We start from the raw sequence: 288,358 nt of genomic DNA on the forward strand, positions 1-288,358 counted from the left end.
ACTCTGTGCCAGACCGATTCAGCATATTTGGACCTTGTATTATTTAATCATCTACAGTCTTCCAAGTTTGGTATTAGGTGTTTATCTGTAAACATTACAAATCAATGTGAGAAAAAATGTTCACAAAACAAATGATTACACATTGAGGTTTGTTTTTGTTTTTAATTTCTTGACTAGGAAGGATCCTTTCAAGATACTCATGAAATTAATCAAGCCAGTCAACCTATGGAGAAACATTGCTAGGTGGGTAAAACTTCCTGTGTATTTGTATTGCCCTTATTGGAGACCAATTTGTAAAAGTTTGTGCACTATGAAGAGATCAACTATATTTCTTTGTTGATGTACATCGAAGTTAATCAAGGATTAGGCAAGAGTGGAAGGGAGATAATTTTTGAATGAGAGTCATTCGAAGACCAGTTTGCCCTATCTTACTGCCTTGGGAAAGTTGTGCATTTTGAGCTATCCTTTTGAAGTATTAACTTGCCCCTAGCCTCCCTTCTCTTCATAAATTATGTCAATTGGCAGAATTCAATAAAAAGAACTTTCATTTCCCCTGAATCCTAGAGGTTATGTTAAGAAAAAAATAAAGCTGTTTAACTCATTTTCAACTTTACAGGTAGAAAGTTTTTTCAGATATTACTATTACTGGCTTCTTTCAGTGCAACTTTTATTCAAAAGCAAGCAGTACCCAAGGGCTACTAAATCGCTTTCAGTCAGGTTTAACAAATGTTTGACATTTGAAAAGATATGCTTTGCTAAACTTAAAGACATATTTTAACAGCACACTCTAGAACTACTGAGACTATGAGGTATGTGGAATTGTAATGTAAATCGTAGTTGGCAGCCTCTTTTTTTAAGAAATAAAAATGTGTTTCTAGGTAAAATATACATGCAACAAAGCATATTATTTTAAAATGCTCCCATGTGAACTAGATATCCCGATCAGTGTTATGTTCAGTGCTTGTTGCTAGGCAGATTAGCAAAATGTACCCGGTTGATGTGAAAAAAATTTGATCTTAAATAAGTTAGCGAGTTGTTATTTTTCTCAGAGTGAGAGTAACTTGGCAAAATTGTACCAAATCATAAACTTGTCTCTTTGTCTTCTAAATGTGCAGTTGTCTAGGGAATGCGTCTATGTGTTGAATAGTTAGAAGGTTGATCCAATTAGCATCAGATAGCAACTCTATTTTATAAGCAAGCAGTGTGTCCTAGAATTCACATCCATGAGTCTTGTTAGGAGTGGAAGTTGTTAAGAATGCAGAGACCAAGTCAGATAGTGGATATGGAAATAAAGGACTTTAAGTTAAAAGATAACCATTGTGTAAAGAAAACATTGCCAAGAAATTTAAAATGGATAATGCCTTGGCTCATGGCTCAATGTTTTGAACACTTTAAAAAAAAAAAGATTTTGGGGCGCCTGGGTGGCTCAGTGGGTTAAGCCGCTGCCTTCGGCTCAGGTCATGATCCCAGGTCCTGGGTTCAAGCCCCACATCGGGCTGTCTGCTCAGTGGGGAGCCTGCTTCCTCCTCTCTCTCTGCCTGCCTCTCTGCCTACTTGTGATTTCTCTCTGTCAAATAAAAAGAAAAAATTTGTATTAAAAGAAATTTTATTTATTTATTTGAGAGAGAGAGAGAGAAAGAGAGAGAGAGAAAGAGAGAGAGTACAAGCAGAGGGAGTGGCAGGCAGAGGAAGAGGGAGAAGCAGGCTTCCTGCTGAGCCAGGAGCCTGATGTAGAGCTTGATCTCAGGACCCTGGGATCATGATCTGAGCCGAAACTAACTGAGCCACCCAGATGCCCCTTTGAAAACTTATTAGGTGTTTTGTTTTATTTTGTTTTTCACTGTGTCTGAGGCAAATAACTTTGTTTCTTGGAAATATTTTATAGGGACCTATGCAAATATAACAAAAAATTTAACTCATGAAATCAGACTCTTGGAAGGAGAGGGAAAAAGACTTTCCCAACAATGTTCAAGCTATCTGATCATTTTTTTTTACATTTGTCCCTGAGGTATACTCTTATTTACTCACATCCTTGATAATATAATATTATCTCTGTTGCCCAGAAATTACTCTAAGCTCCCCATGTTCCCTTTCTTTCTTCTCTTCTTTTGTCTTTTTTCCCTCCTTTTCCACTTCCCCTTCCCCTCTTCACTTTCTCTCCCCTCCCCTCCCCCTTCCTCACCCCTCCTGGCTTCTCCTCTTCTCCTTTACCCACAAGTCCTAACATCCATCCCTTCACTACTCCTTCTCTTTAGGACTCCTCTAAATGACCTTCCCCATGAAGTCTTTTATTTGGGGGTATGAGGAGGGATACAATAAATAAGCAGACATAAAAATTTATTTTATTAAGAAACTGTATCTAGGGGCCTTGGTAGCTCAGTTGGTTAAGTGTCCAACTCTTGATTTCAGCTCAGGTCATGATCTCAAGGTTGTGAGATGGAGTCTCGTGTCAGACTCAGCACTGGGCATGGAGCCTGCTTGGGATTCTCTCCCTCTCTCTGCCCCTCCTCCCACTCTCTTTCTAAAAAAGAAAAAGAAAGAGAAAAAAAGAAACCATATCTAAGAGACTTTCAAAATTGTATCAATTAGTATCTGGTTTGGTTGAACAAAACAGAAAGGCAAATAATAGCAATTTATTCTTTCCTCAAATAAAATAAGTTTGGATGTAGGCAGACCAAGGTCAGCATGGCAGCTCTAAGTTATCAAAACTTCAGGCTTCTGTTCTTGTTTTACTGTCTAGCATGGGTTTCTAGTTTCATGATTACCTCATGATTCAATATGGCTATTAGTAATCCAGCCATCTTGTCTGAGTCCGAGGCAACTGAAGGAAAGGGGGAAAGGTAAAGGAAAGAGATGTGCCAGAGGACTGTCTTAATTTTCAGAAGTCTCCTATAAGATTTTCTTTCCCCACTAGCTGCAAGTCACCTGGCCATACTTAGCTGCCAAGATTAGAATGCAAAGATGTAGTCTTTTAACCCAGAGTGGAGGAGGGAGATGAAAGAAGGATACATTCGGTTAGGCAATAGCCAATCTTTGCCATCGGCAGTTTAAAAAATGTTTTAGAACACAGAACATTGATAAAATAATTGAAATGAAAAAGAGCATGTTGAAGTATGTATTATTATGTTTATTTAAATGGATCAGATTTGAGACATCAGTATTAACTTATGCTTAATATAGATACAGATGGTTACATACAGAAATATTTATCAGTATGTATATATACATGGTTAATATACATACATATATCTTTCTTTTTCATCTGTGAGGGGCTAAAAGCAATGATACTCTAGTAACAATGAGCATACCTAGTGCTTTGTGATTTGTAGTTATATATTTACCTTTGACTGTGATGGTCAACAATTATCTAACCTTGTAAATATAGATTACACAAGGTTATTGAGTAATTTTAATTACCATGCAATAAAAATTTATAGTGAAGTCACTGTGGAATCAAAGCAAAGTTGGCTTCAATGGTCTTTTTTTTTTTTTTAAGATTTTATTTATTTATTTGAGAGAGAGACAGTGAGAGAGAGCATGAGCAAGGAGAAGGTCAGAGGGAGAAGCAGACTCCCCATGGAGCCAGGAGCCCAATGTGGGACTCGGTCCTGGAACCCCGGGATCATGACCTGAGCCGAAGACAGTCGTCCAACCAACTGAGCCACCCAGGCGTCCCGGCTTCAATGGTCTTAATGGAAGCATTATCAAGTTATCACAGGCCAATAAAGCCCTCTGTCAGATGTAACTAATAGGTCATCAGTTAGTCTGGGTATCCTCTCTTAGGGACAGAGTGGAAAACACTGATAAATTATAATTTGTCTGCCTCCCACCCTTCTTTTTTCCTCCAGATTTCAACTGTTCTCCTCAGAAAACATAATACTCCTTCAGAAGATAAACATCAATAATAGTAATTTTATTTTTCATTTAGATCAATCATAATCATTTTATGATTCTATCTTGGAAAACATTCAGAAGTAAGTCTCTGTCACATATCCACAGAGACACTCATTTAATTTATTTTTTATTTTGATTAGGGTATAGTTAACATACAGTGTTGACTTAGTTTCAGGTATAAAATATAGTGATTTCAGGAGTTTTATACATTACTCAGTGCTATTCAGGTAAGTGTACTCTTTTTTTTTAAAGATTTTATTTATTTATTCATGAGAGACAGAGAGAGAGAGAGAGGGAGGGAGAGGGAGAGGCAGAGAGAGAAGCAAGCTCCCCGGAGAGCAGGAAGCCCGATATGGGACTTGATTCAAGGACCCCAGGATCATGACCTGAGCCAAAGGCAGGCTCCTAGGCATGTGTACTCTTAATCCCTGTTACCTGTTTCACTCATCTCCCCCACCTACTCCCTTCTGGTAACCTTTCTCAGATTATAACTAAGAGTCTGTTTTTGGTTTGTCTCTTTTATTCCTTTGTTCATCTGTTTCATTTCTTAAATTCCACATATGGGTGAAATCCTGGTATTTGTCTTTCTCTGACTGACACAGAGACTTATTTTAATGTAATCTTTTGAAGCAAACAGAGAAAACCATGTGCAACAGAAAAGATAGGGCTAATCAGAGCTCAGATATAATAATATAACCTTTTAAAATTGTTATAAAATATTATGTCATTAGGAATTATATGCTCCCTAAAAATATAGGATATGAATTGGATGAACATTGTGCAATTGATAAAATATTTGTGTACATGCTTATATCATGTTTGTCATAATCATGTAGATAATGTACCAGAAGAAACAGTTTTAACAATTATTAACTTTAGGTAGTTGAAATTTTGTGACTTCCGTTACTTCAGTTTTCTATATTAATGTTAATATTTTCTTTTTATTTATTTATAATTATTTACTTATTTGTTGCTTTTATTAAGTTCAATTAGCCAACATATAGTAATCAGTTAGTTTTTGATGTAGTGTTCAGTGATTCATTAGTTACATATAACACCTAGTGCTTATCAGATCACGTGCCCTCCTTAATGGCCATCATGCAGTTACCCCATCCCCTACCCTCTTCCCTTCTGCAACCCTCAGTTTGTTTCCTGGAGTCCAAAGTTTCTCATGGTTTGTCTCCCTCTTTAATTTCTTCCCATTCCGTTTTCCCTCCCTTACCCTATGGTCCTCTGTGCTATTCCTTATATCCCACATATTAATGAAACCATATGATAATTGTCTTTATTTAATGAAAAATTCAAGTAATTATCAGGCTTTATTTTGTATTAGGTTTTACATTTGTCATTTTTTAAAAAGATTAAACTCTAACAACCCACATACTTGTTATGTTTCTTTACCTAAAGATAAACTTTATTCTTATATATGGATTTCCACTGTATGTTAACTAAATTAGGTGAACTTATTCTGTGAGAAATGAATCCATAAATTAAAAAAAAAGAATTAGCAATTATTTTGATGAGTATTTTGCCCTTTAGCCTGTTTAGATTCTTAGAATATTTAGAGTCATCTAAATATGTGAATTCATACAAACAATTCAACAAGTAAAATATTCTACCATTTACTTTTTTGGTAGGATTTGAATGGTATTGGAATTGATATCCAGACCTTATTTTTTTATATTTGTATTACAAATGATAAAAAGAATAATACTATGTTCTAACACTAATACAATGGATGAGGACAAAAGGGTAGCTAATAATACAGCTTCAACATTTTTTTTTCCTAAAAGCTTTATTCAGACCTCTAGGGGCATCAAAAAAGCATGATGTATACACTTTCATTGGTGAATATTCTTTGTGTCCATATAGTTGCCATTTGCAGAAAATGGCATCGTTTGGAAAATTATCTCGAGTATAAAACATTGTAAATAATAGTTTATTTTGTTGCCAAAGCTTCAAAAGCTGTTGATACAATTAGTGATCACATTCAATTACTTTAGTCCATTATTTATGAAAGCAACCGAATATGCACACACCCATGAGCGCGCGCACACACACACACACACACACACACACACACAATTTTACAGATAGTTTTAGTTATAATTACTAAACCAAACAACCCCACAGTTACATAATAAGGTAATTTGCTTATACGTGTTAAAGTAAAGAGAAAAGATTGGAAAACAGTGATGAGATCATTATTCAGAAAAATGGAGCAAAAGAAGTTTTGACAGAAAGAAGCATGGTCAATGCAATTGTGGTTTTCTATATTTTAAGGGTGTATGGATTTTTTAATTTAGGGAGAATCTATTAATAGTCAGCCCTATAATATAAGTTTAAATGTATGAAATAATGGGGATATGAGAATGTATCTTTTGCATTAGTATATATTTTCTATCAAAATTGCCATTAAGGCTAATTCTGTAATTAGGACAATTAAAATTCCTAGATGAAATGAAACTAGAACTAAAGTAAAGAAGGTACAATGCTGATTACCAATGGAGAAGATAATAAATATCATTAAAATTAAAAATGAAGTCATGGTAGCTACCTAAAGGAGAGAAACGAAGTCCACACAGATCTGGTAGGTTTCCAATAGGCTACCAATTGTGCATCCCCACTCAAGAGGTAGTCGGTTTATCCATTCCTCAAATCCAGTCTGACCATTAATTGATAGAAAGAAACAGAAGTGCCAGTGGATGAGTTCTCAGCCCAGAATGAAAGTGGCTTTACAGCTTGTACTTGCACTTCTGGAACACAGCAACCATGTGATCAAGCCCAAGAAAGCCTGTGAGATGCTAAGAAATGATGAAGGGCTGTTGCTGTCTCTCCCTGTTGAGGCCGTCGCAAACTGCCAAGCAACTCACCACCAACAGGTGAGGGAGCCCAGCTGAGTGAACAGTGAACTCTTCCCCTGTGTCCAAACTGCCATTTTACAGCATTTGGATTAAATGCTGCTGCTTTTAAGCCACTGATTTTTGAGAATTTTTTGTTGTTGTTGTGCAGTAAATGCTAAATGATGAAAAAAAGGAAAGGAAAGGATATCATAATTAGGATGCTACCATAAGAAAAACCTAAAATACATGGACTTGGCTTTGGGGCTGAGCTGTTATTGGCAGATACTAGAAAAGCAGCACAAAAACTGTTAGAAAAATAGTGAGCGCTCCATTAGTGGAGCCTAAAAAAGTGGTGAGAAAATTGCTATAGCAGGCAAAACAAAATCTCTTGACCCTGATATTTTTAATTGATGTTGGCAAATAATAAACAGTTTGTATTCACTGCATTTGAACACAAATTGTCTAGGTCTACAAAGTGGTGCCGCAGAAGCTCCAAATTCTTTCTTTTCCATAATAACACTGAAAAACAACATTGAAAAACAGGCAGAAACTGTCAGAACCAACTTTGTCAGAATCACAGAAAACAGTCACAGGTTTACAGCAATGAAGCAGACACCGAATCAATAAAAAGCAATGTGAAAATGGTGGGAAAGTCTTTTGGTATTTTTATATATCCTTTCCCCACTCTGTCTCCGGCTCACCAACGGTCTTGAAGATAGCATGCCACATTCCTAGTGTGGAACCCTGGAACCTGGTTTTAGAGCGATAAGGGCAGATGTTATTTGCAAATTTTGGGGTTCATCTCTTCTAAGCTTTCTGGGGGATTGATACGAGGTGCTCATCTCTGATGTGCCTAATTCGGAACTCATTCGTCACAAAGAAGAGGTGGGCATTGCCCAAAAATATGATAGGTGAACAAAAACTTAGAACTGTCTGAAGCAAAAAGAATACATTTGAGACATATATACAGCAGTTTGCCTAAAGCCTGAGAGACAAATCTATCTGGGGAAGTAGTTTCTTTGGGAAATTAGGGTATTCAAAAGTGCCAATGTATACTACAGAGTTTAGAATGCCATGTGCCTGCCGAGGGAAGGACACATGCTAAGAAAGACCTGAAAAGTATTTATGACCTGGGAAGACCCTATATAGAATGCTAAGTGTAGCACCCCTGAGAAACAATGGCATTGGGTGAGAAATTAAGTTTTCATTTGTATGGAAGGTTAAATTTATAGAAAAAATTCTAGTACAGTGCATTTTATAATTCTGAATTACAAAAATGTAAATGGATATCTTGCATCTAGTAATGGATATCTTTCATACAAAAAATGTGGAATATGTCCAAGATCCAAAAACAAGGAGAAAGAGAAAATCAGAAAAGTGGGAGAGAGCTTAAGGATCTCCTATTTGTCAAGACAGGTCTTGGTAGATCTTTGTAACCTGACATATGGCCTCTAAACACTTCATATAAAATAAGAATTTTTTAAGAATAAGAATTAAAGGCTGTGAATAAAGCAAATAGTGGAAGGTTAAATGAAAGACACTACCAAGGAAGACCCCTTGAAGGATGGAGGGAGTCTTAGACCAATGTCAGATGACTGCTGGAGACCTGGGAACCTCATGGAGGCTGGACTGATTGGGGACCTCCTGGCTGAACAAATTTACCACATTCAGCTATTAAAAATCAGACAGGAAACAATGAAAAATTAAAAACGGATAATTGGTGGAACACATGGATGATACTTGGATTCTGAAACCTGTATGTCAATGAAGTAAATAAAAAAAATAATGACTATCTCATACTGTCCCTACACCAGTTTCTGTAGAACATGAGTTTCAAATCAGAATTTATAAAACACAATAGTAAATCCACTTATGAGCAAAATTCATCGGAAAAAGCAAACTGAAAAGGAGTTTCACAAAGGCTGCATGTATCAAAATTATCAGCTGTAACATAAAAGAAGCATAATTAAAAGAACAAAAGAAATTATATATCAAACACTAGCAAATATATTGCTTGAAGTAATTAATATATTTTCTAGAAATTAAAACCTAAAATTTTAAGTAAAAAACAGTGTACACAGTAAATATACTAAACACAGATAGAGAGATTAACTGAACTAAAATTCAAAGTTAAGTAAAAATAAGCAGATTAAAAAGAGATTAAAAAAACATGAAAACTGCTGAAATATTCAAAATGGAGTAGGTTCTAATTGTGGAACCAGAATGGAAGAATGGAGAAGAGGATAATAGGTAGGCAAGGGGAAATATTGAAGGTGTTATACATAAAAATACTTTAAGGATTGGTGAACAACACAAATCATCTAAATTAGAAAACACAATAGAGGGAAGAGATATGACTGGGGAAGAGATACATCTAAAAGTCTTGCAGAAAATTGTAGGAAAACAAAGATAAAGAGGAGAACACCAAAACGTCAGACAAACCATATAGATGACTGAACATAGGGTAATAATTAGATTGGCAAAGGACTTCTCAAAAGAAAATGGACCCAGAAGACTGAAATAATATGTTCAAAACAGTGGGGAAAAAAATCAATATAAAACTGCTATACCCAGTGAAACTATTTTTTTTGAAGAATAACACTGGATAATGATGTTTTCAAATAAGCACATATTGAGAGTAAACACAATTACAGAAAAATATTCACTTCAGGAAGGAGAAAATGCAGGAAGGAAGGCCAGAGAGGTTGCACAAACATTAACTGCCTAAAACAAAAAAATAGTTGTTTACAATTTATGGCATAAGATAAATCACATAAAATAAGAACCTATAAGTTATAAGAGAATGACTGGCATTTGAGTTCTAGAGTTAACCTTGCACTTTGTTAAATATGTATGTTGTTATTTCCACTGTAAAATGAAATAATAGAAATGAGATTAGTCAGTCAAGAGGTCTTTCTGCTGACTGTATGGGAGCATTGTATCAGACCAACTTTCCCACTGAGAAACAAACAACAAATAATGGCTAGATAGAATCGTGCAATAGCAGCAAATGGAATTTTAGAGTTATTGTGGGCTAATAAAACCACATAGGATTTGAGTGACCAGATTCCGAAGAAAAGGCAGCACACTGAGGTGATGCCATATTCACTTTAACCTTCTCACATGGAGACTGTGGCAACTTTTGGATCACAGAACAACATGAACTTCTTACTGGCGCTGGTCCTTCACTTGCCAGACATCATTTATGGCTTTTGAACTTGATGTATCTTCTGGACCTTTCCTGAAACATAATCATCTGCTGGGTTTTTGTATCTTAATTATTATATCCATTCCAGTATACCCAATTTGTTGTGACCTTTAATCCCATAATTACCAGCTATCACAGAATTCCTGGCACTTTGACCTTCCTTAGTGTGGGGACCATTGTTTTCTCTCTGTTTCATGGAACTATCATAGCAGCAAGTTTGGATTATCCCTTTGGCTTATAGCTAGGTGCTAAATCTTCTTTCTTGAGACTGTTCCAAATCAATTACCTCATGTTCAAGGGAAGAGGGAATGCTTGTTCTTTTCAGGGAGTGATAGCCTTATTTGGCAGATTCAGAATTTAAGAATTTTGGCTTATGGACTCAGATATTGCCATCCATTTGTCAGAGTCCTGTTCTTTCGAAAGCAAAGTTCTGACTTTGGTGCAGTGTATCTGCTTTGATTAGGATTTAAACATTTTGGAGCTGAGGTTTCTTGATGAATAACTATTTGCTCTGACACTCAGTTCTCTCTGCCTTCCTCCTCAAGACAGGCTCCTTGTGTGCTGTCAATGAGACAGTTTGGCTTTCATAGCAGGCTTTCAATTGCCAGTTAATCTCACTCAGATTTGCATTATCTTTCCCTAGTGTGTGAATCTAATTTAGCAATAGCCTTCTACATCCATAGTCTTTTTAATTTTTCTGTTACTGCATGACAATATCATTCAAGGTTAGAATGTAGTTTAAAATGGCAAATACGCATTATGTTATAGTTTGTGTGAATCAGGAACTGAGGTGTGGAAGTTGAATCCTCTGTTTAAGATAGTCCGAGATTGCAGTCAAATATAGGCTGGGCTTCAGTCTCATCTGGAGGCTTGACTAGGGCAGGAGCTGTTTTCTTCTTTGCATTGTTGTTAGCAGCATTCATTTCCTTGCAGATACAGCACTGAGCTTCTCTCTAGATATTTGTAGTATCTCATGGCTGGAGGATGCCCTCAGGTCCTAGAGGTCATCAGCAGGCTCCTCCATATGAAATTCCTCAATATACAGCTTCCTCCTTCATGGCAGAAAAACAAAAACAAAAACAAAACAAAAAACAAGCAAGCACTAGCCAGATGGGAGCTATGATCTTATGTAACAATCATTTTATTATGTATATGTTGTCATGTATATAGTATCACCTTTGGCATATTCTGTTGATTAGAAGCAAGTGAAAGGCCCCACTTACACTCGGGGAGGGGATTACACAAAAACATGAACAATAGGATATGAAGATAAATGATGGCCCTCTAAGAGTCTACACACCACTCTAGGAATACACTTTAACCCATGATTTTCAAATACTTTATACATTGTACCACCTTGTACATACCTTTCCACCAGTATAGTAATGACTCTTCCTTACTTGACTAATTGCTAATTTTAACATACCCCTGGATTCTGTCCTCAGCTGCCTTCTTTCTTCTCTGTCTCTGTTCATGTATAAGCTTCTAATGCCTGTACATACTGACATCCTCCCTTCATCCACACCCCTGTATCCAACTGTTTATTGAGAATCCTGCTTGCAGTCTAGCACACATCTTAAGCCCGCATCCTCAAAACATAACATGTGGTCTCCTTACCACTGTTGTGTTTCCATAAAACTGGTTCATTGACAATATTCTCCATCTCTGTAAATGTTATCACTGTGTCTCCAGTTTCCCACACCAGAATCAATGATATTATCCTTGATCTCTCTCTTCCTTCATTCTCTGCATAAAATACATTAGGAAGTATTGTAAGCCCTATCTGTGAATTATAACCAAATTGTATCAGTTCTTACAACTACCATCATCATCTTTATTCCGGAAGTCTGGCTAAAGATTCTAATTGCTCTTTATCTACTCATATTCTTTCCTCCAAGAATCTCTTTGTTATAATTAAGCCAGTTTGATATTTTTAAATGATAAATGTTATCTCTTACTCTCAGACCATCACTTCAATTCTCCATCATCTTTGAATAAAATTCAAATTTCTTAGCATAGTTTACATGGCCTAAATTATCTGCACACTGTTTGCCTCACCAACCTCATCTCCTTTCCTTCCAGGCTAACTCTGTTTCAGCATCTCTGGCTTTTTACATATTCCATAAAAATGCGAGTTTGTATTCAACTTGGAGCCTGTGGAAAGACTGATAACAGAATCTCAGCATCCATCCTTTCCTTCTTCCTTTCTGTAATATCACCACCTGAATTGTGGTAGTAACGGGTTTGGCGGCTGCAGACTATATTCTCAGTCTCTTTATTGAATTGTGACCAAATTCAGACCAGTGTAATGTGAACAGAAGTGATAAATATATCACTTTCATGTCATCTCCATAAAGATTGCTGTCTTGTGCTTTTACTCTTTATACTTGCATGAAACGGTGAGGACTGAACAGTCTTGGGAGCCTGAGGATGACAGAGCCACACAGGAAGGCCTGGACCACAAATCTTCGAGTTTTCACTAGAGAAACAAACTTCTGTCTTATTTAAGTCACTGTAGTAGGAGTTTGCTTGCCTAGAAAGCTGTTTCCCCCAAACTTTGCATAACCCTACTTACATCTGTGAGGAAATAGCCTCTTTTTTTTTTTTTTGAAATATCCTCTTAAATGGGACTTCTGTCCCTTCACTGTTCTCAGAAGCCCTTTATTCATTCACACTAGTTGAAATGACCTGGTGGTTTTGTTTGCTTTTTATTTTGCAAATGCAAAGAGAAAAGAAAAAAAAAAATCTCATGTGCCTTATTTACTTACCCCTGTTAACTTAGCAGTCACAGACCCAGAGTGTATACTCATTAATTTTTTTTTAATGTGGTTGGACAGTAACTATCTTTTACTGGTGATTTTCCTAACAAAGCAAATAAAGTATGTAGTGATTTAAGCAGTAAACTATGTTATGGATTCTGTTTCTTTCTTAATAGCTAAGTGCTAATACTGGATTTTTGGATAATTATCTGAAATAGGATTGTGCTTTGTTTTTCACATATATTCCTAGAAATATTTAAATATGTGAGAATTAATAAAGTAGATGGAAAATAGTCAAAATGTATTTTATGGAATTTACTATTTTAAAAAATGGCCTAGTATATTTTTATAGTATGTTTCCATTATTTACTTGTATACATTTTAAAATGTACTAAATCTTCTGCATAGAAAAAAAATATTGTTGGGTATAATTTCACTCTGAGGAAGCGTCCTAACTTCAGTACAAGGTCTATTTTTTTTTTTTCCTGGGAATTTTATAAGGAAGTTCTTTATTCTGTCAGAGGAAGCAGAATAAAATGTTCCCCTATTTACCATCATACACAGAAAATAATCTGCCTACCAGAGAACATTGATAATGGCAAATGGAATATAGCCAGAAAACCAAACATGAATGCCAGTGCTCAGATAGAGAAATGAATGAAAAGCTATAGCACTCCAGGGTCATTCCTATTCTCTAATAAATTGTTCAGTAATATTTTTCCCGAGGATAATGGCAAAAAAGAAATCCTCTTTTAGAAATCAATGTTACCGGAATGATGCCTTGAGAAAGGATGTAAGCAATGACAAATTCTCCAACTGTAGCCCCGTAAAAATAATTCTGGAAAATGAGTCATTATTCGTTCACATATCCTATGTTAAAAAGAAATGATCAAAAATCAAATGGAGAATATATACAAGAACAGAACATAAACTAAATGTTATCATTGGTTTCTTAGTGAAGACATAGTTGATGTTGTCTGAGTTGCACTGTACAGTTTTTTACAAGTAGATTGGGTTTTCAAGCTGCTATATACAAAAATATTTTATTTATATTCATATGTGGTTAAGTAAAATTACATAGAATTATTACATATAATTTTACACACACACACACACACACACACACACACACAAGGATTTGATAGGTTCAGGGGCCCACCAAAGGAAAAAAGTATAACCAGCAGGTGGGTATAGTGTACTCAGTTATTGAGAGATGCTTTGACAGGTTTGTATGCAGGGAAAGCCCCTGACCACAGGAATCTGTTGAGAGGTTGCTGGGGATCCAAGAGGAGCTTAAGTGTCTAGGTGATACAGCTCAGCAGCACAGCAGGGAGTTTCTGGGTCAGAGCACTTTGAAGGAAAGCAGTGGCTTGAGGCCATTATGGCCCCAGAAGCTAGCAATAGCTAGCAGTTTGGGGTGAGGTTTCATGGTTGGTTCAAAGCAGGTAGGCTATACATGGTTAAAAATCTTGTTTGGGCTATTGTTAACATATGTGGATTTGTAAACATCTAAATTTGCCACCGGTGGCCTTTTGAGCAAACGAATCTCAGCCTGCAGTATAGAAACTAATGTGTTCAGACCATTATCATTTGTCTCAGTTATGTAGCACATACATAGTTCTTTCTGTTTTTCTTTCTATCATCTATATATCCAAGTCCTATTGCAGAATGCGGCTTCAGAGATTCTAAACAAAATTTTTGTCATATCTATTAGGATCATGATTTTTAAAACAATGCTGTAGTTATTTTTATGTTGAGATACTTGGCCTAGATAAGCACTGAGTTATTACTTCTCCACTATTATAAAAATGTAATTGCCTAAGATTTTTATGACATTTAATTTGCCAACAGTATCATTTGTGAACTCCCCAAATCCTCTAAAATTATAATTCTAGTCCTAGTAATGCTTTCCTAGAGAAATAAGGTAAGATGTTGGAAATATTTTCTAACATCAGAGCATTCAAACTTAGTACTCTTTATGATAACAGAAATTGAAAACAATCAATTTGCAACAAGGATATGTACAGTAAGGTATATTATGGAAATAATGCACTGTACAACATAATCTCATTAAAATATTGAGAAAATATTTCCTTTATATTCTAAGTTCAGGGAATCACAGACATTTTCTGTTTTGTTCTTATTATATAATAAGTCCTAGAAATTGTGTTACATAGTAGGCCTCCAGTAAATAATGAAAGATGGATACCATCTCCTGTATAAATTTCATAGAAAATAAGCCAATAAAATATTACAGAATGTCAAAGATTATGATTTATGGGATTATATATTATTTTTTATTTCATTATTATATTTTACAACAATTTTTAAAAATTTACAACTGTATGAATTAACTGAACCTTACAAAAACGATTAAAACCAATCTAGAGTTACTAAGCTGGGGGTTGATGTGGTTTTTCTGTAAAGGGTAAGATAGTACTATTTTAAGCTCTTGGAATTTATGATATCTGTAGCAACTGCTCACGTCTGGTCTGGTAACAGCATAGTAGCCATAGATAGTATGTAAATGAAAGAATATGGCTGTGATTCTGAGACCAAGAAGTTTTGTTTTGTTTTGTTTTTGCATTCTTTTCATGCTTTGTTAAGATAATTGACATATATATTATAGAATTTTAAGGTGTTCAATGTGATGATTTAATACACACATATATTTTGAAATGATAACCACATAAGTTTAGTTAACATATCACCTCACATAATTAAAATTTTTGTGTATTGAGAAAACATTCAAAATCTACTCTCTTAGCAACTTTCAAGTATATCATATAGTATTGGTAGTTATAGTCACCATGCTGAGTATTTGTTCCCCAAAACTGATCCTTTGGTTTGTTATCATTTAAGTGAGATCATGCACTATTTGTCTTTCTCTGACTTATTTCACTTAGCATAATGCCTTCAAGGGCTTTCTATGTTATCACAAATGGCGGAAGTCCTTCTTTTTTATGGTTGAAGAATATTTTATTTCATATATATGCCATATTTCTTTATCCATTCACCCACTGACAGCCAATTAGGTTGTTTCCATATCTTGGCTATTGTGATTAATACAACAATAAACACTGGAAGGATGATATCTCTTTGATACCATGTTTTCATTTCCTTTATATATACACAGAAGTAGGATTGCTGCATCATATTTTCATTTGTTCTCTTTTTATTCCCCTCAGGAATCTCCATACTGTCTTTTGTAGTGACTATACCAATTTAAATTCTCACTAACAGTGCAGAACTGTTCCCTTTTCTCTACATTCTTGCCAGTACTTATTATCTCATCATTTTGATAATAGCCATTTTTAACAGGTATAAGGCAATATCTCACTGTGATTTTGATTTGCATTTCCCTGATGATTAGTAAGTATCTTTCATGTACTTATTGGCAACTTCTGTATGTTCCTGAGAAAAATGTCTGCTTAGGTCCTCTGCCCATTTTTTTTCTTGGATTATTTGTATATTGCTATTGAGTTGGGTAAATTCCTTATATATTTGGGAAAATAATCCCTTATCAGCTAAAAAATTTACAAATATTTTCTCCCATTATTTAAGTTAACTTTTCATTTTCTTGACCATTTCTTTTGCTGTGCAGAGGCTTTGTTTGATGTAGTTGCACTTATTTTTGCTTTTGTTGCTTGCACTTCTGTCATCATAACCCCCAAAATGGTGCCAAGACCAATGTCAAGGAGACTTTTCTCCTGTATTTTTTCACTATATTTTCTTCCAGTAGGTTTGCAGCTTCAGGCCTTATCTTTAAGTCTTTAATACAGTTTGAGTTCATTTTTGTGAGTGATGTAATATAGGGGTCCAATTTCATTCTTTTACATGTGAATATCCAGTTTTCCCAGCACCGTTTATGGAAAAGATGATCTTTTCCTCATTGAATATTCCTGGCTCCCTTGTTAAATATTAGTTGACTGTGCATGAATGATTTTATTTCTGGGCTCTCAATTCCCTTCCATTGGTCTATTATCTACCTCTGTTGGTACTATACTGTTTTGATTACTTTAAGTGTGAGGTAAACATGAAATCAGGAAATGTGATGCCTCCAGTTTTGTTCTTTCTCAAGATTGTCTTAGCTATTTGGAGACATTTGTGGTTCCATATGAATTTTAGGGTTATTTTTCTATTTCTTAAAAAATGCCATGGAATTTTGATAGAGATTGCATTGAATGTATAGATGGCTTTGGGTAGTATGATCATTTTAACAATATTAATTATTATGATCCATGAGTAAGGGATATCTTTTCATTTATTTGTGTTTTCTTCAATTTATTTCATTAATGTCTTTTTAAAAAAGATTTTGTTTACTTATTTGACAGAGAGAGATCATAAGTAGGCAGAGAGGCAGGTGGTGGGAGTGGGGGGGAAGCAGGCACCCCGCTGAGCAAGAGCCCGACTTGGGGCTCGATCCCAGGATCCTGAGATCATGAACTGAGTCAAAGGCAGAGGCTTAACCCACTGAGTCACCCAGGCTCCCCTTATTCATGTTTTATGGTTTTTGGTATAATGATCTTTTACCTCCTTGGTTAAATTTACTCATAAGTATTTTGTTATTTTTGTTGCTGTTGTAAATGAGATTATTTTCTTTATTTCTTTTTCAGAGATCTCACTGTTAGTAGATAGAAATGCTACTGATTTCTATATGTTGATTTTGTGTCCTACAACATAACTGAATTCATTCATTAAGTTTTAATAAGGGTGTGTGTATGTGTGTGTGTGTGTGTGTGTGTGTGTGTGTGTGTGTGTGTATGAAGTCTTTAGGGTTTTCTGTATATAAGATCAGGTCGTCTGCAAACAGACAATTTTACTTCTTCCTTTTCTATTTGGAATCCTTTTATTTATTTATTTTTCTTTTCTAATTGCCCTAAGACTTTCAGAACTATGTTGAATAGAGTGGCTAGATAGAGCGTCCTTATCTTGTTCCTGATTTAGAGGAAACATTTTTAAGACTTTTACCATAGGAGTATGATGTTTACTGTGGATTTGTCATACATGGCCCTTATTATATTGAGGCATATTACTTCTTTACTTTATTATATTGAGGCATATACTTCAACATCCAATTTGTTGAGAGATTTTTATCATGAAATGGTGTTGAATTTTGTCAAATGCTTTTTCTGTATTATTGAGATGATCATGTGATTTTTTATTCTTCATTCTGTTAATGTGACGTATCATGTTTATTGATTTGTTTATATTGAGCCATCCTTGCATCTGGGGATAAATCCCACTGGATCATGGTATATGATCTTTTTAATGTGCTGTTGAATATGATTTCTAGTATTTTGTTGAGATTTTTACATCTCTACTCATCAGTGTTTTTTTGTTTTGTTTTGTTTTTTGTTCATTTGTTTGTCTTGTAGTATCATTATCTGGCCTTAATATAAAGGTAATGCTATTTTCAAGTGTTCCCACTTTTGGAATAGTTTGAGAAGGATCAGCATTAATTTTTCTTTAAGTGTTTTGTAGAATTCATCAGTGAAACCATCTGGTGCTGGGCTTTTCTTTATTAGGAGGTTTTTGATTACTGATTCAGTCTCCTTTGTCATTGGTTGGTTCATGTTTTCTGTTTCTTTCTGATTTAGATGCTGTAGGTTTTTATTTCAAGGAATTTATCCATTACTTATAGGTTATTAAAATTTTTGGCATATAAATGTTTAGAGTAGCCTCTTAAACAATCTTTTGTGTTTCTGTGGTGTCAGTTGTAATGTCTCCTCTTTCATTTATAATTTAATTTTTAAAATTCTTTTCTTATTTTCTTGGTTAGTCTGGCTAAAAGTTTGTTGATCTTTATCTTTAAAAAATTCAAATCTTATTTTTATTGATTTTTATCCTATCATCTTTCTAGTCTCAAATTTATTTTACCTGCTTAATTTTTGTTATTTCCTTCAATTTGCTCACTTTGGGCTTAGTTTCATCTTTTTCTAATTCCTTGTGTAAAATTAAGTTGTTTGAAATTTTTCTTTTTTCTTAAAGTGGTCGTTTATTGCCATAATCTTTCCTCTTTGAAATTGTTTTTGTTTTGTCCCATACATTTTAGCATGTTGTGTTTTCATTTTTTGTTTGTGTTATAATACTTTCTAATTCCCTTTTGATTTCCTTTTTGACCCTTGACTATTCAGGAGTATGTTGTTTCATAACCACATTTGTAAATTTTTTAGTTTTCCTCCTGTTACAGATTCCTAGTTTCATGCCATTATGAGGGGGAAAGATACCTTATAATTTCAGTTTTCTTAAATTTGTTTGGTGTGCTTTGAGGTTCAACATATGTTCCATCCTGAGGAATGTTCTGTGTTGACTTGAGAAGAATGTATAGTTTGCTGTTGTGGGATGGAGTATTCTGAATGTTATATTGTTAAGTCCACTTGAACTAACATATAGTTCAAAGTCAGTGTTACCTTATTGATTTTCTATCTGAATGATCTAACCAATATTGAAACTGGGGTATTGAAGTCCTCTACTATTACCGTATGGCTTTATACGTCCCCCTTCAGTTGGTAATATTTTCTTTAAATATATAGGGGCCCCAATGTTGAGTGCATGTATAGTTATAATTATCACATATCATCTTGATTAATTGACTGCATTGTCACTCTACAGTGAAATACTCTTTCTTGTGACTGATTTTGACTGAAAATCTGTCATACATATAAGTATGGCCATTCTTGCTCTTTCTTGGTTACCATTTACATGGGATATCTCGTTGCATCTGTAACTTTCATTTTATGGTGTCTTAAAGCCAAAGTGTATTTGTGGGCAGCATCTTGTATTGTTCACCTCAGGGCTTCTGTTTGATCCTTTTATGGTTTCTATTTCTTTTTTAAATTTCTCATGTTATTCATGTATTATTTTTATGATTTCATTGAGTTATTTGTGTTTTCTTGCATTTTATTAAGTTTCCTTAAGATGATTATTTTGGATTCTTTGTCAGGTAAGTCATCGATCTTCATTTCTTTGGGGACAGTTACTAGAGCTTTTTAGTGTTCTTTGGTGGTATCATGTTTGTCTGCTTCTTTGTGATCTTCATAGCTTTGCATTTGTGTCTGTGCATTTGAAGGAGTGAACACCTCTTTCAGTTTTTACAGATTTGTATTAAAGAAGGTAAGACCTTCTGACAGTTCCCGGAGCTGTTGCAATTACCTCTAGAATCACAGAAGACTGAATTGGAGGTATTTCAAAGCTGTTACTAGGTGTGCAGTGAGATTTGTGCTGAGTGGGCTTGTTTACCATGTTCGTGGGCAAGTATGGATCCCGTCTGGTCTCTGGGTAGATAAGCTTACCTTCAGTACATTGTTGAGTTAGTTGGTGATGGGATAAGGGTTTACTTCATGATTCATAGTTGGGTCTTTCAGATAGCAGGCTGATCATCAGCTGTGCAGTTGGTTGTGGCTCCCACAAAATTCCTGGGAGGGATCCTGCCAAATCTCTGGATGAGTACCTGGATGGGCAAGACTGGCCCTGGACCTTGACTGAGGAAGTTTAGAAATGAACCCAATGGCTATTTTAATTCCACAGCTAAGTTTGAGGTCTGCAGACTTGACTGTGGGAGTATGGAGATTTCCAAATACAGGTGTGTCATCCACCAGATCCCTGAGTGGAAAGGACTGCTCCATGACTGCTACTAAAGGGCTTAGAGTGGCGTATTGGGCCTTTCCAGGAATTTTAGGGACACAAACAGGAGTGTCTCCTGCCATGTCCCTGTGCCAGCAGGAATGTTCATGAAGTGTGTCTGCCAAGGGTGGGGAAGGGAGCTGGTTCAAGGACTGCTTCTGGGTGCAGAACCAGGACCAAGGTCTATATGCCTAATATTCAATAGTTAAGTAGGAATAATTCTTCCTGGATCCCTTGGCATAAGGTACTTGGTGCAGAACCAGGCCAGATAGGTTTGTAGCTAAGACCACAGGGATATGGAGCCATTCTCAGGTTTATAGCTGGGACCATGGTTGGTGAGTCAGCTGCCTAGAATGAATCTGTCTTCTCAAAATGGCTGTCCCTACACCAGAATTTCACAGTTGTTTATCTGCATCCCAAAGCTCCCACAAAGGCACTTTTGTCTTTAGATAGATGTCAAATTATTATTGTTCAGGGAAGATTTGATGGGGAATGTTTTATTCAGCTAACTTGCTGACATCCCACAAAGTGTTATTGATACAGCTTGCTTCAGATATATAATTTATCAACATCGATTTCTGTTATATCAGTTTATTTTGCTTTTAATGTGATCAAATTTCCTAAACTAAGACTTAAAACCAAACAACCAAAAAGAAATAATCTTGATATTTAGAAGAATTTCTAATATAATGCTTGTAGGTCTTTTTTTTTTTTTTTTTTTTTTTTTTTTTTGCTTGTAGGTCTTTATTGGGTCTGGTTATCTCTTCTCAATTTGAGACAAACTGATGATATATTAGCTTTAGTTTCCTATGGGGTTGGCCAAAACTATGGTAGGAACTCCATCAGAACTTGATTTCTCTGCCCTAACTCTGCTTCCCTCTCCTCTTTTCTAGAGGTGTGTGTACAAGGGCATTCTTTAATAAGCCTAGTGTACAATAAAATCTATCTCGGAAGCTGGGAACCCAAGCAGCAACATTTATTGATTGTTTGCCACACTAGATTAAAATTCTCCAACAGCAGGGATTAGTTTCGTTTCATTTAGCAGTGTATAATCAACTGCAGAAAAGTGGATGGTACCTGGTAGACTCTCAGGAAATATTGCCTGAACAGATGAAATATTATGTAACTATTAAAATGAGCTGTAGAATATATACTAATATAAAATGCATTCATAATTTAAATATTAAGTAAAAGGTATAGAAGATTAATAATGTAAATCAATTTATATAAAATATGTATATATGTATAACATATATTTATCAGTAGAAAACTGTTAACATTGTTTCTGATGGTGGATAAGTAATTTTGTCTTCTTCCTGATCATCTATATTAAAAATTCTTCAATTATAATTATAATTTCTGTAATTGAGTAATTATAACTTCTATAATTAATTCATTAAATAATGATAGTTAAGTACCTCTCTTTGTGGTAATTTGAGACATTAGGTATGGAGATGTGACCAAAACTGATAATTGGGGCAGAAAACAGCTGAAGGGTCCATCACTCACATGACTGCTGCTAGGTCTAGAATGGCTGAAAGGGTTCAGTGTTGGTCCCATGTCAATCTCTTTCTCCACTTGTCTTCCCCATGTAGCCAGCTTGGGTTTTCTTATTGAATGGAGGCCTCAAGATATAAAGATATTTTATGTGGTGACTGTTTTCCTCAGAATGCACATTCCAAACAATTTATATAGTAGATGCCAGCTTTTTTTAATCTAGTATAGGAGTTTTCCAGCATCACATCTGCTGAATTTTATTCATTTGAATATGTGCAGACAAAGGGAGGGCAGGTATGAACTATACTTTTCAGTGAGGAATGGATTCAACATACAGACAGAAGGAATTGATGGCTCCCGTCTTGGATACAGGCTAATAATATATAATATTTCCAATTTATCTTTGTCCTATGTATGGAATGCAGCTTTGTTTTCTGATCTATTCCTAAAACTTTTTTTTTATTTTGATAGATGAATTATTTTTTGTACATATTGCTAAGTCAGATGTGTTTGGACTTAGCTCTACCATAATATTTTAGGATACATTTCCCTTTTTTGTTTCCTTTAAAATATTTGATAATGTATACTATTACTGATTTTTGGAAGTTTTGAAGATTACTATTCATTTCTTTCTATAATTAAGAAAGTTTATAATCTGTTTTATTTGTAATGTTTAACTTTTTAGACAATTTTTATTATGCTAAGATGTTCAAATATTAATTTAAATAAATGTATTCTTAATACAGCAACTTTAATGTCTGTCTAATGACTCTCTGTACTGAGAAGCAGAAGAATAAGTACACTGAAAATATTTTCCTTGGGGCACCTGGGTGGCTCATTCAGTTAAGTGGCTGCCTTCAGCTTGGGTAACCATCCCAGATTCCTGGGATGGAGTCAGCATTGGGCTTCCCACTCAGCAGGGAGCCTGCTTCTCCCTTTCCTCCTTGCTCCCCTTTGCTCTTATCTCTGTCTCTGAAATAAAAAAAAAAAACAAAAAAAAAAACTTAACACCCCCCCCCCCCACACACACACACACAGCTTCCCTATCACTCATCTGCTGATCAGTTCTAGATTCTGGTTGATTACTTTGATACTTTGATTTTTTTTAAAAAGATTTTATTTTTTAGAGAGAGGGACTGAGCACAGGAGTGGGGTGAGGGGCAGAGGAAGAAGTGGACTCCCTGCTGAGTTGAGAGCCTGATGTAGGTCCTGGGACTCCAGGATCATGACCTGAGCTGAAGGCAGAAGCTTAACCCACTGCACCACTCAGATGCCCCAATACTTCGATATTTTTCTTTTTGTCATAATATTTCTTCTCTTTTTTTTTTCTTTTTTTTTTAAGGTTTTATTTATTTATCTGACAGGCAGAGATCTCAAGTAGGTGGAGAGGCATGCAGAGAGATTGAGGAGGAAGCAGGCTCCCCGCTGAGCAGAGAGCCCAACTTGGTGCTAGATCCCAAGACTCTGGGATCATGACCTGAGCCTAAGGCAGAAGCTTGAACCCACTGAGCCACCCAGGCGCCCCTTTTTTCCCAGTTTTATACCTTAATTTGACAACCAGTGATCAGTTCTCATCCATATTAACTGTATGTAGATTTTTCAAGTGGTGACAGGTACATAGGTAACCAATGTATAGAGCTCGTTTGGTGAATCTTCATCCTTGTTATGTTTTATAGACAACCCCACAGGGATACAATGTGGAACATTCCTTATTCCTTTGGCACCGACAGCTGTGTTGAACCTTGCTTCCATGTGCACATCTGGAGTTCCCATCTCCTTCATGGCAAATTTCTAGATGTCTCTGAATGCCTGTGGGGCATGCTTCTTGAAACCCACCATGGATTCACTTGTGAATGTTGATGGTTTATTCTTTGGTCACTCCCTCGATGGCACAATGTCTCTCCTTGCCACCCTTCATTGCGGGAGCCAATCGGCTGGGCCCTGGTTTGAAATGAAAGCAGTTATAATATTTCTATTTAATAATGCATTTTGATCTTTATAACATGTGTCTTCTTTTTCAAATTCTAAATATTTGTAGTCCTTAATTTTTGTCATTAAAGTCCATTATTTCTCCATTTAAATGGATTCAAACTTCAGTGCTTTTAGCTGAAGTTTACCTCCAGCTCTTGATTGACACTTAAAATCTTTTTCTTGTTTTCAAGCAAGTTAATAGATATCTATTATTTGAACTTTCAAAGTGCTGACATCATCTCTCTGTCACATTTTCTTTCTCCAAGAACACTGTAGTTAATGTAGATACTACTCTACTCTCGTCTAGTGTTGAACATTTTTTTTCCCAAAATATGTTATTCTCTATTGGTTTGCACATTTAATTCATAATTTGTTAGTGGGTATTTTACCTTCTTTATCCATCATTTTAACTCTTATTTTTTACCATTTTTGCTTTTAATATATATACTTTTCTCTGTGTGCAAAATTTAGATGGAGTTGCTTAAGGACAGTGAAACTAGCTTCTTCCAAAACCTCCAGGGAGGCAGAATTGATCTCCACCTTCTTGCTTAAGTTACTTCGAAAGCACAAAAGACCTCACATGAAATGGAAGTCTTACAAGATGATTCTTGCCCTCCTCAAAATCTGCAGCTTAGCTCTGTTGGTCATCTTTGATGAGTAACTATGGGCAAGTCTCAACATAACCTGAGCAGTGAAATTGATTTCTTTTATAGGAGACACTGCTTATTAAAAAAACAAAAAACAAAAAAACACAGGTCCTAGCAGTTTTTGGTATTTTTTCTTAAGCTTATAAATAATTATAGTCAGAATTCCCTTAGCAAGTAAATGTGGAAAAGGTAAGGAGGCACAGGAAACTATGCATATTAAAATGAATTTGCCATGTCAGACAAAAGCCAGAAGGATATTGAATTAACTTCCTTCATTAAAATAATAAGAAATACACTACTGAGTGTAGTGATTTCAGCACTCCCTGTCCTCTATGAGCCAGAGATGATAGAAAAAGATAATTAATGAGGCTTTTATTTTTTTCTGTTTTTTTTTTTTCTTACTCAGTGTTTAATTCTGTCTTATGTTTTTTCTTCCTTTGTGTGGAAAGTTCTTTGTTCTAGAAAAATATTTTTACTCATAAGGCACAAATGAATTAATGATAGTCTATTCTGTAAGAATCACTGTTAATTTTGACTAGCAGGAAATCCATTTAACAATGGGATAGCTAACACTTTTATTTTTAAGGAACAGTTGTATCTTTTGTTCAATTTTAATTCCAGCAGTTAATATACAGTGTCATATTAGTTTCAGGTGTATACTATAGTGACTCAGAAATTCCATACATCACCAGGTACTCATCATGACAAGTGCACTCCTTAATCCCCATCACCTATTCCCCACTCCTCTAGGAACCATCAGTTGTTCTCAGTGGTGGAGAGTGTTTCTTGGCTTGTCTCTCCCTCTCTCTTTCTCTTTTTTCCCCTTAGCTTATTTGTCTTATTTCTTAAATACCACACATGAGTGCTATCATATAGTATTTGTCTTTCTATGGCTGATTTATTTCACTTAGCATTATACTCTCTAGCTCCATCCATGTCGTTGCAAATGCCAAAATTTCATTCTTTTTTATGGCTGAATAATATTCCTGTCTCTCTCTCTCTGTGTGTGTGTGTGTGTGTGTGTGTGTGTGTGTGTGTGTGTGTGTCATATCTTCTTTAGCCATTCATCAATCAGGGTTGCTTACCTTAATTGGGCTTTAATTTTGCTATTGTAAATAATGCTGCAGTAAACATAGGGGAACACATATCCCTTTGAATTAGTGTTTTTGTAGCTTGGGGGTAAGTATGCAGAGTACAGTTACTGGATTATAGCGTAGTTCTATTTTTAACTTTTTGAGGAACCTACATACTGTTTTCCACATTGACTACACCAGTTTTCATTCCCACCAACTCTGCAAGAGGATTCCTTTTTCTCTACATCCTCCCCAACACTTGTTTCTTGTGTATTTGATTTAGCCATTCTGACAGATGTGAAATGATATCTCATTATAGTTTTGATTTGCATTTCCCTAATGACCAGTGATGTTGAGCATCTTCTCATGTTCTCTTGGCCATTGGGATGTCTTCTTTGGAGAAATGTCTGTTAATTTCTTCTGCCCATTTTAAAATTGATTTATTGGTTTTTTTGGTTATTGGGTTTTATCAGTTCTTCATGTATTTTGGATACTAACCCTTTACCAGATAATTCATCTGTGAATGCCTTTTAGGTTTGCTGATTATTTCCTTCACTGTGCAGAAGCCCTTTATTTTGGTAGTCCTAATAGTTTATTTTTGCTTTTGTTTTCCCTTGCCTCAGAATGCATATCTAGAAAAATGTTGCTACAGCCGATGTCAGAGACCTTATTGCCTATATTCTCCTCTAGGATTTTCATAGTTTCAGGTTTCACATTTAGGTCTTTAATCCATTTTGAGTTTATTTTTGTGTATGGTATAAGAAAGTGGCCCAGTTTTGTTCTTTTGCATGTAGCTGACTAGTTTCTCAACTCCATTTGTTGAAAAGACTTTTTCGCATCGGGTATTCTTTTCTACTTTGTCAAAGATGAATTGGCAACATAATTATGGGTTCATTTCTGGGTTTTCTATTCTACCCCATTGATCTATGTGTCTTTTCTTTTTTGTGTGTGCCAGTACCATACTGGTTTGATTTCCAGTTTTGTCATATAACTTGAAGTCTAGAACTGTGATACCTCCAGCTTTCATTTTCTTTTTCAAAATTGCTTTGGCAATATGGGATCTTTTGTGGTTCCGTATAAATTTTAGGATTTTTGTTTTAGTTCTGTGAAAACTGCTGTTGATATTTTGATAAAGATTACATTAAATTTTTGTATCGCTTTGGGTAGTATAGCTATTTTAACAATGAATGTTTTTCCAACCAGAAACATGGAATGTCTTTTCTATTTCTTTGTGTCGTCTTTAATTCTTTCATCAGTGTTTTATGGTTTTTAGAGTATAGGTCTTTCACCTTTTTGGTTAGGTTTATCCCTAGGGATCTTACTACTTTTCCTTCCAATTACAAATGGGATCGTTTTCTTAGTTTCTGCTGCTTCATTATTAGTGTATAGAAATGCTACAGATTTCTCCACATTTAGTATCCTATGACTTTACTGAATTTGTGTATCAGTTTAAGTAGTTTTCTGGTGTGGAGTTTTAGGGTTTTCTATATAGAGTGTCATGTCACCTACAAATAATTAAAGTTTTACTTCTTCCTTACTAATTTGGATACATTTTATGTCTTTTTGTTGTCTAATTGCTGTGGCTAGGACTTCCAGCACTATGTTGAATACAAGTGGTTATGGGCAGCATCCTTGTCTTGTTCTTGAGCTTCAGGGGAAAGTTCTCAGTTTTTTTTTACTGAGTGTGATATTCACAGCCTTTATTATGTTGAGGTAAACTCCCTCTAAGCCTACTTTGTTGAGGGCTTTTATCACAAATAGATGTTATACTTTGTAAAATGGTTTTTTCTGTGTTATTGTGATGATCATATGGTTATTATGTTTTCTCTAATTAACCTGATACATCACATTGATTGATTTATAAATATTGAAACACCTTCACATACTTGGCATAAATGCCACTTGCTTGTGAGAAATGATTTTTAAAATATATTGTTGGATTCTGTTTGCTGATATTTTGTTGAGGATTTTTGCATCTAATTTCTTCAGTGATATTGGCCTGTAGTTCTCTTTTTTTATGGTGCCTTTACCTGGTTTTATTATCAGGGTCAGACTGTTCTCATAGAATGAACTTGGAATTTTTGCTTCCTCTTGTATTATGTGGAATAGTTTGAAAAAAAAAATAGGTTTTAACTCTTCTTTAAAGATTTGATAGAATTTGCCTGTGAAACCATCTGGTCCTGGACTTTTGTTCATTGGGTGTTTATTGATTTCTGATTAATTCTTCTTGCTGATAATCAGTTTGTTCCTGTTCCTGTTTTCTATTTTTTACTTCTTCAGTTTTGGTAATTTGTACATTTGTAGGAATTTATCCATTTCTTCTAGGTTGTCCAGTTTGTTACCATATAGTTTTTTATAATATTCTGTTATAATTGTTTGCATTTCTGTAGTGTTTGTTGTTATTTCTCCCCTTTCATTTGTGATTTTATTTGAGTCCTTTCTCTCTGTTTTTTCGATGGGCCTGGCTAGAGGTTTATGAATTTTGTGGATCTTTCTAAAGAACCAGCTCCTTGTTTCATTTATCTTTTCTACCATTTTATTTTGTTTTGTTTTGTTTTGGGTTTTTTGCTTGTTTTTTTTTTTTTTTTGGTGTTTAAGTTTTTATATCACTTATTTCTGCTCTAGTCTTTATTATTTACTTTTTCCTACTGGTTTTCGGTTTTGTTTGTTCTTTTTCTAGCTCCTTTAGGTGTAAGGTTATGTTGTTTTTGGAGCTTTTTCTAGCCTCTTGAGGTATGCTATCTTGCTATAAACTTCTCTCTTAGAACCTTGTTTGCTGTATCCCAAAGATTTTGGACCATGGTGCCTTCATTTTCATTTGTCTCCATCATGTTTTTTTGTTTTGTTTTTGTTTTTGTTTTTTTATTTCCTCTCTTATTTCTTTATTGACCCATTAATTGTTTAGTACCATGTCATTTAACCTCCATGTATTTGTGTTCTTTCCATATTTTTTAATTTCTAATTTCATAGCCTTGTGGTCAGAAGAGATGCATGGTATTACTTCAGTCTTTTGAATTTGTTAAGACTTGTTTTGTGGCCTAATATGTGATCTCTTCTGAGGAATGTTCCATATGCACTTAAAAAGAATGTGCATTCTGGTGTTTTAGAATGGAGTGTTCTGAATACATCTATTGAGTCCATCTGGTCCAGTTTGTCATTCAAAGCCATTGTTTAGATGATCTGTCCATTGATGTAAGTGGGGGAGTTAAATACCCTACTATTATTATATTATTAACAATTAGTTCCTTTATATTTGTTATTAATTGTTTTATATATGTGAGTGCTCCCATATTGGGTACAAAATATTTACAATTTTAATATCTTCTTGTTGGATTGTCCCCTTTATTATGATATAATGATTAAGATCTGTTACAGTCTTCTTTTAAAGTCTAGCTTGTCCTGTGAATATCTTTATGATCATTACTTTATTATTTTTAAAAAATTTTAAAAGATTTTATTTATTTATTTGAGAGAGTGAGGGAGCGCAGGAGAGCAGGGTGAGGGCCAGAGGGAGAAGCAGACTCCCTATTGAGCCAGGAGCCCAGCCCACTGCGGGTCTCCATCCTGGAACTCCGGCATCATGACCAGAGCCTAAGACAGACGTTTAACCAATTGAACTACCCAGGCTCCCCTCTGATCATTACTTTAAATTCTCTATCAGATGTGTTACTTATATCTGTTTCACTTAGATATATGGCCATAGCCTTGTCCTATTCTTTCATTTAGGACAGATTCCCCTGTCTTCACATTGTCTCTAAGTCTCTGTGTCTGGAAAGTCAGCTATGTCTCCTGTTCTTGAGGGTAATGGTCTTGTGAAGAAGGAGTCCTGTTGTGCCCTACAGTGTAGTGTCCCCACGTCTCCCAGGGCCTGGCACCTCCAGGAGTGTCTCCAGTGTGTTTTGTGGGCACTGTGCTTTGTGTCCTGGCTGCTTTATCTTCCTGGCCTGTATATCTGTAGAGTCTGTCCTTTGCCTGTTGTTATCGTTTTTTTGTTTTGTTTTGTTTTGTTTTTTATTGTTCTAGTTGTTGTTTGTTTTTGCTTTGTTTTTTTTATTTTTTTTTTAATTTAATTTTATTTTTTTTTTAAAGATTTTATTTATTTGTCAGAGAGAGAGAGGGAGAGAGAGCAAGCACAGGCAGACAGAATGGCAGGCAGAGGCAGAGGGAGAAGCAGGCTCCCCGATGAGCAAGGAGCCCAATGTGGGACTCGATCCCAGGACGCTGGGACCATGACCTGAGCCGAAGGCAGCTGCTTAACCAACTGAGCCACCCAGGCGTCCCTGCTTTGTTTTTTTAAAGATTTTTATTGATTTATTTTTTTGTGAGAGGGAGAGAGCACATGCAGGAGCCCAGAAACCTGGAGTGGGGGGAGGGCAAAGGAAGAAGCAGGTCCCGCCTGCTGAGCAGGGAGCTCCATATGGACTCCATCCCAGGATCTTGAGATCATGACCTGAGCCAAAGGCAGGCATGCTTAACTGACTGAACCACCCAGGTGCCCCCATTATGAGCAGTTTTAACTAGGGATGCTGTGGTCTGCTTGGGGATGAGACCTATTGGCACCACTGCTGGCACCAAGACCCCACAAAACTCCCACTTTGGGAGTCATGGTGTGGGAGGAGCCCTACTGCTCTGGGACTGAGGCAGACACCACTGGGAAGGGCAGTTCCACCAGAACAGGAACAGGGTGGGAGCAGGAGGGAGCAGGAACATGGGCTTGGTGTGGACAAATTAGGTAGGAAGTGTTGACCCTGTGGTTCGAACAGTGGGCTCTGTGCTTATGCTAAGGGCCACCTGCAGATTTTTTTGTTCCCGAAAGGTCTGTCATGAATGCTGCCTCTCTGGGACACACTTCAAGATGAGCAAACAACCGCCCCACCCTGTGCTCCAGGTGCTCTTCTGATTGCTGTTTCCACACTGCATGCCCACAGGTGTGTGCCTGCCTTCTCTGCAAGAGCAGCACAATGCCCTGCAGGCTCTATCCTAGCTGTCTGCTGACCCTTAGAACACCAGGCTTTAAACCTTGCTGGTTGCAAGTTAGAAAATTTTGCACCTCTGCTCTCCATGCCAGTTGCTATGTGGATTCATTTGCTCTGTGTGCTCCTGTGTGCTAGATTGTCGCTTGCCCTTCTTGGCGACCACAGCTCCCTCCCTACACAGAGACGACGATCCTTTTCTCTCCCAAACTGCATTTCCTCACTTCCCACCTTCCTCCATGTGGCTTCTTCTCTACCTTTAGTTGCGGAGTTTGTTCTGCCAGTCTTCAGGTTAATTTCTGGGGCTTTTTAGGATGATTTGATAGTTTCCTAGCCGTATTTGTGGGATGAGGCAAGCCTACAGTCCTCCTACTCACCATTTTGCTTTACCAATTAGTGAAGATTTTAGATGTCCAGTGGTTTTCTGGACTTTCATCTTAAGGTAACAAACTTATTACACTTTACACCTTCTATCCTAAAGAAATAGGCATGACATTGGTGAGCTGCTGGATTTATGAGGCAGCATTTACCTCATATATCAATGGTGCTCTGATCTTACACTTATGATTGATTCATAATCATCAAAATTATCAGTGCCACAATATTACATATCGTCCAAGCTGTCGGTCATGTGGAGTACTGAAGTGACCTCTTTAATGCATCACCTTGTGTTAATACTCTATGTGGGTAGGGCAGTATCTTCTAGAATATAGTATCTATGTTGCATAATTGGACATTAAATGATGCTGTGTTTTCAGATTGTGGGTACCAGAACTAAGGGGAAGAAAATTGGACCCTGCCACCCACGTATACAGTGATTCACTTGGGGAATTTGTTTCCCTTATCCCTAGAAGTTAAACCACATCATGACTAGAAGCCCCTTTTGGAGGGAGCACACAATAGGGGCTCCACTAAATTTAAAGCTATGTCCCTCATCTGACTGATTTGGTACTACTAGTGTTATCAGAGAAGCAAAGTAAGGGATTACTGTGTGTCTAAGGTAATAGACCCTCTTGTAAGGAAGTACTAGATATTGCTATGTAATGGGGATAGGCAGGAAAATATCTGGAACTTGAGGGATTCACTGGGGCATCTTATGCAAAAACTATGCTCTGGAAAAGGAAAGGATTCATATGCCATGTTAATGAAGATTTGTGTCACTTCTCTGGCCAGGCGCTACAGACAAATGAAAGTGCTGTATGAGGGTGAACAGAATCTAAAATGAGTGGAATGGAAGGAAAATGATGAATAAGGAGGTATAATAACTTGTCCCCTGATCCTTCTATCTTAAGGATTTTTTAAACGATTATAGTCATCCTTTATCCACAAGTGTCACCAAGAGAGTGGATTCAGGGCAGATTATGAGCAGATCTGGGTTTCAGACTCCAACTAACTGTTCATACCCTGCCCATATGCCTTCACGCCACCAGACTTGAAGATATTTCCAGCGTGTTAATTCTCCCCTTGCATCTCCTAGGAGCTTCCTCAGCCATAGTAAGGTGCAGAATGGAAACTTGCAGGACTTAATCCCTGTGGGGTATCTCTCAACCAATGAACAATGAACTTTGTTTGAAAGTTGTTTTTTTTTTTAATAATTCCCCAGCTTCCTTTATTTATGTATTTATTTTTTAAGACGATTCTAAAGAATGATCCATATGGTGTTGTGGAAGGTTTGAAAAAGATTAAGTCCCTGTAGTCTCAGTGTAATATGTCCATTAATGCAATTTTTATTGGCTTTTCACCCTTCTGTGTCTCACTTTTTTCATTCCTTCAATTATACTTCCTGAAGTCATATCCCAAATAAACTACCTGCCTCCATGACTTTGTGTCGGGGTCTGATGGGATCCTAAGATAAGATCTCACACACACACACACACACACACACACACACACACACACCACAAAACCCTGGATTGCTTAAAAAATTGTGTATTGTCATATTTCACACACTGCTTTTGTTTCTGTTCATCTGAAGGTCAACTTTTATTCTCAATGCCAACAAACATTTTAAGTTAGAGAAATATTAAGTAAGTGAAAGCTTGGACCAAAACAGACTAATTCAACCATTTATCCATCTAATATGAAATATATAACAACAGATTTGCTGTCTCAAGGTTAAAACTGAAAACAAAAGATACCTCTGTGAGAAAAGCATAGTGTTTCTTGTAAAGACTTCAGCCTTGTTAAATTACCTAACAAAGAGAAAAGATACAATTAGACAATGGGAAAGCATGCTATTTTTTATTCCTGTGTAGTTTAGGCTCATTATCAGAATAAAATGAGTATTAAATAGGTTGCCTTAGGCCGTAAGCTTGCAAAAAACAAGTTAAATTGTGAACTGTATTACTGATATATGTATGTATGTATGCATGTATGTATGTATGTATTTCGGATTAAATTGCCTTGCTCTACAACCTGAACCATCCTTCATTATTGCACACCTAATTTCTGCAAGAATACTATTCGTTATTCAAAGCATTATACATTTTACCATGACTCAAAGTATCATGTATATCTTAAATTACCTTATAAGCTCTTCTAAATTTAAATAAACCATAGAAAATCCTACTTCACCACAAAACTAAATAAAGGCTTTAATGGAACTGAATTTGATCTGAAAGAGAAATAGAGGGGGATTATGCTTCTATTTTTATTCTTATTTAATATCTATAAGGCTTAAATTTTAAGCAAAAATTACACTTAACTTTAATACCTATTAAATATATATATTAATATGTGAAACGCAAATTACATTGCCATTTTGTTTTAAAATTATTTTCTACAAAAATTTTGTCATTGCAATTTATAGGTCCTTGTACAGACGTGAAATATTTATCATGCACCCTTTTATGTCTTATTTTTCTGAACTACACAGTGGATACACTATTACTGTACCAGCACATATGTAAGGGCTACATGGGCTAATATTGTAGAAACCCTTATGACAATATCTGGAAATGCATATGCATTTTATTATGAGTTAAATATATAATTTAATCCTTAAATAATATTTATATGAATCAAAGAAATAAGTAGTAACCCAGTAATGCACTTTTCAAGAAGGGTAAAATTCTTAGAGTTGCACTGACCAAACCCATCCAGATTTCATTTTCAAGGCTAAATAAAATTTTTGAGAATAAATTCTAATCTATGTGGAATATAAGTGATTACTTATTTCCCATAAAATTCACTTTTTTGGGAAAATCTAAACACACCTCCAGTAGGAACAGCATATAACAGCCCCCACCCCACCACCACCACCATCATGGGGGCCATTCCTGAACAACTGGATATACAAAAAATAGGAGAGGTATGAAAATAACACCTCTATGACTAAAAATACCTTATTAGACAGTAGGGTTTTATATTGGTTGGCCAAGTGGTTTTATTAATACTGAAGCTCAGAAGTAGTCCACTGTATCCAGTTTTAAATAACTGAACAGATCCTGAGCTCAGACCTGGCTTCTTACCTGTTGGGTGTGGTGGCACCCAGCTGTTCCTGCTTAAGTGGTGGAGGATCTGCATGATTTCTTAGGACACAGCAAGCATGAACATCAGCATATTCATCTGGATTGTCCTGGGATAACCCTCTGTCCCATGCAGTTATATGGTGTGCCCAAATGAATTGTGACACACACGCTGGGTTTGTGTAGCAGCTGCAAAATACTGAGTTTTTGTATACAAGCAGAAAGCAATTCTGCTCTTGGACCTGATGATGTTCCCTTATCTGAGTAACTCACTGTATAAACAGCTCTGAGAAATGGCCCAGATGAAAGAGTCGTCAGGGCCTTGATTGGAACATCCAAGAAAATGCAGAGTCCCACAGGAGTCCCAAAGAAGTCCCTGCCTCCCAACTAGGCAATACCTATCCAAGTAATCCATGTGATGTGTCTGTATTATGATGGGTTTGGACTTTGGGTGATGCAAAAATAATTCCCAGCTCTCTAGGACTGCTAAGAATTGTTTGGTCTATTGATTTCCCTGGGCTCTTTCCTTGAACTTGGGCAATTCATCTCAAAAGTACATGGGTTAGTACATAGCCCAAAACTTGAGCTTGCTCTCCGAATTTTTAAAATTCTCTCTGTCTTATGGCCTCCTATCTGGTATTCTGCCTTACACATGTATCTGCCTAGGCCTCCCTGAATTCTGCTTTCTTCCTCCTCAACCTTGAAATTCTGCCCAGTTTCCTTTGGTTTCCACCTTATAGCACCATGTCCTGTAAACTGTCTTCAGGCAGTGAACTGGGGTAATTGTAGGCTCACTTAGCCTCCTCTCAGAGAGCATGATTTTTGCCACTTGACAACTGATATCTGACAAGTATTGTTTGATCTGTGCTAATATATATTATCTCTTTTAAATTTTTCTTCCCCTTATCCCCCTTTCGTTTCCTTCCCTTCCCTCTTCTTTCTTCCCTTCTCTTTCTTTTCTTTCGTTCTCCCTTCTTTTCTTTTCTTTTCTTATTTTTCTTTTCTTTCCTTTTTTTATTCTTTTCTTTTCTTTCTTTCTTTTGTTTGTTCATTCTTTCTTTCTCTCTTTCTCTCTTTCTGTCTTTCTTTCTACAGAACGATGTTAAAAACTGTTCATTTTAATCCAGAAGTGGAAATTTCTGTTTTCTTGTTTAAATCAGCTATAAAGATTATTGATGAGAAATGCTGCTGTGTTAAATCTATATTTTATTCTCCATAAATCAGAAATAATTAGATGCTATTTCCATCATTTCTAATGTATGAATCTGATACCTTAGAAAGAGTATTTTAAATTTTGCCTTACTACAAGTTGTCTAGTATGTCTGTACCCTGGCTGTTACAACTTAATAACAAAGATTATCCTTTCATAGGGGCACCTGTATGGTTCATTGGTTAAGCGTCGAACTCTGGATTTCAGCTCAGGTGCTTGCTTCGGCAGCACATATACTAAAATTGGATTTCAGCTCAGGTGCTTGCTTCGGCAGCACATATACTAAAATTGGATTTCAGCTCAGGTCATGATCTTGGGGTCCTGGAATCAAGCCTGGGTTGCACAGGCTCCAAGCTCAGCAAGGTTCTGTGCTTAGCAGGGAGTCTCTCTCTCTCTCTCTCTCTCAAATGAATAAATGAATCTTTCAAAAAGAAATTATCCTTTCATTGTACAGTTCAGTCTCAGAAAACTGAACTTCAATTGTGTCTGTGTGTGTATATATGAATCAAGCTCTGAATTTTCTTTTTCTTCACCCTGTTATTTATTTTGACTGTATCCACTCAGAAATTAGATCCTTTAGCATGTCACTGAAACTGATTAACTAATATCTTATTTGTGGAATTTAAATATACCTTGAATAAGCTATGTTTTTCAAATGATTTTCTTGAATAACTGAAAACTATGTTTGAGTTTGTTTAGGCTGGGAGTTTTCTCAAAGGCATATTAAAAAGAAAAATCCAGGGCGCCTGGGTGGCTCAGTGGGTTAAGCCGCTGCCTTCGGCTCAGGTCACGATCTCGAGGTCCTGGGATCGAGTCCCGCATCGGGTTCTCTGCTCAGCGGAGATCCTGCTTCCCTCTCTCTCTCTCTGCCTGCCTCTCCATCTACTTGTGATCTCTCTCTGTCAAATAAATAAATAAAAAATCTTTAAAAAAAAAAGAAAAATCCACCAAAGAATGTTGCCCATCAGTGCAAAAGTGTCTTAATAATGGATGCTAATAAAACAGACTGCATACAGACAAAATGAAGAAATATGCTAAAAGACATTTGATAAACCTGAAAACATATTTCTCATAAAAGCTTGTAGTCTAGTACAAACAGAAGAGTGCATTGTTAACAAGATACCTGGGGCGCCTGGGTGGCTCAGTGGGTTAAAGCCTCTGCCTTCGGCTCAGGTCATGATCCCAGGGTCCTGGGATCGAGCCCCGCATCGGGCTCTCTGCTCTGCGGGGAGCATGCTTCCTCCTCTCTCTCTGCCTGCCTCTCTGCCTACTTGTGATCTCTGTCTGTCAAATTAAAAAACAACAACAACAACAAAAACAAGATACCTTACATCATCAGCTCATATTCTATTCCACAATGAAACTATTGGACCCTTTAATTAAAATTTGGAATATGAGAGACATACTTTCTAGTGCATTATTAAAGAAATGAATAAAATGTTTCAAAATTATTACTATTGCAAATTATTTGAATGTCTCCTTAGACTGCCAAAAGTATACAAAATACTCAAAAATACTATATCAGGTATTGTGATGTGTTTGACACAAATGTGCCCCAAATTTTCCATTAAGGAAGCAACTATTAGTTAGAAATTATACTTGAAATATTTAAAAGTTAAGTGATGAGATTTGTTGTATTAATACCAAATGTAATTTTTTGACATTGTGTAATAAAAATGACAGTATTTGAAAGATCTTCATTATTAAGTGAACCGATATAAATTCATTCAAAGTGCAATATAGACCAATGGACTTTAATGAGATGGTACAAAAAGTTCATTGGTTTGTGTTTAGGCTTGTGTTAGTTAGAATTATCCCTTAAGAAACTACTACTTGTGGATTAGTGATATAGTGTTAGAGAAGAATATCTACAACCTAAAAAATACACACTTTTTTCCCCTCTTTTCCACATGTATATCTGAGTTAGGCTAGAAATTTTATAGAGGTAGAACAAAGCAACATATCACAATAGATTGAGTACAAAAGCAGTATGCAAATTTAGGAGTTTTTCATTGATTCAGATATTAAGGACAATGCTATTGTTCTCAATTTATTTTTTATTTTTAAAATTATGATCTATGTAAGTATATTATTTGTATTCATTTGTGCTTTTGTTATTTTAAATGAATTTTTTTTAGCTTTTTAAATTTCTTATATAGTTACTGATAATAGCTTTGGGTCTTCAGTCATTTCTAAGAGTATAAGGTGGTTATGAGACCAAAGTGTTTGACAGATGCTATCATAAAATAACAGTAGTATACATTTAGTAGGTTTGCTGGTAGAATGTACTTAGCACAGAATCAGATAGTGCTTTTTTATTTTTTTAACATATAATGTATTATTTGTTTCAGGAGTACAGGTCTGTGATTCATCTATCTTAAATAATTAACAGCACTCACCATAGCACATACTCACCCCAGTGTCCATCACCCAGCCTCCTCATCCCTCCATCCCCCTCTGCTTCAACAACCCTCAATTTGTTTCCTGAAAACAAGAGTCTCTTAGTTTGTCTCCCTGTCTGGTTTCATCTTATTTCATTCTTCCCTCCCTTCCCCTATGATCTTCTGTCTTGTTTCTCAAATTCCTCAAATCAGTGAGACCATATGATAATTGTCCCTCCCTGATTAACTTATTTATCTTAGTTTAATACCCTCTAGTTCCATCCACGTTATTGCAAATGGCAAGATTTCTTTCTTGATGGCTGAGTATTAGTCCATTTTACACACACACACACACATCATCATCATCATCATCATCTTTATCCATTCATCTGTTGATGGACACCTAGGCTCTTTCTATAGTTTGGCTATTGTGGACATTGCTGCTATAAACATTTGGGTGCAGATGCCCCTTTGGATTAGATAGTGCTTTTTTATACTACTAGTTTTTTTTTTTTCCTTTGTAATCATAATATTCACAGTAGTCCCTTATAATAATTGCTTGAAATTGATAATTTCAATATAATAATTGCTTGAAATTGATAATTTATGGATTCTTGTGTTCCATCAAAATGCATTAAGTGAATGTTCCAAGATTATCATTCATTATAAAGAGCAAGACTAAAACATTTTATTTCCAGTTTTATCTGGAGCCAATATGAGTGGTTTGTTAGCTACAACACCTGTGACTTTTGGGTATTTAAGTTACAAATGTCCTACTACATAATATCTATTAGTGTTAACCATTCCTTGCATTGGTCTGTCTTCCCTCCAAAAGTCAGATATAAGCTAGAGCAAGTGTTTTAGAAGAACCATACACTGGCTGTTAGTGGGCAGACTTGACAGTTGGGGATTGTAAATTCTATCTTCCCTTCCAAGGACAGGTGAATATGACCAGGGGTTGGCACCATTTGCTTTAATATCCTGCTCTATAAAATGGGAATGATGCTAATGGTCCCCTGTGGTGCTCCAAGAGTGGAAGGTTACTAAAGTACTACTGTGAAATGCTCAGATTTGAAGTGTCACCCTGGAGCAATGTATTAAGAATTTGAGAATTGTGAAGTACAAGTCAGTTTAAAGGAAGAGTACCATCACAAATGTGACTCTTTTTATGGAAGGAACTTTAAATAAATATTGAGTCCTGAAGTATAGTACTTACAGCTAGGTTATTGGTTTTTTAATATAAACACTATTTAATAACTATATTCAGTTGGATATTAGCAGTATTCAAACCTAAACAAAAGGATGCTAAAGCTATTATTTCATTCTTCTAAGAAACAGTGTAAGTTGGAATAATATATTACTTTATGTGATTTTGTGGGGTGCCTGGGTGGCTCAGTTGGTTAAAGCATCTGCCTTTGGCTCAGGTCATGATCCCAGAGTCCTGGGATCGAACCCCACATCGAGCCCCACTTCAGACTCCCAGCTCAGTGGGGAGCCTGTTTTTCCCTCTTACCCCTTCATGCTCTCTCTCTCAAGTAAATAAAAAGTTTTAAAAAGAGCCCCATAATTTTGTGGTACTTTTTTCAGTTGAGGGGCGCCTGGGTGGCTCAGTTAGTTAAGCATCTGCCTTTGGCTCAGGTCATGATCCCGGGATCCTGGGATCAAGCTCCATATCTGGCTCCCTGCTCAGTCTGTATAATGAGAGAGAGAGAGAGAGAGAGTGAGTGAGAGAAAGAATGGTAAACTAAGTGAGGAGAAAGTTTACAATTATATCAAAATAGGTATTTTTTCCAAAATAAGCTATATTAATTTGTAGGGTTTTCAAATTTTTTTTAAATTTTAATTTAAATTCCAGTTAGTTAACATACAGTGTAATATTAGTTTCAGGTGTGGAATTTAGTGATTCATCAGTTCACTATAATACCAGTGCTCATCACAAGTGCCCTCCTTAATGCCCATCACCCATTTAACCCATCCCCTCCAACCTCCCCTCCAGCAACCCTCAGTTTGTTCTCTATAAAAGGAGAGAGAGAAGTAAACCATTAAATAGACTCAATAGCAAGGAACTTTGTAAGTGAAAGAGTAAGGAGGGAGAGTCTGAGTCAGAGAAGTGTAACAGCGGAAGCAGAAGCTGGAGGGATGGCATTACTGGCTTTGAAGATGGAAGAAAGTCATGAGCCAAGAAATGTGAGCAGTCTCTCGAACTGGAAAGGATAAGTAAACATGTTTCTGTAGAAAGTCCAGAGGAATGCAGCCCTGCAGAGACCTTGACCTTTTGGCCCATAAACCCATTTCAGACCACTGATCTCCAGAATTGTAAGTGGTACTTCTGTATTGTAATAAGCCTCTAAGTTATTGATAATTGGTTATAGCAACAAGAAGAATCCAGTTAGTACATTCAAATACCAAAATTAGCATCTGGCTTGAAAATTATCCCAATTCATTTTTAATTCATAAGCCTTGGACTCTGGGTAGCAGGTGTAGACATCTGGCCTCCTGGTGAAACTGCTATCAGGCAGTCTCTGCTGTGGTCTCTGAAAATACTGAATACTGGATTTTGCAAACATATTTTTACCTGAGCTCATTATCTTAAGAACTACAGATTGAATTGTTTTTCTAAATTGCACAGGTCTTGGGTCACTGCTATGAAGATCTAGTGTGTTCTTTTAAGGCTTTAGACTCTAAAAGTGAGGCTGCTGAGGAATTTGCAATTAAATTAATACCACTCCCAGGACCCCAGAGGAACCATACCTATTCAATAGGAGAGAAAGCCCAGGCAGAATGCAACTAATGTGAGTCCTAGTTCTATTCAGGAGTCAAGAAACTCCTGGCAGACTCTAAGCTAGATAAGAAATTGCATAATATTTTGGGTTTTATGTAATTTAGGACTTTGGATACATGGCTTTTGATACTCAAGGTTTAAGCAAATGGACTTGAACATCAGTTCCTTTGATCTTTCAATTTTCATTTTCAAGGAGATTTATTATTTTTTCTCCTTCAGAACATCATAATAGGAGGGGACTTATATTTAAATTTGGTTCATCTCTATGTTATTTGCAGGTTGTTGTTGAAGTATCTATGGTTCTTCTTAATTTGGCCTTTTGTTTTCAGTTTTATGTAAGGCTTTCCTTAAAACTGCAAGAAAAACAGCTTGAGAATATACTTATAGAGAGAATTCTGGACGATACCTGTAATCTGTCCTGTGCACTTGGCTAACTTAGGAAAGGGAGTGACTCCTGTCTCAAATGCGCACCATTATCAGAAGACAAACTTGGGTGGATTTGCATTTCTCTATTTGTAGAGGTCTCTATCCTTCACATGATAACTTAATAATTTCTTTTGTGAGTTCACACAGTGTAGACTGATTTGACAATTCACAGGCCTACATAAGTTATTATGATGCTACACACTCTCTAAAACAGTTTTCTTTTTTTTTTAAGTGTATTTAGTGACACTTTGATTTCTTTTCAAGATATGTGTAGATAGCCAGTTATGTACCATGTATTCTACTAGTTGGACAGCGAGGGAGGGAGGAGAGGAAAGAGAATACTCCCAGGTTTGAGGGCAACTTGGCCGTGGCATGGACTTAAATAGAATAGAGTTCTGATCCATGGTAGAGTGTGCTGGAAACGAAGTGTGAAGCATCCACCAGAATTCCCAGGAAGATCTTTGGGAAACAGGCTCTAGAATGGCTGCAGAAAATCATTGACTTACTGGTTGATAGATTGGCAAAAATAACTGGGTATTCAGAACTGAGCTATGTTTTTCTTCCTTTCGAGGGAAAGCCCACGCAGGGTTTTCTTCTTTGTCCACCCATGAAGTCTTACCGGGGTACCTTGCCACATCAGTTCTACTTCTGCAAAGTAGCCTACAGACAAAAACTTTTCCCAGCTGGTCTCTGTATAAAGGTACATCAGCCTCCATTTTAACTCTTTGTTTTATCCATCAGCTTTTTCAGACATGGACAAGGATGATTGCCATTTCTTCAGAAACTCCAACATGTTTTTACAGCAAAGACTGCAAGTTAAAATACAAATAATGTACAATATTTTAAACGAGACCATAAAGGGTTAGAAAAGTGAGGGAGAATACACAGACATGTCCAGGCACACGCACGTGCACACACATACACACACTTTCTGTCTCTCTCTCTCTCTTTCCTATTCTGAATGTGAATGGGTTTGTGCTGTGTTTTTTTAGGCATATTACTCCTTTGAGCCACTAAGCTTCAAAAAATTTACATGGTTACTGGAGAAAATGCTAAAGCTAGAACTTGCTTAGGAATATGATGGCAATCTCATCAGAGGGAGCCTATTACAAAGGCCAGAAGCAAGACAAAATAAGTGGCAAAATGCATTAAGGAACAAAAACAAACAAATAAACCAACCCTGGTGGGAAGTCACTAGAAAATGGGCTTACATTTTGAATCAGAGTAATTTCCTGGAAACATCATTCTCCCTGTTTAAGTACTGATGCCATAAGGTTCAGTGACAAAATCTTGAGCAATATAACAGGTTTTCTTATATTGGTTTCTTGATCCATGCTGACACATTTGCACAATATGATACCATAGTGTTAATGGAGAGTGCAGGGGGCAAAATCCATGTTAAGTGTTTTGCAGAGGGGAAACGGTCCACCTGTTAACACAGAAAAGTTGATGAACAAACACCCAGAGTACCAAAGAGGCAGAAACTCACGGAGAAAGTACAGCAGGCAGCATGGATAGTCAGTTGCCTCATTTCTGCCATGAAAATTATCATTTCTCACTGCTGTGAAGGCAGCATGTTCTCACTGCTGTGAAGGCAGCATGTTCCCCCAACTTACTCCAACTGGGACAAAGTTGCAAATGTGCAGAGATGTGTGAGGTCAGGTCTGTGTCCCACTGAAGTAAAAAGAAGATAAAATATGTGTTTTGGGAATTCAGGGTAAGGCTGATCTCGTTTCCCCAAAGTACAGTACTCTGAAGATCCTTGTGGCCCTGTCATGCGCTTTGTGCTCTGTGTGCTTCTCACTTAACAGAAGTCAATCCAGAACGTTATATTATTGACCAAATTGAGCACCATGTGGCTGTGCTGTAGATTCCGAGAAGCGTAATGAGACACATTTAAAGCCTCTGAACATGACCCTGTTCCTTGCATAATGTAAGAAGAGCTGGAGGCAGTGGCTACATAGTGTAATCATAACAAGAATAGATGGAAGCTAGACTTCCTGAGGTGAATCCTCTTGGGGTCACCCAGTCTGTGGTACAGCGGGTAAATTCGTACCTTATTTTCAGTGGAAATAAGAGTAATTGTTCTGGTCTCATAGGGTGACTCTAAGGATGATGGGTTTAACAATCAGTCTTTGTCATAAGTGAGAGACTTCTCTGTTTGTTAAGTTAATTTTAAGAGTTTTTGCTCTAGAGAGAATCCAGTGTTGCCTTCCAGGACCTTCTATGATCTGAAAACCTGGTTTAGTCCTCTCATATGTACTATCATAGTAGTTTATATTTCCCCTTTCATATATTTTTTTTTTACTGTCAAAGTTTTATTTAATCATTTTTATTTACAACTGAAACTTGGGGGACTCAGAGTTAACATCCTTGCCTGTGAGCTTCTTGCTGTGCTTTATCCAAATGGACCTTGATGAGCCGACTACCATCCAGTTTCACATGAATTCTCTTGCCCACAGTTTGGCTTGGGAAAACCAAGTGCTTCAGGATCGCGGCATGCACAGCTGTAAAAGTGCGGCTCCTGGGACGCTTTTGCTTATTTTTTTGTATGACTTTTTCAAGTTGGTTTAGGCAGAATTCTTCTCTGAGCGGTAAAGGCAATGTGCTTCCCATTGAACTTTTTCTCCAATTCACGGACTTGCCGGACTTGGATTTTCTGGAAAGATTTCAGTTGAGGAACAGGAACAAAGATAGTAATAGCTTCCCGAACACTGCCAACTTCAGTTTCCTTGGATGCCGTGACACTCAGCTCCCTTACCTGGGCTCTGAGGTCGGAGCTCATCTCCAACTCTGGCAGAGCCTGGGAGATGCCGGACTCGAACTCGTCCGGCTTCTCGCCATTGGGCTTCATGATCTTCAACCTCGAACTGAACATGGCCTTCTCCTTGGTGAGAGTGCCGGCCTAGGAAGAGCACATTTTTTTTTTTAATCTTATAAATTTTTATGTATCATTTACTCCTCAGTAGAGTATCAACTCCAGGACAGCAGAGATGTTATTTGTTGCTTGTTACTTAATGGCTAACATAGTGTGTGACATAGTTAAAAGAAAAAAAAAAGTTGTTCAATGAATGATGGAAGAAAGATCCATAGTTCAGATTATGCCTGATATACAAAAGTGGTTGAAATAATACTTAGTAGACACTCAATTAAACTGAATTATGTTACCTCTAGGCCACCCAGGCAAAAGATCAAAAACCTACTAAATGCTTCCATGAGGATTACACAATGTGTTTGTTGTAGTCATGAATGTAACAGAACTGGAGCATAGTGCTGCCAGAGCATAGCTTGAGAGTGTACATAGAGAGTAGGTTCAGGATAATTCTCATTTTATTTATTTATTTGACAGACGGAGATCACAGTAGGCAGAAAGGCAGGCAGAGAGAGAGAGAGAGGAGGAAGCAGGCTCCCCGCGGAGCAGAGAGCCCGATGTGGGGCTCCATCCCAGGACCCTGGGATCATGACCTGAGCCGAAGGCAGAAGCTTTAACCACACTGAGCCACCAAGGTGCCCTGACTATTTTTAGTATATAGGTCTATGAATTGAACACATATGTATTCATCTAACCACCACTATAATCAGTATGGAGAATAGTCTGTCATCCAAAATACTCTTTCATGCTGTCCACTTGTATTTACACTGATATGTAACTAGAGTTTTATCTTTATTATTCCACATAAATGGAATCATAGAATATGTGACCATCAGAGTCTACAATCCATACAATCCAAAATTGTTGCCTGAATCAGTGATTTACTCTTTATTGCTAAGAAGAATTGCTTTGAAGGGATTTATCACTGTTTGTTTATTCTCCCACTGAAGACAGTTTAGGTTGTTTCCAGTGTTGAATGATGATGAAAAAATAATTGTAGTGAATCTTTTTGGTACCACATAGTCTTCTAGTTGAAAGAATATAGTGACAGGGCAGAAAAGTTTTAAAGCCCATTATTCTTAAAGTCTATTGAGAAGTTAATTATATTCAAAAATTTTCAAAAATTATAAAATCAAATGTGTGGCTTGAAGTTTTTTCTAGATGCCTAAGATTTTATTCCAGTGTATTTTGAAAGAATATAACCAAAGGTTGAATTGAGACCATGAGACATTCACTGTTTCTTAGTCTGAATTATTATTATATGCTAGTAAAACAGACAACCAAGGGGCACCTGAGTGGTGCAGTCGGTAAGTATCCAACTCTTGATTTTGGCTTAGGTGGTAATCTCAGAGTCATGAGGTCATGAGGTCATGAGGTCATGAGGTCCAGGCCCACCTCCACTCTACACTCAGCACAGAAGCTGCTTAGGACTCTCTCCCTCTACCCTTCCCAGTAAAATAAATAAATAAATCCTTAAAAAAAACATACAAAAGAGTTTGTATTTAAGATTATATTATACTGGGGGCACCTGATTGGCTCAGTGGGTTAAGCCGTTGCCTTCGGCTCAGGTCATGATCTCAGGGTCCTGGGATCGAGCCCCACATTGGGCTCTCTGCTCAGCGGGGAGCCTGCTTTCCCTCTTTCTGACTGCCTCTCTGCCTACTTGTGATCTCTCTGTCAAATAAATAAATAAAATCTTAAAAAAAAGATTATATTATACTGAACTGATAAATCATTGAACATTATATCAAAAACCAGTGATGTACTGTCTCTTGGGCAGTTGATTTTAAATAAATTAAATAAACAAACAAATAAAATTATATGTAGAGATTTTGCTTTGTTTTGTTCTGTTTTAAGATTATTGAGCATAATCCATCAGAATTTCAGAGGAGGGGCCAGGGAACATGTGTTTTATTTACACCCTCCTAAGGGATTCTGATGAACACTTCAGGTTAAGATTGACTGCTCTGAATTTTTGAAATTGAAACCAGAACAATATTGGACAATACCTCACTTCAAAGAAGATTATACAACGTAGTTGATTAGTTTCCATATGTCATGTCATTGTAACCTGATTCTTGGTTAACTTCGAACTATTTCCTTTAAATATTGAAAATAAGACTATTACCTAGATGCCAGAGTTTTCATATTGAGCCCCCCCAAAAAAAGTTATCGGTAATTCATAGTCAAATATGAAAGGCTTATTAAAGTTGATACTGGGAGGGACGCCTGGGTGGCTCAGTTGGTTGGACGACTGCCTTGGGCTCAGGTCATGATCCCCGGGGTCCTGGGATCGAGTCCCACATTGGGCTCCCAGCTCCATGGGGAGTCTGCTTCTCCCTCTGACCTTCTCCTTGCTCATGCTCTCTCTCACTGTCTCTCTCTCAAATAAATAAATAAAATCTTTAAAAAAAAAAGTTGATACTGGGAGAGACTGTCCTATTTAAATATATATGACAGCTGTGACTCAGTGTGGATCCCACAGTAAAATTGGAAGTAATGCACTGAGGACTTCCTTTGGCCCCAAAGGGAAGGTAGGTGGTGGATCAGTGCCAGCCCTCTTTTAGCACTTGCTGTTTTACAAGAGGCAAGCATACTTCCAATGTTCAGTCATCTCTCCTAGATTTCCTTTTCCCTATAATTCCAATTCTCATACCAAACTGACTGAGAAACTAAGTCTAGTACATCAGGCCACATCTTTCAGTACTTTACTGTCAAGTGTGTCCTGTCTGTGCAATTTCCCTCACTTACTTAAATCAAAGTATACACACATGTCTCCTGTTGCAGTTAAACATCTCTCCAGAAAAACTGACCTGTTTTCTTTTTTTTTTACATGGCAATATGAGTTGCGCTATTTAATCTCTATATGTTTCACAAGAAATAAGTATATACTTAGACTAACATATCTGGCCCATCAGGTAGAACAGCCAGAAAGGAATGACAGAGGTTGGTTACCTGCGGTATTAGAATCAGTTCACCAAAGAAATAAAGTAACAAGAATGAGTTTTATCATGATTTAAAGAATTGCTTCTTCCCTAAATAACAATATTTGTTGCTCAAATAGGATCACAGATGACTGATTGGTAGGTAGGAAATTCGTAGTTCTAAATTGGTACTATTTCCACTGAGCAATTTTGATGTAAAAAAACAGTGGCTGTGATAGAAGATAGAACAACAGGAGAAAACCAAAACAAAACCTTCAAATGGCTTTTATTTAACAAAACTGCTTTGGGGGCACCTGGGTGCCTCAGTGGTTTAAGACTTTGCCTTCTGCTCAGGACATGATCTTAGGGTCCTAGGATCAAGCTTCCCCCTCTGCCTCTGCCTGCCTCTCTGCCTACTTGTGATCTTTCTCTCTCCCTCTCTCTGTCAAATAAATAAATGAAATCTCAAAAGAAAAAAAAACTGCTTTTACTTACAAACACATGCCTGCTGGTCTGGAATGGTTAATTCAGCTCGTGGAAAAAGTTTATTTCCTTTCTTTCTTTTTTAAGTCTATGGATTTATTAAGAGTATTATCAGTGACTTTCTTAGGATAAATTCATTTTACAAAATGGCTTAGTATCTGTTCCCTTCGTTCATGGCTATGAGGTTAAGTAGGGATAAAGACAGACCTATTATTCACATGTTTTTAAAACCCTGAATTTGAAGTTTAAGAAGAATGGGCCAATATGCTCCCTGTCTTATTGGAGAAGTAGTTATATAATTCATTTTTGCAGAATGCTTGACATTCTACCTGAGTTCGTAAATGTTCATCCTTTTAGAAGGGGAAAACATCAAGTTTATACTGTCAAGGTTAAGGAAAGTGAATTCCTTTTACTTTAGGTCATAAGCTTCTTAAACAGGCTTTTAATTTGAGTTTCTTACAAAAGATTATCTGAGCTACTGGGAATTCTTTCTAAAAGACTTACTTATGTACTCAATTAGTGAAGAAGAGTTCCATCCTCTTTCTGACTTATAGTTCAATGAGGCTTTCTTTCTCTGGCTTTGTTTTCATAAATGCCTAACCAGGTTAAAATGTAAAAGTGCATTTGTTAATGACATTCACTATTGCCATTTATATTTAAATAGTGCTAGACAATTATGACATGATTTAGTTATTTCTTTTGAATATTAATGTTTCACAATGCTTGAATGCTTGTCCCATCCAAAGCTTCAAGTTTAGTTTAAAATTTTTTATAATGCAAATGCAGTTACACATTTAAAATCCCACTATCATAAACATAACTATTAGTTCCACTTTAAATGCCAAAAAGAGACGGAGCTTTAACAAGCTCTTTCAAACAATTTCATTCTAATATGAACAAAAAACTAAGAAGAGAGAGATGTGCTCCTAAATATATTTTATATTCTTTTTACAGAGAACTTTCTTTCCTCTTTTTCTTTTTCTTTTTTTTTTTTCCTGCTTCTTTCCTCGTAAGTTTGTAGGAATTTAGCTTCATTGAGGCAGGTGGAAGAATGAGGCTTCCCTTTGGGCACGCTGAGCACTAGGAAGACCATTTCTCTTTACCACGTCTGGGCAACCTAGATGTCTAATTAAATAAATGGCCAGACAAACAAGCACTTGTTAGTTTGGCATTTTTATGATATCAACAAGAAAAATAAGTTGTTTTAAGCATATTTGAGCAGATATAACTGTATTTTTATCTTCTGAGCAAAAAAAAAAAAATGTTACAGGAGATGTTATAAAATGTCAGAGTAAACATTCACAAGACAGGAGGTCCTAGACTAAGAACATAATAAACCAAGAGCCGACAACCAGACCAAACATACCACACAAGCATTACTTACCCGCTGAATCACATTGCACATTTGTGATGTTTCTATTCTGATAAAGCAAATAACTACCTTTTGAGTTTTTAAGTTTGTAGGGGAATGTGGAGAATGTTCACTAAACATAGAGTAAGGATATGTTTGGATGGCTTTCATTGTTTTTGCTACTGAGTAGGTAAAGATTATAATAGCCTCCTATTTTGGCTTACAGTTGTGTACCTTTACGTTTTATTCATGCGTTTTTTTTCTCCCTATGTACTGATCAATCATTCTCTGTGTTTCTCTGTGTTTAGTATCATTATTATCTCATATCCCATTTTACAAATAAGGAAACAAGTCTGAGTGATGTGCTTAGGGTCACAGGAGCATTAAATAATGGAGCCAGGGTTTAAAACAAAGTATTCCAGCTTTAGACCGTGTTCTCATTCAAGACACTATGTATTTAAGCATCCTTGGAAAGACTTTGATGTGGACACTAATTAAAATATTTAAGGCCCAATGCAGAGCGAAGTAGTGGGCTTTGAAATCTTGCACTAGGATAATCTCTTATAATGAGGTTGATATTATGCTTCCTCCTATGAGATGCTTTTGATTATATTTGTAACATACCTTAGAGAAAGTTTACTATTGCAAGGAAGTAATAAAACACTATAAAAGGAGTTCTCGTAATTCCTCAAGTCCTGTTTTATTTAATACCAATTTACAGGTGTTCTTTCTACAACACTTTTCTTAGTTAAGCGTTGACTGTTCATTGTATAGAAAGAAGTTGGATTATCTATACTAGTTATTTGAAGTTCTTGGAAAATTAAAACACTGTGTACTCATTACAAGGTATGGATACATCAGGGTGTAGTTATTTTAACTGTAAGAAGGGACTTTGAGATCTAAATCAAGTCTCTGTAACATCTTACTTTGGTCCTACTTTATATTATCATCAGCCCTTCCTTTTAACCCATACCTCATGTTTTCTAAAAATAGCACTAGATCAGCAGAGATCCACATTTGGGTATACTACCAACAGTAAACTCATTTGAGGGCTTTATGGGCATTTATATATCTTTGCTCTGCTAATTTTAATAACCAGGCATCTATTCTTAGCCGAAGAAAGAAACTATATAAACAGAGTCCAGAGGTATAAAATATTCCAGCTACATAAAATATTCCAGCTAGCCATTATGGCAGGAATATTAAACTTTCCAGCTTACTTTAAGAAAAGGAGATTAAGGGGTGCCTTTGGTGGCTCAGTGGGTTGGAGCCTCTGCCTCCGGCTCGGGGCATGATCCCAGGGTCCTGGGATGGAGCAGGAAGCATGCTTCCCACCCCGCCACCCTGCCTGCCTCTCTGCCTACTTGTGATCTCTGTCTGTCAAATAAATAAATAAAAACTTAAAAAAAAATAAAAGGAGATTAAAGTGCACTGCATATCCTCAAAGAAGTAAGAAATGCTGATTTGTGATGTTCTCAAAGAGGAATTCCTTCTTCTCTGTGATTTCCTTGTATGAAAAGAAAAATTGGTGCATCCCAAATTAAGGATTTTCTATGAAGTGAGTTTCTATGGATTCTAGCCAAATATATCAGCACATTAGAAAATCAGAGTTGCAGAAATCTCTCTCAGAATATCTCACATGTGTCTTGGGGCTAGGTCTAAGATAAAAACTCTTAAGCCTTCAGAAAGTCACCATTTTTTACCTAGAAGCCAAGTATCATCTCTTATGTCAAATATACTGTAGACATACTAGACTATTTACGATTAGAATAAAGGACTGCTACAGATGTCTTTATCCCAGTCTCTGAAGAAATCATACTTCCAAAGCCCGTTCTATAGAAGTATAGGGTAATTGAAAGGAAACCTTGGCAGAATATGATAGATATATTCCTGTACCTCTGAGTGCTCATCTATAGTTCTTTCTGTCATGATGAATGGTCTCAAGTACATTCCATCTCAGTGCTAGTGAAATAGAATCAATATTGCAAATTTGAAACTTGAAATTAACCATTTCAGGGTATGGGGAAGATCACTGCCCAAATGGTTGCATTTTATTAAATGAGAGTATTCAGTAAAATTCATTCCTAGGAAAAGTTAATGTCTGCATGTTGAGACTATCTCTTTATTCTTACTCCTTTTCCCCATATTTTTTTATTCACACCATTAACACCTAAAATACAATTTATTCCTAGATATGAGAAATAACCAAGTACATCCATTTGGCCCTCCATTATTTTTATTGCTTCTATTTCTGTATCTGTAAATATATGTGTGGACAAATGCAACTGGTTATAACTATATTCTGCATGTTTCCTGTTTCTTTTAACCTAATCAAAATATTCATATTTTTTCAATAAAACCTATATAATTTTCTTAAATTTTTGAGTTATTAAAGTTTGTAAATGAACTTCTGAACTTTTTCACACACTGTTTGGCATTTGCATTTTCTATCTTGCTCTAAATCTCTGAGAAAATCTTTAATTTCTTCTTTTTCCGAGTATACTAATAGTTATCATGCCTATTCTGCTTATACCGAAGAGTCCCCTTTCCTGTTTTCAAATTGTTCCTCAAATACTTAACATGGATTCTTTCAACAAATATTACTCCCATTAAAAATAAACATAGAACAACTAAATGTGTCTTGAGATTGGTGCTCACTATCATGCCCACTAGAAAACCATAATTTAGGCTGCCCATCACCAACTATGGGTAGCATTCACACAGAGGAATCACCTCCTGAGCTCCTGGATGTTCCCATCCTTTATCAGGATATGCCTTGATTTGTCACATGGCTTAGAGTCAAGGTCTTCTGTTTTAAAATAATGTCTCTTTTGTTTGTTTATTTATTTATTTGTTTATTTTTAAAAGATTTTATTTATTTATTTGACAGAGAGATCACAATTAGGCAGAGAGGCAGGCAGAGAAAGAGGGAGAAGCGGGCTCCCTGCTGAGCAGAGAGCACCTGACATGGGGCTCAATCCCAGGACCCTGAGATCATGACCTAAGCCGAAGGCAGATGCTTAGCCCGCTGAACCACTCAGGTGCCCCAGTGTCTCTACTATTTTTAAACCATAGGGAAATGAACACAGATTATAGTGTAGATATAATTATTAAAATATCCAAAATGAAAGAAGAAACAAGCATAAAGGAATAGCTACTTTTAGTAAAGACATTATTAGCCATAGGAGAAAAAAAAAAAATCTAATTAAGAAAATATCAGTAGTTGAGCTCCAGAAAGCAGGAAATTGTTGAAAACTACTGGACTAAACTAATAACTTCAAACCATTCTATTTACCATTTATCATCTTAATTCTTTTCTTGCTAAGATATTTTATTGCTGATTATTCTAAATGGTTTTCAGAATAAGCATATGGCCCATGTCATAATTGAAGTCAACAAACATTAAGATCTGTTTAAAAATAATTATATGCCAGCAAACTTACATGGATGACATTTAGTTACTTGTTAAATATAGGATTCTAATTAGAATCTAGTTAGACGTATTTGTTTAAAGAAAGGACTATGTTTTGGTTTTGCTGTTTCTTTTAGTTCTTGTTTCTTTAGTTCTTTCTTTTAGTTCTTAAGAAAGGAATATGTTCTGGTTTTACTATGTTTCTTTTAGTTCTTTAGTTCTTTTAGTTTCTTTAAGCTTTGTCTTCTGCTTTTAAGTCCTAGTAAAAAATCTTCATTTATCTTTGTCTCTCTGCCTCTGTCTTATATATACACTTACATACAGTTACTATATATACACACAACACACACATATGCATGTATATGAACCTAAATAAAAATAAGTTTTAGCATTACTACCTTTGGAAATGTTTGTATTTTTTACTTGATTTTTATTTTAAATCCTGTGAGAAAAGCACCTTCTAGGGGATATCATTATACATGCTTTGTATTTATTGAGGTTGAGTTTTTTCTATGAGCTGGATTAGCAATAATAAAGAAGGAGGGCATAAAAGGAGAAAACTATATGAAAAAATGATATTTTAAACTCTTTCATGTATCTAAATTACCTAGACAGTCTTTTATCTGATGGGATATTTCTGTTGTGTTTAAGAAGAGAGTTATTTCTTGAGTTATTTACTATAATATATTAAATAAATGATAAGAATATAATAGGTTAACAATATACTAGATTAAACTTGAATATAGGTTATTATACTTTTTTTTCTCAGCATAATCCCATAAATGCTGCTTTACCCATTTCTAGTTACTCCCTTTTGGTTATTTGTAAACTTGTATCCTGTTAGCCTTCTAGAATGCTAATAATTTTATTGTCAAAATGAGTGATCCTGACAATTTAAACTTTGAGTTTTCAGTAAATTATAGCCTGCAAAGAGAATAGAAACAAGTTATCAAATTTTGTCTTAAACTGTAGATGACTTTGACAACAATCTTTCAGTGTAAGTATTCAGGAAACCTGGTAAAATATGCCATCGATTTTGATGCAAATTATGCTCAGGCATCTTTGTGATGTGGTAAGTATATGGTAGATGATTAATCAGCTAAATAAAAGTAGATGTATTGATGTGGAAAACAATTTTTAATTTTTACTTCTCTGAGCTATTAGGTTTACATTTTTATCTATCTCTAGATCTTGAGGATCATGAATGGCATGTTAAGGCATGAAGCACATGTCCGTGTTATGTGCTAATAATCAGAATAGTATAAACACGATTTATACTGGCTAGGCAATTCAGCATTTCTCTACCACATTATCTAGTGATCCCAGAAATATCCCTAAGTTCTTTCAGACTCGTGAATTAAGGTAGAGGTCAAATTTAATTTTGTGAATTTCTTTTTTTGTCTATAATTTTATGATGGTGATAAATAAGTCTCTAAAATATTGGGATATGGTAATTTTCTGAATTACAATAGGAAGGGTACTCTGTTGCAGATGCCTGAGAAATGTATCTAGGCATGTAGCCAAAATGTCTTCCTGTATACTTAAGATTTCTTGACATTCTATTACTAAAGTTGAAAAATACATGTAAATAGTGTATTCTGTTGATAGTAGATCATTGTTTTATATTTAGATAAAATAGTTTTTAAAGTTTTAAAGAACCTAAAAATTTCAAAATATTGCACAGAAATCTTGGAGTATAACTTATGATCCAAGAAGACAAGCAAGAAATATTCTGTCGTTTTAAACATCTGGCACATCATCAGTTATCAAATTAAATAGTGAGACTCTATTAATTGATAAGCATCTAAATGGTTAGTTTTCCTGGCATTTTTTTATAAGATTTTTTTTAAGACTTTATTTTCTTATTTGAGAAAGAGAAAGAATGGGAGAAAGAGAGAGAATGAGAAGGGGGAGGGTCAGAGGGAGAAGCAGACTCCCTGCTGAGCAGGGAGCCCAATGCAGGACTCAATCCTGGGACTCCAGAATCATGACCTGAGCCTAAGGAAGTCGTTTAACCAACTGAGCCACCCAGGCGCCCTTATAAGATTTTTTTTTTTTTAATTTCTTTTCAGTGTAATAGAATTCATTGTTTATGCACCACACCCAGTGTTCCATGCAATACATGCCCTCCATAATACCCACCACCTGGCTCCCCCGACCTCCCACCCCCGCCCCTTCAAAACCCTCAGGTTGTTTTTCATAGTCCATAGTCTCTCATGGTTCATCTCCCCTTCCAATTTCCCTCAACTCCCTTCTCTTCTCCATCCCCCATGTCTTCCATGTTATTTGTTATGCTCTGCAAATAAGTGAAACCCTATGATAATTGACTCTTTCTGCTTGACTTATTTCACTCAGCATAATCTCTTCCAGTCCCATCCATGTTGCTACAAAAGTTGGGTATTCATCTTTTCTGATGGAGGCATAATACTCCATAGTGTATATGGACCACATCTTCCTTATCCATTTGTCCTATGAAGGGTATCTTGGTTCTTTCCACAGTTTGGTGACTGTGGCCATTGCTGCTGTAAACACTGGGGTACAGATGACCCTTCTTTTCACTACATCTGTATGTTTCAGGTAAATACCCAGTAGTGCAATTGCAGGGTCATAGGGAAGCTCTATTTTTAATTTCTTAAGGAATCTCCACACTGTTCTCCAAAGTGGCTGCACCAACTTGCATTCCCACCAACAGTATAAGAGGGTTCCCCTTTCTCCACATCCCCTCCAACACACGTTGTTTCCTGTCTTGCTAATTTTGGCCATTCTAATTGGTGTAAGGTGGTATCTCAATGTGGTTTTAATTTGAATTTCCCTGATGGCTAGTGATGATGAACACTTTTTCATGTGTCTGATAGCCATTTGTATGTCTGTTCATGTCTTCTGCCCATTTTTTTGACATGATTATCTGTTTTTGTTTTTTTTTTTTTAAAGATTTTATTTATTTATTTGACAGAGAGAGATCACAAGTAGAGAGAGAGGCAGGCGGAGAGAGAGGAGGGAGCAGGCTCCCTGCTGAGCAGAGAGCCCGATTCGGGACTCGATCCCAGGACCCTGAGATCATGACCTGAGCTGAAGGCAGCGGCTTAACCCACTGAGCCACCCAGGCGCCCCATGATTATCTGTTTTGAGTGTGTTGAGTTTAAGAAGTTCTTTGTAGATCCTGGATATCAACCTTTTGTCTGTACTGTCATTTGTGAATATCTTCTCCCATTCTGTGGGTTGCCTCTTTGTTTTGTTGACTGTTTCCTTTGCTGTGCAGAAGCTTTTGATCTTGATGAAGCCCCAAAAGTTCATTTTCGCTTTTGTTTCCTTTGCCTTTGGAGACATATCTTGAAAGAAGTTGTTGTGGTTGATATCAAAGAGGTTACTACCTATGTTCTCCTCTAGGATTCTGGTAAATTCCTGTCTCACGCTGAGGTCCTTTATCCATTTCGAGTTTATCTTTGTGTATGGTGTAAGAGAATGGTCAAGTTCCATTCTTCTACATATAGCTGTCCAAATATCCCAGCACCATTTATTGAAGAGACTGTCTTTTTTCCACTGTATATTTTTTCCTGCTTTGCCGAAGATTATTTGACCGTAGAGTTGAGGCTCCTTATAAGATTTTTAAAAATACAGTGTCTCATTGATCCTGAGCTAAGTCTTTTTGTTATTTCTAACGTAAGATAATTCTGACCTCTATTGCCAACGACTAGGTGGGTCACTGTTCTGTTATGTGTTACTGAAGATCATAGTAAGACGATTGTATTTCTGGAACATTTAAGAATTTAGAAAGGAGAGATGATCCCCTTTCTCATATGATTTATAAACAATACTGAAAGAGCAAAAACCATACTAAATGATTAAAGAATAATGAAGATAAGATACAAGATAATGGGATATATGTCATTTCTTACTAATTATATATGTATTCATCTATAGACTTTTGTATTAATGAAAGTTTGCTTTTATTGGCGGTAAATATCTGTTAGCAGGATTGCTAGATATAATGGTAATTACAGGCAGACCTTTTCCATGTGCGTCACTTTATTGCACTTTGCAGCTACTGCATTTTTTACATTGAAGGTTGTAGCAATCCTGCATCAAGCAAGTCTGTCAGTGCCGTTTGTCCAGGTGCTTGGGGCTCCACAAACTGTATCCATATAAGACAGCAACTTAGGCAAATTTTGTGTGTGTTCTAACTTTTGCACCAACCAAGCATTCTGTCATCTCTTTCCCTCTCCTCAGGCCTCCCTATTCCCCACAATGTTGAAATTTGGGGCCCCTAGTTATGGTTAAGCATTTGACTCTTAGGTTCAGCTCAGGCCATGATCTTAGGGCCATGGGATCAGGCCCTGCACATGGCTTGTGCTCAGCATGGATTCTATCTGAACTTCTCTCCCTTTTCCTCTCCCTCTGTCCCCTGCACTCTCTCTCCATCTCTCTCTCTCTCAAATAAACAAATAAATAAATAAAACATTTTTAATAATACTAAATTAATAGAAATGATTAAGTTTAGTAAAGAAGGCCTTCCAAAAGTGAGAAAGGCCAAGAGCTGAGCTTCTTAGCTCAGTTAGCCAAAGTTGCAAATGCAAAGAAAGAGTTCTTAAAGGAAATTAAAAGTGCTACTGCACTGAACACACACATGATGAGCACGAGACAGACTTACCGCTGATGTGGACAAAGTTTTAGTGGTCTGGATAGAAGTCAGAGCAGCCACAACATTTCCTAAAACCAAAGCCTACTCTGGAATAAGGTCCTAAGTCTCTTTAATTCTGTGAAGGCGGAGAGAGGTGAGGCAGCTGCAGAAGAGTTTGAAGCTAACAGAGCTTGGTTCATGAGATACTCAGAAAGAAGCCGTCTCCAAAACGTAAAGATGCAAGGCGAAGCAGCAAGTGCTGATGTAGAAACGGCAGCAAGTTACCCACATCTAGCTAAGATCATTAATGAAGGTGGCTACAGGAAATTACAGATGGCCAATATAAATAAAGTGGCATTTTTTGGGAAGAAGATGTCATTTAGTGATTTAATAGATAGAGAGGAGAAGTTAGTGCTTGGCTTCAAAACTTCAACGGACGGCAGCTAATGCAGCTGGTGACTGTAAGGTGAAGCCAGTGCCCACTTACCTCTCCCAAAATTCTAGTGCCCTTAAGAATGCTAAATCTACAAGAAATTTGCTTGTGCTCTGTAAATGGACCGGCAAAGCCTGGATGACAGCACATCTGTTTACAACGAGATTACTGAATATTTTAAGTCTACTGTGGAGAACTACTGCTCAGAAAAAAACAAAACAAAACAAAACACAACAGAAAAAACAAAAACAAACAAACAAAAAACTCCTTTGAAAATATTATTGCTTTTTGATGATGCACTAGATCACCCAAGAGCTCTGATGAAGATGTACAGTGAGGTAAGTGTCTCCCTGTCTGCTAATACAACATCCATGCTGTAGCCCATGTGGATCAAGAACTAATTTTGACTTAAATTCTTATTATTTAAGAAATACATTTTGTAAGGCTACACCTGCCATAGATAGGGATTCCTATGACAGACCTGATCTGGGCTAAGTAAATGGAAAACTTTCTGGAAAGGATTCACCATTCTAGATGCCTTGAGAACATTCGTGATTCATGAGAAAAGGTCAAAATAATGTGAACAGGAGTGTGGAAGAAACTCCAACCCTCGTGGGTGATTGTAAGGGTTTCAGTGGAGGAAGTAATGCAGATATGGTGGAAATAGCAAGAGAACTAGAATTAGAAGTGGAGCCTAAAGATGTGACTGAATTGCTACAATCTCATGATAAAACTTCAATGGGTGAGTAATGGTTTCTTATGGATAAGAAAGAAAGTGATATCTTGAGATGGAATGTACTCCTGGTAAAGATGCTATGAAGATCATTGAAATAATAGCAAAGGATTGAGAATATTACATAAACTTAGTTGATAGAGCAGTGGCAGCGTTTGAGAAGATTGACTCCAATTTTGGAAGTTCTATTGTGGGTAAAATGCTATAAAATATCATCATGTGGGACAGAGAAATTGTGAAAGGAAGAGTCAATTGATGTGCAAACTTCAATTTTGTCTTTAAAGAAACTGCCACAGCCACCCCAGCCTTCAATAACCACCACGCTGATCGGTCACCAGTCATCAGCATCAAGACTAGACCTCCATCAACCAAAAGATTAGGACTTGCTAAAAGCTTGGGTGATGCTTGACATTTTTTTAAAAACCACTAAAGTATTTTTTATATAAAGGTATGTGTATTGTTTTGTAGACATAATGCTCTTGCACAATTACTAGATTGCAGTATAGTTTAAACATAACTGTTTTATGTATTGGGGAACCGAAATAATTTGACTGCCTCATTGCAATATTTGCTTTATTGCAGTGTCTGGATCCAAACTCCCAATGTCTCTGAGGTATGCCTCATTTGTTTGACTTCACTGGAAATTACAAATATGTTTCCTAGAGTACCATTTTCAAATCCCACCTCCCTCCAAAAATTTATCAGTTAGAAATACATTTATTGTGTATCCATGTCAGAACTTGATATTGTCAGTTTTATTCGTTAGTGTTGTTTTTTTCCCCATTCAGCTGGTATATCATGGTTGTAATTTGCATTTGTCTAATGATTAGTAATATTGAGCATCTCTTTATTTTATTTAATTCAGCTAGCCAGCAAATAGTACTTCGTAAGTTTCAGATGTAGAGTTCAGTGACTGATCAGTTGCATATAACACCTGGTGCAATGAGCATCTCTTGATGTGTTTGTCATCTTTTCACACCCTTTTGATGAAATATTTTCTGTACATTCAGCTTTCATTTGCTTATTCATCCTGTATCCTTAAACATTACTAAACTTACTTTTTAGTTCTAGAAGCATTCATTTCTCCTTTTCTCTTACTGCACCAGCAAAGACACCAACTGTGATGTTCCACAGCAGTGAATAGTATAGGACTTTCTAGCTTTGTTCCTCAAATTAAGGAGAAATTTTTTGAATTATTATGTATAATATTAGCTGAATATTCTTTATTTTTTTGAATATTCTTTATCAGGGGGAGGAAGGTCCCTTGTATAACTAATTTGGTGAAAGTTTTTTTCAGGAATTAGTGATAAATTATACTAAATATGGAGATTAGCTCCTGTTTCCTAGAGTAAATACCAAGTCTCTGAGTCACTCTCCCCAGCCATGTGCCATCTCACTCTGTGAGGGGTCATATCCCACATCCAGCTGCTGAGACCTATCTCACAGTATTTAGCCATGCATACACTAACTGGAGAGATGGGTTCAACAAGAGATAGAAGGCAATACTTAAATATATATGTAACTTCATCTCAGATACCTTTCCTGCATTTGAGAACCATATTTTCAAGAGATTAAGAAATATTTTAAAGTATTTAATAGATATATTAAGTTTTAAAGTTAAGTCAATAACTAAATGCATTATTTCACCCTTATTCAGTACCTTCTGTCCTGTATTCAACATCTCAGTCAAGGTCACCTCCATCTACTCATCCTTAGGAGTTTAGAAACCTTGTCAACCATATCCCCTAATAAAATTTGTCACTAGGTTTTATCTGTCTCCTATTCTGGAACCATGAAAGAGTGTACCAATGAGGTTTTTTGAGGCTCTATCTAGATCCATCTTTATCTCTTTCTTTTTCAAGTTCATACTGTCTTTACCAATGCATCTCTCCTCCAAATTTCTTAACTTTCTAATCCATCTACCAAGTATTTCTCTATGAAAACTATTTGAGGGGCGCCTGGGTGGCTCAGTGGGTTAAAGCCTCTGTCTTCAGCTCAGGTCATGATCTCAGGGTCCTGGGATCGAGCCCTGCATTGGGCTCTCTGCTTAGCGGTGAGCCTGCTTCCCCCTCCCTCTCTCTCTCTCCCTGTCTGACTCTCTGTCTACTTGTAATCTCTGTCTGTCAAATAAATAAATAAAATCTTAAAAAGAAAAAACTATTTGAAATCTGTGACGGTATTTAAAGTGATTAATACTTCCCCCTTGACTAACAACATATAATGTCTGAGATCTTCTGTACTGTGCTACCTTAGTAAAAATATTTCTTCAGTTTTCCTTTTGAGCCTTCTCTCATTGCTCACCACTACCCTGGCTACATTCCAGTTAAACAGAACCCTTGCCTGTTTTTAGATGTGCTGCATGCTCTGTTGTCTCAATGCTTTTGAAAAATTCTGTTTCCTCCTTTTCAAATTCCTGTGCTCCTACGCAGTTTTCAAGATCTGGCCTAAATGCCCTCTTCTCATCTAGGAGTGTAATGGATTTGCTCAGGGTGAGTTTATCCATCTTCTATTGCATTGGGAGGATTTTATACCCACATTTATTAAAATATTTCATGTATTTTTTGTTTTTTTGTTTTAAAGATTTTATTTATTTGATAGAGAGGGGACAGAGAGAGAGGGAACACAAGCAGGGGAGTGGGAGAGGGAGAAGCAGGCTTCCCGCTGAGCAGGGAGACCGATGCTGTGGGGCTTGATCCCAGGACCCTGGGATCATGACCATAGCTGAAGGCAGACCCTTAACGACTGAGCCACCCAGGCGCCCCTCATTATTGTTTTATATATTGATATTACATATATTGTATTATATCAGTATTATATATTGAGATATATAGGTCGCCTTTCATTATATTTTTATAATATTTGTGTTCTCAGCTTCTAGCAACTGCTCCACACATAGGAATTTCTTAGTTACCTAAATGAATTAGTACTGGTATGACATATCAAATAGAACTTGGTTCTATTATCTTGCACAGGGCTTAAGCCTAGTTGTATTTGTTACTGTTTTCTTCCTATGATAATACCATCTCATTCTACTGCTAATCTATAGCCATTTTATTTTTCATTAGAGCTTGGAACTCTATAATTACAGCTTAGTCTTTAAAAGGTACTAATCTGCATTTACTAATGATCTTCCTTAAAAATAATTCTATCATGTCTTAACTTTGACATGTAGGTTATATTATTATTTTATTTTATAAACATTGACATGGAAGTAGCATATCTTTAAAGCACTGTTTATGGTCATTTATGAATAAATCAGCTATTTCCCATTATTACATATTCCTTCTAACATGACATATATGGAACTATGTAATTTTAACATATTTGATATTCTAAAAATGAATCTGAAAAGATATTTTACATCAAAGATTATACCTTCCTCACAAAGCTAAAAGTTAAAATAGCATTTACTCCTCAGTATTCTTAAATGCTTATTAAATGTCATGAACTGTGATAGACACTGATACTTGCTTTCATAATGAAAGGGAAGATGTACAATAAAGAAATAATTATGATAAGAGATAATGATGATTATAACCTTGAATGATGTTTATTTTACTTCAGGTGCTATTAACTCATTTAATACAATAAACTGTGAGTGATCTGTTTTGAGATAGATTAGGAATTCATTATTTTAAGGGACAGCTAATATGGAAGAAACACTTTTATTCATTCTTTTATTCCTAGTGCCTGGAAAAACTTATTTTTCTTTTTTTTAAGATTTTATTTATTTATTTGACACAGAGAGAGAGATAACAAGTAGGCAGAGAGGCCAGCAGAGGGAGAGGGGGAATCAGGCTCCCCATTGAGCAGAAAGACCGATGTGGGGCTTGACCCCAGGACTCTGAGATCATGACCTGAGCCGAAGGCAGAGGCTCAACCTACTGAGCAACCCAGGTTCCCCTGGAAAAAGTTCTTGCCTAATACCTAAGTCTCAATGAATAAATATGTTGGAGGTTTAAATTTAATTGTACTATATATGCTGTTTACCCAAGCTTTTGTACTGATAACCTGATGACTTGTTTCCTGTTAGAAATCAGTATGAATCATGGATAAAATCGTAAAAATCAACATAATGAACTTTTATGATTAATGGCTAACATAAATGTTTTATTGAACGTATTCTTAAAGTAAAAATACAGATTTGAGAAAAAATTCTGGGACATTTTATATACCCAGGATATATTTGTAGCTTTTAAAATCCTTAGCTTACATTACGTAGCTGTAAGTTTAGTTAACATGTAGTTAAATGACAGATGTAAAGATTTTAAGAATAAATATCTGTCTTTAGAATTGCTCTAATTTTGCCTGTATTGGTGAGTGCTCTGTGGAGGTATGTTTAAACATGAAAGTGATACCTTCTGTTCTTTAGGTTTGGAGACTACTTTCTGGATTCAGTTAGTAGTTTGGATAATTGTGTTTAGATGCTTTAACACCCAATTGATTATGCTACATTTTTTTGATCATGGTTGAAATGTAATTTTAATGCTTGGTTGGTGATTCTTTTTTGGAATGTTTTAAATGGATTTGCTGCTTAGGAGTGAATTACTTTTTTACACAGATTGTCAGGATCTTCCAGGCAGGGAAGCGCATGTTTTGATTATCATTATTATTATTATTTTAACAAAGAGGAAAGATAGAAGACAGAAACCCAGAGGTCATTAGAAAGCAAGACTTAAACTGAATTCAAAACATGAACTCTTATTTACTCCTGTAATTTTTGTGAAGATGTTTTGACTACTGCATCAATAAAACCAATCCTCAAATTTCTCTTATAACATGAAGTTTTCTTATTAAGATAGCTTTAACTACAACTTTAGTGTGCCACGTTGTTTCCAAAGCATGTGTTTGGTGTCATTAACAATGTGAAAGGGCTGTGGGAGGCAGTCCTTGAAAAATTTTGGTTGAAAAAAATCAAATAGTATCCTCAGTGTTCTCAATGCATTATTAGTTTAATTCTGTTAATGTAAATATTGCCCTCAAAGGGGAATTAAAAGATGCAAGATTTCTTAGACTCTCTTTTTGAAGATTATCATGAGAACATGTTTTGAGAAGCACTAGGCTAATTAATTCAATCTGGGAGTATATTCAGGGATCAGAAGGCATAATACCCATATTTATAGCAGCCTCACTAAGCATTGCTTTCAAGGGGATATTTGAAATTCACTTGAAGTAAAATGTTTGTGTTCTCATCCAAAGTCTCAGCTTCTTTCCTTTTCTTTTTTTTTTTTTTCCTTCCCAACTTCTTTTCCATTTTGTTTTGTTCTACTTCTAGCCACTGCTCTGGCTATAGTTATACAGCGCTCAGCTTCACTGATAATAATGAATTTTCTTTCTATAATTTATTTGATTTTCTTCCTTTTCTTTGCTTCCATGTAGCATAAAGGAAAGGGTTTTTGGTTTGACCACTATATTACTTAAGTTTTGAGTGAGGAAAATGATAATTAGGTTGAAAACAATTATTTAAATGACATAGAATTTATCTTCCTCATGCAAAAATATGAGTAGGTTACAGGGCCATTTTTTATGTTAATGGTGTTGGGTAATCTCTCTTATTCCTCCTTCCTTCTTATTCTTTCTCTGTGAATGATCTTGAGTCATGGTCCATGATGGGTGCTTTTACAATCACATCCATATTTCAACCACCAGGGGAGAGACAGCAGAGAAGGAAAAGGATAAACATTACTTCATGACATCAGAGTCATAAATACCTTTGGCTACAGAGTCTAATAGAGTGAAAGCAAGGCTTTGAAGTGTTGCCCCATTGAAATATGCTGTAGTATAGAAATTCCATCCAAAGTTATCATACTCTTGATGCCTAGTGAGAAAACTATTATTAAATATGTGGTTAGATAGGAAAAGGAAAATGAAGGGGCTCTTGGGTGGCTCAATGGATTAAGTGCTGATCCTTAGTTTCAGCTCAGGTCATGATTTCAGGGTCCCAGGATCTAGTGCTGGCAGGCTCTGCACTCAGCAGGGTATCTGCTTGGGATTTTCTTCCTCTGCCCCCTCCCACCTTGCATTCTCTCTCTCTCTCTCTCTCAAATAAAGATAAATAAATATATTAAAAAAAGAAAAAGGAAAATGAAAATGCTAAAATTAATTCTATCTAAAGAGAAGCTAATTCATAAAAATTACTCCACTTGTCAAAGTTAGCAATGATGCCTATATGGGTCAATTAAGTTTTTATCTGTCTTACTTGACATCTGTCTCTCAGTATCCTTTCCTTTCTTTTGTTTTCTCCATAACCTCTTAATTTGGGAATATTTCAAGGTTTTTTTCTTGGACCTCTTCTCTTCTACTTCCATTCAGTTCCTTAGTGATTTCTTCCTCTCTCATGCCTGTTAATATCACCAACACACAAAGGAAATTTAAAAAAAAATCTCTCCCTGACCTCCTAACTCCCACATTCAACTGTTTGTTCCACTTCCACATTTGAAGGTCTCACAGATAGCTTTACCTTAACATGTACTTAACTGAACTCCCAACACCCCCCCCCCCACCAAGAGTCAGTTCATCTAATATTTTCCCATCTCAGTTGATCACAACCCATTCTTCCATCATACAGGAAAAAACATTAAAATAATCTTCAATAACCATTTTTATCTCTTGCTCCTTATTCAGTCTGTCATTAGTTATTATTCAGTGTGTCTTAAAATATATACAAACTCTGACCCCTTCTTACCACCTCTGCAACCCTTTCAGATCAAGTCAATATTATGTCTTCTTTGCATTGTAATAGTGACTTCCTCAGTGATCTCCTCCTTCCACATTCACCCCCATATGTTATATTCAACATTGTAATAGAGAGATACTGAAGAACTGTGAGCCAGATCAAGTCCCTTCTTCACTATAAATTCTGCAGTGGCTCCCCATTTCATTCAGAATAAAAGTAAGTCCTTAAAGTGGCCTACAAGCCTTTTTTTATCCTTGTCATTAATTCTCCTATCCTCTCTTTCACACCCTCCGCCCTACCTACATGAACTGTTCTTGCCAGAGAGATTTTGCAGTGCCTGGTTCCTCAGCCTAACATGTTATTCATCCAGATTCCCATGCATCTAAATTTGTTTCCACCTCCAAGTGTCATGTTCTCAATTAGTCTTACTGTCACCACTCGGTTTAAAATAGCAAAATTGCCAAATACTCTCACTCCTCCTTATTTTATTCTATTTAAAACAAAGAAAAGTTTTCCCATTTGCATGTTCTTAGCAGACTGTCTAAATTTACTTCTTTTAATTATTGTTTATTGTTTAATATTTGTCTTCCTCCAGTAGAATGCAAATCCTATAAAGACAGGAGGTTTTGTTTGGTATGTGTGTATTTATTTAATAATTAAATGCAAGAATGAAATCAAAATAGATTCAGGTGAGCTACCCCAAATAATAATCTGTAAATAGGTGTTTAAGGAATTTCAGTGAAAATCACATTCAAATCTTGGTGACCTGAAGATCAAATCAGATACTCAGGCCCATTAAATTATTATAAATTATAAAAATAAGCTTGAGTGTGTTGTATTTTTCTACCTAAATTTTAGAGTCTTAACATAATTATGATAGCCAGTGTGGAGGTAAGAAATGGAAGTGTAAAAAGAGTGAAAATTCTTCAAAGGTGTCTGGTTTTCTGCAGGGAAGGACAATTTGCTGATCTAGTTTCGAGTATATATTTGCTCAACAGGTTAATACAGTCTACTGAAATTACCCTTGACAAAATGCAGCAAAATTCTCATTCACTGATTCTGTTTTTACAAAACAGTGTTCTCATGACAATTTTGCTTTCCTCACATATTTAACTACTGGTAGAAAATAAAGAGATGGTCAAAAGTACTCTACTTGGCCATTATTTCAATTTTAAATTATTAAAAGGTCTTTCTTAAATTTTAATCTCATAACTTTTTTTTTCCCCAGATGAGCTAGATCCTTCGTTACCTCTGAAGATGCTAAGAATTTGACCTACAAGATGGGCACAACTAGTATACAGGCGTAAGGTAAGCATTGAACATATGCCTGTCCCAATAGGGGCTTATACGTTTACGTCAAGACTAAGGGTAATGTGATAACATGAATGACTTTACTGCAAGAGGATTAACATGATTTTATTTTCCATTTTGAAAGATATCTACCACTGCCATGTAGAAAATGGATGATGGAGCAAGAACAGTGGAGGGAAACAGTTGATAAGACCACTGCATTAGCCTAAGAAAGAAGGATATGAATTACTGTCGTGGCAGTGGGGACAGTGACAAGTAGACAACATAAAAAAAAAATGTAGGCGAGAGGATTGACGCAACTTAGGAAGACCATATAATGTAGCAAAGTCAGATATCCTGTATTTTCTGTTTTCTAAATTCCATCTCCTTGGGCAAATTAATTATGCAAGAAGTTCTAGTGTCTTCACAATAATAATGGTAATTACCTCATAATGTTGTTGAGATAATTAAATGAGATTGTGAATATAAAGCTATTAACACAATGCCTGACACATAGAACTCAATAAGTAATTAATATCATTACTATTTATTGCTGGTATTAACATTCGTTAATGATTCTCTATGCAGTATTAAAATTAGGGAGGGATCCCAGTGACTCTTAAGATTATGACTTGAACCAAAATGAGTGGATGGCAAAAACTGAAGGAGAAGCAGGTTTAGGAGGCAGAGTTGAAATCTAAGATATGAAGTTTAAGTTGAAAACTCCTTTTCTTTCTGAAAGCACATTTTCATAGTACAGTATAAGAGAATTCAAAGATGCTTAATAGAGCCTTTTTACTGGTTAGTAGCCATAGCAGTTAATTCTGTGACTCCCTCTTATTAGTCTTCTTGTACCTGATAGAAGATCCCTTACTCTCTTGATTCTGGGCTGGTGTAAATATTGCACGCCAGCAAAATTCAGAGAAAGAAATTGGAGGAGAAATTCAGCCCCCTCCAAATCACACCCGCCTCCCAGGATGAAGGGAGGATTGTATAGGGTTATATAGGCTGGTGTACCAAGAACAAAAGAACCTAGTCTTGTTTTGATTTCATTTTTTTAATGTAAGAAGAATTTGGAATCGCACTAGAAATTCAAATTTTATATATAAAATTTATTATATATATATACATATATGTGTACATATATATATATATAGCCAAAGCTTAACAAGGTTTTCCAAAGCAACAATGGTTTTATGTTTACAGATGTCTTAAGGTTACTTAAACAGATAGCATACTGATAATCAAAGTCAGAGATAAAGAGAGAGATTGTGCAGAAACAAAAATCACTGAGTATAAGAACTAGAATTCCTGATCTTTTGCTTTCCTCAGACATATAGATAGTAGCATTTTTTTTTTTTATCTGAAGTTCCTTCCAGTTTGTCAGGCAAAAATTCTCAGTCTTATCCTTGATTCCTTATTTTCTCTCTCACACACATCTAATCTGTTAGCAAATACCGCTGGCTATCTTCCAGCTTTTATGAGAATCTAACTGCATTTATCACCTTCACTGCAAGCACTCTGGTCCTGGACACCTCCTTCTCCAGCCGGGATTAGTACAGTAGATCTCAGTTTTGAATCTTTGTTTCTAAATTTGATCCCTAACATCTATTCTTCACCTATTCTTTCTATATCTCAATGATCATTTTAAAATGTAAATCTTATTGTATTACTGCTCTGTTCAAAATCTCGCAGTGGCTTTCCACGTCCTTCAGAATGAAAGCCACAGATTTTACAGTGCCCCACAAACCCTGCACATACTACCCTCCCCACATTACTCTGTTTCCTCTTCTGATGGCCAGGTCTACTATACTCACCCCAGCCCAGCGACACTCGGCCCCGTTACTCTCTATTGCCCACTTCTGGCCAGCCCCCATCTCCTCTGCAGTCACTGCTACCTCCTCCTGAAGCACTTTTCCACCAGATACCCACTAGCTCACTTCTTCCAGTGGTAGCTGAAGCATCTTCTACATGAAACCTTCCCTGAGTATTCTAGGTTAAGTGTTGGCTCCTTTCCCAAGGATAATGTATTCCCCTCACCATGCAGTACCTTCTTATCTATAGAACACACCCCATCTTAATATGCGGTAGTATGTAATTTTTAAATTGTTTTTTATTAATGTTGTTTGGTGTCTGTATCCCTCTCATCTTGGGTGAACTGTATGATAGCATTGAACTTTGTATTGATACCAAAGTATCTATCACATACCTAGTACCATTCAAAACTACTACTGAGTGAATGAATAAATAAGGGTCAGCAACATGAAAATCATGCAGACATTTTTGTGGTATTAGCTTCTATCTTGTCTGTAAGCCAATCAAAGGTCACTTATTAGTTGTATTATACTGGTCAGAGCACTAATTGGGGCTCCTGAGTATAACCTAGGTAAAAATTGTACTACAATCTGGGTGATTAATTGGAGTACTGTGTTTTCATATATTAGAGGAGTCCTTCCACTCTTTGATCCAGGTAATTATCTATGCTGTTTGTTATTACAGAAGCAAATGGGTGCAAAATTATGAGACTATGCATATATGGTAACGCTGTCCAACAGTATATTGAATGTATATATTTTTACATACTGTGTAATGCACAATGATGTTAAGATTTTTAATGTTGTCTCTTATACAAAGCAAAACCAAAGATTCAAGAGAAGAGCAAAGGAGATTTGCTGACCGCTTTGCTGTAGCAAGGGGATCCACCGTGTCCCTTGGTTTTCGGCAGAAACTCAAAGGCAGGCTGGGGAATGGGAAGCCTTTATAGTGGAACAAAGGGAAGACTTCAGGTGTGTCCTGATTAGAGGCCGTTGGCATGGAGAAGCTGGAGGCCGGCTAACTACAGAAGCAAGGTATCCTATGGGATCAGTAAGGGATGCACGTCTGGTTTCTCTTGTTGAGTCTAAGTTGGAAGGGGGAGCAAAAATTAAGAAAACTGTTGGTTATTAATCAAGTCCTGGCCATTTTAGGCTGCTTGTTACAGAAGTTATTTCTTAGCTTACTAGATTGTTACAAGGCTAGTAATCGGGCTTCCCTCTGTTCTGACTTAGAGCAAGCCAGCTTCCTGGACTGGCTATTGTAGATAATGGGGTTGGTCTCCTGGGCAGGTTGCTGCAGGTCATGGTCAGAGTTCTAGCCGACTGCCTATGTATGTTCCAGCCATTGCCTGTTCGTGTATTCAGTCTCTCAGCATGTCTGTGACCCAAGATAACATTAAGTACTTGCTATGAATTTATGTTGTCGTCACAAAAACTGTACACATTTTATACTCATAATCTATATGTTATTGGTGAGATGGTTGAAATTTGGCAGTTCAGAGGTTCGTCTTTGGTTACAAAGTTAAGAAGTGGTAATAATCAGATTAAAATTCAGATATATATGGGGGCACCTGGGTGGCTCAGTGGGTTAAGCCGCTGCCTTCAGCTCAGGTCATGATCTCAGGGTCCTGGGATCCAGTCCCACGTCGGGCTCTCTGCTCAGCAGGGAGCCTGCTTCCCTTCCTCTCTCTCTCCCTGCCTCTCTGCCTACTTGTGATCTCTCTCTGTCAAATAAATAAATAAAATCTTTAAAAAAAAAAAAATTCAGATATATATGACTCACTAGCTTTAAGCATTTTTTAACCCAAAAATTATATACTGCCTAATAGGATATGGATTTTAGCATATATTTTAAAGCTTGATATGATAAATTCTCCCAAGTATTACATAAATATGGGAAAATAATTATTGTGCAGGGAAAATAAAGACCTAGGGATCATAATCAAGAAAAATTCGAACTGGGATGCCTGGGTGGTTCAGTTGATTGAGCATAGAACTCTTTTTTTTTAATTTAATTTAATTTAATTTTTTATTTTTTATAAACATATGATGTATTATTAGCCCTAGGGGTATAGGTCTGTGAATCGCCAGCTTTACACACTTCACAGCACTCACCATGGCACGTACCCTCCCCAATGACCATAACCCCACCACCCTCTCCCTACTCCCCTCCCTCCGGCCACCCTCAGTTTGTTTTGTGATATTAAGAGTCTCTTATGGTTTGTCTCCCTCAATCCCATCTTGTTTCATTTATTCTTTTCCTACTCCCAAACCCCCCACGTTGCATCTCTACTTCCTCATATCAGGGAGATCATATGATAGTTGTCTTTCTCCAATTGACTTATTTGAGCATAGGACTCTTAATCTCAGCTCAAGTCTTGATCTCAGGGTCTTGAATTAAAAACAAAAAACAAAAAACAAAAAAAAACCTCACACAAAAATGATACTTATGTAAATAGCTTATATATTCACAGGTATGTATATATGTATATAATAGATACATGATAGACAAAAAGTATTAGCAATTTTTATATATGTATCTACAAAACAGAAGATCAAAATTAAATTTAAAGAAACGTGGCATTTATTTTGCTCTTTCAATGCAATTTTAAGCAACAACAAAAAATCCTTACTATCACATTCCAAAAAAATGTAAGAAATCTTAGTCTTCTGTGCGTTATCTCTACTCTCTCTATACATAATATTTTGAAATAAAATATTTCTGCAAGGACTATATATCCCAGTCACACTGTCATAAATATTCATGATGACCACATTCCACGTACTGGTACTGATTTCATGTAAACAAATTTTATTTAACCTTTCAGCAAGTCTGCTTTCATGCAGGAGTTCAATACCCACAAGATCAAGCATATTAATAACTAGGTCAGAAACTAGCCAAAGTAGGGCATATAGTATCATGTAAGTAAAACTGAAAACTCAAAGATAAATTTTCCATATTAAAAACCCCAGTGTAAATCCTAAATAAACTGCTGGATTTTTTTTCCCCACAAAATTAACTTTCACAGTTTAAAATGAGTAGGCCTTCAGCAAATTAATGTACAATTAGTTGACTAATCAGTAGTCTTATATTTTCATACAATATATAATTTTAAAACCACTAAACTGGAAAGACCATTAGAAAATCTGGTATATCCCTTAGCATTACAAAAGAGGAAAAGAAGTAAATTGGTGTATCTCCACAAATACACAGCTAGTCAAAGTTTAGAGTTAGGCCACAAATCTCTTAACTTCCAGTTCAGTTATTTTTGCTTTACTATCACACTGTCATTACCCTATCATAAATGCTTCCATCTTTTGTCCAGATCATATTTATAGATTCCAATATAATTTTAAGAGGTGTTGTCCAGTGGAGCATAGAACATGATTTATTCATGGCCATGACAGGGCAATTCCTCCATAATCACTTGTATTCAATGGCCCTGGAAATTAATAGAGTCAATATTATTTGTAGACAATCTACTATAGAAACCTTGTGAATTATATTAATGGCTTTATTATAACCATAAACATCTTTATGTCTCTCAATAATTAGCATTTGGGAGGACCAAACACTGCTCAGATGCAGATGGGGAAAATCAGCATTAGTTTAAATATGCTTATTGTGCTTGTAAACAGCATTATAAATGGCAGGCATCGACAAATCAGGATGGTTCATGCTTTATTCAAACTCTCCTTAAAATCCAAGGGTAATACCATATTTTCATACATTTTTGCGTCACCTTGTATTATTTAGAAATAATACTCTCTTCAGTTGAAGAAGTGGGAAAACTGGTGGGTGAAAACCTTACTCAAATGTCTTATCTGTTTTCATTATTACTAAATAAGTGCACCGGTTAACTTTACAAAATGAGTATCTGTGACATAAATATGATGTACCACCGAAGTAAATTTGGAAATAATTTCTTTATGAATCTTTTTGAAAGAGATTATAAATATGTTGATCATGTAAATACTTCTAAAGCATGTCTTTCTGTAGAGGATTTTATCTTAAAATTAAAGTATTCATATATTTTTATATTACTGAATATTAATAATCATAAAAGAGGGGAGAGCTCCCTTAAGGTGATTTAAAAACTCCAGTAAGTATTGGGGCACCTGGGTGGCTTAAGTGGGTTAAGCCTCTGCCTTAGGCTTAGGTCATGATCTCAGGATCCTGGAATAGAGCCCCCGCATCGGGCTCCCTGCTCAGCAGGGAGCCTGCTTCCCCCTCTCTCTCTCTGCCTGCCTCTCTGCCTACTTGTGATCTCTGTCTGTCAAATACATGAATAAAATCTTAAAAAAAAAAAAAAACTCCAGTAAGTATTTAAATGTATAATACAGTTTATGTGTAATAACTTCATTTAACAATGTAAAATGCATTACATGTATTATTTATATATATAATTATATATCATTTGTCATTTATATATGTTATATGTGTTATATTTCATCTTATTTATATATATATTTGGGAAATTACTTAGTTGAAAGTATTATATTTTTACATATTTCCCATATTAGTATTTAGAAATATTCTAAAATAACAGTTCTAAGTGAATTAGTCTGTCTTCATATTCTCATACATAATTTTTTTTTTTTTTTTTTTGCAAAACAGTTGTTTTCAGAGAAAGCCATTCAATCTAAAGTACCCTAAGATCATTCAAAGAGCTACTCCTGGCAGCGGGGAGGGAGAAGGGGGGGAAATGTACTCTAGGATAAGCCTATAGGATTGTATAGTCAGAATTCAAACAGACTTAAATTCCCTAATATGAATCAGTTAACTTAGAATGATATTTAACCTTATAAAAACTAGTCACCAGTTGGTGATGCTACAATCCTAGTTGGTCCTTTAGTTTTAGATATTGCATATTTTTCAACTCTAATTCAAATAGGTCAAACTAAATTTAATTTCAGTCATATACATATTTATTTTATCCCTTTGTTATCTCTTTGCCACATTCCAAAACTGAGTAATTTCCCCATTACTTTATTCACCGTTTCACTCCTGTTTTCAAGGTGTTTGTGTGGATTCACATATTCTCTTAATTTCAATTAAAATTCTTTTATAAATACCAAGTTCTACTCCATTAACCATTTCCCCAAATTAGGTAATGGCATTATCTCACAGCATGACTCATCCAATACAGTCTAGTCAAACCTTTCCTTATACCATTTTAGGTGTACTTGCTCAATCTACTTGCCCTACCTAAAATGTCTTCCTGGTTTGCTTTCTTCAACTGTGACATGTTTGATGCATTATTTCTGCGGTCTGTTGCCAACATCTTTTCCCCATTTTCACTATGCTCTGATTGCTCCCTTGATTAGAGGGTCCACAGTGTAATGTGTTTGGTTTTGGTCTCTAATTATATCCATAATGAAATTATAATCCTTTGAAGAGAGGCATTAACTAATTCATTCTCTTCTCTCTACCTCACTCTCATTTTCTCTCTTCATGTTTTTTTCCCTCTCTCTCTTTTTGAGAGAACTGCTTATAATATTTTCTCAAGAACTTAACTAAAGGAATGTTTGTCTTTTTTAAACATTTAAGCAATCTATACCCTTAGTCAACTCAATAGAAATATTAATGGCTTTCTTTCTACTTCATTCTTATAGTTTGTAGTTGACTGCATTCTCAGGAATGAAGAACTTTCAAGAGCTTGTTCTGCATCTACTAATGCACTTATATCTTAGTATATAACCTTCATGGCTATCTAAGTTGTACATGAATGTGGTATTTTATTATGATTTTAGAGGTAAGGTAGAAATCTATTAACATAGAAAGTGGCTCTGTGAAGTACTGTTATGAAACAAAACAAAAGAAATAAATTGAAAAGGAAGAAAAATAGTGCTAGAAAGAAATGAATCCTCCTAATCACCTTGTCATATCTGGCAGCAAATACAGGCTGTGATTATGGGATGAAGGAAAAGGGATAAGGTTGTATCACTGGGCACTTCTTCACTTCCTATTAATAACACAGTTAATCTGGTAAATAAATATAGACATAATATAGATTACATTTTTCCCACCCCATCATCCCAATTCAAGCAATATATTAACCTTAATATACTTTCCACATTCCTTTTTTTTTTTTAAAGATTTTATTTATTTATTTGACAGAGAGATCACAAGTAGGCAGAGAGGCAGGCAGAGAGAGAGGAGGAAGCAGGCTCCCTGCTGAGCAGAAAGCCCGATGTGGGGCTCGAACCCAGGACCTGGGATCATGACCTGAGCCGAAGGCAGCGGCTTAACCCACTGAGCCACCCAGGTGCCCCTACTTTCCACATTCTAAAGATCTCTCTTGTTTTTCTACAAGTTCTTTTGAGGTTTAACTGGTATCACTATAAATATAAACACTGTATTATAATAAATCTTAAGTACCATGGCATAGAAGAATAATCACTTCACATTTTCTACTTATTATTCATTCATTTCCAAAATATTATTGCAAAGTTATCAAAGACCAACAAACATATTTATAAGTCATTGGACAGTTACCATTTCAAGACACTCAGGCAGACAGTATACTTAGCACGTGAAGAAATGGGCTTTGTGAAGTTATTACCCAAAATATATCTAAAAAGAGACAATCTATGTTTTTTTTTTTCAAAATTTAATATAATTTTACTTTTTACATTTTTTTTTTAGTTTTATAAACATATATTTTTACCCAGGGGTACAGGTCTGCGAATCGCCAGGTTTACACACTTCACAGCACTCACCATAGCACATACCCTCCCCAATAGAGACAATCTATGTTTTAAAGTGTTACAATTAATTCATATTGATGTGCATTGCAATGTAGAAAGATCCACACTGGTAGCTAATCTTAAGAGTTAGGTTATATCTTACTTACTTTCTTATTTAAAAAAATCAGTAATTAGTATAAACATTAAAGCCAATGATTAATTTTTGATTATTGAAGGTAATAAAGGTAAGTGTAAGAATAGTAACATTAATAGGTAATAGAGAAATAATATTCCCCCAGTACTTGTACCTGTCAAGTTTATTTTAAAAACAAGACAATTAATTTTTATCTCAATTCTCTTTCTAATCTTGATTTCTTACCTGAGAGACGAAGTGTATTATCCAGCTTATTAAGAATCTTTCATTAGCTGCTTCCTGGGTAATGTTTAACCATGTTAGACTTGGAAATATTAGAATTCCCAAGATCCTGGGCAATAGAAAAATCAATATACAGCTAGGCCTTCAGTCAAGAAGATCCCCCCTCTGCCAAAAAGGACAAAATAAAACAGCTTTATCACTCTAATAGGAAAAGATAAGCTGGGACACCTAGTTCTGATGAAGATGGAAATATATTCATGGGAGCCTTTCTAAAATCTCTGATAATCCCCTTATAATGAAAATACATAAAGATTACTGTTTTACTTCCAGGTAGTTGCCTAGAGAATTTGCCAGTTTAGGACCCTGCTACTTTACCTCTTGGATCGTCTTTTGTGGTACCCTAGAGAAATAACTCCAGCCTTGATTGCGGCAGACTAATCAGTGATTTTTGGGTACTTAATCTTGAGGAACTATTAAGATTTGAATATATTGATATATATTGATGAGGCAATCACGATATAATTAATTTTGAAAAATGTAAAGTAGCTTATTCTGTAACAGGAAATATTAAGGAGACAAAGGTACAAATGAGTTCATAAGTCCAGTGTTTCAGGTAACTGCACACATAATTGGGAGTTTGGCGTTTGCCTTTTGTATTTTAACACTTTGTTTCTATGTAACTCTAATCTTGAGAGCTTATAATAACTATTTGCAGAAGAATGTTGTCTTTATTTGACTTATTTCTCTTAGCGTAATACCCTCTAGTTCCATCCATGTCATTGCAAATGGCAAGATTTCATTTTGTCTTTAAATTGTAATTCATTATAAATTCATTTCTCGAAGAGTAGAATAATGTACTATTTGGAGAAAAAGCCTATTATGGGTAATACAGGAGCACCACTGTTCTTTTATAGAGGAGATCATGGATTATCATGTTAATCTAAACAAGCTATAGTGTCATACTTTCAACAGTATTTCCTATAGCCTTTCACAGCTTTTTTTTTTTTTTTTAAACGTCTAGCTATTGATCACTGGTTATTGGCTTGAAATTCTGGAGTGCTTTCTCCACAGGCAGTGGCAGAATCCAAACAGAAAATAGTGGACCATATTGTGATAATTTTCTCTTTGCTATTCTTTATTTAAAAACAAAATGTCAAAATGCATATCCACATGGCAAATTTTGTTTCTGATTTTTGGTTTTGTTTTTTCAGTATTTTTCATTAATTTATTATTATATCCTTAGTACTTCAATGAATGCTTGGGGCATAATACACACTCAATAAATAGTGACTGAATTAATAGTCATTGAACTCTGACAGTCTAGAAAGATAGATTTATTAAAAGCCTGATTGATTAAGTATAATCCCAGTGTGTTGATCTATACAGTATATATATTTAGTCATTAATACAAAAAAAATCTTCACTTTTCCTAATCAAGAGCAAAGCAAATAGCAATAGAAATTCACCCCATAATGAATATTATTGGATTAAAATATTGATGATTTGTTTTGTGGGTTTATAGTTTAAACAAAAAGAATTGATTTAAAAAAATGGGTTTTCTCTGGGTAAAAACCAAGGAGAAACATTAGTAGAAGAATGAATGATATTGATATGGGCATAAAGGGCATAAAAACTAATGTTAAGTGAAAGTTTTGATTGTCATTACTAAGAGCTAGCATGAGAGGTAAGCATTTGTTTGTTCATTCATCATTTTGTAAAAGTCTAGAGGCAGTGATAAGAAGGTCATTTCATTTGTTTTTTTTCCTAAGGAGCATCATACTATAAGGATCATGCTTCTTTCAAGACTTCATTTCCAAACATTTAAAGTTCAAACAATTCTCATAATATTAGGGAATCTGTCTAGTTTATTTAAATATGCAAATGCATTTTGAGGAGAGCTTCACATCTCTATATTTCATTTTAGGAAAGGTAACCATTGTAAAATATTTATCAGAAAGATAATCATGGAAAATTAAATTAATTAGAATGATTACTTTGAACTTTATCTCTTCATTACCTGTTAATATTTCAGTGATATGAATGGGTGTATTACTTCTAAGATGAAATCTACAGATTTATTTTATTTTTCAAACATTTTATTTATTTGAGAGAGAGTAAGGGAACTAGAGAGAGAGCACAAGCAAGGGGGGAGAGACAGAGGGTGAGGGAGAAGCAGGCTCCCCACTGAGCAGGGAGTGTGAAGTGGGGCTTGATCCCTGGAACCCAAGACCATGGTCTGAGCCAAAGGCAGATGCTTAACCGACTGAGCCACCCAGGTGCCCCTGTGGATTGATTTTAAACGATTAAATAAACCTCAGTATTTTGATCTGCATGGCATCTAGCAATGCATTTTCCTTTTAACTCAGAAAAATTAAATACACATAAAATTACCTGTATGTACATTTTTCAAAAGGAAATTGAAAGTTTTAATAAAAGCATTACATAGTTTAAGTGAACTCTTTATCGATGCTAATAAATTTTTCTTTCTAAAACTGAAAACAGAAGATGCAGTAGCTGATAGAAAAACCATCTGTAATTAAATGATGTCAGTAGTGCTGAAGGGGATGGATGTGAATGGCTTTGGATATTTTCATCTTTCTGCTTCCCTGTCTGTATTACAGGTTTAAAGTTATAAGGTAGAAAGCAAAATTAAATGAAAATTTGCCTTTTTCCCCTTTTACATAGATCTTTATGTTTCTAGAAGGATTGTAAACTAGTGTTCTAGATAGGAAATAGTCACTCCAGTCTGTTTCCTTAAACTACTCCTCTCCCCCGCTGACACACAGTAATGAATTGAGTAGATTAAACTCCATATCTGTCAGGCTCTCAAGTATTGAATTTTATATTTCGTTTTATTGTCTTCAACTGACCAGCACAATAGGAAAAGATTTTTGCCATGGCTTATACTTTAGAACGAGTTCACTTTCTAGATACAAAAGGGGATCCTTTTCTTTTTCTTATCACCTATGTTTTTCACATATAAGATTTAAGATATTATCAGGAAATCGTATCAATTAATTTGACCCATATGGAATTTAATAGACATAAAGAAAAAAATTGTGTAATTATCGTGTAACCATAATGAAAGGCTCAAGAAACAAAATTAAGTCCCTAGCTTTAAGGGGGAAAACATAAACAAATGCTACAAGACAATGTGTTCTGAACAGTGCTTTAAAAAATAGGTGACTTACTGACTATGGAAGTCCCCACCCGACCCCTCCTACAAGCAAAACTGTCTGTTGAACAGCAACCAAGGAAACTACATGTCCAAGTGCCAGCTTAGGAACAAAATTCAACTCTTGATCATCAAAAATGACATATTACAAAAATGTGGTTTCAGGGAAGAGTGCTCACAGTTTGGGAGCAATGCCTTTCACCAATTATTAAACCAAACATAAATGAGTTTTGTAATTTTGGGGCAAATAACACTGAATATTTAGTTTCTCCAAATACCACATGCCATGATCATCTTGTTTTAACAAAAGAAGTAAAATGAAACTCCTGCAACTCAAATATTCTGCACTGATTTTGCTTCCTCCATACAATGCCCTTCTCATTATGTACAAGTTCTTTATAAAGTATTCTCACTATAAGACTCCCACATTCTCTTCTAACCAATCATAAAATAATAAATGCTAAGCATCTTATTCTGTTTAAGGGATCATTTGCCACCGAGTCTTCTCTAAGTAGTTGGAGTGCTTTGTGTCCACCAAGGTAGAGCTCAGGCATATTTAAACAATATTCTCTTGATGTCAAAGACATTGTGATTTGTTTTTGAGTAATGGATAAGAAAAAAATCAAAAGACTTTGGAGAAATAAAAACATAAATATTCTATCCTAGTAGGCTAAAAAACACTTAAACTCTGTTTTAAGAGTGCAATTAAATTCAATAATCATTTATGTGGAACAGTAATTTCATTTTTTATATTAATCTGTCTTATCATGTTTGAATTTATTTTATCACATTTAATGTTGAAATGTCTTTGCTATCTAGAGGCCTACTGATCATAGAAGAAGTAGTATGCATGAATTTCTGTGAAAAATAAACTTACTAATTGGTCTCCTCTCTTTAGATTTAGGACTGGAGGCACAAGCTGATTACCCTAATATTTTTTTAATGAAACATGTTTGCTAAGCAGTTTAGTAAACTGCTTATGTATTAAGTAAATAAAATATCTGAGTTACTTAAAAATTACCATTATTAATTAAAACATCCAATTGCCTTGCAATTTTTATTGTGATTACTAATCATGTATAATGTTTATTAAAGACATGGCTCTAAAAATCTTTACTGCTTAATAGTTTGTCTTTTTCTCCATAAAACATTAAATTATAAATACTTTCCTTTAGAAACTTCCAAATTCAGTTCTGATTGGTGTTTCATGATAAAATTTTTCATATCATTTTGAGTAGTATAATTTTTACTTTGTAGTAATTTACATTTTGATTATATTGTAGACTCATCCCTGAGGAATAAATGATATATGTTTTCTCTGTGAAATCATAGATATGACACTAAAAAGTCAACTATATATTTTTTCCATGTTTAAAGCTCTTTTTGTTATTAAGTCACAGTATGTGAATAAAGCCCAAACTTGGAAAGCATGTCTTCATAATACTCTCATTTTACCTACATTGTAAATCCAATATTTTATTCTAAATTGTTCTTTTTCTTGAATTCCCCTCAAAGATACTTTCCTAGTTTTATCTTTCTCTTTAGTACCCTACTTCTTGAAAGAGTAGTATCCAAAACTGTCTCAATTTTTACCTTAAATTTACTCCCAAGCCCATGTTATTCTGGATTCCTACTTTATTATCATTGGTAATGAAATTTCCAACTAATTGACTAGTGAACTCCCAGCCATAATTTCCAAGAAAGAACCTTAGGCTTAGCTGGAATATTCTTCCACATTTAATGCTGTCCATCATCCATCCTTTCAAATTATGACTTATTTATTTTTATTTCACTGAATATCATTCAAGTCACATGTTGGATAGTATATAATAAATTCACAAGAAATAATTTTTAAATTTATTTATTGGTACTGAAATTTTTGGACAAGGTGTACATGTAGCTCATTAATACCAATGACTTAAGTTTGCCAATCTCCTGTTTTCTAATGTATTGAAAATTTAGCATGGAAAAGATAAGCACCCAAAAATAGGGCTAGGGTCAATTTTGTACGGTCAAAACATCATCCAGTAAATCTAATATTAAAATAAAATTTTCCAAAATAAATTTTGTTACTTAAATCACATGTTCTTTCATATTAACAATTAAGGTCATTCCTTTATGAAAAGTTTTAGGAAATCACTAGTTTTTCCTTTCTCCTTTTTTTATCTGACTCATCAGTTTTGAAAAGATATTCAGAAACCATTTGCAGTAATGGATATAATAAATAAAGATGCAGAATTCATTTTAGTGGTATTATTATTAGTGCTGCCAATAAAACTTTATCTACAGTTTGCCCAAGATATTTAAGGAAGAATAAACTTATCAAATATGAATATGTACTTTTTCTATCACTTAATGTGAACTAATAAATGCATTTAATATCTGTGATTAAAATGCATGAGTTCCCTCATGATTAAATCATTCTTGATAATAGCTAGGTTCAAATTTTAATTATTTTAACTACTTGCTTAAAACACGGAGTTTCTATTTTATGCTCTGATTCTACTCCAAATTTCTTCCAGGGGGGAGAAAATGTCAAGCTGTGAGATGGTCAGAAGGGGCTTTGGCGCCATCTTGCGGTTAATTAGATTATGGTCCTGGTTGGTTTTCTTTCCCAACTACACCCCACAAGGAAAGCAACAATACGTATCTTGAATTCTCAAATTCCATGGCAACGTAGGACATTTGTAAATATCTTTCAGTTAGCATACAAGCTAGATATCTTCTACATAATCATTCCATGTTCATTCTTGCTTTTAGGCAGTTTCCGTCTCCTGAAATGTGGCATTCTTTTATTCTCTCATCCAGCATATCAGACTCAAATACAACCTAGGAGCTCACTATTCCAGCAGCAATATGTATCTGCTCAGTTGAATTAGAAATATTATTTTAAACAATTTTTATTGTATTATGAAAAATTTAAACATATATGAAAGTAGGGAGAATGTGCTGTGAAGCCTCATGTAGCCACTACTCAGGTATACAATTACTAATTCATGGCCCTTCATTTTATCTATAACCTTATTTCTCAAAGTGTGTTCTGGGGACCAGTAGCAATCCCATTCCCTGAGAGCTCCTTAACACATAGACATCACAGAAGTACTGAATCCAGGTCTGCATTTTAACCAGATTCCCAAATGACTCTTACGGATAAAAGCTTGAGAATCACTGGTCTTCAGTATGGCCCACTTCTCTACCATTATCACACTGGATTGTTCTGAAGCAAATTCCAAAGATATCATCATATCCCTGAAAATATTTCAGTATGAGGCTCACGAAGATTAGGATTATTTTCTAAAAAACATAATCACAACCCTATTATTGTATTATTAATATACTAAACCATTATCAGTAGTTTTCAGTTTTAAATCTTCCTATTTAAGTCATGAATACTTTCATTTGTGGTTTGTTTATTAAAATTAGGATCCAGGGGGTACCTGGGTTGCTCAGGTCATGATCCTGGGGTCCTGGAATCAGGTCCCTCTGTGTAGGGCTCCCTGCTCTGCAGTAGTCTGCGTCTGCTTCTGCCCCTCCCCTTGCTCATGTTCTCTCTCACGCGCACTCTTTCTCTCTTAAATAAGTAAAATATTTTAAAATAAATAAAATAAAATTAGGATCCAAACACAACCACATATGGCATTTCATTGAATTGTGCCTTAAATCTGTAAAGCTGTAGGTTTTCTCTCACAATTATTTTCCTTTTACTTAATTTATTTGTTAAATAAAGTGATTAATTTTGAAGAGTTTTTCATATTCAGTATCATGCTGATTGCATGTCTAGGGCAAGAGTGTATGTAATAAGCCTGAAGGCTCTTCACGGACATGGTAGAGTTACAACAAATATATGACTCTGTTTTAGCTACATATAGCCAAAATAATATGGTGTAACTAATTGCTCCAAAATTCTTGGCTTCACACAGCTGGACTCAATTTCATATCTGTGGTCAGTTGTAGAATGGCTAAGATGACTTACTGTTTTAATCTGTTTGGGCTGCTATAATGAAAATCCCATAAACTAGATGGCTAATAAACAAGAGAAATTTATTTCTCACGGTTCGGGAGGCTGGGAACTCCAAGGTCAAGGTGCTGGCAGATTCAGTATCTGGTGAAGGTTTGCTTCCAGGCTCATAGTTGGTCGTCTTCTCGCTATGACCGCACATGGCAGAAGAGTAAGGGAGCCCTTTAGGGTCTCATTAATAAGGGCATAAATACCGTTCGTGTGGGCTGCACCCTCACAATCTAATTATCTCCCGAAGTCCCCACCTTCCGGTACTATCCTAATGGAGGTTAGGATTTCAACATAATGGATTTTAGGGGGACATAAACGTTCATTCTTTAGCACTTAATACTGGCTGATTTCTCTCACATAATTGAGATTCAGCTTGAACAAGTGGGCTGCCTTGGTTTTGTTTCTTATAGTCTCTCATCCTTCAGAAAGTTGTCCTAGGCTGATTCCTCAAGACACATGTCGGAGTCTGAGAGAGAGAGCAGAACCAAGCAAGTTTCCCTTAGATCTAGGCTCAGGGTGGGAAAACGAATCCACCTCTTAATGTGAAGTGTTGCAAAAGCATATCTCAAAGATTGTGGAAAAAGGGGGAGTGAAGAATCAGGCTCATTTTTTTGGTCAACCACATATTTTTTTAGAATATTTTACTGCAAATGTGAAAAATAATGTCAATGCCATGCCATTTTTATGCACAATTTCACTTAAATATTAATTATTGCGTATTATTCCACCGTGTCAGTGCTAATACTATAAGATTTAATATATATATACATATATATGTTACAGTAAAACAATACCATTTTCCCATATTCTAGATTTTATTCTGAGTGTCTTCTTACGGTTTAACAAGTGTTTTCCTTTTCCAGTCGCGTATATTATGTTTTTGGTTTATTTTCCATTGCATTATTGGTCATTCTCTCACACATTGATGAAAGCTCCAGTGCTAGAGGCATTGTTCAGTTAAGTGTCTGCCTCTTGGTTTCAGTTTATCATCTCAGGGTCTTGGGATCGAGCCCTGGGTCAGGCTCCACGCTCTATGTGGAATCTGCCTGAGATTCTCTTTCTCCATCTCCCTTTGCCCCTCCCGCTACTCCCATGTCCTCTCTCTCTCCCTCTCTGTCCTTCTAAAATAAATAAATAATATCTCTTTTAAAAAAAGGCTGCAATACTGAAGAAAAAATGGCCATATATATGTGAAAGTTTGTATATATATATAATTATATGTGCATATACTTTCATATTATATGAATTATATATATGAATAATTTTCATATATGAAAGTTTGTATATATATAATTATATGTACATACAATTAATTATATATATTATATGATATATTAATTATATATAATCAATATATTATTGATTATATATAATTAATTATATGCACATATAATTTTATATCTATATACATATATATGTATATATATATATATCCAAGTTCATAAATACAAAAAGAAGGAAAATGGAAATTTGATCTCCTTTTACTTTGGGCCACCATCATCATCATTAGTCCTTCTGCTACTCATTAAGTGGGAATATCAGGATTTTCAGCTCTGGATGGATTTCTCATGACTATCAATCAGCCCAGTCAAATACATACCTACTGCTTTTCTTAAGGCCTCAGTAAATAGGGTTCAGATTCCACAGGTATCCCAGACAGGATTCCATTTAGGCCAGTATTTACAGATGCTAGCCTGATACAGCAGCTATCCATTCCAGAACACCCAAGTTAACATATCTTTGAGAGAACCTATATTGTTTTTTGTAGAATTCTTTAAACAAGCCATTAATAAGTAAAATCCTATATATAGTCAGAATTCCTAAATACAACCATTATTTATTTGAATCATTAATAGTCAACTTATACTAAATAATGTGGTTCTTAAAAAAAGATTTCATTTATTTATTTATTTATTTATTTGAGAGAGAGAGAGAGAAAGTGTGTGTGTGTGTGTGTGTGTGTGTGTGTGTGTGTGTGTGTGTGCACGAGTTGGGGTAGGGGCAGAGGTAAAGAGAGAAAGACTCTGCAGGAGACTCCACACTGAGTGCAAAGCCTGATGCTGGGTTCAGTCTCACAACCATGAGATCATGACTTGAGTTGAAACCAAAAGTTGGAAGCTTAATCAACTGAGCCACCCAGGCACCCATTAAATAATGTGTTTTATATAATTTTCATACTACGCTAATTTAAATTTACCTCATACCACTATATGAAAATAACTTTTTATTTTAAAATGTAAAGTTTTCTTTCTTTGACTTTCCAAAAGAGATTTTTGTGGAATTTTTTGTTGTTGTTGTTGCTGTTTGTTTGGGTTTTTTTGTTTGTTTGTTTGTTTTTCATTTCACTTTTTTAAAAATTGTTTTATTTGAGTGTAGTTGACACACAATGTTACATTTCCAGGAGTATGACATAGTGATTTAACTTCTTTATATGTTATGTTTTGCTTACAAGTGTAGCTACCATCTGTCACCATACAGCACTACTACAATATCACTGACTATACTCCCTGTGCTGTCCCTTTTATTCCCATCATTTATTAATTCCACAACTGGAAGCCTGTGTCTCCTACCCCCCTTTACCCTACCCCTACATCCCTTCCCTCTTGCAGCCATTAGCTTGTTTTCTGTGTTTATAGGTCTGTTGCTGATCTTTGCTTATTTTTGTTTATTCATTTGTATTGTTTTTCTGATTTGACATATGAGTGAAATCATATGGTATTTGTCTTTCTGTGCCTGACTTACTTCACTCAGCATAATACCTTCTGGGTCCATCCATTTTTCACAAATGGCAAAATCTCACCTTTTGAAAGAGATTTTTGGATTTGATTTCTTCATACACAACTTGTTGGTGTCTGAATTATAATGCCTGGACATTTTTATTGGTTCTTCTTTTCTTCTTATTTGAAAGAAGTAGCTTACAAGCAGTGTTTCTGCCTTTTTTTTTTTTTTTTAAAGAGAGTGTACAAGCAGGGGTGGGGGGGCAGAGGGAGAGGGAGAATCTTTTTTTTTTTTTTTTTAAGATTTATTTATTTATTTGACAGACAGAGATCACAAGTAGGGACAGAGGCAGGCAGAGAGAGGAGGAGCGGGGGAAGCAGGCTCCCTGCTGAGCAGAGAGCCTGATGCAGAGCTCTGTCCTAGGACCCTGAGATCATGACCTGAGCCGAAGGCAGAGGCTTTAACCCACTGAGCCACCCAGGCACCCCAGAGAGAGAGAATCTTAAGCAGACTGTGTGTTGAGTATGGAGCCCAACGCTGGGCTCAATCTCATGACCCTGAGATCATGACCTGAGCCGAAATCAAGAGTCAGATACTTAACTGACTGAGGCATCCAGGGGCCCCTCTAAGACACTTTGTTTTTTAAAAATTTATTTGACAGAGACACAGCGAGAGAGGTAACACAAGCAGGGGGAGTGGGAGAGGGAAAAGCAGGCTTCCTGCAGAGCTGGGAGCCCAATGCAGGGCTTGATCCCGGGACCCTGGTATCATGACCTGAGCCAAAGGCAGATGCTTAACGACTAAGCCACCCAGACATCCCCCACCCCCACCCAAAACACTCTTAAAAATATAAGTGCATAATATACATACCATGTCACACATAATCCCATGTGGGTTGCAAAACCCTATAAAGTAGACCTAATACAATAAAAACAAGTTATTTTAGGAAATAACTTGCACATCTTGGATAAGAAATGTTTTGTTTGCTTGCTATTAGTACATTTAGTGAGAAGGTATCTGCAGTCATTGATGTATATATTAATGTTTTTATTAGTGGGTAGAAGAAAGTTTGAGAGAAAAGGAAAGCATTGCTGGCTGGCCAACCTTGCATGACTTTAATAATAACTCATTACAATGATAGTATTCGTTCATATCTATGGGAAATGCATATTTCTAATTTTGTGTCTTTATATTTCAAAATAGGATAGACAGTGGGAAAAGATAGATTGATTAGATCTTAAAAAATCTGATAGATTTTGAAAATTGGGAATGTTGCCTTCATAGAAAAAAAAAAAACTTTTCATTTTTTTGAGTTGAATGGGGAACAGAGAAAATATATCTTGACTCTTACTTTCTTTCTCTGAGTTGCCCATATATCACAGACCATAACGTGGCATGAGAAAATTGATTCTACTGGGTATAAGTATTAAGGATGAAAACAATTCCATTAATTTTATCCATTACTCTTTTTCTGTCCTAACATTTGGACTAACTGGACAATGTCAGCTATTTTTGTGGTGATAAATAACAGGGCTGTTATAGAACTAAGGTGTTTTTGGATCATTCACACTTGAATTACAGGATGAAAAATGTAAGTTAAACTTAAAGGCTTTTAAAATATCAGTTTTCACCAAAATTTATAGTTAACCCATAATTTCTACTTGTATTTATGCCAATTTCATGAAAATTCTCCATTTTCTTAATTGACAACATGATTTTTATATAACTCCATAATACATAATATGCACGTTGTTAGTACGCACAGAGTTTCTGATTCTCCATCTCCCTGCTCAGTGGCACTATTTTTGGTGAGTTGTGGAAAATTCAGACCTTAATGAACATAATGAGTTGCCATAGAGATGTAACTAGGTAGAAATTCTGCTCTTCCCCCCAATTTATTGCTTCTCAGAAAATTTTATTTCCTTTTAATTCTAGAACACATTTTTGTCTGTATGTGTGTTAAGAAATCAAATAGAAATAGAGAGTGCATTTCCTTATTTAAAAAAATATTTTGGGGGTGCCTGGATGGCTCAGTTGGTTAAGCATCTGCCTTAGGCTCAGGTCATGATCCTGGGGTCCTGGGATCCAGTCCTGCATCTGGCTCCCTGCTTAGTGGGGAGTCTGCTTCTGTCTCCCTGTCCCCTACCCTCTTTGTGCTCTCTCTTCACTTTGTCTCAAATAAATAGATAAGTAAATAAATAAATAAAATATTTTTAAAAATACTTCAGAAGGTAATGGTAGACAATAGCTTTGAAAGATAACGTCTTCTTGAGTTACAAATGCAATCCAACATCCTGATCCAAGTAACATAAATATTTGTGATCAGTTGGAATAAGTATTCCAATTTGCCCAGCCTACATAAAGATCATGAAGCCAATAATAAGTTTTGACAAAGAAGAAATGGATGAAAGGGCAAGGGATTGTATGTGCGAATAATTCTGGAGGTGAGTCTTCAGCAATGGTAGTTCCAAAGTTGAAAAGCAATAGAACATCCCACAAAGCTTAGAGGCCTAAAAAGGCAGAATGAACAAATGCTGATCAACATAAGCAAATCCATGATGTTGGAAGGCCTCAGCTTATTCCTCACTGCAGGACGAAACAAGAAATGGGAAGGTTCTGAAGTGACTTGTTGCAGTAGTGAAATTGACCAAGTATATCAGTTTATAAAGAGTGTGTCTTTCATCCTTAGATGAAATGGGTTCTGAATAAAGAGTAACTTAGACATGGAAAAATAAAATTACATTTTTTTACACATAATGCATGGCTTAAAAATGTATTCAGTTGACTTGTTTTGCACTATATACTTTTTTTAAACTACAAAATATACTTTATTTTATTTTTATTTTTCATTATGTTCTGTTAGCAACTTTTAGTACATCATAAGATTTTGTTGTAGTGTTCAACAATTCATTAGTTGCACATAACACCCAGTGCTCATCCCAACACGTGCCCTCCTTAATACCCATCAGCTGGTCACCCCATCCTGGCACCTCTTCTCTTCTGTAATGCTGCCCCAACATGGGAGCAGCCGATTAATGAACAAAATAATCATATAGATAGTAACGCACTATATACTCTTAAAAATAGTTTCATTTTCTGTGTCAATGTTCCTCATTAAACAGGTAGATTATATCCATATTAAATAAGAGGAAACTGAAGCTTTTAAGGTTATGGAAGTAGTATAATATAGCCAGTAAGTGGAAGAGAGGGAAGTCAGTTTCAGGTTTCCTGATAAACACTCTGGATTCTGCCAAGCATATGCTAGCACTCCATGCCCTTACTAGTTAGTACAAATTGAGGTGAGTAAAAGCAAACCATGTTTTCTATGCACAGATCACATTAATGATGTACATGATGTAGTTTTGAAAGTACTGTTCTGGGTGGTTAGCTCTTATAGTCATCTTACACCATGAGGTAATGCTGATGATGGAAAACATTACGGAAGAGAATAAGACAGAAATAGATTTTTTCCTCATGTCCCCAAAGAGCCACCATGCCTACCTTGGATTGCTTATCTCCAGAAAATTATATGGTGGTAATATTGCCATTATTTTGAGTTTTCATCTTAGATTATATAGAAAACTGAAATTAGTCCGACTTTATACACCCTGTAAAAGTTAAGCCACAATGGATAGTAATGAACATAAATAATAAATAAGAGATAATAAATGATGAAAAATAAGGTCATAAATGAGATTTTTTTCTATGAATAACAGAAATAGATTGGTCCCCGGGAAAATGTGAGACTTCACATTAATAAGCTAGCTTTAACAGACCTAAAGAAATAAGAGAATAGATCAAATAGAGGAGGAGAATGGCAAAGAGGAGAAGGAGGAAGAGAAGGAGTTAGAAATGGAATAAGAAAATTGAGTAACAGGGGAGCAAGGTTGGCAGTTTGTCTTCCACACTGTGCAGGGAAAATAGAGCTCTGACATAAAATTCAACTCTCACGGTGCTATGACAGACATCTTTCAACGATGGTCATCTATATATTAAGAAATCAGAGCCTGATGCTGTCTAATACTTGAAGCATGCAAAATTACCTTCCTTATTGTGATTTGCATGCTTACAGTAAAACTTCTGACTGTGATTTGGTTTGCCAAATTGATTTTTTGGCCACATGAGCAAATACGGTTTGTGTGACAGGTATATTGCTCACTGTGAATTAATATATTAATTTATCTGTGAGTATATATCTTAATTTTTTGTGAATTTAGTTAGTGTGAGTCAGCCTGATTAAATGCAGTGAACTCTGGCACCAAGATAGGAATGTATTTTTTTTCTGATCTCTTTGTTTCTACATTTTGCATCTTTCTCACAGGATAGGAAAGGTTAAAAGAGATAATGCTTATAAAAGAACCTGATACAGAAACTGGCCTATGAAAGGCACTTGCAAATGGTCTCCCAACCTCTTCCAGCACTCGGTACCTGAGAGATCATAGATAAGGTGCTCAGCTTCTGATTTCCTAATAAGTGTCAAAGAAATTATCATCACACTGTTCAGTCTTGTGAAGAGAAAACCGATGTGATTGCTGTATATTGTAAAATGTTTCACAGATCTTAGCTTTTTCCCACATGAGTATATAGTGTTTTCCTTCCATCCACTTTACTTTTCTATAACAACCAACAACAAACAAAACAGTGGGGGAATTTCTTTTTTTTTTTTAATTTTTAAATTTTTTTATTAGCATATAATGTATTAGCTCCAGGGGTACAGGTCTGTGAATCGCCAGGTTTACACACTTTACAGCACTCACCATAGCACATACCTTCCAGTGGGGGAATTTCTGAACCAACTTTATCAGATTGTCTCATCTATTTCAAAGTGATGAAGTGTTTAAAATGATATTGTAAATATTTTCTAATAGTACTATGTGTTATATTGTATGTCAGCATATGACAAGGCCAACTATAAAAAGTTAGCTCAGAATCAGTTTGGTCAAAATTAGGCCATTTTCTATGGGACCATCAGTAAGGATCTAGTTACAATAACCTTGCCTATAAGTTTGGGAACAATTTTAGATTTTTTGCCTCCTTTTGTCTAGTTTTCATGCTGTGCCCTTATAATAATACCTGCCTTCCTTAAATATTACTCCGTTCTTTCCAAGGCTTTGATGAGAGTCTCTATTCTTAGAAACCTAAGTTCCTCTGTCATGTTAGTCTTGATAAGTCATGTATATTTTCACCACTTTAGGTTTGATATTTAGGATGCACATAATCAAGAAGAATGCTGTTCTCATAATTATAGCTTCTAACCTCTGATTCAGTGAACTGACGTAATCATCTTCATCTAAGACAACTTACACATTTACTGGGAATGTAGTACAGCTCACCTCATCAGTATGTGGAAAGATACATCTTAGAAGTAGAATTCAGGGGGTACCTGGATGGCTCAGTGTGTTAAGCCTCTGCTTTCAGCTCAGGTCATGATCTCAGGGTCCTGGGATCGAGCCCCACATTGGACTCTCTGCTCAGCGGGGAGCCTGCTTCCCTTTCTCTCTCTCTGCCTGCCTCTCTGCCTACTTGTGATCTCTGTCTGTCAAATAAATAAATAAAATCTTAAAAAAAAAGTAGAATTTAGAAGGTCTGTCAATATATTGTAACCACTGTGTAAGGCATACTATACTTACCTCCACTTACATATTTATGGATAAAATGTTAAATGTCATTGGGTGTGGCATCTGATACTACATTGATACTATTTTATTTCTGAAGCCAGTTTACAGTTATCAAACGTTCCATGTTTCTGGGTTGACTTCACTTCTGTTTTTGCTATCATCTGTTGAAAAAACCAGATATATCATCTGGTCTAAATTATTAGAGTCATGTCATCGGTCCCTGACCCAGTAAATTTTTTAAAAATATCTTTTCCTAAAACAGCATGGAGGTTCCTCAAAAAGTTAAAAATAGAGTTACCCTACAACTTAGCAATCACACTACTGGGTATTTACCCTAAAGATACAAATGTAGTGATCCGAAGGGCACGTGCACCTGAATGTTTATAGCAGCAAGTCCACAATAGCCAAACTATGGAAAAGAACCTAGAAGTCCATCAACAGATGAATGGATAAAGAAGAAGTGGTATATATATACAATGGAATACTATGCAGCCATCAAAAGAAATGGTACCTTGCCATTTGCAATGACATGGATGGAACCAGAGGATATTATGCTGAGTGAAATAAGCCAATCAGAGAAAGACAATTATCATATCATCTCCTTGATATGAGGAAGTTGAGAGGCAAATTTGGGGGTTTAGGGGGTAGGGAAGGAAAAAATGAAACAAGATGGGATTGGGAGGGAGACAAATAATAAGAGACTCTTAATCTCACTAAACAAACTGAGTGTTGCTGGGGGGAGGCAGGGACGGAGGGGGTGGTTGGGTTATGGACACTGGGGAGGGTATGTGATATGGTGAGTGCTGTGATGTGTGTAAACCTGGCGATTCACAGATCTGTACCCCTGGGGCTAATAATACATTATATGTTAATAAAAAATAAAAATCTTTTCCTATTGTCTTTGCAATGTCAGCATGATTGTAAAAGTTACTTTTAACATCTGAAAAAATATTTTTTCTTAACTATTTTGTATAGTCATCCAGACCTTTCATAAATATTTAAACACATCTCTGCTTTATAGGAGAAAAACTATTTTTTTTTTAAGATTTTATTTATTTATTTGACAGATAGAGATCACAGGTAGGCAGCGAGACAGGCAGAGAGAGAGGGGGAAGCAGGCTCCCCGCCGAGCAGAGAGCCCGATGTGGGGCTCGATCCCAGGACCCTGGGATCATGACCTGAGCCGAAGGCAGAGGCTTTAACCCACTGAGCCACCCAGGCGCCCCGAAAAACTATTTTTAAAATAAGCAAAAATGTAAGAAATAAAAACTTTTACTGATTCACAGTATAGATATACTCAAGTGTAAACTCTGTGAGAGCCTGGAGTATGTTTATCTGATCAATATTATTTTCTCAGGATTCTCACAATTAATGAGGAGGTGGACAGATGCATATATTTGTCACAAGAAAAGCTCTGTGTATTCTGAACAGACGAGTTTAGGAAAAAGGAATGAGAAAATTTCTTTTTTTACTTTCTCAGGCCATCATAAAACACATAATTTATGTTTGTTTTTTAAATAATTAATTTGCAGTGATAATAGTAGTAGTAAAATCTGTTGATTTTAGAGCAATTATCATGAGCCAGACATTTCAGATACTTTCATATATGAGTTAGTATATAAGTATAAATATATATTAGTTTATGTACTAAATACATATTTAGTATCTACACTATTAATATCCATATTTTTTAAGTGAGGAGAATCAGGTATAGGAAGGTAAATTATTGTATTTAAGTTTGAAGAAGTAAATAATTATCAAAGCACTATATAGAATCTGTGCTATTTATCTCGATACTATCCTGCCTATCAGAAATCAAGTGGGGCAAGAGTTATAAATCCAACCCCCTGACACCAATCCAAAACTACGGCAGATCATGCATATGTAACAGTTTTTATTATCTCAGAATTTTAAATACTGACTTAGAATAACTCTTTAGTATAAGTAAGGTATAATGCCTTTTTCCATATTGTATGAGGCAGATTTTTAAAATTTTTTCTATTAATGCTACTGATCCACATATAGCAATCTAGCAAGCTTGCTCCATATAGTGGATTTGAATTTATACTACAGCACCACTTTGAAAATAAGTGAGACTAAGTTGTGTATGTTTGAAGGGTCTATATTTCATTATTTCAGCAAAAAATTATTATTTTTAAGTTTAAAAGTGTAGTTTTACCCAGATAGTTTAGATTTTAATTCCTCCAGAAAATTGTCTAAAATATGTAGCACACCGACACTCCATTGTACTATAGATATTATTACTTTGTATTTGCGTCTTGAAGTCAAGGCAGTGTTTTGAAAACTGGGATCTTTGACACACCATCAGTTAGTCTACAGGTCATTTGTTGGTCCCAGGGAAAAAAGGGATGAAACAGTTATTCTCATATACATTTCACAAATTTGAAATGTAAGATTAAGGTAATTGCTAAGAAGCTTCTAAGCCACCTGTGAAGTTAATAACACATAATACATTCAGGGGAAAAAATGAGGTTCTGGAAAATACCTTGCCAAATTACATGCTGGACTGTTCAAACCAGTGACATACAATGTGCAAGAGCGATTACTATCAGGAGTTGGGCTGTCTGATATTTTAGCTCACAGTAGGACAGAAACACTAGTATGGAGAGAATGTGCCATCTTTTGCAAATGTGTTTTGACACAGGAGGGAGAAGTGCTTAATGACTTTTGTTTCATTCACCATTGTGAATGTATGCTATAGGGACAGAAGTATTTTCCTTAATTCCTAATACTTCTCGGTCAGTGTTCAAAGAACCACTATGTGTGCAACAGAACTTTTTTTTTTTTTAAGATTTATTTATTTATTTGAGAGAGAGAGAGCAAGATAGAGAGCGAGAGCACCGAGCTGGGGGAGAGGAGTAGAGGGAGAGGGAGTAGCAGACTCTCTGCTGAGCAAGGAGCCCAGTGTAGGTAGGGCTTGTACCCAGAACCCTGCAATCATGACTGGAGCAGAAGGCAGACACTTAACTGACTGAACCACCCAGGCACTCCAGAAATCTTAATTGAGGAGATGTAAAAGATTTTGCATCTGAATATCAATCCCAAAACTGCACTACTCAAAAAATAATTGTCAGTCAAAAATATTCCTTGGATTTAGAGTCAGTCAGTGTTAAAGAGAATAGTGAAAATCACTAGTTATCATGGCCACTTATATGTTCTTTGATACCTGTTTGAATAAATGGATGCATCAGAAAACTTTTTTTTCAATTGTGGAATGCTCTCATGGTTAATGGGACATGTGTTCTCAAGAATGACTGAATCAGGGGATAAAACTGCAAATATTTTCTCATGATATTAACACAGTAAAGAAAGACTAACACTTCAGTGGGCTTCCTACAGCCAGTGTTTACCACCACATGTTCTGTGGCTTGAACTGACTAAGAATCACAGTCAAAATGTAATAACTTTTAATACAAAATAAGACCTTTAAGACCTTAGGATTTTTTAATATGACTGAAAGGCCAATGTGTCAGTCTCTGAACTTAACTTCTCACTATCAGCTGATGATTTCCTTCACATATCTGTGAAGGAAATGACAATGAGCTTATATTGAAAGTGTATATCCAAGCATGGAATAAAAAAAAAATGAAAAAACTTTCAAAGTGTGCAGCTAATGAAAATATACCCTTTAAATCAATTTTCCAGTATCTCCAAAGTCTCCGTATAGCTAATGACATGCTTTTTAAATTAGTATCTGCAATTAGACCTGAAAGTAGTCTTTAGTGAGAATTTCCCCCATGACTCCTGGATACAAATTGAGCCCCCAAAATAAGGAAGTCTAGCAGAATTACAAATGACATGCTACTTAACATTTTTGACAATGTATAATTTTGAGGTAAGGTTTCTAACATGGTATCATATGAATAAAGTTGTGATTATAGGTCCTATGCTTTAAACAGTCTCTTACAGAGTATACATATCTTGGAGAATATCTGACACAATATCATTTTTTGCACATTCAAAGGGAATTTGAATAATTTTAATATGTATTGTTTTATATTTACTATTAATATTGCAAACCACTTAAAAATACCTAAAATTGATTATTTGAATGTACACTCACTTTTGACTATTACTGAAATGTTAAAAGTATAAGGAACAATGGGGGCTAATCAAGAAAATTATTTGAAATACAAATATGGTGGGTTATTTTAGCAACTCACTGAGGAATAAAGATGCTTTACGATAAATTAATTAATTTTTTAAAAATATTTTATTTATTCATTTGACAGACAGAGATCACAAGTAGGCAGAGAGGCAGGCAGAGAGAGAGGAAGAAGCAGGCTCCCCGCTGAGCAGAGAGCCCGATGCGGGGCTCGATCCCGAGATGCTGAGATCATGACCTGAGCTGAAGACAGAGGCTTTAACCCACTGAGCCACCCAGGCGCTCCAAATTAAATTATTTTATATATATATATTATTTTTAAGAGACTGATTTAGCTTTAAAGCAAGCATCCCATTATCCTGTAGAAATATGGCTGCAAAGATAAGTCCACATGCTGGAATAGGAACTATAAGTAGGGACTATAAAAAAAATGGGATAAATTTCATTTACCACATTTGGATCTAGAACTAGCCTTAATATTCTATTATACAGAAGAAATTTCACTCATAGTCACTAATATAATGGCTTCTATCATGGTGTGATATGAGGCACAGTTTATAAGATGTGAGCACAGTACTCGGTACTAAGCGTAGACCCATTATGAGAGTCTTGCTCTGGAGCCTACAGCTTATGAAGTCACTCTTGTCTTCTTCCAGTCTCACATTATCCCAGATGATGAGGCACCAATAGGCCAAGGTAAACCACAATTCAGATCTTGTTCCTGTTTATAGTCCCAAGCAAGTAGAGCTAACTGGAACATTAAATTTTTCAACCATATAATCCTGAGCCTAATTCAAAGCCTGCACAGACCTGACCCTTGTTTCTGTCCTCTTGAAGACCAGTAGGTTGAGAGTCATTAGCTCAAAGGCAACTCTTGTAGGGATAGGGATGGATCTTGGGTATGTATGTGAGGCTCTTTGTAGTGCAAATAGACTGGAAAAGAGAAGAGTAGAGGGTTGACAAAGCACATAGAGCCAGGGAAATGGGGATCAGGAGCCTGGGCCTACTGTCCCCACATCATTCAAGCCCAGCACAGAATTCCAAGGATTCTGAGAATTTGAATGTTCAGAATTGACCCACCAGGTCATGATTAAGCTGTATTTCTACATTAGGGAGGATAGATTTTTTAAAATCGTTTCTTTAGCTTGATTAATAATTTTAAATGTTTAGAAATATAGAGTGTGAGACTTCATGTATTCTCAGTTGTACTTCTTGCTCATAAAAATGACCTCAGAGTATTCAGACTTCATACATGGGGGCTGATTTCCCTCACAGTGCAAAATTGGAAGTTGTCAAACCTTCATAAGGCTTAGTCTGGAAACTGATGCAGCATAACTTCTGTCATCTCCTATCGATTCAAGCAGGTCACAGGCCAGCGCCTGATTAGAAGGGATTGCACTAATCCATGAGTCATGGTTTATTGGACATCATGAAAACCTCTCAGAACATACTTAGAAAGATTAACCAGCATATGAAGTAGTAGATCAGAAATTAATATAGTCAAAACTTAAGGCATAACGATAGTTAGGAACCTGTTACAGCTTTTTAATTGTGAGATAAAAAGTATCAAGAATGAAGAGGGAGATCTCACTGCTCTTCAGTTAGAGGCTGTCAGATGGTTGAACAAAGTTGGGTGTACTGACTTTTTGTAATAGAAGGAATTCCACACTGTAGTGAGGAATCATGCAGCATTTCAATAAGACAATATTAGGAAAGACTGTAGGATTTGGTCTTCTGTAATATGATTTTAGCCAGAGTGTTTAAGTATGGATTCAGTGTTGTCAGGAACCAGGGTAGTTCTAGGAATCGTATTTGTATTTCTTAGGGCTGTTGTAACAAAGTTTGACAAACTGGGAGGTTCAAAACAACACAAATGCATGTTTTCACAGTTCTGAAGGCTAGAAGTTGGAAATCAAGGTGTCAACAAGGCTAATAACTTCTGAGCCTCTAAGTAGAATCCTTCGTTGCCGCTTAGCTTCTGCTGAAGTGTCCCCAGAATCGCATCTCTCATATGGTCCTTGTGAAGGAGGCGCCAAGTAGAACCCGAAAGCAAGTGGGCATGTTAAAAGCACCACAAGAGAGCAACGGTTCAGTAGTACGAAGTTATTGGCAATATTTCAGGAAACTGTAATCTGCTTCATAGCAGTAGTCTATTTAAAATAACCATTTTAAAAAAAAATTAAGAGGGTTAAGTTAATGTTTATTGAAAATAGTGCTTATACTTAATAACATACTGAAGAACCTCAGATAATTAATTGCCTTACATAGAAAAGAATAATTTACACTTGAGACAATATTTCAAGTACTGAGTATAACTTATTAAAATGTTTTTAATCAGGAATAATGCCAGTTCAATTAGGAGAATAAAATAGTTTTTGTGGTAATGGGCTGAAAATCAAGTTTAGTAATGATTAGAGAATAGCAGCAACAATGCCTCTATTTGCTAAAATAAAAAGAAACCAAATCATTAATCTTCATTTATATTCTAGTTTAATAAAATGGCAACCATACACATGGCAAATAATCGAATAAAATAACTGAATAAAAATGTTTGGTTTTACTCTCTAGAGGATTAAACATGGAAGTGGAGAAAATACATATAGTTTGTGCAAAATCCCAAAGCATATGTCAGAGGAAAATTAATTTTTTTGAGAAGATATGGTATAATAGATCCACAGTCAATTAAATTTGACAGAAATGAATTGGTCAGCTTCATGTGGTAGGAACCACAAGGTGTTTGGGATTAATCCTATATAGATTTTGTTTCTTTTACTAACTAGCTGTGTAACCTTGGGCAATACTTAGCCTGCAATTCAGCGTCTCTTTCTCTTTGTAAAATTGTAACAATATTTGTCTCTTAAAGCTATTGAAAAGATTAAACTGTTTCATGCAATCAGTATGTGAAAATTTCCAAGTATGGTGTCCTTCATATAATAGTAAAAAATGTTATCCAGTTCCTTCCTTTCTCCCATTTGTCCACTGTACTTAGTTTTCCACCTTTCAGAGAGCAAGTGTTCAGTAGGAGGCAGAACCTATAGAGCTCCATAGCTCTGTGGTAGCAGATTCACATTGCTTTCCTTGTAAATACAACTCCTTGGGGCCAGTGCAATGAGAATGTTGGCCCATTTAGTTAAGGAGGAAGAAGAAAGGATAAAGGAAATTAAAATGAATTTTTGCAGGTAATATTCATGTCCATACATTATTTTTAAGTGGAAACTAATGAAATCCAGTGTGATATCAAATAATCCTTTGAGTTTTGGGGTTTGTTGTTTGTTTGCTTATTTGTTTGTTTTGGTTGACCTACAAAGAATACTCAGTATATGTCGAAGTCAGCGCCAGATGTATTTGCTTGATGTCTCTAACATCAAAGCTACTACCGAAAGAAAATCGGCCGGTTCTGTATTTTTAAATCTGTGATCCCTTTAAGGGGGTGCTTTTCTCACAAGGGTCAAATGACTTCCTGAGTGAGTTAATTTTAAAGCCAGCTTCTTAACTCCTGTTAATTGTTAGCTGATAACTGATAACTAATCGTCACAAACTCTTCAAAATCGGAGGCTCAAGATTCCAATGGTATGTATGCACTCCTATCAGAAGGACTCTAAACTAGCTCTAACAATGTGTTTCAGAGAGACGGTCGCTTCCTGATCCTGGTAGCAGGCTGTAGAGAGTACAAGGGCCAGGGAAAACATTCCATTAGCACAGACATCCCTCTCATTTCTGTCTATAATGAGGTATACTTCTGGAATCAGGATATCACAAATGGATGTTTAAAACAATGAAGTGTTATCAGTACAATTGCCATCTTCATTGATATTCACTTAGATGTTTATTTTTAACAAATGCAATGTAGTTTCTTAGAATGCTGGCATTTATCTTACATAGATGTGCTTTCGAAAATGGGTTTTCAATGTTTTTTAACTAGCTATGAATAATATAGCTAGCTAGATAGCTAGTAATATAATAACTAGCTATGAGTAATATATTAATTTTTTTATGATTTTGGTTAACTAGGAGCAGCTTTCTCTAGCTATCCAGCTCACAACCTCAAAACAAAAATGAACAGAGATCTTGTTTGATTTCAAGTAGTTGTAACTATTCCTATGTTCAAAAGTATCAATTTGAAATTATTTCATAAATAATTTTGGGTTGAGAAAGTGTGAAGAGTTAAGACCTTAAGCAACTTTACATAACAAAAATTGTAGCCTTTGAGTCCATAATACTTACCTTGTTAAACCGTACTCTTCTCAATTTATATAAACTGTCAGTTTCCCTTGATAAGTTCAAAGGTACAGAAGGTACTTTCCCAGGCCAGATTGTTTTTTGGACCAGCTGCTTCTGTGAACTGGGAACTATGAACTGATCTCAGGACTGGCCCTGAGCCCACCCTACATTCCTGTTTCTTACCACTATCTTCCTCATGACCAAATTGAGTGCCTATTTCATACAAACCTAATTACCAAAAAAGAGAGGATGGTATCTCAGACTTAACCTCCCACCAGCAGATGAAGCTTTCTATTTTCTCCTCTGTTTTCTGCAGCTGTTGTTCTAGAACCCTCAACAAAATAAGAAAATAAAGATTAATGAGAATTTGTGAAGTTTGGAGAATCAGATGGATGAGGAAACCTTAGGGGTATTTTTACAATTGGATGTTACAATTAGTAACCTGCATCTAGATAATTGGAATTGTGGGATTTGTTCAATAGGTACAAATGATGTGCTTGGAATATTACATGGGTTTAAAGGCTTTTTATTTTTATTTATTTATTTACTTATTTTTTAAAGATTTTATTTACTTATTTGACAGACAGAGATCACAAGTAGGCAGAGAGGCAGGCAGAGAGAGAGGAAGGGAAGCAGGCTCTCCACTGAACAGAGAGCCCGATGCGGGGCTCGATCCCAGGACCCTGGGATCATGACCTGAGCCGAAGGCAGAGGCTTTAACCCACTGAGCCACCCAGGCGCCCCGGGTTTAAAGGCTTTTTAATTGCAAACATTATACTGATTAAGCTTTGTGCATATTGCATCAAAACTAGGTATTTAGTGTATAGATAAAATATGGTTTTTTGTTTTCACATCTTGTAATGTCTTAGTATCACTACTGTTATTTATGATGTAAGGGTAATATTGATATTTTAAAGTTTTAAAACTTTACTATAAATTCAGTTATCTCTACCTGAGATCCACTTTCTTCCTTCTCCCATCTATCAGGTGTAAGAGTAAGTTGTGTTCACTTCTGTAATTACACCATTCCTGTTTTACTTTGTCTGTCTTCCCCACTTGGATGTTAAGATTCTTATATAAGGGTTATGTCCTTTTATATCTTTATATCTTTAGTAACTAGAACAGTCACGCAATTTCGACTGGTACCTAACTTTATTAATGTGTTTACTAAGATAATTCATGAAAGAATGGGATTATTTAGGAAGGTTTTCTATTAAATCAAATATAAAAATAAACTGATGATTTTCCAATCATTTAGTTAATATTGTAGGACACTTGAAACACCTTATTTCATTAGTGCTCTTGATCTGAAAATACTCTGCTGGTAAACATACTTTAGTTTTCATTGTATTTGGATTTTATATTTACCTTCTACCAATTTCTGTAGTTCAAACTACTTGATATTTAAAAAAAAAAAAAAGTTAGCCATCTGCTGTTCAAGCTCATTTAACATTGCAAAGTGTCAGAATTCAATCAAAGATTTGCAAATTAAGCAATGGTAACCAATTACTTCAATTAAGTGAGAAGTGAGAATGCATCATTTACTCTTAGACCTCCATTAGGTCTTGGTCTTCTGTTTCTAATAGAGTGGGAAGGTTGTATAAAAATGCTGAAGATGGAGGAGGAAGAGTCAAGTCTTGCAATTATTCATAGAAACAGCTAACTGAGAATAAAGAACACTGACCCTTCTGGCTCTCTTTCTGTGTGTCTTTTTCCCTCTCATCTCTCTCTCTCTCTCTCTCTCTCTCTCTTTTCTCTCAACTCTAGGATACCTTTTATATTCCCCCCAGAAGTAGATTTTAAGCTCCTGTTGGATATAGTAGATGGCTATAGTGGCAGTGGTAAGAAAATTAGCATCAAGAAGAGTTCAGTCATCTTCAATTCATAATGCACATGAACACATTTTGCATTTCATTCTGTATACTCTGGATTTATAAATAGATATAATACATATAAATAAATCATATGTATCAACTGAGACATTGTCAAAGGAAGTTGTCTCCCATCTGGCATTGTGAATTAGATTCTGCTTGCTGATGTAAAAACTTACCATGAATTTGGTGGCTTAAAGAACACAAACAAACAAACAAACAAACAAAAAAAGAACACAAACACTTTGTCTTGTAGTTCTGGAGGTCAGAAGTCTAAAATCAAGGACATAGCCAGCTACTTGCCTCCTGGAGGCTTCAGGGGAGAATTTGTTTCCTACCCTTCATAGAGTTTGTATAGACTGAATTGGCTTGTGGCCCTTCTTTTGTATTATGCAAAACTTCTGACTCTGATACTCCTGTTTCTCTTTTGTAAGGACCCTGTAATTACATTGCATTTGCCTGGAAGATCCAGGATAAACTCTCTATCTCAAGATCCTTGGCTTGATCCTATCTGCAGAATCGTATTTACCATACAGGGTAACATATTCACAGCTTCTGGGGCTTAGGGCATGACTATTTAGGAGGTCATTATTCAGACTACCGCATTATGGTCTTAAATGTTACATAAAAGACACAGTAGAAAAAGAACTCTGTGTTAGGATATTCATACCTATATTCATATCATAGGATTACTCAAGAATAGAAGTGACCATATATCGTATGGTTAAATGGACACTTGACAGTATGGTCTCCACTTTAATACCCCTGCCAACTGATTGCATATCTTATGCTTGAATAATTCCACCAATAAGTTTGTAATGAGTTAAAACATGTATGCTGGGAGATTATGTCCATCATGAGAGTGGTTGAGAATACATGCATTAGTATACAAATACTTGGAATTTAATACTAATTTACTAAATCTGTGGTGTTAGAAAGTTTTATAAGCCTTTATAAACCCTCTACCATTACTTTCTCATTTTTGAAGTATAATTATACATAACTTATAATTAAAAAAAGGAAATTATAGAAATTTCAAAAAGTTTAATTCTGCTTGTCTACTGAATAACATTTATGGCTTATTTCTTCTTCTTCTTATTATTAAAATAATTCTCAAGCCCAACTTAATTTCCATTTCCCTTATAAGAGCAAGGTAATTCCCCCCTATAGGCACTAGCAAGGAAAGTAGGATGGCACAACAACCTTTTTTCCTTAGGTTTCACCAGAAACATGATAGGTATTTTTGCAGATAAATTAAGAAATTCCTAATGAAATACTAACTTTGTAGAGAGTTAAAATTGATATGAAAAGTTAGTATTCCACTAACCAAATATTTTACCTAAGGAGATTATAGGGAAAAAAAAGAAATAGAAGCCTAAAGCTGGTAGAAGGAACTAATAAAAATTAAGGCAAAATCAATGATGTTGAAAACGGGAAAAAACAGAAAAAAGAAACAAAGTCAACACATGATTCTTTGAAAAGATCTATAAATTTTGTAAGCCTCTGGTCAGGCTAACCATGAAAAAAAAAAAGAAAAGACATAAATTACCAATATCATAAAAGACATATAGTCTCATCAATGTTGTAACAGGACATTAAAAGAATAATAAAGGAGTATTACAAACAATATTATGTCCACAAATTTGATAATTTAGATGAAGTGGATCAATTTTTAGAAGAGACAAACTAACAAAACTCACAGAAGGGGAAATAGATACTATTCATGTACCTATATCTATTAAAGAAATTGAATCAATAATTAATAACCACCTGAAAGAGAACTTATAGCACCCAAACTGGTCTTACTCTTGAATTCTACCTAGTATTTAGGGAAGAAATGATACTAATTCTAACAATCACTTCCAAAAATTGGAATAGAGGGAAACTTCCTATCTCTTTCAAAAAGGCCAGGATTACCCTAATACCAAAATCAGATAACACAATACAAGAAAGAAAAATGAGAGATCAATATCTTTCATGAACAAGTTATAAAAATCCTCAAAAGGTATTAATAAATAAAATCCACCAACATATATATATAAATATTATACACCACATGGTTCAATATTTGAGAATCAAGCAGTGTAATCTGTCACATCAACAGACTAAAGAAAAGTCATATGATAATATCAATGGATGAAAGAAAAGCATTTTATAATATTCAGCAATAACACAAGATAGAAAGTCCCAGCAAGCTAAGAATAGAGGGGAATATCCTCATTTGGTAAAACAAAACAAAACATTACAAAATATACAGCTAACATTTAATTGTGAGAAATTGGATACTTGACCAAGATGGGGAAAATAGCAAGGATTTACTCTCTCCCCACTCCTACTCAATATTGTACTGGAAGCCCTGGCTAGTGCAGTAAGAAAAAAAGGATGTAAAAAGTATTCAGATTATGAAGAAAGAAATAAAACTCTCCATGCAGAAAACCCAAGAATCAACAAAAATATTCCTCATACTGAAAAGTTACTACACAAACATTGTAAAATGCAAGGCAAGATACAAATGTTTGAAATTAATTACTACTTACAGTTGCTCTCAGAAAAATTAAATACTTAGCTATTAGAACTAACAAAATATTACAGGGTTTTTATCTAGAGAACTACAAAATACTGATGAAAAAAAAACAGATCTGAATTAATGGAAAGCTATTCCTTCCTCATGGATTAGAAAGGTCAATATTGTTAATATATCAATTCTTCCCTACTTAATCCCAACCTAAAAGTCAAATCCTTTAGGTATTCTTTCAAAAGGCTTTTACATTCAGAATATGCATCAAGGAAGTCTTTCTTTTCCTCAGATTAATACTTTTCTTGCCTAACTTAGCTTTTGTTTCCTTGCATAAACTTCCACTTATTCATCAAGAATTATTATTCCTGGGGTGCCCAGGTGGTGCATTTGGTTAAGCATTCAACTCTTGGTTTCAGCTCACGTTGTGATTTGAGGGTCATTGGATTGAGCCCTGGGTCAGGTTCCACACTGAGGGAAGAGTCTGCTTAATATTCTCTCTTCCCTCTATGTCTTCCTCTCCCTGCCACTCCATCTCTCTCTCTAAAAGAAAAAAAGAAAAAAAAAAAAGAATTACCTTTCTAAATTCCACATATAAGTGAAATCATGTAGTATTTGTCTTTGTCTTTGTTTCAGTTTGCATAACACCCTCTACATCTATCCATGTTGTCACAAATAAAAGATTTCTTTCTTTTTTTGTTTAATGTGTAGAATTGTTGAATCACTATGTTGTACAATTGAAACTAATATAACATTGTATGTCAACTATATTTCAATTTATTTATTTATTTATTTTTAAAAGATTTTATTTATTTATTTGACAGGCAGAGATTACAAGTAGGCAGAGAGGCAGGCAGAGAGAGAGAGGTGGAAGCAGGCTCCCTGCTGAGCAGAGAGCCCAATGTGGGGATCGATGCCGGCTTGATCCCAGGACCCTGGGATCATGACCTGAGCCAAAGGCAGAGGCTTAACCCATTGAGGCACCCCGGTGCCCCCAACTATATTTCAATTTAAAAGGAAAACAAAAGGAGTTACCATTTCTACATGAAACTCTAGAGCCTAGATCTCACCTCCTACCCTCAAACATATACAAAATTCTGAGTAATTACAGCAGGTTAGGAAATCCTTCAGAACAGCAGATGATGGTGGTAGAGAAGGGAACCAGCTAAACCTCTACAGCCCAAGATCACCTGTCAGTCAAGTGTCTGGTGAGGTGTTTTTACCATCACATACTGTCATTCTTTTCATTAGCTATTTCATTTCTTAGAGATATATATGGATATATATATATATATATAGAGAGAGAGAGAGAGAGATATCTCTATGGAATATATATATTTCACATATATATATATGCATGCACATCTCACAGAGAAAATGATTCTTGAGATGCTTTAGACTTAATAAATCTTTAAAATACAAATAATATTTCAATAGCCTTATAATTAGCAATTTGAATTTCTTCCTTGCTCTAGAATCAATAGGAACCATTACTGTGCACAATACTGTTTGGATATCTCCCTGATCATGTTCAGAGATGACATGAATAAAAATAGGCCCACCTTACTGCCCAGTAACTGCTTCTTGATTAACAAGAAAGTCTCTGAAACTTCTATTTCAGTAAGAACAGTAAGTTGTTTCTGTGAGCCATCTTCTTCTCTAGTAAAACAAAAATGATAGCCTGTACTATTAGCTTTATTGTCATTGTTATCATTATTATTATCAGGCAAAGTTTATTTTTTAAAATAATTTATTGATTTATTTGAAAGAGAGACTGAGAGAGAGGGAACAGGGGGAGGAGCAGAGGGAGAGGGAGAAGCAAATTACCCACTGAGCAGGTAGCTTGATGGCATGGGACTTCATCTGGGACTCTGGGGTCATGACCTGAGCCAAAGGCAGATGCTTAACTCACTGAACCACCCATGTGCCCTCATTATTAGGCAAAGTTTAATCAATTATTTGTAACACAATGCCATAGTAATTGCTAAAGACAGGTACAACCTCTGAGTTTGCATTTTTGAAAGTTTGAATATTGCATTTTGTTTAGCTTTTTTTTTTAACACCCAGATACATTATGACAAAGTTCAGAGCAGAATGAAAAATTCCATATTTCTTTTTTAGATGCAGTATTTCTACTGATAAAGTCTTTTTTGCATTAGATTTACTGGAAGCATATTGCATTATTCATTTATATTGACTGTGAGCTACCACTTGTAAATTATCTTTATACGTGCACTTTTTTAGATAAGTTCCTCTCAGTTTAAAATAAGCAGTTACTATTTTGGAACAAAGTGCAAGGACAGGTATTTACCCGTATTAAATTTATTTAAAATCAGTTCATCATCCTAGCTTGTAGTTTTTGGGTTTTTGTCATGTAAAGTAATGTTATTCTTCTCTGTGTTTAACATTCCAATAATTTGTTGCAAATGTCTTCCTGTATTAGATTGAAATACTAAGGAAAATAAGACTGAAGACAAGATACTGTGCCATGTTCTCAAAATGTTTCTAAGTTAACCAATTACATATTTGCCTACTTGCATTGTATTATAACATTAGGTTCAGTACCACTGAACAAATATCATAAACTTGACAAAATTTGTTGAAATCTGGATACTTTATCGAATTTCTATCAGCTACTAGAGTAGTATTTATAAATAAAATATGTCAATCTACTCTGCCTCTCCATATGTAAAAGATATTTTGTTATGCTTTATTTTGTTAAAATCAATTCCAAAAATTTTACTAACACAAAAAGCACAAGTTGTAATTAATTGTAATACTAATGTCAAGGATTAAAATTCACTTCTATATATATGTGTGTGTGTGTGTGTGTGTGTGTGTGTGTCTGAATAGTCCTTATATTATTTAATGCATTTAAATGTAAAGGATCTCAGCACTAGCAGGAGAAATTTGGCTCCATGTTCTTCGCTACCTGAAGTCTGTAGATATGTTATGTTATAGGCAAAAGGGACTTAGCAGATACAGTTCAGTTCACTGATCAGTTGAGTTTAAGATAAGGACATTATCTTGGATTATAAAAAGGTAGGCCTAATATAACCATATGCACTCTTATTAAAGTGTAGAACTTGCTCTGGCTAGATATATTCTGTGTGATAGAAGGGGAAGTCAGACATTGAAAGCATGACGATTTGATATACTTTTGCTGGTTAAAGATGGAGGAGTCCAGGAACCTCAGACCCACAATCACAAGGAACTGAATCTTGCCAGCCATCTTGGAAATGGAATTTTCTCTTGAGCATCTAGATAAAAGTCCTGAGGATCAGTACCTTTATTTCATTTTTATGAGAACCATTCTGTGTTGGGCCTCTAGCCTACAGTATCTGTGAGATAAGGCATTTGATAATTTAATCATTATGTAATTTTACTAATTTTTTTCAGCAGTGGAAATGTAATGCATCCCTTGATTATTAAATAGAGGTTTTGTTTCTGAATTATATACTTTATTTTAGTTTTCTAAATCTTCAAAAGTAACTAATGAACCTCTAAATATTTCTGAAGGTAGAATATTTTACCATAAAATGGTTTAAACAAAAAAATTATTTTAAATATATATATTTTAATATTAGCCAGAAAACTACATTTTGACACTGTTTGATATTATTTATTTTCCAAATAACTAACTTCGAATCTTTGATCTATCAGACTCCTCTGTAATGATATTTTGGACATTTCTTTGGCACTTGAGGTTGCTCTCATGTTCAGAAATATACATTTATTTAATCAAATATATAACCCCTTTATTTGTGAAAGCATTAAAATTGGTGGAAGAAGTGGGAAATAGGTAGGCCACTAAAAAAATACGTAGGCCATTATTTGTTAGTCATAACCACAATCCTTAATTGTATTAGTGTGGTCTGTTCCCTTTATTATTATTTTTTTTTATTATTTCTTTTCAGCATAACAGTATTCATTGTTTTTGCACCACACCCAGTGCTCCTTGCAATACATGCCCTCCCCAATACCCACCACCTGGTTCCCCCAACCTCCCACCCTCTACCCCTTCAAAACCCTCAGGTTGTTTTTCAGAGTCCATAGTCTCTCATGGTTCACCTCCCCTTCCAATTTCCATCAACTCCCTTCTCCTCTCCATCTCCTGATGTCCTCCATGTTATTTGTTATGCTCCACAAATAAGTGAAACCATATGATAATTGACTCTCTGCTTGACTTATTTCACTCAGCATAATCTCTTCCAGTCCTGTCCATGTTGCTACAAAAGTTGGGTATTCATCCTTTCTGATGGAGGCATAATACTCCATAGTGTATATGGACCACATCCTCCTTATCCATTCGTCCGATGAAGGGCATCTTGGTTCTTTCCACAGTTTGGCGACCGTGGCCATTGCCGCTGTAAACATTGGGGTACAGATGGCCCTTCTTTTCACTCCATCTGTATCTTTGGGGTAAATACCCAGTAGTGCAATTGCAGGGTTATAGGGAAGCTCTATTTTTACTTTCTTAAGGAATCTCCACACTGTTCTCCAAAGTGGCTGCACCAACTTGCATTTCCACCAACAGTGTAAGAGTGTTCCCCTTTCTCCACATCCTCTCCAACACATGTTGTTTCCTGTCTTGCTAATTTTGGCCATTCTAACTGGTGTAAGGTGGTATCTCAATGTGGTTTTAATTTGAATTTCCTTGATGGCTAGTGATGATGAACATATTTTCATGTGTCTGATAGCTATTTGTATGTCTTCATTGGAGAAGTGTCTGTTCATATCTTCTGCCCATTTTTTGATATGATTATCTATTTTGTGTGTGTTGAGTTTGAGAAGTTCTTTATAGATCCCAGATATCAACCTTTTGTCTGTACTGTCATTTGCAAATATCTTCTCCCATTCCGTGGGTTGCCTCTTTGTTTTGTTGACTGTTTCCAGCAAATATCATCCTCAATGGGAAAAAGCTTGCAGCCTTCCCGTTGAGATCAGGAACACAACAAGGATGCCCACTCTCACCACTCTTGTTCAACATAGTATTAGAAGTCCTAGCAACAGCAATCAGACAACAAAGAGAAATAAAAGGTATCCAAATTGGCAATGAAGAAGTCAAACTCTCTCTCTTTGCAGATGACATGATTCTTTATATGGAAAACCCAAAAGACTCCACCCCCAAACTACTAGAACTCATACAGCAATTCAGTAACATGGCAGGATACAAAGTCAATGTACAGAAATCAGTGGCTTTCTTATACACTAACAATGAAAATACAGAAAGGGAAATTAGAGAATCGATTCCATTTACTATAGCACCAAGAACCTAAGATACCTGGGAATAAACCTAACCAAAGAGGTAAAGGATCTGTACTCGAGGAACTACAGAACACTCATGAAAGAAATTGAAGATGACACAAAAAGATGGAAGACCATTCCATGCTCTTGGATCAGAAGAATAAACATTGTTAAAATGTCTATACTGCCTAGAGCAATCTATACTTTTAATGCCATTCCGATCAAAATTCCACTGGTGTTTTTCAAAGAGCTGGAGCAAATAATCCTAAAATTTGTATGGAATCAGAAGAGACCCCTAATCACTAAGGAAATGTTGAAAAACAAAAATAAAACTGGCAGCATCACGTTACCTGATTTCAAGCTTTACTACAAAGCTGTGATCACCAATACAGCATGGTACTGGCATCAAAACAGACACATAGACCAGTGGAACAGATTAGAGAGTCCAGATATGGACCCTCAACTCTATGGTCAAATAATCTTCGACAAAGCAGGAAAAAATATACAGTGGAAAAAAGACAGTCTCTTCAATAAATGGTGCTGGGAAAATTGGACAGCTATATGTAGAATGAAACTCGACCATTCTCTTACACCGTACACAAAGATAAACTCGAAATGGATAAAAGACCTCAATGTGAGACAGGAATCTATCAGAATCCTAGAGGAGAACATAGGCAGTAACCTCTTCGATATCAGCCACAGCAACTTCTTTCAAGATATGTCTCCAAAGTCAAAGGAAACAAAAGTGAAAATGAACTTTTGGGACTTCATCAAGATCAAAAGCTTCCTTTTATTATTTATGTCATTTTGAAAGTCTCTCTCTAATTCCAAAATAACTGTGACATGTTTATTTTTTATTTATTTTTTTGACATGTTTATTTTTTAAAATAAAATAAATTTACCTATATCTTTTCTTGAACACTTCTTGAGAATGGGATGCTAGTTTTTAAAGTTTTCTTCTCACCTAACTATTATGAAAAGCAAAATTAGTAACTAGAAAATATTGATATATAAGCATTATTAATTTTTCATATAATCAACCAGTGATTATTGTCATTTTAAATGCTGGTTTAGACTGTTTTAAAAGTCTAGTAAATTTTATTTTATTATTTAGAAATAAATCTCTGGTTTAATAAGTTATGTAATAGAGTATTGATTCATTTCACTGGTAATGAATTTGTAAATAATTTCAATTACAAAGGAATTCTTTTTAAGTAAAAATTATATTTCACATTCTTTTTGTTATAGAAAGTATGTATCTTAAATCTGCAGCAATGTGATTTTTACATATCTCTTCCCTACAATTCATACTTTATTTAGAACAAAATAGACATCAGCATTTCCCTCCCACCCTTAATAATTGGAAATTCTACTTTTATGAGGTGTTTCAGAAGGAGTTTACATTTTCCAACATTAAAGTTCGATGTTACTATATTTTTAAGAAAACAGAGAGGAGCGAACACATTTTTTTAAGGATTTTGTTTTTAAATAATCTCTACACCCAACAGAGGGCTCGAACTTCCAACCCGGAGATCAAGAATTGCATAAGAGGCTGACTAGCCAGGCACCCCTGAGAGAAAATCACAGTTTTGATTAGTTGTAAAAATCCTCTCATTCAACACTAAGGTAATCTTTCCAATGTGTGCCATTCATTTTTCTCATTAAAAAGAAAAAAAAAAGAATACTCCTAAATTCAGAAGATTTAGATAGCATATTTGAATCAAATCCTTGGGACAATTAGGAGCCAGCCAGTCTTTATAAACTACAGTGTGTCTAATTTCAAAATTTATGTATTTATACCACAGCAAAATGCCTCCAAATTCTCTAGATTGCCACCAAATTTTCTAATTTGTTTCTTTCCAGACCACATCTGTTTACTATTATCGAATATAGAATTTTAGGATTTTATAGCATAAATTCTTACTTAATTTTAGAGCCTTTGCAGAATAGTACCATATAATCAGTGATAAATTACTGCTTAGGACATTTAAGAATGTGCATATAAAAAGTTGTCTTCTCTTTCCTCAAACCCTGTAATTTGAGCGTAGAGGGAAGTTTCAGCATTAAGGACCACGCATAACTAGGAACTATCCAAGATCTTTCCACTCTGAAACAGTCTGTATACTTTCCATCTTATGGGGGAAAGAAAATGACTCCCCACCCACTGCCACTACTTACAGATTAACAGTGGCAGAGCTGATTTGAATTGTAGGCAACAAGGAGCAACAGGGATCCTTGAGGCAGAAGCACTAAAACAGCATATAGATCCTAGGGACAAGACATGTTATTCCATTTGAGTTTGTTCTAGATATGGGAGAAGGATTAAATATTAGAAAAAAATCTTTAAGTGGCATTTACTTCATTAGTTGAAGGAAGAAAAGCTGTAAGATAGCCTTAGTCAATGAGAAATTATTTCACAAAATTAAATGGCCATTCATGATTTTTTTTTTTAAAGATTTTATTTATTTATTTGACAGAGAGATCACAAGCAGACAGAGAGACAGGCAGAGAGAGAGGAGGAAGCAGGCTCCCCGCTGAGCAGAGAGCCCGATGCGGGGCTCGATTCCAGGACCCTGAGATCATGACCTGAGCCGAAGGCAGAGGCTTAACCCACTGAGCCACCCAGGCGCCCCCATTCATGATTTTTAAAGAAATGGCTTTTATTGGGGCACCTGGGTGGCTCAGTGGGTTAAAGCCTCTGCCTTCGGCTCAGGTCATGATCCCAGGGTCCTGGGATTGAGCCCCGCATCAGGCTCTCTGCTCAGCGGGGAGCCTGCTTCTCCCTCTCTCTCTGCCTGCCTCTCTGCCTACTTGTGATCTCTGTCTGTCAAATAAATAAATAAAATCTTTAAAAAAAAAAAGAAATGGCTTTTATTAAGAGTAGAATATAGCAGTTCAGTGACAAACATTCCACAAATAAAATAGACTAAAAATAGTAAATCCATAATAATTTTAAATAGCTAAATAACAAATAGATTGAATAATTAAGATAATAAGTCATAAAAAGTAAACCATTATCTTTAAAGCTGTGAAAGCAACCAGGACCAGAGTGCAAACAATTCTGGAAAGAAGAGAAACTTGCACAGATGATGTGAGACTCTGAAGGCCTCACTGGTGGTAGCTACCAACCCTGGTTCAGGCTGGAGTCTGGGAATTTAGTGCAGGCACGGGCTAAGGGCACTGCATGGATAGAGAACTTCTCTCAAACCATGGAGTTGGGGGTGGGGTGCCTGGGTGGCTCAGTGGGTTAAAGCCTCTGCCTTTGGCTCAGGTCATGATCTCAGGGTGCTGGGCTCTAGTCCTGCATCTGGTTCTCTGCTCAGCAGGGAGCCTGCTTCCTCCTCTCTCTCTGCCTGCCTCTCTGTCTACTTGTGATCTCTGTCTGTCAAATAAAAAACAAAGCAAAAAACAAAAAGCCATGGAGTGGAATGACTAAACTGGGTATCAGAGGTGTCTCCACCTGGCTAGTGTTCCCCTCAATGCAAATGCTAACTTTCATAGCTATGCCCGAGAACGGGCTTGAGAAGTAAACCAAAGAACTTAGAAAATCAGTATTTTTCTCTTGTGTTTAAAAAGCAAGTGTCTATTTAAGAGAGAGTCTCAGAGACTACATGTGAGAAGAAAGTTTTTGAGAGAGTGACACTGAAAATCCTTATTTTTCGCTGTTTCGAAGAGTTTGCCTATTTTGGTGGATTTGGAACCTGGCTGGGAACTAGGCCTGGAGGAGAGAAAACCCGGGAAGATTTTAGAGACTGTCAGGGTTTGAAATATCAAACTGGGACTTGAAGATTCTCAAAAGCACAAATTGAAAACATTTGCCGTAGTTTAAAGCTGTGTCAGTTTAAGCCAAAACTTCTGAAAAGCAATGTAAAAATTTTCACTCTTTCAATGTTGAGACATTCCAGGGTCACAATGAAGAAAAATATGGAGGGCTATGTATTAGATACGAGGACAGAGTAAAGAGGTAGACTTGTTCTTACCGAAACTGTAATCCAGGTTGAGCTCAGCTGTGTGATTGTCTCTACCGTATCTACTTAGCAAATCGTGGACCTTCACTGGTGGAAGATAGTATCTGGACTCTCTAGATTTTTGTGAACACAAAGAAAGTCATTCATTAAAAAAAAACTACTCCTTATAAAAATAGACATGGCCATGTAAAAGAAAGAATATACAATAAAGGCAATAAATAACTGCATTGTTTAACAGCAGATTGAACACAGACATTAGCATTAGTGAAATGGATAATGGGTCATTAAAAATATCTAAGCTGAATCACAGATTCCCTAAAATGAGGGGAAAGGCAAGAAATATGATCAACCTTCCATGTCTTTTACAATCCGAATAATAAAACAAGAAAAATAAAAACAAAATTTTTAAAAAAGGAAATAAAACTATCATCTCTAGATTATTTGTAGTAGGAAATACCAAAGATTCCACAAGAATTTTAATAAGACAGTTTTAAAAGTCAGAATAATAATAATAATGTACTATTTACCAGTAAAAATATAAAAAATTCTTTAAACTTTCCCTATTTATTTGAGGAATGTACTTAGGAATAAATCTTACAAAAATCTGAAGTCCAATTATTACACATTTATACTTTTTTTGTAAAGTGGTAAAGAAGACAGAAATCATCAAAAGATGTTGTATATTCATGATTTGGAAGAGTTATTCTATTGATATTATCCAATTCCAATCAGATTGCCCAAAAATTTTTCATGGACCCTAAAAAGCTGATTGTACACATTTTTAATGATAAACAATGTATGAGAAGAGCCAATACTTTCCATCTATTGTTTAGGTTTTATCACACTGTGATATACATAAACCTAGATTTTTTATTGTAAAAAATAATGTTTGAAATATAATTTTCTTTATTTCCAATTAAGTTTTTGGGGAGAATAGAGAATAGAATATATTGGTTACAAGTATGAGGATTATATGTTTGAAGTTGAAGTTTAAACTTGTTTTGAATATAACATCGTTAAATCTGTTTGCATTCATAATGGAGGGTCAAAGGTGGGAAAGATTATATTTTTTGTGGTGGTAGTTTGATTAAATTCTGCAAAGTCACTGATTTTGTGTTTCTATGTACTTATGGTTTTTTTTTTCTATGTATTTTTAGAGCCACTTCATGAGTTCAGTTGAGATTTATCTCTTCCAGTAATAATATGTTACTCTTTTATAAAAGATTTTATTTCTTTCAGAGAGAGAGAATGAGTGGGGAGGGAGGAGGAGAGGGAAAGGGAGAAGCAGACTTCCATGGTGACACGAGGCTAAATCCCAGAACCTGGGATCATGACCTGAGCTGAAGGCAGATGCTTAACCAACTGAGCCACCTGGGCACCCCAACAATATGTTACTTTTAACAGCACAGTTTTAGCTTAATAAAATAATGTAGTGCATCTAGATTCCAAGCGTATTAGCATTTCATGTTTTGGGCGCTTATATTTAAAGCCAGATCCCTTTAATTGTTCCTATTACAATTCATCTCTCAAATATTGTCTGCAGTCAGTAGTAAAGACAGAAAGTAAATGAGGTCAAACTGAAAAACTTGGGCAATCTAATTGAGATCTTTTCCTTGAGCCAATACCAAATTAATGTTCTCTCAACCTTTCATAATTAAAATGTAATATTGTGTGGAGCAGTACAATTAACCAGTAAAGCAGATGGTGGCAGAGGGGATAAAAATTAATCCTTAGCCACTTGTTGAGTCATGGGCTGTAGCTTCAATTTTAAAGAAGCATTATTGTAAAGTACATAATTCACTGATGGAAATTCTCCAAGTTCCCAAAGTCAATCAAGAATTGAAAGTCTGTGTTATCTTACATATAAACCTTAATGCAGTCTATCATGATGAGCACTGAGTAATGTATAGAATTGTTGAATCAATATATGCAACATTTGAAACTAATATAACACTATATGTTAACTATATTTGAGTTAAAAATAAATTAAAAAATTTAATGCAACCTAGGAAAAACCATATTGAGTGTTCATAAATTATATCTCATGTAACCACAAAGCTACCACCATAGGCTAGCCAAAGAACACATCTGATTAGTTCACTCCGTGTTTTAGATCTCTTCAGTGAAGACCCATCTCTTCAATAAATACCCATTCAGTTACAGCAGGGTTTCTCTACGTTGGTGTTTTCGGTCACAATATAGTTTTACGTTGTTGTGAGGGCTAGCACTAGATGCTATTAACAACCTCCAGCTCAAAATGCAACAATCCAGCAGGTCTCCAGATGCTGCCAAACAGTCCCTAGAGGACAGACTTACCTCCAGTAGGGAACCGCTCATCAATAGCACAAAGTTGAAGGTTTTTAGCATAATGGAAGACCCATGGTAACTTCATCTCTTTTATTATCATTTCTTTCTTAGCTTTTTGCTCCATAAACACTAATTCTTCTCTGTGTTTCTGCATATACACTGTGATTTCCAACCTCTCTGTTTGTGATCACTTCATCAAATAATGTGGTAAGTATCTTTTAGAACTCGAATCAAAAATACCCTTTCAAGGAAAGTTGTTCCTAATGCACCAAAGATGGATTAGATGCTTTGATTTGGGCCTTATTTACTGCCTGGGTCTTTCTCTGACTTTGCACTTACTGCATTGCAGGCAAGTCTGAGCAGAGAGGCATAATTCAGGTCATTTAATCCAAACATCTTGCTTCACAGACAAATTTTGGATGTTATTCAAATAAAGAAGTGTAGGAGTAAGCCAGAAATATGCTTTACCAGCAATATTAACTTTAGTATTAAACTATTACCTACCTATTTATCTATCATCCGTCTACCTTCTATCTGTCTGTCTTTGTCTGAGTATCCCATCCATCCATCTTCCTATCTGTCTATCCATCCATCTATTTATATTTTTCTGGATGTAATTGCCTCCAGTTACAGAGGTTGGTGGTAATGCCATATACCCGTGTATTGTTGCACTTATGCACCCATGCACACATTCATGCATTCATGTATACCAACTCATGCATCAAGTCATGCGGCAGGGCTCTGGGCTGCTGTGAGTATTTATACTCACCCACAGGTATCCCATTGCCCTAGGCAATGCAATATTAAGTGACAAAAATATCATGATAGGTGAGGAAAGGACCTCAGAAAAAGGAAAAACAAGGGACTGTACATTTTAATTTTGTACTGAACCCCACAGATTATGTAGGTGGATTTGCTTCGAGATGTATGCAGTTCCAGAAGTTTCACTTCTGTTCAATTAGAAAAATCAGAACATAGCCACCACTTAAGCTGTGACCATTTTAAATTATTTTTCCTTGGTACATGCTTATTTAAGTGTTTGAACTTTAAACCCAGAACTTGAAGATTATATATGAATAGATATTAGCATCATAGTTCATGATCTTTTATGAATAATATTAAGTTTTCAGTTTTAATAGATAGCATCTAAATTGAAGGAACTATAGTTGCATACATGAATGTAAATGTTTCAGTAAGAAAACTCCTAGTTTGAGATGTTACTTTTAGATTTTTATAACTCAGTCTAATTTATATGACCCTATAAGTATTCCTTGTTTTACTTGCCAGCACTATCAAATTTCAATTTATGAAAACACTAATTTTCATTAGTAAGTCACAGGATGTGACATAAAATTAGGAAATGTAATCTCATAACTGCTGGAGAGCTACTAACACTACATGAAAAATTAATATCATTACATAAAATACTTGGGTTTAGAAATAAATGAAAATGTCAAAAATGTACCTTTTTTCTTATCGATTAATAACATGATTATTTCACATTTTATTAGTTTTCATTAAGACTTTTCCTTTTTAAAATCTCATACTAGATTTATATTTAGAAAGCCAATTATGTAAACAAAATCAAGTAGATGATAGGAACTAAAAATAACTTTCTCACTTCAACTATAATAAAGTTACAGCATGTAGTATTTGTCCTGTGACTGGCTTATTTCTTTAGCATAGTATCCTCCAGGTTAATCCCCATTGTCACATGTGGCAGGATTCCCTTCCTTTTAAAGGCTGAATAATATTCCATTGTACGTTACACTATATTCTCTATTTTCATCCATCAGTGGACATGTAGGTTGTTTCCATATCTTTACTGTTGCAGGGAGCAATGGGTATGAAGTTTCACTTATGCAAGATGAATAAGCTCTAGAGATCTGCTGTACATCATTATGCCAATAGTTAACAACAGTATATTATGCACTTAAAAATGTAAGAGGGTATGGGCACCTGGGTGGCACTCGATTAAGCATCTCCTTTTAGCTCAGGTCATGATCCCAGGGTCCTGGGATTGAGCCCAAGTCGTCAGGCTCCCTGCTCAGTGCCCCTCCCCTCTCTTGTTCTTTCTCTCCCTGTCTCTCTTGAGCAAATAAATAAATAAAACCTTAAAAAATAAAAATAAAAATAAAAATTTAAGAGGGTAGATCTCATATTAATTGTTCTTGCCATAATTAATCAATCAATAAAAATAGCAATAGTTTGAATATTATTTATCTTTCTCGGTAACTTTGCTTATCTCTGATATATGCGTTGTTCTGAAATCTGCTTTGTCTGACTCTAATGTCTGACCCTCCAGTTGCTCCTCCCCCCCTTCGTTAGCCTCCTATAGCTTTTTCCACACTTTTAGTTTTAATCTAATTACCTATTAATATATAAAGTCTATTTCTTGTGGGCAGTGTAGTTAGCTTGTCTATTACATTTCAACATAAATATTGTCGATATGTTTTAAGTATCTCAATTTCTAGGAAGATATTTGTGTTATTTTTGGGTTTCTGTGAGTTACTTTATTTCTTCTTAGTAAATATCTTCTTTTCACCCTTCTGTTAGTCCTATCTTAGTAGGATGCATTTGTTTAGATTGTTCTATGCAATTTCCCCTCTTTCAAGAATAATCTTTACACTAGTTGGATTCTTTGTTCAGTCACAGATAATAAGCTTCCTTGGCAAGTCTTGGAATCCTGGGATTCCTCTTCAGTAACAGACCAGTGGTCAGGAAAATCATGACTTCCTTGTTCTTGTTTGTAGATAGAAAGATAGACATTTACCCATTTGCTGGGATTGGATAAAGAACTCCATTTTTTACCAGCATCTTTTTTGAGTGTAAGCAGGATAAAAGATACATTTTATTGCTAGTCAAACAGAGCTTCACCTCTCAAATTCAGACCCTTTCAAAACTAGGGACAATCATAGAGTAATCTACCTTTGCATATGAAAGCAGATTTTTGAAGAAATTAACAAATTTATCCCAGGACACAGTAAATGAATTATAACATGACAATAAACTTATCCCAAGAATGTGGAAATGTTTGGATTATCCATCCACTTATCCATCAACACACATCATTTATGTTACAAAGGACCAAATGCTTATTATTATATCCATAGGTGTCAAAGTGTTTGTGCTGACTTACATAATTCTTTTTTTTTTTTAAAGATTTTATTTATTTATTTGACAGAGAGAGATCACAAGCAGGCAGAGAGGCAGGCAGAGAGAGAGGAGGAAGCAGGCTCCCTGCTGAGCAGAGAGCCTGATGCGGGGCTCGATCCCAGGACCCTGAGATCATGACCTGAGCCGAAGGCAGCGGCTTAACCCACTGAGCCACCCAGGCGCCCCGGACTTACATAATTCTAATTAATTATAATTACACAAAACTCTACATAAGATAAGACACACTGCCAAGTATGTTTTGGATGAACAGGGCAGGATAAAGCTAAAAAAAAAAAAAAAAACCTGTATGTTAAAGTCCACTAACTGTACAGAGATTTCTCTAGGAAGGTACCTGACATCCTGATGTGAAATAGCCCAGAGACCCTGAGGACAGGACCCCATAGATCGCTTGGAAATTTTAATTTAAGACCAGACAAGGGAAAAGTCCTGATCCCTGGCAACCTGTTGCTGGGCAACCTGATCTTACTGGGTCGCTTAGTAACAATCCTGCTGGTTCTTCTCCAAAGGATATTTTAGTATTAAATAAATGCATTCAACCAAAATCTTCTAAAATTATGTTTTAGCACCAGAGATCATAACAATTTAACATTCGTGCCTTTTCAGAACACAATCTAAATAAGACTCTAGGCAAAATCACAGAGGCCTATATTCATCTGTATTTTTTGTTTTAATTTTATTGTCTAATACACCATAAAATTATTTTTGACATTATAAAAATTCCATGATTTGTATTCTGTATATCCCCTGAGAAGATATAAAGTACTTATTCTCTGTTTTAAGGTAAATATTACTCTGCATATTAACAGAGAACAACAACTCTGTCTATTGGGGAATAAATCTTAATTCTAAGATACTTTAAAAGTTTTAAAAAAGCAATTACTGATGACATTTAGAAATATCTTATAGAAAAGCTTCTTTCTGTTTTTCTTCAGACAGCATTCAAATTCTTATTTTTTTTTAAAGATTTTATTTATTTATTTGACAGAGAGAAATCACAAGTAGGCAGAGAGGCAGGCAGAGAGAGAGGAGGAAGCAGGCTCCCTGCTGAGCAGAAAGCCCGATGTAGGGCTTGAACCCAGGACCTGGGATCATGACCTGAGCCGAAGGCAGCGGCTTAACCCACTGAGCCACCCAGGCGCCCCTCAAATTCTTATTTTAAAAGATATCTTACTGAATCTCTTCTTTTGAAATGTGACATAATATCAGTTTCTAGAATGAGACAGTATTGGTGGGGTGGGGGAAAACATCTTTATTTCAAATCTAGATAATCTGTCATGAACATGTCCTTCAGGTTACTATTTCTCATCTTGCAAATCTTGCAAATAAAGGATGAAAGTCCAGGTCAAGAAACAATTTATATGCTCCAAATAATATTCATCACATTCAGGTCAATTATCCTCTCTTTCCTGTCCATCAAGCTGCAATGTAGGGAATACTGTTAAAAACAGGTGTTGCCAAAAAAGACCATCCCCCCACTTGGATGCTTTCTTTGATATACACTGGTGGTCTTTACTTAATTTCTCAGATTAATTGAATTTGGCTAATAGGTTTATTTTTAGGAAATATATATGAGTATCCTTAGAGAGAAACTGAAACAATTAGAGTTGCATGTAAACTTTTGATTTATTTATATCAGCTTTAGATACCACTTTGTCCATTTCCAGTGGTGGAGAAAAGCATCCTAGAATTCATATAGTAGAACAGGTGAGGAAATGCAGTGTATAACAACCCTAGCACATTCACCCTCTCATGCAGGAGGTTTTTTTCTTTTTTCTTTTTTTTTTGAAAATGAAATTAAAGTGGTGAAAATCTGTGACAGCACAAATTTAAATGGTCCTGATGCTTTATATTTTGCATTTATAAAAAGAGGATCATATAATAGGCGAACCTTTGTGAATGGTTCCTTTGACTTAATGTCATCAAGTTTTATATTACAGTGTTATTACTACTTCATTCTTTTTGTATGACTGGATAATATTCCATTGTATGACTATACTATGTTTTGTTTATCCATTCATCAGTAGATGGAAATTTTAGTTGTTCCTAGATTTCAAGTATCATGAAAAATGCTGCTCTGAACATTTGCATATGACTTTTGGGTGTATTTGTTTTTATTTCTCTTGGATATATATCTATATATAATAGTGGAATTGCTTTACCATATGGTAACTCCATGCATAATGTTTGAAGAATTTTATTCTTTTTTCTTTTTTCTTTTTGCCAGTAGGAACTTTGTGAAGTTCCTACTGGCAAATCTTTAAGTGCACTGATTCTCTTTTTGGTTATTGATGAGCCCATTAAAGACATTCTTTATTTCTATTATAGTGTATTTGATTTCTAGCATTTCTGTTTGTTTCTTCCTTTAAGTTCCCAACTCTCTGCTTACATAACCCGTGTTTTCTTCCATGTTGTCTTCTGCTGTTTCCATTAGCTCCCTTAGCATATTAATCATACTTAATTTAAATCCTCCTCTGATAATCTCAAACTCTCTGCCATATCTGACTTTAGTTCTCTTGCTTTTTTTGTCTCTTAAAACTGTTTAGCTCTTTAGTGTATCTTTTACTTTTCTGCGGAAAGCTTGGCATGATATATAGGGTAAGAGGAACTGAGGCAAATGGGCCCTTCATGTGAGGTTTCATGTTTATCTGGTTAGGAGTTTTGCTGTATGTATTGTTTGCTATGGTTGTAGGTGTCAGAGGTGAACATTTCTGCCAGTTTCGTTGGTTTTGCCCACTTTCTTGGCTTTAGGCTTCTCTAGAGACTCCTCAAATAGGATCTGAGCCTTCCTGATCTTTTAGCTGTAATAGCTTCTTACCGTAGAGCAGTCCTATGGAAGTGGCCGTAAGGCGTGAGGGGAGGGAAGTCATTCCATACTTCACTGATTTCTGGGAAAGCATTGCCTACTTCAGGATCATGAAAATTTCAACCTATGTTGTACTTTAAGACTTTTGTAGTTTTAGTTTTTACATTTAGGTCTTCATTCATTTTACTTTTTGTACATGGTATGAGATAGGGCTCCAAATTCACTCCTTTTTGTGTATATATCCAGTTGTGCCTGCAAAACTCTTGAAGACTATTATTTCTCTCCTTGAATTGTCTTTGATACCTTTGTTGAAAATCAATTGGTGACTTTTTGGATTTATGTCTGGATTCTCTGTTCTATCCCATTGATGTATACATTGATCCTATGCTATGATGAATCTGTCTTGCTTATTATAGCTTTGTATTAAGTTTTGAAGTCAAGAAGCGTTAGTCTTTTTTTCTTTTTTTAATATATTTTGTTGGCTATCCACATCCCTCACATTTTCATCTGAACTTCATAAATTCATAAAATTCTCTGAAGAAAAGCCAGTGTGGATGTCGATAGAGATTGTGTTGAATCTGTAGAGCATTTTAGGAAGTATTGCCATCTGAACGACTGTCTTCAAATTCATAAGCATGGGATATGTTTCCATTTATGTAGGTCCCTTTAATTTTTTTCAATGATGATCTAAAGTTTTGAGTGTACACACTTTGCATTTCTTTTGTTAAAACTACTCTAAAGATTTTATTTTTGATGCTATTATAAATGCAGTTTTATTAATTTTATTTTTGGATCATTCATTGCTAGAATATAGAAATACAAATGATTTTTGCATATGTATCTTGGACCTGCAAACTTGCTGAGCTCATTTACTAGCATTACTAATTTGTTATTGTTTTTGTTGTTATTCGTATGGATTTCTTAGGACTTTCTATATGCAAGACCATGAATCTACAAATAGAGATTTTCTCATTTTCCAGTCTGAATGTCTTTTTTCTTTTCTTGCCTATTTTCGCTGTTTAGAACTACCTACATAATGTTGACTAGAAGTGGTGAGCATTTTTCTTGATCTTAAGAGAAAAGTTTTCATTCTTTCAAATTCAGTGATAGCTGTGGGTTTTTTTGGTAGGTGTCCTTTTTCAGGTTGAAGAAGTTCCCTTCTATTCCTACTTTGTTGAGCAATTTATCATGAAAGAATAGCAGTTTTGTTAAACGCAGTTTCGTGTGTGTGTGTGTATTTCCCCCTTTATTCTATAACATATTACATAGATTTGTTTTCTCACGTTGAGTTTTTCTTGCACACCTGAAGTAAATCACACGTTGGGTGGGTGCAGCATCATTTTTGTATTTTCCTGAACTTGGTTTGAAAGTATCTTGTTGACAATTCTTGTATCTATATTCATGTGGGATATTAATCTGTAATTTTTTTCTTGTGATGTCTTTGCCTGGTTTTAGTAAAAGAGCAATACTGGTCTTATGGAATGAATTAGAAGCTGTTCCCCCTCTTTAAATTTTGGAGGATCTAGAGAAGGGTTCATGTTAATTTGCCTTTAAATGTTTGAAGAAATAAACAGTGGAGTCACCTGACCTTGGCCTTTTCTTTATTGGAAGTTTTTTTTTTTTTTTAAGATTTTTATTTATTTATTTGACAGAGAGAGGGAGAGATCACAAGTAGGCAGAGAGACGGGCAGAGAGAGAGGGGAAGCAGGCTCCCCACCGAGCAGAGAGCCCGATGCGGGACTTGATCCCAGGACCCTGAGATCATGACCTGAGCCAAAGGCAGAGGCTTAACCCACTGAGCCACCCAGGCGTCCCATATTGGAAGGTTTTTGATTACCTATTCATTATATTTTCTTATAATAAGTGCACGCATATTTTCTATTTTTCTTGATTGAGTTTTTGTAGTTTGTGCATTCCTAAGAACTTGGCCATTTCATCTAGATTATCTAATTCGTTGTCATAGAATTTTTCATAATATTCTCTTATAAGACTATTTTTATTTCTCTGAGATTGATATTAGTATCTCCTCTTCTTTCAAAAAAAAACTGATTTTTTTCATTTGAGGCTTCTCTCTTATTTGCTTGTTCATTCTAGCAAAGTCCGTTAAGTTTGTTGATCTGTTCAGAGATCAGCTTTTATTGTTTTTCTATTTACCATTTATTCATTTCTGCTCTAATCCTTATTATTTCCTTTCTTCTGCTTGTTTTAGGTTTAGTTTTATTTTTTCCCTAATTTTTAAGGTGGAAACCTAAGTAATTTTTCTTATTTTTCTAATATAGCCATTTACAACTATAAATTTAACTATGGACAGCACATTACCTTCATCCTATAGGATTTGGTATGTTGGTTTTATGTTTTTATTCATTACAAAATATATTCTAATTTCCCTTGTGAACTCTATGGTAGTTAGGTTTTGGGTTATTTACTTAGGGATATGTTATTTAATTTTCATGTATTTTTAAATGTCTCAAATTTCTTTTCATTATTAATTTGTCATTTTATTTTATTTTATTTTTTTAAAGATTTTATTTATTTATTTGACAGAGAGAGATCACAAGTAGACGGAGAGGCAGGCAGAGAGAGAGAGAGAGGGAAGCAGGCTTCTTGCTGAGCAGAGAGTCCGATGTGGGACTCGATCCCAGGACCCTGAGATCATGACCTGAGCCGAAGGCAGCGGCTTAACCCACTGAGCCACCCAGGCGCCCCTAATTTGTCATTTTATCCCACTGTATCCATTGTATCCATTATATATAACTTTATGTTACTTATTTCTCTTTCAATGTGTTGAGAATTGTTTTATGACTTAGCATATGGTCTATGCTGGTATCTCCAAACTTAAGCAGGATATATATTCTACTGTTACTGGGATCATCTATAGATTTCTTTTGGTTCTAACTGCTGTGTAGTATTTTTTAGACATTCTATTTGTTAGTCTTTCTAGTTGTTCTAATATGGTGAATATTTGCAGTCTCTACTTTGCTGAGTTATTTTTTTCTCCCTTCAATTCTGTCGTTTTTTGTTTCTTGTCTTCCTGGACTTTGTTGTTAGGTGGATATATTTATATAATTGTGATTTATTTATGATGCATTGCCCCTTTTGCCATTATAATACAACCTTTTATGTTTTTAATAGCAACTTTGTCTTAATGTATGTTTTGTCTGATATTAATGGACCCCTCCAATTCTCTTTCCATTACTGTTTGAATGGTATATCTTTTTCCATCCTTTTATTTTCAACTTTTTTATGTCTTTCAATATGAAGCATATCTCCTATAAAGACAATATGGTTGGTTCATGTTTTTTATCCAATCTGCCACCCCTACCTTTTGATTAAAATGTTTAATCCATTATATTTAATCTAAATACTCATAAAGGAAGATTTTATTTTGCTTTTATTTTCCATATGTCTTAGGTTTTGCTATTCCTCCAGTCCTCTCTTGTTGCCTTCTCTTGTGTTATTTTCAAGTGCACAATTTTAATTCTTTAGTCATTTCATTTACAGTAGTTTACTATAGAGACCTCTAGAATGTTCTTTTTTGTTGTTTTGAAAGTGGTTGCTTTTCAGGACTACTCTAAAGCTGAGGCAGGGGACATGGGGATAGGCCAAGCTGAAACACCACAAAAGTTAATGTTCTTACTGACATTCAGATGTTTTTCTTGAGGAAAACTTAACTCTGAGTTTACAAGTCTGATTAATTTCTAGACTTCTGAAGAGTTTATTTTGACAACTTTTGCCAGTGTTCTCTTTGCTTTTATGAGGGAGAGGATTTTCAGAGGTTCTTACGCTGGTACTTTGCTAATGAATTTCTACCAAGAGCTTTTTAAATTTAATGTAATTTTTATTGATTTGTAATTGACATATATTGTGCTCGCTTCGGCAGCACATATACTAAAATTGGAACGATGTAATTGACATATAACATTATGTTAGGTTCAGTTGTACAATATAATGATTCAATATTTGTATACATTGCGAAATGATCACCACAATAAATCTAGTTATCATCCATCACCATACAGTTACAATTTTTTTTCTTAATGATGAAGATTTTAAGATTTACTCTCTTAGCAACTTTCAAATATGTAATACATCATTGTTATTTATAGTTACCATTCTATACATTACATCCCTATGACTATTTTATAACTGGGAGTTTGTACCTTTTGACCCCCTTCACCAATTTAACAGACTTCCCAACCTCCCCACCCCAATTTCTGGCAACCACCAATCTGTTTCTGTAACTATGAACTTGTTTTTCTTTTCTTTTTTTCTTTTTCTTTTCTTTGTTTTGTTTTTTAGATTTCACATATAAGTAAGATCATATGGTATTTGTCTTTCTCTATTTGACTTATTTTACTTAATATAAATGCCCTCAGTGTCAATCCAAGTTGTCTCAGATAACAAGATTTCATTACTTTTTATGGCTAAATAGTTTTCCTGTGTGTGTGTGTGTGTGTGTGTGTGTATCTCACATCTTTATCATTCATCTATTAATGGACACTTAGGTTGTTTACATATCTTGGCTATTGTAATAATGCTACAATGAATATGGAGGTGCATATATCTTTTTGAATTAGTGTTTTCATTTTCTTTGCATAAATACCCAGAAGTAGAGTTGCTGGATTATATGGTAGTTCTAGTTTTAATTTTTTGTGGAAACTCCATTACTGTTTTCCATGGTGACTATACCAATTTACATTCCCACCAACAGTGCACTTTTCCACATCCTCACTGACACTTGTTGTTTCTTATCTTTTTAATAATAGCCGTTCTAACAGATATGAGGTGATACCTCATTGTGGTTTTTATTTGCATTTTCCTGATGGTAAGTGATGTTGAGCGTATTTTCATGTGCCTGTTGGTCAACTGTCTTCTTTGAAAAATTTCTATCCATATCCTCTGCCCATTTTTTAATCATATCATTTCACTTTTTGCTATTGAGTTGTATAAGTTCCTTATATATTTTAGATATTAACCCCTTTCAGATACATGATGTGCGAATATTTTCTCCCATTAGTTGATTGGCTCTTTGTTATTGATGTTTTCCTCTGTTGTGAAGAGCTTTTCAGTTTGATGTAGTCCTACTAGTTTGTTTTTGTTTTGATTGTTTTTGCTTTTGGAGTCAGTTCCAAAAAGTCATCACCAAGATCACTGTCAAAGAACCTACTGCTCATATTGTCTTCTAGGAGTTTTATAGTTTCAGGTCTTACATTCAAGTCTTTAGTGCATTTTGAGTTAATTTTTGTGTATTTTGTATGTTAGTCCAATTTCATTCTTTTAGGTGTGACCGTCCTGTTTTCCCAATACTTTTATTGAAGAGATTGTCCTTTCCCCAATGTATATTCTTGGCTTCTTTGTTTTAAATTAATTGACCATATATATGTGGGTGGATTTCTGGGTTCTCTGTTCTGTTCTATTGGGCTGTATCTGTTTTTATGCCAATACTGTACTATTTTGATTACTATAGTTTCTTAGTGTAGTTGGAAATGAAGAAGTTTGATGCCTCCAGCTTTGCTCTTCTTTCTCAATATTACTTTTCTAGACTGTCAGCCTACAGGGATTGAGCAGAACCTCTCCTGGCCTTAGGAGGCCTTTTCAGTCTATTTTTGTTGTTTCTGGTGTCTAATCTTGTTTTGTTTAAAGCTACACCATGGAAGTTCATACCTATTTGCCTGTACCTTTACATAACAACTAACTTAGCTGACTTCCCCAAGTTATTTAACTCTTTGATGCTTCCCAGGGTGGTAAATGCCCCATCACTTTGCTACTTTCTTTCCCAGGTGCTTACACACACACACACACACACACACACACAGGCATACATGCACACACGTGTATGCACTCCTTCATATACAGAGCGGCATTTCAAAGTTCCAAAATACATTGCTTTTAATAAAGTCTAGCAAAAAGGAAAAAAAAATCCTTTTTAAATCGTTTTAAAAAGTCACTTGAAATTAGTTAAACATCTATTTTTCAGGATTTATTTATTGATTTATTTATATAAGTAAAATGTGTAGGTAGAGGCTATGAAATGTGAGAAATCTTATGTGAACATTTTATGCCACCATCTTACCGATGAACATTTTGTGGCTTGCCATAGACTTTAGAAAAAATACATCATCCCAAAAGACCTTCAAAGTAGAGCAAATCTGTACTCAGATCTTTTCGATATTTTCTTATCTTTGGAGTATTTTTTTCCAGTATGTACCTGATTATAATCTGAAAACTTTTCTGCCATTTCTGTTCATTATTACTGTTACTGAATTTTTTTTTAATTTTTAAATTTTTAAATTAACATATAATGTATTATTAGCCCCAGGGGTACAGGTCTGTGAAAGTTTTTTTTTTTTTTTTTTTTTTTTTTTTTTTTTTTTAATTTGACAGAGAGAGAGTAGGCAGAGAGGCAGGCAGAGAGAGAGGAGGAAGCAGGCTTCCTGTTGAGCAGAGAGCCTGATGTGGGGCTCGATCCCAGACCCCTGGAATCATGGCCTGAGCCGAAGGCAGAGGCTTTAAACCACTGAGCCACCCAGGTGCCCCAAGATTTTTTTTTTTTTTGACAGAAATCACAAGTAGGCAGAGAGGCAGGCAGAGAGAGAAGTGGAAGCAGGCTCCCTGCTGAGCAGAGAGCCCAGTATGGGGCTCTATCCCAGGACCCTGAGATCATGACCTGAGCCAAAGGCAGAAGCTTAATCCACTGAGCCACCCAGGTGCCCCGAATGTTTTTGAAATAAATTTATATTTAAAATATCACTGGATCAAAATTATGACAGAGTTACCAGAAATGTAAATTAAATTTGATATTTTATACTAGGATTTGGCAGAATAAAAAAAATGAAGTTTGAAAGTAAAATAAAAATATTAAAAGAACATAAAATATCTAATGTAGTTAAAATGATACTATTATAACAAAATATTGGTATTTTGTTTTTTTAACTAAGAAAGCATTGGAGAACAGAGATTGTATAGCAATTGTAACTTGAAAGTATAAATGCATTTGAAGCAGTCTATTAGAAATGAGCTTGATGGAACACACTATTAGAGTGGAATACAAGATTAGTTTGGAAATTAAGAAATTAACTAGGAAACAGCTACACAAAATTATAAAATTTAAAAAATATTGAAAATAAAAAAAAATTTCTGTATGATATTTGATAAACTGATAAATAAGTAGATATTAACAAAATAGAAACTGGCATTAAATTAATAATAATTAATTTAGAATGAATTATTAGGTTGAAATATAGAAAGTAAATTAGTATTTAATCACACCATTTTAAAGTCTAAATTTAATAATGTACTGGATGCCATAATTAGATAAAAGTTCTGTATATTTTTTAAAACTGTAAACACTGTGAGATTCTCTCAAAAGTATAGATTTGTGGTCCTGATGGTAACATACTTTTCCATGTGTCATGAACGGTAACCAATATTGAACATTATTTACAAAACATTAAAGATTTCTGTTAAATTTTAAAGTTAGTATGTGTGCTGAATCAATTGTATTGGCCATTTGCTAAAACGATCCTTTGGTGTATTGATTTCTAACAAATTGGTTTCTGGCAAGTGGGCTTTTAACAAACTTGGCTAGATCAGAAGAGAAAGGAATATTGGAAGCATCTTACAGTCAATTTTTGTGTGGACACAGGGTGACTGTTGCTTGAAGGGATTGAGAGCAATTCTGTGCTGGAATAGAACTAAGTTTTCTTTCACCTTCTCTGGATATAAACTCATGAGCTATATTAGCATAGCTATCTATACATGTATAGTACTGTCTTTGTTTAAGGAAAAAAGATAATTGAAGAAGAAAGTGGAAGAAAAGAGGAAAGTTAAGAAGTAGAAAGGTGACTGATAATAGAAAAAACATGAGTTCTAAACAAAAATAAGTAAAATAGGGGATTTACATTTGCTATTTAGTCTCCCTTTTTGGAGACTGCTACCTATCTTTTGATCAGCACAAAACAACTTTGGTAGTGCTTAGCAAAAGAATAGTGCGATCATTCTATTAGTTCCCTGTAACCCAATGAGAAGGATAACTGGTTTATAATGTGGTGTCAGAAAACTTAGGCATCAAGTTTTTTATTTGAAAGCTAATAGAAACATGTAGACATACATACGCACACAGAAATAGAAGGGATAAACATTAAAATGTAGTCTATATAAACATCAGCATCAATCAAGACTTTCAATGAAAGAGATTAACAATGTAATATCAAAGAAGGTAACTGCAAAAACCTTGAATTTTTGTTTGAATGGAACTCATATGAACTCCCAACATATTTTCTCTTAAAACTAGTATTTCCTGTGGGTGCCTGGGTGGCTCAGTCGGTTGAATGTCCACCTTTGGCTTAGATTGTCATCCCAGGGTCCTGGAATCCAGTCCCACATCAAGCTCCCTGCTCTTGTCGGGGGTCTGCTTTTCTCTCTCTGCCTCTCTCTCTCTCTCTCTCTGTTTCTCATAACTGAATAAATAAAAATCTTAAAAAAAAAAACTAGTATTTCCTACTTTGGTCAACAGAAAATATTTATTAAAATGACCAAATTTAGTCATCTGACATCTCTGTTAGCTGTCTGTTGGTGTATTAAGTGAATATTAGTGGCTTTAAACAATGAAGTTAGGAGTTCCTGGGTGGCTCAGTTGGTTAAGTGTCTGTCTTTGGTTCAGGTCATGATCCCGGGTCCTGGGATTGAGCCCCATGTAAGGTTACGTTTTCAGAGGGGGATCTGCTCCCTCTCTTCCCGGCTCTTGCTCTCTCTCTCTCTCACTATCTCTGTCTCTCTCTCAAGTAAATTTAAATTCATTAATAAATAAATTAATTAATAAAATGATGAACGTTAAATTGCTCACACTTGTGAGAATCAGAAATTCAGGAAAGGGTCAGCAGAGATAGTTCTCATCTATGTTCTCCATAGTGTTGGCTGAGCAACCTGGTAGAGGCCAGAGATCAGCTCTAATGCCTGGGGTTTCAGAGATGGCCAGGTCTCTTTGTTTGCGTGGCCATTTTGTATGTCTGGATCCTTGACTTTCTCCACATGGTGTCTGTCACCATGCGCAGTCTTATCCTCCAGGGTGTTTCTCTTCAGGCAGATAGCCCTGATTTCTGGTGTCCCAGAGGCAAACAGTGGAAGCTAGAAGACCTCATCAGGTCTAAGTTTGGGTATCACACAAAGGGCATACACAATAGAAGGAATTATAACCTCGACCTTTAGAAATTATTTACTACAACAACCAAAGAGCAATGAAATCTTCTAGCATTAAATGTGGGCCCACTAAATGCATTTCGAACTGAAAAGAAGTGGTATTTTTTGGTTAATGGCCAAACTTAAATGGAGAAAATGCAGAAGACAAAATCGGAATATCACAACATATCAGAAACCAAGGAAGTAAAGAGTATAAAAGAAGAAACAATCCTACAGTATTTGCCTCTTGATGTGATACTTTAGAAAGTACATAATCAATGCACAAAATATTCTTGAAAAAAACTAAGTTTGAATCTTTTCGAATCTCAATTATAACCACTAACGTAAATGAAACTCAAGAGTCAGAGGAACATATTAAACACTAACATGATAATATTTGTGTTAGCAACTAAGTTTCACCTTCTCTTAGCTTTATAGCTTTGAGAAAGATGGGGCGCCTGGGTGGCTCAGTGGGTTAAAGCCTCTGCCTTTGGCTCAGGTCATGATCCCAGCGTCTTGGGATCGAGCCCCGCATAGGGCTCTCTGCTCAGCAGGGAGCCTGCTTCCTCCTCTCTCTCTGCCTGCCTCTCTGCCTACTTGTGATCTCTGTCAAATAAATAAAATCTTAAAAAAAGAAAGTTACTTTACAGGGACTTCAATCTCCTGTAATAAGGTGGAGGTAAGAGGATACTCTATGAATATATACTGTATGCATATTAAAGAATATAAATTATATAAAAGAGCATAGCATAGCAATATAGCCCAATAAAAACGAGTTTCAGTTTTCCTTCTCCTACTCCTGACATTTCTGTCAGAGTTGTCTGTGGTTCCTAGTATAAATTGATCCCTCATCAATAGCTTTTCAGTAAGCTGATACCTCTTAAATATAAATCCTCTTATGATGTGAAATGAATAATTTAATAATGGTCTCAGCCAAATTCAAATTTCTCAGAAAACAGGGGAAAAAAAAACCGAACTGCCAGAAGCTTCTGTTACCCCACTGAACAACTTGCCTGCTTCTTGGCTTCTATGCTCTGCATTCTTTCCTGGTACTTTATTTTGTTTATTTATTTATTTATTTTTAATTTCTTTTCAGCGTAACAGAATTCATTGTTTTTGCACCACACCCAGTGCTCCATGCAATACGAGCCCTCCCTAATACCCACACCTGGTTCCCCCAACCTCCCAGGCCCCACCCCCCGCTCCTTCAAAAGCCTCAGGTTGTTTTTCAGAGTCCGTAGTCTCTCATGGTTCACCTCCCCTTCCAATTTCCATCAACTCCCTTCTCCTCTCCATCTCCCCATGTCCTCCATGTTATTTGTTATGCTCCACAAATAAGTGAAACCATATGATAATTGACTCTCTGATTGACTTATTTCACTCAGCGTAATCTCTTCCAGTCCTGTCTATGTTGCTATAAAAGTTGGGTATTCATCCTTTCTGATGGAGGCACAATACTGCATAGTGTATATGGACCACATCTTCCTTATCCATTTGTCCGTTGAAGGGCATCTTGGTTCTTTCCATAGTTTTGTGACCGTGGCCATTGCTGCTATAAACATTGGGGTACAGGTGGCCCTTCTTTTCACTATGGATTCTCATGTTGTTTAGCAAAGACCAGTTCTTCACTTGCATAGCAGATTCTGTCCCCTCTCACCTACTTAGTGATACTGCTCTCTCCTCTAAATCACTGTGTTTTCCCCCTTGTCTAATGGATTTTTCACCCACCAGTAGACAAATACCCCAATATTCAGTCTGTCTTCATGATAAAGCTCTCTTGACCTACTCTGGCCTCTTCAACGTACCGTGAAACATTAATTATACTGTCAAACTCAGTCTTTGCCCTTGCTCTTCCTTCTGCAGGAAAGTACTTCTCTAAGATATTTGCATAGCTTGCTCCCACACTTCATCCTGATACTGAATCATGTGTCAGTATTCTGCTGTAATCTCCCATTACTACCTTAATTAAAATTGCAAGCACAGCTTTACTGTTCATTGAAATTACATGTATTTTTCCTCATATTTTTTCTCCAAAGCTAATATTACTTTCTATATTACATATTACATATCTACTTTCTAATTTTTATAAATATTTAAATATATATTTTAAAATTAAATATTCTTAAATACATGTTTAACAAATATAATTTTAATAAATATAATTTAAAATATATTTTGAATATAATTTTGGAATAAAAAATTTTTACAGTCACTGTCCATTCATTAGGATGAATATTCATAAAGATTGCAAATTTGTGTGTTTTGTTCACTGGCCCATCATTATTGATTAATAAGTTCTCAGTAAATATTGTTAATGCAAGAGGCTAGCTTATAGAACTAAGCATCAAAATCTTGGTAATTGTGGCTACAGCTCTTCATTATTTTATTTTACTTTTTTATTAAAGGTTTTTATTTATTTATTTGAGAGAGAGAGAGAACAAGCAGTGGGGAGGGGCAGAGGAAGAGAGAGAGAGAAGCAGATTCCCTCCTGAGCAGGAAGACTGATGTGGAGCTCCATCCCAGGACCAGGAGATCATGACCTGAGCTGAAGGCAGACACTTAACCGACTGAGCCACCCAGGTGCCCCAGCTACAGATCTTTATGACCGCATGATACCTGGTACAAGTTGCCTTTAGCATCTGCCTTTCATATCAAAGTTTAGATTTAGGTATTTAAGAAGAAATATCAAACTACTTATACTTTTCTCTAATAAAATAGATGCAAATGCATGTTTTTGCTCCTCTCAGTTATTCAAGATATAAATGAAAACTAAACTTTGATAATGTCATCAAAGAGCTGTAGCTGACACAAAACCTGTATGTATCATACAACAATGAAGGGAAAGGAAATTAAATATGCCACTTTCAACTATTTTTAACTTCAGCACTGCGATATTTCCAAATCTTATTTTTTAAAAAATATAATTATCTAAAATAAGTCAAAGGTGTCATTTTATAGCTATTAAACAGATGGGGGATGATGTTGAAACCTTGAAGCATAATTTCATGAAATGCTAATTGATCCCAGAGGTTGATCATTGCTTTAGTATTTCAAGAACATTTCATTTAAATTTTCATAAATTTTGTTTCCTTCTCTCCTCTCCATCTCTCTATATACATATAAAATCTCTCTCTATATATATACAAATCTCTCTCTATATATATATTTATATATATTTATAAACTCTCTCTCTCTTTCTCTCTCTCTCTCTATATATATACACATACATATATAAAACCTATAAGCATTTGAAGATCTTTAAGGTATTTTGGTGTAGACAAAATCACATATCAGTATACTAAAGAGACATTGTAAATTGTTGTTGAGTTACTGTTAGACATTTTCTTCAAATATAAATAAGATATTTGCTATAATCACAGAGGGACTGCTATTTACACATAATAATCTGATTATTTGTTGTTGACTGGTTGTTTCCATGTCAACTGCATTCAATAAAGGGGATTAGTCACCATATGGTTGATAGAACCATCTGTGTACTCCAAGGACTAGCTGTTGATGCAAATGGAAACTTGTTTTGTGAAAGGTTAAAATGACAGAAATATATAAATTATGTAATATATCAATGGGATTGCACAAAATTCATTTTCCTAATTGTTCATATTAAATTCTCTTGGTTATTATTGAATAATGCCTTTTTACTTCAGGTAAAAAAAACACCAAAGTATATTAAGCAGACATTTTTTAGAAAAGAAAGAAAGAAGGAAGGAAATAACAAATTGGTTTAATGGTTTAAGCAGTTTTACCAGAAATTACCTTACCAAGAAATTCACTGGACATTTTTAACATGCCCAAACCATATGTACATTCTAATTCTTCATGTGGCTACATGCAATGCAATATTTTGTAAGTTTGAGAATTTTTAAATATTATCAAGAAACCACAATATATTTTAGTGATAAAACTTTAAATCCATCCTGTCTTTCCTTTAACACATTGAGAATTGAGGCCACTTCTGTAAGCATGAATTTTTCTTTATTCCAGGAAGATAAGTTTTTAAGTAATATCCTTTCTGACTATTTAGGAAATTCTTTTATTTATTTATTTATTTATTTATTTTTAAAGATTTTATTTATTTATTTGACAGAGAGAGATCACAAGTAGAGAGGCAGGCAGAGAGAGAGGGGGAAGCAGGCTCCCTGCTGAGCAGAGAGAACCCGATTCGGGGCTTGATCCCAGGACCCTGAGACCATGACCTGAGCCGAAGGCAGAGGCTTTAACCCACTGAGCCACCCAGGTGCCCCTAGGAAATTCTTTAAATCTAACTTATTGAATTAAATAAGGCTGCTCATGCAGGTAAATACTCCTTTCTTAGGACACTAATTCTTTACACAGGCATCCAGTTTACTATCAACTTTTTAATCACCAAGATTTAAGTTAAGATCCTCATTTTTCTGTGACCACCAGCACTAAACATATCACAGAATTTGCCTAATTTCAGCCAGATATACACATTGGAAGATCCAACATAAATCTTTTGAACATGGCTCCTCTTCCAAGCCTGTGACTATCAACCCATGACTTCTCTTTCTGAGACATTATTAAATCTCTGTCAAGATAGTGTTCTTTCTACCTGAAGTAGGTTTCGTAAACAGATATGTTTATTCATTTGGAGAGGTTTGCTGTCAGGAATCCCAGAGGCCTCAAGTATATCCAATTGAAAGCCCCTCTTTGCTGAGGCTCAAAACTTTGGCTTAAAAGCAGCATGTTCCTCTGAGACCCTTTAGTTCAGGGTCCTTCTAACTGCAACAATGAGATAAACCTCACAATGGTTTGTGCTATAATTTCTCTTTGTTCTGCTCCCAAATTTTGAGCTTATGTTGATTTCTAAGAATTTAAAAAGAAACCTTTTTGGTGTTTCTTCAATTAACTGATCTTAATTAGAAACGTATATTCTTAATGTTGTTATTAAAAACACTATTCTTTGTCCCCCTCCATTTCGTGAGAGTATCTTTAAGCAAATATTCACAAGGAAGAGAACACACATACTTGATAAAATCAAAAGGTCTCAGAGATTAGACACTTTATAACATAAACTTAAACCTTATAAAAGTTTTCTTGACCGTGTCTTATATGTTAAAAGTGTGGCACTAGGAAAAAAAAAAATTATTCTCCAAAATTTCCCTTTTCTAAGAATAACAGACCCCCAAATCACTAGATGTGCAAGTGTTATATGTGACCAACTGTGGCTAAATTTTCATGGCTTAGACCGACTTTAACTCAGTCTAAGTGTACTCACTCTTAGACTGATTGATATGATCCTATCTTAACTTATGCTTCTTTCCATCTTATCTACGGACTGGCCTTTTCTAATGGCCATTAAGAGATCAATGCAAATGCATTATAGTTCATATTAAGCACCTGTCTTTTTCAGAGTAGAGAAATATTGTCAAAGCTTTTTAGGGTTAGACAAGATATGGAGACATTTAGAAATTATTTAGAATAGTTAATATATTATCTGAGGTTCTATAATATCTACTAATTCTTTAATACGTAAATTGGACACTCAGATTAAACAAACACCCCCCCCCCCCAAAAAAAAAAACCCAAAAGGAAAAAAAAACCCAAACAAACAGAAAAGTCTAAATGGGAAAACCCTGATGATGACTTTAGAGTCCATGAATTTCAGACACAAGGTCTTTGGAAGACATTCCTAGTACTTCCTGTTTAAACATATGGGACTCTCATGCAGTTTTTAAAGCAATGAATGGGAAGTTCAAGGATAAATTTACTCTTTAATGCCTTTGTATAGCTTTGAAATAGATCCTTAAAAAATGTGACCCTATTTCTTGACTTTTTAAATAGACTAAATCCAGAAATACAAGATTTAGCTTGCAAACAGAAACTAATAGGAGATTATCCTGTTTTCAAGTCTCCAAATCTTTGCTGAACGTTTTGAAAGAGCCTCAGAACAAAAGTAGAATAATACACAGCATAAACTAATAACCCAGATAAAACAATTAAATTCTCCCACTAAAGTCAACAAACATTGGAGGAGGAATCAATTTGATAAAGATACCTGTAGATACTATAAGCAAAAAGTATACTGGAAAAACAGTTGTCTTGCAATAGCTTAAGAATATGAAGAAAAAGAATTTAGTAGTCAATGTGCTATAAGGGAGAATCAAGTATCCACTTATTCATTTTACTCTTAACCTCAGAAAGGAAATTTCTTGAAATAGTAAAAGACAACTGTGAGTTAATTTGATATATCAATTTGACTGGGCCACAAGGTGCCCCGATATTTGAGGATGTCTGTGAGGGTGTTTCTAGATGAGATTAACATTTGAATCAGTAGATCCTATAAAGCAGATTTTCCATTCCAATGGAGGTGAGCCTCATCCAATCCATTGAAGACCTAAATAGAATAAAAGCCAAGTAAGAAAGAATTATATCTCTCTGCCTAACTGTCCTTGAGATGAGACATCAGTCTTCTGTATTTGGACTTGACTCAGACTAGAATTTACATCATTTGCTCCCCTGGTTTTTGGGCTTCTGGACTTGAGTAGGAGCTGTCCTGTATCTCGAGCTTGCCAACTGCAGATCTTAAGATTTCTCAGCCTCCATAATTATGTAAGTCAATTCTGTTTCTCTGGCAAACCCCAACTAATACAGGTTTTTAGCAGTGAGACTGGTTCTAGAGAAACAGAATTTTAAGGATGAGTTTTCTGAGTTGCTTCTGGAGTTTCCCGAATTGGCTCTCTAATTTGCTTAAATTTAAAGATGCTAGTGACTATTTCCAGTAGTAAAGGTGCATAATACATCATCTGGCATTGGAGATATGCAAAATATCTCCCCATTGGATACTCCTAATTGAGCATTTATAAGAAGCAAGGAGCTTGGTAACTGTGTATGATATTTTGAAACAGTTTTGGAAAACATGAATATTATGAGGTTGGCTGGTTGCTCCCAATGTCTGTCAACAAAGTGGTAAAAGGATGAGCTCAGGGATTCCAATTCCCAGCTCAATCACCCCAGAAATGGCCTTATATCTTCTATGTGTGCACTGAAGGAGATTTTTATCTTCTGTAGCCACAGAGAGTTTGCTGCAAATCACATGCAGAACCTCATCCTGTGATAGGCTAAATTACAATGCAAGTACAACTTCCAGTCTTGCAGGTGTCTATTAAAGTGAGGGCTCTGATTGGGAAAGAATGAGATAGTGTAAGTTGGAATGGGAATGAGTGATATGCCTGACAAAACTGGAGACATCGAACCTGCAAATTCTGACGGGTCTTCTTTGCTAGTGGAAGGCACCTCACCAGCCCTAGCTGTAGTAGGCTCCGCATCCCAATCTGCGTTGCTGAGGAGATGGTAATAGGCTCCCCTAAGGCTGCCAGAGCTCTCGGGAAGTCCCACCTCCTGGCCTTGAAGACCTACGAGGCAGCCAAGGCCGGACCCTACCAGGATGCTCACAGGCAGCTGTCCCTCCTCCTGGACCAGCAGGGCCTGGGGGCTTGGCCCTCGAAACCACTGGTGGGCAAATTCAGAGGCTGAAACCCATCTCCTGGGCCAAGCTGGATCCTGCGGAAGGAGGGTCGCTTCTGGAGAGGGGTGGGGAGGCACATGGGGGGATGGGAGATGCACAGGGTAAAGTTGGGGTTGCAGGGAGGGGCCTACATGGTGGGGGTAGGGGCTGTTGCATATTCGGACTGAAATAAAGAGCAGTTTTTGGTGCTAAAAAAAAAAAAAAAAAAAGGCAGTGCTGATTCTCCTCAGACCATGCTTCTCTGCTTCTAGATCTATAACTAGACTCAAGTCCTAGCAAGCTCCTAAAGCTAAAGTATAGGAAGTGACCCATAAGGAAGTGACAGTCCAAAGGACTTTATGTGTTTTTTAATGTATATAGGCAGAAATCCAGGAACATTTGTGGGAATAGATATTAAGGGTATGGTAAAATGATGGAAGGAACATAAAGTTGGATCAAGCTAAATTATGATATGGGCTCCCTAAGCAGAGATTTTGCGTTTAATATTGCAGCTTGGGAAGTTAGGGTGGGCTCTAATAGTTTTTTGGTTGGTTGGCTGAAATAGGAACTAAGCATTGGCCCACTAAACAGTGGGTACTAAACAGTGAGTAAATTAGGAATGCCAGACCCGCTAAGGAGAAAAATTCAAAGACTTAAGGAGATTGAAATGTTAGAGCGGATTTGTCCTGTAAGACATGTGTGTCCGCCCTTATGCTGGGAGGATTCGGAAGACATACTTTTCATCTCAGTTGTGAGAAGGAAATTTGGGAGGAGAGTTTAAGACTCCTTGAAGAGCTCTCTTATTGGTCTTACCTGTGGAGAGTTTAAGACTCCTTGAAGAGCTCTCTTATTGGTCTTACCTGTAGGACAGACCTAATGGTGGTGACTGCAGTGAGTGAGTTAGGAAACCTCAGTACAGTAGGAGTAATTGGATCTTAGTGGGAGGGCCAGGTGGCTGCCACTGGATGTGGTTACTGTAATGGACAACAGAGTCAAAGCAGCAATCAGAATAGTCTGACTGACAAGATCATATGGTGTTGGCTAGTTAATCATGGTGTTCCTAGAAGTGATATAGATAGGAAATCTTAATAAATTTTTACTTGATGTATTTAAGTTTAAAAATTTGAGATCAAAAGAAAAAAAATCTATCCTGAGTCATAAAAATGGAGGGTCGGGGCACCTGGGTGGCTCAGTGGGTTAAAGCCTCTGCCTTCGGCTCAGGTCATGGTCCCAGGGTCCTGGGATCGAGCCCCACATCAGGCTCTCTGCTCAGCAGGGAACCTGCCTCCTCCTCTCTCTCTGCCTGCATCTTTGCCTACTTGTGATCTCTGTCAAATAAATAAATAAAATCTTAAAAAAAAAAAAATGGAGGGTCATTACTCCTAAATCAGTTCCCAGACTTGAGCCAGTGTAGAGTCCAAGAATGCTTCAGATGAAGGGGAAGCTGTATCCCTTTGAAGAAGGACCCTGGTTCAGTGTCAAAAATTGAAACTATGTTAGTTTTTCTCACCGCCTTCCCCAAAGGGCCCTACAGCCTTTTACCAGGGTAATTGTGCATTGGGGAAGAGGAAATAATGAGATCTTCTGAGGACTACTGGGCAATTGTTTTGAGCTGACATTCAATCCAGGAGATCCAGAATACTACTGGACTTATCCATCAGGGTAGTGACTTTTAGACGTCAGGTGATCAATGGAGTTTTAGGTCAGATTTGTGTCACAGTATGTAGAGTTGTTCCCAAACCCGACTTATGGCTGTTTCCCCATTGGTGAAATGCATAATTGGAGTAGATAGTCTCAGAATCTGGCAGAATACCCAGAGAATATTGGTTCTGAATGGGAGCCATAAGTGGACCTTTTGAGGTATTGTAATTAATACCAATTTTTTCTTCTAACTGGTAGAGAATGTTAGAACAATGTAAAGTTTATGGAAAGCTGTACTATTCCTTTTTAATTTCATGATTTCTTTTTCTTTTTCCTTTGTCTCTCTTACTTTTTTTTTTTTCTCTTTCTCTTTTTTCTTTTACTTCTTTACTCTCTTCCCCCCACCTCTCTGGCAATCTTAGTTTATGCCTGTGATGCATTTAATGCATCTTTGTAAGCCACATTAAATCATTTCTAGATCAGATTTAAGTAAGAAAGTAAAAAAATGACAGGGCAAGTATGATTTACATATGGATCCACTTGAATTCCTTTTTGCCTATTATAGTAAGCTTTTACTTCAAAATTTTGTGACACTGAAAGAAATATATCAAAAAGGAAAATTTTTTAAAGATAAATATATTTGGAGACCATAAATAAAAAAGTACAAAACTATTGGTAGTTAAAGCCACCAGCCCAATGAACAATGTGTCTAGATGTAAGTAGACAACCACAATATATTTTGATTACTACAGAATAAGAAAACTTTCCCATATAAAGAAGACAACTTGCTTGAACAAAAGAATGGTATTCATACTCCCTGTATTCCTGATATAAGACTAAAACATTCTATTGTTGTTTGCCCCTTGGGAATACACTTAGGTTTTAATGAAGATATCTGAGAAGAGATTTGAATACAATTTTATACTGTGGAAAATAAATTGTCCCTATGTGTTTATATTTTGATACCAAAACCAAGAATTGATATATATCCTGCTGCTCTGTGATAGAATCCAGAATTTTTTCACCATCACTCTGGGGCAAGAGATCTGGAGTCATCATATAATTTTCACTCTGTACTAAAGACCTTAGAGAGTTGAGTGGAAACAACCATAAAACCAAAGACAAACCATTCCACTCAAAGATCTGCAAACACAAATTCTAAATTAGATATGTAAGAAAAAACATCTAACACTAGAAAGGCAGCCATCAAAATAAATTACATAATTAGTTCATACTTTTAAGAATTAATGTCATAAAATAATTGAAAATAAGTGGGAATTTTTTTGAAATATTCTCAGAAGAAAATGATGAGGTGATATCCATAACTGATAGGTCAGGGCAATCTAACAGAAAATGTCAGACCCAAGGGTGAGTTAAATTTAAGATCCTTGCAGTGGTTTGTAAGACTTGCACCAGGGTGTTTTCCTTCATGAGGAAGGATCCAGAAATTGTTCTGAGAGATGGCATTAATGTTCCTCTATCCCACATGTCCTATATACTAAGATTGCCCTTTCCCAGGAGCTAAGTTGTTGCCTTCCTTCCACCATCACAAAATCATTGTGTACCATTCCAGTATGTATAAATTTACCCATTTTCCCAGTCATCTTCTCCTTTCATGAAGATCTTTCTTCTTGAAGGTAAGATGCAAGAGGAAAAAGGCAATTTTTATAATCTTGTAGATATCCACTGTCTTCCACTTTGACCTACTGGTGCAAAGGGAAATCAGCAAGGAGTTTATACAAGGGCTAATTTTCCTTATGGTGTAAGACTGTGTCTATACATGAAAAAAAAAAAAAGACTGTGTCTATACAAAATGAAAAATATAAGCGTCTGGAACAAAATGAGTATTGAATCCCTGAGGCCTTCTTTTGACTTGCTTATACCTGGAAATTCTGTCAACCAGATCAACCTGGATTGCCACAGGGGAAGAATAAAGCAGCATACCCAGGAATAGTCAGGATAGTATTATGAATTTTTGAAAAATGGCTATATATCCTCTGTACTTTTTGTCTACATCATTATCTAGACTGAGAGAAAATGGTCCCTTTCTGGAAATAGCACATTCAGTGACAAAACTGCCTAATTTATGAAGGTCAAAGAAGTGAAAGAGATAGAGTCAGAAATCTTTGAGTGGATTTTTTGAGGAGTCTTTTCTAGCATTCAGCAATACCAGATATCAGTGGAAGGTGGGGAATGTGGAGGATCCATTAAATAACTTGATATGAACCTAGTGTTCAGAGACTTCTGGAATAATGGCTGCACCATCATTGGACAGGAAATAATCTGAAAAACTAAAAAGATGACAACTAGGTTTAGGGGCCAGTGTGATGTAGCCAAGTCAGATGATTGACTGAAACAGCATCATCATAACCTGAAAATATATCATTAACCACGCAGCACCACTAACAGCCCTGAGAGGGGGCTCAAAACCATATGTAGTCAGTATGCCAAGCAAAGGCGGGGGCAACACTTCTATCAACACAAGACAACTGGTTCAGCTTTTTGTAGGTGTCAGAAATCTGGCAAGCAGTTGTAGCCTCTGCATTAGCAACAGTATTGTTTACTTAGAGCCCAATTTATATTGGTGATGGGTTTCCATGCCTGGTGTGATGAATTCAGACAGAAATGGTGGGAATCTGGGTGTTGCTTGATTGGTAGCTCAATTTCAGTATGTCTCATCAGAGAATATTTTCTTAAAGTTGTCATCTGCATGCATAACTCAGTTCATTCAATGGCTGAAATTTTCTACAATCAATGAGCCCAAAGTCACTTTTAAATCTGCCAGCCAGTAGCTTTCCAAATGTCAGATAAACAGCCAGTCCATTAACCATGGCCCAAGAGCCAGTAAAAATATAACAAATTTCATTTGACAAAGTCTTGGGCAAAGCTATGAAAATGCCTTTGATATCTGCTCAATGAGGGAAGCAACCATATCCATATCTGGTCCTGCTTAGCTGGTGCTAAGGTTTAACAGGGATAGCAGCCTAAGGTACACTGTCATGTTTCAGCTTATCTAAATCATCATTGAAGCAGGCCTGAAATTTAGGGCAATCTCTGTGAATTGAGAGTCCAGGTGATTCAAAAGCTTTGCTTCAAGTAGCATAGTTAGGGACAAATTTTCCCTCAAGCGATAGCTGACAATTTTGCAGGCAAAGTTGAAATAATGCTGGGACCCTGTTTGTATTCTTTAATACTGCATGTCTATTTCAGATAAGGCTTGTTGGATCCTTTTTAACTTGCTGACCATTGGATTGAAGTTGACTTACTCCCAAACGTCAGTGTGATGAGTAGTAACAAGGCCTCCATGAGTCAGGAGTTATGTTTCAGTGGGAATCCAGTAGCAAGCTAATAACTTCTTTTTAAGAATTGGTGTAATTGTTATCCATATCTGGAAAATGAGTCCAAAACTCAAAGGATGCCTCCAAGTAGGGGCTGCTTCTCTCTGCTAGAATCTCCAATTAGCAGAATGATTATTCATCAATACCTGTGTCTTTAAGAGATGATTACATTTGTGGTGCCCCAAATAGGTAACCTGTTCAGTTTACTGGATGGATTCTAAAGGTTTGGATCTATTGGTTTGGGTAGCACTCAAAAAAGTCTGATGCGTGGTGTAGCCTATATATGTAAAGGACCAAGTAGAATATCCAAGTGAGTCACAGCCATTCTCCAGTGTCTCAAGAGTGCTAGGTACTCTTGAGGTACTAGGCCTCGTTTTTAGTAGAAGGGAGTGAAGGAGAGATTTTGTTCTTTGACTGTCAGATAATCCTTGTGAATCTACTCACATAGTTCCAAGAAATGTTACTTGCCAAAAACGTCCCTAACTTTCACCAGAATTCCTCATTGACACCTTCTGGAGGAGGTATGATAACAGCAAAGTCATGGTCATTGGGTCCTAGCATTCTTATTTGTCATACAACAGTATATCATCTACACAGTAGAAGCTTTGAACATTAGAAGTCAGAGCCATTCACGTTAAATCCTAATCCACCCAAGACTGGCAAATAACAGGGTAGTTTAGATGCTACTGGGGGACTACTAGGAATATATATCGGAGACTTTATGAATAATGTGAACTTTTCTTGATCCTGGTATGTCCAAGACTGCATACCTTGTATTATCTCTTTGTGTAATGGGTCTGAATATAGTGGAAAAGTCTGCAACAGCCAGAGCTGCAGGAGCAACAGCTGAGTTCACTTAACAATAATCCGTTGTTAGCTTCCTTTACCACTGAACATACAGGGCTATTGTACTGAGATGCTGCATCTCCTACTACTCCTGCTGCTTTTAAGTCTTTGATCAAAGCCATGATTTTCCATTTCTCCTCTTGGCATTCTATACTGATTATGTTGGACCACCCAGGAGGTTGTAGGGAGGCAAGTTGACATTTCTATATAGGTGGATGTTCCCGATGAGAAGAATGTCTTTTGGCACTACGGAACAGGAGGCACGTGCATACAGCCCATTAATTCATACTAAACAGTCATATGTAGGAACAACAATAATACAACTAATTGATTCAAAGGACCCTGTCTATAGAGTCATGTCAGCTTTCTCTCTCTACTTTGAATTCTGCCCAAACACTGGTTTGGTAGCTGAATAAAGGTCCCTTTTCTTTGCACAGTTATAGGTAGAATAACAACTTTAGTTTCTGTATTCAACAGAGCTATAATTGATTGAGTCCCTTGCCTTGAAATTCCCCAGCATACTCAGACAGGAGCATATGGACATTGATTTCTCTTGGTGACTAGATGTCCTTAGTCCCACCTTATTTATTTTTTACTATAAAGGCTCTGAGTTCTGAATAGATAGGGAGAGATTGAGGGAACACAGAGGGAAAGAGGTGTTCTGTGTCATTTAACAAGACTTGACATTTACTTTTTGCTTGGAATTTATGACAACAGATGTGACTCAGTCAAATAAGCTTTCCTGTGTTTTGGTCTAATGCTATACATATTAGGCAGTATGGATCTCATTGCTAACATGATCTGTTACAATCTTGGGAATCCCTGATTCAAACGCAGAAGGTACAAACTCAATGTCTCAGACTTCTCGTACAAACATCCTTGAAAAGACGGTCCAGCACAAAGACAGACCGCAGTACCTGTAGTGATGCAAGGGAGCCATAGTGAGTTATCTCCCAACAGCTGTAATTGACATGATTTTATTGATGTTGTTTTTCTTGTTGTTTTCAGAAATGCATAGAAAACTAAACTCACTATATTTTACTCTTTTTTTTATATTAAGCAGTTCCAAGCCAAATATACCTTCCTGCCTGTCTGAATGATTTTTTGATAAAGATCACTTATCTATGTTTGCACTAAACAATACTAGGGTTAGGCAAAATTTATTTAGCTCTTTGTTCTGCAAAATACTTGTTTCTGAAAGACAAGACTGAACCAACTAAAATTACTTCCTTATCAAGACTCACAGTTTAATCATCAGTATACACATCAGTACAGTGGCCTTCCTGTGCCAAACAATCCAAGCTCTACATCATAAACTAATGCCAGTTGAATGATATCTCCACCTTGTAAGACCATCCTTAAAATTACGCAGACCAGACTCTGATGCTTAATGCTCCCACTGCTTAGGCAATTATAATGCAACCTGTTGCTAGGACCCTTGCACTTTTTATCTGGCAAATTTGACAACAGTTTCTTTGCTAACCAGCTTTTTCCATTGCTTATTTTCACAAATGACATATTACATTTGAGTAAATGAAGTAGCTAAAAAAAAAAAACTCCAAATGACAACACTTGAAACTGTGTCATTTTTAACAAATATCTTTAAAAATGTGTATTCAAAAATTTCTTTATGCTTTATTTTTATATTATCACAAAGCTGAATGATTTTCTTTTACCAATTTAAAAATTCTATAGCCATTCAAAGATTATTCCACTGAAATAAAAAATGTTTAAACTCACAGTTCACTTTTTATTCTTCAAAATTCTGCCACCAGATCAAATAATGTGCAACCAAAAGATTATATATCTTATGCCATTAGAGTAAAATTGGCAGCATTGGGGAATAAAATGAAAATAAATTGCAATACTAAAAAGATCTCTGTGGGGAACAAAATATAGGTAACATAAAACATGACAAATAAGCATAACCAAAGCAATCTACTCATTAAATTATCTCATCTCTTTATTTCTGAAATAACAGTATTTCCAGTGGGTCTTTGATACGGCCTGGAGATTCTGAAATGCACTTTTTATGGGATACATTTCCGCTGCTTAATTAGTACTATTATCCCAGTACTGTTTTTATTTTGTCTTCAAGTGATCATTTTAGAGAGGAAGTAAAAATTTCACCACTTGGTGGTGCTGGTGGATAATATAAAAACCAAATTATTCCCAGAGCACCTTTTGAGAGAGCTGGTTATGGTGAGTTAAATAAAATTAAGGGAAGGACAGCTTCATTCACCTCTGTCATCCCCTATTTTTCATTTCTCCTTTTGACACAAAGAGTGTAAATTAGGCAGAATGGTTACTACTGATGGCTTGGGTCCTTGCTAACTAGCAAGAGGAACAGAGATCTTTAACACAAATTTCATGGCATTGGAGATTGACAATTAATGAGGCTATTATTTTCATTTTTAAATCGTCCCTGCTGCAGTATGAAAGATTGCTTCAATTACACACTTTATTTTCATCCTTCCAAAAGGACAAATTTTTGTGTGACTGCTCATGTTTTCACCTAGCATGATGACCACTGGATTCTATTATCCTGTTCTGGATAGGAATGCAAGTCTTTTAACATGTTATTGAATGTTTTTTCAATACCAAAATGAATAGTAAATACATGTACAGATTTGAGTAACTGTTCAATTATAGTTAATGTCAGAATATTTTCAGATGGGAAGTGGATAAGCAAATGGTTCAATGTTATTTACTACTTATAATAATTGTTAGAGCTTGCCTCCAGAAGTATGTTGCTTTATCAAAAGCTCTCCTAAAATGGTAACAGTTTTTCATATTTATTTGGCACTCTTTTTTACTTAGCTCAGCTTTGGTTTTCACATTTTAAAAATGCATACATTATATAATTTTTAGGAAGTGTTCAGTCGTATATTACTTCAACCACCTAAGCGCAGGAGAAGTATGTCTCGTATATACATATGTATATGTATATGTGTATATTTTACTATCTATTAACCGGGGGCAAGTCCATTAATGTCTTATGCCCAAGGTTAAGCTAGACTGTAGTGCTCCACAGGGGGTATGAGATGGACGACTTACATGGAAAGGATTTTCAAATGACAAAGTAAAAGTTTGCAGTTTTCACCTCACTTCAAAGAAACGAACCCGGCAGACACGTATTCTTTGTCACATTGGTAGGCAGATACATTATTAACATCTTTGGCCTGGAAGAAAAGGCAGCCCAAGGGCCCTAAATTCTCATTCTATATAGATAAAAGAATGGCAGTTAACTCTGCTACTGAACAACAACTGTTTTAAATATAAGGCAAAGAATGAACTCGAAGTTTATTTGTAACTCTGCCTGCCCGTGTAACCTCAGGGTCAGATACTACTAGATTTGAGTTTCCATTAATGCTTTTGATACTTTCAAATGGAGTTGGTAACAATAAGAGTGGTTAGTGAAAAAGTTACCCCCTACAAAATGCATGGGAAGATTAATATAACAGTCCATAATTCTAAAAATCTACTGATACAGATAGAATCAGTCACTCACCTTCCCTAATATAGCACGTAATGGAAGTACAGTGTGTGTTTCTTGACATGATTTACTCAGACCTGATAAAGGACATGCTAGGCTGCCTACTGGAGAAATCTGAACTTTTAAAAAATGTTTAATTCCAGTATAGCTGTCATACCATGTTATATTTGTTTCAGGTGTACAGTAGGGAGAATCTAAACTTTTGTCATAATCTTGCTATTATTATGAGTATTTTTAGCCCTTCTGGAGAGTAGCTTTGTTCTTCCACTTATAATCCCTTATATTATTATTCTTTTATTCTTTGTAGAAATAGCAAAAATAATTCTCTTTATTTGATCAAGTACTCTTAACTTGCCTTCACATTACAATACATTATGAAGGTTTTTTTTGTCTCCCTTCCTTCTTCTTCTCGATTACTTTAAGCATGATAAAAAAAAAAGTGAAACAAACAAAAACATAACAGATAAAACACAGCAAATGAAAACTACTTAGAAAAATATGGGCATCATTTTTACCACTGATCACAGGTATACTGTATCATTTTGTGTGTTAGAACAGAAATACCGAATTGATTTTTAAGTCAAATGAAATCTAATGCAGTCATAGTTCTAACATTGCAAGTTGTAAAATTGTTGTTCTATCACTTCAACTCTGGGATACAATTTTCTCATTTATAGAATGGCAAGATATGGCTATTGAGAAATTGAATTGTGGCTAGTCTGAACTGAGATGTTTGTGTTTGAAATATAAAACCAACTTCAAAGACAGCGTAAAAAAATAATGTAAAATACTTTATTAACAATTATGTGTTGGCTCCGTGTTAAAATGATAATATTTTAGACATACGGGGTTAAATAAGACATTATCCAAATCATTTTAGTCTGTTTCCCTTTGATATTTTAATTGTGTCTATAAGAAAATTTCAAATTACATGCTCAGCTCACAATTTTGGTGTGCGTTATCATTATATAGGACAGTGCTGCTATAGGAACTAAAATTTGAAGAGTATTTTTGCTCATGACAGAGAAAATAGATCTCAGTGAATCTTGATCAGTTATTTTGGACAAGATATATTTGTTATTTTGAAATATTTCTTTCAGGGCGCCTGGGTGATTCAGTTGGTTAAGAGACTGCCTTTGGTTCAGGTCATGATCCTGGAGTCCCAGGACTGAGTCCTGCATCCCGTTCCCTGCTCAGCAGAGAGTCTGCTTCTCCCTCTGATCCTCCCCCTCTCATGCTCTCACTCAAATAAATAAATAAACTCTTTTAAAGAAAAGAGATAAATTCCTTCTTATTTAACTTGTTATTTGAGTGGAAATTTTTTTTTTTTTTCTAATGAAAATCAGGAAGATTGCAATCTTGGATTGCTGATTGTATACTCTAAGACTCCAACCACTGGAACTTTCTTAGTAAAACCGTTCTTACCTCTGAAGTCGATCCTCTTATGCTAAGGACACAATTTTGAGAGGAATTCTGGCAACTGGGAGACAGGAAGGGACTCAACTTAAAGCAGCCATCTCAGTTGTGCTGTGCACGGTCCTCAGATATACTGATCAACTCAGTCATGACTATGAGATTTGGATGCTGATGGAGTCACCAAAATTCCCAATGTTAAAAAAAAATGGCATGTGAAATATTACAGCATATTGTCTTGATTTGGTTGAAAATTTTCTGTTAGCCTTTCATTAAGAATTCATCATAGTGTAAGTTAACCCATCTGTCCTTTATCAAAAACGTACAAAAGAAACGTGCTGCAGTTTTATGGATTGCTGCTTTATGAAAGCAAGTGGTTACTTTAAAGGGATACCTAACTCATGTCAGAAGAAAAATCCTTTTGTCATTCTTCTTATCTAGAAATGTCTAGCTGTGTGTTTGTAAAACATCTCTATTTTTTAAGGCTAAGATTAAATGAGATCCTTTTATAGCTAATTATATATATTTCACTGGTAAAAAGCTTTTTATTCTCAAAGAAACACTTTCTTTGTTAGGTTGTGTCCTATTCAAAAACTTCATTTGTTCAAAGCACAGCCAAAGTTATTTTCTCTTTTACAAAAGTATGACTTCATTTGTTAATATATGCGTTCATTCAGAAAATGCTGTCGACTTCCTACTCACTGCAAGGCATTGATTGGATTATTTATAGCACCAGAAAATAAGATAACACCCAACAAGATTGGAAACTTATTTTCTTAATGGTGATTCTTTCAGATGATGAGTTTGAGTGCAATAGAACCCAATTACATTTCTGGGTTTTGTTGAATAAACAAAAACTACTGAAGATTGTTGATAATGAAATAGTCATTAAATTCTGTAGTTTTCAAATTGAACTCTTTACTGTTGAGTCATACTTATTTATATATTTTATGGTAATCATGGAGGATGGCAACCAGAACAAATGGAATTATTTTTATCATGATACATGATTGAAAATGCCAGAATATTGTAAATAGACTACTATCAGGTTTTTCAAAAATAAAGTGATAAATAATAAATATTTCATAAAGCATTTCAAAAGCATTCCAGGCAATCTTAATTTCTAACAATGATAATTAGAAGTACTTATTTTTCCATGCTTAGGTTATTATGTATATATATTTTTAAGAGGGGAGAAGAGCAGAGGCAGAGAGAGAATGAGGAACTCCCAAGCAGGCTCCACACCCAGTACAGAGTCTGACATGGGGCTCCATCTCACAACCCTGAGATCATGGCCTGAGCAGAAATCAAGAGTCAAACACCTAGCAAACTGAGTTACCCTGGTGCCCCAAGATTTATAATATTAATGACAGAGTCCATATAGAACACTTCCTAATAATATTTAATGGTTATTATAAAATTTAGACTCAAACTTTTCTCCTTTTCCTTAATTTTTCAATTCAGTATAACTGTTTACAGAGTAAACTAGTGTATCTATTTCCACTTAAATAATGCAATTTTAGAGATTTTTATAATGTACTATAATGTGTTTGTTATGAGAAGGTCTCAATGACATCGTTAACATTATCTCATTAAGACCATCTTATTATTAATATTATTATCAAGGTGATACTTTTTTTTATCTTTTCTTTTATTAGTATAAAAATGGAACAGAGAAGCTAAATCACTTTACTATAGGAATGATCCTTTTAATTGGTGGGTTGAACATTCAATTTATGGAAAGCTAATCCATAATTGAACTGTTATATTAGAATTTCCTTTGTATATTTTATCTTTTTAAGTCTCTTAATTAATAAAGTCTTACTTTGTTTATGAAAAGTATTCTGATAGTGATGATCTTTATCTTGTGTAGCAATAAATGAAAATATTCATTTATGACCAGCACTACTGTCACAGACATAATTTACTTTTGTTTTTCAACTGCAAATATTAAGTAATAAAAATGTAGTTATTTTCAAAAATTGGACTGGTTTTCTTTCAGTGCTTAAAAGAAAATATAATAGAAATCAGTAGATGATAGTGAATTTAAAACAACCAGTTACATTACTTGAAAATATTCTTTCTTCCACATATAAAAATGTCTTTCATTTGAATTTTCCTTTAAACAACTGAATACTGGGGCGCCTGGGTGGCTCAGTGGGTTAAAGCCTCTGCCTTCGGCTCAGGTCATGATCCCAGGGTCCTGGGATCGAGCCCCGCGTCGGGCTCTCTGCTCAGCGGGGAGCCTGCTTCCTCCTCTCTCTCTGCCTGCCTCTCTGCCTACTTGTGATCTCTGTCTGTCAAATAAATAAATGAAATCTTTAAAAATTAAAAAAAAAATAAACAACTGAATACTTTGGAGCTAGCAATAAATTGGATCTGCAACCATTGCAGTCACCTATAATATATTGGACCTTGAACAATTCCCTTTATTTTTAATCTTTTTTAAAAAGATTTTATTTATTTATTTTAGAGAGAGAGAGAGTGCATAAGCAGGGGCAGGGGGCAGAAGGAGAGGGAGAAGCAGGCTCGATGCCAGGACCCCAGGATCATGACTGAGCTGAAGGCAGATGCTTAACTGACTGAGCCACCCAGGTGCCTTATTTTTAATCCTTAATAGGTTTTCTAAAGCAATCAAATAATATAATTTGTTGTTTATATTTTTGCTTAAAAAAGAAGAATATTTTGGACTTGGAGTAAAATGCAGCTGTATGTTACTGGCTGCTTAGTTGGTATTGATATTATATTGTATAGGAATATCCAGTATAAAGGTACACAACTAACAGTCCCCCAGAAAATAGAAAAGTAGCAAATGATTGTTGGTCAAAATTGTCTAGAAGTATTATATGATGCAGACATGAGGGCTTTAAGAATTTGCACACACCAAGATTCTATGGTAACATTACTGCTATGGAGAAAGACGATATGACCTAAGTGGCAAAGATCTATACAATATTGAGGCATTATGAACTAGTGCAAATGGATTAGTTAATGTTAAAGATGATACTGCCAGCAAATGCTATGAAAAAACAGAGTCCCTATAGATCAAATATGTACTTTGACTTGGCACTTGCAAAGTATTCTTTTTAGCTGGACTGCAGTGTTGTTTTCCATCATTATTATCTTAATAAAAACTTTCTGATGAATTCTTCCCTTCGTTTCAAATCAAATCCTAATGTGGCCTGCAATGATCTGACTGCTAACTCTCTTTCCAGCATTTCCAACTGTATTCCCTTTCTTAGTTCCTCAAAAAGCCAGTTATAGTTTTGCTTTGCATTTGTAAGTGTTACGTACCTACAGAATGTCCATCCCCAGATATACACATGATTTTGTCCCTCACTTTATTCACCAATGTGTTCAACATTTAGCAAAACCAGAAGGCCTTTTCGGATTATACTGTCTACAATAGCACTTTCTTCCTCTATATCCTCTTATATTTATGCTTTTATACAGTATCTATGATTACCTGCTAGTAAGTTGTATATTTGCATTTGTGAGTGTAACAAATGCAGCTTTATAACAAATGATCAACAACAGCATAATGATTTAGTTCAGTACACATTGATTTCTTATAGCCAGCATCTAGTCCCCATTATCACTGAAAGGGAGGCTGGAAAAATATAAATTTCTGTATGCTGTATAGTTAGGACAAGGAAATGAGATCAATAGTCCTTAAACAAGAGTCTACCACGATATTTGTCTGTATATTTCTTTTTTTGCATTTCTCTACACCAACAACAAGACAGAAGAAAGAGAAATTAAGGAGTCCATCCCATTTACAATTGCACCCAAAACTATAAGATACCTAGGAATAAACCTAACCAAAGAGACTAAGAATCTATACACAGAAAACTATAAAGTACTCATGAAAGAAATTGAGGAAGACACAAAGAAATGGAAAAATGTTCCATGCTCCTGGATTGGAAGAATAAATATTGTGAAAATGTCTATGCTACCTAAAGCAATCTACACATTTAATGCAATTCCTATCAAAGTACCATCCATTTTTTTCGAAGAAATGGAACAAATAATCCTAAAATTCATATGGAACCAGAAAAGACCTCGAATAGCCAAAGGAATATTGAAAATGAAAGCCAAAGTTGGTGGCATCACAATTCCGGACTTCAAGCTCTATTACAAAGCTGTCATCATCAAGACAGCATGGTACTGGCAAAAAAACAGACACATAGATCAATGGAACAGAATAGAGAGCCCAGAAATAGACCCTCAACTCTATGGTCAACTCATCTTCGACAAAGCAGGAAAGAATGTCCAATGGAAAAAAGACAGCCTCTTCAATAAATGGTGTTGGGAAAATTGGATAGCCACATGCAGAAAAATGAAATTGGATCATTTCCTCACACCACACACGAAAATAGACTCAAAATGGATGAAGGATCTCAATGTGAGAAAGGAATCCATCAAAATCCTCGAGGAGAACACAGGCAGCAACCTCTTCGACGTCAGCCGCAGCAACATCTTCCTAGGAACATCACCAAAGGCAAGGGAAGCAAGGGCAAAAATGAACTATTGGGATTTTATCAAAATCGAAACCTTTTGCACAGCAAAGGAAACAGTGAACAAAACCAAAAGACAACTGACAGAATGGGAGAAGATATTTGCAAATGACATATCAGATAAAGGGCTAGTGTCCAAAATCTATAAAGAACTTAGCAAACTCAACACCGAAAGAACAAATAATCCAATCAAGAAATGGGCAGAGGACATGAACAGACATTTCTGCAAAGAAGACATCCAGATGGCCAACAGACACATGAAAAAGTGCTCCACATCACTCGGCATCAGGGAAATACAAATCAAAACCACAATGAGATATCACCTCACACCAGTCAGAATGGCTAAAATTAACAAGTCAGGAAATGACAGATGCTGGCGAGGATGCGGAGAAAGGGGAACCCTCCTACACTGTTGGTGGGGATGCAAGCTGGTGCAACCACTCTGGAAAACAGCATGGAGGTTCCTCAAAATGTTGAAAATAGAACTACCCTATGACCCAGCAATTGCACTGCTGGGTATTTACCCTAAAGATACAAACGTAGTGATCCTAAGGGGCACGTGCACCCGAATGTTTATAGCAGCAATGTCTACAATAGCCAAACTATGGAAAGAACCTAGATGTCCATCAACAGACGAATGGATAAAGAAGATGTGGTATATATACACAATGGAATACTATGCAGCCATCAAAAGAAATGAAATCTTGCCATTTGCGATGACGTGGATGGAACTAGAGGGTATCATGCTTAGCGAAATAAGTCAATCGGAGAAAGACAACTATCATATGATCTCCCTGATATGAGGGAGAGGAGATGCAACATGGGCGGTTATGGGGGTAGGAGAAGAATAAATGTAACAAGATGGGATTGGGAGGGAGACAAACCATAAGTGACTCTTAATCTCACAAAACAAACTGAGGGTTGATGGGGGGAGGGGGGTTGGGAGGGTGGGGTTATGGATATTGGGGAGGGTATGTGCTATGGTGAGTGCTATGAAGTGTGTAAACCTGGCAATTCACAGACCTGTACCCCTGGGGATAAAAATATATGTTTATTAAAAATAAAATTAAAAAAAAATAATAAATAAATAAATTCAAATCTAAAAAAAAATTTTTTAAGATTTTATTTATTTATTTGACAGACAGCGATCACAAGTAGGCAGAGAGGCAGGCAGAGAGAGAGAGGGGGAAGAAGTCTCCCTGCCGAGCAGAGAGCCCAATGTGGGGCTTCATCTGAGGACCCTGGGATCATGACGTGAGCTGAAGGAAGATGCTTAACGACTGAGCCACCAAGGCACTTCTGTCTGTATGTTTCTCTACTGTCTCCTAAGCTACATTCTATACCTGTAGAAGGCAGCAGCATTATTTGGTTTGTTTCCCATTCTAACCTCATTGCCTAGAACAGAGCTTGGCATGTGGCAGCTGCTCAATAAATATTTTCTAAAATGAAAATATAAATGCACTATTTTGTTTTATCTTTTGGTCCAAATTAGCCTGAAGTCTGATAACATACACTAGAGGCAAGAGAACCTCCTAGGATTAATATTCCTGAGCTAACTGGCACTAAAGTTGAAAGCTAGCTTACTGTTAACTTGGTCAGCTCAGGTCTTTTGATTCATTTTGATCACACACTGGCATCAAGGTATGGCATGCATTGAGTAGACTAAGTTCCTTTATTATATAGAATTTGGAAATACATAATTTCATTATAGAATTTTATTACAAAGTACAGTGTAAAATTTGATTAGAATTTTGATTTGTTTACTTCTTATTTTTTTAATAGAAAAGTGTTTGGACTGAATATTGCATTTAATTCAGTAGGGCACTTATTTCTTGTTATAACATTTGCAGAGAACTTAACAAAACACTTTAAACATTCTTATCAGTCTCTGCAACAATATAAGAAGACTGTTGTCCTAATTGCTTCTATTTTACAAAAAAGGCTATGAGTCTCAGAATCTGTCACTTTCACAGTATCACCAACTCATGAGCAGCTAGGTTTTTAATCTGATGCTCATTACACTACATTTGTGAACAAAGCTCTCATAATCTCCAAAGCAATTTGCTTAGTAAGATAATCATAATCATTAATTTTCAAATGCATTTTTTGATCTATTGACCACAGTTTCCTGATTTATTGGCTTCAAGAAAGTGTGAATTCAATGCTTACATAGACCTTTTTGTCAAATAATGATGAGACCTTCATGATAAGTTTTCTAATAGAGTAAAATAAGCCAGAACAGCGAGGCGAGGAGATACAGCACTTTACAGAGGAAGGTCTGGCTCCAAAACGTGGTTACCAAAAGTTGAACTAATTTACCTCAAAGAGTTTAGGGACCCACGCAGTATAAGAGCAGTAGTCTTAATACTTTCTCATACAATACACACAAAAAAAGCTCAAAATGGATTGAAGAATTAAACATGAGACCTAAAACCATAAAACTCCTAGAATATAACACAGTAAAGTCTTGGACATTGGCCTTAGCAACATTAATCTAGATATAATCTCCTTAGGCAAGGGAAACAAAAGCAAAATAAATTATTGGGATTACACCAAAATAAAAAACTTTTGCACAGCAAAGAAAGCCACCAGTGAAACAAAAGGCAACCTACTGAATGGGAGAAGATATTCACACATGGTATATCCAATAAATAAGTGGCTAATATCCAAAATGTATAAATAACTTATATAATACAACACCAAAATCCCCAAACAACTCAATTAAATAATGGGCAGAGAACCTGAGTAGACATTTTTCCAAATAAGACATACAGATGGCCAGCAGACACATGAAAAAGATGCTCAACATCACTGATGAAAATGCAAATCAAAGCCACAGCAAGATATCACCTCATACCTTTCAAAAGAGCTAAAATAGAAAGACAAGAAACAACAGGTGTTGGTGAGTATGTGGAAAAAAAGAAATCCTCATGCATTGTTGGTAGGAATATAAATGGGTAGAGCCATTATGGAACAGTGTGGAAGTTCTTCAAAAACTTAAAATCACATATGATCTAAACAATTCCAGTTCTGAGTATTTATGGAAAGAAAATGAAAACACTAATTCAAAAAGATATAGGCACCACTATTTTATGTTTTTTTGCAGCATTATCTACAATATTCAAGATATGGAAGCAACTCACATTTCCATCAACAGACAAATGAAAAAAGAGGATGTGAGATATATATATATATATATATATATATATATATATATATATATATAATGGATATATTTCCAGTTAATTACCCAGTATTATCCATTATGAATATATATCCATTATTATCCATTATGAATATAATAAATATATATGTTCCATGTATGTCTATAATGGAATACTACTCAGCCATAAAAAAGAATGAGATCTTGCTCTTTGCGACAACATGGATTGGCCTATAGGGCATTATGCTAAGTGAAATGAGTCAGAGAAAGACAAATGCCATATGATTTTACTTTTTGTAAAGTAAAATCTACAAATGCAGAAACAGACTCATAAATACAGAGAGCTGGTAGTTCCCAGAGAGGAGGGATGGGGGAGGATGGTCAAAAGGAGTGAAGGGCAGAGGCGGATACAAGTTTCCAGCTGTAGAATGAATAAGTTATGAGAATAAAAAGTACTCCATAGGGAATATTGTCAGTGGTATTGTAATAGTGTTATGTTGTGACAGATGTATGGAGACAGATAGCTACAACTGTGGTGAATGTGGCACAAAGCATAAACTTGTCTAATCCCTATATTATACATTGGAAACTAATGTGACATGGGATGTCAACTATACATCAATTAAAAAAAGCAGAAAGCAGAGTAGTAAGTAGTCATGGAAGATATCCTTTGCAAATTGGTTGTAGGAGTGTTGACAACACCGACTTCATCACTGGCCCTTTATCTTATTCTCCCCTCTGGTGCACAGATAGCACCACTTTAGACAACTAGTTGAGATGACTGGTGCACAGAAGTCTCCAGTTTAGATAACTGTCTGTGACCTCACCACCATGCCCTTTGCTCTATAAAAGCTCGGGGTTGAGTTCTGGGCTTGGTGGAGAATAGCTGCATAGTGATCTGGGTCTTCTAGCAGCCCCTCCCTGTCAGTAAGTTACCCTGAATAAAACTGTAAGTGGGATGGAGAGGTTTGCTTTGTGATTCGGTATTAAAATGCCTCCTCAGGAACAACAACAACAAAAAAATGCCTCCTCAGGGTGGAGGATACTTTATTGATTCTCCTCTGCCTTCTAACTGTGGTTTTACAAGAATTTAACTGAGGTTAAATCAGAGCTCCTGTTAGAGGCAAGCATTTGAGTACAAAGTTCACTTTCCATGATGGATGTAGAAATTCACAAAGTGGCTCAAGGTAGGTTATGACAACAATGGGAAATTAGGTTTATATGCAAGCAGAAGTCCAATAAGGTTGGGAACAAAAAAAAAGAAGGAAATGAGGATGCTATAGTATATTATAAGATGGGACATCATCAGTTTAGTGCTGGTACCTCAGATTATAGGTTAGGGCCTACAGAATATTGTCAAGCCTTACCAGGAAAGAGACAAATCCAGATATGTAGAATTGCTTCATGCTTATTGGTCCAGGTCTTGGACAAAACTGAGCCCATAAACTAATGGTTTTTGGACAGCTGCTTCAGGGCAGGCCAGGAATGAGACAGGCAGAACTGGGGGGTCACCAGTGGCAATCTAAACAGGGGGATGGTGCTTATGGAACACAGATGGCATTGAGAATTCTATAGCATCTTCTTTTAGAGTTTGCAGGTGCTGTGTTTTTAACTCTCTGTTTAGGAGGGAGAAGTAGCAACATGACACATAGGAAACCAAATTTTATAAATCCATAATGGTTTTCCTGTGGAGTATGTTTGCGTAACAGCTATAAAATATTAACCAATAAAAAAGTCTTTTAGGACTTTGTATTTTATAAATTTAGAATTTTATTAGTAAAAGAATGCTTTTTAAATTTCACAATATGTCTTCATTTGGTAATAATGAAAAATTCTAAGTTTTTGTTTTAAATTCCAGTTAACATACAGTGTAATACTAGTTTCAGGTGTGCAAAATAGTGATTCAACATTTCTGCATTTCTGCGCATTTCAGCATTTCTGCGCAACACCCAGTGCTCATCACAAGTGCCCTCCTTAATCTGAATCACCTATTTCACCATCCCCTCACCCACCTCCCCTCTGGTAATCATCAGTTTGTTCTCTGGAGTTAAGTCTGTTTCTTGGTTTGCCTCTCTTTGTTTCCCTTTGATCATTTGTTTTGTTTTTTAAATCCCGCATATGAGTGAAATCGTATGGTATTTGTCTTAGACTTAATTCACTTAGCATAATACTCTGTTGCTCCGTCCAAGTCATTGCAGATGGCAAGATTTCATTGTTTTTCAGGGCTGAGTAATACTGCATTGTGTGTGTGTGTGTAGGGGGGGGTGTGTGTGTACATATGTACCACATCTTTATTCATCAGTAGATGGACACTTGGACAGAAGTTGTTCTAATACAAAGTATAGTAAGATATTTATGTCAATAAATGGCCATCTTATAATGCCATTAGAGACAGGGGAACCTGGGTGGCTCAGTTGTTAAGGGTCTGCCTTCAGCTCAGGTTGTGATCCCAGATTCCTGGGTTCCAGCCCCTCATCGGGCTCCCTGCTTGGCGGAAAGCCTACTTCTCCCTCTCCCTCTGCTTGTGTTCCCTCTCTGGCTGTGTCTCTCTCGGTCAAATAAATAAAATCTTAAAAAAAATAATGCCATTAGAGACAGAACAAAACATAAAATAGGTCCATGCTTATCTCCTTTTTCTAAGGCAAGTATAGCTTTCAATGTTTTTTGTTTTGTTTTATTTTAATGATGTACCAGAGAACTTCGATCACTATCTTGACTTTTTATTATTATTATTATGTTCAATTAGCCAACATCTAGTACATCATTGGTGTTTTACTGTCTTGACTCTTATTTGGGAAATGTTTGAGTGACACTGGTTATCAGCCTGTGAATTTTCAAGTACAGTTTGTCACCTTTCTAGTAATACTAATCCAAGCTAATTATTTTTTTCTTATATGGGAAATTGAGTGGCTTAAGTGAGTTTGATTTGTAAAAGTTCTGGATATTGATATTTGTTTTATGTGTTTTAATATTACCACCTAGTGTGTGTTTTTTTCTTAAAGTCTTCTTATGAAATTGCTAATTGTGATGTATTTTGATTAACCCTTCTTCAATGATTTATAATACAACCATTGCCTTACATCAAGTTTTTATATTTGATTGGTCTAATTTAAAATTTTTTCTATTGCGTTGATTACTCCTACTTCTCGCCAATTCTACACTCTTAATTTTTGAAATTGATAGAAATCTCTGCTAGAATAAGTCCTGAGACCTATGTAGATCAATTTAGGGAAGGACTGAATGTATTACTTCATTGAGTCTTTTAGTTGATGAACGCACAGGCTGTCTTTACGTCTTTTGGTTATTTCAGTAACTATTTCCGAACAAATGTTGTGTGTCTTTTGCTAGATATATTCCTAGCTATATTTTGACTTCGTTGTCAGTTATGAATGGGACCTTTGTCTTCAGAGAATGATAATCATTTTGTATGCTAATTTTTAGCTACCGAACATGCATAATTATCCTATTAATTCAAATGGTTTGTATATTTAAGTTTCTAAATTTTCTGTGTAGTCAGTTGAAAGCAAAGAAGTTTTTATTCTTATGAGTCATGACTCATTGTTTCTGATTTTATTGCATTGGTCAGCACCTCTAATACAACGCTAAATAGACATGGTGGAAAGGCCTAAATTCCTCTTATTCCAATTCACAATATTCCTCAATGACAGGTTTACTGGTTATTTTTAATACAGGTTTTTGATTAAGTTGAGAACATTTTATTTCTAGTTTCCTACATTTTCTAAAAGTAACAAATGATTGTTGGCATTTGCTAACTATTTTTAAGCATCTACTTGTGAGGATCATAGTTTTTCAGCTTCAAACTTCTCAATATACCATATTTAATTGGTTTTCAAACTGGAATACACATAATCCTTAAAAATGTTCAAAACTCCCCAAAGACTACCTAGACTTGAGTGATTTTATGAGAATTAGTTTCAATATTTTCAATTTCATTCGTGTTCTTTCTTAGGACTGCTTTCTGAAAATGTGCACATTGCCCTTTCATAGTTGTCCTTTGCATGTAAACAAAGAAATCCCTAATTTTAACCCATGTAGAATTTTTCTATGATGAATTGCCACTAGTTATAAAGTATGCTGGAACATAACATGAAGGGAATAATCAAACATATTTGTTTCTGCAAGCACTCCTTTTAGTCAAGGTGCTGTGAAGCTGAGAAGGCATTGTGTCATTCCCTGTCCGATGCATGTTTTGCTTAAGGGTGCCTAGTGTGATGTAAGGATGGGCCGCTTTGACCTATATGGAGATATTCAGGATCCAGAAATGTTCTAATGAAGGGGTAGCGATGATAGCTTTCACTTAATAACTTCACCTCTTCAACTCCTCAGTTATTGTATAAGAATGCCTCACTGCTAAGGGAGAATTCCCAAGAAAAATGAGAACATCCTTAAATAGCAACGAGTGCTATTTATGTGATCTTTATTTCTGTTATGTTACAGATTCATAGCAACCTTTCTACCTTCTCTGTCTACTATAGATTGTATTCTTGTTTTCTTCTTTTACTCCCTTTCTGAAAATCAAGTGAACTTCTACTGCCTTTGTCATGTGATGTTGCTTTGGTTTCCATTAGTGTTAGATGAGTATTTATCCCAATCCCTTCATGTAGGGTTTGGCCTTCTTTGACCATGGGAGTATGAGATGGAGAAGAGGAAGTGGCAGAGTAAGTGTTGCAGGCTGATGCTGTCAGAATCATGGAAAGCTTCAACTCACCTTTGTTATATGTTCACTCTCCGCCATGAGAAAAACATACCGCAAACACATTTTCTTCAGCCTGCGTCCCAGAAGGAAAACAGGTGAAGCAGAACTAAATTGCCCCAAAGCCTCGCCTACTTTCAAATAAGAACCAAGAAGGCAGACCTGAAAACTCACTGTTGTTTATGCTAAAAGTGTGAGGGCAAGGTTATAGCTAAGAAAATATTTTCTGTGCCTCATAAGAAAGTGCTCTCAGTAAAACAAAACTAAATACTAATGTACATGCTGCATTCACATGTCTGTGTGTGGTATTTCATAATTGTGGAGAACATTCCCTTTCTGATCATGGTGAGTAATGAACACTGTGGGTAAAATTAGGAATTACTTATTGAAGTTGCTCTTCTCTTGGCTCTGTGAATCAAAACAAGGCATAAAGCTCTAGATTTTCCCATGAGCACGGATAAGAATACTTGAAAAGAATGCAACTGGGACCCAGATGCATACTTTATATGTATGTTTTGCATTCCATTCTTTTAAAGGATAAACTCAACCTTAGTGTTATTATAAATTGTATCTAAATTTAAAGCACTGCCAGAGGATGAAAACATAGTGTGGTGTATTCCAAAATGAAGAAGATCTATTCACTGACAAGGCAAACTGTCACACTGTGAGGAAGAACAAGCCATTTTTAAAAAACTTCCGTGAAAGCTAATATTTTTCTGCTAAAGGGACTTGGCTGAAGTGGAACATTGAGGGCTATATTTAGGCACTGGTATTTTTTGCACTAAGAGGATACACAGGAGAAACTAGAAACTATTGGGACTGATGCATGTGCTGTAAATTCTAATTCTAGAATTATAAATATATAAGTTAATCTGGATTCATTTGAAAGGCTGAATTTATTATAAAATAAAAGAAACTATAAAAGCTATATGAGCACCTATGAAAGTAGTGTCATGAAGTATGACAAATATAAATATTTGTCAAAATATTTTCAGAAATTATAACCCAAGATATGTATTGCTAAGGGTTACAGATATCTATTGAACAGATTCTGTTATCAGGTAGATCATCATAGAATCAACCTATTTGACAAAGAATGAAAAAAAATTAATTGCTTAAGGTCCAACAGCTGTTAAGTCAGTTTTAGAATGAAATATTTATACTCCTATTACCCATTGCACTGATAAATATAAAAACAATTATTACTTAGGGTAATTTATAGCATTATGGGAAGAAAAAAAAAAAACAAGAATAACAAGAATTACAGGCCACAGGTCCAATTTCTCCAGAAATCGTCTGGAGAACAAATAAATAATAATCAGAAATGAAAGTAAGGTAACACTTGATAATTTATGCTTATACCTATATTTCAGTGCAAGAAACTGTACCAAATCAGAAAACTTGGCTTAGGCTCAAACCTTCCCTAGCTTTTTCTTCTCCACAGCTCATACCCAAAATGAATAGGAAAGTTAGAGGGAAGTGTCCTGGGTTGCAGGAGACAAGAGGAAAGGGTTTGACTCTCCCATTAAAGAACATGAATCCAGTTTCCATTCTGAAGCCTGTGTACAAAAGATATAAGATGTCATGGATTAAGTTATTTTATAAAAGAACCCAGATAATGAAAACGGCATTATTTTTGTTCTAGAATCCGACCAATCGGATTAAACTGACCATTCTTGTTAAATTATTGTTATGTTAAAAATTGTTATGTTAAAATCATATTTACTAATAATTTTGGTAAATACCTATCTTAAAAATGAAAGAAACAGTGTGCTATTTTTCTAGGTGGCTGTAGAAATTCAACAGGAAAACAATATTTTTAGGGTTCTCTGGGACTTTAAAAGGAAAAAAAATAGCTCAGGGTTGCTAAGAAATTGCTGAGAAAATGCATGACATCTTAATCATGAATGAATCAAAGTTGGACAAAGGAAATATGTAAATAGAATGGCTGTAGCCCAAAGACTGTGATAAATCATATTAGAAGACTACTGAGGAAGAGGAGGATGTTTTTAGGAAGACTTAGCAAAGAAATGTATATGACTAAAACAAATGTGTATAAAGATTAGGCCAAATAGGACTCAAGTTTTACAAAAATTTTAAGGGAAAGTCAATATTTTAACTATATCTGAAATACCTATTTTGAATAGAATAATCTTTAAACTATAAAAACTGGAAGAAATGTCTAAAATATGTAGACATTCTCAATGAAGACTTACCCAAATGAAATTGTTTCTAATTTCTGAAAAATATTATCTAAAGGCAGACTCTAAAAACAACAGCAAGAAAACTATAATAACCAATGGCAAAAATGCATCCTTCCCTCAACGAACAATAGTCACCAAAATTTAAGCACTCAAGAAAAGTTAGAAAAGAGCAGGTAGAGAATATTCTGATACAGCGTTAACTGTTGATGCAAGAATTTGAGACCAAGCACCTTGGTGCTAAGTCACTTGTAAAATTCTAGAATCATTTAGAAGGTATGATATGGTTGAATTTTTAAAAGGATCAGTAGCTAATACGGTTTTACCAAGAAAGATTATACCAAGCAAACCTCACTTCTAAGTGTGCATCTGATCAATTCTATAAAACCTATGACAACATAGGTATGTATCAGTTAAGATTGCAACAAAAGAGAGTTTCTCATAAGACACTCTGGAACAGAATCTTTATTCTAAACGTGGACTGAAAAGTTTTAGTTAACTTCTGCAGGTTTTGTTCTTGGCTTTCTCCTGTTCACCCTTATCAGAAACAATAAAACTAACTAATAAAAATTGAAGCAGAAGCAGGATTCCCAAAATCTTCAGATACTGGATATGGTATAGTTTAACCATAACCCGGGTGCTTTAACTGAAAGGAAGGCAACTTAAAAATGTGATTCAAGTTGCAGCCTGCATCTCACTAAGGAATGAGTCAATGAGAATGGGAAGCAAGAAGCACGTGGATGTGAGAGATACTATGGGGTATGATTATCACAATCTGCTTCCTGACTAAATGTTATCATGAGAAAAGCTAAGAATTCGAGTTGGTTCTTAAGTTTCAGGCCTTGATAAGGAGAAGTATAATATTTATTTTTAAATTAGAATAGAGTAGATATCCTGAAGGAAGGTTTGGTTTGTGTGTGTTGATTATTATTCTGTTAAATATACTGAATTTGCTAAGCTGTGCAGATAACTGAATATATTCCTCATTAATAAGCCATTTATATAACTTTCATAGAGAACACAGTATGTACAAGGGACCTGTATATATCAAACTGGGGAAAATACAGAAGCTATGAGAGTTCAGATACTCCTAAAGGATTAAAAGTCAGCAAGGGTAGGATTGAAACTCCTGCCTAGTTGAACCCAAATCTTTCTTTCTCTAGCCAGGATCTGCTTGTGCATAAATAAGAATTAAATATCTACTTATTCAGTCATTGCTTCTTTTCTAAATTCTGGGCTTTTGTCCTGTCCCTCAGAGAGATAATTCAGGTTTTTTCAGCAGCAATGTGCCTTTTGAGCTCAGAGTGGAACTGATTGTAGTCCCATGTGGGTTTGAAACCAGACTCCCCATTAAACATTGTATGACCTTGCATGACTGCCTTAACCTCCCTGAGGATGACAGAACTGTTAATGAGCTCACGAAGCAGGTCACCAAGTTGTCCTCACAGAGTGCAATTAGAGATAGCAAGCAGGTCAATTAGTAATCAGAAACAGGAAAGGATTCAGATAGCATCAGGAATGCTCACTACTGGTTAAGTCACTCAGCCAATCAATTAGTCCGGGTTAAGAAAGGTGAAAGAGTCATCAAAGATCTCTTGGTATGTATGTACTGATTCTGACTTCTTTTCTATCTGAAGTCCATGACACCTGTTTTTAAGGGATGTTCACCTGAGAAGCAGTGAGCAGTTTGAAACCAGAGCACTGAACTAAGAATAATCAACTTAATGTATCTTAAAATATTATTTGCTCATTGTCAGTATCTGGTGTAGATTATAGAAATAGCAATGGGTTAGAACTAAAGATATTTGCTTCCCAGCACTTTCTATTAGGAATATGATGTTGACCCCTACTGCCTGTCCTTGAATATCTCTGAACCCACTTCTCTGCTCCAGGGAACTGTAGTTTGGGATAAATAATTTTCAAGGACCCCTTGACATCACATTTCTAGGATTCTGTTGAATTCTAACAAAAACAACAGAGATAGAAAGAAAGCTTCAAACAATCAAACATGTGAATATTAAAGATAAGCTAGGATTGGGAAGGAAAAAATGAAACAAGATGGGATCAGGAGGGAGATAAACCATAAGTGACTCTTAATCTCACAAAACAAACTGAGGGTTGCTGGGGGTTTGGAGGGGTATGGATAGGATGGTTGGGTTATGGACATTGGGGAGGGTATGTGCTATGGTGAGTGCTGTGAAATGTGTAAGTCTGATGATTCACAGACCTGTACCCCTGGGGCAAATAATACATTATATATTAATAAAAATAATTTTTTAAAAAAGGTAAGCTAGGATTGAAAAGGAATAGTCCCACATTAAGAAAAGGATTTCAAATTAATGCATCCTCTAATCAATCATGATTAGAGGTAAAGAGTGTTTTTATTTATAATATACAAAAAGTATATGAAGTATATAGGAAGAAAGAAACCAAAAGTGGCTAAATATTTGGAAATATTAATTGGATAAATAGAAGAATATTGGTCTAAACAGTATGTAAATTTGTAGTAATAGAAGGAATGAAAGCAGGTATTAAACCCTACTGAGGAGAGAAGTAAAGGGGGATTGCTGTGTTATAATTTAAATGAAGAGATCTAAATATTATATGTAATGTAATGGTACATTACTTAACGTTTATCACATTTAATTGAAAAGTGAAAAAAGTCTCTGATTATTAATATTATATTATAATTATATTATATTATATTATATTATAAAAAGTAAGTTAATCAAAGAGGTAAAATGTTATCTCAGTCTTTAGTGAAATTCCACCGAGGCATTTTGTGGTATCAAAAATAGTTTCTTCATTTTTATCGTATAACACTAAGAATTAAAAAAAATTCAAGTGCACTGCATTTCAATCCATTTTTTTCATCATTTCATGACTCACATAATGCCCACACATGATAGAGCCTTATATTCTAAGGTTGTAAGATGTTGACAATGAACTACCTTGCCACCTGATCCCGACGCCATTATTCAATGCTTTTTTGTTATACATGGGATTTTTCTATCACCCTTATTTAAGTCACCTGAAAGGGCTGTTAAAAGTGCTGTGATTGTTGTTCTTGTATCCTACCAGCATGGATGGCCATGAGACATGGTTTGAAATTGGATTTCATTAATAGCTCAGCAGCCTATTAGTATCCCCTCTGTATGAAGGTATGTCAGATTCATAGAGAACAAGCAAGGACCTGTCTTAGTTTGATCTCACAGGCACCATCCCTTCTAAAATAAGGTAACATGCTCAATCAAACCACGGGCCTTGATGCATCCTCATTTCTGAAGACCCAAACCCCAGGCATATGGGTCTGTCTCATTTTTAGATACACATAATAAAACGGTCATCCTGAAAGTTCATTCATGTGTGCGTGGTACAACTGCTGACACAGTAAGCTTGCATTCTTTTAGGACGCGGGGCACAGTGGGTGTTTGCAATAGGCTCTAGTTGCTAGTCAGCTCTCACAATGGATCACAGTTGAAGTCCTTTCACTCCAGGCTTCAAAACTGAAACGCGAACCCTCTGAGAAATCTTTCATGTATTCCTTTTAAGCTGGGCTGCAAAAATAATGAGCAATTAGTTCTTGTAATGATGTACTGCTGTTTGGATGAACAACTTGTAGATATTTCAAGTAGCCCATTGGGATCCTGGAGAAAAGAAAAGAAGTCTACTTAGGATGAGCCTTCCTATTTAGTCTTCAAAGGCCTAGGTTGCTCACCACCAAGCTGAGCTTCTGAATAAAATGGTTGCTTTTAGCCTCCATGAAATGCTGGCACCCTGTCAGAATCATGTATTTCAAGTTACATTTCCTAGTGCCAAATTTTCATGCTATGTAATTCTTTAGGTACCCTCCAAGAAAAGTTAAAGCTTTTAAATATGTGAAATAATATTATTTTTTACAGACTTAGTTCTATTTAACAAATCTGTTCGTAGCTTTTACCGTACGTAGGACTTTCATTAAAATGAGCTACTCCACCCTTGAGCCCTTTCTTTGAAAGCCAGTGAAGGGCCCACCTGGGAGCTGATGTTTTGTTTTGTTTTCCTGTAAATGTGCGTGTGTGCGTGTGTGGGTGTGTGTATGGATCTGGACTTATTAGATTTAAACTTATCCAAAATCCTTCAATCCCAATTTATATAGTTTAGTAATCCATGATTAATTAATCAATTTCACTTTGACATTTTTCCCTTTTGTAAAAGGTGTGAACACTTTGAGATAGCTCTAAAATTCCGTTATTGGCATGTAACAAGTTTAGGTTTGGCAAGTCTTGGAAAATTCTTCCAGGCATGAATACCTGTTTTGAGAAACCAGGTCCTCAACGTGAGTGGTGCTGTTCCATTTCTGATTTTGTATAAGTGGTGTTTCCACATAGTCTTACAACAAAAGAGCAGGAGTTAAATATGCTTTCTCTACTGTCATTTGATCACATTACTTACTTCTTTAGGCTACGTATTTTACAAAAATATATAAAAATTAATACATGGAGGCAAGCACTGGCAGTATAATTTATTAACACAATTGGGTCAGATTAGTTCATCAGATCCCTGAAAGAAATACAGGAAAAAAAGAGAAGGGGGGTGGGTACTGATAGGATACTTTTAAAGGAAGAAGAAGAAAAAAAACATGTATGGCTAGAACAAGTGCCTAAGAGCCAGCTCTAAAAGATCTACTCTGATAGGTTATTGGTAATCAGGAAGCAGAGGTTGCCATGAGACAGCAAGCACCCCTTCAGGGGAACCTGTGTGTTTTGCATCTTTACCTAACACAAGGTACATTATTCAACCCCTGGCACTTAGCAAGTGCTCAGTCTTTGCTGAATGAGAATGTTTGGCATTTATTTTATGGAGTAGTCTTCTGGCAAAGTCTCCTGGGTGAAAATAGGGTACAGAAAGAATGGGGTGCTATAACCAAAGGCTTTTTTTCCACCCTATTTTTTTTTTTTATTTTTATTTATTTGACAGACAGATCACAAGTAGGCAGAGAAGCAGGCAGAGAGAGAGGAGGAGGAGGAGGCAGGCTCCCTGCTGAGCAGAGAGCCCGATGTGAGGCTCGATCCCAGGACCCCGGGATCATGACCTGAGCCGAAGGCAGAGGCTTTAACCACTGAGCCACCCAGGCGCCCCTCCACCCTATTCTTTCACGAGTATGTTCATCTGTATGACTTCCTTTCTGCGACTGTAAGAAAAAGGCCTCTCATCAGTATCTGTCAAAGTCTTTCTAGGAACTTACTCTGTTTTTGAATGGCAAATTATCTTAGTTTATGCTCCCTTGTGTTTTGCTGATGACAGCAGAATGATCAGTGCGGGGAGTCCTGTTTGAAGCTGTGGACCACTCTGGACAGTGGGAAGGCACAACCACAGAAGCTAATGGCTACAATGTTACAGAGGAGGAGTTGGAGAGTTCTCTCCATACCAGGCTCCCTGTTTTCTGTAAATCTCCATTATCCTCTCCAGGGAAAGATTCAATATGAATGACATAATCTGGATTTCTGCAAAGCAGGGATATCTCTCTAGTGGAGGATTAAGGACTGAGAAAATTAGAAACACTCCAGGAGCTGAAGAGGGTGGGAAGTTAATACATGCTTGGTAATGGAGAGATCAGAACAAAGGGCCTGGGGAGGATTACAAGTCGAAAGACCACTTCATCAGAAATTTGAAGTGAAGGAAGCCTATCAAATACGAAAGCAATGGAACCGTATATTCAGCTCACAAAAGAGACTTTAGATGATTCTTAAAGAGACTTCCTAAGCAAAAAAAAACAAAAACAAAAACACAAAACAAAAAACTGGTAGTGTCGGCACAGCAAAAACTTCACACATGAGGAATCAAACAGAATAGTAAATCCACCATTTTTCTGCGTGGCCAGGCTTTAATGTTAGAAAATTTCCTGACAAAGAGGATACAAGGCCCACAGGCTCCTTGTTCTGCCCCCAGTAATGACCTCCTGCATTCCAGAGCTATGGGCACATAGAAGTATTGCAAAATGCTTACACCTGGAAAATAATTTTCTGGCTTCTCTGTGTGCAGAAGCCTCTCACTATCTTATTTTAGGTATGTTCTTCTGTCTCAAAATATTCACTTTTAAAGCCCAGCTCCCTGAGCAGTTTCAAAACCATTTTCATCCAACTGCTCGTACAATAAGTAAATGCTTTTTGTTTGTGTCTGTAATTTCATGAAAACAGCTGCTTGAACTTCCCATTATCTGTAAACATAAACTCACTGCGGGAGAGGTTTGGGTGTTAATCAGGCAGGAGTTGGAGGAATGTGGTTTTCCCATGGCTGTCACAAGCAAGAAAGCTTCTTTGTCCTGTTTCAGTGCTTCGGTGTCTCTGACACCCGGTGCTCCGACACCTCTCTCCTTCCCAAATGGAGTTTCGATTCAAATAGCAAATTCCCATGCTAGAGCTGTACAAGTATTCTGGAACAAGTGTACATGGGTAAAGCCTGCTTGCTGACTCGCACGATCCGCTCCCTTTTCACCTTTCCAAATGGTCAGATGATTAAGAAAGAAGCAAAGTGAGCATGCTTTTCCATCCCACCTTTTCTTGTAGCGCGTACCTGGGCAATATTGGGGGTTTGGTTGGGGGCAGGTGGAAATAGAGGTATGAAATTCTTACACCATAGCCTTTAACCTTGATTCTGCTCTGTACCTCTCAATAAAGTGTCAGTAAAGTGTACTGGGTGAGGGGGGTGCATAGAAAGTAGAATAGGGTGCTATATCCAAGGATTTTTTTTCCCTGTGTATTCTTTCATAAGTAAATTCTTGTGTATGACTTCCTCTCTGTGACAAGGAAAAGGCTTCTTTCTTTAATATCTGCAAGACTTTTGCTCCTGGTGCATTGCTGATGACAAACGAAACACTCAGTGCAGAAAGTCCTTGGCAGAAAGTCGTTTTTGGTCGACTTCCCCCAAGACCCTGCATTCATATTGTGGCTCAGAGGACAAGTTAGAGACCTGCAGCTCCAAATATGGGTAACTGTGCCCGACATCCTAAGTAACAGCAAGCTTTGTCTTCATATGTAAAGAAGAAAACAAATAATAGTGACTTAATAAAGGTGATGTCTTTAGGGATTATGAAGACTCAAGTGAATTTAAATACACAGAATTTACTTTTAAGAGAGTTAAAGCATTGCTTTAAAATAATTGAGAAAGAAACCCCATTTTAGGGGCCCCTGGGTGGCTCAGTGGGTTAAGCCGCTGCCTTCGGCTCAGGTCATGATCTCAGGGTCCTGGGATCGAGTCCCTCATCAGGCTCTCTGCTCAGCAGGGAGCCTGCTTCCCTCTCCCTCTCTCTCTCTCTCTGCCTGCCTCTCTGTCTACTTGTGATCTCTCTCTGTCAAATAAATAAATAAAATCTTTAAAAAAATAAAAAAATTTAAGAAACCCCATTTTATTACATAAGAGTTATCATGAGCCTTTCTTCAGTTACAGTCAATCATAAAATGAAAGCCATTTGAACCTTTAAAGGACTCTCAGGAAACAAATATTTCTCCAAATACCATTGGAGATAGATTCTACATGCTTAATTGTTGGAACTTTTCTTTAAAAGAAAACTTAAAGCCTAGGTCAATCAAGATTATCTATTTGCCTCCTCAGTGATCTCTAAGAGTAGCAGATGAGAGAGAAAACAGTTGAAGTGGAATGATTCAAAGGGGAATGCCCATTTGTCTTTTAAAGTCTGGTTTTCAACAATATCCTATTGAATACTGTTTTGTTTCAAGAGCAAATTTCTAACATGGCAGGCTTGACATTGAGAACAGCATTGGAACTGAGGACACAGACTGTACAGTACAGAATTTTCTTTTTCCTGATCTTTCTGCCAATCTGAGGTCAGACTGACCTTTTATCCCTCTGATTTTTACCCTTAAACTTTTCTATCTCATTAGTGAGTTTTTTTCTAATTTTAATGATTGAGGCTTTTTCATAAAACTGAAAGTGTTTACCAAAAAGGGATCTTGAATTCCAAATGAGAATGTCTCAGACCTAAGGAGAGAGAGGTCAAATTCTGTAATCAGATCAGATCATCCAATCTGTTGCAGTGTTCCTTTGATTTTTCCATAATGTTGTGCAGCTTCTTAACAGCATTTCTGTCTCTTATATTTTCTCCAGAGTTCATTGTCACAAATCTGATTTAAAAAGACAGGCTGAGATTTCAACTTCTTAAGTGCTACTGTTTAATAAAGTATTTGATTTTACATTTTATTACTTATTCAACTTTTTCAAGAGCTTTTTTTTTTTCTTTCTTGTCTCTGGTATTCTTGAGGTTCTTATTTGCTAAATCAGGTTCTTTTCATATCTTAGAATTTAAGGAAATGTTAGCATATAAGAGGAAAATTCTTGCCTCATGTGTTCCTTTCTGATTAGATTCCTTTCCCTGCTGTCCTTTGCCTGCCCTTATATGCCTCCATTCCTAACAGGGATGTCTGTTGGTTTAAAATCTTGGGAGTTACCTGAATGAAAATCAAAACTGGTTCCCACGCACAGAGGGCAAGGGGAGATTAAAGAGCGAGCCAGACCACTCTTGATTGGTCGATGGAAGTAAAGTTTAATAACCAGCAAATTTACATACTAGGCTCGTCTTGGGCAGCTGCAAGACAAATAGATCTCCACACCTGCCAACCAGGATCTTAAGAGTTTATACAAAGGCCTTAATGGGCTTCAGTTTTGTGCTCAGTCCAAACTGTCTCTACCACACATTACTCTCTCAACACTACATCTTGGTAGCATCTTCTAGTGTGGGAATGTGGGTGGAATGTATATTCCAAGGCCAGGGCAGGGGGACCTCGGATTGCTTAGGTTCTGCTCACAGGTCAGAGGATGGTCATGTCCTCTTGGTAACCTCCACCACCCAAGTGTTACAGAGCAGAATCTTTGGGGCTCACCCAGTTACAAGTTGTCCCAGTATCTCTCCATCTGTTTTCTTATCACTAATTTATGGATAATAATAATGCTTAATAGCAATGTTGTGAAAAATGGACTAGGATGTTCCAGTTAAAACACTTCCTGTAACATGCAACACCTAGGAAATGCAATCAGCTTTACTAAGTCTATTGGGAGGAAATGGTGGTGTTGGTCTGGGAGGGCCTAGAATGTAGTGTGTTCTATAACAATGTAATAAATTGGAGCTAATGCATCACTTCTGAACTACAGCAAGCTAGAGAATGAGCAAGCCACCGAGTGCCCAAAGCCTCTGTGAAAGAAGTTTATGTACATGATTTGGAGGTAGCAAATAGTGCTACCTTCAAATTATTTTTACCAACTTCAAATTATTTTGTTTTGGTTGTAATGGGTTATAATGTTATGTGTGATGTAGATAATAGATTAAATATGTTATAGGGATAAATTGTATTTATTGTTAATAGGTCTCAGGTCCTGTTACAAACATAAACAATAACTTCTAATAAACTTACTTAAAGGTATGCAAAGTAGTTCTGCCTTTAAGAGGAAGATAACATTCTAATACACAGAAAGATGGACAGGAGATGAAATATTGAGGTCATTTTGTACTATGCTTAGAGTTTTCTACTTGGAAAGGTGAGCCAGGAAGGGATTTAAATAGAACTGTGACTCAAACAAATTTGCAGTCAGGGTCAACTTCAGATTGGTCATAAATGATAGACAGAGAGGCAAAGAGATGGCAGTAGCAGTCACCATAAAAGGAAGGTGGAAATGTAGGACTTCAGTAATTACAGTGGGACTATTAAGAAGCTGAAAAACTAATGTGATATGAAAACAGATGTTTATTTATTTTTAAAAAATGGCCTTCTGTCCGGGTTATCCAAACATGATAGTTTGTAGTTGTGAGATAGAATATGTGTAAATGTGTGCTTACACATCCCATACGTTGTCAGGGAAATGATAGTCCGAAAAGGTTGAATTTCTATCTAGGGTGCCTATTTAAGATGTTGATCTGTAATATCCTGAAAATTACCCTTGTAAGAAGTACATCAATTTATTCAAGCAATGGTATAAAGTATCTAGTACATGAAGGACCTTGCAACTCACTGAACATGTCCACTGTTTTGCTAGACCTAATTGTTGATTGTGGGAGCATGAATCTCTCCAGAATTTCAGTTCTCTTGCTGGTAAACCAATTGAACAGAAGAACAAGTGGCATTAACCAAACTAACTTGCTGCATGAATAACATGTTGGCATAATGCATTTAAAATTGTTACAGTAGCATCCATGTGTTATGAATAATGAATGCATTATGGATGCAGTGAGTTTTTACTAAAGTTTACAGCTTCTTGAAGGTCAGTTTTACATTTCAAAATTGGTGCATTTGATTCAATTTAGTGAACATGCATTGATCTCTTTCTAGGTGCCAGTCACTGCACTAATGCCAGGACTATAAAGGGGTCACAGAAGGAAATAGACTCAGCCAGTTATAGCCAGGATGTAAACCAGTCCATTAAGTTGCAGTAGATTGGGGAGATATATGGTGGGCCTCTCTATACAGGAGAAAAGATGCTAAGTATCAACTCTAGAGATAACCGCACAATCTGATTATTAATTAGGATTAATCATATTAGTTCAGAACTTCAGAGAAAGGGATTGGAAATACTCGCACTTGATTAAAATCAAATATATGTTAACTGATATGGTAAATGGACATAATTTGAATTTAAGCTTACTTTGGCATGTATTTTGTGAGTGAGTAGCCCCTTGTAGCCACGTTTAGATTCTATGATATTTTGCTTATATAGTTTGTAAATGAGAATTTATCCTTCCCTACAACCAGAATGAAGAATAGGTATGGTAAATAGGTTTCAGAAGTGCAGTAAGTGAAATAATCCACAGCTTTACAGTGAGTTCTGAAGTCTTCACGAAACCTGGTTAGCTTTCTTTTGTTTATTGTTGTTAAATATGAAAGGGATCTAGCAATCCACAGAACTATTACAGGTGAATGGGTTCAGAATTCACATCAATGGTACTCTCGTCTGTCAAGAAGATCAAATTCATTCAGTTTACCTATCACTTCTCAATGTTAAGGGGGGGAACATTTTTTGTTTAAAAAAATTGCATTCATGCTTGCACAGTACAAAAAAAAAAAAAATCCACAAAGCTCTCTTAGTCCTTTGCAAGCAAACGGTAAAATTGCAGAAGTGTGGAGTGGAGCAGCATGCCCTAGTCACAGTTCAGTAGCAATTATTGAGGATGACAGTGTTTGCTCTCTCCAGGAGATGTCACTAAAGAGACTGGCAAAGACACGCTTCACCTATTTGTTGCAAAAATACAACCAGGGGTGGTGGTGGTAACAGGGGAGATGTAAAGCTTCACTATACTGAAAATACATTTGTCCATTTTATCTGTGTTCTTCCTCTGAGTAAAGGGGAAAAAACCCACAATGTATAGCTTGCTTTATAAAAACTTTTATTTTTTGTACCTGTTCATTAAGGAAGGCCGCTTTTAACTAGATTTACAGAAGTATTGCTGATAAAAATACCTGAAAAGGGAAGTCCTTGGTGGTTGTGTACTGCAATAAAAGAATTTTCTTTTTTTTTCCCAAAGAGAAGTCATATATCCTTTATTAGAATCTGAGGGCAAGAGTTTGTTTATAAGGTTTTCAATATATGGTTTTTATGCACTGGCTTCCTTAAATACGAAAGAACAGAAATATATTTACTTGGCAGAGCTGAAAATTTATCTAGCTATTCCACTTGAGGGATCAAAATTTTTATAACATATATGACGCAAATCTAGAAAAGAGATTACAGATTTTATCCATAAGATTTTTCTCATCGTTCTACAAATACTTTTGTGTAGATATTGTCATAGAAGCATGTGTTTTTGATTGCAGTATAAATGTTAGAATCAAACACTATAGTTAGGCTTTCGATTATCGTAGAACTGATTTTACTTGATCTATTTAATCTGCTTAAAAATTTAGGAATAGTCCCAGTGCTTTTTTTTTTTTCATTTTTGTATTGCTCTTGTGAATTGATACTTAATTTACATATACCTAAAGAGAATTGAATTCTATAAAGAATGTCATGCACTAACTGTAAATACATAAATAACAATGTTATTTGTTTTCAGTACTCTGCATCAGTAGCTATCACACTGCTTAATGCAGGGAGACAGTCAATACATACTTGTTTATCAAATTAATTAATGAAGATATATAGTCACATTCATAGAAATCTAATGCATCCTCACTCACCCTCGTCTCTATTTTCATATGGGCCAAACAAAAAATGAGTAGCAAGGAAAATAATTTTTTTTATTTTTTTTATTTTTATTTTTTCAGCATAACAGTATTCATTATTTTTGCACCACACCCAGTGCTCCATGCAATCCGTGCCCTCTACAATACCGACCACCTGGTGCCCCCAACCTCCCACCCCCACCTTCAAAATTCTCAGATCGTTTTTCAGAGTCCATAGTCTCTCATGGTTCACCTCCCCTTCCAATTTCCCTCAACTCCCTTCTCCTCTCCATCTCCCCTTGTCCTCCATGCTATTTGTTATGCTCCACAAATAATTATTTGAAAATACAGAGATATTCTTTAGAAGAATATGTCACCTCATCTGAATGCCACCCATTATTATTTGTATCAATTCCTCTTTAACATTAGGGAATCTAGGCTGAATGTTACTAGTTGGGGGCGCCTGTGTGGCTCACTTGGTTAAGCTACTGCCTTAGGCTCAGGTCATGATCCTGGAGTCCTGGGATCAGGCCCCCTGCTCAGCAGGGAGTCTGCTTCTCTCTCTGACCCTCCCCTTTCTCATGCTCGCTCTCTGTCTCTCTCTACTCTCTCTCTCTCATTCTCTCTCTCTCTCAAATAAATAAATAAAATTGTAAAAAAAAAAATTCCCAAAACTTCATTAAAAAAAAAAGTTACTAATAGGAGAATTTTTCTTGTTAAACATAAATAAACCTTGAACAACTTATAGAGAAATGTTTTGTTTTTGCTGTTTATTTTCATCAAGGCAATTATTTTATTTATGATAAATCATTTGACATTTAACAAACCCTTTACATATTAGTGACATAATACTGTCACTCATAAATGTTATATACAGTATTCCATAGTAAATGAGAGTAACTTTTTTATTAGTCATTTACCTATATATTACATTTCCAAACTTTACTAAATTAGTAAAATTTAGTAATTATACTAAATTAGTATATATTGATTGCCCATATTTATGATAATATAAATAAGATTTAGATAGCGAACAGTGTTTTTAGAGTGAAGTTTATCACAGGTGTAGTTAGTTTAAGTAAATATGTGCTCTAAATAGAGGGAACAGAGAGATTTAAAATGGTGGAGGGGCACCGAGGTGGCTCAATCAGTTAAGCATCTGCCTCAGGCTCAGGGCATCATCTCAGGAGTTGGAGCAGGGATCCTGCTACTCCCTGTCCCTCTGCCTGCCACTCTCCCTGCTTGTGTTGTCTCTTTTCTCTCTGTCAAATAAGTAAGTAAAACCTTAAATAAATAAATAAATAAATAGGATGTACAAGCTGGCATGTGAGTCACTCAGTGAGCTTATGCTAGTGAGTGGGCATGAAAAGCAAGATAGAAAACTGCTTTCTCTTGATCAAATCCAACTCCTTCAAGATTTGTAAGTGAGAATCTCCCAATGTGATGTGTAATTTGTGTTCAAATGCATAATACAGATTTTCATATCATTTGGTTACTAATTTTTATCTCTAATTATCTTAAGAAACCTCAATCTGTTTCAATGCCAGAAGAAAAACTGACTCTTGAACCTAATTAATAGGGTTCTTTATGGTTGACTTATGTGACTTTTAGAAAAAAAAAATTTTTTTTTAAAGATTTTATTTATCTGACAGAGAGAGATCACAAGTGGGCAGACAGGCAAGCAGAGAGAGAGAGAGGAGGAAGCAGGCTCCCTGCAGAGCAGAGAGCCTGATGTGGGACTCGATCCCAGGACCCTGAGATCATGACCTGAGCTGAAGGCAGAGGCTTAACCACTGAGCCACCCAGGTGCCCCTAGAAAAATTTTACTTATGCTAATTCACTTTGCATACTGAATTTAGAGCTTAATTTTCACCCTTACATCTATAATTTCTAAGCTATCTTCTAAGGCACAGACATATTTCTAGTAAGAAGATACCTTACTTTTTTGAAATGCCAAAGTATTCATATTATATTCTTTATATCCTTGAAAAAACATGATGTGATTATGTTGAAAAGCACAAAGAAAGAAGCATTGTTGGTAGCATCCTGATTATCAATTACTAAATTGCCATACTGATCCCCAAATTTCTTTTCACCACTCTGGCAAAGTTGAGAAATATTTCACAGTTCCCTCTATGGAATTGATTTTCAAGTGGAAATTGAACACTCTGAAATAAACATTAGGAAAATGAAGGGTCAGAGATTTGGAGTTGGGGGGAAACATTTACAAGTGATTTCTTACATACTTTCTTGGAAGTTCTCTTAAGAATCACTGCCATGAAGAACTAGAGGTTATTATGTCCAGTGAAATAAGTCAATACCATATGATTTCACTCATATGCGGAATTTAAGAAACAAAACAAGTGAACATAGGGGAAGAAGAGAAGGAAAAATAAGATAAAAACAGGGAGGGAGGCAAATCATAAGAGACTCCGAGACAAACTGAGGGTTGCTGGAAGGGAGGGGGCTGGGGGGAGTGGGGCATTAAGGAGGGCACTTGATGTAATGAACACTGGGTGTTAGATGCAACTGATGAGTGATTAAACTCTACCCCTGAACCCAGTAATACATTACATGTCAACTAAATTGAACTTAAATAAAAAACTGAAAAAAACAAAACCATCCTTGCCATGAAAAGATGGATGGGTGTGGGTGTGCTTCATGATTACAGTTCACACACAAACACAATCAGGGAAGGGCAAGGAGGGAAAGGAAACAACACAACTAGAATCAAAACACACAAAGCAAATATTGCATACTTTACAGCTTTATCTAGTGGTAACTCATCTGTACCATCTATCTCCTCTTTTTCAGATACTTCATGAACAGACTTAAGATAGCTTCTTAATTGGAGGTCAGAGGCCTAAGGAAGTAAGACTGGCTACAGCACCCTGGTTGCTTTGGCTTTGTCTCCTAGTCACTGAATCACCCAAACATTCACATCCCTGATGAATATCTCCTCATACAATTGCAATAAAATACATGAGACATTTCTTACTGCTAGGGAATTTATTAATGGCACACAAATTAAAAACTTTCCAGGTTTCAATATAGATGATAAATCCATGGGTATCAAACAATAGATATAAAATAGGAGACTTCATGCATATGGTAATGGTGGCATTTAGTTGTGTCTCTTTAACATTCAAATTCTTAGAACTATTTGATGTCACTTTGAACTTGAATTTATTAAGATTGCTTTCTTTTCTATTTACCACAGTAAAAGTTGCCAGAATATTAAAATCTGCAAGTCCAGGAATTCTAAACTAACTCCAAGAGATAATGTCCAACAACATGGCCTTAGGATTTCCCTTAGCTTGACTACACCCTGGACAGGTTCTTGCTCCCTGACCCCCCTCTGCCAGCAACTCTTCTATAATCCAGATGCCCTAATCATGGAGATCCCTCCCCTTCCATTTTTTAGACTATTTACTTTAGAAAACTTGTAAGTACTTTGTCCTTCTAAAGTATACATAATTCCTTTTAAAAAAACTCTTGAAAGTTTTATAACCCAGGAATATCTTTTCCAAGGACCTGGGAGCCATCACTTTGTAATGTAATTATCAGGCAAGATAGTGTCCTGATCTGTCAGTTTCTCTGGGAAGGTAGGATCCTAACTTGTACCACTTCCTTGCTCCACTGGTGTGACTAATGTCATGAGATACTTGGGTAAGACCAGTTAGCAAACATAAGTAGTCTTCCTACCATAAGTAGCTCCCCTACCCACCTGAAAATTCTCCTGCTCTTCCTACCAGTGGAGTTGAGACCAAACTCTGGTCTATCTTTAAGTGCAATAGCCTTGAATAAAGTCCGTTTGTCTGTCTTTTTTTCTTTCTTTCAAACAATTTTTATTTATTTATGACAGGGATAGTGAGAGAGGGAACAGAAGCACAGGGAAGCTGGAGAGAGAGAAGCAGGCTCCCCACTGAGCGGGGGGCCCAATATGGGGCTCGAAACTAGGACCCTGGGATCATGACCTGAGCCTGAGCCTAAGACAGACACTTAACGACTGAGCCACCCAGGCACCTGAATAAAGTCTTTCTTACCAGTTTAAATTTTCCAGCATAATCTTTGCTTTGATAGTTAACATTATTAAGGATTATAGACTATATTAAAGGTATATTAAAGGCCTAAAAGAAATGTCAGCCTTAGTGTCCCCTGAATTCTACTGCAGATAATCATTTATTTTAAATTCTTCGATGTTATAATCATTTATATGTTTTTATGTATTTGGTATTAATAAGTTATATTCAGTGATGATTTGAAAATAAATCTTCAGCGAATCTTCAAATACTAATTTCATTGAATACAAGTATCTATACAATCAATAATGGGAATTTATATTTAATGAATAATGTGTTATGCAGTTGAAATTGTGCCTAATGGTTTTCACACCTTGCCAAATGGAATCTTTACACAACCCTCTAAAGGAGATACTATTATCTTCCCAATAAAAAACTGAAACTTAGAGCACTTAAGAAACTTGACAGAAGTTAAACAGGTTGTAAACTATGAACCTGCCAAGAGTCAAACCCTGAGGTTTTCTATTATTTTGTTTATTATTTCTCAGGAAAGTTATGATTTTACAACCATTTTTGGTCGTTTTTGCAAGGATTCCTTCGGAACACATTCATCTCAGAAAATGCCAACTATACATTAATGATATACACATTTGCTTATTCTTGGAATAACGCTTTCCATGTATATTCATTCTGCAAATATTTGAAGTTTACACGTCTGAGCCTCAAACTTGCTTTATTTCTAATTGGAGTTATCCTAGTGAAGAAATATTTTTCAGGTATGACATAGTATTTTCTATTTGTGCTAGCTATATAGCACACGCACTGTTGTAATATGCTAATAGTATGTGATCTTTGATGTATATAAAGTGGTTTGTTCCCACATTAAGTGGATCTAAATCACTGCTGATGCTTTTGCTATGCAGATTTATAACATACCTCATTTTTCTTCTTTTTAGGTTTTATAAGCACCTTCAGATTTACATGTTCCAGCTTTGAGCCTACATTCACAATAACTGAGGTAAGACTGAAAAACCAAATAGCCACTTTTGTGCAAAGGGTAACCCTAATGAAACAGGAGGACATGGGGAGATGGAGAGGAGAAGGGAGTTGGGGGAAATAGGAGGGGGAGACGAACCATGAGAGGCTGTGGACACTGAGAAACAAACTGAGGGTTTGGGAAGGGAGGGGTGTGGGAGGTTGGGTGAGCCTGGTGGTGGGTACTATGGAGGGCACGTATTGAATGGAACACTGGGTGTGGTGCATAAACAATGAATTCTGGAACACTGAAAAGAAATTTAAAAAATAAATAAAAATCTAAAAAAAACCAGGAATTAGATGATTTTAAACAAGAGGTATTTACTATGTGTTTTTTTTGGCAAGTTTATATACACACATGTGTGTATATAAACTTAGCTATTTTCCTCACCCAAGAATTTTTTTTTTTAATTTTACTTTAGAGCTTTTAATGTTATTATGTATGGATTTTGGAGTCAAATGGAATTGGGTCTCAATCCTCTCTCTGACACATAGTTTCAAGTGTTACAAAGTTTCATGGATACCAAAGAATTTTCTTCTCTGTAATGAGAAAAAATAAACTTTGTATACAATGAGATAATTGAAGATTAATTTGCAGTACAATACTACTCTCTATTTGTTTCCATCTTTACTTCCTTTCTTCTGTATTAGTTCACTCTGAATTTGTATGATAATCAAATATATCTTATATAATCAAGCCTATTTCGATTCCAATTAATGGAAATCCATTTCTAAGAAGCCAAAACAACAGATGTAAGTTATATTTCTTAATTAAGAAACAAAACAAAACATGATGTCTGTCTTAGAAATGGCTAGCTCAAGATTTTTAATGAAATCAGGAACTTTATCCTCTCATCTCTGTTGTTCTTTCATGACTTCATGATCTCAGGTCAGCTAAGTTCATGGCTGGCTCTTTTTCCAGGTTTGTGTTCTTACAGTTCTACGATCAAAAAAGATCTGTAGTTCTCTATCAAAGAGGAAAAGGAGGTATTTTATTATCAAAACAATTTGAAAATTCCTAGGGAAGGACACAAACATACTTGGATTATGTCACAAGCCTACACCTTGGACCATCATTGCTGAGGAGGTGGCACATAGAATATTATGAATATGAGTATTGTGAATAGATGGCGTGTGTGTGAGTGTGAGAGAGTGGTCAGTCCAAAACAATATCCCCAGTTTTTCATGCTTTTGTAGCAAATAATTGTCAAGGGCACGTGTCAAACAACTGAATATGAAATTTCCTCTGAAAAGCTATGTAGTGCTTAATTCCCATGTTCTTTATCAAGAATTAGCATTTTATATACAGCATTGTTAATTGCAAATAACATCACCACTGAGCAATATAAATGCCATAGGCTAGCTTCATTAGATTAATGAGCCAATGACTCCAACCTTGATGTCTCTTCTAATTATGCACAATGCACTGTTTCTTTCAAAAGAAGACATCTAATTAATTAGATACAAATGTCATCTATAGGTCATTGACAGCTAAGATGATCACTGATGATTCAGTTTATTCCAAGGTAACTTAACACTCCTCTGGGATTTACAGAAAATGTCATCTTTGAATCAAGAAGTTCTCCTGTGGTGAAGGATTATAGAAAAGCAAATCTTCAAATCCTTAACTTTTTCACACAGAGTAACTTGTTATCTACTCTGAAAGGTAAATGCAGTCTTTTCCAGATACACATATATGAAGATTTCCTTTTAGTCATGCCAACTAATTAGATGTTTGGAAGAAGCATGTGATTGAAAAATAAACGGTTGATTCATATTTTTCATTGTCAATATTTAAAGTGTCATTCTTCTTTAGGAGAAGAAATAACAAGTATTCGATAAAAATACATTTTCTGCACCATTTTATCATGAAAAACAATCCTTTCCAAAAGCTTTTTGTTCATATATAAGCATATTGATGTTCTGATAGTATCTGTTAAATGTGTTCTTTTAAAAAGTAATAAAATAATAGTACTCTGTTGAATTATTGCAAGCAGTACAAATACTGTTGCAAACTAATCATAAAATATCTATAAACCTTATGTTATTTAAAGTGTCGTGAAAAGATTAAAATTAGGAACAGAACAAAAATATTTTATTTTTTCTCCAGTCTTCATGCCAGTTTTCTGACTAGCATGATGCCAAATAATGAATATGATTATTAATATCATAGAATATTTTTACATCTAGAGTTCTCACACAGAATATTATCAAAATGTTTTACATACTTACTATGATACTTACAAATGTTGACAGGTAAGCCACTCTTTATAAAATCTGTTATTCCACCAATGACATTGCACCAAACACCCTTATTTATAAAGGTAAAAACCTTGCAATTATCATTATGTTTTTTATTGGAAAGGATAATTTTATTTTTTCTCAGTGTTGTAATATCCTAAAAGAACAAAATATTCTCATGTTACTCATGGACTTAAATTTTTAAAACTCAGAAGAGGTGATACAGTGCACATACACACTTCATGTTGATTTTTAATCCTCTTTTAATAAAAATATGATGGCATTATTTTGTTTCCCTAAGATATGATTTAACTAAAATTTGTTTTTCATTTCATTTTTTAAATTCAAATGTCCAAGCTCATTTTTATCTGTACGTATAACACATGAACTTGAACTAAACACTCCTACAAGAAAATTCTGCTGTATGTTAGCTGACTAGATTTTTGGGGCCCTTCTGGATTCTAGATAGCCTTGTCTAGCACTTACTATTTCCACAGATTTTTAAATCAAATGTCTTTCTGCTGTATAAAATAAGGCCATATGCTCTCAAGTATAACATGAGAGAGATATGAGAATAATTTTTAAAAGATACTTTGATAGAAGTTGCAATCTAAAGAGATCTCTAGGCATAAATATAAGTAAGTAAAATACTGAGACGTTTTCTAAAGCACTAGGAATATTGCTAGGTCTGGAATCTAGGAAGATACAATCAAGGGAATAAAATAACATTTATTTTGGGCCTTGATGAGAGGTTTTTATCAGATGTGATAGCATGTGGAGAATAACCTAGGTAGAGATTGGACCCTAAATAAAGACAAAATGCAAAGGAAGAAGTGACATTTCTAAGAAATGGAAGCAGCATAGAATTTCATTGTGCCTAGAATGTATAAATGGGGGTATATAAGAGCAAATGATTTAAAAATATGTTGGAGGTCAATTCTTATGCTCTATAAATTCTGTTTGGTTTATTTTAGTTGGAGTTTTCATTGAGTAATGACTCATTTGGAGAACCTTTGGAGATTAATCTCACAGTATGGTATGGGATAAATTAGAAGAAAAGAAACACATGGAGTAATTTGCAGCTTTTTAAATCTATACCCTTTCCCTATTTAAACTCATTATATAACCTCATGGCTTCCTTTCTATTATAACAGTAACATGGACTTTATTTGAAATTTAAAATAAGTTGCTATAACAAAAAGAAAACCAAAACAGAGGTTAAGAGGCAAACTTACATGCATATGAGAGCTAAACTTTAAACTAATAGAGCTTAATGCTTTGGAATAATGTAATGATACCCTTAAAATACTACCTCAGTTTACATGACTTACTGATTTTAATTTAACTATGGTGTCAGATTTTAATTTAATAAACATGTATGTCTATACATGCTGGTAAGTTTTATCTCAGGATAGAGATCATAGGTCAGATACGACTCAAACAAGGACCATGATCAGCAAAATTTTTAAATGGCATACCATTTATGTTTATGGTCCACAATTTTTAAATTATACATTTTACTTTTATGAAAGAATTAATAATTTTGAAACACCACAGATTAAGTTCTACCTCAAATTTCATACCAAAAATTTTTCAACGTAGATTATTTCCATTTAATTATTGAGCACATGGTGTGTTCCTCTGTTGATGGTAATGGATAGGAATCTAGAGGACAGAAGTGTCAGAATCATTGCTTTATCAGAGATTGCAAACAGACTAATGCATCTTGAATAAAAAAGATCAGATTAATACCATAGAAGAGGAAAAATAGAAAACACTGAAGATGAGTAACAGAATATTTGAACCTACTAAGAGGCTGGGGGAAATCTCTGTAAGGAATTCATATTTAAGTTGAAGCGTAAGAAGTTGGAGTTCAAAGTGTGGTCCCTGGAAAGCACACAGGAACTTAAAAGAAAGGAAAGTCTCCAACTTGACTCCAGACATGCTGTCAGAAACAGTATGAGATCTCGGAACCTGTGTTTTAAACATACCTTCCTGGTGATTTTAATATGCAATGAAGTTTGGAAGTATATGATTGAAACTCCTACAGAGAGAACAGAGATTGAGTGAGCAAGAGGTGGGAGTGAAATGCTCTAGGCCTTGCACTTCAGGTAGAAAGAGAGAGACATTTGCTCAGAGAACTAAAAGAAAACAAGAGCAGACCCAGCACCAGCTAAGTGTGAAGTGAAATAATGTCAGGGGCTCAAATGTGAAGAAATCGAGGGGAGGCTTGAAACTTCATTTTAAAAAGGATTCAGTTATGCATTTATGCCATTTTATATAAAGTCACAAATATTTATTCTTTACAAAAGTAATTAAGAATATTATTATTAAAGAGTCTACAAAGAATTCCCATAATGGCACCAAGGAGTGCTACCTTTTCTTTCAGTTATGTATATTCTCCTTAGTGCCTTTCTTACTTTTATGTATTACTGACAAGAACAACAAAATTTAGTAGATAACAACTAAAAAATCACTCTACTTTCAACAGTATTGTGCCAACGAATTTAAATTAACAAATATGCATTAAGTAAATAGAGCAATTATTTCCATACTCACAATACTCTTTAATATCAGACATTTAGAGTTCAAAAGGCACTTTTGCAAGTATTGTTAACAATGCCAACATCCTTTAAAAGATCTATTTTATATTTATGAATTTTAAAAGCCTGTTCTAAGATTCCATACTTAGTAATATCTCTAGTGGGGCATGCACTCCACACAATTATGTATTTTTCGTCCATTTTCTTTACTGATGCACCTCAAGTACTTATAGAAGTATCTGACCCTAGTAAGTACTCAATGAATATGTACTTTGAGAAAGTGTTTTAATAAGCAATTGGGTCACTATAGCATTATCAGCTACTAGTATTTATAGATTTTATGTCAAAACATTTATTTGGTCATGGAATTTTAAAATCTTCCATTACAGATGATCACATCACCCATCTCAGTGTTTCTCCATTTTTGTAGTGTGGTAGGCTACTTAAAATCATGTGTAGGATGTATTATCATATGTAGATTCATCCTTTCAAAAGACATATACAACATGTTCCCTTTTTCAATTTCTTATCAACTGACCCTCATACAATTTTTAGCTGGCCAGAGTGAAACACATTCAACTTTTTCCTTAATAGCTACTGTGTGTGTGTGTGTGTGTGTGTGTGTGTGTGTGTGTGTGTTTGTGTGTGTGTGCTAAACACACACACATTTTTAAATCTAGTTTGTTTTGTGCAGTCATGTGGAGTGAAAGATTCATCTGTCTTCTGCATAAAAATCAAGCAGTGAGTAGTCATTGTGACAATATGTAAGGATGAGCTATTTGCTAATCCTTTCAGCCATGACAAAGAGAGGGATTAAAAAGAGAAGAGGAAAGATGCACATTTTTCCTTAATGTTTTTATATAGCCTCAAATAAGCTTGTTACACCTAGAGCAAAAAGAAAAGTATTTTTCCCAATATGGCTTATTTTTTTTAAGGATTTTATTTATTTATTTGACAGATCACAAGTAGGCAGAGAGGCAGGCAGAGATAGAAAGAGAGAGAGGAAAGTGGGCCCCCTGCTTAGCAGAGAGCCCAAAGCAGGGCTCCATCCTAGGACCCTGATATCATGACCTGAGCCAAAGGCAGAGGCTTAACCCACTAAGCCACCCAGGTGCCCCTCTCTTATATTAAAATGTATGACTACCTTGGCAACCTTCTACATATTTATATCCTACTTCCATCGGGTTATGACTTTCTCAAAATACAAGTAAACAATAAAGCATTGGAACATGTTGGATGAAGCCAGTGAACAGAAGTAATTTTCTACATTTGTATCACATTAGAAACATCTTAACAGTTTATTTCTGGGTTTTGTTCTAAAATGTATACATTCCAATTGGAAGGATGATATAAAACCAATTTGTAAAACATACAGATAAGGCAATAAGATGATTGAAAAACACATTTATATTTGACATATAATAGTTTCATAAGTGCTAAACAGACAACATGTCTGGGCCCCTCATATGATGTATATCTCAACACAAACACACATGCCATCTCCATGGGAGACCAATGTAAGTTTCATCATAAATTTAGTTTTTGTATGTGAAGAAAGAATTGTATATACGCATGTAGAATACAACATATTTTCAATTGTTTTGGCTCTCCTCTTTGGAGCCATGGAGGAAAATGGGTAACGAAAAACAGATGACTTCTATATAAATATGGATTAAATTCTAAACATTTTTATTTATTAGATTGATTTGCTCCTTAGTAGTAGAGATCCTCAAGAATAATGGTGGAAAAGAGGTAAAGGGTCTATACTTGAGGAACTACAGAAGACTCATGAAAGAAATTGAAGAAGACGTAAAAAGATGGAAGAGCATTCCAGGCTCATGGATTGGAAGAATAAACAAACATTGTTAAAATGTCTATATAGCCTAGAGTAATCTATACTTTCAGTGCCATCCCAGTCAAAATTCCACCAGTATTTTTCAAAGAGCTAGTGCAAACAATCCTAAAATTTGTGTGGAACCAGAAGAGACCCTGAATTTGTAAGGAACTGTTGAAAAAGAAAAACAAAACTGGGCGCATCACATTGCCTGATTTCAAACTTTACTACGAATCTGTGATGACCAAGACAACATGGTACTGGCACAAAAACAGACACATAAACCAGTGGGACAAAATAGAGATCCCTGATATAGACCCTCAACTCTATAGTCAAATAATCTTCAACAAAGAAGGAAAAAATATACAATGGAAAAAAGGTGGTCTCCTCAATAAATGGTGCTGGGAAAATTGGACACTATGTGTAGAAGAATGAAACTCGACCATTCTCATACACCATACACAAAGATAAACTCAAAATGGATAAAAGACCTCAATGTGAGGCAGGAATCTGTCAAAATCCTAGAGCAGAACATAGGCAGTAACCTCTTCAACATTGGCCGCAGCAACTTCTTTCAAGACGTGTCCCCAAAAGCAAAGGAAACAAAAGCAAAAATGAACTTTTGGGACTTCATCAAGATCAAAAGTTTTGGCTCAGCAAAGGAAACAGTCAACAAAACAAAGACAACCTATGCAATGGGAGAAGATATTCGCTAATGACACTACAGACAAAGGGCTGATATCCAGGATCTATAAAGAACTCCTCGGGGCTCCTGGGCGGCTCAGTGGGTTAAGCCTCTGCCTTTGGCTCAGGTCATGGTCTCAGGGTCCTGGGATCGAGCCCCACATCGGGCTCTCTGCTCAGCAGGGAGCCTGCTTCCCCCTTTCTCTCTGCCTACTTGTGATCTCTGTCTGTCAAATAAATAAATAAAATCTTTAAAAAGAAAAAACTCCTCAAACTCAACACACACACACACACACACACAAAAATTGATAATCATGTCAAAAAATGAGCAGAAGATATAAACAGACACTTCTCCAAAGAAGACATACAAATGGTAGCAGACACATGAAACAATGTTCATCATCATTAGCTATCAGTGAGATTCAAATCAAAACCACATTGAGATACCACCTTATACCAGTTAGAATGGCCAAAATCAACAAGACAGTGAACAGCAAGTGTTGGAGAGGATGTGGAGAAAGGGGAATCCTCTTGCACTGTTGGTGGGCATGCAAGTTGATACAGCCACTTTGGAAAACAGTGTGGAGATTCCTTAAGAAATTAAAAATAGAGCTTCCCTATTACCCTGCAATTGCACTACTAGGTATTTACCCCAAAGATACAGATAGAGTGAAAAGAAGGGCCATATGTACCCCAATGTTCATAGCAGCAATGGCCACATTCACAAAACTGTGGAAAGAACCAAGATGCCCTTCAACAGATGAATGGATAAAGAAGATATGATCCATATATATTATGAAGTATTATGCCTCCATCAGAAAGGATGAATACCCAACTTTTGTAGCAAATAACAAATAACATGGAGGACATGGGGAGATGGAGAGGAGAAGAGAGTTGAGGGAAATCAGAGGGGAAGATGAATCATGAGAGACTATGGACTCTGAAAAACAATCTGAGGGTTTTGAAGGGGTTGGGAGGTTGGGGGAGCCAGGTGGTGGGTATTAGGGAGGGCACGTATTGCATGTAGCACTGGGTGTGGTGAATAAACAATGAATTCTGTTACACTGAAAAGAAATAAATAATAAAAATATATAATAATACTAAAAAACCCAAAACACCAATACCCACTCTAAATAAAAAGAAGCTATATGCCTTGTCTGAGTCATCTAGGGGGTGTGACAAAATACAAATTGAACCCAAGTAAACATACTTTATTTTTTTTAAAGATTTATTTTTTTACTTGAGAAGGGGGAAGAGGTAGAAGGAGAGGGAGAGAGAAAATCCCAAGCAGACTCCCTGTTGAACCCTGTTGAATATGCAATCTGATCTCAGGACCCTGACATCATGACCCTGAGACAAAATCAAGAGCCTGATGCTTAACCAACTGAGCCACCCAGGCACCCCCCAGCCCAAGTAAATGTACTTTAGAACCAGACTTTCCACCATTTTTTAAAATTTAATGTGTGTGTGTGTGTGTGTGTGTGTGTGTATGTGTGTGTGTGTTCCAAAATTCATTGTTTATGCACCTCACCCAGTGCTCCATGCAATACGTGCCCTCCATAATCTCCACCACCAGGCTCACACCATCCACCATCCACCTCCCCTCCAAAATCCTCAGTTTGTTTCTCAGAATCCACAGCGTCTCATGGTTTGTCACCCGCTTCGATTTCCCCCAATTCACTTCTTTCTCCATCTCTCAATGTTTTCCGTATTATTCCTTATGCTTCATAAGTAAGCGAAACCATATGGTAATTGACTCCCCCTGCTTGACTTATTTCACTCAGTATTATCTCCTCCAGTCCTGTCCTCCAGCTCCTGTCTCGAAGGAGCAAATGAGATATGAAATGAGAATGTGTAAGGTTCACTATAGTTTTATTTCATTTTTTAAATTTGTGAGAGCCACCTGTTTTCTTTTATCTCTATATCTAAACTAAGTCCACTGTGTTATTTTTTTTAAGATTTTATTTATTTATTTGACAAAGAGAGATCACAAGCAGGAAGAGAGGCAGGCAGAGAGAGAGGGGGAAGCAGGCTCCCTGCTGAGCAGAGAGCCCAATGCGGGGCTCGATCCCGGGACCCTGAGACCATGACCTGAGCCAAAGGCAGAAGCTTAACCCGCTAAGCCACCCAGGTGCCCCGTGTTATTTTTGATAGTATTTGCAAGCTTTTATCAGTAAAAGATGGAGCCTTTAGTGGTATTAGTGTAGAAGATATCACGGTGTAAATCTACATTTTTTGTTTTGTTTTTCTTGATTCCACTATCTGTTTCTATTTTCCTACTCTCAGAAAAAAACACTAATTATTTTAAAAAGTCAGATTCTTTGTGTTTCCTTAATATTTTAGTCCTGATCCTTTAAGACTGTGATTGTTGTTGAGCAAAATAAGAACTTAAATTCTGTAACACTAAATGCTATGATGATCTTGAAAATCTATGTGAATCTTGGTTTTTAATGTTTTTAACTACAATATTTATCTTTTTGTTGTTATAATCCCTTTTTTTCACATTTGTATTTGTTAGTTATGCACTTATTCTTCAAACTTTACTTTTTCATTTATAGTCTCACCTTGGTGCCCTGGTTAATGGTGTGACCCTTAGTAATTGGCTCTGTGATGGCACACATCTCTGTTAACTCGGTAGGACATTGTGATATTCAATGTTTCTAAAAGAAAAGGCTGTGGGTGTAAGTCTTTGGTAATGTTTAAAATACATATTTCTGATGATATAAAGTAGAAGTGCTTATTGGAGGTATAGATGGGCTTGTGTGGATCTTTGTGACATTTTTCTAAGAATGGAATCATTTTGTGAAGATTATTGATTGGGTTCAAGTGAGATCAGTGAATCAGTTGTAAAAACTGCACTTCATATTTTGTAATCTTGGCAATGAATGCACTGACAGATTTCAAGGTTTAGAAGAAAGGAATCAGAAAGGATGTTGCATTTGTTTAGAAATGTGCAGAATGTGTTAGATAAACCAATCAATACCTAATTACTAGTCTGCAGCCTTCTCTATTTTAATGCTCAGGCTTTCACAGAGATAAACCACCTGCTGTGTGACCTGATGTATTTGTTCTGACAGCACTTTTAAAGGGACTGCTCAAAACCTGGCAATAACTTCCAAAAGAAATAATTTTCCAAGAGACTTATCTCCACTCACATATCCCAACTAAATATACAAAGCCAAAGAAATTTGTGAACAAATAAATGTACAAATCCCAGAATCTCCAATTTTGTATGTCAGTGAAATACAATTTCAACAAAACAACATTTCTTTCTTACTGTAATTAATGGAGAAAGTCCAAGGGTATTAGTTATGGTGTACAATTCTGTGACTCTATGTAGATTGGTTAATGAGTGAAAGCTAATTCTAACTATTACATTTGCTCAAACCTCGATGTGATCAGTCCACACAGGTGCTGAAGGCTCTCAGTGACCCTCTCAGTGAATCCACTGAAACATAATTCACAAAAAATTCAAAGATTTTATTTTCTGTTATTTATGAATTATCATTTATTAAAAGCAAGATTCAGTGTTAAGCTCTGAGTAGAATTTGTTTATTCATGGTCTGTGGCCTTTATAAGTCCTATTTATCTAATAAACAAGATAAATATGTACCCAGAGTATTCAATTACAAGACAGGGTTAATCCTTTTCCTTGAAATTCCAAAAGAGGATTGTCCAAAAGAAGTCTTCAGGGGGAAGGAAAAAAGAATGCATCATAGGAACATTTTTCTCCTCTTAGAGTAGCTTGAAACCATTTTTTGTATTGAATTAACACAATTAAGATGCTTACATGCAAAAATTGTCCATTAGAATATAATCCATTTAGATCTTACATAATATATAATACATATTCTATTAAATATACATTTGGATCTAATAAAATCCATTTAGATCTTATAAAATCTCAAGAAAACTCTAAAATGTTACCTTAAAAATTCAGATGCCTTATAAATGGCAGATGCCACAATGATGTTCAGTTTTACTGTTCTGTATTATTTTCTTAGTAGTTCATATAATGGTGGTCATCGATTTCTTTTTAAAATAAAACATTATCTACATACTTTATCTTCAAAGTGTCATTCTTTTCTCCATTTCCTTTCATTTTTAAAACAATTTTATGTGTCCTTTACTTTTGGAAGAAGTTTGTCCTTTTTAGCAGTGATTACAAGTTTTACAATGTAACCTTTGTCATTATTTCAGATATTAATTGTATTACATTACTTTGGATCTGTGCAGATAATTTTTCCCAAATTCTCATAACTTTATTTTCAAGTCAGTCAGTTGCAGCCTGTTTGATACATGTGGCATCCTAATCCTAACTCAGGAAGTCCACATAGGCTGATAGTATTAAGAATAAGAGTGTAAATACTCCTTAAAATTTCATTCTGTTTAGTAGAGAATTTTTTTTTTGAATTGTGACTTTCTGAGTATCCTCTTGTGATGTAGGATTCTTCCATAAGAGCATGCTTTTTTATTTCATTTTACTTATTTTTGAGAAAAGAGAGATTTAACCAGACCCAGTATTTAAATATTTGCAGGTAATGAGGACACTCCTTCTTTTGGCACTCTTAGATTTCATTTCTCAGGGTGTGAAATTGAGTGGAGATTGAATTCTTCAGTTTCCAACTGAAGAATTGGACCTGCAGACTTTGATCTAATGTCATTCTAGTGGAGCATAGTGAAATGAGATCTGTCCCTTCTCTGCTTTGATTAATTTTGAAATTGATATGTAATGGGTAGGGGTTTTATTGTAGCAGAATTTACAAAATTCTGCCAGCCCTATAATCAGCACGCCAGGGCAAACTCTAACTTTGGAACTTTTCCTATCATCAGCAGCATCTGTAGTCATTTTTCTAAGACAAAAAGTAGACTTGCCTATTCTAAGTTATCAGAACCTAGAACTGACCATCTCCTACTTCTTAACTTTTTAAAGCTTCCAGTTGCAACCATGTTTAGAAAAGAGGCTGGGGGTGACTGGGTGGCCCAATTGGTTAAGCGTCTGCCTTTGACTCAGGTCATGATCCCAAGGTTCTAGGATCTAGCCTTGTATCAGGCTTCCCGCTCAGTGGGTAGTCTGCTTCTCCCTCTGCCCCTGCCCCTGTTCATGCTCTATCTCAATCTCCCCCCTCTCAAATAAATAAATAAATAGAATCTTTAAAAAAAGAATGGGAAAAGAGGCTGACCATTATATCTGAGAGTTGAACAAAAATGTGTGTGTGTGTGAGAGAGAGAGAGAGAAAGAGAGAGAATAATTATACTTTAATAGGTTGTCTTACTCCTTCTGGGCTGCTTTAACAAATACCACAGATTGGAAAGCTTATAAACAATGGAAATGTATTTCTCAGTTCTGCAGATGAAAGTGCAAGATCAGGGTGCCAGCCTGGTCCAGTGAGGGCCATCTTCCTGGCTCCTAACCACCTCCATTTCACTCTGTCCTTACATGGTGGATGGGACTAAGCTCTTTTGAGATGTCTTTTCTAATAGCACTAATCCTATTCATAAGGGCTCCCCCTTTGTGACCTAATCATCTCCCAAAGGACGCATCTTCTAACACCATCACATTGGGCCTTATGATTCCAACCTATGAACCTTTGGAGACACAAACTTTCAGACACTAACAACAGGCATATACTTTTTATAAGGTTACGTATATATTCATATGTTACATATAGGTACACATATACGGTTAATACACATATACTTTATACATTTATATTAATATGTGGACATAACATTTATGTTCATGTGTATATTAGCATATATAATCATAGTTATTAAATATATATATAACAATAAATATATGCCTGACAGAATGCCAAAATGCATATTGTGTGTGCATGTGCATATGTGTGTACATGTTTGTGTGTGTGCACAGGCAAGCACATGCTCTGTATGTGATTAATCTGTTTGTTGCAAAGTAATAATACATATGCAAGTTCACACAAAATGCATAAATAATGATTGCATTTTTATGTTATTACTGTTGATCCACCAGATAAAGTTTTCTCTTATCATTCATAAAAGTTCCACTTTTCTCCATAAAATCTGTTTCTCTGAATTATAACTATAAAGTGCTTCCTGTTGGTCTAAAAGGAAGACTCAAAACTGTTTTTAATCAAAAAGTCTTTTTTTTTTAAGATAGTGATTTCATGAACTCCTTTAGTACTTGCTTTCAGTCACTTCCAAGTTCCAGTAATCACAATAAAATATATTCCTAAATATTATTGTCAGTCTTGATAATTTAATGCTTTCTCACTTCCATGCCTCCCTCCTAATTTTATAATGGCTATCTCCATGCCATCAGGATTAGGAAGGGCAGACACATCCTTAATCTGAACTTTGTTTCAAAGATGAGTTTCTAGTGGGCTTTTGTCACTCAAAGGCTTTGTCAGTCATTTCATTTGGATTCTAGAAGGACATTTAATACTACAAGGACCCATATTTCTAGATTTTCTCTATCTCTAAAATTTTTTTCTATTTCTAAATTTCTGCTTGAAAACGGCTTATTATTTTTTTTTTCTTTGCTCATCTCCTTCGCATAGAAACCTACATAAGTAGTTAATAAGACCTAGCATATACTATCATACTCTCATGCTGACTCCTTCTTACCTCTTTGCCTAGGGCATCAGATGCGTTGCACATGGGCCTCCCTTCTGGTAATTGAAGGTAACAGGTTAGCAAATATTTTTCCACAGCAAATCACAACTCTTTATTCTTGCCACCTTCGATCTTTGTTGCTATGCTTCCTGTCACTTTACCACTAATCCAAGTTCATTTTTTAAATGTATTTTTGTGCTAATGCATCTACTTAAAAATAGAATTTTGCATTAGGGAAGAATACTTGTAACATACAACACCAAAATCAACGTGACTTAACACAATATAAATTTATTCCTGCTGTCATAGCAATTTAAGGAGTGTTCAACAGGCATCTTCCAAACCAGTAACTCAAGGAGCAATCCTTCCTCAGTCTTGTGGATCAGTATTTTCTATGACCTGGGATTTCTTTCTTTTTTATACTGCTGATGGAGAAGAGAGAATACTACAGGAAAAAGAAAAAAAAAAAGATTTGTATGGAGTGGGTCAGGCACCTATTGCTTGGGCCTGCATTATATTGGCTAGAACTCACTGAGGTGGCCAAGGCTCACAGTGAGGGCATTGACCAAGTGTGGTCTAACTGCATCCAAGGGAAGAAGGAAAACACTTAAATATTGGTGAACATAGTCTCTTCTGCAGGTACTCTAGAATAAAAGGCCCAAAGAGGCCATGTTCTCTACATTATCTGAGTACCAAGCACGAATATGGAGTCACTTATGCTAGCTCATAAAAGGAGACAATATTATAAGGTATAATGAGTTATCAGAGTGATTTGATGTAAGCAATCATGATTTGACAAGTTCTCATAAAACTTATAGTTGGAAAATCATAGAAATGAATGCTTGTGTTTTATACAATATTTGAGGCTACATGATCATGTCATTGCTACTTCTCCTTGGATATATAGCTTCTAATCTTTCTCCTAGCCAGTTTTTTTTTTTCAACTTATTCTGCATATAGACCCTTAGGAAGGCAACATTTTATAGCCTGTGCTTGCTAAGGCAAAAAGGTCTATGTGCAGCAGCATTATACTTACTTTCTATAGTTTACTCCCTGCATGTATAATACACGAACCTTGCATAAAACTATTGCATAAAATTATTCCAAAGATTCCTGCCAAATATTGTCAAATTATTGTATATTTATGATAATACATGTTGTAAAAATTTAGACTGCTCCAGGTGGAAAAGTCTCAATTCAGCCCAACATTAAATCCCAGAGTGGAAGGGGTTTACTATTCTCTAGACAAAACATAATATACATATCTATATTTGCCCTATTCCTAGCTTACTTTAATGTCTTGCTAAAACTTGGTTGAGTTCCAGGGAACAGAGTCTCACTCAGGGTCACTAAAATGTGAATCATTTCAAGCGTCCTTATTACGGGAAAACAAAAGACCCTCCTATACAATAATACTTTATAGGAAGTGAAACAGGGACACCAGGCTATGAAAATTCTCTGTCCCTCCCTTTGGGGCCAAATGGTATTAGTTTCTCTGCATATCATTCTTCTCTCAATGGAATGATTTCCTAAATTTCAGCTTTTATTGCACATGGTGAAACATTTTCTGCTTTTCATTATAGTATGACAACTCTTAGTAATAATGATCCTATTAGTATATTATCTTTATATGTGTTTTGAATTATATCTCTGTTACTAATGAATTGCACACCTTGAAAGTCAATATTCCAAATTTTTCACATAGGGACATGATTGTCTCAGACAATAGTTATAGCATATCACTGGCCACAAGTAAGTTCCTCATTGGTCAAGTGTACAAATACGGTCCTATCATCTTTATCTAAGGGAGTGAAGGAAAATAATACAGTGCACAAAATGAAAGTGAGTATTTGGCATGTACCATATCATGCTTTTTATGCAAGGTTAGCTTTCTATTGCTATGTATCAGATGATGACAAACTTAGGGGCATAAAAGAACACATACTATCTCACAGTTCTGTAGTTCAGAAGGCCAGGTTGGGCTTGGCTTTCTCTCCCCAATGTCTCATAAGGCTGAAATAAGTGTGTCGACTGCCATTTTCCTGTCTGGAACTTGGGTTGTTTCCCCAAGCCTATATAAGGCAAATAATGGCAAAATTCAGTTCCTTGTCATTGTAATATTAAGAACACTGTTTTGTTTCTGTTGGCTAGAGTTTGCTCCGAGCTCCTATAGGATGTTCTCAAATCCTTGTCATGTATGCCCCTTCAGCCTACAAATCCAGCAATTGAATCTCTCTCACATCATATCTTCTTATATCATCACGAAGGGCCAGTCCTATTTAAGGGCTCATCTGTTTATGGGGCACCTGGGTGGCTCAGCGGGTTAAGCCGCTGCCTTCGGCTCAGGTCATGATCTCAGGATCCTGGGATCGAGCCCCACATCGGGCTCTCTGCTTGGCAAGCAGCCTGCTTCCTCCTCTCTCTCTCTGCCTGTCTCTCTGCCTAATTATGATCTCTCTCTGTCAAATAAATAAATAAAATCTTTAAAAAAAAAAAAAAAGAATTCTGCCTACCATCCATCCTCTGGCCCTCAGTGATTCACCTTCCTCCCAAAAGCAGATACTCTTTCCCCAGTTCTTTACCAGTCTCATTGCATTGGGGCAAGTCCCAAATCATATCACTTAAAACTAAATCTCATCAGTTCAAGCCCATAATCTTATCATTGAAATTATTTACATCTACATCAAGTATGGATGAGGCTTCCAGGTATAAACCATTAAATGCAACTCCTGGGCCAAAAATGTTTTCCATTTTTGGATCAGAAACTAAACAAAGAAGATACTTACTTCCAGTACATGCCATGTACACTGATAGGACAGGTATAGAATAGTCCTACATCTTCTGGTTCAAAGAATGGAGAAATGTTGAAAATCATATTTTCCTTTTTTAAATTGATGTACATACAGTGTTATACTAGTTTCAAGTGCTTAACATAATAATTCAACAATTCTGTATGTTCCTCAGTGCTCACCACAAGTGCTGTCACCATCTATCACTGAACAACTTGATTGCAATCTTACTCTATTTCCTATGCTGTCCTTTTCATCTCTGTGACTTATTTATTTTATTTTTTTAAGATTTTATTTATTTATTTAACAGACAGAGATCACAAGTAGGCAGAGAGGCAGGCAGAGAGAGAAGAGGAAGCAGACTCCCTGCTGAGCAGAGAGCCTGATGCGGGGCTCCATCTCAAGACCCTGCGATCATGACCTGAGCTGAAGGCAGAGGCTTTAACCCACTGAGCCACCCAGGCACCCCTCTGTGACTTATTTATTTTATAACCGGAAGTTCATACCTCTTAATCTACTTTATGTATTTCACTCATCCCCACCCCACCACCTCCCTTCTGGCACCCATCAGGTTCTCTGAATTAAGAGTCATTTTTTTTTTTTTGTCGCTTTGTTTCTTTGTTCATTTCTTTTGTTTCTTAGATTCCACATATGAGTAAAACTATATGGTGTTTGTCATCTTCTGACTGACTTATTTCACTTAGCATTTTACCTGCTAGGTCCATCCATGTTGTTACAAATGGCACGATCTCGTTTATTTTTATAGCCAAGTATTATTCCATTGTGTGTGTATGTATATATACCATCTCTTTATCTGTTCATCTATGGATGGACTCTTGGGTTGTTTCTACATCTTGGCTCTTGTAAATGATGCTGCTATAAAGGTAGATAAATCTTTTTAAATTAGTTTTTTCATTTTCTTTGGGTCAATACCGTAGTGGAAATACTGGATTACATATAGTGTTTTCTATTTTTAATTTTTTGAGGACCCTCCATACTATTTTGACAGTGGCTATACCAGTTTATATTCCCACCAACAGTACACAAGGGTTACATGAAATATCGTATTTGCATGCATCAAATAACCATCATATTTTGTAAAATGTCAGTTTATTTCCCAATTGTGTGTGTATGGGGCAAGGGTAGTGTGACGTTTTCTACTGAATAGCAAGAATTTATCATTTTATCAATTCTAGTTACAAGTTTAGTGTCAGGTTTGGGTATAGACATTAGGAATAGTTTTTCAAAGTTGGTACCTTCCTTACTATTTTCTAAATAGTGAAATTTCAAGGATTGGAGTTTCAAATTTAGAAGTCCTATTTATCATCTTTTTTTTTATGGTTAGTTTTTGTATTTTCATGTGCAGGATATCTTTGACTATACCAAGGTTGTGAAAGTGATTTCCTGTTTCTTATTCAACATTAATAGTTTTAGATTTACATAGATCTAGGATTCTTTTGAGTGAATGTTTGTGTGTGGTGTGGTATAAAGTCTGAGGGTCCTCTTTCTCTATTAGAGGACTCAATTCTTTTTTCTAGCACAATTTATTAAAAACAATATTCTTTCCTTCATTAAAATTTTCTGGGACCTCTGTAGAAACTCCATCAGGCATACTTTCATACATACCAGAATCTAGTTCTGTATACACTCTTCTACTAATCTGTCCTTCCACACAGAAATACCAGATTTTTTATTAGTATAGCTTGTAAGTATCATGGTAATGTAAATTCTCCAAATTTGTTATCCTTTCAAAATTGTTTTGGCTCTTCCATGTCCTTTCCCTTTTGATATAAGTTATAGAATCAACTTGCTAATCTCCTCAGAAAAAGTCCTGCTTGAATTTTGTCATTTCTCTAAATCTAGAGATCCTTTTGAAGAGAATAACATCTTAACAGTATTGAGTTGTGAGACCATAAACATGTTATGCATCTATAGTAAATTAGGTCTTCATTAACATTTCTCAGCAATGTTTGGCAGTTTTTATTTTTTTACTTTTTAGAGTTTTCTTTGTTTTTTAAGGTTTTTATTTATTTACAATTGTTAGATCTTCTTGTTGGATAGACCCTTTAAGTATGGATAAATGTCCTCTACATCTCTTACTATAGTCTTTGGTTTAAAGGGAGGGGGATGGGGGCATGGGGTAACCAGGTAATGGGTATTAAGGGTATGTGATGTGATGGGCACTGGGTGTTATATGCAACTAATGAATAATTGACACTACATCAAAAAAACTAAAAATGTACTATATGTGGGCTGATTGAACTTAGTTAAAAAAAAGAGAGATTTTTATTTATTTAAGAGGAGAGAGAGAGAGAGCACAGCGGGGATTAGAGGAAGAGGGAGAAGCTGACTCTAGGTTGAGCAGGGAACCCAATGCAAGGCTTAATCCCAGGCCTCTAAGATCAGGACCTGAGCTGAAGGTGGTCGCTTAACTGACTGACTGAGGTGCCTCTGTTTTGCAGTTTTTAGTATAGATGTCTTGTATGTATTTGTTAACTTTATCCCTAATTATATTTTAATGCTATGTTAATGTTATTTTAAAATTTCAAATTCTACCTATTCATATTATATAAAAATATATTTGATTTTTATATTTTTATCATATGGCCTTATTAAATTTACTTAATTCTGGTAGTCTTTCTATAGATTCTTTAAGATTTTCTCCATATTCACAATCATGTCATCAGTGTTTTGCTTCTTTCTTTCCAAATGAGGCCTGTGTGTGTGTGTGTGTGTGTGTGTGTGTGTGTGTGTGTGTGTATGTTTTCCCATGTTTAATTCCCTGGACAGGACTTTCAGCATTATGTTGTATAGGAAAGATGAGAATGGGTATTTTTTTCCCCCATTTTCTGTTCTTAGAAAGAAGACATTCAGTCTTTCAACATTGTTCATAACTAAGATTGATATAAATTGTGGGGTTTTTCATTGATGTGCTTTATTGGATTTCAAAATTCTCCTCTACTCCTAGCTGGCTGAGCATTTCCATGACTGGACATAGAATTTTGATAAAATATTTTATTTGAGGGCGCCTGGGTGGCTCAGTGGTTTAAGCCGCTGCCTTTGGCTCAGGTCATGATCTCAGGGTCCTGGGATCGAGTCCCGCATCGGGCTCTCTGCTCAGCAGGGAGCCTGCTTCCCTCTCTCTCTCTCTCTCTGCCTGCCTCTCCGTCTACTTGTGATCTCTCTCTGTCAAATAAATAAATAAAATCTTAAAAAAAAATACTTTATTTGAATGTTAATATGATCATGTGGATTTTCTTTGTTATTCTATTAGTATGGAGAATTGCACTGATGCATTTTTTAAAAGATTTTATTTACTTATTTATTTGAGAGAGAGTGTGAGCAGGCACATGCATACCTCCAAGTGGGGGGAAGGAGATAAAGAAGAAAAGAATCCCAGACAGACTCCATGCTGATTGCAGAGCCCAGTGCTGGGCTGATCTCATGACCCTGAGATCATGACCTGAGTGGAAACCAAGAGTCAGACACTTAACCAGCTGAGCCACCCAGGTGTCCCTGCATTGATTTATTTTCAAATATTATAGTAATTTTACATTATGGGGCTAACAACAATTAATGTGGTGTGATGGATTATCTTTTTTATATATTGCTGGATTCAGTTTGTTATTCAAGTAGTGCATTCATTATACTGTATTACTAGAAAATGTCTACCAGGTTTGTTCATACACAGATGTATGTGTGTATGTTTAAATATATGTCAGGGTACTTCTTTTTTTTTTTTTTTAAAGATTTTATTTATTTATTTGACAGACAGAGACCACAAGTAGGCAGAGAGGCAGGCAGAGAGAGAGAGAGGTGGAGGCAGGCTCCCTGCAGAGCAGAGAGCCGGACGCGGGGCTCAATCCCAGGACCCTGGGACCATGACCTGAGCTGAAGACAGAGGCTTAACCCACTGAGCTACCCAGGCGCCCCTGTCAGGATACTTCTTAAAAGCATTTCTATAGTGTCCTGAAAGACAAATTAAGAAACTTTATAAAAAGGATTGATTTAATACTTTTAGTATTTCTTTAATGTATTTTATTATTAAGTATACTATTTTTTTTATTTGTATTTATTTATTTAAAACCAGCTTATCTGGAGGTTATTTTTGTAGTGTACTCAGTTTGCCACCAAAGGTAACTTTCTTTTGTAATATTCTAACCTATATTTTAAATATTGAGCCAACAAGGGGTCTGGTGATAAATTCAAGCAGTTGGTATATTGTTCCTAAAAGCTATGACTTCCTTTCTTCTATTGATGATTAAGAAAACATGTGCTTTTCTCACTGTTTCCCACATAACCTCGAGGTTAATTTTTCATTAAGCTTTAGTCAATTTTGATTGTGATATTTTATTTATTTTCCCATTCATGCATTCAATAAATATTTAAACATTAATATTTAGAAGACCATTTCCTACAACATCTTTGTGATTAGGTAATTAAAGAAATGCATATTTGCTTCTCTTGTAACCCTTGTGTTTAGGTTGGGGCCATGTAATAAATGCCAAGTAATAAAACATGAATAGAAGGAAAAGATGGTGATTCTGAGAAATGCATTAAGGTAGAGGGTTTGTATATTTTAGTGATTTAAACTTAACATCTTAATCTTTATTTGTTCTTCCTTACCATGTTGTGTACTTTTTCTGAAACTCGAGAATTGTTTTTAGAGTGCAAATCATTTTATCACATCCACCTGTATTTTAGACATCAGTATTTTTGTATGTGACATAATTTTTACAATTAAATATTTTCTACCAGAAATCACATTTATCATTTCTATTACAGATTGCATTATTCCTCCAAATTCTTCATTCCTTTCCGTATTTACACCTTTTGCCATGTCACATTGAACTTCATTACAGTAGAGATAAAGTATATTTCCCCAGCCTGCTAATATTTGGCTTAGTTCTGAGTCTGGACCTTAAGAGTCATCATGAGAATTCTTGTCCTTCTTGTGCTTTTGCCATTATTATTGGAAGAACATACACTGGTTAAGCTATTGGTTAAAAGAGAATAAGGGATTAGTGGCACAAAAATGAACCTAACATGTACTTAGAGCTAGATCCAGCCGAGCCTAGGTGGACCAGTGGGCACATGAAGAAAAGTAAGTTATTGTAGTCTCAAGCTACTGAATTTTGGTGTGACTTATTCTGTAGTATTACACTTGTAGATTTAATTATTTTTTTAAAGATTTTATTTATTTTTTTGGGAGAAAGAACAAGAGAGAGCATGAGCAGAAGGAGGAGCAGAGGCAGAGGGTAAAGCAGACTCCCTGCTGAGCAGGGAGCCTGATACAGGGCTTGATCCCAGGACCCTGAGGTCATGACCTGAGCAGAAGGCAGAAGCTTAACCCACAGAGCCACCCAGACACCCCATAGATTTCATCAATTTTGTTACATCATATTGTATGTATTTCAAAATTACGAAAGCAGAGAATACCTCAGCAATTTGGAATTTGAACACAGTAATACAGTAGCTTCTCCTTATGTGTGGTTGTGCTTTCCACAGTTCCAGTTACCTCCAGTCAACTACACTCCAGAAGTAGATGTATCATCAAAAGGTCACAAGCAGCCTAATGCTACATCACAGTGCCTACATCATTCCCCTCCCTTCTTGTCATCACCCAGCCATTTTATCATCTCACATCATTACCAGAAGAAGGGGGAATACACTACAATAGAACATTTTGAAAGAGAACCACATTCATATAACTTTTATTATAGTATAATTGTTCTGTTTTATTATTAGTTATTGTTGCTAATATCTCACTGTGTCCTTTATAGACTAACTTTATCATGGGTGTATGTATGGGAGAAAACATGGTGTATGGAGAGCTCAGTACTATCTGTGGTTTCAAGCATCCCCCTGAGGAACTTGGAATTCATTCGTGACAAACATAGAGCTTTCTTTTTTGATATTCTCAAGTCTTGCTTGATTTTCCTTTCCTTTAGCATCTTGGCTCTGTTAATTGAATAACTCCTTCTTAATCTCATTAGACCTTACAGGCACTTACATGTATACATCAGTTAGATGATTACATGTGTTGATTTCTTTGATTAAAGTGAGGTTTTCCCAATGATGATGATGATGATGGTATTGATTATTTTCATTTTTGCAGTAAAAGGTGGGGCTATGTAACCCTCACTTTTTGTTAATGAATTTTCATTTGTTTTTACTTTATGTTCAAGGAAACACAATAAACTTCCAGAGAGATAGTCATATTTATATCAGTGGTCCATGTTATTTATTTCTAAGGTGTCTACCATATAATAACATGCCATTGAGGAAACAAACCAAACTCTCTCTCTCTCTCTCTCTCTCTCTCTCTATATATATATATATATATATATATATATAAGATTTTTAAAAATTTCATTATTTTCTTTTAATTCCAGTATAGTTAACATACAGAATTACATTAGTTTCAGGTATACAATATAGTGTTTCAACACTTACATATAATACCCAGTGCTCATCACAACAAGTGCACTCCTTAATCTCCATCACCTATTTTACCCATCCCCCACCACCTCCCCTCTGGTAACCATCACTTTGTTCTCTACAGTTAAGAATCTGTTGCTTGGTTTCTTTCTCTCTCTCTCTCACTTTCTTTCTTTCTTTCTTTTTTTCCCTTGTTTTGTTTCTTAAATTCCATGTATGAGTGAAATTATATGGTATTTGTCTTTCTCTGACTTATTTCACTTACCATTGTACTCTCTAGCTCCATCCATGTTATTCCAAATGGCAAGATTTCATTCCTTTTATGACTGAATAGTATTCCATTGTGGGTATATACCACATCTTCTTTATCCATTCATCTATCATTGGACACTTGGGCTTCTTCCATAATTTGGCTATTGTAAATAATGCTGCTATAAACATAAGGGTGCATTTATCTCGTTGAATTAGTGTTTTTGTATTTTGGGGGTAAATACCCACTAGTGAAATTACTGGATCATAGAGTAGTTCTAGTGTTTAACTTTTAAGGAACCTCCATAATTTTTCACACTGTGGGTACACAAGTTTGCCTTCCCACCAACATTCACTAATCTTTTTCTTAACATATATAATTTTGACAGCTTCTGCTCAGTGTTTGATGCTATAGCCATAATTATTATTATATTTTCATTCCACCTTTTAAAAAATTAATAATTTTAAAATAAAATCATACAGATTATATATTTGATTGTTTTTAACAGCTCTTGAGAACAGTGTGCTTACTCTACAAACTATTTTCTTTTCATCTGAGAAAATGTGAAAGTAACATTTAACATCTTTAAACAAGTTAAAAAATGCCTTCAATGTGTTTGAGGAACAAAACTGGTTATATTATGAATAAATATATTAGATTTCCAAATATTTTCATGTTAGTTTTACTGTATTTTACTGAGGGCAAAATTAGCTTTATCTTTTCCATTTCTGCATTTTTATAATAATTGATGATTTGGTAACTTTCATGTCTCATGTTTAACTGGTACTTTACCTGACACCTTAGATCAAAATAATCTGATTAAAGGTTACATATAACAATCATAAGTAATTTTTTTCTTCCACTATAAAATTAGTTACTAGAGAAAAATAACAAATGAAACTCTAGAGATGTTTATCCCCCTTTTTCAAATAAGTGTACAAACAACATTGATGAATACTATTTCACTTATAAAACACCTGTAATATATTTATTTAAAAACTCCTTTATGATGAAGATAGATGTTTTAATAATCTATTAGTGTGCACCAGAATATTTCTTGTGGTAGCTACTACTTTGGACTCCAAAAATAGCTCTAAAACTCAATATGAATGTAGACAAATTCTGAGATGATTTTAGTGATTTTGCTTTTTATCTGAATTATACCAAAATATAATCACTGACACTCTGTTGCTAAAAGTTATCCATATTTGTTCACTGGAATCATATTAATCCTCCATGTTCTTGGTTGACTTATATTTGAAAAATACATTTCCAGAAATAAATCGATATTAGCATACAGATAGACTTGAGTATTATGTCAATAGTGATTGACAAAGTTGATATGTTGCTGGTTGCCTCATTTTAGATTACTTATTTTTTTTTCTTGGAAGCAGAAAATGTAAAATAGCATTTCAATTTTCCAACCCATTTAAACTGAGAAGAAAGTAATAATCTAGAGAAAAATAATAAAAGGCTTTGCAGTTAGGGTATGATTGACATACCACTAAAGTATGTTTCAGTTGTAAAGACAAGCCTGTATCAATAAAACTGTGTTGACTCAGTTGGTATCCTCAGGCTCCTATTGCCCACATAATAATTGATTTTAAATTTTAAAGCTATGAGTACAAAGGAAAAAAATAACACTTTGTTATGTCTATATGGTTTTCAACTGATGTAGCCCTACTGTTTTATTTGAAATGCATTTGAAAAGAAATGAAAATGTTACCTAAAGCAAGTATAACTAATTTTTCTTAAACATTTCTCATAATGGAAAATAAACTTTGAAGCTTTGTATTTCATTATAACAGAGAAAAATAATATCTATATATGTACATGTATAATGAAATGATAAATAATATATGACAAAAATGAAATGTTGGGAGACAGTCCAAGATGACAGCATAGGAAGATCTTAAATTCCTCTCCTCCTATGGACACACTAAATCTACAGCTACCTATAGAACAACTTCCTCTGAAAAAGACCTAAAAGCTAGTTGAACAGCTCCTTCATAACAATAGTTTCAGTGCCAGATTGAGACAGGTAAGAGTGGCTTAGACACAGTCACCAATACCCCATCTCCAGTGTGGTGACCCACAGTCAGGAGGGATCTCACAATTCTGGAGCTTCTTCCTGGGGACCAAGAGGTTTGTGCCATTAGGCACATCTGCAATGGGTAGATGAGCCCCCAACACATCTGGGTCTGAAAATCTATGGTGCTCACATCCAGGAGACCCAAAGGGCTGTAGAGAATTGAGATATTACTTCGTTTGGAGAGCTTCTACGCAGACTGACTTGCACCAGGGACCAATGCAAAAACAGCAGTTTGAAAAGTGCCTACTGTAAGTGAAGGGGACTTATTTGCTAATCTTAAAGCATCTACTGGAAAGGCAAGAGCCTGCTGGGATAGAGACAGGTGCTACTTTTGTGCTATCCCACTACTTTGATACTCTCCTCAGCCCTGTGCTCTCCTGAGGCCCCACTAAAGTGGCTAAGTACACTCTGGCCCTGTGCTCTCCTATGGTTCCTACAAAATTCATCAGGCTTGTGCAGTCCACACAGGAGACACTCCTTAATCACTAGGTTCTGGCCAGCCAGGGGGGTTGTGTTTCTGGATCCCATGGGACTATAACAATAATAGTAATAATTCTGGGTAGGCTACCATCCTCAGGTCACTCACTACACAGAAAGCAGACTGAGGAACACTCGCAGTCTTTCTATTAAAAAGCTCTATTTAATTGTCCTGGAGCTTCAGCTTGAGGGGCAGTCTTCAGGTTTGCCACACATCTACAGGCAACAGAGGTGCTCTCAGGGAATGTAGGCTGAGAGTTGCCATCTTTGCACTCTCCCTTGGCCTTGCTACAGCTTGTTAGTACTTTCTATAAAGAAGCTTGTACACTTGTCTGAAGCCCTGATTTTTGCAACTTTCTCCCAGGGAACATGAGATTATCCAGTCTAGAGGCCAGCAGGATTTGTGACTGCAGTCCTACAGGACTAGATATATTTGCATACTTTCAAAGCTGCAGCTCAGGGGTCTAGCTTATAATCAGCCTGAAACTAGATCCTTCCCTTTGCAACACTGACAAGTCTTCACACAATCTCATCAACTGGGACTTACAAAAGTAAATCAGGCTGCTTAACAACCACAAAGGTTCAAGAGACAACCAAGAACTAGGGCAAGGTTGAACAATAATATTCATCTTCTATATGAGGCCACTCCTAAGACTGGGAGAGTTAACTCTTTTGCCTAGTATGTAGAAACAAAACAAAGAGATTCAAACAAAATGAAAAAGCAGAGGAATATATTCCAAATGAAAGAATAAGATTAAAATTCAGAAAGAAACCTCAATTAAGTGGAAATAAATAATGTACCTGAAAAAGAGTTCAAAGTATTGGTCATAAAGATGTTCACCTAACTTGAGAAAGAATGATTGAATATATTGAGAACTTCAACAGAGATACAAAATATAAGAAAGCCCCAAACAAGTCACACAGCTGAAGAATATAATCATTGAACTGAAAAACAAACTAAAGAGGTTCAACAGCAGACTGGATGAAGCAGAAGAAATGATCAACAATCTAGAAGATAGGGTGGTAGAATTCACTCCAGCAGAGAAGCAAAACAAAAGAAAATATCTTTTTTAAAAAGTAAAGAGTTTAAAGGACATCAAGGGAAAGAACATTCACATTATGGAGTCATAGAAGGAGAAAAGAGAGAGAAAGAGACAGAAAATGTATTTGAAGAAATAATGGTTAAAAATTTCTCTAAGCCGGGGAAGAAAACAGACATCCAGATCCAGGAAGCACAGAGAGTTCCAAATAAGATAAACCCAAAAAGATTCACTCCAAGACAAATTTGCAATTAAAGTGTCAAAAGCTACGTGTAAGAGAGAATTTTAAAAGCAGTAAGATGGAAAAAAAAAATAGGGGTGCCTGGGTGGCTTGGTAGGTTAAGTATCTGACTCGTGATTTCAACTCAGGTCATGATCTCATGAATCCTGGGATAGAGCCCTGCATTGGGCTGCATGCTCAGTGGGGAGTCTCCTCTTTCTTTTGCCCCTCCCCCACTTGCATTCTTTCTCTAAAATAAATAAGTAAATCTTCAAAAAAAAAAAAAAGGCAGTAAGAAAAAAACCAATTTCTTATGTACAGGAGAACTTCCATAAGACTATCAGTAGATTTTTCATCAGAATCTTTGCAGTCTAGAAGGGAGTGGCACAGTATATTCAAAGTACTGAAAGAAAAAATTACCAACCAAGAATACTCTACCTGGTAAGGTTATCATTCAGAATTGAAGGATAAATAGCTTTCTAGATAAGCAAAAGCTAAAGGAGTTCATCACCACTAAACTTTGCTTACAAAAAATGTTAAAGGGACTACGTTAAGCTGAAAAGATGGGCATTGATTAATAACAAAAAAAATGAAAGTATAAAATTTACTGATAAAGGTAAATATACAGTGAAGGTAGTAGATTAATCACTTGTAAAGCTAGTGTGAAGGTTAAAAGACAAAAAAGTGTAAAAATAACTATAATAATCAGTCAAAGGAGACACAAAATAAAAATACATAAAATATGACATCAAAAACATAAAACATGGGGAGAGGGACTAATAATGTAGTTTTTTTTTTAATGCATTCAAACTTAAGTGGCTATCAACTTAAAATATCTGTTACATGTATGGGCTATTATATGTGAGCCTCATGGTAACCACAAAACAAAAACTTTCAGTAGATGCACAGAGGATAGAAAGAAATGAATATAAACACAACAGTAAAGAAAATCATCAAACTACAAAGATAGAGAGCAAGAGAATAAAGGAATGAAGAGCCAGAAAACAATTTTTAAAATGGCAATAAGTACATACTTATCAATAATTACTTTTTTTTTTAAAGATTTTATTTATTTATTTGACAGAGAGAGATCACAAGTAGACGGAGAGGCAGGCAGAGAGAGAGAGGGAAGCAGGCTTCTTGCTGAGCAGAGAGCCCGATGTGGGACTCGATCCCAGGACCCTGAGATCATGACCTGAGCCGAAGGCAGCGGCTTAACCCACTGAGCCACCCAGGCGCCCTCAATAATTACTTTAAATGTAGGTGGACAAAATTCTCTAACCAAAAGATATAGAGTGGCTAAATGGATAAAATAACAAGTCCCATCTATATGTCATGTACAAGAGACTCACTTCAGATGTAAGGACACACAAAGACTGAAAGTGAAGGAGTGAAAACATGTGGTCCACACAAATGGAAGCCAGAAAAGCTGAGGTAGCTATACTTATATCAGAAGAAGATACACTTTATTTTTTTTAAAAGATTTATTTATTAGAGAGACAGCATGCATGCAGGGGGAGGGGCAAAGGGAGAGAGGGAAAGAACCCTCAAGCCGACTCTCCTTTGAGTTCAGAGCCTGATATGGGGCTTGATCCCAGAACCTGGAAATCATGACCTGAACTGAAACCAAGAACCAGCCATTTAACTGATTGAGCCATCTAGGCAACCCAGAAAAAATACTTTTAAAACAAATAAAAGAAGTTGTTTAAATAATGATAAAGATGCCAGTACAAAAGAGGATATCACAACTATGGATATTCATGTACCCAACTTAGAAGAACTTAAATATATAAAGCAAGTATTAACAGATCTAAAGGGAGAAATTGACAGCAATAAAATAATATTTGGAGATTTCTGCCCAGTTACATCAGTGAATGTATCATCCAGACATAAAATAAAACATTGCCCTTAAATGACACCCTGGACCTCATGGACTTTATGGATATATACAGGATATTCCATCTAAAAGTGGCAAAATACACATTCTTTTCAAGTGCAAATGGATCATTCTATGGTATAGGTTATATATTAGGCCGCAGAATGAGAGTCAGTAAATTTAAGATTGAAATCATATCAAGCATCTTTTCTGATCATAGCGGTTTAAAACTAGAAATCAATTACAAGAAGCAAGTCAGAAAAATTTTTTTAAAATGTGGAGATTAAACAGCATGCTACTGAACAACCACAACATCAATATATAAATCACAAGAGAGACAAAAAAAAAAAAAAGAAAAAAAACCTCAAGATAAATGAAAATAGAAATGCACTTGACCAAAATTTATAGGATGCAGCAAAAGAAATTCTAAGAGGGAATTTCAAAGGTATAGTCCTATACCTCAAAAACAAGAAAACTCTCAAACAATGTAACTTTACTCATAAAAGATTTAAAAGAAGAAGAAAAAATGAAGCCTGAATTTAGTGGGAGGAAGAAAAAACAAAGATCATGAGGAAAAAATGAGAGAGACTAAAAAGATAATAGATGACATCAGTATAATTAAACGCTGGTTCTTTGAAAATAAAAATAAAACTGATAAAGCTTCAGGTAGACTCACTAAGAAAAGAAGAGAGAGGACTCACATAAATAAAATAAATGAAAGAGAAGTTACAACTGATACTAAGAAATAGAAAGGATCATAAGAGGTGATTATGAACAATTATATGTCAGGAAATTGGATAACATTAAAGAGATGGATAAATTCCTAGAAACATAAAGATCTTCCAAGACTGAATCATGAAGAAATAAGAAAGCTGAATAGACCGATCATTAGTAAGAAGATTGAATCAGTAGTCAAAATATTTTCTTCCAAAGTAGACATACAGATGGTCAGCAGGCCCGTGGAAAAAAAAAAAGCCTCCATCACTAATAATCACTAATCATCATGGAAATGCAAATCAAAATCACAACCACACCTGTTAAAATGGCTAATAAGAAAAATACAAGAAAAAACTAGTGTTGGCAAGGATGTGGAGAAAAAGGAACGCTCATGTACTATTGGTGAAAGTGTAAATTGGTACAGCCACTGTGGAAAACAGTATGGAGTTTCCTCAGAAATTAAAAATAGAACTATCATGTGATCCAGGAATTCCACTTGTGACTATTTATCCAAAGAAAACAAAAAAAAAAACTAATTAAAAAAATATATATGCACCCTTGTGCTCATTGCAGAGTTATTTGTGATGGCCAAGACATGGAAACAACCTGAGTGTCCACTGATGGATGAATGGATACAGATTTGGTATATATACACAACGGAATACTACTCAAGCATAAAAAAAGAATGAAGTCTTGCCATTGAGGGTAATATGGATGGAACTTGGGGGTATTATGCTAAGCAAAATAAATCAAGGGCAAATACCATATGATTTCATCTTATGTGGATCCAAAAAAAAACCCCAGATGAACGAACAAAACAAAACTCAGAGATACAGAGAATACAGTGGTGGTTTCCAGGGGAATTGGGGTTGAGGTGTAAGTACAAACTTCCAATTATAAAATACTTAAGTCATGGGGATGTAATGTATAGTATGGGGACAAGAGTCCATATGATTTTAGTGCATATTTGAAAGTTGCCAAGGGAGTAAATCTTAAAAGTTCTTATCACAAGAAAAAAAAAAAAACTGTAATTTTGTGTGGTGATGCATAGTAACTAGATTTATTATAAATTACACTGAGGTACTGTTCTTACTAGTCAGATTGGCAAAATTCAAAAGCATACCAATATACTCTGTTAAGGAAGCTGTAGAGAAACAGTCACTGTCATACACTGTGGTTGGAATTGCAAAACAATCCACAAAATGGAGAGGAATTTGGCATTATCTAATAAAAGTACATATACAATTACAAAAAAAGTACAATGTATACAATATTGAAAAATTACATTGTACACATGAAATTAATATAATTTTATGTCAGGTCTACCTCAACAATAATTAAAAAATGGAGTGTTAGCCAAATGCAGTTTTAGATGCTAGAAAATGGATTATAAATATTAATAAAGGGAAGGAAAACAGAAAAGAGAATTAAAAACGGAGAGACAATCTGTATTACATGTAGAAGAAATAAATAAGCTGCAGAGAATTTTTAAATTCTCTAGTTTAGCAAAATATGAAATCACATAAATATAATAACTGAGCTCCTATATATCTGGTGAAAGACAGCTTTTTATATCTGAACTACCAAAGGAAAACAGTAAAGATATACCAGTTCAAAACCCTTCATACACTATCTTAGCTGATATTTTGTGCGAAAATAGGTATAAAAGCAGTTAAAATTGATGGGAATTTGTTGTCCTTAGTATACTCTATTATTGAATGATGTAGCACAAAATAAAGGCATAAAAACAAGACACAAATTACAAATTATACATTGTTTCAGATATACTTTCTAATCAATGACATTCCAACTGTGAATTAAAAACATAATTTCATAAATTTGATAACATATTTCTCTAGTAGGATAACAGTATATGCCTCATACACTGATAAACTATGGTGAATTTATTCTAATTAAAATCTTCATGTGTGCTTCTCTTTCCCCTTGACTTACTGCATAGATGTTGAGTTTTATATCATCTGGCCTGGGGTACCACTTAGGAAATGCTGACATTTTTTTTTTTTTTTTTTTGGTCTTTTTACTTTCTGCCACCACTGGACTTCCTGTAAACTTGTAAGTCACTGCAGAACCAGGCACTTCAGGGAAGTGATTGATGATATCAGCTACCAGTCCTTGACAGATTTTGATCCCCACCAGGAATTTGGCATCCATCATGTGCCTAAAATATTCAGTTGTTCCTTGATGATTTAGTATCCCAAATTCTGTGTTCCACAATTTCTATTTGGAATGGAAAAAATCTGTCATTTTGGAAAAGATGCAATGATTTCCATTCTTTTTGAGTATCAGCAAGCTCAAAAAAACCTTACAGTGAAAGCTACATTGTGTCATATTTTTCCTAATTAAAAAGAGAATCAATCACATGCCATTCAGTTCCTTCTAAATATTATAGTAGGTAACATCATCTTCCAGCATCAAATCATAGCATATGTAATATATGGAGGGCTATGTACATTAAGTTATGCTGTGCTACAAACTATAAAATACATTTTTGCTAATTTAGTATATTTCCATATTTTCCTTTGTCAGTATTTACCAAATGCCATTTTTCAAGTGTTTCAAGATGCCAAATCAATGTAATTGATGTATCTTACATCAATGTATCTTACTTTACTGTTAACTAAAAATTTTAATACAAACACTAACAAGGATGTACAAGTTTTTAAGTGAAAGAAAAAATGTTCAAACTTAAGGATAAGCTGAATGTTATGAATAGATAATAAGAACACTTCTTTCTTTTCTGCCTACTTTTTTCAAAGTTACATTTGACTTTCTTGAAGAAGGAAATTTTTAGAAGAGGTACCATAAGAACTGTGAGGTGATTAGTCTGATGGAAAAGAGATGTTTTATGAATAAGAAATGACAATTCACAAAAAGGGAATTACCAACTTAAACAAAACATGGCAAATATAACTATTTCACAAGACAATTTTGAAAATATTATTTATTTTAATGTATTCTCTTTTGTAGATTTAATATTTCATGTATGATGTTTTATGGGGTACTTCTCATCTTTAGTGTGCATGAGAATAATTTGTATAACTTGTTAAAGCAGAATCATGGGAATAACTCCAGAGATTTTGACTTTGTCTAGGGTGTATGTCCATAAAATTTGCATCTTTAACAAGTGCCCAGATTTTGAAGGTTCTTCCAGGAAATGGACCATACTTTGAGTATAACTGCTTTAGGACACAAATACTAGAAATTCATAAGGGATCAGATATTAGTCCATAGGAAACTGGACTAGGAGAAAATGTCCATGGCATACTTTCTCAATTTTCCTCATACTTTCTGAATTATTCTCCATCAGTGAGCAGTAGTGTGTGGATAATACATGAGCTCTGCTATGCCCATCTCTCCTCTGGATACAACTTAGTCCCTTTATTACAGAGCTTGTTTCTCCTGGTGTCCAGAAAACTTGCAATTCCCTCTTCTAACTTGTCCATGAATACTCTAGAACTGCTTTTCAAGTTTAAGAGTGTTAGACCCAACTTCTTTAGTAACAGGCATTTTCTCTTTCCTGAGCATCCTAGCATCCCAAGGGCTTAATTAGTGTCTGTCACCTAGTAAGTCTTCAACAAGTGTTCATGGAATAAATATGTAAAACCTGAAATGTGATTCATTGCATGAATTAGTTGGTCCTTCTCTAAACCGCCTCTTTTCCCCACAATATCTTGTAAACTTTTGTAATCCAACTCACCAGTGGTGATTAGGACACATACAATCACTGAGGTTTTCATTTGTTAGAATATTTTGTTTGAAAATAAGCTGTTTTTTTTTTAATACCTCTAGATTCTCAGCACCTTGAGAGTGATTGGCATACTGTATGACCATGCTTGATAAATGTTTTGAGTATGTACTAAGTGATGTCTATATTTTATTTTTGAAAAGGTTCAAGCGTATATCCACTTTCAAACTTAATCATCTTCTACTCAACTTCTGTCCCAGCTTACACTTTCAACTTAAACTCTGCTTCCATTAGGACTCTTTTTCCTAAACCTCTGGGCTGTGTAAGGTTCTGCCATTCAGTCCACTGACAGCACTCTGTTCTGTGTCTGAGCATTTATCTAAATGTCATTATATGTTTCTTTTGTAATGTTTTATTTTTTAAAAAATCCCCTATCATCTTAAAGATAAAAAATATGTCTATTATGGTTTATTATTTCATTGCATAATACAATTTTTAAAAATGTGTTGAAGCAATATATTAAATTATTAAAGGAACCTAATAATGTTAGAGTAATTATTCAGATGAGTAAGAACTGATTACTTAAACAGTGATAGGTTTATTTTCCAATTACACTATATGTTGCTGTGCTTTTCTTTTGACTTCATCCGAGCTATTTACTGGCACTCAATCTATAGATAAATAAGCTATTTAATTGAAATTTTCCAATAGCTTTCTAATGGAAAGAGTTCTGAAATACCAGTGATAAAAGGTTTACATTGAAATATCCAGCTGTGGTGTCTGGGTGGCTCATAGTTAAGTGCCTCCGACTGAGGTCATGATCCCAGGGTCCTGGGGTAGAGTCCCACATGAGCACTCTGCTCAGTGGGGAGCCTGCTTCTCCTCTGCCTACTTACGCTCTCCCTCTCTGTCAAATAAATAAATAAAATCTTAAGAAAAAAGAAATACTCAGCCAAATTGTCCAAACTATAGAATAATAGGTAATTGGGGAAATGCTCCAACCAAATAAAAAATGAGTATAAGCAATTAGATTTACAGCTAAAATAAGCTCACTATAATTATATCATAGATTATTCAGGAAATCAATGGCTGTTACTTTATCAAAGAATCATCATCAACTGGGAAACATACATGTATAATACTATAGAATTGAGTGCTTACCCTAAAGAAGCTGACAATTTTGTCATAAACTAAAAGAGGTATAAAAAGGAGGGAATGACAGGGTATGGTGCAGAAATGATTTGAAATGGAGTTACAAAATGAAGATTTCTAGAAAAAATTATCACTTAAAATGATTATTGAATTAGGATTTAGAGTGATGAGAAAATTTTTAAAAGAACATATACATATTGCATGGAGCACTGGGTGTGGTGCATAAACAATGAATTCTGGAACACTGAAAAGAAAAAAACATAAATTGTAAAAGAAATATATATATAATATATAAAAGAAATATATATAATATATAAAAGAAATATATATGTGTGTGTGTGTGTGTGTGTATATATATATATATATATATATATATATATATATATATGAAAATAGAGAGAAATGGCCTGAGACAGAGTGAGAATGAACAAAAATTCTTGGCTATGTGAAACACAATTAGGCATTTCAAGTAGTTCATTTTAGTTGTGAAGCAGGCAAGGGAGAAGTGGAAGATGATGGGTTAGAAAAATAAATAGGAGTTACTGATGAATGGGGTCCTGAATAACATTTTTAGCTATTGTTTTATCACTGGTGCTAAAACAGTAATAGATTCTATATGGAAATCAATCCCACCAAAATTATTGCATAGCTATTTGTTGAAATTTGAAGCTTATAAATTCCTGGAAATAATCATGGTGTAAGTCTTGATGTCAGCTTGTTAGTTTACAGAAGCGAGTGCACTTTTTGAGCCTAGATACCGTATTTAATCCTAAGTATAGATGTATTACTTAGTATTTTTAATAGATATTGTGCCCTGAATTACTTTCATTCATTTGTGTATCTAAGATTTCTATTCTCATTCCCCAGAAATGTTAGGTTATTTTCAGTTTCTAGTTGAAGTAAAAAGGAATTGGAACATACTACTTGCAAAGAAAGATGAGATTTTTTTTTTTGAAATTTACCTTAGAACTGCACAATACTATTAGTGACCGAAATGACAAGTAAATTTTAAAAAATTACCTACATGAAGGTATGTTATCACTTTTGACACTCTCTTACCAGTTTAATGCTGTTTTAATGGGTACTTTGTTTAGCAGCAACAATGTCTCAAAGAACAGCAAGCTGTGTAACCTTGATAAGACTTATGTGAAAGGAATACCTATGATTTAAACCGAATTAAACCTTGGGCTCCTCGTAGAAGAACTCCTTCAGTGATTACCCAATAAAGATATGAGAATAAAATACTTAAAATTTTAAACATTGATAATTTCATTCTGCTGTCAAAAATTTTTATAAAGAATAGTGTAAATGTGTTACCCTATAGCAAAGATAACAATTCTGATGAAATCCTTAAAAATGAGCCTATTTCTATTATTGCAAGACAAACTTGTCATGAAATTAAAATGATAAATTATACTCCAATGTAGTCAGCACTACCTTAAAATATGCCAATAATAAAAAATTCAAAATATTTACAGAATTTTGTCAGTATAGAAAAGAATTAATGCTAAACATTTAGGGAAAGTTTACAAATGGGAAAAAAAGATAAGTCAACTATTCTAATTGAGAATCAAACATGTTCTTCTCTGCTTCTCATGGTAGAAGCTCTTTTGGGAAATTTCGAAGGGCTGTGTTTTAAGGAACCATTTACAGAAGTTGCCTTTGTTTGATATTTCTTTGTTTTTTGTTTTGTGTGTCTCAGATGATATATTAGTATTTTGGAAACTACTGTGAAAAAGCCAAATGATAAAAACAGAAAGATAGATATTATATCCATAGACTAGGGAATAGAGGTATTTATGCACTATCAAGATAAAATACTTTAAATAAGTATACACACACACACACACACACACACACTATAAGAAAGCAAGAATCTGAGCATGCCTCAGCAATGTAAAGTCTAAAAAATCACAGATTACCAGAAAAGTGTAAGGTAGAGGCTGTATATTAATTCATTGGTATTACCAGTAACAGTCTTCCTAAGAAATCAGGAATACATGAGATTTGTTATATTGTTGAACAAGCATTGAAGAGATTTTGAGAAATGAAAGCCAGTTTGGAAAACGTGTGCCTATATTCCTTAGAAATGTGTTTAATAACTGCTTGAAAGACATTCTATTCACCATGGGCAATTATAATTTCCCAGTCCTAGAATCCAAGGACATTGCTGTCACCTATTACATTCTCTATGGCTTCTATCATTTCTATCCTAGAATTCCCATCCTATGTGGCATACAATATACACATTCAATTAGAAAGCTATTCTCTGTCAATTTCCATAATATAAAGATTTCTGAGATTCTTAGAATGATCACGACTGAGGGTATTCTCAAAACATGTTAATTCTACCATTATTAAAAAAGAGTTTACTTCAGTCATTCCAGATTTTATGTTTTTTATACTTTTCCTCTTTCCTAAATTGAGTAATTTTTGAATGACATAAACATATCTCTATTTAGCTTTCCAATTTAAGGAAATATTTTCCAGGCCTTCGGCTCAGGCAAGATGGAATACAGTTAAAAACTGAATAATAATTTGCCCCTTACTTTAAAACAATATGAAGTCTCAATTCTGATATCTGTAGTATATACTGTAAGATGCTCTGTGAGGCAAAGAATTCTTTTTTTTTCAACTTAAGCAAACTTTCTTCTTTATTGATCTATTTGTTATAGAAAATGACTTAGGCTTGAGATTTTTTTTTTTAATTTTATTTATTTATTTGACAGACAGAGATCACAAGCAGGCAGAGAGGCAGACAGAGAGAGAGGAGGAAGCAGGTTCCCTGCTGAGCAGAGAGCCCGGCGTGGGACTCGATCCCAGGACCCTGAGATCATGACCTGAGCCGAAGGCAGCGGCTTAACCCACTGAGCCACCCAGGCGCCCCAGGCTTGAGATTTTTTAAATGTATTTTTAAAAACATTCATGTATTATTTGTTTTTGGAATGAATTTATTTATTTTTAAGATTTTTATTTATTTATTTGACAGACAGAGATCACAAGTAGGCAGAGAGGCAGGCAGAGAAAGAGGAGGAAGCAGGCTACCCGTAGAGCAGAGAACCCGATGCGGGGCTCGATCCCAGGACCCTGGGACCAAGACCTGAGCCAAAGGCAGAGGCTTTAACCCACTGAGCCACCCAGGTGCCCCTGGAATGAATTTAAATTTAAACAATGTTTCCCACTGAAGGTGAAGTAAAATAACTTAAAGTCATTTATTTTATTATTTTTATTATTTTAAATCATTTAAATTTAAATAACAAATACTGAAAACAAAGAAGTGAAATTGATTACTATTTGATATCATAAGAATTTCTCTGGAATTTCTTTTGACTTTCCCTAAGGTCCAATAATGTTGATGCTGCCATGAAAGATTTACCTTTCACGTGGTCTGTCAGTATTTGCTGTGTAATGAGCCACCAACAAAACTTAGTGTCTTGAAAGAAAAGCCGTGTGTTTAGTTTCTGATACTTGAGCAATTTAGGCTGCTCTTTAGAGTTGTAACAGTAGAAAAGTATCCTGCTTAAAATAGGGATTTCTTTTTCATGTTTTATTCCATGAAATAAGATAAATAAGGAAAATGTTATCCTTCAGAGATAAAATCAATCTCTTTTAACATGGAACATGACAGTGTAGAAAGAACTCCCCTGTAAACATTCTGTTGCACTCTGTTGTACACAATCATGTATTTTGTGTGCTGATCAAGACCAGTCACCTCGTCCAGTGTATTAATCACATGTTTTGGCTGCTTCATCTGTGATATGAGAAGTTCCAAATGGCCAGAAGGAAAACTCAAATTTCAGTTTAACAGATAAATGTTAACACATAAAATGTAGATTTTCCTCCCTCAGGTACCAAGGGTTATAAAAATTGAGAGGACAAAATCACAGGGTACAAGAAGCAATACTTTTAGTTTTGTGAGATATAAATCATATGCTGCCTTACTTTTATCTTTGTCTGTTTCCTGCATTCAGGTATACTGGCTATAGTTGAAACATCATCTGTATAGTACATGGGATAATGACATAGGCACCATCCTGCTGGTAAACACCCTATACTCAACAAGGGGTACCTTATCTGCAGCATAAACTGAAAGTGTTTTTGTTTTGTTTTGTTTTTTAAGATTTTTATTTATTAGAGCAGAGGGCAAGGGCAGAGGGCTGGAGAATCTTTTTTTTTAAGATTTTATTTACCTATTTGTCTCAGAGAGAGAGAGCAAGGGGGAATAGCAGGCAGAGGGAGAAGCAGGCTTCCTGCTGGGCAAGGAGCCCAATGTCAGACTTGATCCCAGGACACTGGGATCATGACCTGAGCCAAAGGCAGACACTTAACTGACTGAGCCACCCAGGCATCTGAGCAGAGAGAATCTTAAGCAGACTCCACACTGAGCAGGAAATCTGATGTGGGGTTAGTCTTAGGATCCTGGCATCACAATCTGAGCTGAAACCGAGTCAGTGGCTTGACTGACTGCCACCCGCGTGCTCCTAAATTGAATCTTCATAGACCAAAAATAATGGGGAGCATTTTTCCTGGTAAGATATTTCTGATGATGGGAGAGCTTAAAATCAATGAATTATAAAATCTTCAGCTTACTGAGTGACTTATTTGAGTTACTACCAGAAAACTTCCCATTGTCAGAAACAATGCTAATAGGACAAGATGGTGATGGATAAAGCTTTCACTGAATTTCCAAATGATGGTTCTGGCAGAATCATAGATGGCAAGGAAGACAAATCAATATTCTACTCCAGCGAGATAAACCACTTCCATTTAGATAATAACATGGGTTCAGTGTAATCACCCTGCCACCAGTACAGTCATTTGGGGGCCTGTAGTTGGTTAGTTGCTATTATAGGCAAGTAAGGCACTCAGTAGTGGTAGGTAGCCAAGACAGTCTTGGTGAGAAACAGTTCATGTGTTTTTTTTGCATGCAATTTTTCCACCTCTGTGCCATTTTTTTTCATACAACTATCATGTGAATATTGCTGTGACTGGGGAAAAAAAGTCAATATCTATCAGGTAAGATATCTTAGGTAATTATCGAGAGTGTTTAGGCCTTTTTGAATACTTACATGGAACACAGATGGTCTCACTATTTACAACTTACATTAAATTTACCCATATAATTTTCTTCAGAATTCATTGTTTTCAATCTCCTAGTCTAGTTCTTTATTTTCTAATCTTGTTCCTACAAATCCTTGCACTATATATAGCCAACTGTTCTATTTTTCTTATCAAAACGTGTTGGTGGCTGATGCTTTGTGTACCACTGGATTCTCTCAGTGAATACAAGCCAGCCAACTATTCTTTTTGGTGTCCCTATTCAAACCTAGTAGCCTAACGTGCAATGCAATACATAGATTAGAGTTACACATTTCTTCCAAATATAAGAAGTTTAAGCATTGTGACACTTTCTTTGGGCAAGTGATTCAAATGAAGAAATTTGCCTTTCCCTTTGGAAAGTATATCCTAATATACTACAGAGCATAAGACACTAAGTAACTTTGTTGAAATGACAGATCCATCATTTTGGGTGGGTTTTATTGTTCATTTGAGTACCAGTGTTTTCCCAATAACAGTGTGTATCAACATATTATCTTCACAAAATGTCCCAATGTAGTGGATATGAGTGAGGGTCTATGGAATGAAGAGATGATTAAACACTGTGGTGTAAATAAGTCACTAATCCAGAAAGGTGATTGGCCCCGAGGCAAAATGTGGAAGGTGGCTTGTTATCCTTGCTAGTACTATTTATTGGGTTTAATAAATCCAGACCAACTGCTGACATACAAAATGCTGGGACAGTAATATTTTTAATACTTTTTTCAGAAACCACATCTCAAACAGCCACTGTAAATGGAGTCACTATTTGGTTACAGTAAATTCAGTTAGGTATTTTAAATGGGTATGTGATAAGAAGTTCATGATCTTTGCTTCTTTCAAATCTTTGATGAAGCATTTCTTCAGGTTGATTGGGTTGGTAAGCAAGATATGCCAGATTCTTTTATGTCAAGAGAGCAAGTAGGAGGACTGTGCCAGTGGCTTTATAAATCCATCCCAACTATGTATTCAGAAACTAGAAAAATAATGACAGATTGTGTTTACAGAATTACTGGATTCACTAAAAGTTTAAAATAGACCAAATTCAATATTTGCTTTGATCTTCAATTACTAAAATGATTAACTATTTTCCTTTCCTTAATGTAGTTACCCTGGTACCTGGTACCTTGTATAAGTCCTTTCAGGAAATGCCTGGGATATTTATAATATAAAATTTTGCTAAAAATGTTAGCAAAAAAAAATGAGTCACTGTTCCAGGATATTTTCCCATTATTCAAGGATTTCTGGGTCTGAGAACTGACACAAAATTGGTAAATTTAGTAGGGACCATAAGTCTTTGGGATGATTCAAGGATTTTGTTGTTATTAATTGTCTTGCTTATCTTGTTCTAAAAATTTTTTGGCTGACAAAAATATTGAGAAGGAAGTTTTTTTATTATTCCAGTATGGATGATACATCTATTTTTGTCTTTGGATACCATGACCATTAGGTCATTTTTGTATATACATATTGTTCTACCATTTTGATAACTGTATTGACTCTGCTGTTTATTGTGACCACTACAATGTCCCTGGTTGCTGTGTGCTGTACATTATGTAGTACTCTGAGACTTCATCACCCTCATTGAAATCAGAGAGTGCTTTACAATGGAAATACAGTTCTTTCTCAGTGACCTAGAGAACACAGATACTAAAATTATTTCCAGTAAGTTTATTACTCGAAATAAATTCCCCCCAATATATACTTCAATATTGCAGTACAAAGGATATGTACTCTCTTGTGGAACAAATTTAGGATTAGTAAGAATGCATTTGATAAATTTACTCAACATTTCCATCAAAGTAATTTTTAGTTTGTATTTACATCAAGAGGTTTCAAAACCTTATTTATCCCATGTTTCTCTTTAATCCAAGTTTCATTTAGCGGATGAAGTATCTAATCAGAATAATTTTTGGAAATTTTTTTAATTAAAAAAAATCCATCTTTCTTTGCAAGTAGTATGTTCGGCTCACTTTCACAGATAATTATTACCTCGTCACTCAACATCAAAAACAAAAGGAATATGTGATGTTTTGGAAATACCTAAGCCTTTGGATTGCAACAGAAATGGGTTTGAATCTACCCTTTGAAATCATATTTCATCTGTTACATTATATAAGTTATTGAACCTTTATAGGTATCATTATCATCCACATAGTCTTCATTATAGTATATCATAAAACTGAATTTCATACAAAGGTCATTGTGAGAATTATATATGTGTAATAAATGATGATATTATAAAAGCAGTCTTATTAAATGAAGGTGAGAATAAATAAAATTAAATGTTGGTAATTCGATTCTAATTTTCATGGTATCTGCCAGGTGGCTATGAAGTATTTAACTAGAATGCTTTGAAACTGGGGAATGACTTTTTTTTAACTATATGATAGTTAAACTTCCCTGTCTAAACCATGTATATGCTTTTATTGTTAGTCATAAGTGGTGGCTTAAGTGCTTCTGAAACTGAATTCAAAAAATATATATGGGAACAGCACATGTACATAGGCAATCGAAACACAACTCTTTAACTTGAATTACTGCACACAAAGCAGTTCCATGTTGACAGCTAACTATTATTTATGAGAAGATGATATATTACTTCAAGTTCTCCTGACAGTCTTTATGTATATTTCTTTTACCCAGGACAGTTGCAATTTAATAGTGCATTAAAAGACCATGTGCTATGCCATTTGTCATATGCTATATTTGTATAATCTGTGCTATTTCCTGTTTGAGTCCTAATTAATCTAGCAAACACCTCATTACCTTTTTAAAAACCTGACTCTATTTTAAGGTTAATTATTAAACTATTGCAACATTGACACATTAAGTACACACACGTATATATATTTTGATATACAGAAAATTCATAGAGTATTGGGGAAGCTTTCTTTATGATCTCGCTTTAGTCATGTTTAATTTTAGCCTTTCTTTATAGGAGTGTTTTTGCCTTATGCTACAGAATATTTACTTTTACAGCCATGTACAAATGTAAAGACATTTTTGTGAACTTTTTTTTATGTCACACAATGACATAGATTATCCTGATACCAACATTAAAATGTACCATCCTATTATTAGGAAGTATTCCTAAACATTTTGGCCTTCCCAGGTAATTTTGTAGACTCTGACTATGATCTTTCCAAGGTGTATAAAATACCATGTAGAAAAATACTCCAGAATATTCCTAAGTCTATACTGCAAAACTGGTTATATTGAAAATCATTTTCCAAAGCACACTATCACCAAATTCCATAGAGAAAACACAAGCAAAAAAACAAACCACAGATATGGCATAAATCACTTGTCCTAATCTTTCATTTAAAAATTGGTTAATAAATTGAGTCCACATTTTAAGAAAATGATACTGAGGAGTCAGTGGAGATGAAGACCAGAAATCTACATTTTAAATAACCTAAGGAAGGAGTTCCTTGGGTAAATTTTGAAAAACATAGTTCTAAACTGTCTGTGCTATTCATTTTTGGTTTTCTTCTAGATCTCTATTGTATCAATAAAATGTTCCTTAAAACATACCTATTTTTGCTTAAGAATAACATTTCTAAAAGATACCATTTTGCTGCTTTCTTACTACCATTTGGAGGTAAATTAGCATTTTTTAGAAAACAAGTCAAGTTCTTTTCTTTTTTTTTTTAAGCCAAGTGTATTTCTTAAAACAAGAAATCAAGAATGAATGATTCATTTGTTCCATGTGCACAAAGGACAGTTTAGATACACACAAATGTACAACAATAAATAGGGATGAAAAGAAAGCTGCAGAACCGTCAAAAGCTGAATGATTGAATATGTGGTTCTCAGCCTTTAGAGACTTAGAAATATGTTGTCATTTGGATAATAATTGGTTTCCTATGCATTAAGGACGAAAACCTGAAATGTCAGTAGCTCATCAATTACCATCTAGTAGTGTCCTGTGATGGGCTTTCTTATCAGACTTCAATTTTGAGCCATAATAGAATTTTATAAAAGCCATTCTACTTGTATTTAATTTAGACTTTCAATAAGTGCTGTATTTCAGGCAGAAAGAAAAAAAGTATGTTTCTAAAGGTGGTATTTTAAGATCATATTGGTCCTACTTGAGACAAAGCCCTTTGCTTGTACATCTAGGATGAAAAAAAAAATACAAAGCTTGTCATTCTCAGTGAAGAAAAAAATGAGCTCAATAAAATTGGTGAAGTCGTTCTGTATAACCAATTTTACTTGGTATCCTGGAGTCTTTGTAATCTGTTTTATTAGTGCATCCAACAAATGCTTAATAAAAGCTCATTTTGTGTTTAGAATCATGTAAAGTACTGAAGTAATGAGCATAGTTAATCCTTTGACCCATCACTGCCTGTGGAAAAGTAACAATTGGGAGGATTATTTTTACTGAAAGGTGGTAAAAAATAATGGATTTTTCAGAGGTATAAATCAGAGGTTAAAATTAAAAATAACAAGAGATTACTTACAGTTCTATATTAACTAACTGAAACTAGGACAAAAATCTGAGTTTATTTGCAGGTGTTATGCAAAAGAAATTTTGTAGATTCCATGTTTGCCATCTGGGACCTTACGTTCTAAACAAAGGAATAAAAAGATAAATACATAAACATGTCAAGGGCGCCTGGGTGGCTCAGTGGTTTAAGCCGCTGCCTTCGGCTCAGGTCATGATCTCAGGGTCCTGGGATCGAGTCCCACATCGGGCTCTCTGCTCAGCAGAGAGCCTGCTTCCCTCCGTCTCTCTGCCTGCCTCTCTGTCTACTTGTGATCTCTCTGTGTCAAATAAATAAATAAAATCTTAAAAAATAAATAAATAAATAAACATGTCAAAAGAAGTATCATATTGAGCTTTATAAAAGAAGAATTGGGCAAACCAGGATTAACATGTAAGAGGAATTGTTAAAAAATGAATATACATTATGCTCTGGATAAAACATCAATGTGTACGGTAACAGGAATAACTAAATAAAGGGTAAAAATGTCACTGCCTATAAATTAGGTCAGGGTTATGAAAGAAATATCATCTGAGGTAGCCCTTAAACAAATAGGTTAAAGACCCCATAAAATACAGTAAAAAAAACATTTCACAAATAGAGTGCATACATTCAGAAATGAAGTAAAAATTAATGAAATTAAAATTAAGTGCCTGTGTTAAAAATGATTAGTATAAGCCAGAATATATGATTACCATATTAGTTATTATGAGATAGACTAGCCTGATATTTTCTTGCTATGGAATGTGATTGAAAGCTACTCAAAGTTCTTTGGGGAGGTAAAGCATATAATCCTATGCACTGGCATTGAAAAATCATATGCAAAAGGATGATTTTGGAATGCATTCATCCTGTGGGAAAGCTAACTGAGAACTTGTAGTAATGACTTGTAGAAATGAGTGAATGTTTTGGCTGTGGTAACAAAAACTTGACAATATCTTCTCCCACCTTCAGGGAAGTCACTGGTGATATGACAGAAATGGCCCTTATGAAAAAGTCAAGCATTTGCAATAGTTAATTAAACAAGAAAAGAGAATAATCATTCAGTTTCAGGAATTGGAGAAGGACGGCCAATTATTTGCCGAAGAGCAGAGGTGGTTACAAAGTAAGGTGTAGCCCATATTGAGAACTTTTTCTTGTTTGTTTGACTCTTAAAGATGGCTGAGGAGTACATACAATTCTGAAAACAACAATGAACAGGGGAAGTTAGTGTAACAGAATGATAAGAGTTAACCAGAGGAAGCAAAGCACACATGTAAAGCTACCGAAAACAAATATAGCCTCTCTTCTTCCAGAAATGTTGGGTACTTGAGTGTTTAAGGGCGTATATGCATATATTGGGATAATATCAGTGGATGAGTCTTGATATTCACACAGCATGGAGGAAAGAATATAGTGTAGGTTGTAATGCCACTAGAGACAGAACTAAGAGCTAACTGAAAAAAAGAAGGTAATTCTGAGGCTGGTGACATTACAATATAAAAAGGCAGTCTGGTGCTAGCAGTCATTTGGATTGTGATGTGTGGTGTAGGTAGGTTGTGATCAGAGACAGAACTATGTTGTTGATGAAGCATATAGGCTAATAATAAAGAATCTTTGGCTTGCTTAGTATTCTAATGATTTATAAAACAATGTAAAAGCTAATTAGAGCATTCACAAGATAATGAAAAAATTTTTGCAGCATGTCCAGTATGCCATTCAGAGGAATTATATTAATTGGCTGTGAGGTTAATACACAAAATTGTTGTGACAATGTTGAACAAAACATATTTTTACACATTGCAGTACACCCTGGGTCACATTCCTCTAATTTTTTTTTTATCCATTCTCTAAGTTCTCTTATCTGTCACTAAATTTGAAACAGAAACAGTATATGAAGTAATGCAGTTTTAGTTAGACTAGCTACACATCAAACTATAATTGGTCTACTGAATGATATAAAATTTCTCTAATGCATTTTATCCAGATATTTTCTCTCAGGGACAATTGCTATTTAAGAGTTTCATAGTATTTTCTGACAGGAAGTTCTAGAAATTCTTTGCCAGTGTTTTAATTGTGACCATTTCACAATGTATACAAATATCAAATCATTTATGTCATATACCTGAAACTAACATAATGTTACATGTCAATTATACCTCAATAAACAAAATGTGACTTACTTGGAAAATCACTATAGTATCAAAAACAATTTGAAAGCTTATGAAATTGGAAAAATAAAATTCTGTTATATTTACTTTTAAAAAAGAAGGATTTATTTATTTATTTTAGAAAGAGAGATCAGGGCAGGAAGGGGCAAAGGGAGGAGAGAGAGAATCTCAAGCAGACTCCCTGCTGAGTGCGGACCTCCCCCTCCACCGCCGCCCCGCCAAATTGGGCTTGATCTCACAACCCTGAGATCATGACCTGAGCCAAAATCAAGAGTCAGCCACTCAAACAACAGTCACCCAGGCACCCCCATTTACTTTTCTTACTATGTTGTTGGTAATGTTAATCTAAAATACATACTATTTATTTCAAATGAAAATCTTTATGATTTTGATATTTTTTATAAATATAATTAATATAAAGTGTTATGTTAGTTTCAAGTGTACAATATAACGAATGGTTCAAGAATTCTATACATTTCTCGTGCTCATCAGGTTAAATATCTTCTTCTTCTTTTTTTTAAAGATTTTATTTATTTATTTGACAGACAGAGATCACAAGTAGGCAGAGAAGCAGGCAGAGAGAGAGAGGAGGAAGCAGGCTCTCCACAGAGCAGACAGCCCGATGCGGGCCTCGATCCCAGGACACTGGGATCATGACCTGAGCCGAAGGCAGAGGCTTTAACCCACTGAGCCACCCAGGTGCCCTGATAAATATCTTAATCTGCTTTATTTTACCCATTCCCTCACCTACCTCCTCTCTGGAAACCACCAGTTTGTTCTCAGTATTTGAGTCTGGTTTTTTGTCTCTCTCTTTTCATTTGTTCATTAGCTTTGTTTCTTAAATTCCACACATGAGTGAAATTATATAGTATCTGTCTTTCTCTGATTGACTTATTTCACTTAGCATTATATGTACTAGGTCATCTATGTTGTTGCAAATGGCAAGATTTCATTATTTTTTTCTGGCTAATAGTCCACTCTGTGTGTGTGTGTGTGTGTTTGCGTGTGTGTGTGTGTGTGTGTGTACCACATCTTTATATATATTAAAATAAATATACATGTGAGATACATATATCTATCTATCATGGACACTTGGGTTTCTTCTGTATCTTGGCCATTATAAATAATAATACAATAGTACAATAAACATAGGGGTATGTATATCTTTTAGAATTAGTGTTTTTGTTTTGAGGAGGTAAATACCCAGTAGTAGAATTATTGGATCATATGGTAATTCTATTCTTAATGTTTTGAGGATCTTCCCTAATATTTTTCACAGTGGCTGCACTAATTGGCCTTCCCATCAACAGTGTACTAGGGTTCCTTTTTCTCCATATCCTCACAAACACTTATTTCTTGTCTTTTTTATTTTAGCCATTCTGACAATTGTGAAGTGATGTCTCATTATGGTTTTAATTTGCATTTCCCTGATTATTAGGGATGTTAAGCATTTTTTTATGTATCTGTTAAAACATCTTTATGTCTTCTTTGGAGAAATGTCTACTTAGGTCCTCTCCCCATTTTTGGTCAGATTAGTAGTGGTTTTGGTGCCGAGTTTTATAAGTTCTTTGTATTTTTTGGATATTAACTCCTTATCAGATACATCACTTACAAATATCTTCTCCCATTCATTAGGTTGCCTTTTTGTTTTGTTGATGGGTCCTTTACTATGCAAAAGCTGTTAATTTTGGTGTAATCCTAAACATTGAATTTTGCTTTTGTTTCTCTTGCCTGAGGAGACCTATCTAGAAAAACATTCTTACACATGATGTCAAAGAAGTTACTGCCTATGATTTCTTCTAGAAGTTTTATGATTTTAAGTCTCATCTTTAAGTTTTTAATCCATTTTGATATTATTTCTCTGTATGCTGTAAGAAAGTGATTCAGTTTCATTCTTTTACATGTAGCCGTCAAGTTTCCTAACACCATTTATTGAAAAGACTGTCTTTTCCCCATTGTCTATTCTTGTCTCCTTCATTGTCAATTCATTGACCATATAAACATGGGTTTATTTCTGGACTCTCTATTCTGCTCCCCTGATCTTTCTGTACTAGTACCATACTGTTGTGATTTTGATTTTATTTTTAGAGTTTTACATCATGTTTAGTTTTGAATTGTATTTTAGATTACTATGAACTAGAAATGACTTATTCAACCAATTTTTAATTTTTTTTTAAGATTTTATTTATTTATTTGACAGAGAGAGATCACAAGTAGACGGAGAGGAAGGCAGAGAGAGAGAGAGAGAGGGAAGCAGGCTTCTTGCTGAGCAGAGAGCCTGATGTGGGACTTGATCCCAGGACCCTGAGATCATGACCCGAGCCGAAGGCAGCGGCTTAACCCACTGAGCCACCCAGGCGCCCCTTCAACCAATTTTTAAATAAAAGTTTATCTCCAGTGTGATGAAAATCAGATACTCTCTGCTTGTGGGGAGGTCTAAAGTTTAACTTCATAGTTTTTGTTATTTCTGTATTATTTATGCATTCTTTCTTGACTAAAACTACTACCTACCAGAGATTAAGATACTCAGTGGAATGAATAGATTTTTCTTAACACTTTAACTTTTTAGAGAAGTTTTAGGTTTTCAACTATTTTGAGAGGAAGGTACAGATACTTCTCATATACCTATTGTCCCTACACATGCATAGCCTCCCTATTATTGACATCATTCATCAGAACGGTACATTTTTTTTTTTAACCAAGAATGAACCTACATTGACATAGGATCATCAGAGTCCATTATTTACCTTAGGATTCACTACATTCTATGGGTTTGAACAAAAGTTCAGTGACTTATATCCATCATTACAATATCATATATTTTCACTACCCTAAAAATTCTCTGTGCTCAGCCTAATCATCCTCTCTTCATTACCACCCTTGGCAACCACTGATCATTTAACTGTCTCCATAGTTTTTGGTTTATTTGTTTGTTTTAGGAAGTATCATTTTATTACCTTACAGAAATATAGTAATAGTCATTCTTAATTCTAACAATGCATCTCGATTTAATGAATAAAGTGCATCTTTATTTCATTTTTTATAATAAACTTTAAATTTAAATTCAGTTAATTAACATATAACATATTATTAGTTTCAGAGATAGAGGTCAGTGATTTCATCAGTCTTATATAATACCCAGTGCTCATTACATCATGTGCCTTCCTTAATATCTATAACCCAGTTACCCCATCCAGCCCACCCCCTCCCCTCCAGAGTCTCTTATGATTTGTCTCCTCTCTGGTTTCGTCTTGTTTTATTTTTTCCTCTCTTCTGCTATGATTCTTCTTTGTTTCCTAAATTCCACATATGAGTGAGATCATATAATAATTGTCTTTCTCTGATTGACTTCATTTAGCATAATACCCTCTAGTTCTATCCACGACAATGCAAATGGCAAGATTTCATTTATTTGAATGGCTGAGTAGTATAACTTCTCCTTCATCCATTCTTCTGTCAATGGACATCTGGGCTCTTTCCATAGTTTGGCTATTGTGGACATTGTTGCTATAAATATTTGAGTGCACATGCCCCTTCAGATCACTACATTTGTATCTTTAGGGTAAATACCCAGTAGTGTGATTGCTGGGTCATAGGGTAGCTCTATTTTCAACTTTTTGAGGAACCTTGATACTGTTTTCCAGAGTGGCTATACCAGCTTGCATTTCCACCAACAGTGTAGGAGGGTTCCGCTTTTTCCACATCCTCACCAACACCTGTTGTTTCCTGACTGGTTAATTTTAGTGATTCTGATTGGTATGGTGGTGGTGCCTCACTGTGGTTTTGATTTGTATTTCCCTGATGCCAAGTGATGTTGAGCACTTTTTCATGTGTCTGTTGGCCATTTGGATGTCTTCTTTGCAGAAATGTCTGTTCATGACTTCTCATTTTTTTTTAAGATTTTTATTTATTTATGTGACACACACAGAGAGAGATCACAAGTAGGCAGGGGGGAGGGGGGAAGTAGGCTCTCTCCTGAGCAGAGAGCCCAATGTGGGGCTTGATCCCAGGACCCTGAGATCATGACCTGAGCCAAAGGCAGATGCTTAATGCACTGAGCCACCCAGGCACCCTGCTCATTTCTTGATTGAAGTATTTGTTCTTTGGGTGTTGAGTTTGAGAATTTCTTTATAGATTTTGGGCACTAGCCCTTTATCTGATATGACATTTGCAAATATCTTCTCCCATTCTTTTGGTTGTCTTTTGGTTTTATTGACTGTTTCTTTTCTGTGCAAAAGCTTTTGATCTTGATCAAGTCCCAATAGTTCATTTTTACCCTTGCTTCTCTTACCTTTGGGGTTGTTTCTAGGAAGAAGTTGCTATGGCTGAGGTTGAAGAGGTTTTCCTGTGTTCTCAAGGATTTTGATGGATTTCTGTCTCACATTGAGGTCTTTCATCCATTTTGAGTCTATTTTTTTGTGTGGTATAAGGAAATGGTACAGTTTCATTATTCTGCATGTGGCTGTCCAATTTTCTCAACACCATTTGTTGAAGAGACTTTTTTCCATTGAACATTCTTTCCTGCTTTGTCAAAGATTTGTTGACCATAGAATTGAGGGTCCATTTCTGGGCTCTCTGTTCTGCTCCATTGATCTATGTGTCTGTTTTATGCCAGTACCATCCTGTCTTGATGATTATAGCTTTGTAATAGACCTTGAAGTCTGGAATTGTTATGCTGCCACTTTTTTTTTTTTCCAATGTTCCTCTCTCTAGGCAGGGTCTTTTCTGGTTCCATATAAATCTTAGGATTATTTGTTCCGTTTCTTTGAAAAAAGTTGATGGTATTTTGATAAGGATTGCATTAAATGTGTAGATTGCTCTAGGTGACATAGACATTTCCACAATATTTTTTCTTCCAATCCATGAGCTTGGAACATTTTTCCATTCCTTTGTGTCTTCCTCAATTTCTTTCATGAGTACTTTATAGTTTTCTGAATACAGATTTTTAACTGGGAGTAAAATTTCTTCAGGAAATATAGGGCTATCCAGTTAATTTCTTTTTGGGTGAGCTTTGACAGTTTGTTTCTGTCAAAGATTTTTGCATTTCACCTAAATTATCTAAACAATGAACATGGATGTTTTGTAATATTATTTAAGTATATTTTTAATATTTGTGGTGTCTGGAGGCACCTGGGTGTCTCAGTTAGTTAAGCATCTGCCTTCAGCTCAAGGTCCTCAGATGGAGTCCTGCATCATGCTCTCTGCTCAGTGGAGAGCCTGCTTCTCCCTCTCTGTTGCTCCCCCTGCTTGTGCTCTGTCTTTCTCTGTCAAATAAATAAGTAAAACCTTAAAAAAATATTTATAGGGTCTGTAACACTGTCCCATCATTTATTCTTAATATTGGTAGTATGTGTCTTTTCTCTCTTTTTCTTTATTTCTTAGATTTTAGAGCTTGATCAGATTTACCAACTTGTTTTCAAAGGATTGGCTTTTTATTTTTTTTTTATTAATATATAATGAATTATTTTCTTCAGGGGTACAGGTCTGTGAATCATCAGTCTTACACAGTTCACAGCACTCACCATAGCACATAACCCAGCTACCCCATCCCTCCCTCTGCCCCAAGCAAACCTCAGTTTGTTTCCTGAGATTGAGAGTCTCTTATAGTTTGTCTCCCTCTGAATCCATCTTATTTCATTTTTTCCTTCCCTACCCCTGACAACCCCCCCACCCTGCCTCTCAAATTTTTCATATCAGAGAGATCATATGATAGTTGTTTTTCTCTGATTGACTTATTTCACTTAGCATAATACCCTTTAGTTGGATTGAGTTTTCATTTAATTTAATTTTTTTGTTATTCTTTTGTCAGTTTTGTGTATTTATGCTGTCGTCTTTTATTTCCTTCCCTGTGCTTACTTTGGAATCAATTTGCTGTTCTTTCTGTAGCTTCTTAGGTGGAAGCATAGTTCATTTATTTGAGAACTTTCTTCTTTGGTAATGTAAGATTTAATGCTATACATTTCCTTTAAGGATTACTGTAAGTGTATTCCATACTTTTGATATATTATGTCTTTATGTTCATTCTGTTCACTCTTAAAAAAAAACATTTCTTTTTTCTCTTTCATCCATTCATTAGAAGGGAGCTAATTTCCAAATATTTCAGATTTTCCAGTACATTTGTTGCCTCATTCCAATTCAGTAAGGTCAAAGATCAGTATAATGACTAGTCTTTTAAATATTTTAAGTTTGGGGACTCATGGGTGGCTCAGTGGGTTAAGCTTCTGCCTTTGGCTCAGGTCAAGATCTCAGGGTCCTGGGATGGAGCTCATCCAGCTCTGTGCTCAGCAGGGAGCCTGCTTCCCCCTCTCTCTCTGACTGTCTCTCTGCCTACTGTGATCTTTCTCTCTGTCAAATAAATAAATAAAATCTTTAAAAATAAATAAATATTTTTAGATTTGTTTAATGACCCACAATACAGATTTTCTTTGATTACCTCATGTGCACTTGAAAACAATATGCATTTTTCTGTTCTAACTAAAGAAGGGTTATAAATGTTAATTAGGCCAAATGTTTTGATATTGTTGTTCAGATCTTGTTCAGCCAGCTATTGAAAGGGGAATATTACTGTCTCCAAATACAACTGTGAATGTGTCTACTTCACTTTTAGTGTTATTAGTTGTTGCTTCATGTTTGTTTTGTTATGAGATGCATATGCATTTAGGAATTGTATATTTTCTTAGGGAATTAACATCTTCATCATTTTCCAGTGTCATTATTCATAAACTTGCTTGTTTTGAAGTCAGCTTTATAGGACATAATTATAACTGTTACATCTTTCTTTCAACTTGTGCTTCCATGGTATGCTTTTTCATCCTTGCACTTTTAACCAATCTCTATCTTTATATTTACATGGGTTTCTTGTAGACAGCATATAGTTCGGTATATATAAAATACCAATATGACAGTCTCTGCTTTTAATTAGCTTTTTTAGGTAATGTAATTATTGAGGATGGATTAAAATATATCATATTGCTAGCTATTTTCTATTTGTTCCATCTGTTTATTTTCCTCTCTTTGTCTCCTTATTTGATATTAATAATTTTATTGTTTTGATTATCCCCACTATTGGCTTCTTTTTACACATTTTAAATAATGGCCATGGGATTGAAAATATCTACCCTTTATTAATCAGTTTCTACCTTTATATAAAATTATGTCTGCTTTACATGACCTTAAAAGAGTACACTTTCTTTTTTTTTTAAGATTTTATGTATTTATTTGACAGAGAGAAAGATTGAGCACAAGCAGGGGGAGCAAGAGAGGTAGAAGCAGGCTCCGTGTTGAGCAGGGAGCCCAGTGCCAGGACCCTGGGATCATGACCTGAGCTGAAGATAGATGCCTAACCGACTAAACCACCCAGGCTCCCCAAAGAGAACACTCTTAATTCGATTCTTTTTTTGTACTATTATTGTACATTTCTTCTTTATACATGCCAAAATATATTACTATTAGTTTTCCTTTAAACATTCAGTTAACTTATGGAAATAGTATAGATATAATTAATCATTATTAATTGGATAGATCCAAATTTCTGTCTTGTATTAACTCTTCTGTCTGAAATACCCCCTTTAACATGATTTAGTACAGGCCTATTGACAATATACCCTCTTAATTTTTGCCTAGTAGTGGGGCGCCTGGGTGGCTCAGTGGGTTAAGCTGCTGCCTTCGGCTCAGGTCATGATCTCAGGGTCCTGGGATCGAGGCCCGCATCGGGCTCTCTGCTCAGCGGGGAGCCTGCTTCCCTCTCTCTCTCTCTCTCTGCCTGCCTCTCTGTCTACTTGTGATCTCTCTCTGTCAAATAAATAAATAAAATCTTTAAAAAAAAAAAATTTTTGCCTAGTAGTTTTTCCCGTCTTCAGCTTTGAAAGATTTTTTGATGAACTTATAATTCTTATTGGACAGTGAATTTTTTTCTTTTCAATGTTTATGTTGTTATTTAAGTTATTAATATTTTTAAAACATATCATTCCATATTTTTCTGACCTTCACTAGTGTCTGGCTGAATTAGCTCCAGATAAGCAAAGACTTAGATTTTATTTCCTTTTGGAGGTATCTGATTTTTCTTAGTTTAAGGTTTAGTTGGTTGCTCTGTTACTGTGGTTCTCTAATGGATTAAAGAGAAGTTATGAATTTGAAGGCTGTCCAGAGTTTGTTGGTTGTGGTGGTGGTCAGGGAGAAATGTTACTTGTTCAAACTCTCTTCTATGTAAAAGCCAGAAATTAGTATTATTTTAATAAAAGTTAATTGAGTTTTCCAAGAAGATATCTATGAAAACTATTGTATTTTAACTTTAGCTCCTCATGCTTACCTGAAAACTGAAAGTCTACCTTCCTTTCACATCTGCAGTTCAGAGTGGAGATGCAGAACAGCTTGCCATCCTCCTGCATGTGATGACCTTTCTTTGTAGATTGTTTTCCTTTAAATTACTTGATACTTTCAGTGAAGTGAAGAAGTGTAAAGTCATTGCATTTATTACATAAACAATGGGTTTATTAATGTTTGTCATATAAATAATGCTAGCTTTAAACTATTTGATATAATATCAAGTCTCAGGACAATGTTCATACTTGCAGTCTACTTTCTTCTGAAAAAATTAAATCTAAGAATTGAACATCAGGTAGTGAAATAGTACCTCATACATTAAATTTTTTTAAGATGTCATATGATGTCATATTATCTTAGGGGGCATCAAAGTTTTTAATCATCTTTGTGGATATTTAAAAATTGGATAATATAATCTATTGTATACCTTTACAATCTGAGAACTATGTGTTTGCCAAACATAGGAAGTTAATAAATTTCATTCTTCCTCATCTACATTTTCCATGATCAATGCTGTCTTGTAGTTAGTGAAATTGGTAACAAAGAATTTGTTTCCTGATGCTCTTCTTCTAGAGCTAAAGAAAAGGCTAAAAGAAAAAAAAGCTTAAAAGTCTATTGTTAATAGAACATCTTAAAAAATATGTATGCTATTCTTCCTCAGTGATGATAATATTAATTCAACCTAAGGAAATAAAGAATTCCATTTTTTCAAGAATGGTGACGACTTCTTCTGATATTGCCTTTTGCATCATTTACAGTAAGCATCACTGAACCATAGCATTATATGCATAAGAATAAGGTGTCTTGAATAATTTAATACACTATATTTATACAAGTGAGGCAACCATATGGATGAGTTCCATTTTTTATTATATAAGCTTTAACTTTTGTTCTTTAAATTTTTTATCAGTGTCATTCAGTATAAAGAGTTTAAACATTTTCTTTAATAAGCCAGTGAGGGAGCAAATAGTCTGCACATTTTCTTTGTATTTTCTTCAGCAATATAGTAATCAGTTTTTATTTCAAATTTCAAAGGAAAAATATAATCTAATTTTCACTAGTATATCTAAATTATGTCAAATTTATCCTGTGAGATGGGATAAAAAATTTATACAAGTATGGCAATGGAACATTTGGTATTCAGAATTCCACTGGGACTACTACTGTGTATTACATAGAACTTTTCTGATTAGGCATAACCAAGTGATTCTAATTTATGAAATTTTCTTAAACAGCTGCATCATTTTAAAAATGTGCCTCACTAGACTCATCAGTATGAAAAACGTCAAAAGATAATCCGTTTTGGAAATTGAGGCTGGTGTCTCCTCTTTTCTTAAAAACAAGGAGCTCACTATATTTTGAAATACGTATATTTTTAAATGTATGCTTTGAAATGGTCACAATCTTAAAAGTTGGATTACAGGAAGGTTAGCAATTTGGAGTGCTGAAAAATGTTAGCTTTCATTTTAATAGCATTAAATTTACATCATTGTGTCTAATTCCAAGAAACAAAACAAAATAAACACATTAGTTGCATATTCTGTCATCTCTTTACAATGTTGTAAGTAATTAATGTAGTCAGTTTGGTTAAAAAAATATTCATACATATTCCTAAACAAAAGAAAACATAAATACCCAATTAACCAAAAATGTATTAAATGAAAGTCAGGCCTATGTCAATGGCTTGGAAAATGAAATGGAAAAAATAGCTCCAAGCATAGGGCAAAATATAGAGAGCTATAAATCTAAAGTGGGAAGGCTGGAAACTTAGATGATAAATTCAGAAAACAAAATGGAATCAAATGGAACAGAAGTCAATAATTACAGAAGAGACAGGAGAAAATTCCTTGAGATAAGAATCCAATTCTGCAGTTGAAATCTCATTAAATTCCAGATAGGATTTATAAGAAAATAAGTGTTCCTATGCATACATTGATAAAATTCCAGATCTCAAAAGAAAAAAAAAATCATACTAGACTTGTAAGCTTCCATGCAGAAAAGTACAGGTTTCATGCAAAGAGAAAAAAGTCAGACTGGCTTTGGGTTTCTCCTTTTCCAGTCTTGATATGAGAAAACAGACTAAAGAAAGTATAGGACTACAACCCTTAAGTGCTATAGCCAGTCAAAATGAGGATATCTTAAAACACATGGAATAATTTAAAAAGCATATTATCCGTGTACTACTTGAGAGCCCAATTTTGAAAAAAACATTACCTCCATAAAAAATAATTAAAAATTTATAAACAGTGGTTGGAGGAAGATGAAAAATTGAGGAGGATGTAATTAGCAAGGATGCTTAAGAAGCAAAATCAGTAAGTTTAATAACAATAAGCTTAATGAGCAAATAAAAATAAGCTTAATAAGCAAAATTAGTAAGTTTATTATTTATTGTATTTAATATTGTATTCTAGCCAGGGATATGAAGTGCATTATACCTTAAATATATAACTAAATAAATTACATTATATTTTAATTATTACTGTAAATAAAAAGAGGAGAAAAGAAAAAGTAGGTAAGGGGGACCAGAGTACAGGCAAGTGATGAGACATTTTAAGTTCAAACATGGTAGTGCAAAATAGGAATATTTTGCAATAAATAAATTTTGAATAAAATTTGTAACTAAGTTCAAATAAATAAGCAGCAAATAAAGGAAGAACATTCAGATAGTTTGACAATATATTATATATCATTAAGGGATGGAAGGCAAAGATGAAATTTTAGTATAAATATTGAAAAACTTCAGATTTTATGTATTAGAAAAATAAAACCAGAATATATACATATTCTGAAATATTTATTTTTTGTATATTTCTTATATTTATATATAACGCATTATAACATTAATATATACTCTAAAATATTTGCTTTTGTTAAACAACAAATTTTCAAGTTGATAAAATGTTTTATTTTTATTTTAGTAAAAAAGAAATCTGGAAACCCACTTTTTCCTGCATAGCTGTTTTAATTACATTTCCATGATTTATAATTTGTCAAATTTGTATTTTTAAATATTTTGTACTGTAGTAGTATCTCCTCATATGTGCTTTTGTGTGTGTGTGATTTCACTGATTCTGAATAAGTTGAATACTTATTTTAATCAGTCAACGTACATCTTATCTTCTGATCTTAGCATATCATAGGGGGGTATATTTTACAAATGCCAAAACTGAGGAGGAACTTCCTAGGGCCACATGACTGTATGTAGCGAAACTGAGATTCATACCTTGCTCTGTGCTCTTTCTCTTAAGTCACATGTGCATGCACGTAACATTACTAGTGCAGTAATGGAACAGAAGACATGACCTTACCCCCAAAGTAGAAATTCAAATATTTCTCCTTTTAAAGTAAATGCCAGTTGTACACTTTTTCATCATGTCCTCTTAATCTTTCTTTAAGGTATGTGAATTCATAGAGAACTTTCTCGTGTCGTCAGAATGGTTAATCCAAAATCAAGTTAAGCTAGAGTCTGAAAGTTTCTATTTTCTTGATTGAATTAAATGCAGAGTGCTCATGTATATGCACAAACACTGGCATTCAGCAGAGCCCTCATTACCATGCTCAGAAGTGTGGATTCAAATTAGAGCTGCATGTTAGACAACCGCTTGCATAAACCAAGGCTTGTTAAAACAATGTTAATGAGCCCCCATTGTATCGAGCAGCTTCACTTCCCCAGTCTTTCATATGTGTTCACACGAGACCTGGGAAGATGCTGAACTGATTAAGTCTGAAATAGAGCTGGAGACTCTCAACTAAGCCACTGGGGTGAAGGGAATTAGAAAAATCAGGAACAAAGACCATATAAAGTTTACTTTAGGTTGAAAATATGGTGTTAGAACTTCTCCCATGTGTTAGAATTTTTTTGAGGCACATTTAAAAATCTGGCCAGGGCGCCTGGGTGGCTCAGTGGGTTAAGCCACTGCCTTCGGCTCAGCTCATGATCTCGGAGTCCTGGGATCGAGCCCCGCATCGGGCTCTCTGCTCAGCAGGGAGCCTGCTTCCCTCTCTCTCTGCCTGCCTCTCTGCCTACTTGTGATCTCTGTCTGTCAAATAAATAAATAAAATCTTAAAAAAAATAAAATAAAATAAAATAAAAATCTGGCCAAACAAACCATATATAAGGTTGTTAACCTAACAGTTACCCTCATTTATATTTTCTAGCATAATTTGGACAGAGTTTTCTAAGGTTTATCTGACTTGCTTGGTTCTTCTACAGTTATTTTCTTTAGAGTAAAAGTCTTTTCATGTGGCTCAATGGATATGCTTGATATGTTGCTTTATACCTATGAAATTAGAAGGAAAGACTTGAAAATAAATTTTAAAGTCAGCATGGTCTATTTCTAGCAACTTCTAAATGATGTGTGGTGAAATCTTATCGAATTAAGTGCTCAACATTGACACTTTACATGATCACCATAACACTGAGTAGGTGTAAAAAACACAGGCATTAGGTAAAATGTAAACATGCACTTTGAGACTCCTACTGTACTTGTTTATATTATGGACATGAAGGTTATCAAGTTTAAACTTTTTTTTCCCCCCAGGTTACAGATGCCAGAAATTTAAAGTTGATTTTTTTATGTACAATGATGATCTAAAATGGACAAAACTCGAAAGAATATATTCCTTCTCACCTCAGTCTGGATTTGGTAACTACTGTTTGAGGAGCCTTGGTCCACTGTCTTTTAAAGTGTCAGTATTTGTCCCTCAACAGACATTGTCAGTCAGTTGCCAGCCAGCCTTGAGTACTTGAGAAGTTCTATATTTTTTTAAAAATATGGATGAAAGTACACCAATATAATGATAGAGGAACTGGAAAGGAATCTCCCAGCTATTCAAGAATCATGGTAAAATGATGTATATGTATTTGTATGTTTGTTTGTTTACCGTATAGCAACTCTGCTAGGTGGTAATTTCCAAGTGGATATGGGCATGACGATGTTGTTCATTATCATGTATCTAGGACATAATATATTTTCTAGCACATAAAAGGAACTCAGTGAATACAGAAGGAAGGAGAGAACCATAAGGGAAATAAAAGGCTTGAATGATCAGATTTTATTTGGAATATGTAGGGTTAACCCTGTTAACCTTCCAAAACTACATTGAAGGAAGAGACTCCAAAGCAGGACCCTGAAGACTTTGCAACAGCACTTGCTACAGACAGCCTCTAAAGGTCAGCAAATGCTTTGTGAAAGCCTTTTGATGACAGCTGTCATTACAACTTTGCTACAAAGTAAGCTATCGTTATAAAAGCACTCATGCTATCGTTATAAAAGCACTCATGGGGAATAGTAGCCACTTTGAGACCAAAGGTTTACTGCTGGCGCTATTTTTACATGTCAGGTCTACTTACAAATAGAGCAGTAAGCAAGACAAATGAAGAGTGTGTTCCACCAACTTGGTGGACAATGACTGTGTGACTTTGAAAATTTTGCAGTTTAGTATTTCAGTTCCCAAGTAGACCCCTCGGTTGGACCGTGAATATTAAGAAGGATATCTAAACCCAATCACCAAAAAAAATCAGTGATTTGTACTATTAACAATTCTTTAAAAGGTAGAGCCACTTAGAAATCTCAGTCCCTAGATGGAGTGGAGAAGTGGATTGCCGCATTTGTAAGACTCAAAACTGGAGGCATTTCTGCTGTATGACATAAAAATTTCTGTGTATGACATAATAATAGGTGTACGTAACTGGAAAGTAAGATTTTTTTTTTCCTTTACAGAGTTACTCATTTTGGTTTTTATAGCTTAAGAACTCCAGAGGCCAAATAAATTATAAGAATGGAACATAAAGATGGGGCACCTGGGTGGCTCAGTGGGTTAAGCCCCTGCCTTCGGCTCAGGTCATGATCCCAGGTCCTGGGTTCAGGCCCCACATTGGGCTTTCTGCTCAGCGGGGAGCCTGCTTCCTCCTCTCTCTCTGCCTGCCTCTCTGCCTACTTGTGATTTCTCTCTGTCCAATAAATAAATAAAAATCTTTAAAAAAAAAAAAAAAGAATGGAACATAAAGAAACAATGCCAAAAAATAACCACTCCATCTCACTCCTTGTTAGAGGATGAATCTGGAACCAAAAGGTTAAATGATTCGTCAAAGGTTGCATAATTGTGTGTGTAAAAGGAAAAAAATAGTTCCTGCCATGAGGATCAGGTGAGATAATAATGCTTAGTGAAACATAAATGAGATACACTCATGGGCTGGGATAAGTTATATGTAAGTTGTGTTCCTGACAGTGTTTAAATGTTTTTATTTTGATTGAAAAAAAAAAAATCCTATACTGTCTGTGCCCTGTATTAGAAGTGCTCAACTGACAACCAGACTCTGTGGCAATTTCTTAGACTTCCACATTTTGTTTTCTGTGCATTCTAAAGAGGGGGTCATAGAAGCTGACCTGACATACTTCATGAATTAAAAGTCAGGGAGCAGGGAGAAAATACTACATTTGTAGTTGAGATTTTCATGTCCCTCAGGTCTTGGCTCTTTAGTCAGCTCTGGTTCTGACACAACTGTTCCCCTCTCAGACTCCTCTGCACTGAAGAGGTAGGCTGTTTCTTCAGCTCTGAAAACTTCCCCTTCAAATAGAAATTTCAGAAATTACTCAGAGGCTCACTCCTAGCTCAGGGACTAAGAAAACAAAGATCAGAAAAACAGCAGTACCCACCATATCATACCACTTTGACATGATCAAATTTTCATTTTCAAGCATAGAGAATTTCATTAAAGTTAACCTGAAAATAGTCTGTCCTTGTATCCAGGGTCTGTCTTTCCCAAATTACAGAAACATAAATTACTATAAATCCTTCATAAGCCCTTCCTCCAAACCATGTTCTGACAGACATGTGCCCAGGTTTGGCTTCTATAGAAAAGCTAAACACATTGCAATAAAAGGAATGGTTCCCTTAAATCACCAGACTTTATTGCCCTTTCCCCCACTTTGCTCCAAATTGCTTCACTTTTAATCTCATCACTGTTCTCTCCATATCTACCTCTGCATCTGTCTACCCAAGAGCCTGCTAGAGACTATCCCAAAGACTTTGCTATAATGCAATCTTCTTCACTTAAAAAAAAAAAAGTCTCATTTAACATTAGAAATTACCCCTCAGGTTATTCCTTACTGGCTTACTGTTTTTAGAGCTCTATAAACTGTGCATTTCCTGTGATTTTTCTTGCATTCAGAGGTAGTTTGCAATATGCAGAAGTCTTGAATAATAGATAAACAGAGACAGAAAGTCAGTGACCATTAAGCTAGGGGTGCTGCTAGGCAAAGCGAGGCAAGCCTGACTCCACACAGAAGAACCAAACCTTGTGGGATGTGTTCTGATCCATCAAAGAGTAACCCCAAGATTATTAAAAGAATTGGCTCTTTTCTAGTATTTAAATATAATAAAAGAGAGCAACCCCTGGGAAGTCAGTACCTGTGCAAGGCAAATGTGGGACTCAAGGCCGAAGACTGTTAAAATAAGTCCACCCCCTGGGGGTTCAGGGTTGGTTAGTTTATAGGAGCTCCATTCAGGCCCAAGCTTTCCCCTCAAGTCCTCAGACTCTGGAAGTCAAGTTGGTGGTTTTTCAGGAAGGCTGCTCCGTCCATTAGCTGGAGTTCAAAGAGTACAGTGAAGTCATAGACCACAGAGAATTGTAAGTTGTACCAACAGCCTGTTTTTACGCCAACTCTGGTCATGTTTCTGAGAAGTTATTGCCATACATTCTGCTCCTTGGTCTCTGACCACTCGTTATCTGGAAATTTGTCATATCATCCAGACACATCGTGAAGCAGCAGCCAAATTTCTGAGTACATTGCTCAAGGATCGTTGCTTAGAATTTCATTATCATAGGAAATGATGTGATTCTTTTCTTATTTATAACTCTAGAATTCTTTAAAGACAAAGCCTCTGGTATGAGATTTCCAATTCACCTTAGAAAAAAAAGTATTTTCCACTCAGTGTTGTTAAGAAAGCTCTTCTGCAAAGAAATGTTTTGAGATATAACAGGAGTTTCTTGGGTCATTCTTGGATAATGTGCTACTCATTATGCATTTTAAATCTTGTTACATTATTATTATGGAGAAGAAACTGGTGCAGCAGCTCTCTTCTTAATATTGAATGCACACACAAACAGTGAAAAAATGAACGAGAGAGTTTACTGTAAGATTAGTGTGTACATTTTAGGCAAAGATACTTAGTGTTCCCTTAAAGCTGTCAAACCTGAGCAACTGATTTAAAACAAAGTATATATTTAAAGGGTCAGTAATGACTTCTTCCCCCTAACAATACGTTGGAATATTTGGTTTAATTCTGCTTTCATCTTTGACAGCTAGCAAGTTCCTCGAATAATTGCTGAATGCCCTATTCAGCAGAAATTCAATCTGGTAGGGATTCTTGCTGTAAGTCATGCCTAGATAACTAAAGCGTGAGTAACTATGAACCTAAGCACTATTAAGAAACTGAAATGTATAATCTCCCTGTAGAAGAAAATCTTCTAAGTCATTTTATCACAAAATCCTCACAGATACTTCTGCCTTTTCCATAATCCAATAAGAAATAGAATCATATCAGTACAGCAAGCACTATTCTGCTACAGGTTCAATCAGTTCTCAGATATCAAGGGAAGAGAGGAGGGTTTTGGAAGGAGAAAGAATATCTTCAAAGCTACTTAACTGTAGAATAGTCTCAAACAGCAGAGGAAATCTTCAAATCTATGTTATTTATATATTCAGTAATGCTTGAGTTAAGAAGTGATAATATGGGGCGCCTGGGTGGCTCAGTGGGTTAAGCCGCTGCCTTCGGCTCAGGTCATGATCCCAGGTCCTGGGTTCGAGCCCCACATCGGGCTTTCTGCTCGGCGGGGAGCCTGCTTCCTCCTCTCTCTCTGCCTGACTCTCTGCCTACTTGTGATTTCTCTCTGTCCAATAAATAAATAAAATCTTAAAAAAAAAAAAAGAAGTGATAATATATTTATTTCTTTAGCCATGTTCCTATAATTACCTTGCTATGCAAACATATTCTACAAATAATTACGTACCATATGTTTAACAGAGATATAAATTTATGTGCATATTATGTAACACATATATTATAAAATTTCATATATATTTAACACATTGGTTTAATTCCATTTTAAACCTTCATTTTAAACATAATATATTTATGTATTGTATGTTATTCAAAATTTTCCTCCTGAATAGACACTTAACTCTCCTTCTTTCCTACCCCGTAGTTAAGTAAAAGATAAGCATATTTAGAAGCAAAAGCAAGGCTGCAGTTCTTTTTTTTTTAAGATTTTATTTATTTATTTGACAGAGTGAGGGTTCACACACAGGCAGAGAGGCAGGCAGAGAGAGAAGGGGGCAGCAGGCTCCCTGCTGAGCAGAAAGCCTGATGTGGGACTCTATTCCAGGACCCTGAGACCATGACCTGAGCCGAAGGCAGAGGCTTAACTCATTGAGCCAGGCACCCTCTTTTATTTTTTTTTTTGAAGTATGTAATCAATAATTTGACAGATTAACTTAAATTTGGAACAGAGATTCAAAGCAAAAATCATTCTAACATTTTTGCCAAAGAATTATAAATATAACATATAGCATTTTAATAGAGTACTTAAAATTTTACTTAAGATGAAAGCAGGCAACATTGGAAAGTTTGAGACAAGGTGAATTTCTTAAATTATCTGTACAGCCTTATCTCTAATTAGTTATAGAGAATCTTATGATTTCTGTGATTTATACTGTTTATTCTTAGTTTTGCTGTATTTCAACATCCACTCTCATAAGATGGGATTCTGTATAGATGAGGTAATGTTCTTTGGAAGGATTCTGTAGGGAGAACTAGATATTTCCAGGTCCCACAATGAGAATTATATGAGAACATCAGGGAAATAGGTCTTATTTAATCAGGCTTAAGGTGAATTATAACTTTCATGCTACTTGATACTTTTCTTTCTACCTTACTCCACTGTGTATCTAGGCCCCCTTCCACTCCTGCCTCTAATAACCAGCGTTTCCAACTAACCAGATCCTGGGAGCAGTGAACAGCTACACTGAAAGTAATTGTGGAGATAATCTTAATCATAACTCTCTGGGATAGGTATTTTTACACACAGCATTTTTTAAATAAGGAAACAGCCTCAGAGAGGTAAGTTTTTTACTTATGTCTTTACTAATGATTTAAAGACAAATTGTTATATGGTAAGAAACTGGATTAGTACTCAGGTCTCAGGTTGCCTGGATGGCTCAGTCGGTAAAGCATCTGCTTTGGCTCAGGTCTTGATCCCAGCATCCTAGGATCAAGTCCCACATCAAGCTTCTTGCTTAGCAGAGAGTCTGCTTCTTTGTTTGTGCTCTCTCTCTCTCTCTCTCTCTCAAATAAATAAATAAGATCTTAAAAAAAAAAAAGAAAAAAGAAAAAGGACTCAGGTCTCACTAGCTCTAAAATCCATACTCTTAACCATTAAGTGACATGGCCTATACAAAGAATTCCTATAGATCCATTCACTACTTTGGCACATTGCCAGCACCTATGTCAAAAATTTATTGACCCTCTACCCATACATGATTCTGGTAAGTCAATCATTGCACTTCAGTCCAGACAGGAGAGTATTCATCTTTCAAGGGCTTGTATTACCCTTCTTTGCATCCTACTTTTTTTTACCCTAAGTAGCCAATGGCTTATTCTCATATGCAATAGTACACTGAGATCTCTGAATGTAGATGGAGAGTAGACTGACAGAGTTGATTTCCATACATAAAGGGAGATCATTCTCTAGTGATCTTTTCATTTCTCTTAAATTCCAAAATTACAGCATCTTAAAAACACATTTTTTGGGCGCCTGGGTGGCTCAGTGGGTTAGGCCGCTGCCTTCGGCTCAGGTCATGATCTCAGGGTCCTGGGATCGAGTCCCGCATGGGGCTCTCTGCTCAGCAGGGAGCCTGCTTCCCTCTCTCTCTCTCTCTCTGCCTGCCTCTCTGTCTACTTGTGATCTCTCTCTCTGTCAAATAAATAAATAAAATCTTTTATTAATCTCTTTTTAAAGATTTTATTTATTTATTTGATGGACAGAGATCACAGGTAGAGAGGCAGGCAGAGAGAGGGCGGGGGGGAAGCAGGCTCCCTGCCGAGCAGAGAGCCCGATGCGGGGCTCGATCCCAGGACCCTAGGACCATGACCTGAGCTGAAGGCAGAGGCTTTAACCCACTGAGCCACCCAGGCACCCCAAAAACACATTTTTAATAGACTGGTTGTTATCAGTGTCTGGAAGAAGAAGTGCAAAGTGGAAAGTTGTAGTGTAATGAGTATGGAGTTTTGGATTTGCAAGATGAAAAAATTCTAGGGACTTAAATTTTACAACAATGTGAATATACTTAACACTACTGAACTGTATATTTCAGGCAATTAAGATGGCAAATTTTACTTGGGAGTTTTTTACCAAAAGACAAAAGGAAAAAAAATACATTATATCTCAGTAGATGTTTATTGGAGATATACCATATACATTGTAATACTTTAGTTTACATTTGCTGGTAGCTTAAAAGTTATTTCTTCCTAAATCTACATATCTTAGTCTATATCTACCTTCCTCACCCCTGATGTACAGCATATTGTTCTTTCTTCCATTTAACTCCTTCCTTACTACTCAGCAAGAGACTTCATCTGCATTTGACTGTTGGATTGGCTGTGGAATATTTAACAATGAGAGTTACAGAATTAGATAAATGAGATTCAAGGTACAGAATATCATGATTATGGCCATGTAACTTTCAGCAAGAAACTTTCTCTTGACCTCAGTGTCTTCACTGGTAAATGTAAATACCAAATGTACTTATTTCAGATGCCATAAGAATTAAATGTTACACATTTAAATATCTTAATATAGCTACCGGCATACAGGGACCACCAATTGAATAAAATATAAAGTGTAATTATTAATATTATTTTTAAATTATATGATTCTGTCTTCATATTTTTACTTCTTTCTGTCATTAATCCCAAATTTATTCTCCAAGGAAAATCACATAATATGAACAAATATAAGCAAATATGGGCAAATATAAGCAGATGTTTGTGAAACCAAGTTCCTTTCCCTCTTGGGCAACAGCTTGACTAAATTCCACTGCTTCTCATGTAATCAGAATTGGCATATGACCAAGTTCTAGTTCACTAGAAGTTGAGCAGAAATGATGTGGTCTTAGGGTCCTGAGATTGAACCCTACTTCTAGCTCCATGCTCAGACTCCCTAGTCTGCTTCTTTCCTTCTCCCTCTCCCTCTGCCTCTGCTCTCTCTCTCTCTCTCTCTCTCAAATGAATAAATAAATATTTTTTTTTAAATAAATGTTATGGTCCCCTTCCAGGGCCAGACCCATAAATTTTTCCCATTCACTGCCCTCCATGCTCTTGATATTCTTGCAAGTTTGGGATAATACGGCACATCTGGAAGTCATATGATAAAGATGGTGAAACCATAAGACGGTGGAGAGGAGCCACCCATCAAATAGGAATATGTTTTGGACTTCATGTAAACAAGAACTAATGTATTTTGCTATTTAAATCTTTATAGATTGTGAGGTTTGATTGTTCAAGCTGCTGACTAAAGGAATTGGTATCTTGAAGTGAAAAAGCAGAAGAATTTCACAAGGCCCATTAAGCTTGATGGCATAAACACTGTGGCCAATGATGACTATGTGTTTGAAATGCCTCCCTTTTTTGAGTAAGAGTGTTTGTTATAGTTTTTTTTTTCTAGACTCTCTCACCACTGTTAGTTGGTCAAGCATTGGTGGAAACCTTGTCTTTTTAGTCTATGTGTGGCTAGAGTAAGAGGAGCAGACTCAGATATAATAGAGAAAATTATACATCGGATGGAGAGCCTAGGTTGGAGCTGAATCCAATGATTTGATGGGAATTTAGATTGTCTGTCTTGGGGAAGCCATAAGCATGTTGTATCTGTAGAAAGAATGTTAAAATAAAGATTTGGTATCTTAAGTAAAGTATAGTGACATAAATTGGCTAGCTCTTTACATAAATCATCTTCTCTTTGTTTCCAGATACAACAGTTAGTCTTCTGTCTAGTTATTGCCATGTGGCTGTTTTCTCCACAGTGAAAGTGTTCAGGGGATGGCACTTGAGTAATTTTTGAAAGTTGATATGGAATTCAACAAGATCTAAAATTCATATGTGAGAGGTACCTGGGTGACTCAGTGGGTTAAGCATCTGCCTTCAGCTCAGGTCATGATTCTAGGGTCCTGGGATTGAGCCCCACTTCACATCAGGCTCCCTGCTCAGTGGGGAGTCTGCTTCTTTTCCCTCTGCCCCTCCCCCAGCTCCTGCTCTCCCCCTATGTGCTTGCAAATAAGTAAGTAAATAAATCAATCTTTAAAAAAATTAAATTCATATGTAAGAACCAAAGGCCAAAATTAGCCAAGGGAAGACATTTCTAAAAAGGGAAATTGAGAAAGCAAACTGATGTTGTGTAGTATATAAGGACAAATCAAGGGAATAGAGAAAGCATAAAGAGATCTATACAAGCATAGAAACCATTCAGTTAATAGTGCTAGGGGATTTGGTTACAGAGAAGGAGAAAAAAATGAAATTGGATCTCTACATTACACAACATCTGAAAATGTATTACACATGGATTAAAAGCACGACCATAACACTTTGAGAATATATGGAAGAATATCCTTATGACTTTGTATGTATAGGCAAGGATTTTTGTGGTTTGTATCCTTTACTCACTGTTTTAAGTATTTTTCTATGTAAAAGTGTGCAGGCACAAAAATTGGTATGTGGGGAAACACCAATACATTTTATTACATTAAAATTGAGAAATTTTGGGAGTGCCTGCCTGGGTGGCTCAGTAGGTTAAGGTCTGACTTTGGCTCAGGTCATGATCTAGGGCCCTGGAATTAGTCCCTCATTCTGCTCAGCATTTAGCAGCTTGTGTGCTTGTCTCTCTGCCCCTTCTCCTGCTCAAGCACTCTCTCAGATGAATAAAATATTCTTTAAAAATTAAGAAATTCTGTAAATGAAAAGGCACTTTAGTGATGAAAATATATGCCAGAAAGTGGAACAAATTATTTGTAACACATGTAATTGATAAACGATTTGTATTTAGAACCTAGAAAGAACTCTAATAAATCAGTAAGAAACAAGTTCTTTGGGAAATGGGCAAAAGACTAGAATTAGAATTATTCCAAATGATCCATAACATTTGAAAAGCTGCTCACCCTCATTACTAATAGAGAAATGTAAATTAGAATGGCTATAAAAGAGCAGATCTACCTAATTAGGAACAATTCAAAGTTTTCTCCATACAAAATATTTCCAACAACGTTTGTAATGGCAACTCTCACTGAAACTGGTGGAGCTACAAATTGGTAGAAGTTTAAAAAATGTTTCTAAAATGTTGTACATGTGTATATATCCTACAATTTAACCATTTCCCTTTTATTTATAAACCAAGGACATGACATTGCATATGCACCAGGAGATATTTATAAGAACACATATACAAAATTATTCATATCAGAAAAACTTCTGGTATAAGGCAAATGTCCTTTAATTGCAAAATGCAAAGTTGAAAACATGATTTATCAATTTGATAGAATATATATTAGTGAAAATGAAAAACTGCACACTTTTACATAGAAAAATACTTAAAACAGTCAGTAGAAGATACAAACCACAAAAATATACATGATTTTATCCCATATTTGTTAATTTGAAAAATAAGGAAACTAAACCTACTGTTCAGGAATTATTGAAGAATTGGGAAAATGATAGAGAAAATTAAGTGATATGACTTAGATAGGTAAGTCTGTTTCACTTGCCCAAAGAAAAATTTCAGTATCTTTACAGAATTTAGGTTTAATTTTTGCTTATGCAAATTTCAGTGCACATGATGCCATCCTCGATGTGGTGACACACAGATCCAGGCTCCTTTCATCTTGTGCCCTACCACTGTAGGGCAAAAGGCCAAAGAGAACTGAAGACCACATAGAACTTCACTTTACTTTACAGAGTAGTAAGAAATCTCATTTCCAGTCATATTTTGTTTCAGTAACACATAGCCTTACCTACCTGTTGGATGAGGAGGGAGTGGAAAATTTTGCCTCTTACATGTCCAGATAGGAAAGGTACAGAAAGAATTAATGAGCAGTATTAATGTCTGTCAGAGAAGTTAACACAAAATCCAGTATTAGTGTTGTTTAGGAGGAGAGGTAGAGAAGAGGAAGGGGTATGTACATAGGAGGGGAGTGAACCAGAGGAGGAAGGAATCTAAGCTACCAGTAATATTCTTTTTTAGCCTAGGTAGTAGTTATATGTATTTTCTTTGGATTATTATCATATAATCTCTCTTTCTCTCTCTATGTGTATGTGCATATATATATATGCACATACACTTTTTTATATATGCTTTTAAAATAAAAACGTTTTATATATATATATACACACACACACATGAATGTGATATGTCATATATCATAAATTATATTGTGGTAGGTAGATTAATGAACAGCAAAATGTTCATATCCTAACCCACAAAAGTTTTAAGTTATCTACATGACCAAATTAAAAAAATATATATCAGTTGTGATTAAGATTAAGAACATCAAGATGAAGAGATTTTCCAGGATGATCTGAGTGGACCCAATCTAATCTCATGAGTCTTTGAGAGTGGGGAACCTTTCCCAGTTGTGATCGGAGGAAAATGTAATAGTGAAGATCAGTGATGCGCAACTCTGCTTGCTCTAAAGATGGACGATTGAGAAGGCCAGCAGCTTCTAGAGGTTGGAAAAGGAAAGGAAGAGGGTTCTCCTCTACAGACTCTAGAAAGGAACACAGCCCTACCCATACCTTGATTTCAGCCTTGAGTAAGACTGTAATAGACCCATAGATCTGGAAACTAATAAATTTGTGTTAAGTTGGTAAATTTGTGATAATTTGTTATTGTAGCAATAGGAAAAAAATACAAATTCGTACACACACACACATACTTGAGCATTACGCATTACTTTGATAACCAGTCTAAATTTCACTGCACTAAGATGCTTATCCAAATTTATACACATATTCCCAATTTTTGCTGTATATAGAAATCATTGTAATGTCTGATGCATTAATGTGGTCTGAAGAATGATAATTTTTTTCCAGTCTAGTTACTGAAATGCTCAAAACAATAAAGACAGCACCAAGGAAATTTTAGAAAATCTGGGATATGGATGGATAAAAACAGCAAGATATCACTTCTGGGTCAAAGAGTATGAAGTAATCAACCTCTCAAGAACAGGGCAGTCAGAATGTCAAAAGTGATTAAAGTTAAAGCTGACTGAGGAAATGGTTGTTGAAATTGTTCAAGTCAGGGAACATGTAGCAAAACAGAAAACTTGTAACTTTTTTTTCTGTTAAAAGGATTTGTAGAAATAAGCACACAATTTGGAAAGGCAGACAGCTACAGGAGAGAAATTTTGATATAAACCAGGTCATATTTCTAAAAGCCAAGGAGCAATGATTTATTTTCTTCACGTACTGTATGTGGGAAGAACATTCCCAATTATTTGTGGGAATAGAAAATGAAAGTAATTGCAAACAATAGATGTATGCTAGCACTGCTTGAACATATCAGTTACCTGTTACTTCTGCAAATGTAGCCTTTTGTTTTCATGCATTCTACAAAGTTTTAAAATTATTATCATTGTTAGTTTTCCATCTTAAAAGTTACTGAGGTAATATCTAAGATATCTGTGATTTATGGATTGCCTTCGAAGAGCCTTGAAACTGTCAAAAATATATGTAACTATTGTTTATATATGTCTCTGGTTTGTTTTTGGAGAAAACACCCACAACTTTTACAGTATTTTCATAAGGATCTGCAATATACTTCTTCTGAGTGAAAAATCAAATAATAGCTTTGAATATTATGATATGGATAAATGACTCTAGAACTAAGGTGTGTAAAAGGGAAATAAAAGCCATATTATATTTCTAAAGGTTTAAAGAGAAGAACACATATTATTACTGTTGTGGGTACACAGACTTGTTTCAGAGTGCAGTTCATTTATCCACAGTATTATGAGTATGTTCTGGGAGGATTGGGTCCTTTTTATCTCTGTGTGAAAGGAAAAAATAATCTCCCTTTGTTCTCAGAGGATTAAAACTCAGTGGTATTTGCTTGAACAATTACTCTAAGTTAGAACTTTGAACACAGAAACAAAATAAATTTTTTTTTTAAATACACATCTTCAAAAGCTTTCCTATTCAAAAAGGTAGAAACAAACAAATGTCTGGTGTTACACTATCTCCCCTTCTGGGTTCTTAATATGATTGAAATGTTGACCATTGAACAAGGTCAAAAAATTAAAACACATGAAGAAGCCTACTCAGGAATTTAAGATCTGGTACAAATCCATAGATATGGTGAGCCTGGAAGAGAGAAGTTCTGTTACTCAACATAATAGGGCCGTGGAATAGCCTGGCAGTGTGCTTGGTGTGTCCCATTCCTCTTGCTGTGTACACAGAAAGAGTAAGAACGTATCTCCAGCTTTGTTGGGGATGAATCCCTAGTTCTTTTAAGGGAATCATAATTCTAAAATATCCTTGGAGAGTCATAGCTCCTTCTCCTTTCCCTTTCCGTGCAGCTGGAAACCGTAGGCTGAGTTGGAGAAGACACAAGAACAAAGATTGAACCCATGCATTTTCACTTAAGAGAAGAACTACCCCGGAAAAATATAGTGCATTTACTTCCAAGAACCACAGGTATTTGTCTGGCTACTACACAGTGAATAATTAAACAGAGCGCACAGTCCTAAACAAAAACAAAAACAAACAAACAAAGAAAAACCTCTCCAGAAGTAGTGTTTTCTGTGAAAGGAAGGAATGAGCACGTGAGAATTTAGATTATAGCAACAGCTCACAGAATTTGCACTGTATAGAATGTATTTGAGTAGGAACACTTACATACAAGCATTTGTGGAGCATGTCAGTGATGTGGTTTCTGCAGGGAGAAGAATCCTTTCTAAGGCCTGTCAGAAACCTAACTTTCATGGTGTGCTGACATAAACTACAGGTAGAAAGAAGAGGGTTGCCGATGGCATGCATTGACTAATCAGTACTACTCAACACTTGCTGAATCAATAAAATCACCTGGGGTACTTGTTAATAATTGAATTTCTTGAATTCTGCTTCATATGTGCTGAATTCGATTCTCCAGGGACCCCCAAGAATCGGTATTTGTAACCACAAGCTGTGCAGGTGATCCTCACGATTAGACAAGTTTGATAACATTGGTGTACACCAACAGGGTCGATCTGCGGGAGAATTACATGAGTGGTGACAGGTCAGTCAGTCCACTAGACTGCTCCAGGATCCTCATACAGCGGTTCTATGTTGCTGTTGTTGTTTCTGTCCCTGCCTTAGAGAAATATCTCCACCAGTGTCATTGTTCAGTCCTTGTCATTTATAAATCTTGCTCTCTACTGATTGAAATTTCAAGCTCTGACTCTGAAGAGGTTAAACTTCCTTAACAAACAGGTTGCTTGTGACAATGGGTGTATCTTGGGGCACAAAGTGACAGCTGTGAAAAGAATTCACTAGTAAGGCTCATACACCGGTAAATAGCAAGTGTATTTGGCCTATTAACTTTTCATCATGCAGTCAGCAGATGCGGGACCCAAAAGACAGCCTTTTTCAAATGCCATGCTTTACATCCCTTGTGGAGACTCAGTCTCACTAATGTGGAACACTCAGCTCAAGGGAACAGAATGAGAGAGAGAGAGAGAGAGAGACACCAAAAAATATAAAAACCCCAAATGAACAAATTGTCAAACATACAAACTATTTACTATTTATCTAAATGTAAAATCATCCGGTATATTTCTGACAGGGAAATTTATGACATTTGAGCCTTATGAAGTTAATAAAATATTTCAAACACTATATATGTTTTTGTATTTGAGACCTCAGAGTGGTGAGAGTACATGCTACTTTTGAAGGTCGAATTTAAAAATCTGGGAAGACGGCTCTAAAAAGTAACATTAATGCTTCCCTGGTGCTTGTTTTAGTGGGTGAATCACTGCTGACTCTAAAGCAATCCATGATGTCTCGTGAGGAATAACATGATGTAAGCGTGCACAGAAACGCTGCCCTACAAGTGGGCCACCGCCTAATAGAACTTATAATTCTCAGTGTACTTTTCCCTTTGGAGCTTTGATGCATTTTTAAAATTTGCTGTTAAGAGTGGATTGTAGTTTTTTACTCTGTCATTATAGCCGCAGAAAATGAAACAGTGGGTTTGGCTATGTAACCTCGGGGATTTCAGGATTAAAAACAAAACAAAACAGAACAAACACCAAAAACTGCAAAAAAAAAAATGTTTTCTGTTGGGATAATATTTTCATTTTATGTATTGAGCTTTTTAAACAGTGATAAAAAGTGCCATACTAGTTATTGAAGTAAAAAGATGTAGAGGAAAGCTTAAAACATCTTTATTGAAAACTGAGAAATTTGTCTTTTTCCTTCTTTTAAGAAGGTGAGGTTAGCATAAAAAGACACATAGATCAGTGAATAAAACAAAGAGCCCAGAAATAAACCCACACAGATATGGTCAATTAATCTGCAACAAAGGAGGCGAGAATATACAATGGGGAAAAGTCTCTTCAACAAATGGTATAGAGAAGACTGGGCAGCCCCCTGCAAGGGAATGACACTGGACCATTCTTATATCATACCCAAAAATAAACTCAAAGTGAGATTCATTCTGCCCATTCAAAATAAGTGTTTAACCCATTTTGAGTTTATTTTTGCATATGGTATAAGACTGTGGTCCAGTTTCATTCTTTTGCTTGGGGCTGTCCAGTCTTCCCAACATCATTTGTTGGGGCTGTCCCTTCAAAATAGGTCTTTAATCCATTTTGAGTTTATTTTGAGGTATGGTGAAAGAGAGTGGTACCGTTTCATTCTTTTGCAAATGGCTATGCAGTCTTCCCAACACCTTTTGTTGAAGAGACTGTCGTTTTTCTGCTTTGTAGAAGATGTGTTAACCATACAGTTGTGGATTCATTTCTGTTTTTTCGAGTCTGTTCCATTGATCTATGTATCTGTTTTGGTGCCAGTACCATACCCTCTTGTTCACTATAGCTTTGAAATGTAGCTTGAAGTCCAGAACTGTGATGCCTCCAGCGTTGTTTTCCTTTCTCAAGATTGCTGTGGCTATGATGGGCTTAAAATTTTCAAGAGCTTTTGCCACATAGAAAACTAAAAACAGAAGAAAAAAAGGATAAACAGTATGGGCAGTAGGCTGTTTTACATTAAAAGAGACAAAAAATTATAACTCTATGCCCTAGTTTTATATAACACAGGGACAGGGAATTATGTTGTCAGTTCTTAAAAGTTATTGGTAATGTTCAGGCTTATAAATTGCATGATTGATTCATGAGCATTTATTTTATATGTTACATAAATTTAATTTATGTCTGAAATTTCATATATGTCATGTTTATTCTTTATTACTTTTGCTTAAAATGCAGTTTAACCTCTCAGGTTCTGCATAATTTAGTACACCATGTAGATGCTTATAGTTGACAAATTTGTAAGTTTTTGGCTAGCAGTATTCTAAGTATTTTATATATATTCTCACTTAATCTTCAGAATTATTTTATGTATTAGAAACTTATCTCTATGTTATAAAAGAGTAAACTGTGTTGCACAGAGGTTTAATAATCTGCCTTAAATCTTTTTGTTGGTAATGAATTTAACAGTTTGACCACAGAGACCCTCTTCTTTATCACTAAATATACTAATTAAATTTCATGTGAAATCTAACTTTTTCTTTTCTTTTTTTTTTTTTTTTTTTTGACAGAGAGAGATCACAAGTAGACGGAGAGGAAGGCAGAGAGAGAGAGAGAGAGGGAAGCAGGCTTCTTGCTGGCAGAGAGCCCGATGTGGGACTCGATCCCAGGACCCCGAGATCATGACCTGAGCCGAAGGCAGCGGCTTAACCCACTGAGCCACCCAGGCGCCCTGAAATCTAACTTTTAAAAAATTGGTTCAGGTGCTCCTTTAAAATTGGTTCAGGTACCGCAAAGGAGGAATCCTGGCATGAGTCAAAACCAAGGTTACAACAGGGCCATATTATAGGGGTGGAATTTCTAGTGGGGTGGGGGTAGTGTTAAAACTCCAACAATAGGGCATTTTCTGTTTCTGTCCATTAGTTCTCTTTCCTTTTAATTTTCCGTACATTCTTCACTATGCATCAACATTTCCCCCCCTACAGTTAAGAATATTTGCCAGCCCCCGCCCCCAGGCACTGATGGTGCACATTTGAGCAAGATAGATGTGAGTTTACAGAGCTCACCCGTTACACAGAAGTGTAAGGACTAACAGTTTGAGTACTGGTAGGCTGCTGTGCTGAAAAACACTTCAGTAAGTGATAGCAGCATTACCTAACATAAAATACACGGGAAGAGCCTTTTAGTGAAAGTTTTCCAAGACACTAACATCCATGATGAGAGTTGGGTAAAAGGTAAAAGAGGAATAACTCAACATGGAAGCTGCATTTGTAGAGACTAGAGTTGAGCACGGTTAAAATAAGAAGCTAATAGGAGAAGTCAATGCAAATGGATCAGTTGGAGACAAAAGAGAAGCAGTAGGACAGGTGGGAAGTTGTCGAATGTTTCAATGAGAGCGTGTGATGCTTGGGTAAGGGTATTGTCAATGTGCATGATAACAACTCCCCATGTTTCAGCTATTTGGGAGGTAGACTTTGTCATATTTTATCTTGGTCAGATACAGGAGTTGGTAGAAAGAGGGAGTTTCTGAGGAAAAGATATTCAGAATAAAAATTAATACTATAGGTCCAGACAGATAGGATTACAATGTCCTGCAGGTCAAGGCCACCATACTGTCACATGGGTACTATATTGGGATTTGAAATTGAGGCTTTAGGTAACAATTGGTGGGCATTTCTCTGTCATTTCACATTCCATTCACTGTAGGGATCCTACACCAATATAGATATTTGTTCAAATGCTTCAGAGATTCGGAGTCCTCAGCTATCCCTCCTCAAAGATACAAAACAGAACAAAACAGTAACAACAACAACAACAACAACAAAAATTTCTCCCCATAATTTTAAAATCCAATACCTCTTAGAAAAGTGTGAATAAATGACTAATTACAATTATTTGCCTGGAGAACTGGAATCATATCCTTGAAATAAAATAAATGCTCTGGAAGGAAAAGAATAAATAATTTGGTATATTGTTGCACACCAAAAGGATTTTGTTTTAAAATAAAGCACTTACTTTTCTGAATAATGCATCTTTAATGGTGGCATTTCAGGAGGCATGGAAATAAGTAAGTAAAGACAGTTGGGAAGAGGGAAGCTTTCCTGTTGTCGCATCCGTACGAAAGGCAGCAGTGCCATTATGGTGAATGCAAAGTGAATAAAGCTGATGTGGCTCTTCACTTTCTTTTTCTTCTGTGTAAACGTCTCTCCTGAGATGAAAAGGTTTGTAGAAAAGCCCAACTTAGGACACTTGTACAAAGTACCTCTTTTGGGAATAAGCGAAGGGCCTCAGAATATTTTTTCCCATGATTCTGAGGTAAGATAGTATTTTCAATGTATTTTTACAAAGGAGAACATGTATTATAATTCCTAACATTGGATTTATTCATATAAATCTCAAGTGACCATGAATTGTAGTTTTGAACTTTGGCCCTATTGTAACTATATTATACCTATTATAACTATAATATACTATATAACATACAAATATTACAATACAGACCTAGAATAGAACAGACTTCAGTACACTTAGCATGGGCTACATGCAGATCTGATAACTGCAAGAAAATGTCTTGGTACTATTTCTTTTCACACTATTAAATTTTCATCTCAAATCTTTGACTAGAATAAAAACGTTCAGAATAAATTTTAAATTCACATTCCTCTTATTATTGAAGTATAATTGACATACAATATCCCATTAGTTTTAGGAGTTACTCATAGTGATTCTGTATTTTTAAAAATTACAACATGATCCCCATGATAGGTCCAGTTACCATCTGCCAACATACAAAGTTGTTACAATATTATTGACTATATTCCCTATGTTGTGCATTGTATCTGCATGACTTATTATATTACTGAAAGTTTGTATCTCTTAATCCTCTTCACCTATTTTGCCTGTCCCTGCAACCCTTTCCTATTCTGGTAACCAATAATTTCCTTTATCTATGGCCTGTTTATATTCTGTTCATGTGGTTTTCTTTTTTAAATAAATATTTTTTTTAGATCCCACATATAAATGAATCACACGGCACAAGTGAAATCATAATGGCATTTCTGTTCTTCTGACTTATTTCATTCAGGATAATACTCTCCAGGTCCATCCATGTTGTTGCAAATGGCAAAATTTCATTCTTTTTTATAACTGAGTAGTTTTCCATTGTAAATGTATACCACATCTTCCTTATCCATTCTTCCGTCAGTGGACCCTTAGGTTGCTCCCGTATGTTGGCTATTATAAATAATGCTGCAATGAACATAGGAGTACATATATCTCTTCAAATTGGTGTTTTCATTTTCTTTGGATAAATACCCAGATGTGGGATTGTTGCATTATATAGTAGTCCTATTCTTAATTTTTTGAGGAAACTCCATACTATTTTCCATAGTGGCTGCACTGATTTACACTCCCAATAGGGGGGTTCCCATTTTGTCACATCTTCACCAACATTTGTTTTTTTTCTGTTTTGTTTCAGATAATAGTCATTTTGATGATATCTCTGTGGTTTTGAATTGCATTTCCTTAATCATTAGCATCTTTTTGTGTTCTGTCGGCGATCTCAGTATCTTCTTTGGAAAAACATTTATTCTGGTCCTTTGCTCATTTTTAAATCCAGGTTTTTTTTTTTATATGAAGTTGTATAAATTCTTTTTTTTTTAAAGATTTTATTTATTTATTTGACAGACAGAAATCACAAGTAGGCAGAGAGACAGGCAGAGAGAGATGGGGAAGCAGGCTCCCTGCTGAGCAGAGAGCCCGATGCAGGGCTCGATCCCAGAACCCTGAGATCATGACCTGAGCTGAAGGCAGAGGCTTTAACCCACTGAGCCACCCAGGCGCCCCATAAATTCTTTACATAGTTTGGATATTAACCCCTCATCAGATGTATAATTGTATAATATCTTCTCCCACTCAGTAGGTTGCCTTTTTGTTTTGTTGATTATCTTCTTTGCCTCTGCAATAGCTTCATAGTGTGATCTAACCCCATTAGTTTATTTTAGCTTTTGTTGCCCTTTCCTGAGTAGACTGATTCAAACAAATATTGCTAAGACAAATATTGTTAAGGAGCTTACTGTTTATGTTTTCTTCTAGGAATTTTATGGTTTCAGGTTTTATATTTATATTAATCCATTTTTTCAAGTTTTTATTTAAATTCCAGTTAGCATACCGTGTAATATTAGTTTCAGGCATAGAATTTAGTGATTCATCACTTACGTACAATAACCAGTGCTCATCAAAAGTGCCCTCCTTAATACCCATTACCCATTTAACCTAGCCTCCCACTCACCTCCCCTCCAGTAACCATAAGTTTGTTCTCTATAGTTGAGTCTCTTTAATGTTTTGCCTCTCTTTTTCCCCACTACGTTCATCTGTTTTGTTTAATAAATTCCACATATGAGTGAGACATATGATATTTTATCTCTAGTGAAATTACTAGATCCTAAGGTAGTTCTATTTTTAAGTTATTGAGGAACTCCCTACTATTTTCCAGAGTAGCTGCACCAATTTACATTCCCACCAACAGTGTAAGAGGGTTCCCCTTTTTCCACATGCATGTCAACACCTGTTGTTTCACGTGTTGTTAATTTTAGCCATTCTGACAGGTGTGAGGTGGTATCTCATTATAGTATTGATTTGCATTTCCCTGATGATGAATGATGCTGAGCATCTTTTCATGTGTCTGTTGGCCATCTGGATGTCTGCTTTGGAAAAAATGTCTATTCATGTATTCTGTCCAATTCTTGTTTGGGTGTTGAGTTTGATAAGTCCTTTATATATTTTGGATACTAACTCTTTATTAGATATGTCATTTGCAGATATCTTTTCTGATTCTGTAGGTTGCTTTGTAGTTTTGTTATTATTTCCTTCTCTGCACAGAAGCTTTTTATTTTGATGAAGTCCCAGTAGTTCATTTTTGCTTTTATTTCCCTTGCCTCAGGAGACATATCTAGTAAGAAGCTGCTACAGCTGATGTCAAAGAGGTTACTGCCTATGTTCTCCTCTAGGATTTTGATGGGTTCCTATCTCACATTGAGGTTTTTCATCCATTTTGAATTTATTTTTTTGTATGGTCTAAGAAAGTGGTTCAGTTTCATTCTTTTGCATGTTGCTAACTTTCCCAGCACAATCTGTTGAAGAGACTTTTTTCCATTAGATATTCTTTCCTGCTTTGTCAAAGATGAGTTGACTATACAGTTAAGGGTCCATTTCTGGGTTCTCTATTCTGTTGCATTGATTTCTGGATCTTTTTTTTGTGTGTGTCAGAGTCATACTGTCTCAATCATTACAGCTTTGTAACGTACCTTGAAGTCAAGAATTGTGATGCCTCTGGCACTGCTTTTCTTTTTCAAGATTACTTTGGCTATTCAGGGTCTTTTGTGGTTAGGATCATTTCTTCTAGCTCTGTGAAAAGTGCTGGTTGTATTTTGATAGGGATTTGATTAAATGTGTAGATTCCTTTGGGTAGCAGAGGCATTTTAACAATATTTTTTTCTTCCAATCCATGAGCATGGAAGGTTTTTCCATTTCTGTGTGTCATCTTCACTTTCTTTCATCAGTGTTTTATAATTTTCAGAATACAGAATTTTTACCTCTTTGGTTACCATTATTCTTAGGTATCTTATGGTTTTTTTTTTGCAATTATAAATGGTACTGACCCCTTGATTTCTCTTTTTGCTGCTTCATTATTGGTTTATAGAAGTGTAACAGATTGCTGTACATTGATTTTGTATCCTGCGACTTTATCTAATTTGCGTATCAGTTCTAGCAATTTGTGGGGGAGCCTTTTGAGTCTTCTATGTAGATTATCATGTCATCTACAAGTAATGAAAACTTGACTTCTTTCCCAATTTGGATGCCTTTTGTTTCTTTTTGTTGTGATTGCTGAGGCTAGAACTTCCAGTACTATGTTAAATAACAGTGGTGAGAGTGGACATCCCTGTTTTGTTCTTGACCACAGAGGAAAAGCTCTTCAGTGTTTCCCCATAGAGGATGACATTAGTTATGGGTCTTTCCTATATGACTTTTATGATGTTTGAGGTATGTTCCCTCTATCCCTGTTTTGTTGAGGATTTTTATCAAGAATGGATGCTGTATTTTGTCAAATGCTTTTTCTGTATCTATTGAGGGGATCATATGGGTCTTACTCTTTCTTTAATTAATATGTATCACATTGACTTGCAAATATTGAAGCACCCCAACAGCTGAGGAATAAATCCCACTTGATCGTGGTGAATAATTTTTACAATGTACTGTTGGATTTGAGTGCCAGTATCTTGTTGAGAATTTCTGCATCCATGTTCATCAAGGATATTGGCCTGTAATTCTCCCTGTTAGTGGGATCTTTGCCTAGTTATGGGATTAAGATAATCCCGGCCTTGTAGAAAGAGCTTGGAAGTTTTCCTTTCATTTTTATTTTTTGTAACAATTCGAGAAGAATAGGTATTAACTCTTTTTTAAGTGTTTGGTAGAATTCCCCTGGGAAACTGTCTGCCCCTGGATGTTTCATTTGTCAGAAGATTTTTAATTACTGATTCAATTTCTTTGCTGGTTATCAGTCGCTTCAAATTTTCTATTTCTTCCTGTTTAAGTTTTGGTCATTTATATGCTTCTATGAATTTATCTATTTCTTCCAGATTTCCTAATTTATTGGCATATAATTTTCATAATATTCTCTTATAATTGTTTGCATTTCTGTGATGTTTGTTATGATCTCTCCTCTCTTATTCCTGATTTTATTTGAGTCCTTTCTCTTTTTCTTTTTAATAAGTCTGGCTAGGAGTTTATCAATTCTTTTAATTCTTTCAAAAAACAGGATTCTAGTTTCATTGATCTGTTTTTGCTTTTTTCTATATGATTTATTTCTGCTCAAATCTTAATTATTTCCCTTTTTCTGCAGGCTTTAGGTTTCATTTGTTGTTCTTTTTCAGCTCCTTTAAGTGTAAGGATAGGTTTTGTATTTGAGATTTTTCTTGGTTCTTGAGGTAGGCTTGTATTGCTATGTACTTCCCTCTTTGGACTACTTTTGCTGCATCCCAAAAGTTTTGGACCGTCATATTTTCATTTTCATTTATTTCCATGTATTTTGATTTCTTGATTCTTTAGCAGGATGTTCTTTAACATCCATGTACTTGTGATCTTTCCAAATTTTTTCTTGTGCTTGACTTCCAGTTTCATAGAGTTGTGGCCCAAAAATATGCATGGTATGATCTCAGTCTTTTTGTATTTGTTGAGACCTGAGTTATGACCAAGTATGTGATCAATTCTGGAGAAAGTCCTATGTGAACTCAAAAAGAGTGTATTTTCTGCTACTTTAGGATGAAATGTTCTGAATATATCTGTTAAATCCATCCGGTCCAGTGAATTATTAAAAGCCATTGTTTCCTTGTTTACTTTCTGTTTAGACAATTTGCCCATTGCTATAAGTGGGATGTTAAAATCCCCTACTATTATTGTATAATTATCAATAAATTCCTTTATGTTTGTTATTAATTGTTTTATGTATTTGGTGCTCCCAAGATGGGGACATAAATATTTACAAGTGTTAGATCTTTTTGTTGGGTGGACCCCTTTATTATGATATACTGCCCTTCTTTATCTCTTGCTATAGTCTTTGGTTTAGAATCTAGTTTGTCTGATTTAAGTATGGCTCAGGCTTTCTGTTGACATTCATTACCATGACAAATGGTTCTCTATCCCCTCACTTTCATTTGGCAGGTGTTTTTTAGGTCTAAAATGAGTGCCTTATAGGCAGCATATGGAAGGGCCTTTATATATATATATATACATATATATATATCTTTTTTAAAAAAGATTTTATTTATTTGAGAGAGAGAGCGAGTAAGAAGAGAACATGAACAGGGGAGAGAGGGAGAAGCAGGTTCCCGCTGAGCAGGGAACCCGATGTGGGGCTTGATCCCAGGACCCCAGGATTGTGACCTGAGCCAAAGGCAGATACTGAACCAACTGAGCCACCCCGGTGCCCTGGAAGGGCCTTGTTTTTTTAATCCAATCTGATACTCTATGTCTTTTGATTGGAGCATTTAGTTCATTTACATTCAGAGTGACTATTGATAGATACGAGTTTGGGACAATTATATTACCTGTTAAGTCATTGTTACTGGAGATTTTCTCTACTTTCTAGTCTTTCTTGCTTTGGTCTTTCTATCCACTCAGAGTCCCCTTTAATATTTCTTGCAGGGCTCTTTTAGTGGTCAAGAACTCCTTTAGTTTTTGTTTGTCTGGGAAGCTCTTTATCTCTGCTTCCATTCTGAATGACAGCATTGCTGAATAGAGTATTCTTGGTACATATCTTTCCCATTCAGCACTCAGCACGTTGAATATATCATGCCACTCTTTTCTGGTCTGCCAAGTTTCTGTGGAGAAGTCTGCTGCTAACCTATTTGTCTTCTCTTGTAAGTTAGGGAAAGTTTCTTTCCCCTTGCTGCTTTTAGGATTTCTGTCTTATCTCTGTATTTTGCAAATTTTACTACCATATGTCTTGGTCTTAGCCTGCTTTTGTTGATTTTGATGGGAGTTCTCGGTGCCTCCTGGATTTGGATGTCTGTTTCCTTCCCCAGATTAGGGAAGTTTTTAACTATAATTTCCTCAAATAAACTTCTGTCCCCTTTTCACTCTCTTCATCTGGGACTGCTGTGATATGAACGTTATACTTTATGGAGTTGCTGAGTTCCCTAAATATACATTCGTGATCCAGTATTTTTCTTTCTTCTTTTCAGCTTCATTATTTTCCATAATTTTATATTCTATATCATTTATTCCTTCCTCCATCTGCTTCTTCCATCCTTGTAATCATTACATCCAGTCAATTTTGCCTCTTAGTTATAGTGCTTTTTGTTTTGGTCTGAGTCATTTTTAGGTCTTTTATTTCTACAGTAATGATAAGGTGGACTCTGTGGGGTCTTCTGTGCTTTTCTCAAGTCCAGCTAGTATTTCTATGATTGTTGTTTTAAATTCTAGATCAGGCATATTACTTACATCTGTTTTGATTCAACCCCTTGCCATGACCTTTTCTTGTTCTTTCTTTTTTTTTTTTTTTTAAAGATTTTATTTATTTATTTGTCATAGAGAGAGAAGCGAGAGTGAGCACAGGCAGACAGAGTGGCAGGCAGAGGCAGAGGGAGAAGCAGGCTCGCTGCCAAGCAAGGAGCCCGATGTGGGACTCGATCCCAGGACGCTGGGATCATGACCTGAGCCGAAGGCAGCTGCTTAACCAACTGAGCCACCCAGGCGTCCCTTGTTCTTTCTTTTGAAATGAATTCTTCCTTGGCATTTTATCTAGGTCTCTGTCTTCTTCTGTTAGGAAAGCCTGTTATGTTTCATGCTCCTGAGAGTATGGTCTTTATGAAGAAGAGGTCACGTACCATCCAGGGTATGGCACATTAGAAAATATCTCTGGTGTGTGCTGTGTGCCCTTTGCTGTTGTGTTTGGTTGCTCTTTCCCCCTGGTCAGTTCTCTGCAGGGTTTCTCCTTGCTTAGAGTGGGAATTATTTGGACTTTGTCCAGAGTGTGGTGAATTTTAACTAGGTATGTGCTGGTCTGCTTGTTAAAAGAGGACTGCTTCTATGTCCACTAGAGCTGAAGCTTTGTAGCACTCTCTGGTCAGTAGACTTGGTGCATGCAGGAGAGTTTGTGCTGGTCTTCTGGGGGAAGGGCCTCCTGCTGTTGTTCTTAGGTACAATTGCCCTAGTAAGGAGGCACCTTTACAGTGCAGGGGGAGATGGGACTTGGTGTAAGCAGCTCTTGCTTCCACTGTGGGTGCCGTGCTGCTCATTGAAGTCAGTCTGTGCTGATGGGCAGGGGAGAAAAAAAAATTAGTGCCAGCTGTCTCCCTTGTGCCTGGTGAGGGGAGTTTGCACTCACCATTGTTTGGGAAGCCCTCAGAGAAGAGTGAACAATCTTCCCTCCTGTGTCCCAGGCATCCCTCAGATCCCTGCCTTTACCCTATCTGTGTCTGGTCTGTCTGCCCACCTGGAAGTGGAGTGCAATGTACCTGTGTTTTATCTCAGGCATGCCACCTAGGTTCCAAAACTCCAAACTTTAGGGACCAGACTTTGTCTGGAGGAGGGTCTCAGCTTGTGGGGGCTGGTGCCAGTTTGTCCCAGAAGAACAGTCACACCAACGTGCAGGAGCTTAGAGTTTCGAGGAAAGCACACCAAAAAGCCCGAGTCCAGGTTAGCCATTCTCAGCAGTTTTCTTTGCCCCTATGCTTAACAGGTGGGGAAGCACCATGGCACCTGTCAGTTCTTTTGTCCCCTCAGCACACTTCTCCCAGATGTGCTCCAAAGAGAGGGAAACATCTCTCCCAGTTTATCCCAGGCATCCTCAGATAGTGCCACCTATTCCTAGGCTTCTGCCCTCCTTCTCCATAGGAGCACTGCAGTGCTCACTGGGCTCCACACCAGCCATAGTGGGGAACTCTAAAACTCTAATCTTTGAGCTCTGCTGGTTGTAGACACTCAAGATAATCAGCCCCTCTCATTTTCCCAGTCAGTGACTTGGAAGAGTTTCCCCTTGTGAGAGTCCCTATACACTGTTCTTTTTCCCACCCTCCATTCCTCCCTTTTTCCCTCCTGTCTCTCAGGACTCTCAGGACTCCCTTTCCTCAGCAGCATTCATGATATTTTTCTCCTCAAAATCACATCTCTACACCTCCTACCTTCTATGATGTGGCCTCTTCTCTTTCTCCAGTCACACAGCTTGTTCTGTCAATCCTCAGATCGATGTCTTGGGTGTTCAGAATGATCTGGTATTTATCCAAGGAATACTTCATTGTTAATGTGTTGTGTATCACACTATATCACTCACCTCAGGAAGCACATATGATTAGTTTTTCTTATTATTAGTGATGCTAACATGGACCCTTTGTTGAAATTATGTCTGCCACATTTCTCCATTTTTAAAGGTAATTTTCTTCTTTTAATTAAAAATGAATCTCTTGGATGACACTTTGAGAGTCAATAACCTTTTAATCAGTGGTTTTCTCATCCATTAATGATCTTCGTCTAAATCAAATATTATAATGGAGGTTGTAAAATGGTGCTTTTATAAGTATTTCATTTTTTCTACGTTTATAAAATGCCACAGAATAACTTACTCAGTCCCCCCCGCCCACCTTATTTCTTTCTCTGATTTTTCTCTTTGTGGATCACTATGGATGCATGGCTTTCCTTCAACTGAAATTTACAGAAGAAATAGTATAGCCCCTGCTCTTATTTCTAAATGATTGCAGAGAGGTAGAGAGATAGACTTCAATTTGAGTCATGTGTATACTAAAGAAAGGAAATACAAGAATAAATTATTAGGTAAAATCAGGCACTAGGATTCTATGATTATGATTAACCTGAAGTTGAAATACAATTCCTATGATTCAGCAGCTTATAATAGAAATTGAGAAAACATTATGCATGATGCCACCTTATTGGTGATGAAACCAGCAATGACTAAGATGGTTCTTAATCGAGGTGACATTACTTCAAGAAGTGAAGTAGAATCATAGTTAATAAAAACAAGATTTTAGTGTGGGAGGTGGGTGATGCTAATCATAAAGCATAAAGTTAGTATTTTGTAAATGAATCCATTGTTAGGTTTAGCTTAAAAACTGTGCAAAGGTGGTACCTTCAATGGAATATTGGAAGTCCTTTTTCCAAACTACTCAGGTTGAATAACACTTTGAATAATGTTTTCACAGGACTTAAAACAAAACATTAGTAGTTCAAATAGCAGTCTTAAAGTCAAATGCCTACTGCCTGGCATTTAACACACTATTGACAACTCTATGGTAATAGTAGCTGCTGAATAAGTGTCTGGCCTGGTTACAGAAGTTTATGTGCATCTGTGCTTTCAGTTCTTACAATGACCCTATAAGAGTTGGAATTATTGTTATCTATACCTTACATGTGAGACATGAGAGGAAACCGATAGACTTGAGAGTTTATGTACTGCTGTCAGATTTTTCGGGCAGACCTGCCCATCCTCATTTCTTTTTGGATCAATCACACCAATATTCTACCAGTCATTCCAATACCCGTATATTCTTGATAACTTCAATACCACAATTCGTGAGGCAAGCACGAGTCAAGCCTCTTAAATCTATCTAAAAAATGTCCTTTGAGTCTGTCCTTACTCTCTTCCTGACTTGCCTGAACTATTTAAGTCACAACAGTTAAAAACACAAAACACGTCTGTCTACACCACTACCTCTTCTGTCATTTGAAACCTATGAAGCTGTTTCTGCTGCTCACAAAATAAATTTCTGAGGTAGGACCTACAAAACCCTGAGTACCATGCATAAAAAATACCCCTCAGCTCCATCTCACCTCTTCCTTTGTGCATTTCATTCACATTTTTTTGTGCTCCACAAATACGGCATGTAGTTTTCCAGTGCCATGATTTGCTACATGCTCCATCTACATGAACTGTCTTTTCATTTTGATATCCTAGTGAACTCCTATTTATCCTTCAAAACCCTCCTCAACTGCTGCCTTTCTAAAAACATCATCTTCTTCATGATATCAAGCACTGTGGCACAATTGTTTCTTTACCTACTTTTCTCAGTAAATTCTGAGTTTCAAATAAGTAAAAATTATCTATTTTAATCATAGACTGTTTTTATTTTCATCCTCATAATACTCACCACAGTGTTTGGGATGGTTTGGGAAGATTATCATTTTTATTGTTTAATATTAAATCTTAGCAGTTTAGGGGCGCCTGGGTGGCTCAGTGGGTTAAGCCGCTGCCTTCGGCTCAGGTCATGATCTCAGGGTCCTGGGATCGAGCCCCGCATCGGGCTCTCTGCTCAGCAGGGAGCCTGCTTCCTCCTCTCTCTCTGCCTGCCTCTCTGCCTGCTTGTGATCTCTCTCTGTCAAATAAATAAAATCTTTAAAAAAAAAAAAAAATCTTAGCAGTTTAAAATAAATGCATCAATTTCTGATTATAATGCAAGCATTTGTTACATTTTCATGTGATTAGGAAAACATCATTACCTCAAAATTTAATGCTTGAGTAACTTCATGAAAATATTTTTAAAGCAAAATTCATGGGGATTCAATGCATTTAAATAATAATAAAAACAAAACATACTATGAACTACAACTTTTTAAATGACGAGCAATGATATTCATTAAATTAAAAAATAGAAATTGGTTGCTAATTCACCCAACTAGAATCTGAAAGGCCATGTATAGTTACTGAGAAAAATATGTTACAATGGCTTTAAACTGATTTTGTAAAATAAATTGCCTTTAAGTAATAGTCGGAAACAAGTAAGAGAAAAATTAAATAGCTTAGTAATTGTTGGTTTTTCAAATGAATCACCTTCATAGAGTGTAATGCATTCAGCAGATTTCTGCCCTTGGCAGTTAAATTAATTGTGTATTTTAATATAAACGTTTTCTAACTGCAATTCACTTTAATCATTTAACATGTCCAATATTGAGTTCTTTGGACTGAGAAAAGCTGTGAGGAAAAAGCCTCCATGATACCTTTTCATATTTTGATATTAGTTTTCCTTTTAAATAAATTTCTGACAGTTTCACTAGTATTAAGTATTTATGTTTGTAGTGATACACAAATTATTTTATGTGTTCTATGTTTTTTTAATTATACAAGAACATAAAAGAAAGTTATAAGGAATTTATACTTCTGAGACGTTTACGCTTGCATTTCTTAAATAATCTACAATATTCTACCTCAGTAAGTTGATACAGTATAACCTTTTGTCTTAGTTATACATATAGCATGCTCAGAAAAGAAAATAGTAAAGGGTATTATTGGAGATGGAACTGGGGCTTTGCTTAGCTTTTGAAAATCACATTTACCTGTTTAAAGTAGGTCTCCCAGTGATCTGTGCATTTGCTTTACTATCATATCCTTCTATTTAATCTTTATTTTCTTCTTTTTTTATATTACTTAAAAAAATTTTTTTACATTACATAGTGCTTGAAGATGTTCAGATGTGCAGGATCTTCATATTTTAGACTGAGAATTGAGAATTCCGTGTGTTGGGGGGGTACTGATCTTAATCATTGGTGCTCTTGCAAGATTAACTTTAATATTGAATAGAAATCTCTCATTGATGAATACCTGTTTTATAATGTTTAGTAGACATTAAATTATCTACCATGTTCTATGGTGCCCAGATTGTTTCTAGAGTAGTTAGACTATGTGCATTCTAAAATAAATGCTATGTTTTTCATTTTTCTCTCTTGTTTCTGTTGGGACTGGGTGAGTTTATATATGAGATCCCCACATTCTTTTCATTTGGAAATAACACAGATGTGTTTCCTTTATCTTACAGCTCCAGGGGGCCCAGTGTTTGCAGCAGAAGCTAGAACAAGACTGCTTGTAAAGAATAGACTCCCAGGTTTTTCAATAATAGAAACAATTGTCAAGTAATTGTGATGTGCATTGAATTACCATGGATTAGGATTTTAATGTGCTTTTGTTTCATTAAAATCCTTAGAATGCAGTGTTTATAATTCAATAAGAAAATACCTACAAAGAAAATCAAATGTTGTTGAAATGACAAAAAATTATTCCATTATGCTAGATGCAAAGCTTACAATGCAAAATATACATCATCTAGCCCTACATGTACTTGAAGAAGTAGCACTATTCAGTCTGTAAATGGCCTACTCATATACTCATATATTCATTTATTTTTTGCATGTATTTGCAGTACCAAATAACAATCATTTAAGAAAAACAATGAATAACAAAGTGAGTCAGAATGCTTCTCGGAGACACCAGTCATACATTGCCTTATGGTTATTTAAACCTTCTTTTATTTTCCTTTCAAATTATCCTTTCAGTCAGTTAATAGACCTTTAACACAAAACAAAAGGAAAATTCTACAGTCAATATATTGGAATACTTCATTAATACCCAAACAGAAAGAGAAATACTTTCCAGTGTTCTGTGCCATGATTCTAAATGTTTACATTTTACTGGCTCTGAGAGATTTTTATGAAGAAAGGGTGGCAGAACTAAGTAAGTTTGAAAGCTGGAGCCTCTTATATCCCACTTACAGAGAGTCATAGCCCACAAAGCAAGGGGTCTGGACAGTCCTGAAGTAAAAAGCAAAAAACAGGAAACAGTTTAGCTTTATTGATCCTTGTTTCTTGAAAGTGTACTTGACCAGAGAACAACATTTCAAATAACCTCTTTAAACATCCCCTAGATCTAGTATTCCACACAAAACTCTTTGTGGAATGTTGTTCTGAGGTAAGCAAATATGTAACTCTATATTACCTAACTTACTTTGTGACTTTCTCATTTCAGTACATACAGCAAAGCTAAGTCCGACTCTACTGTGTAGAGTGTTTGTATGTGTGGATCATCTCTTTGTGGCCACAATACCTTACCACTACAGAGTTCATGAAATACCAAGCTAAGCTTCCCTAGCTTTATAATAACTCTTTTTGCTGTAGAGGAGTATGTAATTCCTCTCCCCAACTGACGTTATAATACTGAATATCTTCTCAGTGACTCTGAAAACCTATAAAACACTCAATCCATAGTGATGGTCTATAAAGCCACCAGAGACAGCAGTCCACATTATTAGGTCAAAGTCAATAGCAAGAATGTAGAGTAGTTCTCTGTGAATTTTACAGAAGATCATGGGGTTCTCTGTGGGTCGTTGACATATTCTGAAGTTTCCTTCTCCTTTATGTTCCTGTGTAGGTCACAATATAAACAGCTGACAATCTATGGAAAATGGATAAGAAGAAGGAGTAACCTTAGGAGAGTTCAAAATTGATACCAGGAGAAAAGGTAAACTAGTCCAATGAAGGATATAACTCATCCTTGTTTTGTAAAACTGTATACCTCAAGTTCAAAAAGCTAACTTTTAGAAATGTAAAGCTTATCCTTCTCATTCTGAATTCATTGTTTCATGCTTTATAAACACAAGAGCAATGGACCAAATTTTTTGAATTTTTTTTTTTGCACCTTTTTGGGTTTCCTTTCTTTCTTTTTTATTTTCTCAGTGTTCCAAGATTCATTGTCCATGCACCACACCCAGTGCTCCATGCAATACGTGCCCTCCTTATTCCCCACTACCAGGCTCACCAATCCCCCTACCCCTCTCCCCTCCAAAACCCACAGTTTGTTTCTCAGAGTCCACAGTCTCTCATGGTTCGCCTCCCCCTCCAATTTTCCCCAATTCACTTTTCCTATCCTTCCCTTAATGTCCTCCATGTCATTCCTTATGTTCCACAAGTAAGTGAAACCATATGATAATTGACTCTCTCTGCTTGACTTATTTCACTCAGCATAATCTCCTCCAGTCCCATCCATGTTGATACAAAAGTTGGGTATTCATCCTTTCTGATGAAAGCGTAATATTCCATTGTACATATGGACCACATCTTCTTTATCCATTTGTCTGTTGAAGGACATCTTGGCTTTTTCCACAGTTTGATGATTGGCCATTGCTGCTATAAACATTGGGGGTACAGATAGCTCTTCTTTTCACTCCATCCGTGTCTTTAGGGTAAATACTCAGTAGTGCAATTGCAGGGTCATAGGGTAGCTCTATTTTTAATTTCTTAAGGAATCTCCACACTGTGTTCCAAAGTGACTGCACCAACTTGCATTCCCCCCAACAGTGTAAGAGGGTTCCCCTTTCTCTACATCCTCTCCAACATTCGCTGTTCACTGTCTTGTTGATTTTGGCCATTCTACCTGGTGTAAGGTGGTATCTCAATGTGGTTTTGATTTGAATCTCCCTGATGGCTAAAGATGATGAACATTTTTTCATGTGTCTGTTAGCCATTTGTATGTCTTCTTTGGAGAAGTGTCTGTTCATGTCTTCTGCCCATTTTTTTGATGTATTTGTCTGCTTTTTGAGTGTTGGGTTTGAGAAGTTCTTTATAGATCTTAGATATCAGCCCTTTGTCTGTAGTGTCATTTGTGAATATCTTCTCCCATTCCATGGGTTGCCTCTTTGTTTTGTTGACTATTTCCTTTGCTGTGCAGAAACTTTTGATCTTGATCAAGTCCCAAAAGTTCATTTTTGCTTTTGTTTCCTTTGCCTCTGGAAACATTTCTTGCAAGAAGTTACTGTGGCCAATGTCTAAGAGGTTACTGCCTATGTTCTTCTTGGGTTTCTTTTCTGGGGAACCTCCAATTATTCTCTGAGATATACCTAGAAATATGTCAAACTTTCCCATCTTCTGTTTTAATATGCTAGAAGAAGGAGAAAAAGGGAAAGCCTGTTTTTGAAGCCTGTTTTCTCATTCAGCTTTAAGTGTAAAGGTGGAATTTATTTATATTCTTCAATTAAAAAATATTTAGATTACACCATAAAAATAGAGGGAAGTTTCTATCACACACACACACACATACACACACACACACTCTCTCTCTCTCTGCTATCTCTGCACCATAATATCTTTCTGTTCCTCCCCTTTAATTTTGGGGCAACTGCAGAGGTCATTTAAAACTAATTTTCAACCTCCCAAGTTATGGGTCCTGGGATCTCTCAAGGTGAACAAAGAACTAAAAGATGCATTGTAACATAAGGAATTTTCTGCTTTGGGGAGAGGGACTCCTTTTACTGTGGAAGTCATTTTGGGAATTTCATTCTGCATTACTCATTTTAAGGCTAATTTCTTGGATGAGTAATCCCTCCCCACTAGGGTACAGCCCTGGAAGATAATAATTTCTGGCCCACATCTGATATGAGAATGTGGGATATAAAGGAAAAGGTTAAATATGGGGAGTAGTTCTCTGTAGAAGGAATGCAATAGAAAATTCTATTATTGTTTCTTCACCATTTGAGTTCACAAAGTATGCTGTCTCTTCACAGACAGAAAAGATTAAAAAAATTACACAAGTAATTATAGGATAAAAATCTTTATTTTTATCTATGTTACTATATATATTTATTTATTTTCCAAATAAAAACCCCTAGCTGATAAGTATTTGAGAGTCTGACTTTCAGAAGGTCCTTCAATATGCAGGCTTCTTTATATTTACTATGAATTGGTTTTACTTTAATGATAATAAAGTGTATTCAGTCAATATCTACTTTTATTTCTTTGAAGATTCTAGAGAGCTATTTATCAAATAATAATAAATATTTTTAAAATTTTGGATAACTATATAAGAATATGATTTATTGTTGCTAACTCATCCTAAAGTGGAACAAGAAAAATGTGTTTAAATGAAATTTATGATTTTTGAAGCCATTGTTTGAAATCAATAAATTTGACCTCCTCTCAATGAATTTGTTTTAAAATCATGCACATAAATACTTCTGTCTTCCCTTTCCTTTCTTTTCGAGAAGATGTCAAGCTGATGTGACATTTCTGAGGAAAGGAAAGAAGTTCCACCTGAGTTACATGCTATGCAACTTTGACCTTTCACATAGATAAGAGGTAATTATAGATTTGATAAGCTGTTAGCTATAAAGCAGTATTAATTCATAGACAATGAATAATATAATGTATAAAAGGAAAACTAAAAATACTATGGCTAGCTTTTGTCTATTAAGAGCTCAAAATGTCTTATTTGGACTGAGAGAACCGAACAAAAGCAAAATAGAGCAGCCATCATTAAAACATTAACTCTCTAGTATTGAAAAGAATACTACTCAAAAGTAGTTCTATTTTCTAAACTCTTTTGGCTAGAGATTTACGATGGTTCTCTGCTGACAGTATTGCCTATATTTTTTTCACCTCCCTGTGACAGCTCAAACAGAGTTGTCGTCTCTCCATATAGCTACATTCTAAGTAGTTAAATTATGGACGTCAGTGATCTTTGTTTCAGGTGACACTAGTGCTGCTATTTCTTTTCCTGGTCTACTCTTTACTCAACCTGGTTTTCACTACAGATCTCTGTAGAGTTCTACTTCCTCCAACTATTCCATTCCTTCATCTTGTTGGCTAATGAGGCACTGTCTCAGTCTTAGTCCTTAGACTGCTCTTGGAACATTATCATGCCTCTATTGCAAAAATAGCACCTGTTAAAAAAAAAAAAAAGAAAACACAACTCTATTAAATGAATGTGTCTACCTAGAAATAAAAAGAAGTAGGAGGGCTTTTTTTCCTCCTGCCTTTCTCAACTGCTCCAAAAAAAAAAAAAAAAAAAAAAAAGTAGAGCATGCAGGAAGTATGGTGTTGAATTATACTGAGATTTAATTGCACTTTAATCTTCCATTTATTTATTTATTTATTTATTTATTTGACAGAGATCACAAGTAGGCAGAGAGGCAAGCAGAGAGAGAGAGGAAGCAGGCTCCCTGCCTAGCAGAGAGCCTGATGCGGGGCTCGATCCCAGGACCCTGGGATCATGACCTGAGCCGAAGGCAGGGGCTTTAACCCACTGAGCCACTCAGGTGCCCCTAATTACACTTTAAAAATATGAAAATGAAGGGGGTATTTCTATTTGGAATTTAGGCAATTTTTAAAATTTCAGAAATAATTCTGCCCTTCCTCCTTGCACTAGTCTTTTCTCCTAAGTACATGTGCCTTCTTCCATATCTCTCTCTCTGCTCCTTTCTAAATATTTCAAAATTCAGTTGTCTCCTTGCCAGCTCTGCTTCACTCATATCTTCTTTTTATAGACACCTACAACATAGCTTTAAAATTAGAATATTATTTCAGGCAAAAGAAACTGATTAAAGAATTGTCATAAGTAAGATTTATTTTTAGTGTAACTTCTTTAGCTGTGTGAATTTAGTATGAGGTCAGCAAGTGTGGATAACATTTAAGAATCCGAAATGAGTTAAGTTTGTTTGAAACTGCCATTGAGAAAGTATGTGTATATGCATATATCACTGTATAAATATATAATAAACATGATGCATCTTCAAAAGTCTTGAGTAAAGAAGCATATTAAGCTGTGGAAACTAAGAACAATGGTTTTGTCCTTTAAAAATAAATCTTATAATTATTTATATATCTAGTTGAAACAACATAGAATATTCTAAGGGGATGTACACCAGTGCATATGTATGCATACTGTTTTCTCCTTGTTCTATTTAAAACTCGAACTTTTGAATTGAACATTAAATACATTCTTGCTGCTCAGAGAAAGGGCCATTGGAATGTTGAACAAAATATTGGATTGAAATAAACAAATCAACCATTTGAGTTAGAGTAGGATTTCAGAATAAGAGAGCAGGATCTTTGGGGATATAAGTGATTAAGTTAAAGACTTAACCTTGAACTCAGTGGATAACACAAAGAAAAATCACTGCTATCAGGTATGTAATCTCTACAATACCTGAAATTGAACACTTGGTGGCAATGTTTACCCACTTTTTAATTTTATATTTTCAGCAATTCAGAAGCTGTAGTAGGACAAACTGAACTTTCTGGTCTTCAAGGTTATTTGTGGGTCCTAAGACACTGATGAAAATCCTTTCTTTTTAAAAGTGTTCTGGTTTCTTTGTTTTGCACACACAAGAGAGCTCTGTAGTCTATCCCTGAAATACTGTTCTCAATCCATTAATTGATCCTAGCAAAGAGGGACATGCTATAGAGAATTAGCAGTGGATCCAGAACAAAGAAATAAGAATTTCTAAGGTGTTAGAAAAAAGTATATATTATATAGCAACATGAAAATACCTTGGAATTTTTATTCTTGCAATATAAACATTGAGGGGTGACAACAAATTATTTCTGAATCAGAGTCAGTATAGTGAGCTTCTCTTTCTGATTTTGATTGATGTTCAGAACTATTTAATGGAGTAAGTGAGATTAAAAATTAAAAACACATTGCTCAAAGCAGTCAAAGCCAAGTAAGTTCTTTAACTTTCTTCTAACTACATTTCCTCTACCAATTCTTACATTCAGATCCAGCTGGCCCGGGAAGGAAGTTCCTCTTCAGCAACTTCTTACTTCCTTTTTGGGTCTCTCCTCCTTGTGTTTCCAGGAAACACAAAGGGCCCTGTTGCTTTGCTGGAGAGGGCTGGGAAGCTTCAGGAGTTGAGTTGTTTTAGCTTTCTGGTGAATGGCTTTCCTGCCAGTGGCATCAAAAGTATTTAATGGTAGTGAAGTTCCCTGAAACAATCCTAAGAACTGAATCTCTCCAGTGGAACTCCAAATCATTGTCCCATGAGCACTCCAGTTGGAAAGGATTCCAATCTGGTAGTGACACATAGGATTTGTTTTCACAATATTAGTGGCTTACTATAGACACAGTCAGGTTGAATATTATATACTTTTCCTAGAAGTAGACTTTTAATAATTTATTGGTTTCAGTGTGTTCTCTGCATTTATTTTTTTTACTATTGTAACTTTTGTAACTACCTTGTGCTATTTGAAAAGGGGAGAAAAGATGACCGCAAGAAAAGAAAGGAGATTGCAAACCTCTCTGTCAGAATTACAGCAGTAATGTTAATGAGAAAAAATAGAGGAAAACATTTTTATCCTGGCTAGCTTAAGGGAATTGATGACTGCAAGGAGTACATACTGACTATAGCTTACAGGAAATGAGAAAGAGGGGACTCTCTACAGTCTCCTGCAATTGTTCTTCCATAATATAGAATGCATTAATGCAGGCAGAAAGAAAAGAAAAAAAAAAAAGGAAAGGAAAGAGAGTGACAAAGAGAAAGAGAGAAAGGGAGGGAGGGAAGGAGGAAAGAAAACTCAGCTGAGTCAGAGCTCAGTTCTCTATAGCTAACATAGATATTTTAAAAAATAATAAAGATACAATAAAATGAGGCATGTTGAAATTGGAAACTTTTTCTAATATAGCCTTGGGAAATGTCATTAATAAAAAAATTACATGAAGATGAAGATTAGAAATAAATGTACAGACTTCCATTTCCAGCTCTTGATGAAACCACCTCACCATAAACAAGTAGAAAACAGACAAAATATGTAAAAGAACAAGGAATAGAAATTGCAATCTTCCAGGGTGACTCCCTTACATTCACTTTATATGCCCACCAGGTGATCCTTCACTTACATTTTAGGCTTGTCATTCATTTGTTTTATTAAAATTTTATCACTCATATATACATTAGGTTTAGACAGTATATTAGTTTTCTCTTGTTTTGAACTACTTAAGGTAAACATGGAATCATGTATTTATTTTTAGCTTACATATACATTATATTTTTTGAGTTTCTATTGATTCTGCATTTATTTTTTTTTCTTGTTATGTATACTCCACAACTTAATAAACGGTCTCTTGATGAACAGCAAAATCCAAGCACAAAATAAAACGTGCTTTTCGATCGGCTTATTTCAAGAATATGGCCTAATTAGTGCTTCGCAAGACCCTCTGTGATATTTTGCTCAGTAAAAATGCAATCACATCCCTCTTCATTGCTTTTTTTTTTTTTTTAAGATTTTATTTATTTGACAGAGAGATAGCGAGAGAAGGAACACAGGCAGGAGGAGTGGGAGGGGGAGAAGCAGGCTTCCCACCAAGCAGGGAGCCCCATGCTGGGCTAGATCCCAGAACCCTGGGATCATGACCTGAGCTGAAGGCAGACACTTCATGACTGAGCCACCCATGCGCCCCTCTTCATTGCTTTTTTGAAGGAAGATTTTTTTTTTTTTTTGAAGATCATTTGTGAATTTAGGATGTATCCCATTAGTTAGTATGGATATCTTAAATAAGGTAAAGTTCTGTGTCCTTTAACTTATATCCACTTAGCCATACATAGATTTGTGTATTTATCTCTGGAGGTGCTGAATGGGAAAAGGCAGTGAAGATTCATATCTTCAACCATGAGCATGTCCTCTCAGCCTTTTACTATAATCTCTTTCCCTTTTCCTCTCTCATGGTAAAACACCAAAGGGGAAGGTAAACCCTGATGGGAGCTATGATAACAACACATGAATACATGAACTTGCTATCCTCAAACAAATCCACAGCATTCTTGGTATATCCCCTAGCAACATCGTTCTTCTTTGATTGTAAAACAAGCAGAGAAATATGATCCTTGACCTGTCTCCGTAAGGCTAACTCAGCTGTAAGGAAAAAATACATATCAATCTACTTATTAGTTTAACAGAATTTATTAAAGATTAACTATAGTCTAATGTCTTAATATTTTGCCACTGTTAATTGATTTTTGGTATCCTCAAAGTCTAGAATCTGTGTCTAAAAGTATTCATTGTCCTTTAAACAATAAGGATACTTAAATTTTAAAATCTGTTTTATTGAGGTATAATTTAGAGGGTCTCCTCAAGTTTAAGGGCAGAGTTAAGCAAATTATGACAAATATATACAATCATATAACCACCAGAGAAAATCATGATACAGAACATCTTTATCAATTTCTCCGGGTCTTCCATTAATATCCTTTTTGTTGTTGTTGTTCCAGGATCCAGTAGAGGTGTATTATTCTCTTGGGAAGCCATAAAAAGTAACATAAACTGGGGTGGCTTAATAATAGAAATTTATTTCTCACAGTTCCTTAGGCTAGAAGTTCAAGGTCAAGGTGCCAGCAAATTCAGTTTCATCCTGAGGACTCTTCTTTTGGTTTATAGATGGCTGCCTTCTTGCTATTTGCTCACATGACCTCTTCTTTGTGAATGTGTGGAGAGAGAAAGAGATATCTCTCTTCCTCTCTTTATAAGGCCACCATTGAATTTGGCCCCACACTTAAGACCTCCTTTAACCTTAATTTATCTCTTCAAGGCCTTGTCTGCAAATATAGTCACACAGGGAGTTAGGGTTTCAACACATGAATTAGGGGGACGGATACAATTCATCTCATAACACCAGGTTATCACACTGAATTTATTTGCCATGTCTCCCCAGTCTCTCCTGTCTGTGATATTATTCAAATTTGTTTTTGGTTATGGTATAAGCTGAGGTTTAAGTCCTTTTTATTTTCTTCCTTTTTATGTGTGAATGCAATTTGATTCAGTTTGGATTGTTGAAAAGACTATTCATTCTTCTTTAAATTACCTTGTAATAAATTGAATACATACTTTTCAGTCTATTTCTGAATTTTAAATCCTATTACATTTACTAAATGTTTGCCCTTGATTTCAGTAGCTTTATAGAAAATGTTTTTTAAAGATTTATTTATTTATTTTGGGAGGGCAGAGGGAGACAGAGAGAATCTCAGGCAGACTCCCCACTAAGTACAGAGTCAGATGCAGGGCTTGGTCTCATGACACTGAAATCATGACCTGAGCCAAAATCAAGAGTGGGACACTTAACCGAACCATCCAGGTGTTCCAGCTTTATAGAAAACATTAAATCAAATATTTTAGACATCCAGTTTTGTTCTCCCTTTGAAATACTGTTTTTATTATTTCATTATCTTTGCATTTTTTTAGAATTATCTTGTTAATATTTACAAAATAAGTTGACTTAGGTTTTGAATATAATTGCATTGATTCTATACCAGGGCAGAATTGACACCTTAACCATACTAAGTTTTTCAATCCCTGAACATGCATGGTACCTCTCTTCAACAAGATGTTATCTTTACTATTTCTCTATAATGCTTTGTATTTTTTATTCTCTTTTGCACATATTTTTTTAGGCTTTTGTACATACTTTAAAAAAACTTTCCTAAGTATTTTGATGCATCTATAAGTGATAGTTTTAACTTCAGTTTTTGATTGTTGATGATAGCATACAGAAACTGTGTATGAACCTTGTGTTCTGTAACCTTACTCATTTGCTAATTCTAGTAACTCTTTCGAAGATTCCTCAGGATTTTCTACATAGAAAATCATATTGCCTATAAATAAAGACAATTTTATTTACCTTTTTTCAACACTGAATGCCTTTATTCCTTTTTGTTGTTTTGTTGCACTGGCTAAGACTCCTGGTAAAATGTTGAATAGAAATGGTAAGAGTGGATATCCTGGCCTTATTATCTTTGCTGGAATGTTATCTGGAGATTTTTCAGAAAGAACCTTTATCACTTTGAGTGAGTACATTTAAGTCTCTAGTTTGCTAAGAGTACTTTGTAGCAAATGTGTGTTTAGTTTTGCCAAGGATTTTTTCTGGACATACTAAGACGATCACATATAGTTGATTATTATAGTGAATTGCATTGATAGATTTTCAAATGCCAATAAACTGCTTTTCTCAGAGAAAACCCACTTGATCATAATGTATCGTCCTTTAAATACATATTTAGGATTTGTTCTTTCAGATTTTGTTAAGAATTTTTACATTTATTTTATGGTTTTCTTTTCTTGCAATACCTTTGTCTGGTTTTGGATTCAGGGTATTCTGGGCCTATAAAATAAGATAAAAATATTCCCCCTTCTATAAAAATTTTGAGAGCTTCTGTAGAATTCTTATGATTCCTGTCCTTACAATTCAGCAAAATTTACCACTGAAGCTGTTTTGTTCTGGAGTCTTCTTTTTGAGCGGCGATGTTTTTAAAGACAAATTCTAGTTATTAAATATATATAAAGAGGGTGCTTTGGGTGAACTATATTTTCTAGAGAGAGTTTTGGCAGTTTTTATTTTTTAAGAAATATATTCCTTTGAATTAGTTTACCAAATTTATTAGAATATAATTATTTATAATATCCCAATTTATCCTTTCAAAATTTGCAGGATTTGCAATTTGTCCCCTCTTACATACCCGACATTGCTACTGTGTATCTTCTCACTTTTTTCTTTTTTTAACTGATCAGTATGTCTAGAGGTATATGACTTTTTAAAAAAATCTGTTCATAAAATCTTGAAAAAAAATCTGTTTAGGGGTATGTGGGTGGCTCAGTTGGTTAAGCGTCTAATTCTTGATCTCAGCTCAGGTCTTGATCTCAGGGTCATGAGTTCAAGGTCTGTGTTGGGCTCCATGTTGGGCTCAGCATTGGGCAAGAAGCCGATAAATAAATGAACAAACAAACAATTCAACTAACTACTATGGAAAAGCTGAAAGCAGCTTAGATGATTGATTTGAGAAATTTCTTCATTTTCTTTCTAAGCACAAGTTGCATCCCATAAATTTTATATTGTGTTTAATTTCCACTCATTCAGATTAAGTGGGAAAATATATAAAAACATATATAAAAATATATATATAAAACATACTTTTTCTTGTGTGGCTTCCCTGAACTATTGGTTACTTAAAATTGTGTTCTTTAATTCCTGAATATTTGGATATTTTCCATATATGTGTCTGGTTTTGATCTGTAGTTTAATTTCTTTTTGGTCATAGAACATAATATGTACGATTCCAGTAATCTTAAATTTATGGAGGTATGTTTTATCACCCAGAATAAATTCTACCTTGGTGAATATTCTATGTACATTTAAAAAAGAATATGTATTTTGTTGTTGTTAAGTGAGCATTCAGCAAGTATCTACAAAGACCAGTTTTTTTTTTAATGTTGTTCCAGTTTTTCAGAGCCCTACTTATTTTTTCTCTATTTGTTCTTCAATTATTCAGAGAGGAGTGTTAACATCTCCAACTGTAATTGTGGATTTGTATATTTCTCTCTTTATTTCTATCAGTGTGTTTCAGTTCTTTTAAAGCTCTGTTGTTGGGTGCAAATACCCCTTTGGGATTATTATGTCCTCCTGATATTTTGATTCCTTTATTATTATGAAATACACTCCTCATCCCTGGCAATATTCCTTATTCTGAAGCCTATTTTCTCTGACAGTAGAGCAGCTGCTACAGCTTCTTTATACATATGTTGATGGTATTTTTCCATCCTTTTGCTATTATCTGACTTTTATCTTTATATTTAAAATGATTTTCTTGTTGCTACATGTAGCTGGTTACAGTTTTTTTTTTTTTTTTTTACATCTAATTCAGTTACCAAGATCTTTAATGCTGTCTTAAAACTATCATCTAGTATTGATGTCTCAGGTGTTCTTCCATCTCTTTTTTCCTCTTTATTATCATTATTAGAATATTTTTCAGTGTTTTACCTCCATCATTACCTTTTATTTTTTTAATTTTCTCATGATTTTATTTTTTAATTTTTATTTTAATTCTAGTATTTTAAAAAATAGTTTATTTATTTGAGAGAGAGAGGGAGGGTAAAAGAGAGAGAGAGAAAACAAGCGTGAGTTGGGGGCAGAGGGATAGGGAATAACAAACTCTCTGCTGAGCAGGGACCCTGGCACAGGACTTGATCCCAGGACCGTGAGATCATGACCTGAGCTGAAGCCAAATACCTGAGCCACCCAAGAGCTTCTTTAATTCTAATATTTTTTATTTTATGTTTTTAGTTGCTGCTTTAGTATTTGTCATATACATTTTTAGCATGCCACAGTCCACTTTCAAATAATACTATACCACTTCATGTATATTTCTAGAGATCACATAGCTGCAAACATCAATTTTTCTCTTCTATTTTGTAGTGGTTATCACATATACTACTTCTATTTATATTATAAATGAATATGTTGTGATGATCACTGGGTGTTAAACACAATTAATGAGTCATTAAACAGTACATCGAAAACTAATGATGTACTATATGCTGACTAACTGAACATAATAAAATAAATTCACGATATACTTGTATTACTGCTTTTCTTTAAGCAATTTCTTCTTTTTTCAGAAACGAAGATATGAGAGAAAATATGCATTATCCATAACTTTGTCTACCCTTCCAGACTTTCTTCATTCTTTTTATAGATTTACATTTCCATATTGTATCACCTCTCTAATGCCTAAAACATCTCTTAAACATTTTTTTTTTTTGTCTGTTTCTTGGTTGTGTAGCTCTTCTGACAATAAAGTCTCAGTTTTTGTTTTTGAAAGATCTTTTTACTAAGTATAAAATTATAAATTGACTTTCTTTTTCAGTGCTTTAAAAACGTCATTTCTTTGTCTTTTTTTCTGCATATTTTCTGATGAGATTAGTTTTTATTCCTTCATTCATACATTCCTTGTTTTGTAATGTCCTTTCTCTCCCACTATCCACAATCTTTTTAAGATTTTATCTTTGTCACTGTTTTTCAGTAATTTGATTACAATGTGCCTTGTGATTTATTTCTATGTTCTTCTTCAATGATCTGTGATCTGCAAGATTGTAGCTTTTCATAAATTTACATAATAGTTGGCCATCATTTATTAAATGTATTTCTTTTTCCGTCTGACACCCTTTCCTTCAGAGATTCCAATGTCACATATATTAGACAACTTGACTTTTTTTCCTTGGGTCATTTATGCTTTGTTTATGCTCAATAGTTGTTGTTTGTTTGTTTTTTTCCTCTCTGCTTCATTTTGGATAGTTGTTGCTTGATCTATCTTTAAGTTTATTGAAGTTTTCTCTACCAGTGTCTCATCTACTGTTATCCTCATCCAAAGTATTTTTCATATCAGATACTGATTTTTCAACTCTATTAGTTTTAGTTGTGTGTGGTTTTTTTCCCATATCTTGGCTTTTTCTTCTTTTTTTTTTTGTGTTCTTTAACTTTCTTGGACACATAGAACATTTTTATATTGATGTTTTAATATACTTATGCTCAAAACTGTGAATCTATTAAGCTAATAAGTTGGTCTGCTACAGCTTTATGGATGATTGCAGAAGACATGATATGAGGCATAAACAATGGAGAGTTTAACACTCACAAATATATTGTCGATGAGAACACTAGCATTTCCACACTTTTATTTTTTTAAGATTTTATTTATTTGACAGATAGAGATCACAAGTACGCAGAGAGGCAGGCAGAGAGAGAGGAGGAAGCAGGCTCCCTGATGAGCAGAGAGCCCGATGTGGGGCTTGATCCCAGGACCCTGGGATCATGACCTGAGCCGAAGGCAGAGGCTTTAACCCACTGAGCCACCCAGGTGCCTCCACACTTGTTTTTTTTTTTTAAGATTTTATTTATTTATTTGTCAGAGGCACAGTAAGAGAGGGGGCATAAGCAAGGGGAGTGGGAGAGGGAGAAGCAGGCTTCCCATGGAGCGGGAAGCCCGACACTGGGCTCGATCCCAGAACCCTGGGACCATGACCTGAGCTGAAGGCAGACACCTAATGACTGAGCCACCCAAGTGCCCCACCACACTGGTTCTTTAAGCCCCAGTGCCTACAGGCAGTGCAAATAGGGTTGGGTGGCCCCTGCACACAGTGTGTTTTGTATTCCAGGAGAGGAACCCTGAGTTAGGGAATGCAATTTTTTTTAAAGATTTTATTTACTTATTTGAGAGATAGAAAGAGAAAAAGAGACAGAGCAGGAAGAGGGGCAGGGAGGGAGAGAGAGAGAGTCTCAAGCACACTGAGCACAGAGCTAGACGTGGGGCTTGATCTCATGACCCTGAGATCATGACCTGAGCCAAAACCTAGAGTCTGATGCTTAACTGATTGAGCCACCTAGGCACTCCAGAGCATGAATCTTTTTTGATGGACTGTACCTATCCCTTTCCTTTGCTCTAGGGGAAGACATTGTCTTCATTATTTTGGACACTGAGGATGGCTGTGCTTTGCTTTGGAGGGAGGCACCATCTCTGTCTTTCAAGGCTATAAGAAAACCTATCATTTTCTCAGAAGAGAGAAGATGAATCTATAATGAAAACTTTTATCTTTACAAACATCATTGAAAACATAATCAAGAAGAAAAAGCAATCAGTGCATCTTACAAGGCATGCAGAAATATAAGGAAACAAATGCAAAGATTATCATCTCCCAATATTGTCTTTAATTCCATTTTCCTGTAATTGATAGACTATAAATTGATTTCTCCTGTCTGTGGATCATATTTTCCTGATTTCTTGAATGTCAGACAATTTTTGATTACATGTCAGATATTATTAGTTTAAAAATAGAATGCTTTATTTTCTTGTATTTTTTAAATAAGTGTTGACTTTCAGTAGTCACACAGTTAGGTTTCTTGGAATCAATTTTTACCCATTAGAAGCTCATGAACTTGGTTAGGCCAGCCCCAGACAAGGCTTGACTCCCAGTTTCACCAGACCACTGAGGCAACGCTCTTCTTAAGACTTTTTCCAATGTCCTGTGTATTGACAGAACCTTTCTATTCCAATTGATGGGAATATGAGTTATTATCTACTTTATTTGAACTCTGGAAACTGTTTAGATTACTCTCTTCTGATGGTTACTTTCTGGCTTCAGCTAAGTTTCCTCTCATGCATGCACAGATTTAAACACAGCCAAAGGCTCAAGGGGACCCTCTCAAGATCTCCGAAGCTACCTTTTCTTTCTTTCTTTCTTTTTTTTTTTTTTTTTTTTTTTTTTTTTTTTTTGTATAGCTGCCTTCTCTGCCACTTTAATGCATATTTTGTTAGGTCTTTTGTCCCTCTGTGCAGTGACTTGGAAAACTGCTTGCAGACAGTGAGTTGATGCCATTTTAGAGTTTACCCGATTTGTTTTTCTTTCCTCCATCATCATAGTAGTTTGCTGTCTGTTTCTGATATGTGATAAATCCTTCTTTCTTCTTCTCCTTTTTTATTTTTATTTTATTTATTTTTTTTGTTTCCTAGTTTAAGGGAGGAAGGTAAATTTGCTTTCTGTTACTCGATCATGGACTGAAGCAAAATAATGAAAAAGGTTTTGTCTCTTATGTTTTGAAACACCCATATTTTGGAACAAAGTTATTTGCATTCACTTCACTATCTATTTGTGAGCTCTTAAATTCACATTTTTAGTATGACTCAGACCTAAAAAGTAAATCCACGAGCATAGTAATCTATAAAACATGGGATACAGCTATTTCTAGATATGGGTGATATTTATTACTTCTTCCCAGCTTCACCGAGGTATAATCAACAAATAAAATTGTAAGATATTTAAAAATATATAATGTGATAATTTGATACGCATATGCATAGTGAAAGGATCCCCCTCCATTGAGTTAAATAACACATCCAGCACCTCACACATTTACCTTTTTTGTTTCCTTTTTTGTTGAAAACATTTAAGTTCTGTTCTCTCAGTCAATTTCAATTACACAATACAGTGTTATCAACTATACTCACCATGTTATATATTACATCCTAAAACCTTTTTCATTGTATAATGGAAAGTTTGTAACATTTTCACGACTTCTTGTTTTACCCATCCCCAAGTGTCTAGCAACCGCTATGCTATTCTCTGTTTCTGTGGGTCAACCTTTTTTTTTTTCTTTCTTAGATTCCACGTATAAGTTATACCATACAGTATTTGTTTGGCTTATTTCATTAGCATAAGGTGATATTTAAAATACATAGCAACAATTAGAACAGCATGAATACTGAATAATCTGATATCAACCATAAACAAACAACAGGGTTATACTTCTATATTCCCGAAAACACTATTTTTAATACACAACACACGCACATATTTTTCATTGCTGAATTATTTTATAAATTAGGAGTAAAAGATAATCATCAAGACAGTATGATCTTGGCAGAAAAACAGTTACATAGATCAGTGGAACAGAATAGAGAATCCAGAAATGGACCCTTGACTTTATGGTCCACTAATCTTTGACAAAGCAGGAAAGAATATCCAATGGGAAAAAAAGTCTCTTCAACAAATGGTGTTGAAAAATGGATAGTCACACGCAGAAGAATGAAACTGGACCATTCTCTTATAGCATACACAGAGATAAAACGTAAAATAGATGACAGACCTCAGTGTGAGACAGAAATCCATCAAAATCCTAGAGGAGAACAGAGACAGCAACCTCTTTGACCTGGGTCATAGCAACTTTTTGCTAGACATGTCTCCGAAGGCAAAGGAAACAAAAGCAAAAACAAACTATTGGGACTTCATCAAGATTAAAAGCTTTTGCACAGCAAAGGAAACAGTCAACAAAACCCAAAAGGTAACTGACAAAATGGGAGAAGATATTTGCAAATATCTTATCAGATAAAGGGCTACTATCCACAGTCTATTAAAGAACTTACCAAACTCAACACCCAAAAAACAAATAATCCAGTCAAGAAATGGAAAGAAGATGTGCCAGATATTTCTCCAAAGAAGATATACAAATGGACAAGAGACATGAAAAAATGCTCACATTCACTCAGCATCAGGAAAATAAAAATAAAAACCACAATGAGATACCACCTCACACCAGTCTGAATGGCTAAAATTAATGAGTCAGGAAACAGCAGTGGTTGGCGAGGATCCAGAAAAAGGAGAAACCTCTTATACCGTTGGTAGGAATGTACACTGATACAGCCAATCTGGAAATCAGTATGGAGGTTCTTCAAGTTAAAAATAGAACTACCCTAGGATCCAATAATTTTACTACTAGGTGTTTACCCAAAGGACACAAACATTGTCATCCAAAGAGACACCATAAGAGTCAAGCTATGGAGTCAAGCTATGGAAAGAGCCCAAATGTTCATCAACAAATGAATGGATAAAGAAGATGTGAGACATATATAGATATAGATACAGATATAGATATAGATATGTAGATATAGATAGATATCTATCTATATATATATATACACAAACATTCACACTCACATATATATACCATGGAATATTACTCAGCCATCAAAAAGAATGAAATCTTAGCATATACACCAATGTGGATGGAACTAGAGGGTTTTATGCTAAGCGAAATAAGTCAGAGAAAAACAAGTATCACAAACATAACAGAAGATCATAGGGGAAGAGAGGGAACAATAAGATGAAATCAGAAAGAGAGAGAAACCATAAGAGGTTTTAACTATAGAAAAAAAGTGAGGGTTGCAGGAGGGAAGGGTTGGGGGATGTGGTAACTGGGTGATAGGCATTAAGGAGAGCACATGATGTAATGAGCACTGAGTGTTGTATGCAATGGATGAATAACTGAACTCTACATTAGAAACTAATGATACACTATAGGTTAACTAATCGAATGTAAATAAAATAAACTAAAAGTGAAAGGTAAAACATCTAAAATTCTAGTGTATTTAAGTACATATGAACATGCTATAAATTACTTTCTCGTTACTTAAAAAGTCATTTTCCTGGTTCTGTATTCATTGAAAATGCTATTGTGTCTGCATTTTTAAATTTATAAAACCTGAGATTACCAGAGATCCTACCTTCCAACAACTTAGGAGTAATATGAATCTCAAGATAAAACAAGTATGAATCATTTAGCAAAGGAGCTAGGAATGCACATAGGCTCTGGAATGAGAAGGGCTAAAGATATTTCTTATCTTAAGGTGAAATAAAAAATAGTTTATTTCTGCAAAATTCTTTACCTACATGTTTTTCTTTTTTTTTTTTTTGCCATTTTTTTCACTTTCATGTGTGTTTTCATGTATGAAGCCACATTGTACCAATAACAGAACTGTGATTTTACAACAGCTAAATTTATTTTATAAAACAATATTTTTAATCAGCAAAATAATAAAATATATTGGTCACTTTGAAACAAAGTGACCTATTCATGGAATGATACTTATTGTTTTCATAGAGAAGCCTACCATCTCCATAAGTTCATATTCTTTTGTAAGTGGAAGTTAGGATTTATGGAATAGAGAAAGCAAATATGACCAACCTAAGACCTAATTGGCTGGCTTCCAGAAGGTCAGTAGGGTACAATTTCCTTGATGATTTTACCACATCTAAGACTAGCAGTCTCAAAACATAATTTCATTAGGATACATGGAATGCATCCATCTCTCTGGAGTCATCTTAATTTAATTGCATTCACAAAACTGATCCATAAAATGAGAATTGCTTTTTTGGCAATATAGTCATTCCAGCTGTAATCCAATATAGGCATCCCTTAAATATCTGCAAAGCATTAACAAAAACAATAGTTCATACTATTGAAACTAGCTTGGGCTGTCTGAGCAGACAACTCAGCTTGGGTGGAGATTGTCATAATGAATGTTTAAAATGAACAACAAAAATAGAGTAGAAATGCTCACATCCCTGTGGTTACTACATTGCTGGTAGATATTGAAACAATGAGGATGGAAGAAGAATTACTTGCCTATGCTATTGGCCTTAGGAGGGAGAGAGTTGTAGTCCAGACCCTCAGAAGGTGGTCTAGTCAAGAGCTGATGCCTGGTTTTAATGGTCTTAAAAACAGTTGAAAAACTCCCACTGCTAATGCCAGCAGCCAAGCTTTAGTTTATGTTGTGTTTTGCTTCCCACTACTCTC

General features: G+C 35.5%; 1 protein-coding gene and 2 long non-coding RNA genes across 4 annotated transcripts; 2 read left to right on the top strand and 1 right to left on the bottom strand.

Annotated features, from left to right (window-relative positions):
• The first annotated feature begins 6,665 nt into the window (after positions 1–6,665).
• Positions 6,666–201,723, top strand: LOC125095242 (uncharacterized). The gene is made up of 4 exons (XR_007125825.1): positions 6,666–6,776; positions 65,488–65,567; positions 179,301–179,362; positions 201,576–201,723. It is a non-coding gene; the product is annotated as an uncharacterized LOC125095242 (long non-coding RNA).
• On the bottom strand, positions 43,054–43,670 carry LOC125095241 (40S ribosomal protein S7-like). Its single transcript, XM_047721433.1, has one exon. It carries the CDS (start codon positions 43,633–43,635, stop codon positions 43,318–43,320), a length of 318 nt encoding a protein of 105 aa, XP_047577389.1. The 5' UTR covers positions 43,636–43,670; the 3' UTR covers positions 43,054–43,317.
• Positions 201,724–251,718: 49,995 nt separating the features above from the next.
• On the top strand, positions 251,719–270,160 carry LOC125094680 (uncharacterized). 2 transcript variants are annotated; one of them, XR_007125653.1, is made up of 3 exons: positions 251,719–251,836; positions 268,686–268,751; positions 270,071–270,160. It is a non-coding gene; the product is annotated as an uncharacterized LOC125094680 (long non-coding RNA). The 2 variants fall into 2 exon arrangements; XR_007125652.1 differs by having other exon boundaries at positions 268,686–268,779; positions 270,071–270,152.
• Positions 270,161–288,358: the final 18,198 nt, after the last annotated feature.

This window comes from Lutra lutra, chromosome 3, assembly GCF_902655055.1.
Source record: "Lutra lutra chromosome 3, mLutLut1.2, whole genome shotgun sequence".
Taxonomy (NCBI): domain Eukaryota; kingdom Metazoa; phylum Chordata; class Mammalia; order Carnivora; family Mustelidae; genus Lutra; species Lutra lutra.

What these genes read in the sequence shown, in the direction of transcription:
- LOC125095241 (XM_047721433.1), bottom strand. Translation starts at nt 43,635, where the DNA reads ATGTTCAGTTCGAGGTTGAAGATCATGAAGCCCAATGGCGAGAAGCCG.